Source organism: Anomaloglossus baeobatrachus, chromosome 1 (genome assembly GCF_048569485.1).
Source record: "Anomaloglossus baeobatrachus isolate aAnoBae1 chromosome 1, aAnoBae1.hap1, whole genome shotgun sequence".
NCBI classification, from domain to species: Eukaryota; Metazoa; Chordata; class Amphibia; order Anura; family Aromobatidae; genus Anomaloglossus; species Anomaloglossus baeobatrachus.
This window is the reverse complement of record NC_134353.1, coordinates 634,470,983-634,759,340: the sequence shown is the minus strand read 5'-3', so window position 1 is coordinate 634,759,340 and position 288,358 is coordinate 634,470,983. Positions and strand designations below refer to the sequence as shown.

General features: G+C 45.5%; 3 protein-coding genes across 5 annotated transcripts; 2 read left to right on the top strand and 1 right to left on the bottom strand.

The window, feature by feature from the left end:
* The first annotated feature begins 56,882 nt into the window (after positions 1-56,882).
* Positions 56,883-214,930, top strand: CDH24 (cadherin 24). 3 transcript variants are annotated; one of them, XM_075319346.1, is made up of 12 exons: positions 57,065-57,153; positions 64,819-65,174; positions 168,768-169,062; positions 172,619-172,738; positions 174,931-175,098; positions 177,794-177,981; positions 179,314-179,567; positions 184,022-184,158; positions 193,593-193,714; positions 209,976-210,084; positions 210,196-210,444; positions 213,611-214,930. In XM_075319346.1, exons 2-12 carry the CDS (start codon positions 64,947-64,949, stop codon positions 214,126-214,128), a joined length of 2,388 nt encoding a protein of 795 aa, XP_075175461.1. In that variant the 5' UTR covers positions 57,065-57,153; positions 64,819-64,946; the 3' UTR covers positions 214,129-214,930. The 3 variants fall into 3 exon arrangements, with proteins under 3 accessions (XP_075175476.1, XP_075175461.1, XP_075175468.1); XM_075319353.1 differs by having other exon boundaries at positions 213,637-213,773; XM_075319361.1 differs by lacking the exon at positions 64,819-65,174 and having other exon boundaries at positions 56,883-57,153.
* Positions 214,931-229,311: 14,381 nt separating this feature from the next.
* On the bottom strand, positions 229,312-230,157 carry LOC142316813 (proteasome subunit beta type-11-like). The gene has a single exon (XM_075352652.1). It carries the CDS (start codon positions 230,155-230,157, stop codon positions 229,312-229,314), a length of 846 nt encoding a protein of 281 aa, XP_075208767.1.
* Positions 230,158-252,552: 22,395 nt separating this feature from the next.
* PSMB5 (proteasome 20S subunit beta 5) lies at positions 252,553-267,791 on the top strand. Its single transcript, XM_075341005.1, has 3 exons — positions 252,553-252,770; positions 261,871-262,177; positions 267,275-267,791. The coding sequence occupies exons 1-3, from the start codon at positions 252,591-252,593 to the stop codon at positions 267,559-267,561; spliced, it is 774 nt and encodes a 257-aa protein (XP_075197120.1). The 5' UTR covers positions 252,553-252,590; the 3' UTR covers positions 267,562-267,791.
* The last annotated feature ends 20,567 nt before the right edge of the window (positions 267,792-288,358 follow it).

Sequence of the window (288,358 nt, the reverse complement as noted above, 5' to 3'; positions counted from 1 at the left end):
TCCTTGTGATGTATTATTGCAGTGGTGAGAGAAGTGTTCTTGCCAACCTTCTCACTAGCAAGGGTGAGTTCAGGGCAAGCAATGGCCTAGACACGTGATTGGCTATGGGAGGAGAAAGGACCCTTAGAGGGATGTTAGGGAGTGCAGGAATCAGCCTCAGGTAAGTGGCAGGAGGTGACTCTTCTCCCCTCTCCCTAACTCCAGGGCCCATCATTGTATTGTGTTCCATATATACCTCGTGTTTTGCGGTGATCACTGGGAGTTCCCTTATACCTGGTGGAACCCCATGACAATCAGGCCCATAGTGTGTTGTCAGCAATCAATTATATTGCCCAAAGTGGCCAGTACATGTAATGTAGGTGTGACATAGGATATACAGCCACCGCCACAGGCTAGAGATCCAAGGGCCAGCGCCTGCGGGCAAAACGGACTCCTACGGCACCTATACACCGGGCAACCACAGGAGTCAAGAACATCTTCACAGGTGCAGGGAAAGACAGCCACCATCAGCCGTCCGGGGAGAGCACAACAACAACACTGCAGCCGGCTGCGGGACCCGTCCATCCGGCCGTTTTGGTTTACCAGAGACTTTGTCAGTGATTGTCTGAGTGAGTACACCAGTGCTTTACGGCACCGCGCTGCGCTGTCCCTGCAACCCTGCACCTCACCAACCCTGCCTCCCTGTCACACCACCGGGCCCCGGGACCACCAACCCCTACCCACGGAGGGGGAAAACAACATCCCAGCTGCTCCTTACCATCGCTCCCGGGATCCCCGTCACCAGCAGCGGTGGTGCCCATCTTCACCACAACCCGTGGGTGGCGTCACGGACTAAATCCCTAAACAATAAACAAACCACCCCCTTTTCACTCACGGGCGAGGAGCGCCGCTCGAGTCCCCGGATCCGGTCCACCACCGAGCCACCGAGCAGCAGCAGCAGCGCTGAACCCGAGCGTTAGCGAGCGCAGCGACATAGGCATTTTAGTTCCTAAGCTATATATTGGAATAGGTCAGGATTGCCTCCGATGTTCTCTACTTTCATCATCATATTGCACAGCTCGTACTTAGCTAGAAGATTTGATTCCTGATTTTTTTTTGCTCTCAGAATGATTTCATCAAACAATATACTAGAGAGTGTAAAATCAATCCAGAAGCAAAGGTCATGTAACTCAAAAGACATAAGAGGATGAAAATATTAGTTAAATATTATTTTAACAGTGAGGTGCATACAAATTCAGGCATTTGAAAAGAAGATTTATAGCTTTTCGTAAAAAAAAAAAGAAAAGCATACGAGTAAAGAAAAACCTAATCATTGAGGTAAGAAATTATAAAAGGCGTACTAATACAAGCCTAAATCATGAAAGCCGTAACGATGTTGATTGTTCATATATTTAGCATTGCAATTTATTCCAGAATAGGTGATACTACACAATCTGTAAGACAGAGATAACAATGTTTCAGTTTTAACAGTAAAATATTCTATTAGTTGCTCATGTTTTTTTAGTAATACCTATTTAAAAAAACTAAGTAATTCTAATGAGATGTAAGGCATTAGCGTAATCCACTATCGTTCAATGGCCTTTGTGGTATACGCCAGGCTATTAAATGAACTATATAGAAAAATCTATGAGAATTCAATACAGGGCATGTTATATCACATATCTAGGTCATAAACCATGCTTCTCAGATTAATTTTACAAATGCAGTTATTATAGGAATATCAAACAGCAGGAGCTTCATCTGAAACCATGCTGAATGTGCTGATAATTTAAAGACTTCATGTCATAGTGGAAAAAAATAAAGATAATTATTCTTCAGGAACTTTAGATATATAACAGAGCCAGCTGCAGAAGAATTTACATATAGTGGAACTAAAAATGTTTTGTGTAACTAGTATTTGTTGATCCTATTCCTCTTAGGATGTTTAATTGAGATTTAGAAGTTAAGAGGCTTTATTATTGTTTTGCTAATATTTTTAACACTAAGGTTCAGATACGGCTTTAAAGAAGGCAAATAAGTAATTTTATTATAAAGGTTAATATGAAATACAAACTTAAAGGAAAAGTATGATATTGCGTACACTTTTGTATATTGAACATACAAAGGTTAAGTACAGTTAAATATACTTACATCACCAAGGAGCTTTGGACATCATCTGTCTGGAAGTCAGAGAAGCAGGACATAGACAGAGACTCCTGGACATCACTGACCGGACGTCTCACGGTGCAGGAAACACGAGCTTCTGTCTGTGCTATACTTCAGCTGATCTTAAAAAGGCTTGAACAATATTACAAGCCTTAAAGTTAATGTGTTGTAGTCTTATTGATCCATGCCCTTTGATGGCCAGTCACTGGGCATAGATGAACCAGAGATACACCACACATCAGACAATGGGGTAATAAACCCACAGCATTCAAGTCTCCCAAGAATACACATCAGGTATTTGAGCTAGGTAAATGGATATATTGTTTGTCTGTATATTCAAGACAAACACACAGAAATCCTTAAGTATATACAAGATTTTGTAACCATGTACACTTTGTCTGTTTGATTAATCAATGTTATAGTATAACATAATTTATAAACTCAAAAATAGCCATTTTTATATTTGCAATACATTCCACCCTTGGCTATTTTGAGCCATACATTATTTATACAATGTCCCATACCCTAACGGCATAGTTTTAGCGGATGATACAACAACACAAAGCAATGCATGCACAATAGCAAAAATTACTCCTAATATATATAATGCATATATCCAAAAATCAGGTAACTAAGAAAATACACATTCCCACCATCTACCATTATCTTGTGTAATGTAATTAATCTAGTATAAATCCATCTCTACTTGTGATAAATATAGCCACCAAACAAGAGAATTGTCCTATTGCTTTAGCTGCATGTGCTGCTACAGTGAGTGTTCCTACAATTATTATAGATAATCCTTGTATCTATGATTTCGTTAACAATTTTACATTTTTTGTATATAATGAAACAGTCATTATATTGTTAATCTCATATTATTTCCTGCCCTCATACGTTTGCATTTTTTTATTTGTATGAGAGACACAAATAATAGCAATCTGTTTATGCCCTGTCTTATTCTGTATTTTTAATTGTTGACATCTGCCTATTTTGCTTTAACAAGTCCTCTGATAGATCAGCTCATGTAACCCTTTGAGTCCTTAGGGCAATCATCTCTTCTGTTAGAGAATGTTCCCCAGTGCAGTTCATATAGGCACAATACAGATTGGAGATGAGGTTTTGGGTCACATCTTCTTCTTCTAGGTCTTCATTTATGTAAAGGGGTCAGTAGCGCCTCGATACAAGTTTCTCATATATTGTCATCACTGGTAGTCTTTGTTATACAAAAATGGCTCGTATTCATCAGCTGAGCCAGGTAAACCCATAGATTCTGTTTGGTTTTCAATAAGGCCACATTTTCCATGGTTGGTCTCTCTGTTTTCGGTCTGAAGGTTGCTTGGCTTCTGACGGAAGTAGATCCATACCCATGGTGGCGCCAATGATACAACATTTCCAGAGTTTGATCTAAAGGGACAAAAATACACATATTACTCATCTGTCAGTTGGGATGAATTCCCACTTTTCTTGTTTCATAACTGTCAGCACATTGTCTGCTCCTCGAGCAATGACTTCAGCAGGTTCTGGAATACCTTTGTCACTAAATTGTTTCACCCAAATTTTTGCACAATCATTGATAGGATGTGAAGATCCAAATCATTTATCTTCTCTGCAGAACTGAAGGAGCCCTCCCTCTGACTATCTACATTTTAGAAATAGACAGTACCATCAACTGATTAACATGTCACTGTCTCCACTATTCATTAGAATTACCTTAATTAATAATCCTGATCTATCCCTTCTCTTATTACCTGAGTTCAGTTGAAGGCCAAATCTGACCTTTGGACCATGAGACCATCATACTGAGAGGGCATTTACAAGCCTACTGTGGTCCTGATTGAACATACACATAAAACAAACAACAACCATTAGGTAAATACAATACCCATTCATCACAATGGGATGATTACTTGTTTCATTGTTTTAGCCTGATTGCTCTAATAACATGTAAAACTCTGGTCTCCAGTCTAAAAAGAAAGCACAAACATGATTAGCATATAAGCTCAAATAATGCACAAAACACAATTTTATCCAGTCCATTATCCATATGCTAAAAGATTCACATCTAACTTGACAGCCTAAAAAGTTCACTATTTACCCAACCATATTGGTATATTGTGCTGTATTAATTATCAGCATGGGTATGTAAATATGAGACCAACCAAACAATAGCAAAAATAATTGCCCTTCCAATAGACTGAACACAGGGATCCTCCTGGTTTCCAGTCTCTCCTTTGTGAACATTTGGACGGCTCTGTATTGTTTATGAGCAGGAATGGCTTTTATATTACTTTTCTCTTTACATATCTCTGTACATTCTGTATTGGTGGCAATCTCCTCTGTGGTCTCAATATTACCCTTATCTTTTTCAATCTCCTCTGTGGTCTCAATATTACCCTTATAAATTTCAATCTCCTCTGTGGTCTCAATATTACCCTTATTTTTTTCAATCTCCTCTGTGGTCTCAATATTACCCTTATCTTTTTCCCCCCATCTATCTTCCATTTCAGATGGAGACATCTTGATGGAAGATGATGACAACCTCTTCTGTTGGGCTTTGATTTCCTGCACCAAACATTTGATTTCAGCATAAAGATCCAACACCCCTGGTGGTATAGGCTTTGCTGGTGACGATGAGAAAGTGGGCCCTCTTTCTCCCCGTGTCCCGCTTCGCCTCCGCTGTGGAGATTCAGAATCTTTTGCTGCAACCTTTTTATTATGTGAAACCCCTGACTTTTTATAGAGTCTTCTCCTTTGATACAATTTTCTCTTTTGATACAATTTCCACATTTCGTCAGTACTAATCCCGTCTATTTTATCCCAGGGAACACCATCCTTTATCAGGGCCATAAACATATCTCTCCTGGTAACACGGGATCTACGATTTGTACTACTTTTGACGTTGTTACACTGTTCTTCAAAATTAAGCTGATCTCTCTGTTTGGGACCCCATTCTCCCAGACCCCCTAACTGTCGGATCGCCTCCAATGTATTGGAGATGGGTTTCCCAGTCTGATTTACCATTAATGCCATCATGACATGTTTATAAGCTGCAGGGGCATTTCTAATGATACAATTTCTAATAGAAACACTTACAACAACTTGCATGTAATTGTCATATGCACTTGCTGAAATAGCATTTTTCATAGCCTCCTCCTTCAATCTCCGAGCACAATCTTTCAATGTAAACCATGGTTTTTCATTAGGCGGCCAGTCCGCCTCGGATGGGTATTTATGCTGCAATGCCATAGCCACAACATCCATCATACTACACACCACATGTGGTCGCTGAACTATCAAGGAACAAAATGCTTCCTTCACTACAGGCTCATGGCTGAGTTGAACAAACTTTGGGCCATCCACAGCATCCAGCTGTACTCCATGAGCCCCTGTCTCCCATAATCTGACTATCCAAGCTATCAAAGGTTCATTTGACCTTTGTGAAAAACGATCAAGAAGCTGACTGCAATCCTCTACCATATTCCTGTTCTGTTTACCTCTAGCTGTTTCTACAACTTGTCTATGGTATATTGGATGAACTCTTATTGGGTTAAGATGAGGATCAATTTCCTTCTCCCCACTGACATGTTCATCCTCTTGTTCTGGGTCGGTGACATTTTCAGAATCAGATGAGTTCTGTACGTCACCACTCCACTCATCTGAGTTCCCCTCTGACCCCGCTTTGGCTATGGTCAAAGCTACTTCCTTTCTATTCTCCTTCCCTCTCTTCTTTCTGTATTTATACTGCTCTATACATACAGCAGACTTGTCTGCATCATGCTGATAGCCATCACATTTGTCCACTGACAACTTATTCTGACACTGTGCTGTAACCAATGCAGTCTGGACCTCACACAACTGTCTCTCTAATTCCTGAACTTTTGTTACCATACGTATCTTTTCCTCATGCTGTTTTCTATATGCAGACAACAGGATCCATCCACGCCTACCAACAGCACCCAATTCTTTACCTTTCTCCACTTTCACTTTCTGCAAGCATTCAACCACATCTACAGGTTCAGCATTTTTCAAACATTTGTCCCATGGTTCACTCAAACCAACACTATGCGACCACTTGGTTGCCAAAATATCATAGGGAGTCTGTTCCCAACCTGGAATCTCAATGCATTCACTCACAACCACTTTCTTAAAAAGAGGCATATTTTACGCAATATCACACTAACAAAAATACTCAAAGCCTTCTGCGTATCCTGCCGACTACGCCAAATGTTTTGCTAATATTTTTAACACTAAGGTTCAGATACGGCTTTAAAGAAGGCAAATAAGTAATTTTATTATAAAGGTTAATATGAAATACAAACTTAAAGGAAAAGTATGATATTGCGTACACTTTTGTATATTGAACATACAAAGGTTAAGTACAGTTAAATATACTTACATCACCAAGGAGCTTTGGACATCATCTGTCTGGAAGTCAGAGAAGCAGGACATAGACAGAGACTCCTGGACATCACTGACCGGACGTCTCACGGTGCAGGAAACACGAGCTTCTGTCTGTGCTATACTTCAGCTGATCTTAAAAAGGCTTGAACAATATTACAAGCCTTAAAGTTAATGTGTTGTAGTCTTATTGATCCATGCCCTTTGATGGCCAGTCACTGGGCATAGATGAACCAGAGATACACCACACATCAGACAATGGGGTAATAAACCCACAGCATTCAAGTCTCCCAAGAATACACATCAGGTATTTGAGCTAGGTAAATGGATATATTGTTTGTCTGTATATTCAAGACAAACACACAGAAATCCTTAAGTATATACAAGATTTTGTAACCATGTACACTTTGTCTGTTTGATTAATCAATGTTATAGTATAACATAATTTATAAACTCAAAAATAGCCATTTTTATATTTGCAATACATTAGAAGGGATAGATCAGGATTATTAATTAAGGTAATTCTAATGAATAGTGGAGACAGTGACATGTTAATCAGTTGATGGTACTGTCTATTTCTAAAATGTAGATAGTCAGAGGGAGGGCTCCTTCAGTTCTGCAGAGAAGATAAATGATTTGGATCTTCACATCCTATCAATGATTGTGCAAAAATTTGGGTGAAACAATTTAGTGACAAAGGTATTCCAGAACCTGCTGAAGTCATTGCTCGAGGAGCAGACAATGTGCTGACAGTTATGAAACAAGAAAAGTGGGAATTCATCCCAACTGACAGATGAGTAATATGTGTATTTTTGTCCCTTTAGATCAAACTCTGGAAATGTTGTATCATTGGCGCCACCATGGGTATGGATCTACTTCCGTCAGAAGCCAAGCAACCTTCAGACCGAAAACAGAGAGACCAACCATGGAAAATGTGGCCTTATTGAAAACCAAACAGAATCTATGGGTTTACCTGGCTCAGCTGATGAATACGAGCCATTTTTGTATAACAAAGACTACCAGTGATGACAATATATGAGAAACTTGTATCGAGGCGCTACTGACCCCTTTACATAAATGAAGACCTAGAAGAAGAAGATGTGACCCAAAACCTCATCTCCAATCTGTATTGTGCCTATATGAACTGCACTGGGGAACATTCTCTAACAGAAGAGATGATTGCCCTAAGGACTCAAAGGGTTACATGAGCTGATCTATCAGAGGACTTGTTAAAGCAAAATAGGCAGATGTCAACAATTAAAAATACAGAATAAGACAGGGCATAAACAGATTGCTATTATTTGTGTCTCTCATACAAATAAAAAAATGCAAACGTATGAGGGCAGGAAATAATATGAGATTAACAATATAATGACTGTTTCATTATATACAAAAAATGTAAAATTGTTAACGAAATCATAGATACAAGGATTATCTATAATAATTGTAGGAACACTCACTGTAGCAGCACATGCAGCTAAAGCAATAGGACAATTCTCTTGTTTGGTGGCTATATTTATCACAAGTAGAGATGGATTTATACTAGATTAATTACATTACACAAGATAATGGTAGATGGTGGGAATGTGTATTTTCTTAGTTACCTGATTTTTGGATATATGCATTATATATATTAGGAGTAATTTTTGCTATTGTGCATGCATTGCTTTGTGTTGTTGTATCATCCGCTAAAACTATGCCGTTAGGGTATGGGACATTGTATAAATAATGTATGGCTCAAAATAGCCAAGGGTGGAATGTATTGCAAATATAAAAATGGCTATTTTTGAGTTTATAAATTATGTTATACTATAACATTGATTAATCAAACAGACAAAGTGTACATGGTTACAAAATCTTGTATATACTTAAGGATTTCTGTGTGTTTGTCTTGAATATACAGACAAACAATATATCCATTTACCTAGCTCAAATACCTGATGTGTATTCTTGGGAGACTTGAATGCTGTGGGTTTATTACCCCATTGTCTGATGTGTGGTGTATCTCTGGTTCATCTATGCCCAGTGACTGGCCATCAAAGGGCATGGATCAATAAGACTACAACACATTAACTTTAAGGCTTGTAATATTGTTCAAGCCTTTTTAAGATCAGCTGAAGTATAGCACAGACAGAAGCTCGTGTTTCCTGCACCGTGAGACGTCCGGTCAGTGATGTCCAGGAGTCTCTGTCTATGTCCTGCTTCTCTGACTTCCAGACAGATGATGTCCAAAGCTCCTTGGTGATGTAAGTATATTTAACTGTACTTAACCTTTGTATGTTCAATATACAAAAGTGTACGCAATATCATACTTTTCCTTTAAGTTTGTATTTCATATTAACCTTTATAATAAAATTACTTATTTGCCTTCTTTAAAGCCGTATCTGAACCTTAGTGTTAAAAATATTAGCAAAACAATTATGGGCTGTGCATAGGTTGTCATTATTGATGAGTGAGTATGCTGAGCACTACTCAATACTCGATTGAGTATCATGGGTGCTCGAGCACCATGCTTGAGTCCCCGCCCCGCATGTTTCACATTTGTTTTTTTAGCCACTAAACATGCGGGGATTGCCTGCCAATCATGGTAATGGCGTAGCCATATTGGCTACTGGCATTACAGTAATTGGCCAACCAAAAGGCATCATTGTGTCTTATATGAGACTTGTGAGTGCAATGCTCGGCACACTGCAGTTCAGGGAGAGTTGTTGAAGGGAGAGCGTAAATTAGAGCAGGCATGTAGGGAGGGTTTTACACTTGCACGTTTTAATACCTTTTATGTGGCCTTTTGAGGGTGGTTTTAGGCTAGTTTGACTTAATAAATGATCACCAGCGAAGGTAAAACAGACAGCTACGGGCTCGTATTGTCAGGCTGGGAAGGCACGTGATTATTTGGCCCTTCCCAGCCAAAAAATATCAGCCCCCAGTTGCCCCAGAATTGGCACATCACATTAGATGCGCCAATTCTGGTGCTTCTCCCCAGTGTGATGCAAACCACTACTTACGGGAAGTGTGGCCAGGAGCGTTGTCAGGAAAGCCAGGGTCTGTTAACAGGAGGCCACGTGTAAGCAGCACAGGGAGAAAACAGAGGAGTAGTCAGGGCAATATCTGAGGGTCAGAAGTCCAGGAGAGCACGTAATAAGTTTAGGGGGAAAGCAGAGACATAGTCAGGTAACGGTCCTAGGTCAAACAGGCAGGAGGTCACGACAGGAACAGGGAGTGGGCAGAGAGGAGTCAAATAACAGTCCAAGGTCAGAGAACAAAGAACAGAGACACACACTAACAGCACAACTGCAGAACCAGAAAATACAACTGGTGATGTCCTGGCCGAGCATGCTCAGTAAAGAAGCTTGAACAATTACCAGAAAGGTGGGACACCTGAGTAATCAGCACCAGCATGGAATCCTGTGCTATCAAACACACTGCTAGCTTAGTAACACAGGAAAGTGCAGCAGAGCAGTTCTAAAGGTAAGATGATCTGCACAGAGGAATCGTGACACCCAGCTCTGCCCTGGTATGGTGGCAATCTGAGTAATATTTTTTGGTGTTGATGTCAACTGTGAATTGTCAGCTGGCATTAAGCCAAGGGGTTAGTAATGGATTGATGTCTATCAGACACCCCCATTACTAAATCCTTAAGTGTAAATTGAAAAATACACAGAGGAAAAAAAATAGTTTATTTGAATAAAGTCTCCCCCACATTTTCCCTCATTCACCAATTTATTAAAAAAAAGTTCCCATGAAGCTCCAATATAATTCACGATCCAGTGCTGCAACTCCAGCGAGTATGAATAGCAGTAAAGTACAGTTATTCACACAACAACACTCATCAGAGCCGCCTGCTCCATGCTGCGCTCAGCTAGACCCGGCATCTCTGATGTGCATTGTCATCTGGGAAGGGCCAAATAAGCATGGGCCTTCCCAGCCTAATAACACCAGCCTGCAGCTGTTTGCTTCACCTTGGCTGGGTATCAAAAATGGAGGGGACCTCATGCTTTTTTTTTAAATTATTTAATTTTTTTTACTACTCAGCAGCGACTTTGGTGTAAGTGATGTGTCCAGACGTCTTCACATGCATTATTCAAGCCCTCTACCGGGGTCTGCCGAAAAAATGCTTGACTACCCCATAAACTTCCATTATACTCGTTACTTGAAGCGAGTGGTTCCGAGCTTCAAGACTCGTGCGAGTCACTCGCAAGTGTGACTCAGGCCTTATACAAATTAACCATTTAGCATCCAATTTTTATGTGTTCGTTGCCATTATTAACATAGGAAACTGTATTTGGTCTTGTAAATATTATTCACTGCTGATGTATAAAAATGAATGCAATACAGATTGCACACGGATGACAATACAGATGGAGAATCCTTTATTTTTTCTTTATGAAAATTGACTGATTTTTTTTTTTTTTATATATATATGCATATGTGAACTTAACCAGAGAAGTCAAACAAACTTTTAAAAATAATTACTAGCACTTATAGAAAATCGAAGCAATGGACAGTTGGAATGATTTATTTATAGTATAAGCAAGAAAAAAACACATAGAACTGTATAAAAAAAAACTCACCGAAGGCGCCAGATCAAATGATGCATGTGTGTCGCCCTGGGCAAGCCAGGGGACACAGGTTACACACCACCACACCCCACATCCCAGGTAGGAACAACAAAGCTAACCACAAATCCTTGTTGCCTTCCTCCAGAGGCTGATGATTCACACCAGGGGGTGGGCCAGGCGGTTGGCTCCGCCCACCAAGGAGTTCACAGCTCTGGAGGCGGGAAACCCAGGCAGATAGAGTTTGGAGGAGGAAGTGGAAGGAGTGAAAGTTGAAGTCTAGCTGAGGGCTAGCGAGGAGCAGGAGTGAGGAGCTAAGTGAAAGTAGAAAAGTAGTAAAGGAGGAAAGCAAGTGAGGTGACAGGAAAGAAGGAAAGCCTGAAGGGTCCAGCTTTGTGTAGGGCCAGGTCAGCAAGGTCAGCAACGGCGGTGACTGTCTGGAGGGGGACCGTTTGGAAGTTCCTGGAAGGACCCCGTTGGCTGTGTGCCCGGCGGTCTGGAGCAGTGTTCCGAAGGACAGTCAGCACCAGGGCAGAGGCCTCTCGGACCCCGGCAAGGCTAGGAGTCGCCAAATTTGCCGAATCCATCAGTGAAGGGGACGTAGATCCCCCAACAACAAAGTCCCGATTGAAGGCAACAGCCCAGCCAGTATAGAAGAGACACCGCCACCGCCAAGGCACCCGTTTCTTAGGGCCAGTGCCTGCGGGCAAAGTGTAGAGCTCCCCCGGTCCAGGTTGAAGCCGGGGAGCGGGTTACCGGTGGGGACCCATCGCAACCAACTAGTACATCAAGGTGCAAGGAAAAGGGACATCACCGTCAACTACCGGGAGAGCAAGTGCAGCCGTCCGTGGGACCGTCTATCCAGCCGTTTGGTTTACCGCAAAAACTGTGTCACGTCTCAGGCTGAGTGAGTACCACAGTGCCGCAAGGCACAGCGCTGCCCCCGCGTCCCTGCGCCCACCAGGCCCTGCACCTCCATCTCCATCACCGGGCCCCGGGATCACCAACCCCTACCCACGGAGGGGCAACACAACACCTGGCTGCTCCGCATCACCATCCCCGGGAGCCCCGTATAGAGCAGCGGTGGTGAAATCACCACAACCGTGGGTGGCGTCACGGACAATAATCATCCCCACACCCAACAAACCCCCCTTTCACTCACGGGCGAGGAGTGTCGCTCGAGAAACCCCGGGATCCGGCCCACAGCTCGAGCCACCACTGAGCAGCTGCCGGACCCGAGCAGAAGGGGTGAGCGTAGTGTGCCGACACCCTCCTCCCCGCCCGTGACACATGCACACACAGAATGTGGTAAACCCTCCTCAAAAAGATGGCCACAGCCCAGGTACAAGATGCTGATGTCACAGCCACTCAACCCTCCAAGCTAGAGGTGAGGGGCAGCGGCTTAGCATAAGACATGCACACTAATAAGGCTTGTACTAGAAGCCCATCATATAGATAGGTGGGATGTACAGTGTCTCAACTGTGACCTATAGATGATGCCAAAAATCCTAGGTCAGGCGGGTTAATCAGCACTATATATAAGTGTATCTCACACGGATACGCGAGATGCACAGTGTTTGAATTGTGGCCTATAAATGCCGCACAACACTAGGTCAGGCGCGTTTGTTAACACTATATGAGTGCATAACACATGACAACCACCAATTTACCAACTGAATTCAGAAGGTCCACACACATCCTGCAAAAATGGATAAAATGTGCCATACCACAAATAGTGAGATATTGATTGATATTTTGGCCCAAAATATGGAAGCTCGCAATCCATTGTCAAGGATTCTCACACTTGCGAGTCCCTACACTAAATTATTTAGAAAAAACCCACGTAGAACTGTATATATATATATATATATATATATATTGTGAGACTCATGTGGGATTAGTGGATGAGGGCAGGTATATCTCACCCCGGTATCGGTCCTATGTGACTTAGCCTGGCCAGGATCACCTGGCTACTAATGGATTAATGGGAGGTGAAGGACGGAGGTAAAAGGAATCTGGGAAGTTGGGGGAGGGGCTCCATCTGGGAACACAGTAAGCCTGTCTGTGTAGGAGACACTTGTGAGGAGCAGTGCCTGATGTTTGTATGGTTTAGCTGGAAGGGAGAAGCCCTCCAGTTGGTAGTTAGGATAACACCGTGTATAGTTAGTGCCGGACAGGCAAGGATTTATTTTGTTGGTGTTTTTTTTTTCTTTTTGTTTATGCTTCACTGCAATAAACCTGACCAAGCGTCAGTTACACCTTGAATTCGGCTGTCTGCCTGAGGTGAATACGTGCCCTTTGAACCCAGCAAAGGCGATCCCGGAGCGTGTTATCACATTGTGGTGGAGAACGCGGGCAGCACGTTACAGCGCATCATAATGGATGACGTGGTGAAAGCGCTGGTACAATCCGCAGCTGTGCAGCAGGAGGCTAATCGCTTGATGTCGGCACAGTTGAAGGAACTGGTGGAATCAACGGTTAAAGACCGCCAACTTTTGCAGCAGGTGGCGCAGCGTCTGGCGACCGTACCGGAGAGTAATGCGGAGGCTGACCAGAGGGTGATTCATGTGAGTCGGTGCTGGCAGAAATTAACCACAGAGGACGATGTGGAAGCTTACCTGACCACGTTTGAACGGACGGCGGAGGGGGAAAAGTGGCCAAAGGAGCGATGGGCCGACTTGCTTGCACCGTTTCTGGCAGGTGAGGCCCAAAAAGCCTACTTTGATCTTGAGCCTGAAGCAGCGCATGACTTTGATAAACTAAAAGCCGAGATCCTTGCCCGGCTGGGAGTGACGACGGCCGTGCGAGCACAGAGAGTTCATCAATGGACTTATCAGCCCGATAAACCACCGCGGTCACAGATGTTTGACCTCATTCACTTGACCAAGAAATGGCTACAGCCCAAGGTTTTGACGGCGCCAGAGATGGTACAAAGAATCGTTCTTGATAAATACCTAAGAGCTCTACCGCCATCTCTGAAGAGGTGGGTAAGCCATGGAAACCCCACGACAGCGGATCAGCTAGTGGATCTAGTGGAGCGTTATTCCTTGGCAGAATGGACGATGCTACACATCCTCGCTCTTCCCCTTCTCGACGAGGATCTGGTAAGACTGTTCCAGGGTCATGGGGAGGAGGAAAATATCCTAAGGCAGTGGAGGAGGAAAACAGGACTGCTGGCCCTGTGAGGGCTAAGGTGCCAAACTATGGTCTTAGCAAGGGGCCCGTGAGGTGTTTCCGCTGCCAGGAGGTGGGCCACATTGCTGCAAACTGTCCAGTAACTGCAGAACCGATGCAGTGTGTTGTCACGGACTTTGAAAAACGCAGGGCTATGGTTGCACGGGTAGTGTGTGTTGCTGCATGTCAAGGCGATATGAAAAAACACCTGTGTGAAGTGTCCATTGATGGCAATACTGTTGTTGCACTATTAGACTCGGGAAGTGTGGTGACTCTGGTAAAGGCCAGTCTGGTAGCAGTCCCGATGGGACCGTCAGATAAATTTTCTGTGACATGTGTGCATGGAGACACCTGCTCGTACCTCACAACGGTCTCCTGCATTACTACGCCCTATGGGTCTGTGCATCATAAGGTGGGACTAGTACCAGCACTATTGCATGATATCATTTTGGGCAGGGATTTTCCCCACTTCTGGCAGTTGTGGGAGAACCAATTAGTACCCCAGGGTAGCCGCACGGATGATCCTTCTCCCACACCTTGTGTGGGCCCGGAGCCACTAGAGGAGGCCCCACAAGAGGGTTCAGAGGAGGAATCCGCTGAAAACAACCCCCAGTTCCCCTTTTCAGTTCTGGCGGGTGATTCCGATGAACCCGGGGCAGAGGCGGACACGGGTGGCTGTCCCCCTTCCTCTTGGCTGAATTTGGAAGTCCAGAAAGATGACTTCCAAAGTGAGCAAATGAGAGATCCTACCCTTTCTCAGGCTATAAAAAATGTTAAAATGATAAACGGGGTGCAGGTGGATGCAGGTACTAGGCTGTCTTACCCCTACATGGCACTGGAGAATGACTTTCTCTATCAGATAGAGAAGAAGGGGGATGACACAGTACAACGATTGGTTGTGCCGAGATCCTACAGGCGGAGAGTGCTGGACCTGGCACACGGACACATGATGGGGGGACACCTGGGGGTCCAGAAAACTACCGAAAGGATATTACACTGTTTTGTTTGGCCCGGCATGCATCACGATATTCGCACCTATTGCGAGTCTTGTCCCGACTGCCAAATCTCTGCGCCTAGGCCCCGTTTCTGTAGCCCCTTAGTACCTCTGCCTATCATCGAGATCCCATTTGAGAGAATTGGGATGGATTTAGTTGGACCCCTCCCCAAGTCTGCACGAGGACACCAGCACATCCTTGTCATCTTGGATTATGCCACTCGTTACCCCGAGGCCATCCCTTTGCGTAACACGGCCACCAAGACCATTGCCAAGGAGCTGGTCCATGTGTTTAGTCGGGTTGGTGTCCCAAAACAAATACTCACAGACCAAGGAACCCCCTTTATGTCTAAAGTAATGAAAGAACTCTGCAGGCTGTTACAAATAGCACAGTTACGCACCTCCGTGTATCACCCTCAAACGGACGGACTGGTCGAACGGTTTAACAAAACTTTGAAACAGATGCTCCGTAAGGCGATAGACAAGGACGGGAAGAACTGGGACTACTTACTCCCGTATTTGCTTTTTGCCATCCGGGAGGTGCCCCAGTCTTCCACCGGGTTCTCTCCTTTCGAGCTTCTGTACGCCCGACGTCCCCGTGGACTGTTAGATGTCGCTAAAGAAACCTGGGAGGGACAGGTCACCCCGTTCAAAAGCGTAATAGACCATGTAACCCAAATGCAGGACCGTATTGCGGCGGTGATGCCCATCGTTAAAGAGCATATGATACAGGCTCAAGGAGCACAGAAAAGGATTTATGATAGGGGGGCCAAGATCCGTACTTTTGCACCCGGAGATAGGGTGTTGATCTTGGTCCCCACGGCAGAAAGCAAATTTCTGGCAAAGTGGCAAGGCCCCTTTGAAATTAAGGAACGGGTGGGTGAGGTAAACTACAAAGTGTACCAGGCTGGTAAAAGGAAGCCTGAACAGATTTATCATGTGAATCTGATAAAACCCTGGAAGGACCGTCCAGCTCTGTCAGCAGGTCTGGCCCTTCCGGTCTGCAAGCAGACCATACCGGATGTCGGGACGGCGGAGACTCTGTCGGAGCGGCAAAAGACCGACGTCAAGCAGTTTGTAATCAACAATCACGAGTTTTTCTCGGAAAAGCCCGGGCAGACCACTCTCATTAAACATGACATCATAACAGAGCCTGGGGTAACAGTTCAGGTAAAGCCCTACCGAATACCGGAGGCTCGGCGGGAAGCTGTCTCCCGAGAAGTGAAGACCATGTTAGAGTTAGGTGTAATCGAGGAATCGCATAGCGCCTGGTCGAGTCCGATTGTGTTAATACCGAAACCAGACGGCTCCATTAGATTCTGCAATGACTTCAGGAGATTAAATGCGGTCTCCAAATTTGATGCATACCCTATGCCACGGGTCGATGAATTAATAGATCGGCTTAGAAAAGCCCGGTATATCACGACCCTAGACTTAACGAAGGGCTATTGGCAGATCCCGCTAACAGAGGCCGCTAAAGAGAAAACCGCGTTTTCTACACCGGAAGGTTTATACCAGTATGTGTATATGCCGTTTGGACTACACGGGGCACCGGCAACCTTTCAAAGGTTGATGGACCGAGTCCTGAGGCCCCATAGGCAGTATGCTTCTGCGTATTTGGATGACATAGTCATTTACAGCCTGGACTGGGAGACGCACCTCCAGAAACTAGAGGCTGTGATTGAGGACCTGCGGGAGGCGGGTCTAACAGCAAACCCCAAGAAATGTCATATCGGGCTGGAAGAAGCCCGGTATTTGGGATACGTAATTGGGAGGGGAATTGTTAAACCCCAGATTGACAAGATACAAGCCATTCAGAAATGGCCGCAACCAGTCAACAAGAAGCAGGTGAGAGCGTTTTTGGGAATAGCCGGCTACTACCGACGGTTCATTCCCAATTTTGCGGCTACCGCTGTTCCCCTGACGGACCTTACCAAAGGGAAAGACTCTGTCATGATCAAATGGACCACGGCAGCCGAAGAAGCCTTCCATAACTTAAAACTAGCTCTTTGCTCTCAACCTGTGCTAATGACTCCTGACTTCCGCAGCGAGTTCGTGGTCCAAACGGACGCTTCTGATGCCGGTATAGGGGCTGTATTGTCACAACTGAAGGACGGAGAGGAACATCCGGTCCTTTATCTTAGTCGGAAACTTAATAAGCATGAACGCAACTATGCCATAGTGGAAAAAGAATGCTTAGCCATTAAGTGGGCTCTAGAGTCCCTTTAATATTACTTGATTGGAAGGAAGTTCCGGCTGATCACTGACCATGCCCCTCTCAAGTGGATGCACTTGAATAGGGAACGGAATGGCCGAGTGACCCGGTGGTTCCTTGCACTTCAGGCCTACCGTTTTACAGTGGAGCACCGCCCGGGGGTGCGGATGGGGAATGCTGATGCCCTGTCTCGTGTGCACTGTTTTGTGGGTGCTGTTGCTCAGCTGCAGTGGTCTGAGCAGAGGGGGGGGATATGTGAGACTCATGTGGGATTAGTGGATGACGGCAGGTATATCTCACCCCGGTATCGGTCCTATGTGACTTAGCCTGGCCAGGATCACCTGGCTACTAATGGATTAATGGGAGGTGAAGGACGGAGGTAAAAGGAATCTGGGAAGTTGGGGGAGGGGCTCCATCTGGGAACACAGTAAGCCTGTCTGTGTAGGAGACACTTGTGAGGAGCAGTGCCTGATGTTTGTATGGTTTAGCTGGAATGGAGAAGCCCTCCAGTTGGTAGTTAGGATAACACCGTGTATAGTTAGTGCCGGACAGGCAAGGATTTATTTTGTTGGTGTTTTTTTTTTCTTTTTGTTTATGCTTCACTGCAATAAACCTGACCAAGCGTCAGTTACACCTTGAATTCGGCTGTCTGCCTGAGGTGAATACGTGCCCTTTGAACCCAGCAAAGGCGATCCCGGAGCGTGTTATCACTATATATATATATATATATATATATATATATATATATATATATATATATATATATATATAAAAAAAAAAACATTTGATACAGTTCTATGTGTTTTTTCTAAATAATTCCAGCAGGAACGTGGGAGGAAAACTGGTATAACTGAAAGAAACCACACAAGCAAAGGGAGAACATACAAACATCTTGTGGTTGTCGTCTTTGGTGTGGATTAGAACCTAGGACCCCAGCACATCAAGCCCACAATATTGTAGTAGGACACAGAATTTATCAGTTTTGCCAGGAAGTTAAAAAATGTTAAAAAATCCAAAACAATTGTCAAAATGAATGACACTTAGGGGAACTTTGCACACTACGACATCGCAGGTGCGATGTCGGTGGGGTCAAATCGAAAGTGACGCACATCCGGCCTCGCTGTCGATATCGTAGTGTGTAAAGCCTTTTTGATACGATTAATGAGCGCAAAAGCGTCGTAATCGTATCATCGGTGTAGCGTCGGTCATTTCCATGATTTGGAAATGACCGATGTTACGATGTTGTTCCTTGTTCCAGCGGCAACACACATCACTGTGTGTGAAGCCGCAGGAGCGAGGAACATCTCCTACCTGCGTCATGGCCGCCAATGCGGAAGGAAGGAGGTGGGCGGGATGTTTACGTCCCGCTCATCTCCGCCCCTCCGCTTCTATTGGCTGCCTGCCGTGTGAGGTCGCCATGACGCCGCACGACCCGCCCCCTTAATAAGGAGGCGGGTTGCCGGCCAGAGCGACGTTGCAGGGCAGGTTAGTGCATGTGAAGCTGGCGTAGCGATAACGTTCGCTACGCCAGCTATCACCATGATATCGCAGCTGCGACGGGGGCGGGGACTATCACGCTCGGCATCACAGCATCGGCTTGCGATGTCGTAGTGTGCAAAGGGCCCCTTACTCTAAAATATGAAAATCCTCATTTTGGCACAAATTTAATAAGACTTGATTGTACAGCTTTTTACCTACTTTTTTATTCACAGCTTAATAGACGACTGCAACAAAATCAATAAAAATGAATGCTTGTATTATTAATGGGAAATTAAAAGAAAATCCGAGGTTTATCGCCAGCTTTAGATACCTGATGGAGGGAAAGCCATTGTAATAAGGATGGGGCGAGAGGAAATTGTGGGTCGTGATGCCGCGATATAGTCACTGTTGGGAGTAAGAGCTTTTACACTTTGTTCTCTTTCATGCGCATGGAACTATTGGAAGTAGTCTGTTCATGCATGAAACCTTTAACTGATGAAGCATATTGTAAAGGATGACATTACTCAAGTCACTGTGTCTAGCTTAACAGCTTTAGGGGATCTCCAGTCAGGATCCATTATTTATCCCTCTCCTGTTGGAGCAGAACGGTGGACTTACTTTTTGTGCCTGCAGAATCATTACCTGTGTATGATGGCACATGGAGACAGAATGAGGAGATTCTAGAAGCCATAAATCTTTATTTTTATATAGCGCTAACATATTCTGCAGCGCTGTATGTGTACCTATTGTATCTGCATTCTGCATACCTATTATTCAGTAAGCAGAGCATCATCCTCTGGTATTGTGGCCCATCTGTCCTCCAGGGAGCCAATTTGTATGTTTCCTCTCACACCTGTCGTGACATTTATAAGCGTTCTATTTTGTCACTGTCTTTTTAATTTTGTGTTCGCCTTAGGGCTGAATGCAGTTTACTTAAATCTTGCACATTATCAGATGCATTCATTAACCTTAACGGCTCGTGCTGCTTATGAATTCCTAAACATGAAAATTGAGCTTTTAGATTGAATTCCGCACCTAGATTTACCAAATTGTCTTCTGCTCTTTGGGAATTTGTACCAAATCCAATCTTATTAGTTGGTAATCCAATGTTATCTGTTTGTAGCTAACAGTTTCTGGTCTGTTACAAAATGTTCTGTCAGCTCATTTACCACTGCATATTCCCCAAGAATACTAAGCTTTCCTGAAACTCGAATTGACGTTATTTTCATATTGAGACAGGGAATATAAAAGTTTAGGAGCTGCACAAATTATTTGCATTAGGCTTTGTTCTAACTAGGGATGAGGATTTTCTAGAATAAAACTCATATCCTTTATGATAAATCATGACAGGAGAATATTAGCTGTGCTCACATTGGTGTTAAGGGCCTTTAGAGATAATCTATCAGCAGGTTTTTACTACCCCTTTATTCCAGTGATGTATCACTTAGGCTAAGGACACACATCCGGCTTTTCTCCCGTTTGTCGGATCCGGCGCGCTCCCGTACAGTGTATACAGTACAGTGGCTGCGATGCAACTTCCTGGTCACATGCTCCGGTCACATGACAGCACGTGACCGGAGCTTGTCGCACAGCCACTGTACTGTACACAATGTACGGGAGCGCGCCGGATCCGACAAACTGGAGAAAAGCCGGATGTGTGTCCTTAGCCTTACTGGACTGCTTGTTTGAGTTTTGAAAAAAAAAAATGTGCTACAGATCCACCAGTTTTCTGTATAACCACGCCACTGATTGGAAGCCTTCTGTGTTCACTGTGCATAGGCAGAAAGCTGCCAATCAGTGGAGGGGGTGGGATTATACAGAGCTCATGAATATGGATGACTACATGGCAGTAGGTATAAAAATATAATAATATTTATTAATTTATATAGCGCTATTAATTCCATAGTGCTTTACATACATTGGCAACACTGTCCCCATTGGGGCTCACAATCTAAATTCCCTATCAGTATGTTTTTGGAGTGTGGGAGGAAACTAGAGATCCCGGAGGAAACCCACGCAAACACGGGGAGAACATACAAACTCCTTGCAGATGTTGTCCTTAGTGGGTCTAGAACCCTGGACCCCAGCGCTGCAAGGCTGCAGTGCTAACCACTGAGCCACTGTGCCGCCTTTAGGTATATTAATCATCTAGTGATGATATCCTGTTGCTAAAACAGTGATTTTTTTAAAAAAAAACTATAGCAAGCAGCCCAGCAACTGACACAACTGTTATGCTTACCAATGGTGATAAGGCATCAAGCAGCGGGAGTGGACCCACTGGACCACAGGAGGTACCCGGGCTTCCCTGTTGTGGGAGGGTCTTGACTACGCACCTACTGGGTAGATGCCAGGTGACACTCCCAGGGCAGTGTCCGGGGCTATGGCAGATGATCCCCAGGACAGGGAGGAGCTCCAGTACGGACAGGCAGAATTTCAGGTGCTGACAGGTGTCACGGGCGGGGAGGACGCTGCCGCTGCTGGTCGCTCGCTAACGCTCGGGTCCGGCTCTGCTGCGGCTGCTGCTGCTCGGTGGCTTGAGCGGAGGGCCGGATCCGGGGGCTCGAGCGGCGCCCCTCGCCCGTGAGTGAAAAGGGTGGTTGGTTTGGGGGATTTAGTCCGTGACGCCACCCACGGGTCGTGGTGAAGATGGGCACCACCGCAGCTGGTGACGGGGATCCCGGGAGCGATGGTAGGGAGCAGCTGGGATGTTGTTTTCCCCCTCCGTGGGTAGGGGTCGGTGGTCCCGAGGCCCGGTGATGTGACGGGGAGGCAGGGTTGGTGAGGTGCAGGGTTGCAGGGACAGCGCGGTGCCGGATGGCACGGGTGTACTCACTCAGTGAGAGATGCACAAAGTCCTCGGTAAACTAAACGGCTGGATGGACGGGTCCCGCAGCCGGCTGCAGTGTCTCTCCCCGGACAGGTGATGGCGGCTGTCTTTCCCTGCACCTTGATGTACTTGTTTGACTACTATGGATCCCCAACGGTAGTCCGCTCCCCGGTGTATGGATGCCAGAGGAGCCCGTTTGCCCGCAGGCGCTGGCCCTTGGGTCTCTAGCCTTAGGCAGTAGCTGTATACCCTCACGGTGTGGGCGGTTGTCTTCTATCGGGTCTTTGGCTGTTAGGAAACCCCTGGGGTTCCGGTCACACTCGGATTTGACTATTGTCGGCGGTTGGGGTCCGATGGCCCTGCCTGTGTGTTCTGGCTTCACTTCGCTCCCCGGTCGGTACCGGCGGGCCAACGCCCGACCCCGGTCCTACGGTTCCGCGTTGCTTCACCACTCCTGCAGACGGCCACCACCGTCAACCTTGCTGTCAGTGCCTGGGCCACAAACCCAGACACCCAAGTGTTTACTCCTCACTCTTCAAACTCCAACTTCTAACTCACATTTTTCCCGCCTCCAGGCCTGTGAACTCCTCAGTGGGTTGTGCCAACCGTTTGGCTCCGCCCCACCTGGTGTGGACATCAGACCCTGGAGGGAGGCAACAAGGGTTTTGTTTGGCTAATGTTACTGTCTAGTGGGGGTGGGGGTGTTTGTGTGTTACCTGTGACGACCTGGCTAGTCCAGGGCGCCACACAGGTGCAGTCGGGACGGCTGATCAGACAGGTACGGAGGGTATGGCCAGGAGCGGCAGAGTTTCTAGTACTGACAGGTGCAGCCAAGATGGCGGCGGCAGACAGGACAGCACGAACAGGAGGGCACAAGGCATGGCCATGTGAGGGTGGCAGGGGGGCATAGTTGTGGGCAAGGGCGAGCCCCTGCTTCTAGGCAGTGCTTCTTCTGGGCTGAACCCTGGCCACTTTCACAGTGCAACAAGAAACACATAAACACCATTTTTCCGGGGTTAATTCAGACACAAAATCCAGTATAACATTCAACACTTTTTTACTAGAGAACTCAGTGTGCATGCATCACATTCACTGCAGGCACAAAGCTTCAGTGTGACAGGCTGGTTACAGTTTAGTTTCTTTTCACATTTTGCTGCAGACTGCTCCTCAATGTAAATTACTGCTCTTACTCTAGGACTGTCTTTCTCTCCCTGTAACATCACGATGGCAGATGATGAATTCATAGAGTCCCACATGGCTCTAAACGCTTACCCTCCCCCAGGGATTCGTTTTACCACCGGACGGAGTTCCTTTACCACTGTCTACATGATGATCCGTTCACCCAGTTCTATGTTACCTCATGCCAAGACCGTTCCTATTGGAGTTAGTCGCTTCCCAGAAGTCCCATTAGTGCCACTACTGGAGACTGGCAGTGCTCTACTCTGACCCAGTTACTGAAGAGTTTCTTTGCCCCTTGGTCCCAAATTCCTGGGGTGACCCTGAGGGTCTGGTGAAATTAACACTGGACTTCCCCTCGCTATACCTCTCACAGGTGCCTTAAGTACCTAGTGACTGTCAGCCATAGCCTGAGAGGCACTTCCAGGAATAGGTGCGCTGGTACTTTAAGAGAGCGAGTGTTTGCACACCCTAAGCGCACTAACAGGGGACCTGTGCAGCATGCACAGGCCCTGGGAGCAGAAGGAAGTAGACTCACACCTGGGGGACCGCGGAGAAGGAAGGGTGGTGTAGTCCGTCCGTGGTGGTGAGGGAGTTAGTGTCCATGCTGGAGAGAAGCAGAGCAGTACAGGGATGCTGGCACTACAATACACCTCACCTTATGCCCCCTCTTCACCAGGCCAGAAAGAAATTTCTTCTCCAGAATGACGTCCTTGAAGTTGATGGGTGGAAAACGGCCGGTGGAAGGGATAGGTCAGATGGCTGTTGCTTGGAAGTCCTTTTTCCAGACCTTGAATGGCGGACGGAACCGGTTAACAGGGTAGACATGTCAGAGGATTCAGGGACACATTGGGATTTCTCTCTTTTCTTGTCAAAGTCAATGGTAGAAGGCTGACAGGTAATACTGTAAATGGGACCAGTTGGCAAGATGGTACCTCAGAAGACCTGTGCGGATGAGCACCAATAAGACATTTCTTGTGGCATTTTTGCCACCAACTAAGCACCTTACCAGATTTCCAGTCCAGAACAGGCTCATGAGTACTGAGCCAAGGCAGACCCACAAGAACACAAAATTGGAATCACCATGCAGCAGATCGTCTCCAAATGCATATTTCCCACACGCAATTCCACGGGCACAAAAACAAAGCACTCCATCTATAAACAACACCACTAAGGGATTCTGAAGATGACAGATGGGAATCTGGAAGTGATCCACTACAGCCTGTTGTGTGAAGTGTACTGCAGATCTGGAATCTAGATGAGCCATCTCAGAGCACAGAATTCCTCCAAACGATATGGACACGGAACAGTTAAACAAAGAAGAGGGACTGTTTTTGGCGAGGGTGACACCTTCTACTGGCCCAAGGCAAGAGGGACCCAGCTTCATAGGATAGGTATGGATGAAGTGTTCCGTTTCTGCACAATAGAAACACAGACCCATGGCTCGGCGATGCTCTCGTTGTTGCTTGTACATTTTGATACTATCCACCTGCATAGATTCAGGTGTCAGAGCGGAAACAGGGAAGGCAACGGCCTCAGGAAGGATAGAGCCAGGTGCCTAGTTTTCTTTTTACGGGATATTTCCATGGATCATTCCTGGACCTGGAAATCAACCCAGGTGGCCAAGGAAATCAGAACATCCAGGGTAGCAGGAATATCACATCCAGCCAGTTCATCCTTGATCCTCCTGGATAGACCTTCCCAAAAGGCGGCCACCAGCGCCTGATTATTCCATCCTAGTTCTGGGGTGAAGGTGCATACTGACCCACAGTCGGAATTCCTTGAAATAACTGCAGAAGAGTGACATGGCCAAGCTCATCAAAAACTTTCCAGGAGGCCCCCAGGAATTACAGAATGTCAGCGATAACGGGGTAATTTCTCTCCCACAGGTGATTGACCCAAGCGAGTGCCTCTCTAGTGAGGTGTGACATCAGGAATGCCCCTTTTGGATAAGTCAGAAGAAAACAGAAGAAAACAGGCCAAAAGTTCAAAATGCAGAGTGCACAAGTTGATGAACACTCGGCATTGCTTGGGGTCGCTGTTGAAACTTTTCTCAGATTTGGTGGCAAAAACCTAGTGAAGATTCCCTTGGGTTTGAGTTACAGAATGCAATGCAATATTTGTCCTCAAGACAATGGAAGCAAACACAGAACTCTAAGGTCCTGTGCGCACTGGAAAACAGAATTTTCTTAAGAAAATTCCGCAGGGTCTGAAAGATTACCGCACCCGTGGTAAAAAAATGCGGCAAACCGCACCCGAAAACCGCATGCAGTTTGCCGCGGTTTGCTGCGGTTTTACCGCAGTATTGTTCGCGGTTTTTCCGCATGCGGGTTGGTACATGTGCTTTAATGCATTCAATGCAATAAAGCACATTGAAAAAAAAAAAAAGTAATTTCCTTCTGAGATAGCAGACAGATAAATAGATAAATAGACAGAAGAATAAAAGACAGATAGAAGAATAGATAGAGGGATAGATAGAGTCCCTGTGAGCACACGCTGCATTTCTCCCAAGCGGTAGTGTGTGTTCACATTACTGGCCGTGGGGAATGCCCTGTGGTTACCTCTCTGCAGTCTTGTTGCGAGGCTGCATTCAGCGCTGTGTGTCAGTCGCGGCTGGATGCAAGCATTGCAGGACGTGGATTACGCCGGAGCTGTGTTTTTTGAGGGGGTTAATAAAATGGTGAGCCAGGGGCTTTTTTGTGTTTTATTTAAAATAAAGGATTTTTCGGTGTGTGTTTTTGTCACTTTACTTACGGGTTGTTCATGTAAGCTGTCTCATAGACGCTGCCATGATCAAGCCTGGACTTAGTGGCGGCGATTTGCCGCCATTAACTCCTTATATTACCCTGATTTGCCACCGCATCACGGCAACAGGAAGAGCCGGGGACACTCCGGTAGTGCCGCATAATGGATGCGACAGTCCCGGGGCAGCTGCGGGCTGATATTCTCAGCTGCGGGAGGGGGGGGCCTTAACCCTGGCCCTCGCCCTCCCCAGCCTGAGAATAGCGGGCCGCCGCTGTGTGCTTACCTTGGCTGGACGGTAAAAATACGGCGGAGCCCACGTGTTTTTTTTTCTATATGTCCGTTTGCTTTCTATGTGTATTCTATATGTCTGTGTGTAAGTGTGATCTGTGTGTATTCTAAGGGGCACTTTGCACGCTGCGACATCGCAGGCCGATGCTGCGATGCCGAGCGCGATAGTCCCCGCCCCCGTCGCAGCAGCGATATCCTTGTGATAGCTGCCGTAGCGAACATTATCACTACAGCAGCTTCACATGGACTCACCTGTCATGCGACCGTCGCTCTGGCCGGCGACCTGCCTCCTTGTTAAGGGGGCGGGTCGTGCGGCGTCACTGCGACGTCACACGGCAGGCGGCCAATAGGAGCGGAGGGACGGAGATGAGCAGGAGGTAAACATCCCACCCACCTCCTTCCTTCCGCATATCCTACGGAAGCCGCAGTGACGCCGGTAGATGTTCCTCGCTCCTGCGGCTTCACACACAGCGATGTGTGCTGCCACAGGAGCGAGGAACAAAATCGGACTGTCGCGTCAGCGTAATTATGGATTACGCCGACGCTGCACCGATGATACGATTACGACGCTTTTGCGCTCATTAATCGTATCATCGAGCCTTTACACACTACGATGTCGCATGCGATGCCGGAAGTACGTCATTTTCAATTTGACCCCACCGACATCGCACCTGCGATGTCGTAGTGTGCAAAGCCCGCCTAAATGTCTGTGTCTGTGATGTGTGTGATTACTCTCTGCTCCGCTTCCTCTTCCTGTCATAATGACATCATTTCCCTGCAAACCACAGGGCAGCGCTGAACATTACCGCAGGTAAACCGCGAAATACCGGAGGGAATAACGCAAGAAAACGCAATGAACCGCACAGAATTTGCTGCCTGCGTTATTCCCTGCGGGATTTCCCGATTACATTGCAGTCAATGAAGTGAAATCCCGCAGGGGCCTGCGGAAAAGAAGTGACATGCAATTGTTTTTGCTGCGGGAATCCCACAGCAAAACATGCAGCTGTCAAAATCCGCCTAGTGCGCACAGGATTTTTTTTTCCCATAGGTTTTGCTGGTGAATCACTGCAGAGATGTTATGAACATAACATGCAGCGAAACTGCAGGAAATCCGCGTCAAAAACCGGCAAGTGCGCACAGGGCCTAAATGACCCCATAACAAGGCAATAAATTCCATTGGTCATCTCTTTTAGATCCACTATAAACAGAGCCTTACACACTTACCTGCCATAACTATTGCACTACATACACTGTATATAATCCTGCTTTAAAATGCCTTATAATAAATTATTCTTGATTTCGGTGTTATAGATGTAAATCTGCACCTGAAGTGAACAGATGAATACAAAACCTAGCATATCAAGATGAAATGTACAAAACATGTTAATGGTGGAGATTGCAGTGCTTGATATAATTGTGCAGGATTTGCATTTAGATGCAAATAATCTCTGGTAACAGTATCTAATGTATCTAGATGTTGTAACAATTACACCTTGCTTCTTAAAGTGTGAACATGCCCTGTGGTTATGGTCAATCCTATGGTCGATAACTGTGTAATGGATATTGATTATTAGGTAAACACTGAAACATCCATTATTTGAATTTTGTCTTTTTATCAGATTGAATTATTAATTAAATGTATATTTTATGAATGGAAAAAGGGGACATATAAAAACAATTTGGGTACCGGACTTTATTAAGTACAGTGCAGCATTGTGATTTGTAGAAACGAGGGTCAAATTGGGCAACACTGTGGTTCTTCTGTTTCTGGGGTTACAATGCTTTTGTCTTACATTGTATCTCAGTCAGGAAATATGCAATTATATTCTATGGAAGTGAGGCATTGGAGGGATCCGTACACAGCCTTTATGTCTCATTACATGAGGGACAATGAGGTACTCTTCCTATGGTGACCTCCTGTCTCAATATAATATGGCTTTTATTGCACATTTCTCACAAGAGTTACAATCTATTAATAATTTAGAGTAAGCAGTATTGGCTAGCAAGGGCTATGCTCAGGCTGTAAAGGGGTGGTCTAGTACATAAAATGTCCTTTTTAACCCTTGTCTGGTACCATGGGGTCAATGTGACCCAATGCAGATTTGTACAACTAGTGATTTTTTTTTTCATGGTACCAGACAAGGGTTAAATATCTATCCTTACACCCTAATTACCTTTGTGATTAGCTTAATTGTAAAATTCCCTATACTTCTCCTTATCCTGCCAATCCCTAAATGTGATTTTTCTCTTCACTTCCTGTGACCTTTCGTCACAGGAGGCTAGGGCTGCACTCACCTCTCCGCATCTTCTATCAGACGTCCTGGAACAGGAAGCCACCAGGGAACTGTGCTGCTGACACTAAAGTTCTTTCATCACCTTCCTCCGAAGGTATCCTGGACCCATGGCGCAAATAGAACCAGTGATGCAATATATATCCACTATATACTATTTGTCATAAAAATACTAGTCGGACCAAAATTATCCGTGCATCCGTAGATGAATTTGCTGAGGTCTGTATTTTGCCAAATTGTTAAAAGAAAACAGTGCTCTTTCCTTCTGTGCCCTGCTGTGTGCCTAAACAGTAGTTTCCAATGACATATGGGGTATTACTGCACTTGGAGGAAATTACTTAACAAGTTGTAAAGCCCAGTTTTACCCATTCCACCTTATGACAATGAAAGATTTGCAGCTAATATAACAATGTAGTTGTAAAACTGAAACTTTTATTTCCACAGCCAAATGTTATAAAAATCTGTGAGGCATCCATGGGTTCAAGATGCTCACTACACCCTTAGATCAATTCCTTGAACGGTGAAGTTTCCAAAATAGGGGGAAATTCTGCTATTCTGATATCTCAATGGCTCAGATACTGGTGCCAACTATCTATTCAAACAAAATTTTTCCTACAAAAGCCAAATGGTGCTCTTTCCCTTCCGATCTCCTCTTTATGCTCAAATACGAGCATAAAGAGGTTGTACACTCGTAGTTGTGTACAACCTCATATGGGGCGCCCCTGAGGTTTCTGTTGCCACAGGGTACTGCACCTGACTTAAGGTGCAGTGCTCAACCCGGGTCCAGAGAAGGTCGGTGCCGATCTCACTTACACAACTCATACACACACAAACAGGTTGCTCTTCCTTTACCGTGGACTGGGCTAGGTTTCGGTCTAAAGGGGTCGCCAGCGTGGTTGGGTCTTTAGAACACCACCACACCTGGGATCCTCAGATCCTCAATCCACTAGTGGCAGAAACCTGGGATGGGAGGAGCAACCACCTGAGGAAGTCAGGAGCCAACACAACAGTTAGGGAGTTCTTCAACAGGAGAGGAGGAAAGCAGTCGTGCTTCACCGGTGGCTCTGGTGGGACACAAGAGTGAAGATGGTCGTCAAGGGGAGAGCTTTATTGCTCCCTCGGGACCGGCGTTGTCAGGGTGCAGAACCCTAGGGTGGATTATACTCCAGGTTGTCCACCAAAATCTGCAGGCTTGGGGGATTGCATGTCCCTCCGGCCCCCACAGTTCCCGGAGCACAGTGCCATATAGGATCCAGGGTCATGTTTCAAGGCAGGCCCCACATCGGACCCGCGGCACCTGCATACGGGCAGGGAGTAGACACACTTTTAAAGAATCATGGGTCCCCAAGAGCTTCAAGCATAGGGATCCATACCAAGTATATGGTAGATGGAAGGTCTCACCATCCAATTCACCAGCTCTGACCTCTAAAGTATCCGGGTTCGACGGGGCCCATAACAGCTGGTGACCGGTGCTTCCCAGGCGAGCGGCATAAACTGTGAGTACAACACCTGGAACCCGCAGAGATTGTGTCCGTCTGTCATTCCCGATGCCGCCGCACTGTGCCTCGGCACCCTCAATTACTACTCTCCTCATCATCCTCCCCGGGGCCCACTCCACCTGTGGGGAGCAGAAACACTGCCCCGGAGGACAGTGACAGCAGCGGTGGCTAATTCTCTGGCCGCATACCACAGGTGGCATCATGAAATCAACCTCCACCATCATCCATCACCACCCCTCTAACTCCGTGTACATCTCGGGGTCACGAAACCGGGCAGGGCCACCCGTGACATCCCCTGATCCTCACCGACCCAGTGAGTATTTTGTCCCCGACTCCCTGGGGTGCTACACATATGTATTGCTTCATTCAGTAGAAATTGCATTACAAATTGTGGGGAAAATTTTCTCCTATTACTACCCCATGTGAGAATAAAAAATGTGAAGCTCAACAAAGCATTTTAGGGGGAAAAAATATATATATTTTTGTTTTCATGGCTCAATGTTCTAAAATTCTGTGAAGATCCTGTGGGTTAAAATGCTCATTACACTCCTAAAGGAAAATCATTCAGTGATTTACCGTAATTTCTAAAATGAGGTTACCTATGGGGGATTTCTGTTGTTTGGACACTTTCGGTGCTCTGGTGTCCACAATCTATTTCAGCCAAAATTGTGTTCCAAAAGTCAAATTTAACTTCTTCAACGCCGAGTCTTGCAGTTGCTCAGTTGTATAAAACCACTCTAAAGTTGCAGCCAGACAGGTCATGGACTAGAGGTATGTATTACCGATGCGGTAAGCCTCGGTAGTGTAGGACCCAGACAAGCAGGCTTTAACATATATAGTACTGAGAAGTGTTTTTAATGGAAGAGGATTTTGGATCTGGGATTTAGGAATGACCACATGATCAGAATGTGACTGGTCAATCTGTACCTCCTATCTAGGCTTTGCAGCTCATTTAAAAGACAGCTGAGCTGCCTCAGAAGGTGTCTGTGTGGACAGATGGAAAGACCTTTTGTGCTGGTGTACCACCCAGGGCTATGAGGTACTCGGTCCCAGGCCGTATATATACGGGGATGCTGTGTCACGGGTGTGCTGTGGCCGTTGCCCAGTTCGGTGACCCTCGGGGTGCTTTTGAATAGGGAGATATTTACAGGGGATTTGAAAGAGTTTGTATATCATGATGCCACTTGCGGGTTGCTGCTAAGTAGAGGGAGCCGCCGCTGCCCAGTTTATGGCCGCTGGGGCTGGTGGTGATGGCAGCTGGGATGTTGGGCCTTACGCAAGTAGGGCTGAGCCCCAGGGTGTAGATGTTGGGGTGCGGCGTGGAAAGAACAGAGACCACACGATAGGAATGCAGTGCAACTTTGGTTTTTACTCACTGAGGTAGGCAATGCTGGATGGCTGGTTCAGACCCCTGGTCCCTGTAGTCCCAATGCCGGTGTGGTACCCTGATGGCTTCTTTCCCCGCACCTCTCTGTTACTTGTGTGGAACCCCGTAGCTTAGAGCGTCTGGGGTCCCCTCCTGTTTGTTATCAGGCTCTTGTCAGGTCGGTGGGCAGTGTGAACACTGTCAGGTCGGTGTTCTGCTCCAGTCCCTGGCTCAATCGTTACTGCTGGTGCCCTCGGATTCTTGGGTCAGTCAGGTCCATGAAGGTTCCCTTTCTGTGCAGGTATTTATTAAGCTGCTTAGAGCATCCACCTAACCTAGGGCCCTGTGCCTTGTCGGTGCTTTGGTTCCAGGGGTACCTCTTTGTACCCTCCCTGGCAACCACTCTCCTGTGCCCGTCAGGTCACCCTTACAAGACCCCGTTTTTAGACACATCCGTCTCCTTCACTGGTCTCCACCAACTGACTACTGTCTGTCTCCTCCACCTGGGGTGTTGGCTAGTGAATTCTATCGGCTCCACTCCTTGGTGGCCATCCATTGGGTCCCCATCTAGTCAGTCATCCCTATCTGGGTGAGGGAACTGGGGATGTTATGTGTGTACAATGGTACCGACATTGAGTTTTCAGGTACCTAGGGGTAGGCCCTGCATCGGTGACAGGATGCAGTACCTAGTAGTGCCCTGAAGGATTCAGGGGCGCTACACTGGTCAGACCTGAGAGGGCTAAACCCTGTGTTAGGCCGGAGTAACACTTGCGAGTGACTCACGCGAGTCTTGTCATCACCTGGCACGGCCGCACACTGTCCTGATAGGAGCCGGTCGGCTGCATGTGTTTCTATGCAGCTGAGACGCTCTTGTCCGGAGAGCGTCAGGCCATGTCGGGTGATGTGATGCAAGACTCGTTGAGTCACTGGCAAGTCTGACTCTGGCCTTATCTGAATGGCTGAGCCAAACTCCTGTATGGACTATTTTATCTTGTTACTGCTGTATGCCGGAAGGCAGTACATTTATTTATGGTGAACGTTTATGACCTTTCATAAATCTGCTGGTTTGGACAAAGATACCTCGAGCCTGTGTGAACAGTACCGTATGCCAAAGGGTGCGAATCCCTGCACCACTTAATGGATATTGTTGCATTCAGGGGAAATTGCAAGAATGAAAAATTGAGGCTTAAACATCATTTTAGTGGAAAATGTAAATTTCCATGGCCCAATCCCGTAGGTTCAAATTGCTCACTACAGCTGTAGGAGAACTCTTTTTTAGAGGTTTAATTTACCAAATGTGTTAACTTGTGATGTATTTCTGCTTTTTGGACAACTGAGAGGCACTGTAAATGCAACATGGAGTCCTAATTTGTGCAGCAAAAATCAAATAGCGCTCTTTGCTTTTCGAGCCCGGCCATGTGCCAAAACATTTTTGACCACATATGGGGTATCACTGCATTTGGGATAACTTGCATAACAAAGAAGAGGTTCAATGTCTCCTATTACACATTGTGAACATTACAAACTTTGGGCTAAAACAACATTTCACTGAAAAAAATATATTTTTTTCCATTTTGATATCCAATCCTATGCATTAAAAATGATCAAGACACAACTAGATTAATTCCTTGAAGCGTTTAGTTTCCAAAATGATGTCAGTTGTGGTGATTTTTCCTAGTTTGGTAGCACAGTGGCTCTGCAAATACAAAATGGGCCCAAACAGCAGTTTTTAACCACATTTTGGATATTCCCAAATTTGGGATAAATTGGGCAATTCATTTTGGTTATTTTTGTTTCCTATTACCTCTTGGAAAAATGAAAAATATGCTTTCAAAAGCCATGTTTTTTCCTTTCCACTTTGTTAATTCTTCTACTGCACTTGATAGCAGTTTAGAATAACTTGAGGAGTGTATTTTTTTTTTTTTTTAAATGGTATCACTTCTCAGGGTTTTTTAATATATAAACCCCGCAAAGTCCCTTTAAAGCTGAATAGCTCTGCGAAAATAGTATTTGTATATTTCCTTGAAAAAATGAAAAATTGCTGCTAAATTTGAATCCTTCCAACATCCTAACTAAATAAAAGGATGATTCATCACACCAGTCGTGTTGAAATAAAAGGCGCCAAACTCATTAAGAGGCACACAGCACTTAATTAATTTGGTGCCTCCGTGCAGTGCGCCAGTAATGCTAATCTAGTCCTTTTTGATTAATTTAACAGCGGGCTTTGCCACGTTACTGCCCCAACTTTGCCCAATTTGGTGAAGCTGAGTCAAACAAAAACTGTCTCAAAACCACTGGGATATGTTGAAGCATGACAGAATTATTGGCACATAAGGTAATATGTCAGATTTGAAAAATGGGGCTTGGTCATTAAGGGAAAAAGTGTCTCGGTCCTTAAAGGAGTTCTCCATTTTGGACAACCCACTTGTTGATTGCTATAAAATAACAACCTTTACCCTCCCTGTTGCTGGCGCCGTTCCAGTGATGTAGGTGTCTGGTCTCTTGGGGCTGCCATGACGCTGTTGTGCCACGTGAACCCTGCAGCAAATTAGTGACCATTCTCACTTACCTAAGATGAAACTTACACCCAAAAAAAGTGAGGGCTGTTGCTCTCTGGCTACTTTCTACTGACAGTGGAGGTCAGCATAGGCTGTTGTTAATTTACACCAGGTATTATAGTAATTGAGAAGAGATCACCAAGTAGTGGACAACCTCTTTAAGGGTTTAACGAAGGAAGTATTAAGCTTACAATGAGGATTCAAACAGATATTGCATATTTTCTATTACTGGTTTCCCTTGCTGTATTGTTTTTGATATTTACTTGCATGCTTTTGGACCTTATTCTATATTTCATAGAAAAATAAATAAAAAATAAAAAAAAAACAATTAAAAGAGACCGAAAATAATGACATTTTTATTGGTTCTGGGGGATTATCAAGTTTGTTTTTTTTTTAAGAGGTTTGTCAGCTCATTAACTTGATCCCATGTTCCAGTATGCACAGAACCATGTCCTGATCAACCAAGAAGAAATTCAAAAGAAAAGAGGCTCCAGTTCCAGAATGATAGAGATGAAAATTGTCTTTATTTCATTGCAGATATAAAACTTGTATACAAACGTGGGGGATAGCGGAAACCGGCAACACGGTTCGAAAGCAGCTACGTTGTTTTTCAATGCCTTCCTGGGTCAGAAATTTTCCAGAATGCTTAAATGCAAATATCATCCAATAATTCACAGTTTTTGGGAAAGCACACATGCGTAATTAAAAAAAAATTAAAGAAAGTCTTTTTGTAAGAAGAACCCAAAAACATACAGTATATACACAATACAAAAAAGGAAATTAATTGTGGAGCATGGTTTCCCTACGTAAGATTATTCCATTTGGAATCTGGAATCCAGGTTAAAAATCCAAAACGCTTTTCCTGTTAGTTGTAGTCTTTTAATATCATCACCTCTCGGAGAATTGTTCATTCCTTCTATACCAATCACCTGAAGATGCGTAGTCTGGCGATTGTGTTGTACAATAAAATGTTTCGCTGCAGCAGAGATATTGCGTCCACAATTCTTAAAATTTGATATATCATTCAAATGTTCATTTATCCTGACTTTCAGTTTTCTTGTAGTGCAACCTACATAGATCTTGGTACAAAAAGAGCATCTGATTATATTTACCACGTTTTGTGAATTACAATTTATATATTGTTGAATCACATATGTATTAGACTTTACACCATCAGAAAATTCATGGCTAGTTTGAACATAGCCACAGGTTTTACATCGTGAAGCTCCACATCGGAAAACAACTTTGTGATTTAACCAAGCTTTTTTCTAGTTGCCCATGCTGTTGACAAACTTGCAGATATATATACTCTTTGCAAAAATACTGCATCTGTATCTCAGTAATTGCTTTAATACATCATCTTCGTACTAAAGAGGCAACTAGCTATTGATAATGTTCTTAAAGCGCACCAATCACCAATAACTATAAATACCCACCCCAGCTATCAGCTGATCGGCAGCTGCTGTCATTCAAAAAGCTGCTCATTTTACAAACTTTACTTGCTTGTGCTTCAAAACCTATACATCCGTGCTGACAACTAAAGGTATGTATAGAATCAACATGATAGTGCCAGTAAAGCTCTGGCTTTAGGTTATATACGAAAATGCTGGTGATTGGTGCGCTTTAATGGACATATATTGTGCACTGTATTGCAACAAGAGCACTGATTTGTTAAATATGGTGAACTTATTTTACATTTCTTTGTCTATATTATAATCTATCAAATCAGATCTAGTTTTTTTTTTCGACACAATTTTCTTACCCTGGTTCAAGCACCAGTTAGAGTAACATTGGTCCCTCATTCTTTGGCAAAAAAACATCAACCTTGGTAACGGTACCACAGGATTGTTACAATTGCGAACAAACCTGGTAAGTTCACCAACAGGGATCGATTCGATTACATGCTTGGGGTGAAAACTATTTCAACGCAACAACGTGTTCCCAGACAGTTATTTGCGATATAATATGGTTTGGATCAACTTTTTGGAAATGTCAGTCATTATCAAATCCAAAAAATTAATTTCAGATGCATGACTTACATATGTAAATTTTAAATTGTATGAATTTGAATTAATAAAATCAATGAGTGTATCGTCGATGTATCTGCCGTACCAAAAATAGATGAAAAAATGGATTTGTTTAGAATGTATAAAATTACTCTGAAAGAAAGCCATTATAAGAATTGCTAAAGCTGGAGAACATGTTGGCCCCATGGAAACTCCTTTATGCTGCAAATAATATTTTCCATCAAAGAAAAAATAATTGTGGGTAATCAAAAATTCAATAGATTGTATAATAAATTTGTTTCAATTCACAGAAAAATCTGATTTATTAAAATAAAAAGTCAAAGTATCAATTGCAACAGATAAAGGTATAGAAGTATATAGAGATGTTACATTCGCACTTACCCATACAACTCGATCCAGACAGATTTTTTTTTCGAAAATTGATCACATAAATCTTCAGAATCTCTGATATCCTGGAACACTTTAAGCCATAGGTTGCAAAACTGAATCGACCATTCCCCAAGGGGTTCAGAAAGAGACACAGTACCTTGGGGAGAGCGTGTAGTACAGGAATAATTGTATTAGTTACATTAAGATATTCTACCTGTTTTTTGGAAAAATTACCAATCAATCAGTTTTCCCCTGAGACCCCAGTAGAGCTTCTCATTCAGCCAGATTAGTCTCATACTTTGCACTGACGAGGGACAATCATCCCGAAACACCGTGTCTACAAATTGATATTCTGATCTGGCATAAATCCTAAATCACATGAAAGGCTTGTTGGAGAGTCACTTAAGACTTTTAGGATTGCTACTTCCAATAGGTGGCGCTAGAGTTTGTCTCCTTCCCCCTGAAGAGACAATTTGAACAATCAAAAAACCATCATTTATCAATTCCTTAATTAATTTGGAAAAATACATGGTAGGGTTAGAAGACCATCTATATCTATATATATAATTGCCTTATTCTGTCTGTCTGTCTGTCTGTCTGTCTGTCATGCTCCAAAATTGTGTCCTTACGGTGACACAAAGCTGATTGGCCGATGGGCTCGCCATGGCCCCGCCCCCCCACACGAATTGGCCGCTCGCCCAGGCTGCGCCCCCACACGGATTGGCCAGCCGCTCACCCAGGCTCCGCCCCCCCCACAGATTGGCCTCTCGCCCCGGCACCCTGCAGGCATTGGCAATTCGGCCACGCCACGCCCCGCCCCCCTCACGCAACGCACGCTAGCTCTGGCCCCGCCCACCTCCCCCCGCGCATTCCCCGAACTGACACGGCTGTCACGGAGGTGAGTACTGTACTCCCCCCCCCCTCTCCCCCCCCCCGCGCATTCCCCGAACTGACACGGCTGTCACGGAGGTGAGTACTGTACTCCCCCCCCCCCGTCCCCCGTCCCCCGCTCGCACGGGAGTGGTGTGGGCTCCCGTGCGAGCGGGGGACGGGATGCGTTGGCATGGTTACAAGCGCATCAAGGTCCTGCAGCGGCGGAAGATCCACACGCACACACATACACACACATCAGATCACACTCACTCTCACACACACACCTCACACACACACCTCACACACACATCACACACACATCACATCGCATCCACACACTCACAGCATCCGGCGATATCGCTTGCTTCTCGGCCTCGATACTGTGCTGTTGTGACCTTCCAGGACCTGACGGAGGATCACATGGCCAGAAGCATGTGGTATCTCCGGATGTTGTGACTGTGAGCGCGTATGTGCGATATCGTCAGTGTCTGTGTGTGTGAGTGTATGCGATCGGGTGTGTGTGAGTGTCGGGATCGGGTGTGTGTGAGTGTATGCGATCGTGTGTGTGAGTGTCGGCAGAGGAGCACGGCGTGCTGGAGGAGGCTGGGAGCAGAGAGGCTGATCTTGGGGAAGGCTGGGAGGGGGAGGCTGATGCTGGGGGAGACTGGGAGGGGAAGGCTGATGCTGAAGGAGGCTGGGAGGAGGAGGCTGGGAGGAAGGAGGCTGGGAGGAGAGAGGCTGATCCTGGGGAAGGCTGGGAAGGGGAGGCTGATGCTGAGGGAGGCTGGAAGGAGAGAGGCTGATGCTGGGGGAGGCTGGAAGGAGAGAGGCTGAGGCTGGGAGGAGAGAGGCTGATGCTGAGGGAGGCTGGGAGGGGAAAGCTGATGCTGGGGAAGGCTGGGAGGACGGAGGCTGGGAGGAGAGAGGCTGATCCTGGGGAAGGCTGGGAGAGAGAGGCTGATGCTGGGGGAGGCTGGAAGGAGAGAGGCTGATGCTGGGGGAGGCTGGAAGAAGAGAGGCTGATGCTGGGGGAGGCTGATGCTGGGGGAGGCTGGGAGGAGAGAGGCTGATGCTGGGGAAGGCTGGGAGGAGAGAGGCTGATGCTGGGGACAGAGAGGAGAGGCTGATGCTGGGGACAGAGAGGCTGATGCTGGGGACAGAGAGGCTGATGCTGGGATGAGAGAGGCTGATGCTGGGAGAAGAGAGGCTGATGCTGGGGACAGAGAGGCTGATGCTGGGGACAGAGAGGCTGATGCTGGGGACAGAGAGGCTGATGCTGGGAACAGAGAGGCTGATGCTGGGGACAGAGAGGCTGATGCTGGGGACAGAGAGGCTGATGCTGGGGACAGAGAGGCTGATGCTGGAGACAGAGAGGCTGATGCTGTGGGCAGAGAGGCTGATGCTGCGGGTAGAGAGGCTGATGCTGGCGCAGCATGGCGGATGGAGCACGTTTGGGAGTGCGCAGCATGGCGGATGGAGCACGTTTGGAAGTGCGCAGCATGGCGGATGGAGCACGTTTGGGAGTGCGCAGCATGGCGGATGGAGCACGTTTGGGAGTGCGCAGCATGGCGGATGTAGCACGTTTGGGAGTGCGCAGCATGGCGGATGGAGCACGTTTGGGAGTGCGCAGCATGGCGGATGGAGCACGTTTGGGAGTGCGCAGCATGGCGGATGGAGCACGTTTGGCAGTGCGCAGCATGGCGGATGGAGCACGTTTGGGAGTACGCAGCATGGGGGATTCAGCACGATGGGGAGTGCGGAGTATGGCGGATGGAGCACGTTTGGGAGTGCGCAGCATGGCGGATGGACCACGTTTGGGAGTGCGCAGCATGGCGGATGGAGCACGTTTGGGAGTGCGCAGCATGGGAGATGGAGCACGATGGGGGGTGCGCAGCATAGGGGATGGAGCACGATGGGGAGTGCGCTGCATGGGGGATGAAGCACGATGGGGAGTGCGGAGTATGGCGGATGAAGCACGTTTGGGAGTGCGCAGCATGGCGGATGGAGCACGTTTGGGAGTGCGCAGGATGGGAGATGGAGCACGATGTGGGGTGCGCAGCATAGGGGATGGAGCACGTTTGGGAGTGCGCAGCATGGCGGATGGAGCACGTTTGGGAGTGCGCAGCATGGGAGATGGAGCACGATGGGTTAGTGCGCAGCATGGCAGATGGAGCACGTTTCGGAGTGCGCAGCATGGGGGATGGAGCACGATGGGGAGTGCGCAGCATGGCGGATGGAGCACGTTTCGGAGTGCGCAGCATGGCGGATGGAGCACGTTTGGGAGTGCGCAGCATGGCGGATGGAGCACGTTTGGGAGTGCGCAGCATGGCGGATGGAGCACGTTTGGGAGTGCGCAGCATGGCGGATGGAGCACGTTTGGGAGTGCGCAGCATGGCGGATGGAGCACGTTTGGGAGTGCGCAGCATGGCGGATGGAGCACGTTTGGGAGTGCGCAGCATGGCGGATGGAGCACGTTTGGGAGTGCGCAGCATGGCGGATGGAGCACGTTTGGGAGTGCGCAGCATGGGGGATTCAGCACGTTTGGGAGTGCGGAGTATGGCGGATGGAGCACGTTTGGGAGTGCGCAGCATGGCGGATGGACCACGTTTGGGAGTGCGCAGCATGGCGGATGGAGCACGTTTGGGAGTGCGCAGCATGGGAGATGGAGCACGATGGGGGGTGCGCAGCATAGTGGATGGAGCACGATGGGGAGTGCGCTGCATGGGGGATGGAGCACGATGGGGAGTGCGGAGTATGGCGAATGGAGCACGTTTGGGAGTGCGCAGCATGGCGGATGGAGCACGTTTGGGAGTGCGCAGCATGGGAGATGGAGCACGATGGAGGGTGCGCAGCATAGGGGATGCAGCACGTTTGGGAGTGCGCAGCATGGCGGATGGAGCACGTTTGGGAGTGCGCAGCATGGGAGATGGAGCACGATGGGGAGTGCGCAGCATGGCGGATGGAGCACGTTTGGGAGTGCGCAGCATGGGGGATGGAGCACGTTTGGGAGTGCGCAGCATGGCGGATGGAGCACGTTTGGGAGTGCGCAGCATGGCGGATGGAGCACGTTTCGGAGTGCGCAGGATGGCGGATGGAGCACGTTTGGGAGTGCGCAGGATGGGAGATGGAGCACGAAGGGGGGGGGGCGCAGCATAAGGGATGGAGCACGATAGGGAGTGCGCTGCATGGGGGATGGAGCACGATGGGGAGTGCGCTGCATGGGGGATGGAGCACGATGGGAAGTGCACACCTCCCCCCAACACACACACACACGCGCGCGCGCACTGCACAACACACCACACACACACACTGGGAACCACAAACAACTGCCCTACACACACACCCACACACAGACAACGCTGCACACACAAATATACGCACATACCGCACAACACACACATTGCACAAAACATACCTCCCCCCAAAACACACCACACACACACAAACCGCGCAACACACACACACACAACGCTACACACACAGCGCTCCACAAACAACGCAACACACAAACAACACTGCTCTCACCCCCCATCACACCCAGACAACACCCAGAACATGTACAGCGCCCTACACAAACACTTGGTAACTACACACAACAACATCTATATATATATATAACAAAAATCATACATGAACTACACAATACGTAAATTCTAGAATACCCAATGCGTAGAATCGGGCCACCTTCTAGTATATATATAATTGCCTTATTCTGTCTGTCTGTCTTGCTCCAAAATTGTGTCACTTGACAGTGTCACCGTAAGTATCATAAAAGTGACAACTGTCGGATTGGCCGCTGGGCTCGGCCTGGCCCCCCCCCTCCACGGATTGGCCGCTGGGCTCGGCCTGGCCCCGCCCCCCCGCATGGATTGGCCGCTCGCCCCGAACCTCCGCACGCATCGCCCACTCCAGCGTACACCGGCTCCCGGTACACATGTGCAGGGAGCCGGTATACGCTGAGGTCAATAATGAAGTGTCATGCAGCCGTGAAAGAGTTAAAGACACTGCAAGACACTTCATTATAGGCAGCGGGCACCCCCAGAAGAGAGAAGACAGAAGAAAGAAGACCCCGAAGTCATACTCACCAGACGCCACCGGGAGCAGGTGAGCGCATCAAGGTCCTGCAGTGGCGGAACACACACACACACACATAAGAACAGACACACACACATCAGATCCCACTCACTCACTCTCACACACCTCACACACACATCAGATCACACTCACTCACACCTCACACACACATCAGATCGCATCCACACACTCACAACATCCAGTGATATTGCTTACTTCTCGGCGGCGATACTGTGCGTGCAGTGACCTTCCAGGACCTGCCGGAGGATCACATGGCCGGAAGCATGTGGTATCTCCGGATGTTGTCAGTGTGTGAGCGCGTATGTGCAATATCGTTAGTGTGTGTGTGCGTGTATGCGATCGGGTGTGTGCGTGTATACGATCGGGTGTGTGCGTGTGTTCTGATGTGTGAGTGTACGCAATCAGATCTGTGAGTGTTGGCAGAGGAGCACGGCGTGTGCTGGGACCGCCCACCGGAGGGCACAGGGAGAAGTGGGGTGTGAGTGTATGCGATCAGATGTGTGCGTGTATACTGTCTGATGTGTGACTGTGGAGCACGATGGGGAGTGCGCAGCATGGGGGATGGAGTACGATGGGGGGTGCGCAGCATGGGGGATGGAGCACGATGGGGGGTGCGCAGCATGGGGGATGGAGCACGATGGGGGTGCACACCTCCCCCCAAAACACACACACAGCGCCACACGCGCACCGCACAACACACCACACACACACTGGGAACCACAAACACCGCCCTACACAGACAACGCCGCACACACACAACACCCAACACACCAACACCGCGGCATACACAAATATACGCACATACCGCGCAACACACACACTGCACAAAACATACCTCCCCCAAAACACACACACGCACTCCACACCCACACAAACCGCGCAACACACACAGCACCACACACACAGAACGCTGTAGACACACAGCGCTCCACAAACAACGCAACACACACAACGCAACACACATACAACACCACTCTCACACACCCCCCCACCCAGACAACACCCAGAACATTTACAGTGCACTACACAAACACTGGCAACTACACACAACAACATCGATATATATAACAAAAAACATACATTAACTACACAATAAATTCTAGAGTACCCGATGCGTTAGAATCGGGCCACCTTCTAGTTTAATATAAGTAGTTGAATCTTCAAGCATCTAACGTATTTGTCCGGCATATGTGCAGGTATCCATGGCCACCACTGAAACTCCTTTATCTGCCATTTTAAATGTTATTTCAGAAATATTCGATAATTCATGGAGGGCAACTTTCTGTTTTGCCGGTTTCCCCCATCCCCCCAAGTTTGTATACAAGTTTTAAATCTGCAATGGAATAAAGACAATTTTCTCTCTATCATACTAGAGTTGGTCCCTCTTTTCTTTTGGATTATCAAGTTAACAGAAAAAAAAAGTCATGATTTAGAAAGATGACACGCCATACTTTCTGCAGAAATATGACACTTTAGATGCTATTTCCATAACTCCAAGCATTCCTTATCATGCTGGTTTTAACTTACCCTTTAAAAAAAGCCACTAGAACAAAAGTTGTACTATATAAAAGATATATAAGCTAGTACAATGTATTAACCGTGAAGCCGAGTGGAAGCTTTAGGCCATGTGCCCACGGGACGCTCGTACCTGCGGATGTATCCGCAGGTACGGCCGTATGTTTCCCGCAGCTGCCCGCCGGCATCCGCAGCTATTTTTAGCTGCGAGTTTCCAGCGGAATAGCTGCGGGAAACATGCGGAGTTTCACGCGATTTACCTGCGGACGTCCCGGCCTCTATCTCCATAGCGGAGGGCCGGGATCTCCGCAAGTAAATCCGCATGAATAATTGACATGCAGTTAGGTGCGGCTGAGGGATCTCCGCAGCCGCACTTTCCGCAGCGTGGACACAGACACTCCCCATGTCCCATAGGGTAACATGGGGAGTGCCTGTACATGCTAGAACCTGCGGATTTATCTGGAAAATCCAGAAAAATCCGCAGGTTTTCAGCGGCAAACTCCGCAGCAAAAAGCTCCCGTGGGCACATGGCCTTAGGCTATGTGCCCAAGCTGCGGAAAATGCGCGGATTTTGCCGCGGATTTCTCGCGGATTTTCCAGAAATCTGCAGCACAGCTACTCACCAGCCATTTCTATGGCATTTGGGAAATGCTGTGCCCACGCTGCGGATTTCTCCGCAGCGGAAATCGTGCGTATTTTCGTGCGGAAAAATCTGCAGCATGTCAATTATTGTTGCGGATTTTCGTGCGGATTTTGCCTATTCAATTGAATTAAAAAAAATCGCAAAATCCGCGTCAAATCCGCGTCAAATCCGCACAAAATCCGCACCTATGAAAAGGTGCGGATTCCGGGGGAAAGCTGCGGATTTTGATGCAGAAAAATCCGCAGATACAGAGTCCCGTGGGCACATAGCCTTATACTATAGGTGCAGATATGTTAGCTGGAGGTGACTGCCGAGTCCTTCAATAGACCAAGTAGAAGATGGAAGGTTCGGTGTTTAGGAAAATGTTTTATATACAATCACTTCATCTGCAATATTGTCAGTTACTCCTGACATGGCTTGCAGCATTTCGCCCTAGAGACAAGCCCCAGGCTGATGGCACAGCATTATCGCATATGGGAATTTTCTTACATCTTTCTATGATGCTTACCTTACATTTTTCTAAAGATTTAGTAAAGCACTTTCTATTGTTTCTGAAGTCTCTACTAAGATCTCCACCACACAACTGTATATTGCGTCTATCCTCGAAACTTATGGCAACACGCCATCACTGTTACCTACACCAGGGATGTACAACCAGTGTCCAGAGGAAAACATGCGGCTCACAATGACATTCTGTGGTGCCGCAATCATCTGGTCATAGACATCCTGCTCAGTGTCTATTGGCTTCTGACATGTATATTCGTTGTCAGAGAGAACAGGTATGGTGTACTACAGAGCAAGGTTAGATAAGGATCATGAGGAGGAGCAGATTTGTACGAGTAGAATTAAGTTCTCCCCGAAATTTACAAAACTGAGTATTCACCAGAATGGCGATTCTTTTATAAATTGCAATCCATGAATTCAGCAAAACGGCTGCCAGTTGTGACCTCCATTTTACTGAGCCATAGAGGGCAAAGCAAACAGTTAAAAAATAATAATACTGCTATTGTGGCGCCCCTGAGGCTTCAGTCGGTGTGGTATCCCATCCTGGGTATGGAAGAGGTCATCCACCGGTGTGCACACAAAACACACAACACTCTAAATTAGCAGCTCCCCACCGGGTCAGAGTTAGGGCTTGGTTCCATTAATGCTATGTATAGCCACCATTGGTGATGGTACCTTCCTCCCCCTAATCCGACAGAGCCTGGGGGTGGAGTCTAATTAGTAAGGGGACACTGTAGTGACAGAGAAGGGAGTCAAGAAGGAGTAGTGGAGGAGTGAAGACCTGTGGTCTGGCGCTGGTGCAGCTCGACCCAGGCGCAATACAGAAAGAGTCCTAGAGACCACGGGAAGTGCGCCATACTCCCGTGGCCTCGTTCCACATACAACATATTGGAGTGGAGGGACTTGGCCGCAGAACGGGAACTAGTCCCTAGACTAGAGGAGAAGAACAAACGTGTTCCGCTAGTAAAACCAGAGGCTAAGGACACATCTAGTAGTAAAGCCAACTCCGCACACGAATCCGCTGGAATGTGACCATAAAGGGCCAAGGGATAGAGCTTCAAGCCGCCCGACAGGGTCCACAGACATCGGCTCAGGGCACTGTGTGCGTAAGCGCGGGAGAGAAGTCAGCGCAGGAAGATGACCAGGGAATGAACATAAGAAAGGTGCACCGGCTTTGACCTCCGAACTACCCGGGATCGACTGGAGCCCATCACTGTGAAACCCAGCACTCTAAAGGTGGTCACTGACTTGTCGTGTTACCTTGGAACCTGCTACAGTGAGTAAAAACCTTGAGACTGCATCCCTTTGTTGCTCCGTTATTCGCCTGCGCCTCCGGCCCTGTACCCCCCGCCATTACCCACTACTACCCCCATCCGCCCTGGGGCCCAGCTCTACCTGTGGAGAGCTGCACCAACCAAGCTACGTCACCATCTGCCCCAGAGGCCCCATCCCGCAGGGGCGGCACCTACCTTGCCGCATATCACAGGTGGCGTTACAAATAACTATTATTAAAACTCTCTCTTTATACCACCGGGGTCACGGAACCGAGCCTAACTGCCTAACCGCGGACTGGTAACGAGTAACCCCCACAGCGGGCGTGTCACTATCCCCCCTGCTCACGTCTCCCTATGCAGCTCGCCGTTCAGTCATCTGTGCCTATTCTTTTTGCCTTCCCTTGTCGTATGAATTCTCTTTGAGCCTCTTTACTCCAGGCCAGGACTTCGGGCATGACTAGGCCTCTGATCTTCCTGTAGGACATTATGTCCAATTTGCCTTTTTTTTCTCTCTTTTTTTCCAGTACACAAAAAGGAAATAAAGTGTGTATAACAAAATGTTTAATTGCAATAATTTTCTGGGATAAATATTTAATTTTCTGGAACAATTTCATGCATGACTGTATATATTTGATGCCCACATTAGGCTATTAAATATAGGCACTTTAGATTCATAAGCCATGCAGACAGCACTCTCAGGTTTGAACATGGCTCAGGATACAGTAACAATGAGAAAACGTTCTGTACATCACTCCACTTTAGGCCACTTTAACATGTCCTTGTCTCCGGCTCGTGTTTGGTCCTTTTCCTCATGTACCGGAGACACGGGCACGCGTAGACCCATTAAAATCAATGGGTCTGCGCTCACGTGTGTGTTCTGCCATGGACCGTGTGTACGTGTGGAGCATACATGTGTCCGTGTGCTCCACACGTCAACATGTCCATTTTTCTCCGGCATCACGGGTGTCACACGGAACGCAAACGGACCACACGGAGGTGTTCCATGTGACACGTGCCAGAGAAAACATACATGTTTGAGAAAATAAAAAAAACTTTACTCACCTTCTCCTGCTGTCTCTGCCGCTGCTGTCACTTGCTTCCGACCGCCGCTCATTATGCTCATTGAATATTCACTTCACTGCAGCTGGAAGAAGCAGCAGTGGGAGTCAGCAGGACCGGAGACCAAAGATCAGCACCACGGACAGCGACACCAGGGACAGGTGAGTATATAGTTCCCGTTCTCCGTGTGTTTTCACGGATAACACACGGAGAACACACGTTGGCCATAAACACGGCTCACGGAGGGCAAAACGCACCTCTGACACGTCCGTGAAAAATGTGCGTGGTTTTACACGAACGTGAGAAAGAGGCCTTAAACACAGCCCACACACATGAAGGATCTTGTAGCCCTCATTCCACCACAAGTTAAAATTATATTTGGAGCACATTCTAACCTATAATGTCTTGGAACAGTTCTGATTCTCATTCTCCCCAAGTTAGTATCCATTCCTTTTGAGTGGACCGTTCTTTTGATTGACATTTTGTCAGCACTATAGGTGCTGGAATATTCTTCTCCTTTCATACCAGCATCATGCATGTGTTGCTCCTACAACTGATCAACTGACAAGTGAGCAGAAAAATAAATGAAGGGCTGTCCATGTTTCCTATCACCTGTAATGCTATAGATTAAATAGACTTTGACAACAAACAATGCATCTAGTAACTGGAGCTTTAGAGTGTTTTGTTTTTCAGCTAAAAAAAAAATTTGCGTGGGTTTAGGCACTGCTCTGTGTTTGGAGAGCTGTAACCATGGCCCCCGCACTGACTGACAGCTGGGTCTAAAGGGAGCTTTACACGCTACGACATCGCTAATGCGAACTCGTTGGGGTCACGGAATTGGTGACGCACATCCGGCCGCATTAGCGATGCCGTTGCGTGTGACAACTATGAGCGATTTTGCATCGTCGCAAAAACGTGCAAAATCACTCATCAGTGACATGGGGGTCCATTCTCAAAAATCGTTACTGCAGCAGTAACGAGGTTGTTCCTCGTTCCTGCGACAGCACACATCGCTCCGTGTGACACCGCAGGAACGAGGAACCTCACCTTACCTGCCTCCCGGCCACAATGCGGAATGAAGGAGGTGGGCGGGATGTTACGTCCCGCTCATCTCCGCCCCTCCGCTTCTATTGGGCGGCGGTTCAGTGACGCAGCTGTGATGTCACTGTAATGCTGAACGAACCGCCCCCTTAGAAAGGAGTCAGTTCGCCGGTCACAGCGACGTCGCCAGACAGGTAAGTAGTGTGATGGGTCTGGGCGATGTTGTGCGGCACGGGCAGCGATTTGCCCGTGTCGCACAACAGATGGGGGCGGGTACCCACGCTAGCGATATCGGTACCGATATCGCAGCGTTTAAAGCGGCCTTAAGGCCCCTATCAGACGTCCGTATTTAAACACGGGTGACATCCATGTGTCATACGTGTAAGTCTGTTTGACGTTCATGTTATGTCCATGTTTGCATACGTGTGACATCCGTGTGACTGGTACTGGTAAAAAATGCATGATACTGAAGTGAATGTTTTTTTAATGTGTAAAAGATGGGCAAAGCCTGAAAAATTATAGATAGATCTGATAAAATAGATAGATAGATAGATAGATAGATAGAACAGGTAAGATAGATAAATAGATAGATGGATAGATAGAACAGATAAAATAGAGAGATATAAAGAAAGAAAATAAGAAAGAACATATGAAATAGACAGAAAGAAACAACATATAGAATAGCTCTATAGATATAGAGATAGCTAGCTTGAGCAATTTTATATTTTAATTTTGAAAAAAAAAAAAAATGACGTTGGGTTCACCCCAATTTTCATATTTTCAAGCACAGGAACAGTCAGGAAAGATGATGTGGATTATGGACTGCTTGTATAATTACACTGAATAATGTGCGTTATGACTCCAATAGCAAAAAAATACAAACACGTATGAAGTCAAACAGAGAATGTATTTTATTGTTAGTGTCTGTGTATGTGATGGTTTGTGGCTCGTGGACAAAATCCAGACAAGACAATCATTGGGACAAGCGTTTGACTAATTTATGCTATTACAAAACTCTCATTTGTTGGGTGATTGGTTTGTTCATATTAGCATTAAAGTAATAGTTCTAAGCAGCACGTTGTCTTGTATACACACGGGATGTGCTGCTGAAAACGACGATATCCTATCTGTATTGGATGACTGCATTGTCATTCTGTGGACATAGAATTGTAATCGATCTGTCTAAATAGGATATAAAACAACTGCCGATTGACTTTGTATATAGCCAAATGGCGGCTATTTAACAACCATGGTCGGCTCAGCTAAATTGACTCTTACTGGCTCTTATTATTGCAGCCTTCAACCTACAAACAGTGTACACTGGAAGCTTCCAATCAGCAGTATGGACGAGGCTATATACAGCTCAGCTTTCAGAGAACTGCTAGACCTACAGCAGACAAAACAATGATTGTATCAAAACTGCAGCAACCAGTAAAGTAAGTGACACATCGCTGCAATCAGGGTCTCATCGTGCTGCTCTCAGATTACATAACAAATACCTGGTGATAGATACCCTTTAAAAAGACAAATTACCGCTATAATGATAACGAAATGCCTATAACCTTCAATGACCTCACTGCTGCACCACCGTGCGGAGCTGCCGCCCCACCACCGTGCGGAGCTGCCGCCCCACCACCGTGCGGAGCTGCCGCCCGACCACCGTGCGGACCTGCCGCCCGACCACCGTGCGGAGCTGCCGCCCGACCACCGTGTGGAGCTGCCGCCCGACCACAGTGCGGAGCTTCCGCCCGACCCCCCCACCCCACCTACTGTCTCCTCCCCAAAATCCTTTAGAATGTAAGCCCGCAAGGGCAGGGCCCTCTTCTCTCTGTACTAGTCTGTCTATTGTAACTTGTATATGTATTCTGTATGTAACCCCTTCTCATGTACAGCACCATGGAATCAATGGTGCTCTATAAATAAATAATAATAATAATGATTAGGGCTGAGGAAGAACTCGCAAATGTGAGCAGCAGCATAGTCTTACATGGGGCCGAGTACAATGCGAGATTTTCTTGCAGCACTCGTGCGAGTCATACGTCAGTGTGACTCTACCCGTACAGTAAAAATAAATAAATAAATAAATTTTGGCATAGGGTCCCCCCCAGCACAGATAAAGCTCATGGCTACCGGGTGCAGCACCAGCCCTGCACTTATTTTGGCTGTGCATCAAAATAAGAGGGACTGCAAGCAGTTTTTTTTTTATTTAAATAAATAATTTTAAAAACCAGCGTGTGGTCCTCCCCAATTTTGATACCCAGCCAAGATAAAACCAGACAGCTGGGGGCTGGTATTCTCAGACTGAGGAGGTCCATGGTTATTGGCCACCCCCAGCCTAAAAATAGCAACCTACAGCTGCCCAGGATTGTCACATCCATTAGATGTAACAAGCCTGGCGTTTTACCCAGCTCCTCCTGTTGCCCTGGTGCAGTGGCGATCGGGGTAATAATAACAGCCCACAGCTGCTACTAAGCCCTAGATTAGTAATGTCAGATTGTTACAGTCACTGAGGGGTGACGACCATCCAGGGGTGGACCCACTGGACCGTGCACCAGACTCCCCCTAAGGAGCAACCAGCACAAACTCCTATACAGGAATTGCGTGGTGCTCCAAACAGAAGGCCTAAATGCACGGCAGCCAGGGACCAGAGGTGATAGTCTCTTACGGACAGTTAAAGTCTCAATGTCCAGTGTAGGAGTGCACAGATGTGGCGGCACAGATGTGGAGGCTGAAAAGAGATGGCAATGTGGTGATGGCTCAGGCGTGGTGGTACTCTGGTGATGGCTCAGACGTGACGGCACTGCAGTACTGGCTCAGACATGGCAGCGCTCTGGTGATGGCTCAGACATGATGGCACTGCGGTTCTGGGTCAGACATGGCGATACTCTGGTGATGGTTTAGATGTGACGGAATACTGGCAATGGTGGAGGCTCTAGGAAGAGACAGAGGTTAGCAGAGAAGATTGGTACTAGGACTCAATAGCAAGACTGGACACAGTATCTAAAATGACCTGGGATAGCTAAGCACAGACAAACAGAATACATTACTCAGGTGCCTCCTGTAGGGGGAGGCGGTCTTAAATACCTATTAGCAATAGGTGACCTCTGGGGTTCACTTTCAGGTAATGGGACACTGGCCCTTTAAGAAAGGTGGCGTGGACGCATGCGCACCCTAGGGTCATTCACAGAAGCATTATGCGCGGCCCGAGAGCATGAAAAGCGCAAAGCAGACCCTAGGGCAGGAGATGAGGCCGTGGAGCTGCTGGGCAAGAGAGGGAGAGGACGTACCCGCCGGAGCCTGGGAACAGGGGTGCACGTGGATGCCACGCTGGAACTGGGAGCTACAGAACTGCTGGGCAGGTGTGAGAGAGGACGCTCCTGCTGGAGTCTGGGAGCAGAGATGTGCATGGGCGCCACACTGGGACAGGGGTCGGGTGCTACACAGGTGTCTATGAGACCCCCTCATCACTAATCTGTAGTAAACACAGACACTGAAAAATCCTTTATTTGGAAAAAAATACAAAAAACGCCCTCTTTCACCACTTTATTAACCTCCTAAACACCCCTGCAGGTCTGACGTAATCCACACAAGGTCACACAGCGATTCTAGCTCTGCTACATCTCAGTCACAGTGAGCGGCCATACAGCATAACTGCCCGCTGTGAGCTCCAGGGAGAGAATGAATGAGCCGCGATGAGCGATGACTGGTTGCAGGCAGACGCTGTTGCACAGGCCGGGGGCGTGTCAAACTGCAACCACTCACAGAGGCTAGGCTGTCCATTGGGCGGGGAAAGCAGTGCATATGGATAAGCAATGATGAGTGGCCCAGGGAGTCCGCAGAAGCAACGTACAGCTGAGCGGCAGCAGTTTACAGCTGTGACAGAGCCTTGGTACGTATGAAGCACTTGCTTCATTCTTATTTTCTTTATTTTTCCTTTATTGTATTTTTTTAATTTCTTGAGTGCCATATCCAGATCAAACACCCTGAATCCCGGGCCTGGCACCCGGCTAACTTTGAAACCGCACAGATCCAGACTTTTACAGTCCGAGTACGACCATCACTATACGACAGGACACAAAAAATGCAACAAAAAATGAAATAAAATTGGCAGCCAAATTTACTAATACAGGTCACAATACTAATGCACAATAGAATGCAATAGCTCCTTTTGATAAGTAAAACAAGGAATAACACTTCTGGCATAATGTACGCCGCAATTTTTAATTGATTTGTAAGACAGGAGTTGTCGTCCCTCATCCCACCCGATAACTTGGCCAGCTCTGTTCATTTTTGTGCAGCTGGCTGGAACTGGTGTCAAATCTTGTGAAATCGCAAAAGTTTTGTGCAAGTTTGTACATTTTTTGCAACATGTGAAGGTGTTTCACGCACAATTGTGGTGTAAACACCTTAATGAATTGGGTTTTAGTTTGTTACAAATTTACCTATATTGTCTTCATTCTTGCTTTTAACTTTCTGTCTTAACTGGGAAGCAACAGTTAGACATTACCTCAGCTACTGTTCGCTCATATGGTGGGCTCCATATTTCTTATATCCCACCTGAGAACCGACAACATGGAGGTATTGGCCAGTTTCTCTCTTCTCAATGCACTTAATCTTCTCAATACCATTATCCACATTCCCTTCTCTTGAAGTCTACACCATCAGACTCTTCCACTCGTTCTCTCTGCGAGTGACCTTCCAGGCCTACTCCTTCTGTTGTGATTTAGCTGCAAAACATTATCTTAAGACACTCAGAATGAAGCAGTGCTCCTACACAAGGAACTTACTGACACCGATGAGGTCAACCAGGGCACATGGCATATTCTTCACCACTACGCAAGGTGTACTGAATGTCGGTGGAGAAAATTACATTTGGCAGAAGACATCATCCACCACAATTTTATGATTAAAACTTATTACTTTGTTCCTCACTTTACCAAATAAGAATGTAGCGCCCCTGACTATATAAGGGTGCTACAGGGAACTGCATTCTGTCCCCTAGGGTGCAGGACCCAACCTCCATGGTTCCAAGTTCCCAATAACTGGTGTCACACCATCAACACTACAAATCCCAACCACACCTCACATCAAACCTGTCTGACACAGCAGTGGGATGGTCAAGCTGGAGCAGGGCCACCCACTTAGGGGTCAGGCAGACTGATGGGAGGGAGGAAGGGGGAGAACAGTGGGGAGTAGTAGTAGTAGCTCCCAGGGAGCGAGACCAAGGTTGGGTCGCAGACGGTGGTCCGGGACCACAGGAGTCGGGGACCGGTGGCAGTGACATTCGAAAGGATACGACGTACATAGTCTAGGAAGACTGTCGGCATCAGAACACCAAAAGAACTGACCGGTACCGAGCACGAGGGGGTACAGGACCCTAGGTCAAGAGCAGATTTATCCGTCCTGATACTTAACCTGGCAGGGAGAGTATCTTCACGAACTTCCCCAAGAGTTCAGAGATTGAAGGCATCAGCACAACGCGGGGGGATAGGGTTCTCCATAAAAAGCAGCCTAACTGAAATCCCAAGTGCCAGCCATCAAGAGCACAGCTGCTATACACACAGGTAGCGGGTCCCCAACAGCTTCATGCCAAGAGGCCACAATAGACACTAAAATTGTGCACGGAGGCAGGGTCCGGACAATCAAGTGAAACCGGTGGGAGCGGACACATGGACAGGCTCCAACGTAGAGACTGTGATGCACAGAGACTTTGGTTTATCTTCAGTGTGAGTGTCTGCTTTATAATCATCCTCCTGCACCACTACTACCCACAGTGAGTACCCTGTTCCCCTGCACCCTGCGCTCCCAAATATCCCACACCAATACCTCAGAGTCCGGGGCCTTCCCTACCTGCGGAGGGATCGACACATTGCTGCCCCACACCATCGGCCCCAATACTCCTTCCAGCAGCGGCGGTACTCCCATTACCGCAACCCATAGGTAGCGTCACGAACTTCTCCCCTGTAAATATCCCCTTCCAAGGATCGAAGCGAGTGCCGAGTACGGGTCCGGACCCCTCGAGCCACGACCATCCCGGATATCAACACCCCGGTCTGCGCGGGGGCGGCACAAGAATACTTTACCACCCTCATCTCCTCACTATCCAGTAATACAAAATTACTTTTTGACATTTTTCACACCCTTTTCAGACCTCACATGCAGATCCCTATCTCAGCTCTAAAAATCTGGCCACTTATTTCAAAGAAAAAATTAATCATATCAGACAGAAAATTATCTCCCAAACACTTAATATCATGGATTGTCTTACTTCACGAATTTTATGAAGTTCCCTTACTGTCCTTGAACCAGTCGGAGAAGAAGTTTCCAGACTCCTCTCTCATTTTCGCCCTACTACTTGCTCTACCACTAGTCGACGCTCCAGATTTCACTACCCATCTAAAATATTTCTTCTCTCTTTTTCTTTTGGAATCTTTTCCTCCTCTTTCAAACATGTTGTCATATCTCCATTACTAAAAGCAATCTTCAATTACTGACTAAAACAGCACTGCTAATTAAATAGTCTCTAACCTACAATTCATCTCTAAACTTCTGGAATGCTTGGTCCACTCCCATCTCATCCGCTATCTCTCAGACAACTCTATTCTTGACTCTTTATAATCCAGATTCCGCTACCTAACCTAAAGAAACTGTACGTACTTAAGTCTATAATCAACTAACAGCTAAATCGAATAGTCACTACACCCTTCTGATTCTTCTGGACCTCGCTGCTGCATTTGATATTCTGGATCACCAGCTCCTTCTCACTATGCTCCACTCCTTTTACCTTACGGACAACGTTCTCTCTTGGATCTCCTAACTCTCTGACCACTTTTTTAGTATTTCTACTGGCTCTCCCTCTTTTCTTTCCTTTATTGGCAGGGGTTCCTCAGGGTTCAGTCCTAGGCCCACTACTTTTCTCTCTATGCACCTCCCATATTCACCAAATAACAGATTTGGTTTCCAGTACCATCTCATTGCCCCCTGGGAAGTATGCAAATCAAAAAAGGTCCAACTCTTTGACCAGTTTAAAGATATGACAAGGGAAATACCAAGGCCAGGTATCCATCTCCATTTTCTGTGTCGAGACTCCTAACAGAGGCTCCACGGACCTTTTTTGATTTGCATACTTCCCAGGGGGCAATGCACCTAGGAATTCAGTGTGTTGAGCGCCTTTGCTGGCTGCCAGCAGTGCTTTCTCTGGCTGGTCTCCCCGAGATCAGTGATTTTTTCGTCTTGCTGGTCTACTACGGTAGATATTGCTCCCACCTAGCCAGAATCCTACTAAACACTGATGAGGGGCAATACCCTGAAACAGCTGTATGTGGATAGATACCTGGCCTTGATATTTCCCTTGTCATATCTTTAAACTCATCAAAGAGTCGGATATTGACTAAAAGGGCCACTTAATATGGTGGTTATGGTGGTCTCCTTAAAAAGAGCCACTCCTTAGCTAGGTCCTTCCTGGAGGGATATCTGGCTATTTTCTGTGTTGAGACTCCTAACAGAGGCTCCACGGACCTTTTTTGATTAGTATTGCTACTCTGGTATAGTACTGTACCCCTGGGAGATATTATTGCCCCTCTCGCCGACACTACTGTGCCCCTGGCAGATAGTATTATACCACTGACAGGTAGTATTGTTCCCCTGGCAGGTAGTATTGTTCTCCTGGCAGACGGTACTTGTCACGCTCTCCGGGTCCCCTGCTCTGCTCCCCGGCTCACCTGCCACGCTCCCCGGCTTCCCTGCTTCTCTCCCCGGTCTCCAGCCTCCATTGCCTGCGGTCTCCAGGCGGCCCGGTCCCCGCTCCCGGCGCCCGTCGGCTACTCAGCCCCAGCCCGGCTCTCCTGCTTCCTGCTCACCGCTCCCTGCCCTGGCTTCTGGCACCCGGGCCTCGCGCATGTGCATTAGGGCGTGCGCGCGGTCATTGACCCTTTCTTAAAGGGCCAGCGTCCACTGACAGGAAATTGGACACACAGGTACAGGGTATAAAGGGGTTTAGTGTCCAAGTGGGCTGGGCCTGTTCTTCGTGTTTCCTAAGCTAGGAGTCAGGTCTCCTTGTGTCTCTGTGCCATACTTACCTATCTCTCTTCTAGAGCCGCTCCTGCCTCGCCATCCGGTCCTGCCGATTCCCGAACGCTGACTATCTGCCATCCCGTCAGTCCGTTCCATCTCTGATCCCTGTGGTGACCCGTCCTCTCGCTCCATCGGTTCCGGACTCTGCCTGACAACATCTCGGCCTCCGAACCTGAGCTCCGTCACCCGGACTACCATCAGTGACTCCGTGGTCCCAGGGACTTCTCCATTCCACTCTTGTGCACGGACTGTCCTGCTACCCGTAGTGCTCCGGCTACCGGACCCCTTGCCTTCATCAAGGAGTTCGGCCCAGTGGATCCACCTCCTGGGTCTGCCCGTCCACCTGGCCCTAACAGTACTGTACCCCTGGCAGATAGTATTGTTCCCCCGGCAGATAGTACAGTACCCCTGGAATTTAGTATTGCTCCCCTGGCAGACAGTACTGTACCCCTGGCATTTGGTATTGCTCCCCTCGCAGACAGTACTGTACCCCTGGCAGATAGTATTGCCCCCATGGCAGACAGTACTGTACCCCTGGCATTTAGTATTGCCCCCCTGGCAGACAGTACTGTACCCCTGGCAGATAGTATTGCCCCCCTCGCAGACAGTACTGTACCCCTGGCAGATAGTATTGCCCCCCTGGCAGACAGTACTGTACCCCTGGCATTTAGTATTGCCCCCCTCAAAGACAGTACTGTACCCCTGGCAGACAGTACTGTACCCCTGGCAGACAGTACTGTACCCCTGGCATTTAGTATTGCTCCCCTGGCAGACAGTACCCCTGGCAGATAGTATTGCCCCCCTGGCAGACAGTGCTGTACCCCTGGCAGATAGTATTGCCCCCCTAGCAGACAGTACTGTACCCCTGACAGATAGTATTGCCCCCCTGGCAGACAGTACTGTACCCCTGGCAGATAGTATTGCCCCCCTGGCAGACAGTACTTTACCCCCGGCAGATAGTATTGCCCCCCCCCGGTAGACAGTACTGTACCCCTGGCATTTAGTATTGCCCCCCTGGCAGACAGTACTGTACCCCTGGTAGATAGTATTGCTCCCCTCGCAGTCACTTCTCCTCCTTTGCCCTCTACCTTCTCTCCTCTCTGCTCTGTACACTATGTGCTGACATACAATGCTACCCTGTTCTATGTAGTGTACTCTGTATTCCCCTCGCATGCCCATGTATACTGCACTCTGGACATATATCTTCAGTGTGGCTCTAGCTGCTTTCCTTGTATATTGGAAAATTGTGTATGTACCCTGGGGGCACAGTCACATTGCATCCAAAACCAGTCATGTCACATGGCCATTTACTACCCTTGTCCATCCCTCTATCTATCTATCTATCTATCTATCTATCTATCTATCTATCTATCTATCTATCCCTCTATCTATCTATCTATCCCTCTATCTATCTATCTATCTATCCATTATCTTTCTATCATCCGTCTCTCTCATCCCTCCATCCTTCAGTCTGTCCTCCCCATGTACACGTCCTGCTGCTGCTGCTGTCTGCTCTTCTCACTCCTTGTCCCTCTGCTTTGTGGCTGTCACTTTGTCTGTGTCTCTCTGTTCTTTGTGTCCTCTTGTATTAGAGGAAAGGAGAAAGAGGAAGAAAGAGGAGGAGAGATAGAAAGAGAGAGACTTAGAAGGAGGGGGAGTGCAGGGGATTTTATTTGGGGAGGGGGGTATGTCAACTCGTATTCTCAGCATCACTCGCTCTAAAACCAGGGCAGCATCTGCAGGAACCTGTGCCTGTCTCTATCGCTGCCTCCTTATCACATGGTCTCTGCAGCAGCGGCGGCAGGCTCTCGTAGATGTGGAGCTGTCTCTGCAGCAGTCTTGCCGGACTCTCTCACATCTGGAGCGGTCTCTGGAGCGGCTCCGGGCTGAGCGCTGTCTCTGCGGAGGTCTCTGCCATCCTGAGGTGTCTGCGGCGCGGTCTGCCTCTCACGTCTGGAGTTACACGGTGCGTTCAAACTTCTGCCTGAGTGTGCGGGGGTCATGTGTGTGCGTGTGACCGTGTGCATGACCGGCGAGGGGACGGCGCACCGCTCAGGGGGTGCTGTGTGGTCTGTGCACTGTGTGTTGTGTCGGGGTCGTGCATGGTGTTTGCTGAGGTTCTGTCTGCTGCTGCAGCGCAGGTTGTGTGCTTTGTATATGCTGTGTGTAAGTTAATGTTCTGTGTTGATGTTGTGGATGTTGTATATCTTGTGTGTTGGGGTTGAGTATGTTGGTTTTGTGTGTATTGCTGTATATATTGTGAATGTTGTGTATGTTGGTGTTTTGTGTTGTATAGGTTATATGTTGATGTTCTGTATGTTGGTGTTATGTATGTTGATATGTGTGTTGATGTTGTGCATGTTGCGTATTTTATTTAATGGTGTTGCTTATGTTGATGTTGTATATGTTGTGTGTTGATGTTCTGTGTGTTTGTGTTGATGTTGCGCATGTTGTGTATGTCGGTGTTGATGTGCTTGTTGCGCATGTTGTGTATGTTATGTGTTGATATTCTGTGTGTTGTTCTGTGTGTGGTGTATTGTGTATGTTGATCATGTGTGTTGGTGTTGTGTATGTTGTACCTGTTGTATGTTTTGTGTGTTGTGCATGTTGTGTATGCTGTGTGTTGTGTATGTGGCATGTTGTGCATGTTGTGTGTTGTGTTTGCAGTATATGTTGTGTATGCGGTATATGTTATGTTTTGTGCATGTTGTGTGTTGTGTATGCGGTATATGTTATGTGTTGTGCATGTTGTGTGTTGTGTATGCGGTATATGTTGTGTGTTGTGTATGCAGTATAAGTTGTGTGTTGTGCGTTGTGTATGTTGTGTGTTGTGTATGTGGTATATGTTGTGTGTTGTGTATGCAGTATATGTTGTGTGTTGTGTATGCGGTATAAGTTGTGTATGCAGTGTGTGTTGTGTATGTGGTATTTGTTGTGTATGTGGTATATGTTGTGTGTTGTGCATGTTGTGTATGTTGTGTGTTGTGTATGTGGTATATGCTGTGTATGCAGTATATGTTGTGTGTTGTGTGTGCAGTATATGTTGTGTATTGTGTATGCAGTATATGTTGTGTGTTGTGTATGTGGTATTTGTTGTGTGTTGTGTATGCGGTATATGTTGTGTATGCGGTATATGTTGTGTATGCAGTATATGTTGTGTATGTGGTATATGTTGTGTGTGTTGATGTTGTGTGTTGTGTATGCGGTATATGTTGTGTATGCGGTATATGTTGTGTATGCGGTATATGTTGTGTATGCGGTATATGTTGCTTGTTGTGTATGCGGTATATGTTGTGTGTGTTGATGTTGTGTGTTGATGCTGTGTGTTGTGTATGCGGTATAAGTTGTGTGTGTGTGTGTTGTGTATGCGGTATATGTTGTGTGTGTTGATGCTGTGTGTTGTGTATGCGGTATATGTTGTGTGTGTGTGTTGATGCTGTGTGTTGTGTATGCGGTATATGTTGTGTGTGTGTGTTGATGCTGTGTGTTGTGTACGCGGTATATGTTGTGTATGCGGTATATGTTGTGTGTTGTGTATGCGGTATATGTTGTGTGTCTGTGTGTTGATGCTGTGTGTTGTGTATGCGGTATATGTTGTGTATGCGGTATATGTTGTGTGTTGTGTATGCGGTATATGTTGTGTATGCGGTATATGTTGTGTGTTGTGTATGCGGTATATGTTGTGTATGCGGTATATGTTGTGTGTGTTGTGTATGCGGTATATGTTTGTGTGTTGTGTATGCGGTATATGCTGTGTGTGTTGTGTATGCGGTATATGTTGTGTATGCGGTATATGCTGTGTGTGTTGTGTATGCGGTATATGTTGTGTATGCGGTATATGTTGTGTGTGTTGTGTATGCGGTATATGTTGTGTGTGTTGTGTATGCGGTATATGCTGTGTGTGTTGTGTATGCGGTATATGTTGTGTGTGTTGTGTATGCGGTATATGTTGTGTATGCGGTATATGCTGTGTGTTGTGTATGCGGTATATGTTGTGTATGCGGTATATGTTGTGTGTGTTGTGTATGCGGTATATGTTGTGTGTGTTGTGTATGCGGTATATGCTGTGTGTTGTGTATGCGGTATATGTTGTGTATGCGGTATAAGTTGTGTGTGTTGTGTATGCGGTATATGTTGCATGTTGTGTATGCGGTATATGCTGTGTGTGTTGTGTATGCGGTATATGTTGTGTATGCGGTATATGTTGTGTGTGTTGTGTATGCTGTATATGCTGTATGTGTTGTGTATGCGGTATATGTTGTGTATGCGGTATATGTTGTGTGTGTTGTGTATGCGCTATATGTTGCATGTTGTGTATGCGGTATATGCTGTGTGTGTTGTGTATGCGGTATATGCTGTGTGTGTTGTGTATGCGGTATATGCTGTGTGTGTTGTGAGGGGGCATCTATACGGCATTACAGACTGCACAGTTCCCAGCTGTCTGCCCTCAGTCATTGGCAGCAGGGGATAGCACTGACTTGACGCCACAGGAGGCGATATAGAAACTTCAATTTACTCGCAGTTAGACGTGCATGGGTATATTGGTAAACACTGGCACAGACATGATGAGAGTTATTCCTGGGAATTGTTACATCTTTGGCGTCTGTTAGATGAGATTAAGAAAAGAAAAATCATTTTAAGATCATTGGTCACCACAATTGCCCCCTTACTGCAGGAATGAAATGTGCCCAGAAAGTGCCCGTATGACCCAAGGGCTCTGCTCTAAAAGTGCTAAGAGGGTTGAATACATTCCCTGAAGGATTTACTAACAGCAAAAAGTCAAAGCAGGATGGCAATTTTTTGTGAGCACTTCTGATTGGTTAAGACAACATGCATGTCCCCCGCTGGTCACCAAGGGCCAGTTATATGCGGAGTTTGTGGTAGAACCCACCTCCATGAGAACATATCATAGATAATGGACGTTAGGCTAGGACTACCCCACGACTGCGACTGCATGACATCAAACCTAAGACCAGAGAACACTGAATCACAGATGAGACGCAGGCGAGTCACATACTCGCAAAATCGGGTGTAACCTGTGGCCAGGTGTGGATGTTTGGTGCCAGTTGTGTCGTGGTAGGGTATGTCATGTGCCACAACATGATGTCACAACATGACATTGCCATCTCCATGATGTGCGTCCAAACTCACCATATATCCCTAGCCTAAGGCGACAGATGCCCAATTAGGAACATTATTTAGATTGTTTTTTACATTCTGATGGCTCATTAATCAGAATCATGTAATTATGTCATATAACTGGCAGCCTGACAAGTCATGAGAAGCCGCGGGGAACATACAGGACATTGGAAATATGATTACTTCCTGTAGTGTAAGTGTTAGTGTGCAATACTGCTATATAAATAAAAAAAAATAATAAAAAAAAAAATAATATATATATATTGTATGAATGAGTATCAATATATAATACTAATATTATATAAACATATGAATGTGTCAATATATAATACTAATGTTATATAAATATAGAATGAATGAGTATCAATATATAATACTAATGTTATATAAACATTATATGAATGTGTCAATATATAACACTTCTGTTATATAAATATAGAATGAATGAGTATCAATATGTAATACTATTTTACGAATGTGTGTCAATATATGATACTAGTATATAAATATAGAATGAATGAGTATCAATATATAACACTACTGTTATATAAATATAGAATGAATGAGTATCAATATATAATACTAATGTTATATAAATATTGTATGAATGAGTATGAATATATAACACTTCTGTTATATAAATATAGAATGAATGAGTATCAATATATAATACTATTTTATGAATGTGTGTCAATATATGATACTAGTATATAAATATAGAATGAATGAGTATCAATATATAACACTACTGTTATATAAATATAGAATGAATGAGTATCAATATATAATACTAATGTTATATAAATATTGTATGAATGAGTATGAATATATAACACTTCTGTTATATAAATATAGAATGAATGAGTATCAATATATAATACTATTTTATGAATGTGTGTCAATATATGATACTAGTATATAAATATAGTGCGATTGCGTGTCAGTATAGACAGGAGACTAAAGAGCGGAAATACTGGGAAAGAGGAGGAGCTGGAAGTGTCGGGTGTTGGTGACAACATATTGCGTGACGCATTTATCGTGAGAGGTTCAGCTGGCAATGAGCGCAGACGATGTGTAATTATGGAGCAATTACAGAATTTATGTGAAGCAATAGGAGAGTTAAAGGGTGGATTGCGGAGCAGTATAATAAGTAATGGAAGAATCGCAGCAAAACGGTTTGGACCCATATAACGCATTGTAAAAAGAGAGATAAAAGGAGGTGCTGAGAGGAGAGATGTAATTGAACAATGGGATCATATGCAGCAAATGGTTTAATGGCTCATTAAGGGGAGCACTTAGAGGAGTTATAGGGACCATAAATGGGGTTCGGGAAGGAGTTTCTGGGAGCAGTAAGACAGGTGAAGGGATTGGCTGCGGGATGATCAATGCCTCAATTAGACAATCACATAGCACATTCTGTACACACTTCTTGGCAGACGATCCACCTGACATGTATATTTAAGAGTTTAATTCGTCTGATGCACAGATGCAGAGGAAGGAAAAATCGTATTTTATATGTGGAAGTTAATACCCAGCATACACCATCCTAGAATAATCCACTAAACCCTACAGGGAAAAGAGACATGAATTTTACAAGCAGTTGGAATAGAGATAGCGGGAGGGTGGCATTAAAAAAACAGTGGCGGGGGAAGAGAGACTCAGACAGAAGGACAATGAGATATCTGAGAGTGGAGGAGAAGGATGACTGGATAATTCTGAAGTGATAGCCACAGTCTCGGATGTGACTACATAAAACTCCATATGATGCTCGCACTGATGGCTACGGTGACTTGTTTAAATTCTGGTCACCTGCTCGAGTCCCTATGAGGGACGGCAAGAGATGTGTTGCCATCACTGAGACGTGTCACCAGATGGTCATGTGTCCCTCAGTGCCACCGAACTTCTGCAGTGGCACAAATTGTGTCCAGCCAAGCTGCCGTCCTCCTGTCCCCCTGCCCTAGTGTCCCCCTCTATCATGATCCTCCACAATTAAGGCTTTGTTTTTCTCGCCCTCTCGCCATTTGTTTTGTGTTTTGTTCTTTACTGGTGTCTTTATCTATCCCTTTTTTCTCCCCCTCCTTTTCCTCTCTCAGTCTCTCCCTATGATTTCTTATCCTCTTCTTATTGCAGTAAAGCGTAAAGTGTTGAACATGACGGGCATACAAAGAGACAGAGGAAGAGAGGAGAAGCAAGGGGAGAAGGGGAAGGAGAAGTGGAGAGGAGAGACAGATGGTACAATTTGTACGCAGCTAAATCCGAACAGGGGAAATAAGTTCTACATAAGGGGGGAGCGCAATGGGGAGAAGATACAGAGGAACAGTGGGAATCATAGGAGACAGAGACATAGTCAAGAATAAAACCAATACAAAGCCTCCTATGGTCTGTGGGAAAAGCGGAGCTAGAAAAGAACAGTCAGAACCTTCTCACTTGAAATATCAGGCCTGCAGGGAGACAGGAGGTGGATGAGGAAAAAGCGAGAGATGAGCGCAGAAACAATAGTGCCAGTGCAGCACTCAATGAATGGAGTCACATCAATGCTTTGTATGTTTAGATTGGCACGAGTTTTATGTATTCAAATGTTTCATCTATAAAATAACATTACTAGTAAATATGCGTTCTTGAGTTGACCTTCTCCGTCAATTAAAGGGTTTGTTGTTATTTTGCTTTTATGATCTGTCATAAAAAGGTCATAAAATTGTGAAATGTGTTGGTACATTTCCCTCATTATCAAGAACAAGTAGACTCAGGCTTGGCGTTCCTAACTACAGTGAATGGGAACATCAAAAGCACTGGCTGTTTCCAATTCAGTTTTATGAAGAGTAGCACTTTTCTGCCTGCAGAGAATTAAAGAGGTGGTTCACTACTCTGCAATAGTGGTCTCAACCCTGTAAAACTGATAGGGAAGGCTTTTTCTAAATACCTTGATCAGCCAATTCTGCCTGTGAGCGGCGCTATTGCGGTCCACTCATCCCCATGAAGTGACCCCCTCCCCCGGGCTCCGTGACCTCTGGGATCCGGTGATGTTAGGTCAACTTTTAGTTGACCTGACATCACTGAGGCCGGCTCCAGTGTTCCTGAGTGACTAGGCTGTGGGCGGTGTTTTGCAGCTCGTCACAGCCCAGCATCTCGCATGCTCTCACAAGCAGAAGCAATGCTGGGCTGTGATGAGCGGTGAAACTCTGCCCACAGCCCAGCCACACTCAGGAAGAATGGGTCAGGCTGCGTTGATATCACTTCAACTGGAAGTTGATGTAACATCACCGGATCCCAGAAGTCACAGATCCCGGGGGGGGGCACTTCATTGGGAAGAGCAGACCGTGATAGCGCCACTCTGAGGCAGAATTGCAGAGTGGTGAACCACCCCTTTAAGATACGGTGTCTGGGGTGTAACTATAACAGGTGTAGTTGTTGCAGTTTCACCCTGGAGTCTAAAGAGGCCCAAACAGTCCCTTTAACCCATCTTAGCAGACCAATACTATTAAAGAACCTTGGTAATTGGGGGCCTTGTTGGAGTTTTTGCTTTAGGGCCCATTAGGTTCAAGTTACACCACTGCCTGGTGCTTCATTCTTGGTCATGAAGGATCCTAGAAGTGGAACCATCACTTGTCTCACACTTCTGACCTGTCTGATTGATGGATCATAAAAGGATTACCATCATCCAATCTCTTCTACAATAAACATTAACCAGTAAGTTTATATGTACATGGATTTGGAGCAGATTTTTAAGTTTATTCTTCTTCTTCAAAATCCACATCAAAAGCACTTCAAGTTTCTTGTTGATTTCAACGAGAAAGGATAAAATGTGCATGTTGCTGTATTTTATTGTATTTTCAGCATGGAAAAAGAAGCAACATGTGAATTGTTGAGCTGTTTCAGCTTAAAAAATACACCAAATTTGACTACTGAATCGATAAAAGCAGAAGAATATATAAAAAAGGGTTAAAAAGACAACAAAAGCTTGTTTTTGGCAGGATTTTTTATGTACTGTAAATAGGGTGATTGCATTGCAAAAAAACACCTTATATCGAGCTGTGTACTTTACCATTGCATGGCCATACAGTAGCATACGTCAGGCCTATATGTCAGGGAATACTTCCAACGTGTACCTTTGAGGTATGGACTCAAATGCAATGTGAGGTGAAATTCACTCTTTAAATAGGCAAGTACAATGTGAATAAGGACATCTTCCACATAGCAGCACAACAGATCCCGAATTGTAGTGGACAATATGGTTGTACCATAAAGAAGTGTGGAAATGAATGTATTTATTCTGTATGGTCAGTAATCCAGAAGAACCCACAGCCGTATGTGTTACATGTCATTGATTGTCAGAGTTCAAGGGTTGAATAAAGCATTGAAGTGACATTTTAGGTTATTATTCTGTATAAGATAAAGAAATGTGTAAACCTGATGTATTCTTTATGTAGTATTTAAAGATCAGCTTTGCATTGTAATCCATTATATTTTTCTTTCCCTCATTTATTTTTGCCAGTTTCAAGCTACACGGTTACAACCCAAACTAAAGAGACTTTACTACATGGAAGACTTTGACTTACAGCATACAAGTCGCAGTCTGTTGTGACCTTTGCCCTTTGGCCTCACTGGGCCTCAATCCTCCCAATGCCTGCCCTCCAATTTTGCCCTCTGCTTTCCCTACTGCTTTTGGGCTGTTCCTCCTCCTCTCTTCCTGTTATGGAGGAATCTTCTCCAGGGCTAAGTGGAGATAGTGGATCCTCATCTTCTCCTCCTCAGGGCCCTGGTCCTCCTCGTTCCAAGCGTAGCTGGGTCTGGAACCAGTTCTTTGTGATTGAAGAATATGCCGGACCGGAGCCTGTCCTGATCGGGAGGGTAAGTAGGTGTATTTCCTAGGACAATGCTGTACAAATTGATAATCAACTAAAAATACATTTGCGTTGGGGTAAAAGCTGATGCTGAAAACTTTCAGGCTGATAAGTGAGAAGAAATGCTTTGCTTGTCATAGTAGTCACAGCACAGACCAGAGTTTTCGGAACGTAGCTCATCAATTATGGTTTGCTTTCCTCTGGATCAAATAGTTAAGCCGTAGGATGGCTTTCCACAGTGCAGACGGGGATTAAACCTGGAAAACATTTCTGATCAGAAAGTCCTATGTTCACATCACATCCACAGGACAAGCTGTTCAGCCACATATGTCATAGATAAAATGCTCATTACCATGTTAATGGGGTGCTCTGGGCTGTTTGTGTTATTCAGCCCTGTTACTGACTAAGAATAAAAAACTGCCTCCTTACAGAGATTGCAGGGGCGCTCTGAATATGGCCTTGACCCTTTCACGCGCTATGAACGGGAAGCACGTGAGGGTGTATCCGCAGTGTGAGTTTCACAGTCTCTTAGCATGGTTGACCATACCTGTGGAGTCGTACGGGGGTCAATTATATTACACCGTAGGTCGTGGTGGGATGCATGGACCTTGTACTGATTACTTTTGCCATTGAATAGATTACCATACTTTGGAGAGAGATTTCTTTTTAACACAAGCAATTGGAAAGCTCATATATCTAATATATAAAGCTGAGTATATGTATGTACAGTGCCTACAAGTAGTATTCAACCCCCCTGCAGATTTAGCAGGTTTACACATTCGGAATTAACTTGGCATTGTGACATTTGGACTGTAGATCAGCCTGGAAGTGTGAAATGCACTGCAGCAAAAAAGAATGTTGTTACTTTTTTTATTTTTTTTTTAAATTGTGAAAAGTTTATTCAGAGGGTCATTTATTATTCAACCCCTCAAACCACAAGAATTCTGTTTGGTTCCCCTAAAGTATTAAGAAGTATTTCAGGCACAAAGAACAATGAGCTTCACATGTTTGGATTAATTATCTCTTTTTCCAGCCTTTTCTGACTAATTAAGACCCTCCTCAAACTTGTGAACAGCATTCATACTTGGTCAACATGGGAAAGACAAAGGAGCATTCCAAGGCCATCAGAGACAAGATCGTGGAGGGTCACAAGGCTGGCAAGGGGTACAAAACCCTTTCCAAGGAGTTGGGCCTACCTGTCTCCGCTGTTGGGAGCATCATCCGGAAGTGGAAGGCTTATGGAACTACTGTTAGCCTTCCACGGCCTGGACAGCCTTTGAAAGTTTCCACCCGTGCCGAGGCCAGGCTTGTCCGAAGAGTCAAGGCTAACCCAAGTACAACAAGGAAGGAGCTCCGGGAAGATCTCATGGCAGTGGGGACATTGGTTTCAGTCAATACCATAAGTAACGTACTCCACCGCAATGGTCTCTGTTCCAGACGAGCCCGTAAGGTACCTTTACTTTCAAAGCGTCATGTCAAGGCTCGTCTACAGTTTGCTCATGATCACTTGGAGGACTCTGAGACAGACTGGTTCAAGGTTCTCTGGTCTGATGAGACCAAGATCGAGATCTTTGGTGCCAACCACACACGTGACGTTTGGAGACTGGATGGCACTGCATACGACCCCAAGAATACCATCCCTACAGTCAAGCATGGTGGTGGCAGCATCATGCTGTGGGGCTGTTTCTCAGCCAAGGGGCCTGGCCATCTGGTCCGCATCCATGGGAAGATGGATAGCACGGCCTACCTGGAGATTTTGGCCAAGAACCTCCGCTCCTCCATCAAGGATCTTAAGATGGGTCGTCATTTCATCTTCCAACAAGACAATGACCCAAAGCACACAGCCAAGAAAACCAAGGCCTGGTTCAAGAGGGAAAAAATCAAGGTATTGCAGTGGCCTAGTCAGTCTCCTGACCTTAACCCAATTGAAAACTTGTGAAAGGAGCTCAAGATTAAAGTCCACATGAGACACCCAAAGAACCTAGATAACTTGGAGAAGATCTGCATGGAGGAGTGGGCCAAGATAACTCCAGAGACCTGTGCCGGCCTGATCAGGTCTTATAAAAGACGATTATTAGCTGTAATTGCAAACAAGGGTTATTCCACAAAATATTAAACCTAGGGGTTGAATAATAATTGACCCACACTTTTATGTTGAAAATTTATTAAAATTTAACTGAGCAACATAACTTGTTGGTTTGTAAGATTTATGCATCTGTTAATAAATCCTGCTCTTGTTTGAAGTTTGCCTGCTCTAACTTATTTGCATCTTATCAAACCTGCTAAATCTGCAGGGGGTTGAATACTACTTGTAGGCACTGTATGTGTGTGTATGTGTGTATGTCCGTTATAGGAATCCGCACCGTCACATTTACAATCACAAAATTTCGCACAGCCAACTCATTTGACTCAGGGAACATCATAGACTATGTTTTGAGGGGAAACTTTAACCCCGCGCTTTACAGTTGTTTGCCAAAAAACCTGCTTACATTAAAGTCAATGGAACTGGGAGCTACAGGTCATTAATAGGAGCTAAGATTGGTTGCTATAGGAACAAAGGACATTCTTAGTATAAGAAGCTTATGTATGAGGTATTATGATTTCAGTGGAGAGGCAGATAAACAGAGGGACAGACAGAGAGAGAAACAGAGAGAGACAGAGAGAGAGGCAGACAGAGAGATGGATAGAGAGGGACAGAGAGAGAGACAAAGAGAGATAGACAAAAACAGAGAAACAGGGAGGAAGAGAGATACAGACAGAGAGACAGAAACAAAGAGAAAGATAGAGACAGGGTGAGAGACAGAGAGAAACAGAGAGATAGGGAGAGAGACAGAGAGGGAGACAGAGAGAGAGACAGACAGAGGGAGAGAGACTGGGAGGGACAGACACTTAGTTACTATCTCGGTCAATGCCAGGTACTACAGTTACTTCTTTATAAAAAATGAGGGACAAATAAAAATAAAATAACCCCATAGAACACCTTTATACAATTAAAAGGATTTTACCATCAGATAAAATGATGATATATCACTAGGATATGCCACCAACTAATGATCAGGGAGGTTCAACCACTGATAGCCACTCCGCTCCTAAAGGCACCTATACACATTAGGCTACTGTTGGCCAAAGCTGCAGCTATCAATGGGTTCGGCCGACAGGTGTGTATGTGCTCTCGACAGAAGATGTCGGGAGATAACAATTCAGCATGTCAGATTTTGGACAGCTGATCGTTTTGTTGTCTGATATCAGACATGTCTGGCAGTGACTTTCTCATATAGAATACAGGAGCGCTTGGTTGAGTGAGTGCTCCTGTGTATGGGACAGTCGGGTGAGATAGCTGCTGGCTGAATGATTTGGCAGACCATTGGCCGGCAGCTGGTGTGCCTGACTCTCACAGGCACTTGCTTGGTCAAGCACTATAAATAATGTGTATGATGGAGTTAGAATGAAGGGAAAACAGCACTGGCTTCTCGAAAGCAAGTCTCAGATAAGTTGTACAACCAAAAATACTTGGGCAACAATTAAGAAAAAATAACAAGTTTGTGCTTGTGTCACAAGTCACACAAAAAATTGCTATGAAGGCCCTGGGATCAAAGTCGTGTGTGACCAATGACCAAGAATCCCACAATGTTGGCTCATTGTAGGTTATGAGTCACGATACAACAAATATGGAATGTCATAGTGTAACGCCCCAATCTTTATTTTGTGCAGTGTCGCCAGGTTAGCCCTTGTCAAAGTTGATCACTTGGGTCCTGAACCTTGGGAATAAGGAGGACATTGTGGCACTGTATTCCCTTAACTGTTTTTCCTGCACATCAGCTCTGATTTGGCACCATATACAATACCATATACTGTACTGTATCTGTTAAAAGTCCATGGCATGTACTTCATGGGGTACACATACCTGAAGAAGATGGAAGCTGTCAGATACACTTTCTAATGGATCGTTTGCATGAACCCATCACAATTATAGATGCATTATGAAACATCTTAATGACTATACAGCTAAATTTAGATAGAAAGCCTAGGAATTAAGGTGGTTTCTTCCATAGCTATTTGCTTTTTCTAATGTCCACTGAGAGCATAAGAACAGAAATGTGAGAAACAATACTGCTGTATTTCTGCTAGGTTATATATATGATCACATCTCCCCCTCAACTTCTATTATACTGGGTACAGAAGAAAGTGTCTGTAGAGAGCAATAATTTAGAAAATGACTGGAGGCATCTCCGCATGACAACCAGCTGAGGTGCATGACGGACAACTATCTGTCACCACCAATGAGAAGTACTAATATCAAAATTCGGCAAAACAGGTAACAGCGATGGCTCTATAGGCATTAAGGGAAGTAGATGTGTCACAATGTACCGGAGCATCCATAACTATTATGGCTTCATGCAAGCAATTCATTAGAAAGTCTATCTTTAACAATTTCAGTCTTCTTCAGAAAGATTAAGATGCCTAAAAGCATATGATAAGTGGTGGTCCGAAGTTGTTCAGCTGGCAATTATCATCATTGACAAACCCCCAATTAATATGCATATTCAGCTAGGCAGAAAGTGCATATTAATTTGTATTGAGGTGGGAGGGGGACCGGCTGCCAGGCACTGCTCCGGAGCCACTTAAAACACAAGATCAGCTGAAAAAAATCAAACATGACTGATTCATTTTACTCTTTCTTCCTCTCACAACAGCCTCCATGCATGAAGATCACTGACAGATCCAGCTAAGACACGTTCCACCTATTTCAGGCTAATTGACATAGCTGGCATTAAGCTGGCCATATAAATCTGATGGCTGTCAGTAGATTCATCTACAGTCTAATATGTGTGGGGGTGTCCTACAATGCCTGCATTAAAGGGAATCTGTAAGCAAGATTACAGAACCCTAAACTATTTATATGTGCATGTAGCCCTTTCAAAGACAAGTCCAGCAATACCTTTACATAACCGGTCCGTTCCTTCATTAATGAGAAATCAGTGTTTGAATTGATATACAATTGAGGCTGAAGGACTATGGTAGATCTGAAGCTTCTGTCACTCCAGCTCTATTTCCACAAGATCACAAAACCCCAAACTATTTATATGTGTAGGTAGCTTCTTCATACACAACTCCAGCAATATCTTTACATGGCCAGTCCGTCCTCCACTCTTGAGAAATCAGCATTTGAATTGATACACAAATGTCACGCTAGGTATGGGGAAGTACCTCGCATATAGTGACAGAGAAGGAAAGGGGAGATGGTGACTCCTGACCAAACCTTCCACTGGCCCCTGTCTGCCATAACCATCCTAGATAGGTTCCACACCTATGTGCCGAGCAGGATACCTGGCCCTGACTGAACCTGTTCTGGGCCCTAAGTAGGGAATGGATGGGATGAGCGCTTTGTCAACCCCACTAAGGAGTAAAGAACAAACAGGGAGCACACACAGGCAAAGTCTAAGAACAACTGATCTCCAGGATAACTCTGGAAGAGCAATAGTAACGAACAACCGTGTTACTTCAGAGGGATAGAAGCCGACTGTTTGCAGCCAAGGCTTGTGTAGGAAAATAATGCTATAACCAGAAAACACCAGGAGGAACTGTGAGTATTTTAGGATACCAGGGGAATTGATGATGATTAACAGCTGAAATTTGCGGATATCCGCAGGGTCCTAAAAGGCTGCGATCTTCTACACCTGGACACTACAGGACGGTCTGTCAACCTAGGCATAACCGTGACAACAAATGAGGTTGAAGAACTATTGTAGAGCCAAAGGTTCTGTCACTCCAGCTCTATTCCCTACCCAGGGCTACTTCCAACTGCCTGACTGCTACCCTGTATCCTGTGCGACATCAGGCAGGAGGAGGCGGTGGTGCTGTGTGAGGAATAGAGATGGAGTGACAGGATTCAGATCTTCAGCCTCCTTTGCAGATCAATTCAAACGATGATTTCTCAGCAACAGAGAAAAAATACGGACATGAAAAGGTATTGCTGGACTTATCTTTGAAAAAGATACATGCACAAATAGTTTGATTGGTGGAATCCTGCTGACAGATTCCCTTTAAGGAAAATAAATGATCATGTTTCAATTTTTCCAGCATGAATATTGGTTCTTCCTGGAAATTAACAGCTTCACAATCGTTACTCAGCTGCATAGTGTTCTCTGTGGTCCATCCAAATATGCATGTTTATGGCAGAATCCGGAGAGATAGCTGAATGATCAGCTACATAGTGTAAGGTTATTATTAGATTTTATATATTACTGCAAGACCTTGAGGATTTCCACTTTCATTTATTATTTATTTGTTACGTTTGCTCTGCTAAAAAATAACAAAATGATCTTTACTTACCCCCTATTTCTCCAGCGCTGCCTTTCTGCTGCTGCCCCCAGTATTGATGTACATACCTGAATCTATTAAAGGGGTATTCCCATCTCCAAGATCATATCCCAATATGTAATAGGTGTAATAATAATATTAGCAAAGAAATGTAGTAGATTACTCCTGTTATAGCCGTGTCTCTTACCTCATGGGCAGGGCATTGCAGGTTAGGTATCCATGGTTACAACCACACACAACTAACTGTCACTATATGAGTGGCCGTAACTATGGATAAATAAGCTACAATGCCCTGAATATGAGGTAAGTAATATGGCTATATCAGGAGAACTATACTACATTTTTAAGTTGAGGCACACCTAATACATATTGGGATAGGATCTTGGAGATGGGAAGAAACCTTTAAGGCTAGGTTCACATTTCCGTTGTTTTGTATCAGTCACATGCGTCGCTTGACGCATGTGACTCATGCGTTGTACAACGGATGACAAAGAACAGAATTCTTTGTTGGACTCCGTTGTGTGCGGGGGGCAGAGCGTGAGTGGGCGGAGTTCGGGGTGGGCGGAGCCGAGCGGGGCCGTGGCACTGAGGACGTCAGTGCCGCGGGGACTGCAGGACAGGTGAGTGTCTGTGTGAGTGTGTGTGTGAGTGAGTGTGTGTGTGAGTGTGTGTGTGTACATGCGGAGTGCGGGAGGGGGCGGAGCCGAGCAGTGAAGTGTCGGGCTCCGTGCACAGCCAAGGTAAATATCGGGTAAAAGCAAAGCACTTTTTGCTTGGTTACCCGATATTTATCTTGGTTACCAGCATACACCGCTTAGCGCTGGCTCCCTGCACACGTAACCAGTGTAAATATCGGGTAACTAACCAAAGCGCATTGCTTAGTAACCCGATGTGTATCCTGGTTACGTGTGCAGGGAGCCAGAGAGTGCATGTGCAGCGAAATCCTACGGATCGCGCTGCAAAAAAAAACGTTACATTCTGCGTTGCTCCCGCCCGGCGGTCAGTCAAAAAAAGACTGACCGCGACGCAGCGGATGCAACGCAGGGTCATCAGTCGCAATCCGTCGCTAATAGAAGTCTATGGGGAAAAACTGGATTCCTGCAAAATATTTTGCAGGATACCATAATTCCTCAAGGCGACGGATTGTGACTAAAGCAAAACAACGGAAGTGTGAACCTAGCCTAAGTCACAACTACAGCACCTGAACTTGTCAACAACCAATCACTGGACTCAGTACTGTTTTAGACGGTAGAAGACCGCGTAGGCCGGAGTTCCATTTGAGTATGACTCGTGCGAGTCTCACATCGGTATCACCCGACACGGCCTGTTACTGTCTAGACACGAGCATGCAGCTGCATAGAAATACATGCAGCCGACCCGCTCCTGTCAGGAGAGTGTGTGACTGCGCTGGGTGATACCGATGCGAGACTCACATGAGTCATACGGAAGTGGAACTCCAGCCTTAGACCTGTTATTAGCCGCAGACGTCATGTGATGTAGTCGTGATGTCACAGCGGCAGCCATGTAAACAAACACTGAGAACTGTTGCTGAGAGGAAGTGCTAGAACAACATGGAATAAATAATACTCATTTTGTCATATTTTTTTTTAGTAAGGAAAGTCTATAGGAAAAAAAATTATGTGAAAATCATGTTTTAGAGTGAAAAAGACACAAAAATGTTAGGTCCATGTTTATGGGGAGTTTTGATGCAGAGGGAAACAAATAAACCATGGAAATGTATGGCAGCTGATATGCCATGGTTACCTGATTACGGTAATTTCCTGGTCTGTCTACCCACACAGTGTTCAAACAAGTGACACGACAGTCTTCTGTGTGTTCACCACTCAGATTGATTTATAAAATCATAACATGATGTTTCTGTGACAAGTACAACGCATGCCATTAGACCCACAATACTCAGCCATGGGTAAAGCTTCATGTGCACACAGCAGTACGCCACAGCTGGATCTGGGCTCTCTGAACTAATGTTACATTATGTATATTTTCTGCATTTCTAATAAATGTACCATTGTGCTGTCATGGGGGCGTAGAGGTGACCGCGGCTATGACATGAAAGTAACTGCGGCTTTGAAATGGGTTATTAGAAATTGAGTGTGAATTGATTGCTTATTAATAATGGGGTATTTGCACAAGAATGCGTGTATTAATATTAACAAATGAATTCATATTCAATTTATAACAATCCATTCCAAAGCCGCTTTGACATCCATGACATGTCCACCTCTGGGCTGTACACTGGGCATGTGATGACCATGGCTGAGGCCACACGGGGATTAGCGCGAGTCCTCGCATTACACTCGGCTCACGCTCGCAGCAAAGCGGTAGCCGAGTGTCATACAAGTGTCATGCGGCTGTGGTCCGATCGTGCAATCAGACCACAGCTGCGGAGGGGAGGGCCAGCGCTGTGGAGGGAAGGCCAGCGCTGCGGAGAGGAGGGAGGGATTTATCTCCTCCATTGCTGGCTGATGCGAGAATTGCACTGCACTCATATTACACCGGTGTAATGCGAGTGCAATGCGATGTTTCTCTCGCCCCCATAGACTTGAATGAATGCGAGTGAAACAAGATCGCATTCCACCCGCAGCATGCTGTGATTGTTTTCTCGATTCGATTAGGGCTGAGAAAAAAATCGCTCATGGGAGCAGGCCTATGGAGTAATACTGGTCCGAGTGGAATGCAATTTTTTTTTATCGCATTGCACTCGCTTTACCCACCACGTGTGCTGACCCTTAGTGGGTGCCTAGCCAGACACAAATCACCTAATGTTAAAGAGGACCAACCATCAGGATTTTCATATATAAACTAAAGCCAGTGCTATTGTGGCGCTATCATGCTGATTCCAAACATACTTTGGTTGTGAGATCGGATGTATAGGTTCTGAAATATCGGCAAGCAAACTTTATGTCTACCTCACTGTCCTTCCTCTCTCTCTCTGTTATTACAGGGGGAGGAAGGACAGGGGCGGGAATAACTAGCAAAACCCGACCCACCTATTAGAAATTCTGCAGCACCTATCAATCAAGTAACAGTGTATTTCACAAAATTTACTTACCCGTATTTCAGAAACTATACATCCACTCTCACAACTAAAGGTATGTATAGAATCAGCATGATAGTGGCAGTATAGCACTGGCTTTAGTTTATAAAGGAAAATCCTGTTGGTGGTTCTCGTTAAGCTCTATTTGTGTCATGATCAAATGGTGCCTTGTTTTGATTTACCAAAAATTTTCATTAACTTTTGACAAAAAAACTCAATATGATTAGGACATGTGAATAGATCTTTATGAAACTTGGAAGCTTTTCCACCCTATTGGATAGTAGCAGAGCACGGCCAGGTTATGAGATTTTGACCATTTGTATATTTAGATGACACATTTTTGCTGTAGACTTTTCACCGAATTTTGGTGTGGAATTGTAACTATGTCGCAGTGTCCTTGCTGATTTCAGCCTTTGCAATGCTTTGAAATGGGGCAAAGGAAAAAAACATCGCATCATTGAAGCTTTTTTTTTTGTTCATTATTAGGGATTATCCTTCGATTATTCGGCTTTGCGAATATTTTCCGAATACCTCGCCGCTATTCGACTATTCGATGCACAATGTAAGCCTATGGGAAACCCGAATAACAACTATTCGTTACTATTCGGCCTTCCCATAGACTTACATTGCGCATCGAATAGATGAATAGTGGCGATGTATTCGGAAATTATTCGCGAAGCCGAATATATGAGGTATTCGATCATCCCTATTCATTATGTGTTTTGTTCACTGCTTTCATTAGAGTAAAATATTGAGTGTAAAACTAAAATTACGTTTTCACCAATAGCATAAGGGTATATGCACACAATGTCTTATAAACTCAGGTGAACCTCCCAGATTTTCAAAGAGGCAAGGCGCTTATGGAAAACGCTGATGGTATTTTCCCTGAAGCGTCTTCTTAGGCATCTGAACGATTCTACAGCGCCTTTGCCGGCAGTGATTTTTTAAACTGTACTGTATATATAACCTAGTGAGCGACTTCCCAATGGAAGCAGCCTGAAGTCTGGTCAGGTCACTTCTTTTAGCTGCTTCATGGCTTTGAAAGCCCGAAGCGGTTAAAAGAAGCTTCAATAGACTGAACATATTAACAACAAGACGTTGTGACATTGCAGTGTAGATGTTTATTCTTTTTAGCAATTTTTAAGCTTTTTTTGTTCAGGCGGCATCCACCTTAGGCTGCTTTGACACTGTGTTTTTTTAACATGCGTCATGAACGTTTTTTTAACGCAAAAACGGATCCAGTGCAAATGCGTTTTCATTTCAATACATTTGCAATGGATTCGCGTCAACATGCGTTCACCTGCGTTTGCGTGCGTTATAGTGAGAATCCAGCGACTTGCAGTTTTTTAACTTTTTTTAAAAACGCTACTTGTAGCGTTTTTGAGCTGCGTCCAAATACTGTTTTTCACTGGATCCTGACTATACTGCACGCAAACGCATGTGAATGCTGGCATGCTGATAGGCAGGATCCTGCTTGCTCTACTAAGCATGCCCAGAAACCAGCCTGGCGTGATCAGTCTCTCTCTCCCCCTCCCCTCTCTCCCCCTCCCTCTCTCCCCCTGCCTCTCTCCCCTCCCTCTCTCTCTCTCTCTCCCTCCCCCCTCTCTCTCCCCCTCCCTCCCTCTCTCCCCCTCCCTCTCTCTCTCCCCCCTCTCTCTCTCCCCCGCCTGAGAGCGGCGGATGCTCGTAACCAAGGTAAATATCGGGTAACCAAGCAAAGCGCTTCGCTTAGTTACCCGATGTTTACCTTGGTTACGTGTGCAGGGAGCAGGCAGCCTGGCTCCTAGCAGCTACGGACGCTCGTAACCAAGGTAAATATCGGGTATCCAAGCAAAGCACTTCGCTTAGTTACCCGATGTTTACCTTGGTTACCAGCGTCTGCAGCTGTCAGATGCCGGCTCCCAGTCTATCACGTTCAGTTCCCCTCACTCCCGATCACATGACTTCAATGGCCGCCCATAAACTTCAAGTGACAGGATCCTGCAAAATAACACATGCGTTTGCATGCGTTTTTCTTTGTAAAAACAGGATCCACTTTTACAGCAAAAAAACGTTCATGCATGTAAAAAAAAACGTAGTGTGAAAGCAGCCTTAAAAAGACATTGTCCCAGATTATCTTTTACATTTATTTAAGTCCCTTCTGACCAAACTCATCAATATGGTGCACATAATTTATGAATTTTGTGCAAAGCCCCAAATTGTGTTTTTTTTCCTGCCTTCAACTGTTTTTGCGCCCATTCAGTGTAAAAGTCATATATTTTGGAAAATGTCTAAAAAAGATGTGGCTTTTTAACTTGTGTACAAAAAAGCACTCAAGGGAGGAACTAGTATAGAGTTGCAACAAATTTTGCGACTTTTTAAAAGTCTTTTTTTTCATGCGTCTGTCTAAAACATCTGCAAAAACGTAACAAACAACAGAAAACTAAACAAAAGCCCATTAAAAAAGGCACAAATTGTTTAGTGATACTAATTCATGACAAATACTGTGGGAAATGAAATGATGAATCAGGCCCATTGTGTGCACATTTCCTGTCACTGTTTTTTTTTCTTTCGAAACAACTCTAACAGTATTCTATAGATTTGCATATTGATTGCCTGAAAACTTTAAACTTTGGGCTGGTCCACGCTTAAAGTGAATGAATCACCAGGATTGTCGTATATAACCTAAAGCCAGTGCCAGCTTCTTGAGTGACAGCAGCTGAGGATCAGATAATATCTGAGGGGTATTCATAATTATTCCCTCCCCCTGTTAGAATTAGCATAAGTATTATGCAATCGATTTAACTTTTGCCTAGCAGGACCTGTGCTGAGGTCATACCCATGTGACCAGAAGGGGCCGGGCCTCAGCCAAGAAAGCTGATACCAGGAAACAACATTTTTCTTCTGGCTGAGGCCCCACCCCTTCTGGTCACATGGGTATGACCTCAGCACAGGTCCTGCTTGGCAAAAGTTAAACCGATTGTATAATACTTATGCTAATTCTAACAGAGGGAGGGAATAACTATGAATACCCTTCAGATATTATCTGATCCTCAGCTGCTGTCACTCAAGAAAAAGCTGATTTTATAAGTTTTACTTTCTTGGATTTCAAAACCTGTACAACCTAGGTGACCACTAAAGGTATGTATAGAATCAGCCTGATAGTGCCAGTACAGCACTGGCTTTAGGTTATATATGAAAATCCTGGTGATTGGTTCCCTTTAACTTTGCAGGGCTATTTTTAAATGTAGCTGCAGGGGATGACTGCTGCCATTTGCATAGAGAAGACAGAGACAGTATTTAACGGTCTCTGCCTTCCTGATTATTGGCTGCATGGTGTTCGATGACTGCTACTGCTGTATATCCAAAGATCTGGAAATAGCAATGCTACCTACTGGTCCAGTCTTGGCGGTGCTGTGATTGTCAGGTACTTGGAAGATATAAGAGCTGCTGGATCTTAGCAAAGCCTCATCAGCACTACAGTCCACCAAAGTAAGATGTATTTCCTCTATAACTGGGGAATATGTAATAGATTGTAAATAAATAAATAAAAAAATAAATAAATGTACTCTATAAAAGTGCCCTAGTAAGCATCAAGTGTTATAAAAATAAATCCAAAAAAACTTGTCTCTTGTCTAAACCCGTGATTGATGAACTAAATTATATATTATCTCTTGTTTAAGCAATAAACGTAATGGAAAAGAGGATGAATTAAAATATTGTTATACAGTAGCAATTTGCATAATCAAAAGGAAAAAAAAGAAAAGTTAAAGATAACAAAATGACACTTACTTGCTTTAAATTCACAAAATAAAAAATGCATATTAAGAAAGATCCATGTCTCACTGAAAGAAGGTACTGATACTACCCTGTTTCCCTGAAAATAAAACTTACCCCGAAAATAAACCGTAGCATGATTTTACAGGATTTTTGGAGAATGCTTGAAATATAAGCCCTACACAAAAAAATTATCCCTAGTTACAGTCAGGGCTGGCGATAGGGGGAGTCATACTGCACAATTTCTCAAGGCCCCCATTCTCCCAGGGGCCCTAGCGTTTCAATCCTGATGATAAGACTTTTTGCCCCTGAAAAATGCGCTAGGGCTTATTTTCGGGGTAGGGCTTATTCTCAGGGAAACACAGCTGGGGGTAAGTTTCCCCAAAAAGCAGACCCCCTTTCCCAGGAGAATCATACTTACCAGACCCCGGATGTCTGCGTGGCTCCTAGGTCCTCCTGCGATCTTTGGTGCGCACTCCCAGCAGGTATGCTCCACGCAGTCGTACCCTGCTTCTTCTGACCAATACACTCACATACATTAAATCACACACACACTCATACTCATACACACACATCAGATCACACACACATCAGATCACACACACATCAGATCACACACACAATCTCACATCAGATTGCACACACACACACTCAACACATCTGGCGATTCCGATTGCTCCCTTCCGGCAGGCAGGTGAAGATGGAATGCAGTGCAGTGGAGCGTGAGGACCTGTGGTGGTATGTTCCACCGCAGGCCCAGAAGCAATCGGCATCACCGGATGTGGTGAATGTGTGGTTGTGTGATCTAATGTGTACACAATCTGGTGTGTGTGTTGGTGTGCGATTTGATATGTGCACAATCTGATGTGTGTTGGTGTGCGATTTGATATGTGCACAATCTGATGTGTGTGGGTGTGCGATCTGATGTGTGCACAATCTGATGTGTGTGGGTGTGCGATCTGATGTGTGCACGATCTGATGTGTGTGGGTGTGCGATCTGATGTGTGCACAATCTGATGTGTGTGGGTGTGCGATCTGATGTGTGCACAATCTGATGTGTGTGGGTGTGCAATCTGATGTGTGCACGATCTGATGTGTGTGGGTGTGCGATCTGATGTGTGCACGATCTGATGTGTGTGGGTGTGCGATCTGATGTGTGCACGATCTGATGTGTTTGGGTGTGCGATCACTGCAGGTCCTCCCGTTCAGCGTCTGCTAAGTATGATTGCGGGGTCTTCTCTCTTCTTTCGTCTCTCTTTCGGGTATGTCTGCTTTCTATAATGAAGTATCCTGCTGTATTCTTTAACTTTTTTAGCTGTATGGAGACTTCATTATTGAACCGTGACTAGGGCTTTTTTTCAGGTAAGGCTTATATTTAAGCCTTACTCCGAAATTGCTGAAAATTCCTGCTAGGGCTTATTTTTTTTGAAAAACACGGTACACACACACACACACACGTGTTGCACACAAGGTTTGGAGTGTTATGTTGATGTTCCAGAATGCAACATGACTGTACTTATATAAATGTTGATTTATTTTTGTTCAAGAATAAATATGGATTGCTGTTCATGGAAAAAAAAAAGACATGCCCTGAAAATAAGCCCTAGCCCATCTTTCAGAGCAAAAAATAATATAAGACACTGTCTTATTTTTGCGGAAACATGGTATTTTAGTAATAGTATAGTATTTTATACCCGCATGTAGTACATAGGAAAATCTTGCCTGGTCAGTGACGGGAAAATGGCCTAGACTCAACCTGGCTAAAATTGCAGTTGTGTATTGCAGTAAGACTGCGTGCCCTCAGATGTGGCTTTGCCATCATTTCTTTCTCTGCAGTGATATGTGATCACAGCCTTAATCCCTGTAGCAGTATTGATAACCTTGCCTTACCGACTACGTACTGTTAAAACGTTTTGTGCTGAAAACGGAAAAATGGTGTTTAAAAAAAAATATACAGCGTGATTGCTTTGGTCGTGTTACATACTCAATTGCAATGTCAAGAAATCCACTAGTACATGTTCTCTATGATTCTGTGTGGTGCTTTGATCCTGACCATCTATATTTATGGTCCACCTGTCTACAGCACACTGACCGTGATATCGCTGACTAAAGTGCTGGTTTTCTTCTTACACGACTACTTTATAAATCATGAAACTGCTTTCCCTTATAGGGATATTGTACTTCCTGAGGTGTTTACTGAGGCAAGAGTACTGGTTAGGGTACTTTCACACTTGTGTTAATTTCCTTCAGTTACAATCCGCTTTTTTGGAAAACAGCGGAATCCGTTAACGGATTCCGCTGTTTCCCATAGACTTGTATGGATGACGGATTGTGCCAAAAGTACCTGCGTTGCTTCCGCTGGCTGACGCTGCGTTGCTTCCGCCGGGCGGAAACAACGCAGCATGTAACGTTTTTTGGGCGGTGGAATCCTTTATTTTTCACTGCGCATGCTCATCTTTTTTTTTTTTTTTTATCACAGAAACTTTATTTTGTCTCTCGGTGGCTGAACGTTCAGCTGAGCGCCCGGCAGCCGGCTTTTGAGAGCGATCAGCTGAGCACCCGGCACCCGGCTTTTGAGAGCGATCAGCTCAGCGCCCGGCAGCCGGTTTTTGAGAGCGCTCAGCTGATCGCCCGGCCACCGGCATGTGAGAGCGATCAGCTGAGCACCCGGCAGCCGGCTTTTGAGAGCGATGAGCTGAGCGCCCGGCAGCCGGCATGTGAGAGCGATCAGCTGAGCGCCTGGCAGCCGGCTTTTGAGAGCAATCAGCTAAGCGCCCGGCCGCCGGCATGTGAGAGCGATCAGTTGAGCACCCGTCAGCCAGCTTTTGAGAGTGATCAGCTGAGCGCCCGGCAGCCGGCTATTGAGAGCGATCAGCTGAGCGCCCGGCCGCCCGCATGTGAGGGCAATCAGCTGAGCACCCAGCAGCCGGCTTTTGAGAGCGATCAGCTGAGCACCCGGCAGCTGGCTTCTGTGAGCGCTCAGCTGAGCGGCCGGCAGCCGGGTGATCAGCTAATCGTTCACAATAGTCTGCTGCCCGTAAAACTGTAAAGAAGAAAAAAAAAAGAAAAAAGCTTTCCGTTGTTTTGTACGATCCGTTGAATTCGTTGTGCCATTATATGCAACGCATCCGTTGCATCCGTCACACAACGCAATGCAACGGATGCCGTTCAACGCAAGTGTGAAACTAGCCTTACTGCTTTCTGTATGGTTCATAGGGTAGCATCAGATGGCTTGTTTTCATGGACTTCCTGTCATGTGATCTGCACTGTTATGAATGGAAATTATTATTGATTCCATGGCAACCCCAGAGCAAGCAGTAATGTGAACAAAATGAACAATTCTGTGGCAGCAAGGAGGACAAAAGGAGAGGTGGAAATATATTACACTACCTTTTATTACATACAAAGCTTCTTTAACATATTGTACTGTCTCTAGTTGTGGCTCCCCCTTTTAGTCCACTCTAAATCCCAATAAGTAACAAAACATATAATCTATTGAGAGATGTGGCAAGGGCCTGATTGTAATCCCAGTACATCTTTTTGTGATAACTGGGGGAGCTTGTTCAATAGTGGTTTTTCCTCCAGGTACTCTAGGTATGAGGAAGTACCAAGCAAGTGGTGAAAGGTAAGGGAAGGGGACCCCTGCGTTTAGGGAAGGGGGAGATAGTGACCCCTAACCAAACCTACTGCTGGTCCCTGAGATCTCTCACCATCCTAGATAGGTTCCGCACCCATGTGCCAAGCTGGATACTTGACCCTAGGTATCCCTAGTGCTGAACCCTAAATAAGGAACCGGTGGGATGAGCTCTTCGTCAACCGCACTAAATGCTAAAGGAAGACACAAGGAGGACACACGGGAAAAAGCATGAACTACTTATCTACAGATGACTCAGGCAGGAGTTCAGCAAAGATTCAGCAACGATACTACAGATGAGAGCAAGCCACCTGCTTACAACTAGAGCTAGAATGAACTGAATAATAACACCAGCAACAGTCCAGGGAAGAAGGGAAGGCAAGCTCCTGCTGGGTCCGAAAGGGGGAGAGAGAAAAATTCAGTGGAAAGCTACCTATTACAATGAATACTAACAGCAGGAACAATAGACAGGGAGCATTTTGCGCAGCTAAACGGTGTGACCTTCTATTGCCAGAAACAACATGACTGTCCGTCACCTTGGACACCTACATAGGAAAGTAGATTCTCTTTTAATTTTGCTTCTTACACAAGGTCATGAATGGTGTCCTTAGCACCCCAAAGTGCTTCAGTGTTTACGCACATTGGGCATTGAGCAGTCCAGAGCACAATGGTGTGCCTAGTCTATGTCTCACGCAAGATGAAATCCCAACTCTATTAGTCATGCATTCGTTTTTAGGCACAGGATTAGGAGAGGAAGGACGCTTGCATGGCCAATGTGCATAGAAGGTGACAGTGATTGTAGACACCAGTCGCTCTTAATAATAACTTGTAAGAGATAAGGAAGTAACTAGTGAAATTCTAAAGAGCCAACGTCCTTTATGGTAATTTCATAGAGGAGGAAGATGTGAATGATGATGAGAGTCCCCTATCAGGTCATTTTCAGTATTATTCCTTCTGAATATTGATGGTTTCCTAGCAGTGATGTTTTTTCTAAACCGGGTACTGAACATTGTAATGAGTATCAGTTGGCGGCCATGCTTGATATACAGCTCATGTGTTTTTCAAGTCATCTTAATGGGATGCATGGAAGATGCTACAGATATTGCACATCATCAGCATTTTTATGAGGCCCCCAGGTGCAAAGAACAGCTAAACTGAATCGCTAAAGTCTAATCAGCCCATAGAGATTTGTCCTTTACCATGAGACTACCTCGCAGTACAATGTACTAACTCATCTCTGAGTATAGATTCCCTTCTGACAAACTTCTCTGACCTATATATGCATGACTTTTCTTTTCTCTCAGTAGCTGTCAGCTGTGATTGCTACTTGCAAAAAATCAATATGCCGTCTGACTGAGGTAAATAAAGATGTTTTCTTCTTAGTCCTGTACCTCAGGGGGTGCTAAGCCCCAAAGGCATCTCTTACTATGGCTATGGCTGTATCCTGAGGAACCATCATAGCGTATATTCAATATAAATATGGGCAATCGATAAACCTCTACCCTATACAGCTGAATAAGCACATTTACATATAACAGATGGTGTTGAGCCACAAGGCTTTTTCTTTTCATAGTTGACTATTAAAAAGAGTCAGTCAAAGCTCTGAGGCCTGCACTGATCGTGTAGAAAAATGACATCCTGAGTCACAATTCAGTGAAGAGTTAGTAATATATCGTATCAAGGCAGGAATGTGTATATATGATATACTGGTAGTATATGTAGTAGTAGGGATGGCCACCTAAATAGTGCTAAGCTGCATGCCTTCAAAGGAATCTTTCAGCAGGAGAGGAGCATGATGAAGGGGCACAGACCCTTATTCCAGTGATGTGTCAATTACAGGACTGTGTGTTGTTTCCATAAAAATCACTGTTTTATCAGCAGGAGATTATCACCAGAGGACTAGTTGTCTCCAGCCATATAGTCCCCCCACATTCATGTATACTGTATAACCACACCCCCACCACTGATTAGCAACTTTCTGCAAATTTAAAGTGTAGACAAAAAGCTGCCAATCAGTGTTGTGGGCAGAGTTATTAAGAGGTCAGCATTCAGAGAACTGCTAGATGTACAGCAGAGAAGACAGCTATTATATCAAAAAGATAGCCTGCAGACCAGTAAGTAGTACATTGGTAGAATTAGGGTCTTTGCCTCTACATCAGGCTCCTCCCAGATTACATAGTAAAACCTTGTGGTAGATTCCCTTTAGAGGAGTTATTCAAGAAATATACTAAAATAAATAATGCACATTCAAATATTAAACATTTTTCAAAATAATTTTAAATAACAAAAATGTATGCTTTACCTACTGCACTCTGTTAGGATTTCAAGATGGCAGTTGCCATAATAAACTATAGAGTAAACCCCAGCACTCAAATGATGGACAATTGAAATAAATTTAGCAATTTTTAAAAAAATATTTCAAGGTTTTCAGTGGAAAATGAATGGGACCACGCAAAACCTTGAGAAAAGCTCAAGTAGCCGAAACGTCGGGTGTTTTGCTTTTCACTTCGGTGCACTTTTTGCAGAATATCAAAACAAATAGAAAACATTTTCAAAATTGCAAAATTTATTTCAATTGTCCATCATTTGAGTGCTGGGGTTTACTCTATAGTTTCTTATTATTATTATTTTTTTCCCAATAGCACATACCTAGTGGTCGAGCCAGGCTTATCCTTTCTGTATGGCAGTTGCCATAAATCACAACCCGTCCTAGAGTTCAGAGGGCACATAGTAGGACGGGCAGTCTGAAGCTGGAGGCAGAGGTCATATCGGAGGAGCATCCTGTCAAGCATCGTGAACGCACGTTCCTCTGTTCAGTCAACCTGACAGGACACTGAGAGGAGCCAAACTAAAGGAGGAGAAGATAAATACCTTTCATTAGCTGACTGAGAATGAATATTCATCTTGGTTAGCCTCACCATTTTAGTGTGTCTGTCTCGTGCTTCACGTAGTCCGTCGTACTGCATGCCCTGGCAGTTGCCATATTTAAAATCCTGACAGACGGCAGTACATAAAGCAGACCTTTTTCCTAAACAAAAGTATTTTGAAAAATGTTTAATATTTAAATGGTACTATTTATTCATCTCTGTGTGACTGCAGACTTGTGAATCAACACAACAACGCACATTGTGAAGATTCTCCAGTGCCAAGACTGAGCGGTCAGGTGACCACAAGTATGCGTTTTGAGTGAGTAGTGAATTAAGCAAGGCTGCGCATGTCTAGCCGGATGAGGCCGGAAATATTAATGTAGCATACTTACGGTCACATTACCGCTCAGTCTTGCCACCTCCACTAGAGAATCCTCGCGGCGTACGCTGTGCGCAATTTGGCTGCAGACCTCAGCAACCCCTTTAAGTATGGAAGTACAGCATACTTCACACAGCAATGATCTTCCATTATTATATAATGCAAGCACAGCCCATATGGATACCACAGAATCATTTATTAAATTGTGTCAGCCAATAGCACTAGTGAAAATACTATTAAAATAATACATGAAAAATCACACAGCAGCCCCCAGATAGGGTGAAGCGTCTCTTCATGTACCAATATCTAAGGAATTGAGCATGTGAAAGTCTTAAGGCCGCTTTACACGCTACGATTTATCTGACGATATGTCGTCGGGGTCACGGTTTTCACAACACACTTCCGTCATCGTTAGCGACATCGTTGCATTTTGATACCTACGTGCGACTCCGAACGATCGCAAATAGGGTGAAAATCGTTGATCGTTGACACGTCGTTCAGTTTCAAAATATTGTTCGTCGTTTGGAACACAGCAGACATATTGCTACGTTTGACACCCTGCCAACGACGAACAACATCCACACGACCGCCTTGGTCAAACAATATATCACTGAACGATGTAGCGTAATTTGTGAGATGTGTACGTGTGACCGCTACAAAATGACTTATGAGCGATCTCAACAAATCGTAACTGGGCGTGTCACATCGCTAACGAGATCGCTAGCAATATCGTTTTGTGTAAAGCCCCCTTTAGACCTATATAACTATCTGTCAAGGTCTTGAAAAGTCATGAGCCACACAAAACATTTCCTTTTGCCACATGTGACTGCCAACCAACACTGAGGCAACATGTGCTATTTAGTAACTTTGCAGCAGTATTGTCACGCCAACTGTGAGAGGACACTCAGCGAGCTGCGCAACACAAGGGGAAAACCAGGGAAGAAGTACACTAGAAGGCCCTGGCAATAGGAAGAGAAAAAGTGAGGTGTAACCACGTAACACTCACCTGAGTCTGATCCCTGCACTACCTAACATCCCTAGATGGGTCCTTTTACCCATGGGCCATCATGTGCCTAGGGCCTCACTGACTTTGAACTCACCCAGACTAGTGTGAATGCCAGCAAGACACTAGTCTCACTACTGCAATACAATAACATGAAGAACATAAGACAAATAGGTGGGGAAAGACACAACAAATCGCACTCCTTGTCCCCTCAAACAAGAAACTTCTCAGCTGTGACAGAAATGAACACCTTAGCTTTTCCAGAGACAGGCTCTTATAAAGTGCTCAGTATAGAAGAACTATAACCGGCATGGAGTGAAGCCAGGAATGGGTAAATATAGTAGAAGAGAGTGATGATAAGATGCTGCAGCTGTTATTAAGGCTATGAATAATTTCAGTCAGAAGGGAATGGTTCCTTAACCCCTTCAGCATTAAATGAAAGTGAAACCACTACAATACAAGATAACCTTCAATTGGGCTCCACAGAGGCCCTGCGATCAGTTAGGCGTTGAGACCCCCTGATCCCAGATCTCCTAGAGGTAACATGCTGATACGACACACTCTTGTGACAAGTATGAATGTTCTGATTATATTCTGCTACCCTAATAATGTATACCATCTAGGTAGTTGTGTGTATATATTATTTATAAAGTGCTGCTCTGCAACTATGCAGCAATGTAGCAGTAGTGTTCAAATTCTATATACACATAGCTGCATCAATAATTTGTAGTTTCAAGGGTTACAACGTCTCTAATTGGGGAATATTATTTTGGGCAGCATTGTGTCAGATGTATTAGTCTGTCTGTAAAACCTCACTATCAGCTGGCTACATAAAGAGGAATTAGGACTTTTTAAAAAATGTGTTGCCGGCGCTCCATTCTGATTCACAGGGTAATCTCATTGCAGTGTAATGCACCATGGAGCATAGCGTAGCCTGGCAATGTCACTTATACTTTTATTCTGCTCACACCAATAACATTAGGCTGCTGTTCCATGTATTATTATTGTTATTATTATTATTATTGTCACATATGCTGAAGTCTACAGGCAGCGGATGTATTCATTTATTCCGAATTTAGCTATTTGCAGGTTTAAACTAATAGATTTAACCCATGAAATATGTCAAGGTTAACCTAAAGGTGAAGGGATCAGGCAAAACATAATAATTAGATTTATTTAAAAAAAATGCTGCTGTATCTACATTTTACTATGACATACATGCTATGGCACCCCCTAGTGTTCATTATTATTGTTTCTCAGAACGTCCACCTGATGTGCCTGGTGCCAGCTGTCACGTGTACCCAGTAGCTCTTTGCTGTATTCCGTTATACATGAGCTAAAGGTGGATGTTCTGAGAGGGCATAAAAAATACACCAGGGGACATTATAATAAATATGTGACAGCAATATCGAACATATTTATAAAAATGATTTCAATGAGAATATTATGCTTTACGCAATTCAACATGTAAATGCATCTGATGTCAACGAAGGAGCCAAAGACAAGCTTCTTCTCTGCTTTCGGACATCCCCTGGGAAGTGTACACCCAGCTTCAAAGGTGCAATGAGCTGTGAGAAAGAAAGTCCTGCGCATGCGTGAGATTTACAGGGAGCTGGCGATGGCACTGTCACGCAACGCGCGTGGCGAGCACGTTCAGACCAACTGAGGTTTGATGCAAAACGAAAAACACCTCAACAACACCACAGACAAGGGGACACTGGGGAAACAATAATAACGGTTGGCTTTGGGACTAGTGAGTAGGTAGATAGACACCTCCTTTCGTCACCTGTAGCTGTCCCTACTCTCCTATCTAGTCCCTATACAGTCTCCGCAACTGTTGTCGAGCAGCACCCTGAGATTCTGCAAAACCTTATTGATGCCCTGACTAGTGAGAGGCAGGTGAAGTTCAGTAAACCCACCACTACATTAATAAGACAAGAGGGCAGAGGAGACAAACAGGGGATAAACAAATGGAGAAAATACAACTTCAGGAGAATCCACAGCAGCTCCTTCCACCAAGGCGGCTTTCATACAAATGGCTTTGTATAGTCAGCAAAGCTTGCTGGGAGACCTTGTTACTTAAACACAAGAGGGTGTATCTACATAGCATGTGCAGCTGATCTTAACAGCAGGAAAGCTGCTGGCAGAAAACCTGACATCAACTACTTTAATACCAAAGGAAACAAAACAACATTTAAATGCAGAGTCCCCCAGATAGTGATAAGGGGCTCCAGTCCTCAAGCTGCCACTAGTGTCTAAAAACAGGGCAATGGCAGTGACAGTTGTGACACGCGCAAGCTCTTGTAAATCATGTTATCACGCCCATAGAGGCGTCATAACATGCTGAAAGGAATGACTAGTGTCGAGAAACAAACAGCCCATCAACTAGTAAAAATTTTAATTAGCACATTAATAATAGACTTTAAAAATACTCCTTTTTTTTATAAAGATCTCTCTGTGTCATCTTGTATACAGGGCTTGTTAAGGCAGGGTATTTATTAAAAGGAATCTGTCACCAGGTTTTTGTCCCCTAATCTGAGAGCAGCATAATGTAGAGGCAGAGATCCTGATTCCAGTGATGTGTCACTTACTGAGCTGCTTAGTGTAGTTTTGCTAAAATCACTGTTAATCAGCATTAAATTATCATTACAGGACTACTTGGTCTGCTGCCAGGTAGTCCAGCATATTCATGAGCTCTGTATAATTGCTAGATCTGCAGCAGAGAAAATATTGATTTTATCAAAATGACCGTAAACAGCTCAGTAAGTGACACATCGCTGGAATCAGGGTTTCTGTCTCTACATTATGCTGCTCTCAGATGAGGTAGCAAGAACCTGGTGACAGATTCCCTTTAAAGAATAGATAAATGCTGATGTGTTGTGGGCATATGGGACCTATCAGGTTCCTTTTAATTTATCAGAAGCTCTGGAGTCAGATTCTCAGAGAGGTCAGTGTCCGGCCCACAGATCTTAATAGCTTAACAGCTATTAAGAAAAATGTGGATTTCTCTAGAATAAAACATCAGATCGTAGGTATCAAAGTGTCATTTTATACAACTTCCTATGAGCTGCCTGCCCATATAGGTGACTCTGGAAGGTTAATCCTACTGACAGCGAATCCAGATAAGATGTTATATGTGCCATCTGCTGACAAAACTTGGTCTGTGATTCGTCATCCAACCAGGATTGCCAACTTGACTTTTTATTTTTTTCTGGACAGCTTATCGAAAAATCACGGACAATGTTTTTTATGGACACATTGGAAAACCATAATAAACCATTATAATTAGAAGTCATCCGTGTCTGCACCCCATAATTTTGATATGAAGACATCAGCTGCATTCATTGGAAACTGTAAAATGATGATGACAGTCAAAATAATCTGTATAAGTTTCATCAGCTTGCAAAAAATCACTGATGTTTTAATTTTTTTTTATGGACAGGTTAAAAAATACCCTATTTTTATAGACTGTCCTGAAATTTCTGGACGGTTGGCAACCCAGCACCCAACATGTGCCCATACAGTGTGTCCACCCATATCCGGTCCACCGCCATTAATTTGAGAATGGTGGCAGCTATAGGCATAGAAGTGGTGTCTAGGTATAGTAAAGTAACCATGCGCTGCGCAATGAAACCACCTATTGCTCCACCTGGTGGAAAACACCGGAGTTAGCATTTTGATCTTGAAAACGGAACGAGATATAGAAAAAAAGTGAATTAAAAAATTATAGGGTATCATCAATGCAATACGAATCGACACCTTGCATACAGAAATGCTATAATATGAAACCTTACAAGTAATTGCTCAGGCTTCTTTACTGAACATGCTCCCCCAGAACTCTACAAGTTGTATTGTCTGGCTCTGCTGTATTTCTGTAGCTTGTGTGTCTTCTTGTGGTTTGATCTTGGTATTCTGCCCCCGGACTGTTATTGGACTTTTCTCTGTCCACTCCATATACCTGTCATGTTTTCCTGCCTTTGTCCTGGACCGTTACTTGACCACGTCTCTGCTTGCTCCCTTTATCTACTACGTGCTCTCAAGGTATTTTGACCCTCAGATTGTGACTTGACTATGCCCCTAATTACTCCTTATGATTATACGTGACCTTCTGTTACCTGACCCCGGCTTTCCTGACTACCCTTCCACCCATGCAACCCCGTAAGGTAGTGACTAGAGGTACACCAGATTTGCAGTGTCAGGTCCAGAGATCATCCGGGTATAACATCCAACTTGGCTTTATTCTAGAATTATATCAAAGTTTAGGCACATTTTGGCATTTGTCACATGCAGAGAGACAACAGAAAAATAAAATGGGCTCTAACTAAACATAACCAGGTTTCCTCATCTAAACACAAAATGAACAGTTCAATATTCAGGCTTCCTACAGGAGACAGTGATTTTTTCCAAGACATCCTGACAGATCCTGACACCTCTGCACTCGGTGAAGACTTTTAGGGCGTGGCCAGACAGTGTGGTGACAGCGCACACTGCGCGATAATGAAACAAAGTTGTATGGCAAGTGGCCATCATTATGGGCGGTTTTGGCCAAATACGCCCCTCTTCCTTCTGACCCTATCCTTATAGAGGTCAGTGAGGAGCACAGCAGGTCAACTGGGCTTACACAAAACCATTACTGGAGCGATACAGATCCCACTTCCAACCTATCTTTCACTCCAGAATAATCCTGGCCAAATGTAGATGTAGTATTATATTGGCACTTTCAGGTTTTGAAGGTATCTTTGGGGAGGTTTAGGTTTGGGAAATATTTTTTTGCAGTCAGTCATCTTTCTATACAACATCTTACACTTCATTTACAAAGGTGAAGTGGTTATTATTTTCTCAATGCTCGTTTCTGCAAAATCTCTTTGTGGTTAGAATATTTAGGAAATAATTGATTTTAAAGTTGAAGTACGGCTTATCTATCAGTGCAGACTGGAGAATATTTGAAGAGGGATCATCCAGGTACTTTGCTTTAGGTTATTCTTATATCTGGAGTACAGGTATACAGGGTAAGCTCATATATTGTATTTACAGATTGATAAATTAATTTAAAATGGAATGAAAGTATATAAAATGTCCACTTAGTATATCACTATTGTAATATACTATTGGCTACCATTAGTGCAGAACACTAGCCAAATCTTGACAATTATCTTAGTCACAATTCAGATGGCTATGGGTGGATGGTTCTGTTTTAATATAGGTATTTTTGACAGCAAGAATTAGTCTGCTATTCTTGTTGTAAAAAATACTGCTGCTTTCTGCTAGAATGGGGGTAAGTTAAGTGTGAACTAAGTCTTATTGATTTAAGATACAAACAAAATGATATTCTGTCTTCATTTTGTGAGAAATATCCTAGTCAAAGTGACAACTAATAATCTTTAACATAAAGGCTCCAATAGTAAGACATAGCTTTTTGATTCCCAAGAAGAGACACCAGAATCTGAAGTAGCAGGGGTGGAAAAGGCGGTAAATATATACTGTCATGTTTAATTATATGGTTTTGCCACAATCTTTTTTTTTATTTAAAGAAGTAGCACTAAGACGATTTCTATAATGCCATGCACATTGGCATCGCAATGTTATAAAAACTACTATCTGCTAATTCAGCTTTTGTCCATTCGCATGTCCAGAACAAACCTACACTGGATGCGAAATTCCAAGCCCCTTGTCTTGGCATCTTTACCTTGGTGTCCTGAACTTGACATGCTGATGGATTCTTAAAGTGAACCTGTCACGTGCAATATACACCGAGATCCATGAGCAGTTCTGGGTGCATATTGCTAATCCGTGCATCTAGTTGCATAGATAAAGGGATCTTAGAAAAAAGTATTTCTAAAGATCTTCTGTCATATGCTAATAAGGCCAGCGGCTAGTCGCAAGGACGTCATTTCGCCCTCTTAGCATCGTAGCACGCCCACAGGAGCGTGCTAACATGCAAGTCAATGCCCACTGCCAAGTGTCATCATCGGCAGTGACGTGCGTACCTGTGTTCATTACACTGCCTCATAACGTTGGGCATAGGGTGAGTGCGCATGATCAGAAGTCGGTCATGCGCACTACAGCAGTTTGAAGCCAGGACGTAGTGACCTGAAGTCCAGGGATTATGTGCACTGAGCAGAAATCCAGCGTCTGACATGGTTGCAGTAGAGGTGAGCGCGACCATGCCTTTAATGCTGCGCATTCATTAGCATTTGGGATGATCAAATACCTCAAATATTCGGCTTCGCGAATATTTGCTGAATAGGTCGCCACTATTTGATTATTCGCGAATATTCGATGCGCAATGTAAGTCTATGGGAAACCCAAATAACAACTATTCCAAACTATTCGGGCTTCCCATAGACTTACATTGTGCATCGAATATTCGCATAGCGGCGACCTATTCGTCGGATATTCGCGAAGCCGAATATTTGAGGTACTCGATCATCCCTAATTAGCATGTTACTACACCCACAGGGGTGTTCTTACATGATAGGGGGCCAACTAGCCAACGGCAGTAACGCCCTTGCGACTAGTCCTTGCGCTCGTTAGCATATCATTAAGGATCTTTAGAAATACTTTTTCTAAAGATCTCTTTATGTCTTTATCTATGCTACTACAGTAGCTACAGGGACGGTTAGGCAGGGATTATCAATATGCACCCAGAACTGCTCGTGGTTCTGGGTGCATATTGGACCTGACAGGTTCCGTTTAACACTGGCATCAGTGGCATCTTTGGATCTGCAAAAGAGAATAAATATCTGAACTTGTCACTTACAGAACAATTCCCGTATTATTAAATTCTGATTGTGAACACCAATCCATATCATGGCGTCCTGAACTGGAAGTGTCGTTAGAAACTTACAAGTGCAAGTGACAACTCTGGATCTTGAAGAGATATCCAAGGTTGCCATTGAGAGACCAAATCAAATGGCTCATAAAAAGCCACACTATGAATAATTGCAAATGAAGACTCTTGGCCCATGTAACTTCAGTGCCATGAGTAGGAAAGTACAATAATGGATTTATTTACTTACTGGATCCTAGTATTTATATACAATATCTTCATGTATGCCCGAAGTATGAGGAACCAGGAATCAATCCGCTTGTGAGATACAATTACGTCTCCTTTAAGATTTCTGTACGACTTCATGTAATTAAGACTAACACAGTCAGCTAATGCTCAAACGCTAATAATTGTTCTCCATGGACACTTGGGGAATGTGGCAGAAACAAAATTGTATTTATTATACAATTTTAGGGAAAATGAAGCCATTACTTAGTGCATGACAGGTACCTTTCATTACCTTTTAAATGATGTGCAATCCTTTAAGCCATCACTCTTTTTGTAAAAATTAGCATTTGTAAAAACTCCAAAATAAGGCACAAGGGACATGCATTTATCGTTCCAGCGCCAGTCACCAATTGAAAAACAACTCGCTTAAGCATCTCTTCATCAAAGGTTATTATTCCTTTCACCTGGGACAGATAAAGTGTCTTAAATAGCTCAGTGTTGGATGAATGAGCTGTGCGGAGAAGCATGACTTTGGGAGAAGTGAGACGCGCTGGAGAATAGCCCTTTAATCTCTTCTCCGGTAAATAAATTACATATAATGGGTAAACCATAGATACATATATCTGTATTCATATTAGAAAGGAATTTGCAGGTATTTGTTTTCCTTGTTGAGTATAGCAGTGCAGCGCGTTCACTGAGGAGCTGCGGAGAAAATCCACTTTGTCTAAACATAAAAGGTGTAGCCCATGGCCATCTCTAACTACAAAGACGTGAGAACGTCTGCATGTGTTCTCAGCTTTAATTTGGGGTTAACTTGGCTAATATATTCTACTATGTTATCATAAGCAGTTCTATATTGTAGTGTTATTAGCTGGATATAGCCACAGTGCATAAACCCACAGCGATTTCAGTTCTCTCTCAAGCTGAAATGGATAACTACTTCACTAGTTTAACGTGACCTACATAGATAATTCGTCTGGCTATACATTCGGACAAGTTCTGAAATATGTATAATTGTGAAATAAGTATGCACTTGTTCTGCAGACTTCTCCAGGATATCTCAGTCGTTTGCTGCTCTCCTTAGACATTTCACCTTATCAGGTCTTTCTGGGCATGTCACAGAGAAGCATCCATACGGCAGCCATCACAAACTATGCTAAGATGGTGTTATTGGTGGGTGCAGGAGGCTGCGCAGAGGTGCGTGGAGCCTCTGGGGCTTTTTACTATGGAGCTCCAGGCACTGTGTCTCATACAGTATGCTGTGCCAAAGCTTCTAGGGGCAAATAACCCCATAACATAGTCACCCATGCAATGGTTTATTTTCATAAGCCAGAAATAATTTGTAATCTCATAATATGAAACCAAAGTCGTACGGAGGCAGCCTAATGCAGCATAGAAGTCTGTAGGTGCTTCTTACAGCTCTTTATGACTACAATGCTGTAGAGAGTCTTAACATACTCAGGTAATACTGACAATGTCATCACCAGCGTCATCCAAGTACCCGCCCATAATCTCGCGCCTGCTCAATAAGATCACCGGCACTCGCGATTTGAACAGTGCTCAGTCCCGCGATAGTGCCACTGGGCATGCGCGAGACTTCAGGAGCACTGAGTAACATGAGGGAGGCGACCTCATCTATGTCAATCAACACTGGGGGACGGCGAACAGCGGCAGAAGGGGGAATAACAGACGCAATACAGCCCACCCCCGTGGCCAGCAAAGCTCATTAGCAAACCAAAAGGTAAAATTTTATAAAGTGTTTATTTAGGTCTGAAAGGGGGGCCAGTAGGAAGATGAACCTTTCTACAATGCAGCCCAGGAGCTGCAGAAGGGGATTCTTTTAGTTTCATAGTGAAAATTCTAGTGACAGGTTCCCTCTAATGGGTTGCTTTCTCTGGAAAACCCTGTCCCTGGCGGTGTGCTGATGCCCTCAGTCTCTAAGCTCTCTGGGAAGGTCCCTGATGGTCCCCTTCCTCTGCAGGTTAATTGCCAGGACGTTGAATCGGCTCCTGACCTAGGGTCCTGTACCCCGTTGTGCTCGGTACCGGTCAGTTCTTTTGGGCTTTCTGGTGCCGACAGTCCTCCTAGACTATGTCCGTCGCACCCTTTTCCAATGTCACTGCTACCGGTCCCCGACTCCTCTGGTCCCGTACCACTGTCTGCGACCCAACCTCGGTCCTTATAGCTCCCTGGGAGCTCACACTCCCCAGCTCCTCTCTCTTTGAGGGCTCTCACTAGACTCTTTCACTTCCCTCCCACCAGTCTGCCTGACCCATAGGTGGGTGGCTTTTTTCAGCTAGACCAACCCTCTGGTGTGTCTGACAGGTCATGATGTGAGGTGTTGATTGGGATTTGTGGTGCTGATGGAGGTGACACTGGTTTCTGGGAACTTGGAACCATGGGGGGTAGGTGCTGTATCCTGAGGGAACAGGATGCAGTTCCCTGTAGTACCCTGATGTATTCAGAGGTGCTACATACCCCCAACCCCAGGGGAGGGCTGGGGCAAGAGTGATTAAGCCAACAGTAATAGATACACAGGGAAACCAAAACTCTATCTCTTGGCAGGCACACACAGAAGTATAAGACAATAAGAGCTTAGGAGGAAAATAAGAGAGGGAGGAAACAAGACAACAGGAGAACTTCACAACAACTCCAAGCACAAAGAAATACAATCATCAGCAGGACTGGGACATAACAGCACATATGTAGGAGGTGAGGAAAATAGCGCCCACTCCTAGGTAGAAGTATTTCTTTTAATGTAAATATGATGTATATAAAAATGCATATGTATATATAAATGCAGGATGTAGCAGAGCTGAACAGGCACGTCGTTCGGTTTCACCGAGCGGCCGCAGGTATTACATGTTTTCGGGTAAGAAAGTTATGTGATTGTAATATATGTTGTAGAAAACTGTAAATAATGAATACTGAGTAATGTAGAGTACTGGCCCCTCGTGCTGTGTCAGGTAGGAGATGTAGTGTGAGGTGACAGGGGCACTGTAGGTAAAGGGTTAAGGATATAGTATTAATAATAAGATAGAACAGTTAAGTACTTTATATAGATAGGGAGTTGTAGTGGGAACTAAAGAGACAAGCAGAGCAGGATGTGGATGATAGGAGTAGTTAGCTCATAAGGTTCAGCAGGGACATAGGAAGTGAGCATTGGGGTTTGTTGTCTGGGAAATAGAGACAGGAGGGAGGAGAAAAGCAGAGGGTATAAGGCTATGTGCGCACGTTGCGTATTTGCATGCAGTTACGCTGCGATCTGCACCGCAGCGTAACTGCATGCGTCCTGCGTCCCCAGCATAATCTATGAAGGTTATGCAGGAGACGTTCGCACGTGGCTGCTGCCCGAAGTGCGCGTTCTAAGAAGTGACATGTCACTTATTCCGTGCGCTCTGCATGCAGCTCCCGCTCTGTCTATGGGAGGGGGTGCACTCAGAGTGCATGAAATCGGCTTTTTTTTTATTACGGACTCTTTCTGCAGCGATTTGAAGCGCACGTGTGCTGTTCAAATCGCTGCAGAAATATCTGCAGGGACAGAACGCTACGTGCTCACATAGCCTTAGAATGTGTGTAGGAAATGATTAGACAGTCAAGCGGAAGGAGCTGAAGGAACAGGATGAGGTCCAGAGCTGGGACCTGTCCAGATAGGGAGGAATCCTCCCGTGTACCAAGATCTCTTCCAGCGGACGGGCAGTGGGGCGTCCTAAGACCAGTGGGACGTTGGGGTACAGAGACAGCCGGAATGATCCTGAACTGGTCGGGAGCAGCCACGCGTCCAGAGGCACGAGTGAGGTACGACAGCCGCATGGAAAGGATACCAGGGGAGCAAGGTTATTTAGGCCTCAGCTGCTGGAGGACAGTGCCCAGGGCGAGTACCAGAAACAGAGAAGTTTCCCCCGAGGTATAATGGACACTGCACGAGTGGTCCTAAGTGCCTGAAGCGTGAGAAGAGTAATCTGCAATAAAGAAGTTCCTGTTTTGTTTATCAGAGTCTGCATATGCTTTATGTCGCCATCCCTGTCTATGACAAGGACCCAGCAAGTACAAATGAATGTAATAGTGACTGTGACAACTAATGACTCAGGCCCTAATGGGAGCCCAGCACAGGCATTGACAATATTATCTGAAGCAGGGGAACGAACCGTCGGCCATCGCCTGACTCCCCTCTTCACACAGACCAAAACAGCAATAAACTATAGTTGGCGTGGGAATAGAGATTCAACCATCTTAAATAGGAAGGGAGAAAGGGAGCCAATGTGATAGGCTTCCAACAACATGTGATCCCAGAAGTAAAAAGCAGGCTAGCAGAGGTTACCTGTTACTAACCTGATCATGAATGGGCTCACAGCTGGTCAATGCCTGAACCTGCCTGTGTAGCTCAGAATCACCAGAGAAATGATAGGATGAAGTATCAGAATCTGTAACATCTGATGCCACCTTGACAATCGGTGAGTATTGTGCAAAACTCTAGTGACAAAATGGCAACCACCCGACCCGAATGTCATTGCATCATAGATTTTTTTTATGTGTTCATGGTGCAGTAAAAATGAACATGATTAATCAGATCCGTTCGGTTATGCCGATACCAAACTTGTGTAGTGTTTGTTAAAATTTGGTAGTTAAAAAAATTACGAACTTAGAAAATGGTGACACAAATCAATTTTTTTTACATTTTTTCTGCCAATGTAGCTGTGAAGATTATTTTTTTTGCTCTTGTTTGCACTGTTGTTTTCATTGGTACATTATTTGGGTACGAACAAAATTTTGATCGCTTGTTATTGCATTTTTGGGAGAGGTGTAGTGTCTGAAAAACAGCAATTTTGGAGTTTCAGGTTTTTTTTCTTTACAAATAAAGGGAACCAATCACCAGGATTTTCGTATATAAGCTAAAGCCAATGCAGTACTGGCGCTATCAGGATGATTCTATACATACCTGTAGTGGTCAGGTCGGATGTATAGGTTTTGAAATCCAAGAAAGTAAAGTTTATAAAATCACCAGCTTCTTGAGTGACAGCAGCTGATGATCAGATAATATCTGGGGGGTATGCAGCGTTATCCCCTCCCCGTTAGAATTAGCAGAAGTATTATACAATCGACCTAGCAGGACCTGTGGTGAGATCATACCCATGTGACCAGAAGGGGCGGGGCCTCAGCCAAAAGAAAATGTTGCTTCCTGATATCTGCTTTGTTGGCTGAGGCCCCGCCTCTTCTGGTCACATGGGTATGATCTCACCACAGGTCCTGCTAGGTCAATTGTATAATACTTATGCTAATTCTAACAGAGGGAGGGGATAACTATGCATACCCCACCCAACTATTATCTAATAACTATTATTGATCCTCAGCTGCTGTCACTCAAGAAGCTGATGATTTTATAAACTTTACTTTCTTAGATTTCAAAACCTATACATACGAGCTGACCACTACACGTATGTATAGAATCAGCCTGATAGTGCCAGTATAGCACTGACTTTTGCTTATATACGAAAATCCTGGTGATTGGTTCCCTTTAAGTTTATATTTTCATAGACTAGAGCAATACCTAATATTTGTATTTTTTTTATTTATTATTTCTTTATTTTTATATAAAGAGAATGGGTGGGGAGATTCAAACTGTTACGTGTTGTTGTTTTTTTTAATTTAGTACTTTTTTTTAGTCCCCCTAGTGGTCTTGAACCTATGGCAGTTGTATAACAGCTATTTATGGTGTGGGCTCACATTCTGAGCCTGCTCAATACACTCAAACCCAAAATCTGACATATATGTACAGAGAATTTCCGGAAGTGTTTCAATTATTTGGTGAGACAATCCCTTGAATAGTGAAGCCACTGCAGCACTCAGGTTCATTGGCTTTTGTCCCAAACATCTGCCCCAACAATTACAGAAGAAATTACCTATTACATAGCGGCCATTCTCCAATATACATAAATATGTCCAACGGGACAGTGAAAGTGACTCCCATTTTGGCCCATTCAGCAGGTCCTTAGTTGGCATGTGAACAGGTATTGTCTAAATGGTATGCTTTTGGGAATGGGCTGTTAGTCTGATTGGCTCATGAACCTACCCATTGGCCCCGATCATTATCGCATGAATACCCAATATTATCAGGATGTTGTTACACAGTCACCTAGCCTGCTTGATGATGTTCAAGGTAACAATACATTTTAACCATGTTACATAGAGTATAAGCAAACCAAATACTAAATGACAAATAGGTGTCCCTACTGCAAGTGAATCGAATGTAAAGCTTCATGGCAAAAAGAAACATTGTATTTGTTAAACATGAAATATTGAAAATGTTTATCGAAAAGTGCTAAACGATTGCAAATGGCAAAATGTATTATCATAATTTTTTGGTTAGACTAATGTAGCCTGTCAACAGTAATACTTGAAATGGCCAATACGTTTGTCTTTTCTGTTTCTAGTCATGTTTCTTTCCTTGGAATATACATCACAAGCAGTGTCTCACAGTTTTCAGCCCCGCACAACGAGAAGCGGCAGCAGAATGATTTATTTGCAGCTGTTCTTGACTCCCTGTTTCTTCTCTACACTAAAAAGGTGTAAACCAGAACACTGCAGTAACACACTTGTTGCATTATCTGAGCGCGTGCAGGGGAGATAGAAACTCAGACTGATACGGTTCTTAGTCCTTTCATCTTAAAGGCATGGACCTAATATCTGGGTGATCCAATGGGTGATCCATGCACTCTCTGGCTGTGTGTGGCGTTATGTGAGTGTCACCCCGCTTGTCAGTTTCAAAATGTATGTAAGAAATGAAAGATAAAATCTATTTATTCTTTACATTAGTGTTTTATATTCATTTAATATTCCTTTTATAGTCATTTCTTATTGTTTTTAGTAATAATCACTATCTTTATACCCTATAAAATGTGTTTTTTGTATGTATTTTAGAGTGTCTAAAACAGATTAATTGGATTTACATGTATTCCTATGGAAATAATTGCTTCGGTTTTAGTCGGTTTCGGTTTTCATTGATTGTACTCGTATTCAGACGGATTATCAACGAAAACCAAGGCATCACTGTATTTATATAGACGAAATTTATGGGAACATTCAAGCACAATGGCCTTGCTGACATTTTGAACTCCAGTTTTAATAAAGGCACTCTTAATTCATTAGGTGACAGAGGGAAGTACGGATAGTACAAGGGCTAGTAGGCTGACTCTAAGACTGGGGACCCTGTGCTGTCCCTTATCTCGACGGTAGACTTGAAGGTAGTTAGGGTAACGCCTCCAGCATGGCCCTATCTCCGTCGTGCCCTGACCTAATACCCCCGCACCCTCAATAAAGGGCTGGGCAGGACATGAAGTAATATACCTCTTACAAGACAAAGGGGGTATAACTGAAACTCACACTGCAAATATCCACAGAGGAGAGACAAAAAGACACCGGAGGGAATAAACCAAAAGGGAAGGAGAAAGTCACACCAGGGAGATATCATGCAACACAGACAACAAATCACTGGTCACCAAATGGAGGACCACCACAGACATCAGGATATCGTAACTGCAAGCAGAAACTATCTTTGGCAGTCTCCTACTACAATCCCCAGCCTTAACTAGGAGGAGACCAGCTGTGAAAGGTAATCAGCAACCTGGCTCTCAGAAGAGTAGCACATTGCTCCATAAAGGATTAACTTTTGTACAGCTGGAAGCAGTGAAACAACTCAGCCGACGCCCAGCCGAGCTGAGCACTTAAGAGAGACAAGGTTGTCTGTCGTACTCTGCAATGTGAACAGAGTCCGACGCCGAAGTAGTAATCCACGCATGCGGACCCGGACAGTGCATGACATTAGGTGCATCTTACAACTGCCTATGTAAGAACCATTACTCCAGCCAGGTGCATTCCTCGTGTAATTTATGTTACAGTAGTGGCATAAATTATGATGAATTTTCTAGGCTGGGTTCACCATGACCCGTCCAGCCACAGGTTCTCTCACTTTGCCAGTCTAGTATAAAAACACTAAAAGTAGCACATTTTTTGGAGAACACCAATTTTTTTGGGACATTTCAAAACACTTCTGGCAAAAACACCCTAATGAATCGGGCCCTATATAGGTACTTAATTTCTGTGTCATTTTGGAGTCAGTATTTGCTGACTATTTTTTACCTTATTTTATTTTTTATTAGCAAGTTGCAGCATATCTATATAGAATGTGGGGCTAAGTGAAACTGGGCTTCAGAGCATAGGGGGCTATAAACCATGCCATCAGTACAGGAGCACCATGGGAAACCAAAGCCAAAGAGTTATGACATGCTGATGTAGCAAAAAAACGGCCGGCATTGTTTCTATTTTGTAAGACTTTAGGCTGCAAATTAGAATTATATTGCAAAGGATGAAATTGGTTACATATAGGAAATGTGTAAGTCTGAAACATGCCATTTCTTTCGGTTTTATTTTCATTTCATAAAATTTTGGGAGGGAGAGGGGCACAAATATTGCAAAAATAGCTACCGCAGCCCTATGTGCTGTATATTGTTATCAGGTGCGGACACTGAGCCCCTGTGCTAAAATTGTGTCTGTCTCCCCCTTCCCCTTTCTAAAGTCTTTTTGTGCTCATCATGTTGCTCTATGGAAAAAAAATAATAAAATCACGAGTTACTCATTTTTACCTGGCCTAGTGATGTCTCTCTGCTACTGCTCCGTATGTTTACAGGCTGCAGTGGTAATGTCCCACGTGACCACTTTAGCTAATTACAGGGCTCAATAACTTGTACCATCTACCTTGGCGTGACGGCTGAGCTCAGTGATTGGCTCCAGCAGTCACATGTTTTAGTAATGACATCACAGCGGCAGCCTGAAAACAAAGACCAGAGCAGTAGAAAAGAGGAGTAGCTGGCCACGAGGAGGATAAGTAACCCTGATTTTATGGTTTTTCCATAGCACGTCATGGGGCATTAAAATGAATAAAATATAAAATCTCATTAAGTAACATTATTTAATACAATTTAAACATGTTGGACACACTTCGTAAAATCACAGTACATACAGTATGTCATACAAGTACACAGCACACTGTACAGAAGTCACATTAGTACAACGCACATATTAGACACATCACACAAGCACAGCGCACACTTTCTACACATCACACAAGCACAGCACACACATTCAACACATCACACAAGCACAGCGCACACTTTTTACATGTCACACAAGCACAGCGCACACATTCAACATATCACACAAGCACAGCGCACACTTTCTACATGTCACACAAGCACAGCGCACACATTCAACACATCACACAAGCACAGCGCACACTTTCTACACATCACACAAGCACAGCACACACTTGCTACACTTCACACAAGCACAGCGCACACATTCAACACATCACACAAGCACAGTACACACATTCAACACATCACACAAGCACAGCGCACACATCACACAAGCATAGCGCACGCTTTCCAAATATCACACAAGCATAGCACACTCTATCTACACGACACACAAGCATAGAGCACACTTTCTACACTTCACACAAGCACAGCACACACTTGCTACACTTTACACAAGCACAGCGCACACATTCAACACATCACACAAGCACAGTACACACATTCAACACATCACACAAGCACAGCGCACACATCACACAAGCATAGCGCACGCTTTCCAAATGTCACACAAGCATAGCACACTCTTTCTACACGACACACAAGCATAGAGCACACTTTCTACACTTCACACAAGCACAGCGCACACATTCAACACATCACACAAGCACAGTACACACATTCAACACATCACACAAGCACAGCGCACACATCACACAAGCATAGTGCACGCTTTCCAAATGTCACACAAGCATAGCACACTCTTTCTACACGACACACAAGCATAGAGCACACTTTCTACACTTCACACAAGCACAGCGCACACATTCAACACATCAAACAAGCACAGCGCACACTTTATACATATCACCCAAGCACAGCCCGAACATGAGGGGTGTTACACAAAAACAGTGGACAGCTCACACATGTAAAGTGCACATATTATAAACATCATATGAGTATACCTCACAGAAGTGTAGGACACACCTTGAACACAAGCCCAAACAGACACAGCATGTGCATATTTTTTACTGCACAAATAAAATCACAAACAAGTCAGTCACACAGCTAAGTATACTTATCACAGGCAGATTCACACATATCAAGTATACATGCACATACACACATAACATGTTCACACACATATACGGGCACATACCAGATATACAGGCACGAACATGTCATATATACAGGTACATACAGACATACCAGATATCCAACTGTGGCGCCGACGTACTCAGTTGGTGTCATAAACTCTGTAAAATGCCAGGGTTCAAGACATTTAGCAGACTGATGTTCTCTGCTTATTGATCAGATAAACTGTAGCCAGGAACAATGGTGTTTGCTTTACACATATCCAGCATACGATATAGACTTCTTATCCGATGAGGCACCACAGAGGTGTTTTGTGGAAGTGAACCGAGAAAGAGTTACTGGACTGTTAGGGGTACTTTACACGCTGCGACATCGCTAACGATTTATCGTCGGGGTCGCGGTGTTTGTGACGCACATCCGCCGTCGTTAGCGACATCGCAGCGTGTGACACGTACGAGCGACCTACAACAATCGCAAAAGTGGTAAAAATCGTTGGTGTTGGAGAGGTCATCCAAACACCAAATATCGTTTTCTGGTGAGTAGCGATGTTGTTCCTCGTTCCTGCGGTATCACACATCGCTATGTGTGACACCGCAGGAGCGATGAACATCTCCTTACCTGCTGTCCACCAGCAATGAGGAAGAAAGGAGGTGGGCGGCATTTTCCAGCCGCTCATCTCCGCCCCTCTTCTGCTATTGGACGGCTGCCGTGTGACGTCGCTGTGACACCGCACGAACCGCCCCCTTAGAAAGGAGGCGGTTCGCCGGCAACAGCGACGTCGCTAAGCAGGTAAGTGCGTGTGATGGGTGTAAGCGAGGTTGTGCGACACGGGCAGCGATTTGCCCGTGATGCACAACCGACGGGGGCGGGTACGCTCGCTAGCGATATCGGTAACGATATCACAGCGTGTAAAGTGCCCTTTAGACTCGGAGAGTTTGCTGAACCTAGTGAGAGCCACACTCCCGGTCTACCTCACAAAGTAAACTGTATCCATGTGGACACTAAAGTGTATCCGATGGCTAGAGCGGACACTGAGATGGCCAAGGTTATGGTGTACCATGACATGGATCTAAACACTATTTGCCCAAAGGGCAACAAGAGGTACCCTAACTAAAGACCTAATCAAATAAACTTTATTAAATTATATAAATGGACAAAGATTAAAATTGGCAGGTGGGAGGCCAATTCCGTATTAGATGAGTGCGGCCACGGACCGACACTGCTCTGGATAATTCCTAACCGTCATATGGCTGGCTATCACCTACACTGCCTGTTAAAACTACCTAACAGCTAATAGCCTCGCCGACATGTTTCGCCATGACTGGCTTCATCAGGGTCCTGAAGCTATAGGCTCAGCCCCCTGATGAAGCCAGTCATGGTGAAACATGTCGGGGAGGCTATTAGCTGTTAGGTAGTTTTAACAGGCAGTGTAGGTGATAGCCAGCCATATGACGGTTAGGAATTATCCAGAGCAGTGTTGGTCAGCGGCCGCACTCATCTAATACGGAATTGGCCTCCCACCTGCCAATTTTAATCTTTGTACATTTATATAATTTAATAAAGTTCATTTGATTAAGTCTTTAGTTAGGGTACCTCTTGTTGCCCTTTGGGCAAATAGTGTTTGTATAATTTACCCCTACGCTGACCGGGTGTGACAATCAGAGGTTAGTGTTTATGACATGGATCTAGTCCCGGACTTACTGTATTCTATTATAATTGACCGAGACTTTGAGTTGTTTTGGGACTTGTGGGAGAAGAGGGAAGCATCCAATTGCTTAGATAAGAGCAAGAACGGCCCTAAGGAAACCCCAACACAGTGGAAGATTGAAGGGGTTCTTTCTGGCATGGTGTGTAATGAGGATGAACTTGCGCCTCCTAAAGTTGACAGTTCTGAGGCAGGGGTGACCAAAGAGAATTGTGGGTCTGCTTAACTTAGCAATCAGACTGGTAAAGAGGGATCCAATAGTATGACCATTGGAAATGAAGTAGCTTCAGAAAAACGGACTGACACCCTTTGAATGGGGTCTTATTGGTGCAGCATGCTGGAGGAAGTGACAATGTCTTCCCTTTAGACTGTGACTTTATTGAAGTGGAAAGAAGCTGCAGTAAAGAGGAGCCAAAAAAAACCAAAACAAATCCTCTTCCTGACGCCGGAGATGCAATAAGCACAGAGAGGTAGAATCAGCTGCACCCTCAGAATGTGCAAGGAAGGTCAATTACCTTGCTGATGAAGTCACGTTGCCAGTCATAACCTCTGGTTTCAAGGCAGTACTTTGCTGAGGAAGTCACGTTGCCAGTCATAACCGCTGGTTTGAAGGAAATACCTTGCTGAGGGCTATGACACCTTGGCAGAAAAAGAAGGGAAATCTGAAAAGGAAAAATGATGTATACTCCAAAGAAGCTGAGGAGATGGAGGTGCTGGCATATGGGAAAACCTGTGAAATTCCTAGAGGTCACACTTCAGAGACCAAAGAGGAGGTTTAAGGTAATGCAGTGGAGACCCAAGGGAAAGCTGAAGCTACGAAAGTTGAAAGAAAAAGCACTGAAGAAGGTAAGTCTAAACCAGAGGTCTCATGAGGAGCTGAGACCTCGACTGAATTTGCCGATAAGGACAAGACTGAAAAGGAGAGATTGACTCTACCCAGGAGTCTGAGAAACCAGAAGTCAAGGCTGACAATAAAAACAAAGACTCTGAAGATGAAGCTAAACCTGAAAAAGCTGCAACTGACGAGGTAGAGCCTTTAGAAGCGGTGAAGAAGAAGAGCCAGTCTCTTCAGCAGCAGGCTGACGATGCTGAAGATAGAAAGCAGGGCCGGCAGAGGGAATGGGACACTGAACGGGAAATGCGTGAGAAAGCAGAATCTACTGTCATCTCATTGCTGAAAAGACCAGACAGTAGACCCTATAGCGTACTTCATAATCCACAGTCAGACCAGATAGTATATTCAAGTGTCAGTGAATCTCACTACCGCACTAACCGTAGGAGACAGTCACGGAGAGGAAGGTATGACAAAGGTGCTTACACAGTAGATATGATTGAATCAGCAAGTGCATCGCTTACTAAAAACGATTTAGTGACAGCGACATACTATGTCTCAAGGGCTAAAGCTCAAAGCTGACAGAGAAGACTCTCTGGACTGGTAATGAAAGAAGTCAAGCCCCACGGCTTTAGGCAGAGGGGGAGCTATGAAAGATGGCAGCCGGTTTGTATCAAAGAGGTGGTGTACACTTAGATGTCTGCTCTGGTACCTGTAGTGCCACGAGTCTTATTAGGGCGTAGCAGGGGCAGGTTTTTTGGATAGCCGGAGAGACGGTTGGGTCCGGCTAGCCACATACCTCTGTCCATGATTGTGTCTCATCTCTTAAATTGGTGTCTGTTTGCTTGACACATGGTCAGTGTGTGGAGGTGTTTATATCTGCAGGAAGGAACCTCTGACACAGGCGTTGTGTATTCTAACAGGGCTCAGTGAGTGGAGGCTGAGATACCTCCACTGGAATACTTCTGTGGAGAAGTTGTATCTGAACCTGTGTGGGTGTACCGCGGGTTAAATGGACTATGATGTTGTGTGTTGTATTTCTGTGAAGCCTAAGGAAGGTTTGGGTTATGTGAAGCTGACTAAATAAATCAAGAAGATCCAACAAGTATATTTACCTCTCTGTTTCTTCATAAATTGCTGATGACCCCATGAAGTTTGTGTTCTGCGCTTCTTCCACTGTTGTGGACCTCCATCTTCCTGCTGTCACCTCGGCTCTGCCCTCCTGTCCTGCAAGCCTGCTCTCGAAATTGGCTGCAGACACTGCCGCCTCCATCTCCCCTGAGCAGTGAGTCCCAGCCATCTCCCTCACTCTCACTCAGCCAGCAGAGGATGGAGTGCATTGTAGAACTGCAGGTGAGCTTTTTACAGGCCTCAAACTGTCTATGTGGCCCATCAGGGTTTACAAGCTTCTTAGTGAACCTGTTAGATCCCGGCCATATTCAGTATTTATGACGGTTCATGGCCCTCTTCTAGTTGTGCGGGGCCCTCCTCCCCTCTGGGTCCCAATGCAGCTGCATTGACTATATGTCCGCCCCTGATTGTTATATCGTAAAACTGCATTGAGCCATCTGACAACCGCATAGCATCTATATTATGCCATTAGCACAATATCGTGATAACGCTTAAAGGGAATCTGTCACTTGTACATCTATCACTTTGCTACCTAATATAATGCTACTGTTCTCCTGAAATTGCCACCCATTTATTTTTTTGTACCTGCGCCTCTCCGTTCCTGACGTATAGCCTCTTTTTTCCTGTATGTAAATCTAATCTTTTTAGCCAACTGGATAAGGTTGTCAAAAAGATGCTTACGTTGCAGAGTTGAGTACAACGCCCACTTGGCTAAAAATACTAGATTTACGTACAGGATAAAAGAGGCTATATGTCAGGAAGGGAATAGAGGGCCATAGCTCAGGAACGGAGAGGTTCAGAAGAAATAAAATACAATGTCAGAATCAGGACAACATTGGCATTAATTACAGGTAAAAATTACATATTTATCAGATCCTCTTTAAAAGGAATGTGTCACTGACTCGCCCACCCCAAGGCTATGGGACACCCGGTGCCGGGCCGGACTAGTCCGGGGGTAGTCAGTGGTGGCGGGGCCCGACTCCGTGGCCCTGGTGGGTGTCAGTTAAATATGGCTGGTGACTTGGGGTTTGTGTTCGTGACGCCACCTGTGGTATGCGGCTATTAAGCCGCCGCTGCTGTGTAGGGCCTCCGGGGTGATGATATGGCAGCAATGGTGGTACTGCTCCCCACAGGTGGAGCGGTGCCCCGGGGACACTGTTGGTGCTCGTGAGAGTCTATGGTGTTGTGTGGAAAACACGGTGCAGGGCCGACAGGCATGAAAGAAACAGGCACAAACAACAGTCTCTTTACCTTCTCCTCTTTTACTTCACAAACGGTTAGTCCTGGGAGACCGTTACAGGTGGTAGAGGGCTCCGGTCGGCCTGGAAGTAACTGAGCTGTCGTTTTGGCCAGGTGAGTATGAGGCCTACTCCTGTTCTTTTCCTTACTGTGATAGAACCCTGCTCTCTGGATTTAGCAATGGCCCTCTTGCTGCTGGGACCGGTGGTACGTCCCTTTCCCTCTGTGGTAGGCTGCACAGGCCCTCTCTGGTGCTTCTCTGCTGGAGTCCACACCGGGCCCTGATGATGCAGCTGTACCTTCGGGCTGATTATGGGCCAGGTGCTTTCAGCTCTCCTGCCCTTCGGATTCGGCTACCAGGGAGTATTTTAGGCCCTGGTGTCCACAGACTCCGATGTCCGAGTCTCTTCTGTGCCTCTCTGCTCCTCCTGCCTCACTGGGCCAAGCTGCTCCAGCTCTAGGCCCCAGTTCCACAGGACAGCACTACTCTGCGTCTGCTTGCTAAGACTTCTCTCTACAGACCGAACACTAACTCCTCCCTCAGGCCAGACTTAAGGAATGCTCCCTGGAACTCCAGGTTCAGAGCTCCCCCTGCTGGTCTGAGGGAGAACTGCGTTGGATGTTAAACTTACTGGCCAATAGACCTCCCAATTTCCTCCAGGCTCAGCATCAACCCTTTGGAGGGGCAATGCTGTTGTGGCGACCAGGTCCTGGGGCGCCACATCACCATGTTTTTGCCACCTAATCTGAGACCCACATAATGAAGACACAGAGATCCTGATCCAAGCAGTGTCACTTACCAAGCTGCTTGCTGTAGTTAGGAGAAAATCACTGTGTGATCAGCAGGAGATTATCACTTCAGGACTAGTAAACCTGCATGCCCCTACCACTGATTGGCAGCTTTCTGCTTATGCACAGTGTGCACCCAAAGCTGCCAATCAGTGGTGTGTGCAGGGTTACACAGAGCTCAGAATTCAGAGAACTGATAGACCTGCTACAGATAAAATAGCAAAACTGCAGCAGCTAGTAAAGTAAGTGACACATCTCTGGAATCAGGGTCTCCTCATGCTGCTTTCACCAGGTCTTTCCTTCCTCATCTTAGACAACGTTCCCATAATTAATATTTGACTTTTCTAGTGCTGATTCTATACCTAGTGACAGTGAGTGACATTTCAGTTAGCCACATGGGGAGCCCGGGTATATAGACTGAAAAGCAGGAGAGTATTGTTTTTCTCTGACTGTAGATTGAAGTGAAGTAATTACACTGTGCATATTTGTCTTCTACTTACATTTACATTACTTTGTCTCTATGTCTCTAAACATCATGTTATTAATAGTAAAATAAAGAGGACGGCCGGTTACTTCTGGTCTCTGGCGGCATCTCACCCTGCGTTATGGCAGAAAAGTGTTTAGAATTTATTTACAAGCAGCTTCAATGATAATACTTATGTCAATGTTCATTACTCCTCATAACTATACTAGAGTGATTAAAGTAGAATTGCTTCTAGAACCAATGTGACCTTTATTATGCAATATATAATATATTATCCAATACTGATGTCTATGAATGTCCATAGTATGGGCCTCCAAACTAGAATTCAGTGCTGCTGTTTATTACTCCCGCTATCGCTTCGTAAAGTAGACAGTAGTGAAGAGGATAGCCCAGTCAGCCAGAGGATCGCCTCCGATCAGTACTGTGTTCTTCCTCTGATTGAGGAGAAATAGCTCCCCTCTTTAAAGGGGTATTCCCATCTCCAGGATTCTATCCGAATATGTAGTAGGTGTAGTAATAATAATAATAATATTAGGAAATCCCTCCAATTAGAAATGTAGTATAGTTCTTCCGATGTAGCCATGTCTCTTACCTCATGTGCAGATCATTGCTTAGATATCCATGGCTATGACCACAAGTAACTGTCACTATGAGTGGTCATAACCATGGATACCTAAGCTGCAATGCCCCGCACATGAGGTAAGAAACATGGCTATATCAGGAGAACTATACTACATTTCTAATTGGAGGTACAGTGCAAGCTTGGATTAAGAGTAACTTGGTTTGAGAGCGTTTTGCAAGACAAGCAAAGCTTTATACAAATCTGTAACTTGGTTTAAGAGCAATGCTTTGCAGGAAGAGCAAATCCTCACCGTGCACACGTCTGGTTCTGTCCTTTCACCACGCTCTGACCTGCTCTGGAGGTGACTTTCTGTACATACGTACTGTATACTGAATACAGTATGCCATTGTACAGTACAGTATATGCTATATAGCATGACTATCATTATGCATTTGTGGATACAATATTGTAGTATTGTAGTTTCTCTCTGCTAACCAGTACAGCACATTGCTTGTACTGCAATCTAATTACCTGTGCAGTGTTCCTACCCCACATTTGGCTTAGCTCTGCCCTTATTTTGGGGAGAATAGATTTGAGGGGTGTTTTTTTTGTGCGCTGTACTAGAATAAAGGTTGTCATATTTAGGCTATGTGCGCACGTTGCGTAAATACATACAGTTACGCTGCGCTTTGTAGCGCAGCGTAACTGCATGCGTCCTGCGTCCCCTGCACAGTCTATGGAGATTGTGCAGGGGCCGTGCGCACATGGCGTCTTAGAGCGCAGCGCTTCGGCTGCTGCCCGAAGCGCTGCGTTCAAGAAGTGACATGTCACTTCTTCCGTGCGCTTTGCCGGCAGCTCCTGGTCTGTCTATGGCAGGAGCTGCAGACAGAGCGCATGGAATCGGCTTTTTTTTTTTTTATACGGACATTTTCTGCAGCGATTTGAAGCGCACTTGTGCTCTTCAGATCGCTGCTGAAATTTCTGCAGGGCTAGTAGTACGCAACGTGCGCACATAGTCTAATACATCATTTTTTCTCTCTATACTCTAACCAACAATTCTATTGTAAGCTAACGTACAGTTTAATCTGCTTTATATGTTTTTATTGTACTGCACAGTATGTTGTATTAGTGTACTGTAATTATTTTATATGAATACAGTGCATTATTTTGTATTGCTGTAATGCGTTTGTATAAATGCAGTAAATATTTTTGGGTTGTTGAACGAATTGTCTGCATTTCAATTATTTCCTATGGGAAAATTTGCTTTGATATAAGAGTAACTTGGTTTAAGAGCAACTCCCGGAACCAATTATGCTCGTAATCCAAGGCTCCACTGTATTTGATAATACTATTATTATTACACCTACTACATATTGGGATAGGATCTTGGAGATTGGAATACCCCTTTAAATACGAACACAATGCCCATTGCAGGACAGCTCAGGGCTGAGATTTAGAGTATCTGAACATTGAGCCCCCGTGCCTCTTTTTTCTTTATGTAGATATCAACCCATGAATGGCGTTTTGTCTCATCAGTCCAGAATTCTGTGTCATTAATATGTCTTAGACAATATATCTAAATCTCTTTTCTCAGATAATCAAATTCCGATATAGATGTGGAATAAATATTAGTGATGAGCGAGCACTACCATGCTTGGGTGCTCCGTATTTGTAACGAACAGTTAATGTTCGGATGGGCACAACTCGAGTACCTGAATATAAGGGAAATCAATGGGGAACTCAAGCATTTTTCTGGAAGAGTTCCCGAAAAAGTGCTCAAGTTCCCCATTGACTTCCATTATACTCGGGTGAGTCGTGCCAATCCGAGAATCCAACTGCTTGTTACGAGTACCAAGCACCTGAGCATGGTAGTGCTCGCTCATCACTCGTTACAATGTAACTGTCATTTCAGTAGGTCATGCATCAGAATGTCTGTCTCTGCCTCTAGCTCCTCCCTCTGCCTCTAGCTCCTCCCTCTGCATCCAGCTCTTTCCTCTGCCTCTAGCTCCTTCCTCTAGCTCCTCCCTCTTCCTCAAGCTCCTCCCTCTGCCTCCAGCTCCTCCCTCTGCCTCTAGCGCCTTCCTCCTCCCCTCATCATAGAATCTTATAAGCACCAACTGTCATCTCCTATTTCAGTAATGGGAAAATCTTTCCTCGCCAAATATAGATTTTACTCATGAATTAAGAGTGAAAGAACAGTCCAGAAGGAGAAAGAATCAGATTTCTCAGACATATTATAAAGTTGCTTATTTTTATATTTGCCATTGATTTATGAAATAGAAATTAATATGGTTAGCTCCAATTCATAATTGCTGTTTCTCTACTTTTATGGAGTAATTGTCTTCATTTTAATGGCTTTAGCTTGTGTGTCTTATTTTCTATATGTTTTGTGCCACTTTTTAAGTTGTCTCTTTTTTCTAAGTCCTTTTTTTTCCTTACAACTTGGTTTATCCAGATGTTTAGACAGCTAAATGAAATCCAGATTTAACCAAATGTTGCGTTTATTTGGAACATCTCACTTCAATCCCTGTCTGGAATGAAGTTTTGGGTGAAGATTTCAATTTAGCACATTTTTACAACTTTTTTAAGGATTTGTAAGTTTTGGTGCTTAAAGGGAACCTGTCACCAGATTTGGGGCCTATAAGCTGCGGCCACCACCAGCGGGCTCTTATATACAGCGTGTTAGAATGCTGTATATAAGAGCCCAGGCCGCTGTGTAGAACATAAAAAAACACTTTATAATACTCACCTAGAAGGTCACTCCGATGCAGAGTGGTCGAATGGGCATCTCCGTTCTCTGGAATCAGCGCCTCCTCTTTTGGCCATCTTGGTTCTCCTTCTTCTGAAGCCGGCGTGCATGACGCGTTTTATGTCATGCACACAGGCTGGTATTGAGGTCCTGCGCAGGCGCACTACAATACTTTAATATGCCCTGAGCAGGACAGATCAAAGTGCTCCTGTGCAGGACCTCAATGCCGGCGAGTGTATATGACGTAGGACGCATCATGCACGCCGGCTTCAAAGAAGGAAGACCAAGATGGCCAAAAGATGAGGCGCCGGTCCTAGACTGCACCGGAGCGACCTTCTAGGTGAGTATTGTAAAGTGAGTTTTATGTTTTACACAGAGGCCTGGGCTCTTATATACAGCATGTTAGAATGCTGTATACAAGAGCCCACTGGTGGTGGCTGCAGCTCATAGGTCCCAAATCTGGTGATAGGTTCCATTTAAATGTCACAAAAATTGGTTAAAGGCCGTTGTTTTTTGTTTTGCATCAAATTCAAGAACAAGTTGCGTAATTTTGAAGACTTTGGTACAAAAAAGTCAGCAAATACTACAAGTCAAAAATAGAAAAGTGACTTCAATAAATCACAGATGGGGAATTGGGCCCTTTGTCTCTTGGCAGTAACAGTACTGATGACTTATGAGCATGTAATATACGTTTAATTGAATTGGTTGTATTGTGATAGCTAGAATAGTGTATCACTCTGAAATATTGTTTACAGCGAAAAAAAAATACTACCTAACTGATCTTTATAAGACAATGGAGAAAACAAACTGATGACAGATCGTATCTGAAATTGCTCCTGTATAAACATAAATCATGATACCAGTCTTATACAAAAAGGTCCAGGCTCACTTTATTTTTTAAACTGTTGTCTGTATGAGAAAATTTGCACCTTGACCCCTGTAGATATATGTACAAAAACATTAAATGGCCCCAATGTTTAACCTAACAGTGATATAATGTTAAATGGTGTCATTAACATGCAGGATATCTTAACGATAAGCTCCTGGAATAGGAACAAATAACTTCAGGCTATGTCATTATAAATATATTCCTAAAGACCTTTAATTAGTAAATCACAATTGTTTTGCCTATGAATGTAATCACTGTAGAATTACAATGGCTGCCTTATTTCACAGACAAACACAAAGGAGCTTTCTACTGCATATGTTCATGGACACTAGTCCTGTAAACTAGTTATAACCTATAAGAAAAACATGGTGGACAGCAGTGTGAGCAGCCTCTTCCTACTTCTGTACTACTGGTATCTTCAGTGTTAGATCAGAAATGTAGAGTGGACAGCAGTGTGAGCTGCCTCTTCTTCCCCCGACACACCTGAGATCTCCAGTATTAGACCAGTAGATAGCAGTGTCAGTGGTATCTTCTTACCTCAGCACCCTGATATCTCCTGTATCAGATCAGAAAAACAGGGTAGTCATCAGTGCAAGTACCTTTTCTTACCAGCATCCTTGGTATCTCCAGCATTAGATCAGATAGTCAGGGTAGATAGCAGTGTGAGCTGACTTTTTACCTCAGCAACTCTGCCATCTCCAGTATCAGATCTGAAAGATAGGGTGGGCAGCAGTGTGAACAGCCTCTTCTTACCTCATAGCCCCTGGTATTTCCAGTATTATTCAGAAAAACAGGGTGGACTGCAGTGTGAGCAGCCTCTTCTTACCTCGTAACCCTTGTTACTTCCAGTATTAGATTAGAAGGACATGGCAGTCAGCAGAATGAACAGCTTATTATTACCTCAACACCCCTGCTATAACCAGTATTAGATCAGAAAGACAGGTTGGCTACAGTGTGAGCAGTCTTTTCTTACCTCAGAACTGGGTTCATATTTTCCTACATGATGTAGGGGGTGACAAAGCTTTCTACTGCACATGCTCATATGGACCTGTTTTAACATTCTAGGACAAGTTTCTCTCAGTGTAAGCCAGGCCGTGGCCATTTTGTTTTCTGTAGGGACTACCACCCTAGGTGAGCCTATTGTGATTGGCTAATCTAGAAGTATTTAGGAATTTATTTAGAATGATATTTCTGTGCCGCCCCCACGCCAGCCGTCGGGCTGCTCGGATCCGGATCTGCGGTATGGCTCGAGGGGTTCTTCTGGACCTGGGGGTCGCGCGGACACTTCGAATAAAAAGGGTACGTATTTGTACGGAATTTACTGTAGATATTCTGTGACGCCACCCACGGTGTGTGGTGAAGTGTGGCACCACCGCTGCTGCTGTGGGGCACCCGGGGGCGATGTGATGGCGACTGGATGTTAACCCCTCCGTGGGTAGGGATGGATGCCCCGGGGCCCAGTGTCTCTCTGCTGGGGATGGTGACTGCAGGGGCCGGTGCACCCAGTCAGGCCGGGGATTGTTAGTTTACTCACGATCGGAAGAATCAGACAAGTCCAATGGTAAACCAAGGTGCTGGTGGCCGGCCACCGTGGTCGGGTGTATCTGGTCCCACACCTGAGTTGGTGGTCAGTGTCTCTTTCCTCTGCACTCTGTGTTTGGTGTGTTGGACTTTCCGGTGTGAAACACGGGAGTCCGCTCCTTGTCCTTTTGTTGGGAGCCTTGCTCGCTGACGCTGACCCTTGGGATCTACCGGGCCCTGGCAGATGCCCTATCCATCTCGGTGGGTGGTTGTCTGCTTTTGGGACTTTAGTTGGGACAGGACCTATAATCCTGCGCTCAATTGGTTAATTAGCGAAGTTGGTGGTTCTGGTTCTCTGCTTCAGGGTCCAAGTACCCCCTATGTGCACGGTTTCTGGGTCGGTTCTCCGGTGTCGGTGCCTGCGGGCTCCAACCCTGCCCGGTCCACCTCGGATCTCCGGCAGCCGTCTTCCCGTCTCCTCCTGACACGGACCACCGTCTGCCACCTAGCCAGTACGCCGGGGCTACAACCCCGACGCCTTTCCTTTCTGTCAACCAGCCTTGTCACTGGCTTGAGCTCCAACTTCCCACTCCTTTCAACTTGAACTTCCAAACTTAACTGCCTTTCTTCCCGCCCCGGGTTTTCAAGACCCCTAGGTGGGTGTTCTCCATCCACCTGGTCCCGCCCACTGGTGTGTCTGTCCAACCCTGAGGGGGGTGACTAGGATTTTAGGTTGGTTGATTTAACCCTGTAAGGGAAGGTGTTATGCGGGGGGGGCCTATGTGTGACTACCTGATGTGTCAGGGCGTCACATTTCACTTACTTAATTTTTTGGATTCTTTAAAGATGTCTATAAATACAGTGCTACTAACTTGTGACTGAACAGTAATAGAGGTATGTCATTCAGCCCATGTCATACTCCTCTAATTTGTTGCATATCTCCTTTAGGATGGGGTCACACTGGCGTATAGCATCTCATGCGAGTGGATCGGATTCTATATGCTAGTGATACTCAGCTTAAGCTCTGCTGTGAGTGTGAGCTAAGTATCATTCTACTGTACTCCAATTCTCTCGCTTGCAAGGTGCTGAGAAGGAGAGATGGAGAAATCAATCTTCTCCATTGTTTGTCTCTGCATATATCAGACTGTACTGAGATGTCATCAGTGCAGTCCGAAGTTTCACACTTGTATGTGTTGCGGGCGGGGAGGACGCCGCTGCGCTGCGCTCGCTAACGCTCGGGTCCGGCGCTGCTGCGATGGCTGCTCGGTGGCTCGAGCGTTGGGCCGGATCCGGGGACTCGAGCGGCGCTCCTCGCACGTGAGTGAAAGGGGGTAATTTGGTTTGGGGATTTGGTCCGTGACGCCACCCACGGGTTGTGGTGAGGTTGGACACCACCGCTGCTGGTGACGGGGATCCCGGGAGCGATGGTAGGTAGCAGCTGGGATGTTCTTCCCCCCTCCTTGGGTAGGGGTTGGTGGTCCCGGGGCCCGGTGAGGTGACGGGGAGGCAGGGTTGGCAAGGTGCAGGGTCGCCTGGACTGCGCAGCGCGGTGACGGACGGCACGGTTGTACTCACTCAGCCACAAATGTACGCAAAGTCTCTGGTAAACCAAACGGCTGGATGGATGGGTCCCGCAGCCGGCTGCTGTGACTTCTCCCGGACGGTTGGTGGTGGCTGCCTTTCCCTGCACCTTTGTGTATGTTCGGTCCCGATGGATTCCCACCGGTAACCCGCTACCCAGCGTGTGTAAGTGCCGGAGGAGCCCTTTTGCCCGCAGGCTCTGGCCCTTGTAACTCTAGCTGTGGCGGTAGCTGTATTTCCTTTTGCTGGTCGGACGGTTGCCTTCAATCGGGTCTTGGCTGTTAGGAAACCCCTGGGGTTCCGGTCACTGATGGATTTGACCTCTAATGGCAACTACAAGCCTGGTTGGGGTCCGCAGGCCCTGCCTGTGTGTGCTGGCTTCACTTCGCTCCCCGGTTCGGTACCGGCGGGCCACCGCCCGACCCCAGTCCTACGGTTCCGCGTTGATCTGCCTCTCCTGCAGACGGCCACCACCGTCTGCCAACCTTGCTCTTGGTGCCCGGGCCACAGACCCGGACACGGTCAGTTTACTTCTCACTTCTACTCCACTCCTCACTCCTTCACCTTCCTAACTGATCTCTCTTCCTTTCCCCGCCTCCAGGACTGTGAACTCCTCAGTGGGTGGGGATAACCGCCTAGCTCCACCCCACCTGGTGTGGACATCAGCCCCTGGAGGGAGGCAACAAGGATTTTGTGTCTGGCTGATGTGCCTGCCTCAGGGTGGGGGTGTGTGTTGTAGTACCTGTGACGACCTGGCTAGTCCAGGGCGCCACATATGGGTCAAGGGATCTGATATACGCCGCCAATCACAACATGCTGCGAAACACTCGCAGATCTGAGCTGCATCATTGACCAACATTGGGCCGAGTGCAATGTGAAAGTTTCTTACACTGCACTCATCCGATTTAAGCGCTAATATGAGCGAACCCTTAGAAGAAGATTGTACGGAGATGCTTAGGTGATCCCCACTGACTAAGCAGTATATAGTGTACTTATTTTAGTCCCACATTGGCAGCTTGGATGTCATTGCTTTGAGCAGTAACTACATGCTGACAGCTTTTTGAGTTACGTATTTGATTTGACAGCGGCTAAATATAAAGGTATTGTGCATATTCACAGAACTGTATGTACTGCAGCTGTTAGACAGGTAAATCACTGTTATTTTTAGGTGAACCAAGATTAGACTGTACTGTATGAGCACACAGGTGTGGGTACCACATTATAGCAGCAGCTGATGGCACTGAACTTTAAGCTGGAGTTAGAAGAAAACACAAGTACTGCAAGTAAGGGCTCATTCACGTGTCCGTTCTTAAAGTACCACTCCAGCACGGGTATATACTAGACCTGTTCTTCCAGATGCGCTCCGTTTATGACTTTACTTACTCTCATCTCCAACTCGATGACCATAACCTCCTTTCCTATTCTATTTAAGCACCACTCCAGCGGGGTTTTTTTTAATTACAGCACTGGAGTGGTGCTTTAAATGTAAGGCCCCCGCTCCTAGTATAAGGCTAAGTTCACATGTCCAGTAATCATCTGATAGGCCGGAGTTCACACTTGCGAGTGACTTGCCTCGCATCCGCATCACCCGGCACGGCTGCACACTCTTCTGACAGAAGCAGGTCGGCTGTATGTATTTCCATCCATCTGAGACACTCCTGTCCAGAGAGTGTGCGGCCATGGCAGGTGATGCGGATGCGAGACAAGTCACTCGCAAGTGTGACTCCGGCCTAAAGCGGGCTTTACACGCAATGACATCACTAACGAGATGTCGTTGGGGTCACGGAATTTGTGATGCACATCCGGCCACGTAAGCGACGTTGTTGCGTGTGAAACTCAGGAACGACCATTAACGATCAAAATTACTCACCTAATCGTTGATCATTGACACGTCATTCCTTTCCCGATTATCGTTGCTGTTGCAGGACGCAGGTTGTCCGTCGCTCCTGCGGCAGCACACATCTCTATGTGTGACACCGCAGGAACGAGGAACATCACCATACCTGCGGCCGCCCGCAATGAGGAAGGAAGGAGGTGGGCGGGATGTTCGGCCCACTCATCTCCGCCCCTCCGCTTCTATTGGGCGGCCGGTTAGTGATGCCGCTATGACGCCGAATGAACCGCCCCCTTAGAAACGAGGCGGTTCGCCGGCTACAGCGATGTCGCTAGGCAGGTAAGAAGTGTGACGGGTCCTAGCGATGTTGTGCGCCACGGGCAGCGATTTGCCCTTGGCGCACAACCGACGGGAGCGGGTCCTTTCACCAGCGACATTGCTAGCGATGTCGCTGCATGTAAAGCCCGCTTTAGAATGGATCTAGCTACAATCCATTGTCAAAAAAGTTGTGCAGACAACTTTTTTGTCTGTTTTTGAATAGCTGATTTCAATTGGATCTGTGTTTTTTTAACAATGAAGTCTATGGGATCTGTTATTCATCCATTGTTTATTCTTTCCTTTGTAAATGATCTTTTTTTGCATAATGAATACGTTTTAAATGGAACATAAATAGTAATAAATAGAAAGTCTCTCATTGCACTTGGACCAATGTTAATCAATGATGCAGATGAGATCTGTGAGTTTTTTCTTATACTCACCAGTCGCCACCACGCTGATCAGTCTTCGGCAGTTTCTGACTTTCCGGTAGCTCCAGTGTTTCATGAAGCATGTCGGAGGTCACAAAGTAATGTAAGTCTATAAGAGCCTCGCTCTGTCTCTCATAGATTTGCATTGACCATTCGTGATTATTATTATTATTATTATTTATTTATAGAGCACCATTGATTCCATGGTGCTGTACATGAGAAGGGGGTTACATACAAAATACATGTACAAGTTACAGTAGACAGACTAGTACAGAGGGAAGAGGGCCCTGCCCTTGCGGGCTTACATTCTATAGGATTATGGGGAGGAGACAGTAGGTGGGGTGTAGGTGGGGCGGCAGCTCCGCACGGTGGTGGGGCGGCAGCTCCGCACGGTGGTGGGGCGGCAGCTCCGCACGGTGGTGGGGCGGCAGCTCCGCACGGTGGTGGGGCGGCAGCTCCGCACGGTGGTGGGGCGGCAGCTCCGCACGGTGGTGGGGCAGTGAGGTCATTCAAGGTTATAGGCATTTCTGAACAGATGAGTCTTTAGGTTCCGTTTGAAGTTTGCAAGTGTAGTAGATAATCTGACGTGTTGAGGCAGTGAGTTCCAGAAGACTGGGGATGTTCGGGAGAAGTCTTGGAGACGGTTGCATGAGGAGCGAATGAGAGAGGAGGATAGAAGGAGATCTTGGGAGGACCGGAGATTACGTTTTGGAGTGTAGCGAGAGATTAGTTCAGAGATATATGGAGGAGACAATTTGTGGATGGCTTTGTAAGTCAGTATTAGTAGTTTGAATTGGATACGATGGAAGATTGGGAGCCAGTGAAGGGACATGCAGAGAGGAGAAGCGGGGTGGTAGTGAGGCGAGAGGTGGATCAGTCGGGCAGCAGCATTAAGGATGGACTGGAGAGGGACGAGCGTGTTAGCAGGGAGACCACATAGGAGGATGTTGCAGTAGTCGAGGCGGGAGATTATGAGAGCATGCACTAGCATTTTTGTAGATTGAGAATTGATGAAGGGACGGATTCTGGAAATATTTTTGAGTTGAAGACGACAGGAGGTGGTGAGGGATTGAATGTGTGGTATGAAGGACAAGGCAGAGTCAAAGGTCACTCCGAGGCACCGAACTTTGGGTGCTGGGGAGAGCGTGATGTTATTTATTGTAATAGATAGATCAGGTAGAGAGTGTAGGGGAGATGGAGGAAAGATGATCAGCTCAGTTTTGGCCACATTGAGCTTTAGGAAGCGAGAGGAGAAGAAGGAAGATATAGCAGATAGGCACTCTGGGATTCTGGACAGCAGAGAAGTGACATCTGGACCAGAGAGGTAGATCTGAGTGTCATCGGCATATAGGTGGTACTGGAAGCCATGGGACTTTATGAGTTGTCCCAGGCCAAATGTATAGATAGAAAAAAGTAATGGTCCCAGGACAGAGCCTTGAGGGACACCAACAGAGAGAGGACGGGATGAAGAGGTTGTGTGGGAGTGGGAGACAGTAAAAGTGCGGTTGGAGAGGTATGAAGAGATCCAAGAGAGGGCGAGGTCTCTGACACCAAGGGAAGAGAGGATCTGTAGTAGGAGGGAGTGGTCAACAGTGTCAAAAGCTGAGGATAGGTCTAGAAGTAGGAGTATAGAGAAGTGGTTGTTAGCTTTGGCAGTAAGTAAGTCATTTGTGATTTTTGTCAGGGCAGTTTCAGTGGAATGATGTGGACGGAAGCCGGACTGTAGGTTGTCAAAGTGAGAGTTAGAGGAGAGGTGGGAGGAAAGTTCAGCATGGACGTGCTGTTCCAGGAGTTTTGAGGCGAATGGGAGTAGCGATATGGGGCGATAGCTGGCAGCAGAGGTTGATGTAACTTCTGATTTCTGGCCAGCCATACGGGCACAAAATGGCACCGCGGGACAAGAGCGGTGCTGAAAAAAAATGAAAACACCAGAGGGTAAGTATAGGACGGGGGCAGGGGACTTTTGAAGAACCACTCCAGTGCTGAGAAAAAAAAACAGCTGGAGTGGTGCTTTAAGATATGAGTTCTGTCTATGAATTTCACATGTCCTAGTTCTTTTGCAGACCAAGTGGTTTGCATAAAAAATGGAGAGTTGTTCATTTTTGATACAAGAATCGAATCACACTCTATTATGCATGTTTGTGGGTCCGTGAAAAATTTGGAATGCGCTCGAATGCCGTTCATGTATTGCCTGTATTTGTTTGAAAAGAGGAGCTTAAAAAAACCTTCTCGTACTCGAAAAAGAAGCTTTGATGGTAAAAACTGATGCTGATCAAACCCTGATCCAAAACGCTGATGAAAATCTGTTTCTTGCAAACAAAAAAAATCACTGAAGCCTGAATGAACCTTAGGGGTACTTTGCACGTTGCGACATCGCTGCTGCGATATCGTCGGGGTCAAATCGAAAGTGACGCACATCCGGCGCCAGTAAAGACGTCGCAACATGTAAAGCCTAGATGCACCGATAAACAATCGCAAAAGCGTCGTAAATCGGTGATCTGTGTAGTGTCGGACATTTCCATAATGTCGCACCAATATAAGATACGATGTTGTTACTCGTTCCTGCGGCAGCACACATCGCTGTGTGTGAAGCCGCAGGAGCGAGGAACATCTCCTTACCTGCCTCCACCGGCTATGCGGAAGGAAGGAGATGGGCGGGATGTTTACGTCCCGCTCATCTCCGCCCCTCTGCTTCTATTGGCCGCCTGCCGTGTGACATCGCTGTGATGCCGCACGACCCACTCCCTTAGGAAGGAGGCGGGTCGCCAGCCAGAGCGACGTCGCAGAGCAGGTAAGTGCGTGTGAAGCTGCCGTAGCGATAATGTTCGTTACGGCAACTATCACAAGATATCGCACGTGCGACGAAGGCGGGGACTATCGCGCTCGGCATCGCTATCATCGGCTAGTGATGTCGCAGCGTGCAAAGTACCCCGTAAGACCAGGGTCAGATGTCACCCCTATGTTCTGTATGGCATCCGTTTTATACATCAACCTATTTATAAATGGCTGCCATATGGATGATGTCCATATGGGATTTAGTTTTATTTTGTTAAAGCATTGAGTTTAATGGATGAATCTGATCCAAAAAATGATGAATGATTTTAAAAGCAGATTATGCACTTGTGTGTAAATACTCTCAAGTGAACTAATTTATTGATTTGCATTATTCCATGTGTTGTTCGCATGCTATCTGTTTGTATACGGACACTACATAGGCACAAAATATGCTTGTCTGAACCCTTAAGGAAAAAAATTATCCCAAAAGACAGGCAATTTTCTCAAAACTTATACCATTATAGTAGCCTTACAACACAATTGGTCTCATACATGTCCTATTTTTCCCATAACACTACTCTTATGAAACACTTAATACTTCCATATGGGAGACTGCCTTTTGCGTAAACTGAAATATGTTACTGGAATAAACATAAGGCCTCGCTCGCATGAGCATATAAATTGGACAAGTGTAAAATCGCATTGTACTCGCACCAATGATATTCAATGAGGCAGAGCAGATCTGGGATTTTTTTTGCTCACCTGGATTTAGGTTGGGGAAAAAACTCGCAGCATGCTGCCTATGGTAGCGTGAATTGGATGAGACTCGCCAGTGCAAGTCAATGGGTGCGAGAACAAAAAATGAACGGCACACTGTAAATGATTGTAGAATAATAGTTGCTAAGAAAAATAAACATATGGATGGCATATGAATGCTAGGCGAGAAAAAAAATCGCACACTCGCATAACATTTACATGACATGTGGAATACTTAACGACTTCATTCCTCCTACTCTCCTGGATGAAAATAGGTCAGATTTTTTATATGCTTGTGTGAACCCGACCTAATAGTTATTAACAGACTAAAGGGGTTAGCCAATTATCTGAAAACTAGTGTGCACTGTATATATACTTACAAGTGCATCTCAATAAATTAGAATATCATCAAAAAGATAATTTATTTCAGTAATTCAATACAAAAAGGGAAACGCATATATTATATAGAGTCATTACACACAGAGTGATCTATTTCAAGTGTTTATTTCTGTTAATGTTGATGATTATGGCTTACAGACAATGAAAACTCAAAAGTCATTATCTCAGAAAATTAGAATATTATATGAGACCAACTAAAAAATGATTTTAACCTCAGAAATGTTGGCGCCTACTGAAAAGTCTGTACAGTAAATGCACTCAATACTTGGTCAGGGCTCCTTTTGCATGAATTACTGCATCAATGCAGCGTGGCATGGAGGCGATCAGCCTGTGGCACTGCTGAGGGGTTATGGAAGCCCAGGTTGCTTTGATAGCAGCCTTCAGCTTGTCTGCATTGTTGGGTCTGGTGTCTCTCATCTTCCTCTTGACAATACCTCATAGATTCTCTATGGGATTTAGGTCAGGCGAGTTTTCTGGCCATTCAAGCACAGTGATATTGTGGTTATTAACCAGGTATTGGTACTTTTGGCAGTGTGGACAGGTGCCAAGTCCTGCTCAAAAATGACATTTCCATCTCCAAAAAGCTTGTTAGCAGAGGGAAGCATGAAGTGCTCTAAAATGTCCTGGTAGACGGCTGCGCTGACTTTGGGCTTGATAAAACACAGTGGACCTACACCAGCAGATGACATGGATCCCCAAACCATCACTGATTGTGGAAACTTCACACTAGACCTCAAGCAGCTTGGATTGTGGCCTCTCCACTCTTCCTCCAGACTCTGGGACTTGATTTCCAAATGAAATACGAAATTTACTTTCATCTGAAAACAACACCTTGGACCACAAAGCAACAGTCCAGTTCTTTTTCTCCTTGCCCCAGGTAAGACACTTCTGGTGTTGTCTATTAGTCATGAGTAGCTTGACATAAGGAATGCGACAGACAGTTGTAGGCCATGTCCTGGATACGTCTGTGTGTGATGGCTCTTGAAGCACTGATTCCAGCAGCAGTCCACTTCTTGTGAATGTCCCCCAAATTTTTGAATGGCCTTTTCTTAACAATCCTATCAAGGCTGCGGTTATCCTGGTTGCTTGTGTACCCTTTTTTTACCACACATTTTCCTTCCACTCAACTTTCCATTAATATGCTTGGATGCAGTACTCTGTGAACAGCTTCCTTAGCAATGACATTTTGTAGCTTACCCTCCTTGTGGAGTGTGTCATTGACTGCCTTTTGGACATTTGTCAAGTCAACAGTCTTCCCCATGATTTTGTAACCTACTGAACCAGACTAAGGGACCATTTTAAAAGTTTAAGAAGCTTTTGCAGGTGTTTAGTGGTAATTAGTCTAATTTTCTGAGATAATGACTTTTGGGTTTACATTGGCTGTAAGCCATAATCATCAACATTAACAGAAATTGTCAAGGGAGAAATATTAGGTAAGACTGCTAATGGAGTCTTTGTTCAGGGTACCAGAGGCACGGAGCCAAATTAGGTATCTGCGCAGATATAATAAATGACTCAGAAAACAATGACCACAGAGACTGTGTTCACTCTTTGAGCCAGTATAGGCGACTGACCCGTGTAATGAATAGTTCAGATATCAGTATAACATTTCAACCTTCAAACATGTACAACGTATCAAAATCTATCTTTTCTCGTACATCGAAGCCATATAGGGAGGTGCGTAGGAACATAGGAACACACATTTCATCCCACAGATAACACATTCCTCCTTTGTTTGAAACTACTGATAAGACTTTCACTCAATATTATGAAGGCCTTGCTGTTCATTGTTTGTACACTTATCCATCAGTTTCATTCTCTTTGGTTAACCCTTTCTTGAACATATAATTTGGAACTATAAACTATGTTATAAAGCAAAACTATTGTAATTGTTATATAGGCACAGATATTTATGCAATAACATCTATACATGGATTATTTGCACACACACACACATACACACACACACACACACACACACACACACATACACACACACACACACACAGACAATCTTATTACATCTGAACAAACGACCTATAGCCCAGGCTACCCTCACAAAATAATCACTTGAAATAGATCACTCTGTGTGTAATGAGTCTATATAAAATATGCGTTTCCCTTTTTTTATTGAGTTACTGAAATAAATTAACTTTTTGATGATATTCTAATTTATTGAGATGCACTTGTATCTATAGCTCCTGAGTATTTACTTCTACTTCTTTCTCAGTTTTAAGCATGGTGTGTCTTGGTATTGTGTTGTATATGTGTATTGGTTGGATAACCCTTTTTGAAAGGAGATTTCTTAACTTCTTAACACTAGAACTACTGAGGTAGTCATTTTGACTACTTTGCACTATGTATTTCTATATAGGTGTCACGAGTCCAGTACTTCTAGTGTTAAATAGGTACAGTTGTAAAGTGATTAAAAAAATCAAGTAACTTTGCAATGTTCCTCTTATTAAAAATCTTTTTTGTTCTGAAAAATGTAGGGTCTATTCATTTTATAGTTTACTAAGTGTTGCCTAGGCTACCAACCACTTCTTCAGAGGTGGCCGGTTTCCAAAGCAAGGATTGCACACTTGGAAGCTGCTTCCTATTCTTCTTGCAAGCACAGCTCTGAAGGTGACTAGAACTGACCATCTTTAGTACTCCTGCTTTCCGAAGCTGGCTCTGCTTGCATCATGAGATAGCGAACAATTCAGACTAGTAATATGACCAGCAATGGTCTGAATCATCAATTCTTCAGGATTGCACTACTACCCTCACCGACGATCAGGAAGCTGGGAATCAGAGGAGCATTCCAGAAGATTGAACAAACCCTTTAAGCCAAACTAACACCGAGTAGAAATTTAGTTTACTTCCAGCAATTTATTTCAGATGAAGCTTGAACACAATAAATGAGTAAAAGTATTCATCTTGTCAGTACATTTTGTAGCATTTCCTGGTGCTTATTTTGGTGTTATATTCTGGGCATCAGCCTGTATCAGTATGTAAATACAATAGGCAGCCTATGCGGTGAGAACAATACTGCTGATTACTTAGTACCGAGAAGAATCTTATCATCTCAGTTATATTCAGCCATAAGAGAGCTGAATATTATTCAGATCATAACATCGTGAAGATTGCTCTTCATCTTGACTGGCCAAAAGGCTATGAATGCAATTTGTTTTTAATTCTATTGGCTGTAAATAATTTTCACATTAGGACCATGCACTACGCTAAGCAATCCATGAGGGGATTGCGCCTTTATATTAGAAAATGGTATTCAGACATGCCCTCTGATTAGACATACTGAATCCAGACGATGAAAGTTTGGGCTCTATTTTGTCTCCTAGCAGAGTATTATTTGCAGAACACAGTAGTGTAGCCTATCTTGTTATTTTGTCCCGCAAAAAGGATAAACACTGATGGCTAGGAGACCAAACAGTGAAATCACAAGGAGGTTTTCACACTCTACCTTGTTTGGAACAAATGTATTTTTGCAACATTTCTTCTATCTTCTTGTCTCAAGAAATAAAGCCGAATGTTAGCTATAAGGTAAGAGGGAAAATTAAATCTAATATATAAAGCTCAGTGTATGTGTGTATGTCCGCTAAAGGAATACGCACCGTTGCATTTACAATCACGAAATTTTGCACAGACACTCCATGTGACTCGGGGAACGTCATAGACTATGTTTGGGCCGGAAAATTTAACCCCGTGCTCAGTGGCGTAACTAGAGTTTGATGAGCCCTGGTGCAAAATTTGGACCGGAGCCCACCCTCCACGTACACCGACACTTAGGGAACGGGATAATGACACTGACACTCGGGGTATAGGATAATGATGCTGACACTTGGCTCATACCCTCAGCACCTAGCTTTCCCATGTTCTGATATCCATCTTGTCCTCGGCACCCAGCTTCCCCATGCTCTGCTATACATCATTCCCTCAGCACCCAGATTTCCCATATCAGAGCATGGGAAAGCTGGGTGCTGCGAGATGTACAGCAGAGCATGGGAAAGCTGGGTGCTGAGGGAAAGAGCCTTTTTCCCTCAGCACAAAACATTCCCATACCATGCTTGTATCTTTGTCTCCCCTCGTATATAGTTCTCCAAATCCTATAATGGCCCCCACATAGCTTTCCATATAGTATAAAGGGTCCCACATAACCCTTCATATATTAATATGCAGCTACATAGTCCTCCATGCATTATAAGGCATTTCCCATAGTCCTCCATGTATTTTAATTCACCTCATAGTTCTCCATGTATTATACTGCACCACAGTCCTCCATGTTTTATAACGCACCCCCATAGTCCTCCATATATAAAGTAGCCTCCATAGTCCTCTATATATTATAATGTAGCCCCATAGTCCTATATGTATTACAATGCAGCCCCATAAACCTTCATATTGTATTATGCAGCCCCATACTCCTCCATGTATAATGCACCCCTATAGTCCATGTATAAGGTGTCCTTCATGTTTATTATGCAGCCCCATAGACCTCCATGCATCATGCAGCCAGCCCCCCTAGGGCCTCCATGTGTCATGCAGCAAGCCCCTTCCCAGGCCTCCATGAGTCATGCAGCCAGCCCCCCCCCCGTCCCCCAAGGACTCCATGTCTCATGCAGTCAGCCCCTTCCCCCCAGGGCCTCCATGGGGCCTGGCTGCAGGACACATGGAGTCCTTTGGGGGCCCTGGCTGCAGGACACATGGAGGCCCTGGGGGGGCCCTGGTGGCTGGCTGCAGGACACATGGAGTCCTTGGGCTGCAGCCCCTGTGTCCTGTAGCCAGCCCCCCCCCCCAGGGCCTCCATGTGTCCTGCAGCCAGGGCCCCCCCAAGGACTCCATGTGTCCTGCAGCCAGCCCCCCCCCACAGGGCCTCCATGTCTGATGCAGCCAGCCCCCCCAGGGCCTCCATGGGGCCTGGCTGCAGGACACATGGAGTCCTTGGCAGGGCCCTGGCTGCAGGACACATGGAGGCCCTGGGGGGGCCCTGGCGGCTGGCTGCAGGACAACACATGGAGTCCTTGGGCTGCAGCCCATGTGTCCTGCAGCCAGCCCCCCCCCCCCAGGGGCTCCATGTGTCCTGCAGCCAGGGCCCTCCCAAGGTCTCCATGTGTCCTGCAACCAGCCCCCCCCAGGGCCTCCATGTGTCCTGCAGTCAGGGCCCCCCAGGGCCTCCATGTGTCCTGCAGCCAGAGCCCCCCCCAAGGACTCCATGTGTCCTGCAGCCAGACCCCCCCCCCCCCCCCACAGGGCCTCCATGTCTGATGCAGCCAGCCCCCCCAGGGCCTCCATGGGGCCTGGCTGCAGGACACATGGAGGCCCTGGGGGGGCCCTGGCGGCTGGCTGCAGGACAACACATGGAGTCCTTGGGCTGCAGCCCATGTGTCCTGCAGCCAGCCCCCCCCCCCCCAGGGCCTCCATGTGTCCTGCAGCCAGGGCCCTCCTAAGGACTCCATGTGTCCTGCAACCAGCCCCCCCCAGGGCCTCCATGTGTCCTGCAGTCAGGGCCCCCCAGGGCCTCCATGTGTCCTGCAGGCAGAGCCCCCCCAAGGACTCCATGTGTCCTGCAGCCAGCCCCCCCGGGCCTCCATGTGTCCTGCAGCCAGGGCCCCCCCAAAGACTCCATGTGTCCTGCAGCCAGCCCCCCCCAAGGACTCTATGTGTTCTGCAGCCACCGGCCCCCCAGGGCCTCCATGGGTCCTGCAGCCAGGCCCCCCCAAGGACTCCATGTGTCCTGCAGCCAGCCTCCCCGTGTACTCACTGATTTAAAAAAAAAAAGAAAAAAAAAAAAGCAAGTACTCACCTCTCTTCCACCGCAGCTCTGTCCTCACCTCTACTTGTTTCACCGCTGCCCGTCCTCACTTCTGTCCTCGTTCCCCCGTGGCTCCGGTCGGCGTCCTCCTGCGCTCTGTGCTCTCACCACACACAGCGGTCGCACAGGAGTGACGTCACCGCAGGCACGGGGGAAGTTTGATGATGCAAAGAGTGGCGCCGGCCGCTCCATGCAATATCAAAGCACTGCAGTGTGCGCGGTGATGGAAGTGTGGTGACGGGAGCGCGGTGCGGTGAGTGATAGGAGCGCGGTGACGGGAGCGCAGTGCGGTGAGTGACGGGAGCGCGGTGCGGTGAGTGACGGGAGCGTGGTGCGGTGAGTGACGGGAGAGCGGTGCGGTGAGTGACGGGAGCGCGGTGATGCCACCGCTGACACCAGGCAGGGTGGCCCGGTGTCAGCGGCGGTGACCGGGTCATATAGCAGCCGCCGCGCCGCGTGGTCTGCAGCAGAACAGTGCAGCTCCTCTCACAGAAAGCAGCTGGCTGCTGATCTGCCAGGCGGCCGCGAGCCCCTAACCTCCCGGGCCCGGTCGCAATCGCGACCGCTGCGACCGCGGTAGTTACACCCCTGCCCGTGCTTTCCAGTTACTCTACAAAAATCCTGCAGCCATTAAACTGAATGGAGCTGGGAGCTATAGGCTATAAATTGCAACTGTCAGTGGTTGCTATAGGAAAAAATTAAACTGTTAGTATAAGTTAGGATAGAGAGAAACAGAAAAAGACAGACAGACATAGAGAGACAGACTGGGAGAAAGACAGACGGGCAAAGAGACAGACGGGCAAAGAGACAGATGGGCAAAGAGACAGATGGGCAAAGAGACAGATGGGCAAAGAGACAGAGCGGGAAAGAGACAGAGAGGGAAAGAGACAGAGCGGGAAAGAGACAGAGCGGGAAAGAGACAAAGTGGGAAAGAGACAGAGCGGGAAAGAGACAGACGGGGAAAGAGACAGAGAGGGAAAGAGACAGGGAAAGAAACAGCCCCGGAAAGAGACAGACCTGGAAAGAGAAAGCCCGGCAAAGAGACAGCCCGGTAAAGAGACAGACGGCCAAAAAGACAGACGGGCAAAGAGACAGACGGGAAAAGAGACAGCCCTAGAAAGAGACAGCCCTGGAAAGAGACAGACCGGGAAAGAGACAGCCCTGAAAAGAGGCAGTCAGGCAAAGAGACAGCCGGGCAAAGCGACAGATGCCCAAAGAGACAGATGGGCAAAGAGACAGACCTGGAAAGAGACAGCCGGGCAAAAAGACAGCCGGGCAAAAAGACAGCCGGACAAAGAGACAGCCGGACAAAGACACAGACAGGCAAAGAGACAGAGAGAGAGACAGACAGATACAGAGATTGAGACAGATAGACTGATGCAAATACAGAGAGATAGAAACAGACAGACAAGGAAAGAGACAAACAGCGACACACAGAGACTGGGAGAGAGACAGAGAGACAGTTACTATCCCGGGCAACGCCCGGGTACTACAGCTAGTGGACTATAAATAGGGAATGTTTTGGTGGTTTCGCTCTTATTTATATTTATTATTACAGTCAAATTTATTCCATGGCGCTTTACATGTGAAAAGGGGTATACATAAGAAAAGTAAGTCAATAATCATGAAAAATACAAGACCCAGACTGGTACAGGAGGAAAGAGGACCCTGCCCACTAGGACTCAGTCTACAACTGATGGGTGAGGATCTAGTAGGTGAGGACAGAGCTGATCATGCAGCAATGTAGTGGACTGAGGGTTACTGCAGGCTGTGGGCTTGTCATAAGAGGTAGGTCTTCAGGTTCCTTTTAAAGGTTTCCACTGTAGGTGAGAGTCCAATATATTGTGGTAGAGAGTTCAAAAGTATGAGGGAGGCATGAAAAAATCTTTTATATGATTGTGGAAAGAGGAGATAAGCAGAGAGTAAAGAAGGATATCTTGTGAGAATCGGAGGTTGTGTGAAGGTAGGTACCGGGAGAGTTGGTCACAGATGTATGGAGGAGACAGTTTGTGAATGGCTTTGTATGTCATGTTTAGGGTTTTGAACTGTAGTCTTTGGGCACTGGGAAGCCAGTGAAGGGGTTGGCAGAGTGAGGAGGCCAGGGAAAATCGAGGAGAGAGAGAGATTAATTGGGCATCAGAGTTTGGGATAGATTAGAGGGGTGCAAGAGTGTTAGAAGGTAGGTCACAGAGTAGGAGGTTGCAGTAGTCGAGGCGGGAGATGATGAGGGCATTCACTAGTGTTTTTGCAAACTCTTGGTTATGGAATGTACGGATTGGGGAATTTGTTTTGAGTTGGAGTCGGCAGGAGGTAGAAAGGGCTTGGATTTATAGCTTGAAGGAGAGAGCAGAGTACAGGGTTACCCCGAGTAAGCGAGCTTGCGGGACTGCAGAGAATGTGCAGCCATTGACTGATGGATAGGTCTGTTGGAGGGGTTGAGTGAGGTAAGATGAATTCTGTTTTGTCCATGTGAAGTTTTAGAAATCTAGTGGAGAAGGATAAAATAGCAGACAGACATTGTGGTATTCTGGTTAGTAAGGAGGTGATATCATGTCCAGAGTGGTAGATAAGTGTGTCATCAGCGTAGAGATGATACTGAAAATCGTAGGACTGTATGACCTGTCCCAGGCCAAGGTATAGATGGAGAAAAGGATGGGACCAAGAACTGAACCTTGAGTGACAACGACAGATAGCAAGCGAGATGAGGCGGTAGTGTGAGAGATACTGAATGTCCAGTTGGTTAGGTATGAAGAGATCCAAGATAGGGCCAAGTCTGTGATGCCAAGAGATGAGAGAATCTGTAATAGAAGGGAATGCTCTACTGCAGGGTTGGGGAACCTCTAGCCCACGGGCCGTGTGCAGCCTGCGATGATGTTTTCGGCGGCCCCCGGGGAAGATTCATGGGGCCGCAGTGCGTGGGCCAGCCACACGTCTTGCCGGCCACTGGCGCTTTAAATCCTCATGTGCACTGCGAGGATCCGCATTCCAGAGTCACACTTGTGACTCACGTTAGTCTCACATTACATCACCGGGCACAGCCGCATACTCTCCTGATAGAAGTGAATCGGCTGCATGGATGTGATGCGAGACTAGCGTGAGTCACTCGCAAGTGTGACTCCAGCGCTGAAGCGTTCACTACTGAATGCTGCATAAGCGTACCATTGGGTCCTCACACTGGCCAGTGCCAATGCACTCAGGACTTACTTTGTCGGTTTGGTTAATGCTCTGCGCTCCCGTCCCACAGAAGACAAGCAGCAGCAGCTTCATGGCTTCCAGCTCTGTGTGCCCGGCGCCCGTGCTGAGTGCCGCCCTGTGCTATGTTACACCCCGAGTGCTGTGTGCCCCCTCCCCAAGTGCTGTGTGCCCTCTCCAGAGGTGTGTGCTACTCTCCAGTTCTGTATGCCACCCCCAATGCTGTGCCCCCCAGTGATGTCCATGTTCCCCTGTGCTGTCCATGCCCTCCCTAATGATGTCTATGCTCCGAAAGTGCTGTCTTTGTCCCCATTTTCCCCACTAGTGATGTCTGTGCTCCCATAGTGATGTCTGTGCCCCCCAGTGCTGTCCATGCCCCCCAGTGATGTCCGTAACCCCCAGTGATGTCCATGCCCTCCTAGTGATATCTGTGCTCCAGAAATGCTGTCCGTGCCCACTAGTCATGTCTCTGCTACCCCACTTCTGTTCGTGCCCCCCTGGTGATGCCTGCTCACCAGTGATGTTTGTGACCCAACACAAACATCTTTGCTGTCTGTACCCCCCCAAGGGCTGTCTGTGCCTCTCAGCCATATAGATGCCTCCCAGTGATGTCAGTGCCCCACCGTCTCTTGTGATGTATATGCACCAGCCCCTCCTGTGATGTGTATGCCCTCCGCCCCTCCTGTGATGTATATGCCCTCAGCCCCTCCTGTGATGTGTATGCCCCAGCCCCTCTTTTGTTGTATATGCCCCCAGCTCCTCTTTTGATGTATATGCCTCCAGCCCTTTCTATAATATATATGCCCCCAGTGTCTCCTGTGATGTGTATGCCCCTAGCGTCTCCTGTGATGTGTATGCCCCCAGCGTCTCCTGTGATGTGTATGCCCCCAGCATCTCCTGTAGTGTGTATACACCCAGCGCCTTCTGTGATGTGTATGCTCCAGCGTCTCATGTGATGTGTATGCCTCCAGCAGCTCCTGTGATGTGTATGCCACAGCCCTATATTCATCACAGGAGGGACTGGGGGCATACACATCACTGGAGGGGCTGGGGCATATACATCACAGGAGATGGTGAGGCATATACATCACAGGAGGGACTAGGGGCATATACATCACAGAAGGGACAGGGGGAAATACACTCACTGGAGGGACTAGGGGCATATACATCACAGGAAGGACTGGGGCATACACATCACTGGAGGTGCTGGGGCATATACATCATAGGAGATCCTGGGGCATAGACATCACAGGAGGTTCTGGGGCATATTCATCACGTTGGAGATGCTGGTGGCACATACAACACAGGAGGGGAAGGTGCAAATACATCACATTGGAAACGCTGGGGCATACATATCAAAGGAGAGGTTGGGCTTATACATCACAGGAGGGGCTGGGGGCATATATATAACAAAAGGGGTTGGGGCATATACAGTAGTCCCAATGTCTCATATGTGATATATATAAGGCAGCCCAATGTCTCCTATGTGATGTACATACAGCAGTCCCAGCATCTGTTATGTGATATATATGATTTACCAATCTTATCACAAAGAGTTGACTGCGCTACAGACAGAGACAAACCTGGAAAAGTAGTTGTGAAAAGCAACGTTACGTGATCAATATCATCAAAAATTAATGGCCGCACCAAAGAGAAGCAGCTCCGGCCACCAGAGTAGGGGGAGTTAATTACTTGCTTAATCAAATATAGACAGGTAATTTTTACATTGATAATTTTGTGCGGCACCCAAAAGTTGTTAGAAATTTACAAATGGCTCTCAGCAGTAACAAGGTTTCCCACCCCTGGTCTACTGAGTCAAAGGCAAAAGTCAGGCCCAGGAGGAGGAGGAGGAGGAGGGCAGAGTAGTTTTTCTAGGCTTTGGCGGTTAGTAGGTCATTGGTGACTTTAGTTAGGGCAGTTTCAGTCTAATGATGCTGTCGGAAGCCAGATTGTAATCAGTCAAAGAGGGAGCAGGAAGAGAAGTACAGTCCCTGACAGAATTTCTGTTGCTTATCCATGTTATGTAAATAAAAGCTTATAACCTGACTTTAAATTCATCCATTGGTTTCATAAATTACTCTTTTGAAAGCTGAAACCCTCCCAAATTTGGTTTAGGTTATGAAAATAAAGTTGCTGAACTATTGATCATTTAATGAACACAGAAAGGTCAGATTTTGGCAAGACAAAAGTTTTGTCACCTTGTCATATAATGCACCCAATCCTAGTTTACATCCTCACCTGTGCTCACTAAATGATCGGTTAATTAGTGGGTGTGTATAAAAAGAAACCCAGCACCCCAGACTTTCAGTTGAACTGCAACTTGACCTCTGACAGCATGCCAAAAATCTACCCTGCAACCAAAGCATTGATTATCAAGAGGCTGAAGAACAGAAAAACTGAATAGGTGGCTGGCATCTTTAATGTGTCCCAGAGTCAAGTACAAAGAATTAAAAAAAGGTTTGAAGAGACTGGAGATGTTTTTGACAAGCCCAGGTCCGGCAGACCCCGCAAGACAACTGCTCAGGAGGGACGTTTGTTGGTTAGAAAATCCAAAGACAGCCCCTCTTCCACTGCAGCAGAGCTCCAACAGGCCTGGTCACCTCAAGTCCCTGTGTCCCCTATGTCAACTAAAACAGTTTGTAGGATTCTGTCTCGAAATGGCCTCCATGGTCAAATCAGTGCCCAGAAGCCAGCACTAAACAAAAGGCAATTAAAAAAACGTGTGGCATTTGCCAAGTCCCACAGCCTGCTAAACAGATGGATGCTGGAAAAGAGGCAGAAGGTGGATTTCTCTGATGAATCTCAGTTGAATTACACCACAGCCACCGCAAATACTGCAGGAGACCTACTGGAGCCAGTATGGATCCAGAAAACAGTTAAGTTTGGTGGTGGAAAGATCATGGTCTGGGGTTACATTCAGTATGGTGGTGCGCAAAAAATTTGCAAGGGGGAAATCAATATCAATAGCCTAAAATATCAAGAAGTATTAGCTACCTCTTACATTCCCAATCATAAAAGGGGTCAAATTCTGCAGCAGGATGGTGCTCCATCTCATACATCCATCTTGACAACAAAGTTCCTCCTGGCAAAGAAGATCAAGGTGCTCAAGGACTGACCAGCCCAGTCACCAGACATGAACATTATCGAGCATGTTTGGGGTAGGATGAAAGAGGAAGCTTGGAAGACAAAACCAAAGAATCTAGATGAACTCTGGGAGGCATGTAAGACTGCATTCTTTGCTATTCCTGATGACTTCATCAATAAATTGTATGACTCATTGTTGAACCGCATGGATGCAGTCCTTCAAGCTTATGGAAGTCACACAAAATATTAAACATGGCTCTAATAGCACCACAACTTCATTCACCAATGTTATGCAACATATCTTTGTATTAGAAGTTAATTATTTGTTTGAATTTCACATTACTTTCTGTGGGCGACAAAACTTTTGTCTTGCCAAAATCTGACCTTTCTGAGTTCATTAAATGACCAATATTTCAGCTTTGCAGCAACTTTATTTTCATAATCTAACCCAAATTTGGGAGGGTTTCAGCTTTCAAAAGAGTAATTTATGAAACCAATGGATGAATTTAAAGTCAGGTTATAAGCTTTTATTTACATAACATGAATAAGCGACAAAACGTCTGTCAGGGAGTTTACTACCTTTTTCTTCAAAATGATGAATGCTTCCATAGGTATTTGTGTGGGATAGAAAAAAAAAAGTGTTACAAAAAGCTTAATAAACATTCATGGGTTTTAAAGGCCACGTGCACATGTTCAGTATTTGGTGAGTTTTCCATCTCAGTATTTGTAAGCCAAAACCAAATGTGGATAATAAATGCAGAAATGGTGCCCATGTTTCTATTGTACTTTTTCTCTGATTGTCTCACTCCTGGTTTTGGCTAAAAATACTGAGGTGAAAAACTCTCCAAATACTCAACGTGTGCATGTGTGCCGCCCCTGCAGCGGTTCAAACCGCTTGGATCTGGGGGTGGTGATTACTCATGGCTCGAGGCTCTCCCAGAAGCATGGGGGTTTGAGTCCCGCACGGGAAGGGCAGATTGTGCAGAACCCTGTGATGACCCCAATAGTCCAGGGCGTCACACATGTGACCTAACACAACAAAAATATCTATGAAGAAAGCCTAAGGCAACGTTCACATGTTGAGTATTTGAGTTTTTTACCTTGTATTTGTAGCCAAAACCAGCAGTTGAACAGTCAAAGGAAAAGTTTAATAGAATCATGGGCATCACTTCTGTATTTATTACCCACTCCTGGTTTTGGCTTAGAAATCCTAAGGTAAAAAAACTCACCAAATACTCAGCATCTGCATGTGGTTTTAGGGTATATGCACACGTCCTCTTTTTCAGGCAAATTACACTCAGAATCCGCCTGATAACGTGCCCCATAAAATGAACATAATGCACAGCAATAGCAAAACGATACTGCTGTGTACGTTATGTCTTAGATCACTTTTTGTTTCTGCTTCAGGGTTCGGAAACTGTGAAAAGAAGTTAAATGCTCTTTCTGTGGGCGGGTTCGCTCTCTATATTCGAAAGTATGGGGTAAAAATCTCCACAGCGTCCCTCAACAACGATGGCAAAATTGCTTCAAGAAAACGACTGCCAACATTTTCCTGAAGCAACTTCACCTCGGAAAACACATTGGGTTTGTCAGCTTCTAAAAGATGCCCTGTGCCTATACCTTTATAACAGTATTTTAAATGGGCACAGATATGAAGTGATTGTGGACTGGTCCAAGAAATGAAATGTGTGTGTCCGAATTTGACTTTACATACTTGTAGTAATCTCTGCTGGAAAATATGCAGTTGCAGGAAAAAGTCAAGATAGGAGTCCTGCATTAAGAGTATGTGCACGCGACGTCTTTTACATATCGGCGTACGCATCAAGCTTTTCAAGCAGAAGATGCTTCAGGAAAAAGCTGGCAGTGTTTTTTCTGAAAACCGCTAGCATTTTTTTTACATCTATGTATAGCAAAAGCCACCTGAAAAAAGGTAAAGTCACTTCTTTTAACTGCTTTCGATTTCTGAAGCAGTTAACTGAAGCTCAAAAAGACTGAAGCTTAGCACAGCAAGATGTAATGCATAAACTTATTCTTTTTTGCATTTATTAAACTATTATTCATACAGGCTACGGATCATAACCACCTGAAAAAGACATTGTGGGCGATACATGCCTCTTGAGGCAGATTAACATCACTATTTTTCTAATTGCTGAAAACCACACAACCATTAATAATAAATGTTGAATTATCTATTATAAAACCACGGTGGCTGGTACGACCACTCAGATTTCATCCACATTGTGGCCACTCGTGTGTCTGTACGTTTAAAGCTTTCAATCAACATGTACGGAAAGAGAAGCTGGACTTAGTTTCTTCACAGACTGTGCGGCTCTCCAGTCCATACAATGGCTGCTGGTGGAGGAGCATGTGACCAGACCGCTCCATCAGCCTCCTCCAGTAGAAAAGCAACTTTCCAATGTGAGGCATTTTACTATTGGAGGAGACTGATGGACAAGTCTGGTCACATGGTCCTCCCCAGTCACCTGTCAGCGGAAATATAAGGGGCTTCTATTTTATTGGTAGCACAAAGGCTCTGGAAAAGCACTATGGCTCCCTTCCCCCCGCTAAAAAAAAAAGAAATCATGCAAAATCTGCGCTCCCAAATCTAATTGTCCCGCCCCTTCTGAGCACCACAATGTGCCTAAACCACAGTTAACATCCACATGTTCGTCATTGTTGTAGTGAGGACAGTGTGTGTCCAAAACCACGAGCTGGGCACTACACTGTACTGAACCATACATGGGTTTATTTGCAATTTTTAATTCTGCAACTTCACTCCCTTTAACTCTATCGGTGTTTTCCAGAGTCAAAATCATCAGTACACCTGTAGATAAACTCCAAAAGGGATGTAATTTCCAAAATGTGATCACTTGAGGAGGTTTAAATGCAGTCCGCAAGTTATTGTAGGAAAATCTGTGCTGCAAAAGTCAAGTGGCGCTCCCAAGTCAAGTGAAAGTCATTCCGTGTGGCCAAAAAGTACTGTACAGTCACATGTGGGGTATTGTTATGTTCAGGAGGTATTGTGTAACACATTATGAGGCTTTTTTACCTATTCCCCTTCTGAAAATTAGAAATCTGAGGCTAAAAAAGCATTTTAGAGGTAAAAATGTAATTATTTTTCTTCACCGCCCATTAGTATAACATTTTTTGACATTGTGTGCTGTCAATATGCTCACTGTACCCCTGGATGAATTGATTGAGTTGGGAAGCTTGTAAAATGCGGTCGCTTGTGGGGATTGTTGCTTTTCTGGTACCTCAGGGGCTCTGCAAATGTCTCATGGCACCCGCAAACCATTCCAGCAATGTCTCAAGTTCATTATAGTGCTCCTTCCCTTCTCAGGTTTGCACTGTACCTCAAAAGTAGTTCCCGATTACATGGAAGATATTGGCGCACTTAGGAAAAATTACACAACAAACCGTGAGGTCCAAATTCTTTTATTAGTCCTTATAAAAATGAAAATCTTTGGGGCTAAAACAACTTTTTCTTCGACGCCCAATGGTAGAAAATTTTAAGGCTCACCTGTGTTGTCATTATGCTCACTGCAGCCCTAGATTAATCATTTAGGGGTGCAGTTTGTAAAATGGTGTCACTTATGGGGGTAATCTGCTTTTCTGGAATGCCAGGGACTCTGCCAATGTGATATAGCATCCCCAAATGATAACAACAAAATCTGTGCTATAATATGGCGCTCTTTCCCTTCTGAGCATGCCATTGTGCCTAAAAAGTAGTTACATGCAAATTGCACAACAAACTGTGAGGTTAATTTTTTTCCCTTAGAAAAATTAAAAACTTGGGACTAAAACATCAGTTTAGTGGCATCAATGTAAGGGGATGGATATACTGCCCTGTTCCCCCTTAAAAGGGTTAAAGCAACAATGTTGTGATAAAGATGTTTTGTTTTTTTCATTTTCATGCCTCAACGTTATAAAATTCTGTGAAACACCTGTGGGTTCAAGGTGTTCACCACATATCTACATAAATTTCTTGAGGGGTCTGGTTTCCAAAATGGGGTAACTTGTGGGGGTTTCCACTGTTTAGGCACCTTAGGGACTCTCCAATTGTGAAGTAGCATCCACTATCTATTCCAGCCAATATTGCGTTCGAAAATTCAAATAATGCTCCTTTCTTTTGAGCCCGGCTGTGCGCCCAAACAGCAATATTCCACACAAATAGGGTAGTGGTGTACTTAGAAATTGCACAACAAATTGTATGGTCTATTTTTTCCTGTTACCCTTGTGAAAATTAAAAACATAGGGCTCAACCAATATTGTTGTGGGAAAAAAGTGATTTTTTCATTTTTTATTCCACAATGCTTTCTGTGAAGCATCTAAAGGGTTAATAAACTTCTTGCATGTGGTTTTGAGCACTTTGAGGGGTGCAGTTTTTAGAATAATGTCACTTTTGGGTATTTTCGGTCACCTCAGCTTCTCAAAATCATTTCAAATGTGATGCAGAGCCTAACAAAATTGGTCTTGTAAATTTTGTTGGAAAAATTAAAAATTGCTGATAAACTTTTAACCCTTATAACTTCCTAACATAAAATATTTTTTTTTTCAAAATGGTACTTTTGTAAAGTAACCATGTGTGGGAAATGTTATCCACTAATGATTTTGTGTGACATATGTATATGGTTTAAGGGCATATAAATTCAACGTTCAAAAATTGCAAAATTATCAAATTTTTGATTTTTTCATAAATAAATGCAAATCATATTGACCAAAATGTACTACTCATGAAGTACAATTTGTCATGAAAGAACATTCTCTGAATCACTGTGAAGTATTGAAGTGTATTAGAGTTATTATCGCATAAAGTGACACTGGTCAGAATTGTAAAATTTGGCCTGGTCAGGAAAGTGAAAACAGACTCAAGGGGGTGACGGTGCTAAAGAAATCGCAATTTTTTTTATTTAAATTGCATGCATTTAAGTAAGAATATTTTTTTTTTTCATATAGGCCAACAGCCCCTTAAGACTGAGGTCACATTTGCGTTTGGCTTCTGATGGAGGGGCAACGGATGCAATATGCTAATGACTCCTGGCTCAGTCTCTGTTGCAAGTGTGAGCCAAGTGTCATGCGACTGTGACCCAATCTTGCGATCGGGTCACAGCTGCGGAGGAGAGGGCGGGCGCTGCAGAGGAGGAGGATGGGTTAATCTCTTAATCTCCTCCATTGTCAGCCTTTGCATATATCGCACTGCACTTGAATGACATCCAAGTGCAGTCCGATGTTTCTCTCGCACCCATAGACTTGTGTTGGTGCGAGTGACACAATTCTCGCAGATAATCACAGCTTGCTGCGATTTTTTTCCTCAGTCTGTTTAGTGCTGAGGAAATACTCGCAGATGTGAACTGCTGTATTGTCTTAAATGGGGCCGAGTGCAATGCTACATTTTCTCACATTTTCGTGCGAGTCATACGCAAGTGTGACTCTGGCCTTAGGACTAATCTGCAATACCAGACAATGACTGTGGACTTTACCAGCATTGCTTTATTAATTCTAATCTATAACAATCCCTTAGGTCAGGTTCAGACAAGAATAGGCAAAATTGGGCAAACTGATGATTTTTCACTCATAATCTCCTATAAGTCATTCGCATGGCAATTTTTTTACATCTATATGGCATCTTTTTTGTATATCAATATTTTAAAACATATTAGGCCTACTACAGTTTCTTATTTTGATAAATGCATTGGATCCTTGGAAAAACATGAAACACAGATGATAACCTGTATGTGATCTGTTTTTTGGGGATCCGTTAACTTATCATAGGTAAGGACGTATGCTGCCCAAACCGTGGGCCACTGGCTGTATGATTACAGCCATGTATGTTTAACTCTGAAACGCTGTGCCATTTCTGAGAAAAAACATACTCTTACTAGTTGCCGGAGACCGAGCCGCACTACAGTCCCTGACAGAAGTTCTGTCGCTTATGCATGTTATGTAAATAAAAGCTTATAACCTGACTTTAAATTCATCCATTGGTTTCATAAATTACTCTTTTGAAAGCTGAAACCCTCCCAAATTTGGTTTAGGTTATGAAAATAAAGTTGCTGTAGAGCTGAAATATTGATCATTTAATGAACACAGAAAGGTCAGACTTTGGCAAGACAAAAGTTTTGTCGCCCACAGAAAGTAATGTGAAATTCAAACAAATAATTAACTTCTAATACAAAGATATAATAAACAGGAGAAGAGAGGAATAAATAGTGCAAATATTTTATTGTCAAAAAGGGGAAACAAAAGGGGTTCAAGTGGATATGCATAAAACGTTGAGTGATTAAAAACATACAAACATGGGAGCTGGGTGCAGGCACATGTAATGCATTAATCTGATGGAAAAGGATAGGTACATAAAGAAGATAAATACCAGTGGGGTAAAGAATGTAAAGGCTACAGGCAAAGAATGGTATATTAAAGTGTCAGTGCATATATTTCCATAGCAGGGTGTCTGCATGCCAAATATTCTTAATGTGTCATATGCATAAATAGCCTAACTCACAGGGCATGATAGCCACCATTAGATATAAGTACCCACCAGTAAAGTGCAATCGTGCAGATGTCAGTAGCAGGAACCCAGACAGCCAGATCCCAGGAGGAAGAGTTCCCCCTAACCCAGATGAAGCTAATGGGGTGCACAGGCCCCCTAATTCCTCTCTTCTCCTGTTTATTATATGTTTGTATGGAATTTGTGCTTGCGGCATGTGACCCACGGGTGACACTTTGACCGCAATTATGACTAGTATGGTATCGTGGAGTTTTTCTAATTTAATAATGCAAAGATATGTTGCATAACATTGGTGAATGAAGTTGTTGTGCTATTAGAGCCATATTTAATATTTTGTGTGACTTCCATGAGCTGTAAGGACTGCATCCATGCGGTTCAACAATGATTCATACAATTTATTAATGAAAACATAAGGAATAACAAAGAATGCAGTCTTACATGCCTCCCAGAGTTCATCTTGATTCTTTGGTTTTGTCTTCCAAGCTTCCTCTTTCATCCTACCCCAAACATGCTCAATGATGTTCATGTCTGGTGAATGGGCTCGCCAGTCCTTGAGCACCTTGATCTTCTTTGCCAGGAGGAACTTTGTTGTAGAGATGGATGGATGAGATGGAGCACCATCCTGCTGCAGAATTTGACCCCTTTTATGATTGGGAATGTAAGAGGTAGCTAATACTTCTTGATATTTTAGGCTATTGATATTGCCTTCCATCTTGCAAATGTTTTGCACACCCCCATACTGAATGTAACCCCAGACCATGATCTTTCCACCACCAAACTTAACTGTTTTCTGGATCCTTACGGGCTCCAGTAGCTCTCCTGCAGTATTTGCGGTGGCTGTGGTGTAATTCAACTGAAGATTCATCAGAGAAATCCACCTTCTGCCACTATTCCAGCATCCATCTGTTTAGCAGGCTGTGGGACTTGGCAAATGCCACACAGTTTTTTAATTGCCTTTTGTTTAGTGGTGGCTTCTGGGCACTGATTCGACCATGGAGGCCATTTCGAGACAGAATCCTACAAACTGTTCTAGTTGACACAGGGACTTGAGGTGACCAGGCCTTTTGGAGCTCTGCTGCAGTGGAAGAGGGGATGGCTTTGGATTTTCTAACCAACAAACGTTCCTCCTAAGCAGTTTTCTTGCGGGGTCTGCCGGACCTGGGCTTGTCAAAAACATCTCCAGTCTCTTCAAATCTTTTTTTAATTCTTTGTACTTGACTCTGGGACACATTAAAGATGCCAGCCACCTATTCAGTTTTTCTGTTCTTCAGCCTCTTGATAATCAATGCTTTGGTTGCAGGGTAGATTTTTGGCATGCTGTCAGAGGTCAAGTTGCAGTTCAACTGAAAGTCTGGGGTGCTGGGTTTCTTTTTATACACACCCACTAATTAACCGATCATTTAGTGAGCACAGGTGAGGATGTAAACTAGGATTGGGTGCATTATATGACAAGGTGACAAAACTTTTGTCTTGTCAAAATCTGACCTTTCTGTGTTCATTAAATGATCATTATTTCAGCTTTGCAGCACCTTTATTTTCATAACCTAAACCAAATTTGGGAGGGTTTCAGCTTTCAAAAGAGTAATTTATGAAACCAATGGATGAATTTAAAGTCAGGTTATAAGCTTTTATTTACATAACATGGATAAGCGACAGAACTTCTGTCAGGGACTGTATTGACAAGTTGTACAGGCGGGTCCCCGGCGGCTCCTCCTTGCCCACTGCCTATAGGCGCATGTGGGCAGAGACTTGTCAATCACTGTCAGCAGGCGGGGAGAAGTCATCGGGAACCTGGAACCTTCCTGTATGACAAAAGTTAGCTCCGTAGCAGCTATTAAAGGTATGGTTTTATCTGAAACACCACAGCATTTCAGCGTTAAATATACATGTGATCGTACAGCCAGTGGTTGACTCGTGCTGCCCAACCGTATCAGATGACATATACTCCTGTTGGTTACCTTACTAGAAAGCACTTGTTAGATTTCAGGCAAAATTCTAATAAACACTGCATAGAGTCATAAGAAAGCAGAAGACAAGCTATTACAGTTCTGTACCCTAAACTAAGGCCGATTTCACCTATCTATATTACTGGACCATGATGTACGGACTGGCTGTGGGTTCTGTACAGTTCTGTACCCTAAACTAAGGCCGATTTCACCTATCTATATTACTGGACCATGATGTACGGACTGACTGTGGGTATCCTGACCCTTAAGGGTGGTTTACACGCTGCAACATCGCTAGTCCTTCGTGCGACATTTGGTGATCGCTGTCGTAGCGAACATTATCGCTATGGCAGCGTCACATGCACATACCTTTTCAGCGACGACGCTGTGACCGCCGAACAATCCCTCCTTAAAGGGGGAGGTGCGTTCGGCATCATAGCGACGTCACTGCGTCGTCACTAAGCGGCCGCCCAATAGCAGAGGAGGGGCGGAGATGAGCGGGAGGAACATGCCTCCCACCTCCTTCCTTCCTCATTGCCAGTGGACGCAGGTAAGGAGATGTTCGTCGTTCCTGCGGTGTCACACATAGCGATGTGTGATGCCGCAGGAACGATGAACAACCAGCGGCATGCACCACCAACGACATTATGAAAAGGAGCGACGTGTCAATGATCAACGATTTTTGACGCTTTTGCGATCGTTGATCGTCGCTCCTTGGTGTCACACGCTGCGATGTCGCTAATGGCGCCAATTGTGCGTTACTAACGACGTGACCCCGACGATATAGCGTTAGCGATGTCACAGCGTGTAAAGCACCCTTTACTCAACCGTCATAGGCATAAATGAAGCTGTTGAGTTTGGACAGTCCATACATTGCTGTCTGAATTCGGACCACTAAACACATATGTGAAGAGAACCTAATTCTAATAATAGACAGATGTCAGTGGGGTAAGACGGGTTTAACCAAAAGACTGTCAGTACATCAATTTGGAAAGATACCTATTTCCAACCCTTTGAAAGTAATGGGCTTCTTTTCTTAATTAGTAATTGTTCATATGACCAATAAAAGGCTTAAAGGGAATTTGTCAACAGGTTTTCGCTACCCCATCTAAGAGGAGCATGATGTAGAGACAGAGACCCTGATTCCAGCGATGTGTCACCAATTTTACTGGGTGCGGCCCTATTGATTAAAAATTGTTTTATCTGCTGCAAATCTACTAGTTCTCTGAATAACCAAGAACACACCAATGATGGACAGCTTTCTGTGTACACTGTGCATAAGTAGAAAGTTGTCAATCAGTGATGGAGTTGTGGTTTACTAGTCCTCTATTGATAATCTCCTGTCGATAAAACAGTGATTTTCTTAAAACTATACCAAACAGCCCAGTAATTGACACATCTCTGGAATCAGGGTCTCTTAAATCATGATGCTCTCTTTATTACCCACTCCTGGTTTTGATTTACAGATATTGAGGTAAAAAATTCCCCAAATACTGAACGTGTGAACCTGGCATAAGGCAGACTACGGCTTTCATCGACAGATTTGTTGTCAAATTATTTTGTCCTTTTCCTGTGAAAATATATACCCCACGGCCAGAAATATCTATTCCCAGGTTCTCAAATCGCTTGTATCTAGTAAATTGGATATGGCCCTCCTGGGCGATGGTGCTCAAGTAGTGCCCTACCCCTAGTGTAGTAGAAAAGGAGCTTTGCACTTAAAGGGAACCTGTCACCAGATTTGGTGACTATAAGCTGACGAAGTGAAGAAAAACCGACAGCGTCTTCTGGGTGAAAAACTTTTTGTTGTCTTTATTCCGCCAGTGCATAGAAAAAGAAGCAGGGCAGATCAAAGTATTGTAGTGCGCATTCACAGGACCTCAATGCTGGCGTGTGTGCATGATGTAGGACGCATCATGCACTCCGGCTTCAGAAGAAGGAGATGTAAGATGGCCGAAAGAGGAGGCGCCGGTCCCTGAGAACAGCGCCACCTATCTAACCAGTTTGCACCACACCGACCCCCTAGGTGAGTATTATAAAGTGTTTTTTATGTTCTACACAGCGGCCTGGGCTCTTATATACAGTATGTTAGAACGCTCTATATAAGAGCCCGATGGTGGTGGCCGCAGCTTATAGGGCCCAAATCTGGTGACAAGTTCCCTTTAAATTGCAGTATAGTTATGCTATTTACCGTATTAGTTGTACAATCCAAGACAATGCTATAACAATTTGGCCTGCTCAGACCGTTGTCAGATAAAAGTATCTCAATGGAGCACAAGAGAATGTGAAAAGCTCAAAGAGAAAGGAGCCTGTAAGTGTTGGTGCCATCAGCACAGTTTCTCATCGGGCTTCAGACCTCTTTTTGTCCCTCCCTTACTTCTTTCGCTAACCACTGCTTTTTTCTCATCCGCCAAATGTAGACGATTTGTCTTTCCTTTCCTTTAATCTGCAGTACTTCTGTTATCACAAATCACAACAAAAATATCTTATTTAATCTTCATCTTGAGAGTTAGCTGCAAACTTTATGTCATGGCTCTGGGTGTATTGGAAATGTATAAATCTTTGCTCCAGAACGCTTTCAGCGAAGAAGCAGAATGTGATATTCTACGTTCTTTTTCATAGCACATTATTTCTTTACCACCTTGTGTTTATGAAAGCAATTCTTGTGCAGTCCTTAACGTTCTGATGCGAATATTTTGCATACATTTTAATTGTGCACCATCAATAAAAATAACTGATAATATATTTTTTTTATATATATATATATATATATATATATGTATATATATGCTGTACACACACACACACACATATATATAAATATATATATATATATATATATATATATATATATATATATATATATATATATATGTATATATATATATATATATATAGTTGCGAAGCTACCTTTGTAAAGTCTGATGTTTAGACCAGTTTTTTACTTTTTGGGGGGAATATTATATTGTTTCTCAGGAGCATTGCTTTGTACTTATCTACAGCACCCTCATGAAGATTTTTTTTTCTTTTTAATTAAATGTGTGTATATGTATATGTAATGTAGTGTGTGTATTAACATGAACTCCTCCGACATCTCCCCCTTCCTAAAATAACAGACAAGACACCAGTATAACAATTACTTTAACGAAAAGGAGGATGGTCCTCAAAGCCCCAAAACCTGTTACGGGTGACATATAGGCCTCAATCGAGGATGAATTTAGCCGTTTAAGCACCAGCTCAGAGGCACCGGTTAGCCAACCTGGCTCTGTCACCCTAATCCAATTTCCCATGGGCCCTTTTCTGCCCTTTGCTCTGGCGTTCCCTTAGTTGCCGCCACTTCATTGAATTTAGCTTGCGGGATCCAGAACCTTGTGGGCTCCCCTCTCACCAATCCACGAATAACCACATCCTCACATTTCGAGGACCTTCCCCCCTTACGCAACAAACATAACTGTTTTCCACCCATCAAACATATATAGATCTCTCCATTCCAACTCCAAAACTTGCCATCGCCAGACTCCAAATCACTGTGACGCACTGACACCGCACTGTTTGGAGCCATAAAATTACCTACGGCTCTGTTAACCTTTATCCTGGCCTTACCCACAGACATCCCTTCCCTACAAATGTTAGGAATAATGTCCAACAAAACCACAATAACTCTAGGAAACATGGTCCTCAATCTCAGGAGGTTGAAATTTAATGTCTCATACTAATTCCCTAAACGGCCTCCTCCCCAAATCATTACCCCCAATACAGTACCAAGATATCAGGAGCTATATTCCACCTCGCAAACCATCATACCATACTCTTATTACCAATCCATCGGTGCATAGCCTCTTCCTTTGAAATTCCTAACTGTCATCCCATGGGCCGCACTTCCACTCGTAACGTCACCCAAAAAACAAACAAGTGGCCCATGATCCACACTAGCAGGGATATACAAGTATAGCAACTTTTTTCAGCTGAAAGGATTCATGTGCTGCAGATGAAAATAAAACAATCTTCTGCAGATAGCTTTTGCTGGTATTGTAAAAAGCAGCTTAGGATAAAAACGCAAAAAAAAAAAGAAAAAAAAATGCTGCAAAAACTCTGATGTGAACATAGCCTAAGAGGCAAAACTGTCTAAAACATGCAACAAATCTGACTCATGTCAAGTACCATATTTTTTGGTGCAGTTTGGCAAATTTGTCCCATACTGTTTTGGGCATCTTTGTAGAATTTTTTGGCTTTCAGGACATAAAACTTCAGTTATGTGTTCTGAATTCCATTACTTTGTTCTGCTGTAGCAGCAGAAAAACAGACCTCACACTGTAATAGATATAACATAACGGACACCATCAGCGCCTGACGAGCCCCACGGAATTATAATAGGCATAGTGTTCATCAATTTACTGGGGAAAAAAATGTTTTGTACTTTTGGGGTTTTTTTCCCAGCTCAAGGTACAGCGCCCCACGGGGCAGGTGGTTAACCTACTTGTTGCTGGGCCGCTGAGAGTTGGGTCAGGCGATGTCACGGGTGGCCTTGACAAGTTCCGTTGCCCCGAGGCGTGCAGTAAATGAAGGGAAAGCGGGGTGGTTGGGAAAGTTTGTCGGGATGCCACCTGTGGTATTCGGCCAAGGAGTAGCCGCTGCTGCAGAATTCCTTGCCGGGGCAGGTGTTGTGGCAGCTGGGATGGTGTTGCTCCCCACAGGCGAAGCGGGCCCCGGGTGGGATGACGGGGGTTGATAGTCCCTTGGAAGCGCGAGGCGACAGCGTCGCTAATCAGAGTCTGAGTCAGCAACTGCGGTTCCAGGTTCTTTTACTCACTGGTTAAACGCTGCACCCAGGTGCTGGGCTCTGCCGTCGTGGGCTCCGGTCAATCCCAAGCAAGTAAGGGGCCACCACCAGTGTTTGAAGAGAAAGAGAGAGAGAGTGTCCTTTGTCTAGGATGTCCCCCTCAGCAGTAATATATATTATAAATCACCACGCTCTCAGGGATAATTTTGCAAAAGTGTTCACAGTTTATTTATAAATATGTTAAACAAGCCGTAGGTACCAGCAATACCTGAAAAAGATTTTTGCTACTAATATACACTGTTTCGACCCTTTTTCATGGGGTCGTGCTCACGCTGTCGCTCAGGTATCAAGTATATGTGGTACTCTTATGCCTAAATTCATGTATGGCAGTCAGGCTGGGCACCCTTGTATGAATGGGTAACTTGGTGTTGCAGCACCTGTTTGCAAAGCCGTATAGTTAATGCTGTGTCCTTATTTTTTGATTACTGCACTCCTGCGACTGTATAGTGCTGTTCCATGAGAATGTCTAGGATGTCCCCCTCAGCAGTTAGGAACCCTGGCTGAGCTCCCGCTCCAAGCCCCGGGCCTAGTGAAGTCCAAGAGTTTCAGAAGTGTCTTGTCAGAACTATGGTCCCGACTGATCTGAGTGTATGAGTGTGTTGCGCCTACTTCTACCCCCAAGTGGACCCCGCCCCCAGGTGGCTAGCTTCAGTGACCAGAGAAGTCCCATGATCGTGATGGCCACCCCACTGCCTACCCTGAGCCATTCCACCCTTTGAGAAGGCTCTTAAGCTGTATGTAGAGTGTGAATGTGGAACTCCGGTGATTAACCCCCACCCCCTTACCTGAGATGGATAACACACCTTAAATGAGGTGCAGTACCCTGTGGCGACCAGAGCCTCAGGGGCACCACAATGGCTCATACCTCAAACTACCCCAATCTAACAATATTTTATTAAAAATGTTAAAATTAAATATAGATTCCATACAATGAAATTTATATTTGTGTTAATGTATTTGACATTTATGTTGCATTTGTCATAGTCAGGTTGCAGGTGTCATAATCAGCACTGTTAACGTACATGTGCCAAGTAATCGCTGGGCGCTATAAGGTGATATAAAACTGTTCTTTCCAATATTGGGTACGGCTGCCATTTTACATGCTTTTACAGTGCAGCAGGACACAGCACCTTAATGCCTACTGTAAAATATGTCATCCTGTCGTTAAAGGGTCAAATGACACATTTTGTACAAGCAGTTTTCAAGACGTTCATAAAGTTAAATTTAAAACTCTATAAAGAGAAAGGGCCAGAAAAAAAGGACTGCAAAAACCACTGCTTAACTCTTTGTGTAAGACGAGCCTTACTAATACTAATTCTTATGCCAAAGCCAAGTTCTGAAGTTTGCTGGCTGTAAATCTGTATTAGGACAAACAATGAAGTTGAAATTCGTTTTTTTATCTTCAGACATCTGTACTGTACTTGGTGCAGAGACTACATCTACCATAATGCAAATCAGCACGAGTACTCCATGTACAGACAGACGCTAGGATAAATGGGAGATGTCAGAAGCCGATGTGTAGGTCTGAATGTAGCTATGGATCAGAAAGAACTGCAAGGCATGGTCTAAAGCGGGCTTTACACGCTACGAGATTCCTACAGCGATCTCGTTGGGGTCACAGATTTTGTGACGCACATCTGGCCGCTGTAGCGATCTCGTTGTGTGTGACTCCTAGGAGCGATTTTGGATCGTTGCAAAAACGTCCAAAATCGCTCCTCGTTGACATGGGGGTCCTCTCCCAATTATCGCTGCTGTCACTTGGGCGAAGTTGATCCTCGTCCCTGCGGCAGCACACATCACTACGTGTGACGCCGCAGGAACGAGGAACATCTCCTTACCTGCCACACGCCAGCAATGAGGAAGGAAGGAGGTGGGCGGGATGTTCGTCCCGCTCATCTCCGCCCCTCCGCTTTGATTGGGCGGTCGCTTAGTGACGTCGCTGTGACGCCGAGCGAACCGCCCCCTTAGAAAGGAAGCGGTTCGCCGATCACAGTGACGTCGCCGAGCAGGTAAGTACGTGTGACGCTGCCGTAGCGATAATGTTCGCTACGGCAGCGATCTTCACATATCGGCATAACGATAGGGGCGGGTGCTATCACGCTCGACATCGCTAGCATCGGCTAGCGATCTCGTAGCGTGTAAAGCCACCCTAAGTCAAGGGCAGTGCAGATAAGGAAATTAATGCAAAGTTATTCAAAGAGGTCTACAGTTAAAATGGGTCCCCTGTTCTGCTTTTTTAACTAATTCCTCATTGCAGTGTAAGGCTACGTTCCCACGATGAGCATTTGGTTAGTTAGAATTTCTGCACCATTTCTGCACCTATTATGTAAATTAGCTTACTTGCATTTTTTCATTGCGTTTTTCTGTGCTTTTTTTTATCACGCTTTTTTATTGCATTTTTGATGCTGTGTTTTTTTTGTGTGTCATGCTTTAAATAAAACTGTTTTGTGTTTGCAATTTCCAGGTATTTGAAAGTTTTTGACCTTTAACTTCATTCACATTCTTAGGCTTAAATGCGTTTTTGAGATGTGTACGGTTTTTTTACCTGTGGATTTTCCGCATCTAATGCAACTCTAGGATGAAAATCTGCACATTTAACTCACTGTACCCGCAAGAGAAACTGACATGCTGCAGATCTGAAAACGCAGTACAGTGAGCTAGAGATTTCTATAAGGCTCCTTTCACATTGCGTTTCAGTGGCTCCGCCGGGGCATACGTCTGAAATCCCGTCCCTCTCCCCACAAAACATGTTTCGGACGTATGCGCCGGCAGGGCCATTGAGTATAATGGAGCAGACAGAGCAAGCGTATGCTCTGTTTTGCATCATTTTCGGGTGTATACGCTTTCTGCAGGCGAATGCCCAGACATAGCAGACTACGTTCAGGTGTCTGCCTGCAGAAAACGTATACACCCAAAAATGGTGCAAAACATAGCATACGCTTGCTCTGTTTGCTCCATTATACTCAATGGCCCTGTCGGCGCATACGTCCAAAATACGTTTTGTGGGGGGAGGGGAGGGATTTCGGACGTATGCGCCGACGGAGCCACTGAAATGCAATGTGAAAGGAGCCTTAATCCTATCCACTTTACAGGGACTGTAAGATGCTGCATTTTTGACGCAGCAAAAACATGAAGCTTCAAAAACTCACCAAAATTTCATCATGGGAACGTAGGTGTAAAATTAGTTAGAAATTGTGATGCACCAATTTTCTGGAATGCGCTACCCCAGACAAAAAAACGATTAATTCCCAGTATCTATGGTTTCAAGCATGTCCTAAAAAACACATTTCTTTAGACAGTGCTATCAGCTCACCTCACTAATCTAACTATCGCCATGTTCTCTCTTCTATGCGCTCGGTAGCAATTTGTTCCTGTACGTGTACAGATACTAGTTGGGGACTGGTTCATGCAAGGTTATTGAATGCCCCTATTTATTATATTGATGCCTGAACCGTACACGACAAGCACTTTATTTTTACCTTTTGTATTACCTCTATTTACATATAGACTCTAAGCTTGCAGGCAGGGCCTTCACTCCTGTTGGCATGCGTTGAAGTACAGCGGGAGACATACGTATTGGACATAGCACCATTTTTTAAGTAAATATATTTTAAAAGGTGTACACACATAGCCATGATAACCTATGGGGAGCTTCACATGTCCATAGTTTCACCTGGACCGTGTGTCCGTGTGAACCATACGAGTGTCTGTGTGAACCACACAGAGACATGTTCGTGTTTTCCGGTAGCAAGGACACAAAGGGCCAATATGTATGGCATCAGTGTGCCATCCGTGTGCCATTCATATGCTATATGTGTTTAACATTGAGAAGAATTCTAATTCAATTTTCTATATCCATACTAGAAAAACACTTATGAAACACATTTTTTAAAAACATATAAACGAATGGCGAGAACGGACCATGCCACACATTCATGTTTTTATACGGACATGTGAAGTGGGCCTTACATATATAGTACAGTGAGTGAAATAAGTATTGAACACATCCCCAATTTTCTAAGTAAATATATTTCTAAAGATGAAGATTTGAATTTCTCACCAGATGTCAATAACAATCCATTCAATCCACACAGGCAAATAAATCAAACCATAGATGTCCATACATTAAGTTATGTATAATAATGAGAAATGACACAGGAAAAAAAGTATTGAATGCATGAAGAAAAAAAAAGTGCAAGAAGCCATAGGAAGTCATAACAACAGCTGAAACTATCAATAATTAGAAAGCAAACCTGCCACTTGGTGAAAAATAATATCAGCTTGTTCAACTGGCTGTCTATAAAAAGGCATCTCATTACCAAGGTGTCACACAAGAAACATTTTGTCATATGGGATTTGGCTCATAACTCGCAGGGTGACATGGCGGGATCAGACACTGTTCACACAACAGACTTTAACACTCCACACTATGGTTTCTGTGGTGCTTCTGAGTTATGCAATAAGGCTCGGGCATTGACCAGCTGTGTGTTCATTTGTGATCATCTGGCAGGACTTAATTTCTACTTGCCTGATGTTTTAAGAATCTGTCTTCCCATGCCGACGATAGCTTTTGCTACAACGGTCCATCGCAGTAGTATCCCAGACCTGCTGGTGATTGTGTTGCTTTGTGCGAGGAGTTGTTGTGGAGTTCTCTCATCGTCTTGTTGTTTCAACCCTCTTCTTATTTTCCAACTTACCACTTGCTGTCTAATACCTCTATGTGAGCGTGCTGAGTGAAAGAGTTTTGGTTTCCCCTGTTTGTGCAAATCTGTGGGTTTTGCCACTACTGTCCCAGCCCTCCCATGGGTGAGGGAGAGGGGATATTAGATAGGGGTTGTACTGGAGCAGGGCAAAGAAAGCAGCCCAGAAATTGTCATCATCAGACATATCTCTGGGATTAGGGAGAGCTAGAGCCCCCCCTAGCCTGAGATGCAGTTATCCCACCAAACCCAGTGACACATCTCATTATGGGTAAAACCAGTGAGCTGTCTCAAGTCCTTTGCTACCTTAGTGAGCTGTCTCAAGTCCTTTGCTACCTTGTTGTTGCAAAGCATATTGATGGCTTTGGTTACAAAATAATTTGTAAACTACTGAAGGTATGTCGGGGTCATAAGTCAGAAGTGGAAAAAACAAAATTTCACGATAAACTAGCCACAACAAAACAGAAGAATGAAAAGAATCATCAGAAGAGTTGTCCAGAGCCAGAAACCACCTGTTGAGAGCTACAGAAAGATCTGGAATCAACAGGTACAATTGTTTCAAAGAAAACAATGAGTAATGCACTCATCTCCATGGCCTGTATGCACGTTCACTATGCAAGACTCCATTGCTGAACAAAAATCATGTTCAGGCGGGTTTAAATTTGCTCAACAACATTTAGACAAACCTTTGAAATACTGGGAGAATCTAACCTGGTCAAATAAGACCAAAATGTAAATCTTAGTGCTCATGCGCACGTACCTGCTGAAATTTCTGCAGTGATTTGACAGCACATGTGCGCTTCATATCGCTGCAGAAACAATGCGTAATGAATGCAGTATTTTTTGTTAAAAAAAAGCCGATTTCATGCGCTCTGGCTGCTGCCCCCACCATAGACAGAGTGGGAGCTGCATCCAGAACGCACAAATAATTGACATGCTGCTTTTATGAACGCACGGATTTGGGTCAAACTTTTAGCACCCAAATCGCGTTCAAAAAAGCATCGTGTGCACGTATCATGCACAATCTACATAGATCGTGCAGGGGACTCAGGACGCGTGCATTTACACTGCAGTGCAATAAGCAGCGTAAATGCATGCTGTCACAAACCACCGGGGGGGTCACTCAGAAATCCCCCGCGCTGGCTACCAGTACGTCACAATCGGGGGGTAACAAGTGGGGGTCACCCCTCCTTTATACCTCCCGACCGACAGACCGAGCACGTGACGCGCTCTCTAGCGCCCCTCTTATAGTCAGGCCAATTATGGAATTGCCCGACCATAAGCAAGGAGGCCGCTATACTACTTATGCCGATTATTGAAGGGTCCCCGGTGAGAGTAGGGTATATATTCCCCCGACCTCCGCGGGCGGAATATATAAAATCTCCCCGAATCTCACTGGCCTCCCCACAATAATCCTTGGCACAATTCGCTGCCACCAACCGATTTACGGTAACTATTAGCCGAACACACAGACGTGGGATTCAAGATCGAGATAACAGAACAGCCCAAGATTAATTATATAATTTAATCAGCCTAAAGCACACTAGAAACTACAATATATACAATAGGGAATCTACAGAATATACATATGTCAGAGTACAGTTACAGATAAAGCATGGTTTACAACAGGTATGCAATTCAATCAGTTACCTTGTGCGTCTGGCCACAGGGGGGCGCTGTAGACCAGGTTTCTAGGAACTCCCGCAGATGTTTCCTGCACGTGACCCCCAGCGAAAGAACACTGGAAAATGGCCGAAGTAGGGTTATCAACCTGGGCAGATCCAGGTCCCCTCCTACCTTCGTGACCTCAGAGGGAGCACTGCTCCACCCCTGGCTGGAGTTATGGACAAAATCCACAACATGGAATATGGGCCATAACTTTGCCTGGGAGCGTCGTAGGCGGACGCCAATGCTCTCATTGTGACAGTTATGAATTTAGCTACAGAACGAGGGGACTCATGACCTGTCTGCCAGTTCCCCATTGGCTGATATCACGCCTGGGGCATTTCCCAATGTCCTGCTCCCATAAAAAGGGTGTGCCGGCATCGTCCGCATGCGGAGACACCATTTTTATGGTTGCCATATTTATCGGAAATATGGCTTGCGAGATATGAACCATTTTTTACTGGAGTCGTTCTGTCTGGCTATTTCCATAGCCTTGCTAATTAGATAGCAGCTCCTACTACAGGGTGACGGCAGGGAGTCATCCTGTGTCCATTGTTCCCACACCACCTCATCTCCATATCACAGGACATGGCCATGGAGGTGTAAGTGGAACACTGAGAACAAGAAGGGAGGGGGCACTGCCAGGGAGTGATGAGGGATTATGACTGGAGTCATAATTCATCTTCATATCCCGGGATTTGCCTCACACCTCCCCCCTTTTGAGGGCGCTAGGGGGCAGCACACTCCGGTGTTCCCCCGTGCGCCCGTCCGCGACCTCTCCTTGTCGGGACAGCCCGTCTGCGTTACCGTGGTCACGGCCCCTTTTGTGGCGAATGGTGAAGTTGTATTGCTGGAGCGCAAGGCTCCATCGCAACAATCGCCCATTCGTCCCAGAGACGGTGTGCAACCAGCTGAGGGGATTGTGGTCCGTCTCCACGATGAAGTGGCGCCCGTATAGATAGGGTTGCAGACGCTGCAGGGCCCACACTATGGCCAGGCACTCCTTCTCCATCGTGGAATAGGCAACTTCCCTTGGTAACAGCTTCCTGCTCAGGTACAAGACTGGGTGCTCTTGGCTCGCAGAGTCCACCTGGCTGAGCACCGCACCGAGGCCGAAGTCACTGGCGTCGGTCTGTACTACAAACGGCCGCGTGAAGTCGGCTGCCTGTAGCACGGGCGGGCTGGACAGGGCGTCCTTTAGGGCCCGGAAGGCTGTCTCGCAGTCCATTGTCCAATCGACTGCAGAGGGCAGCTTCTTCTTGGTGAGGTCCGTCAAGGGCTTTGCCAGGCTACTATAGCATGGAACAAACCTCCTATAGTACCCAGCGGTCCCCAAGAAGGACATCACCTGCTTCTTGGTCCTGGGGGTGGGCCAGGATGCGATGGCCTCCACTTTCTCAGGCTCGGGCTTCAGTGTTCTCCCACCTACCCGGTGACCGAGGTACTGGACCTCGCTCATGGCCAGCTGACACTTTCCCGGCTTGATGGTCAAACCTGCCCGGTGGATCCGCCTGAGCACCTGTGCTAGATGCTCTAGGTGGTCCTCCCAGGTGGGACTGAAGACGGCAATGTCATCCAGGTACGCGGCCGCGTACCCTTCAAGTCCCTTGAGCAGGGTGTTGACCATCCGCTAGAAAGTGGCAGGGGCATTCCTCATCCCGAATGGCATCACCGTGGACTCGTACAGTCCAAATGGGGTAATAAAGGCAGAGCGTTCCCTGGCCTTGCGAGTCAGGGGGATCTGCCAATATCCCCGGCTCAGATCCATGATGGTCAGGTACTGAGCCCCGGCCAACTGATCGAGCAGGTCATCGATGCGTGGCATTGGGTACGCATCGGCGACCGTGACCGCATTGAGCCCCCTGTAGTCCACGCAGAACCGAGTGGTTCGGTCCTTCTTAGGGACGAGGACTACAGGCGAGGCCCAAGCGCTGTTGGATGCCTGGATCACCCCCAGCTTCAGCATCTCGTCAATCTCCTGGCGCATGTGTTGCTGCACCTCCAGGGAGACCCGATATGCTGAACGCCGGATCGGGGGATGATCCCCAGTGTCCACGTGATGGACAGCCAAGTCAGTCCTTCCGGGCTGGTTGGTAAACAACCCCCGGAAGGGGTGTAGGGTGGCCCACAGCTGGGACCGTTGGTCCTCCAAGAGCTGGTGGCCAACCTCCACATCCTCAATGGATCCGCCTGCCCTAACCTGGGCTAGCATATCCAAGAGGGTTTCCGCTTCTCCCTCCTCGGGCAGGTTGCACACGGGGAGCGCACATGCCTCCCGCTCATGATGTGCCTTCATCATGTTCACATGGAAGGGCTTCCGCCTTCCACGGGCAGGGTCCAGGGTGACCAGGTACGTTACAGGGTTGAGCTGCTGGTACACGAGGTATGGGCCTTCCCAGGCTGCCTGAAGCTTGTCCTGTGGTACGGGGACCAGTACCCACACCTTTTGACCCACTTGGTAGGTCCTCTCACAAGCGTTCTGGTCGTACAAACGCTTCTGATCGGCCTGGGCTTGAGCCATATTGTCGTGTACCAGTTGCGTCAAGGCCTGCATTTTGTCCCGGAAGCGCATGACATACTCGATAACCGACACTCCAGGGGTGGCCAAATCCCCTTCCCAAGCCTCTTTCACCAGAGCCAGGGGGCCCCGCACACGTCGCCCGTACAGGAGCTCAAACGGTGAGAATCCTGTTGAGGCCTGTGGAACCTCCCGGTAAGCAAATAACAGGTGTGGGAGATACCGCTCCCAGTCACGCCCATGGGAGTCGACCAACATCTTAAGCATCTGCTTTAAGGTGCCATTGAACCGCTCGCACAGGCCATTAGTCTGTGGATGGTACGGGCTGGCCACCAGATGTCGCACCTGGACTTGCTTACAGAGGGCCTCCATCAGCTGGGACATGAATTGGGTCCCCCGGTCAGTGAGCATTTCCTGGGGAAAACCCACTCGGGAGAAAATCTCCAGCAATGCGGTGGCCACCTTGTCAGCCCGAATGGACGACAAGGCCACTGCTTCTGGGTACCGGGTGGCATAGTCCACTACCGTCAGTATGAAGCGTTTCCCGGAGCTGCTGGGGATGGCCAGCGGGCCGACCAGGTCCACAGCCACCCTCCTGAAAGGCTCATCGATGATTGGCAGAGATACTAGTGGGGCTTTGGGGCGTGGCCCCGCCTTCCCCACTCTCTGACAGGTTTCACACGAACGGCAGTAGGCAGCCACATCGGCCCCCATTTTTGGCCAGTAGAAATGCTGGTTTAACCTGGCCTTGGTCTTAGCGATCCCTAGGTGTCCGGCCATCGGAATCTCATGTGCGATCCGCAACAACTCCGTCCGGAACGGATAGGGTACCACCAACTGTCGGTCCCTGGGCCACGCCTCCGGTGAACCCTGCTGGACCGTGGCCCGGTACAGCCGTCCTTGGTCCCAGACCACTCGCTCCGGGTCCGAGTCCGAGGGAGGCTGTGCCGCCTGCTCCTTAAGAGCTTTCAGGCTGTCGTCAGCTTCTAACGCTGCCTGAAACCCCTGACTAGATGTGGCCAGAATCGACGAGACTGTCACATCTTCGGTCAGTACCCCGGGACCTGTGTCCTGGCCTCCACCTGACTCGGCTGCCACTTGGTCAGAAGGGGAAGAGCTATCGGACCTCCGGGAGGCCCCTTGGCTTCCAGCACTCCCACTGCGGGTGACAGCGGCCACAGCCGCTGCGACCGTGGGTCGTGCCTGCTCCTCCTCCGTTCCTGACCAAGTCGCCGGTTCAGGCAGACCGACCTGGCTTCCTGACACCCCGGTTGTGGGGGAACCATGCACCGAGATCTTACCTGGGAGCACTTCCGCTCCTGGACCGGCCCCAATCTCACCTGCCTGTTCCCCCCCTGCAGCAACAGAACCCCGCTGTGAAATCTCTGGGGACCCCACATTTGCTGTGGTAGCCCCCACCCCACACACTGGTCCTCCCCCTGCAGCACCCTGCTCTCTGCTTATCCCTGCAGAGGGCAACAGATCCCAGCTCACAGGCTGGTTACTTGTAGAGGCATTGTCACACCTTTCTCTGACCCCCTCCCCTGTCACAGCTGCAGCTGAGTGTGTGTCTATGGTGTCTATGCAAGCAGAAATATCAGAGTTCACTCCCTCCTCCCTTACATCATTCATAGATAACACATTAACATTGTCCGGAGGCATGTCAGTACTGGCTGAAGGTTCAGCCCTTGGTTGGGGCCCAAACTGGGAGGTTATCTGCCCCAAATCTGTCCCAAGTAGCACGTTTGCAGGGATCCGATCAGTTACCCCCACCTCCCTCACCCCTCGCCCTGCGCCCCAGTCCACATAAATGTCAGCAACAGGCAGCGCCGGGTCAGTGCCTCCAATCCCGGAGACAGCGAGGGTTTTTCCAGGGATCAAGTCCTGGGGGGACACCATCTCAGGCCGCACCAGAGTCACCTCCGAGGCGCTGTCTCGCAGTCCTATGATCACAGACCGGCCGACGGTGACAGGTTGGAAGCTGTCCAGGGACCTACCACCACCCCCACCCACACAATACACCTTGGGCGGCCCTTGGGACGGGGACGGAGCCGGGGCCTTGGGACGCTGAGGGCACATGGCCTTGAAGTGTCCAGGTAGGTTGCACTGGTGGCACCGTCTTGGTTCCGCCACGGGCCTGGAGAGGGGAGTTGAGGGGGACACCCCCTGCAGTCTAGGGGCAGGTGGGGCAGTCGCAGAATTCATCTTACCCCCTCTCCAGGTGCTGCTGGTGGCCGCTCTCCTGGCCTCAGGGGCCCGGTTGTTGGTGTAGTCATCGGCAAGGGCAGCTGTAGCCGTGGACCCCTTTGGCTTCTGGTCTCGGATGAACTGGCGGAGATCCTCAGGGCAGTTCCACAAGAGTTGCTCCGTGATGAACAAGTCCAGGATCTCCGGTCCGGTGGAAAGCTGCAGGCCTTGGGTCCAGTGGTCGGCAGCTCGGGCAAGTGCCCGCCTGTGGTCAGCCCAGGAGTCCTTTGGTCCCTTCTGTAGGCTCCGGAACTTCTTGCGGTAGGACTCCGGGGTGAGGTTGTACTGTTGGATCAGGGCCCGCTTGATGGTGTCGTAGCCCTGATCTGCCTCAGCAGGCAAGTCCCCAAGGACATCCAGGGCCTTACCCCTTAAACGGGGGGTCAGGTATTTGGCCCACTGGTCCTTGTTCAGATGGTGCTGCAAGCAAGTCCGTTCAAAAGCAGTCAGGAAAGAGTCCAAGTCTCCATCCTTCTCCAGCACTGGGAAGTCCTCAACACGGACCTTTGGAAGTTTGGTGTTTTGAAGGTCACATGTGGCTGATGAGGGCCGGAGCTGAGCTAGCTGCAGCTGGTAGTCACGGTCTGCCTGTCGCTCTCGCTCTCGCTCTTCACGCGCTGCCTGCCGCTCTCGCTCCGCAGCCTCACGCTCTGCGTGCCGCTCCGCAGCCTCAGCGTCACGCGCTGCCTGCCGCTCTGCCCTGCGCTCTGCCAGGAGTTCCTTGTAGCCCTTCTGGTCTCCAGCCTGGAGAAGGGCCATAGCCATTTGAAGAAGGCTATCCGAGCCTCCCAGGCTCGGTGGAATGGCACGTGGTGATCTGCGGCACGCTGCAGAGCTAGGCGATTCACTGTCCCTTTCAGAGCGGAGGGCTGGCATCTGGCTCGTTGAGGAACCTTGGGTGAGCTCCTCCTCATCTTGTCCAGCAGTGCCAGGTTGCGCAATGTCCTCGGCAGAACGGTTTTCTGGCGTCGAGCTCCTGGAGGACTCGTGGGCAACCTCCTCATTGCTGTCCACAGCACCGTCCTCCCTCTCTTCGGCTCCTGCCTTAGCATTGGCCAGTTGCATAGCTCTGCTCCTGGTGCCATCAGCCATTCTTGCAGACTTTTGGTCACTGACACAGAACTGACACCTGATGCCTCCACACACCTTACAGTATCTGCACTCTGACACTCTAGTGTTGAGCTAGTCTGAAGACCCCAGCAGCCACAGCTGCTGCAGGCAGTCTTTAGTGTCTGGGAGTATGGGTCTCACACTCACACACACTATTATCTCGATCCCACCGCTATGCCACCAATATGTCACAAACCACCGGGGGGGTCACTCAGAAATCCCCCGCGCTGGCTACCAGTACGTCACAATCGGGGGGTAACAAGTGGGGGTCACCCCTCCTTTATACCTCCCGACCGACAGACCGAGCACGTGACGCGCTCTCTAGCGCCCCTCTTATAGTCAGGCCAATTATGGAATTGCCCGACCATAAGCAAGGAGGCCGCTATACTACTTATGCCGATTATTGAAGGGTCCCCGGTGAGAGTAGGGTATATATTCCCCCGACCTCCGCGGGCGGAATATATAAAATCTCCCCGAATCTCACTGGCCTCCCCACAATAATCCTTGGCACAATTCGCTGCCACCAACCGATTTACGGTAACTATTAGCCGAACACACAGACGTGGGATTCAAGATCGAGATAACAGAACAGCCCAAGATTAATTATATAATTTAATCAGCCTAAAGCACACTAGAAACTACAATATATACAATAGGGAATCTACAGAATATACATATGTCAGAGTACAGTTACAGATAAAGCATGGTTTACAACAGGTATGCAATTCAATCAGTTACCTTGTGCGTCTGGCCACAGGGGGGCGCTGTAGACCAGGTTTCTAGGAACTCCCGCAGATGTTTCCTGCACGTGACCCCCAGCGAAAGAACACTGGAAAATGGCCGAAGTAGGGTTATCAACCTGGGCAGATCCAGGTCCCCTCCTACCTTCGTGACCTCAGAGGGAGCACTGCTCCACCCCTGGCTGGAGTTATGGACAAAATCCACAACATGGAATATGGGCCATAACTTTGCCTGGGAGCGTCGTAGGCGGACGCCAATGCTCTCATTGTGACAGTTATGAATTTAGCTACAGAACGAGGGGACTCATGACCTGTCTGCCAGTTCCCCATTGGCTGATATCACGCCTGGGGCATTTCCCAATGTCCTGCTCCCATAAAAAGGGTGTGCCGGCATCGTCCGCATGCGGAGACACCATTTTTATGGTTGCCATATTTATCGGAAATATGGCTTGCGAGATATGAACCATTTTTTACTGGAGTCGTTCTGTCTGGCTATTTCCATAGCCTTGCTAATTAGATAGCAGCTCCTACTACAGGGTGACGGCAGGGAGTCATCCTGTGTCCATTGTTCCCACACCACCTCATCTCCATATCACAGGACATGGCCATGGAGGTGTAAGTGGAACACTGAGAACAAGAAGGGAGGGGGCACTGCCAGGGAGTGATGAGGGATTATGACTGGAGTCATAATTCATCTTCATATCCCGGGATTTGCCTCACACATGCGAGTACGCAATATGCGCACAAGGCCTTAGAATGCCATAATACACACCATGTTTGGGGGCCATAAGGCACTGCATAACACATTGAAAACACCATACCAACAGTGACGTTTGAATGTGGAAACATCATGGTATTGGAGCAGTTTTTCTGTATATGGCACTGGCAAACTTCATATAATTGAGGGAAGGATGAATGGACAAATGTACCGAGACATTCTTGCTAAAAATCTGCTGCTATCTACCAGGATGATGAAAATGAAAAGAGGGTGGAAGTTTCAGCACAGCAATGATTCCATGCACATAGACAAGAAACTCTCAATTGGTTTCAAAGAAAAAAAATAATGCTGCTAGAATTGCCCAGCCAATCAACTGACCTAAATTCAATACAAAATTAACTGAAGCTCAGAGTTCATACAAAGAGCCCATGGAACCTTCAGGATGTGAAGATTGTTTGTGTGGAAGAATGGGCCAAAATCCCACCTAAGCAATGCATTTGACTAGTTTCTCCATACAGGAGGTGTCTTGAAGCTGTCATAAGCAACAAATGCTTTTGTATAAAGTATGGAATACATTTCAGTGAGCGTGTTCATTACTTTTTCCCTGTGTCATTTCTTATTATTAAACATAACTAGTGATGAGTGAGCACTGCCATGCTCGGGTGCTTGATACTAATAACGAGCAGTTGGATGCTCGAATGGGCGTGACTTGACTACCCGAGTATAATGGAAGTCAATGGGTAATGCAAGCATTTTTCCAGAAGATTTCACATAAAAATATTCAAGTTCCCTATTGACTTCCCTTATATTCGAGTACTCAGGCCAATCCGAGCATCCAACTGCTCATTACGAGTACCAAGCACCGGAGCATGGTAGTCCTCGCTCATCACTACACAGCACTAAGTTTATGGACAGATTTCTTTTCTTGTGTGCATTGGATGGGTTGTTACTGACGTTTAGTGAGAAATTCATGGCAATAGCACCTTTAGAAATACATTTACTTAGAAAATTGGTGACGTGTACATTACTTTTAATCTACTGTATGTGTTACTCTGTAAAGTCTTAATTTGTTTGTACAAGTCCCCTCTGAATTGTAAGGTGCTGTGGAATATATTGGCGCTATCGAATTAAAAATTATTATTACTTGCCCTCTCTGGGTCCAGTGCTGTTACTCTGCCTCTGCTCTGGTATTTATGTACAGGCTGCAGTGGTCACCCGAGTTTAGACGCTCTAGCTCTGAGCCCAAGATAAACCGCATAAGACACTGAGCCCAGTTATTGGCTGCAGCGCTGTTTACGTGACTTCATCTTTTCAGTCTGTACACATTCACTGGCCCAGCGGCAGAGACAAAATAGACAGGGAAAACAGATACTTTCCATGAAGAATTAGTTAAAGGTGAAAGTAGAAAATCCCTTAGGCCCCTTTCACACGTCAGTGATTCTGGGACGTTTGTGCTTTTTTTAAAACGTACCAGAATCACTGACATACGCAGACCCATTATAATCAATGGGTCTGCTCGCACATCAGTGATTTTTCACTGAACGTGTCTCCGTGCAGCGTGCACCCTTGGCCGTGATTCTTCACGGAGACATGTCAGTTTTTGTCTGGCATCACTGATGACCCACGGACCACACTATGGTGTGATCCGTGTGTGATCAGTGAAACACGTACAAGAAAATCACGGACATATTAAATATTAAAAATTTTCAACTTACCTTGCCTGCAATTCGCTCAGCAGCCTCTGCTTTCGGCAGCTCCTGCCTAGCTCATGAATATTCATGAAAGCAGGAACTGCCGACCAGGAAGTAGCTGCTGAGAGCGGTGGGCGGACGCTGCAGAGCTGGAGACTTCAGCACCATGGAGAGCAGCAGTGAAGGCAGGTGAGTAATGTCCATATGCAATCACGGGATCACGGATTGCACATGGACAACCCACGTGTGCCGTGAATCACGGAACACAGAGGGACATGTGCGTGTTTTACACGTCAGTGAAGAACGTCTGTGTTTTTCACTGACGTGTGAAACGGGCCTTAAAGTGTACTTGTCTGCCACATTTGGTAGATATCTGAAATTCAATAATCACAATCATTTTTTATTCAACTTCTACTCTTGAGGAAGACATTATATACGGTACATAGACATTATATCCTGCAGATCCATAGTTGGCAAAGTTTAGTCTAATGTTTATCGGCACTTTTATGTTACATGTGCATATAGATGGGCAGATAGGTTTACATTCTATCAAATGCTACTGTAGACTGTTTTAAGTATGACATTTAGAAAAATCTGGCAGATTTGTGATATGACCTGTCACTACCTGACTGATGTACTATACTAACAAGAAAATCATACAAATAAATAGACATCATTTATATGCTAATTTCATGGTGAACTAAAAAGTCATTTTGAAAAATGAAGAGCCATCACGAACATAGATTAATGTTTAAGACACATAAATATGAAGTATACGTGACAGTGATAGAAGGGCAATCAATGCAGATATGTCAAAACAATATGTTTCTGGGATTACAATGTTAATGTTAAAAATACAAATTGCTTTATGATTTTAAGGTTCATATCACCTTTGTGGACTATGATCTGCTGGATTGTTGAATATGGCCTAGCAAACATGATCCAAATGTGCCCAACTACCATTTGCTCCAAAAATATTTGGACAATGACCAAATCTTTTTTATTTAGACCATTGCAGAATATAAGGGGTACTTCACACACAGCGAGATCGCTACTGAGATCGCTGCTGAGTCACGTTTTTTGTGACACAGCAGTGACCTCATTAGCGATCTCGCTGTGTGTGACACTAAGCAGCGATCTGGCCCCTGCTGTGAGATCGCTGCTCGTTACACACAGCCCTGGTTCATTTTTTTTATTGTTGCTCCCCGCTGATAAGCACACATCGCTGTGTGTGACAGCGAGAGAGCAACAATCCTGAATGTGCAGGGAGCAGGAGCCGGCGTCTGACAGCCTGCGGTAAGCTGTAACCAAGGTAAACATCGGGTAACCAAGGTGGTTACCCGATATTTACCTTCGTTACCAGTGTCTGCAGCTCTCACGCTGCCAGTGCCGGCTCCCTGCACACGTAGCCGGAGGACACATCGGGTAAATAAGCAAAGGTTTGCTTATTAACCCGATGTGTGCTGTGGCTACGAGTGCAGAGAGCCAGCGCTAAGCGGTTTGCGCTGGTAACTAAGGTAAACATCGGGTAACCATACCCGATGTTTACCTTAGTTACCAGTGTCCGCAGCTTCCAGACGCCGGCTCCCTGCAAGCGCAGCGTCGCTTCCACGTCGCTGCTGGCTGGGGGCTGGTCACTGGTCGCTGGTGAGATCTGCCTGTTTGACAGCTCACCAGCGACCATGTAGTGACGCAGCAGCGATCCTGACCAGGTCAGATCGTTGGTGGGATCGCTGCTGCGTCGCTAAAGTGTGACGGTACCCTAACACTTTGAATTAAAAAACTCCTGTGTTGCTTTTGCAGTATGTTTTGGGTCATCGTTATCTGTTCTTTGAAGCGCCGTACAATCATCCTTGCTGTATTTGGTAGAATCTGAGTAGAGTGTATAGTCCTGTACACTTCAGAATTCATCCGGCTGCTTCTGTTTTCAGTCACATCATCAATAACCACTAGTCATCCAGAGCCATTAGTAGCCATGCATGCCCATGCCATCATACTGCCTCCACCATGTTTTACAGAGGACGTGTTGTCCTTTGGAACATGAGCCGTTCCAAGCCTTCGCCATCCTTTCTTCTTCTTATCATTCTGGTACAGGTTGAGATTATTTTCATCTGTCCAAAGAATGTTTTTACAGAACTGGGCTGGCTTCTTTAGATGTTTTAATCCAGTTTAATCTGGTCTTTTCATTTTTGAGGCTTATTAATGGTTTGCACCTTGTGGTGAACCCTCTGTTTTTGCTCTCATGAAGTCTTCTCTTTTTGGTAGATACTGAAACACCTACTCTCTGGAGAGTGTTCTTCACTCGGGTGGATGTTGTGAAGGGGTTTCTCTTCACTACAAAAAGCATTTTGGAATCATCCACCACTCTTGTCTTCCTTGGATGTCCAGGCCTTTTTGAGTTCCCAAGGTTACCAGTGCACTTTTTTTTAGGAATGTACCAAACTGTTGATTTGACTACTCTTAAAATTACTGCTATCTCTCTGTTAGATTTATTCTTTTTTTTGATGGTCTATTTCTCTTTGAGAGCTCCTTTGAGCGCATGTTTTGGGTTCACAGCAGCAGCTTCCAGATTTAAATTCCACATCTGGAATCAGCTCCAGACACTTTGCCTGTTTAATTCATGATGAATTAATGAGAGAATATCCTATGCAGCTCCTTAAACAGCTTATGACTGTCCAATTACATTTGGTCTCTTGAAAAAGAGGTGGCTAAATATTAAAGTGCTGTAATTCCTAATCCCGTACTCCAAATTAGGATGGGAATACCCTCAAATTAAAGCTGAGAGTCTGCACTTTAAGCCCATGTTGGTTATATGACTGCATCTTGAATATGTTTTGGTAAACAGCGAAAATGCCAAAACTTGTGTCACTGTCCAAATATTTCTGGATCTAACTGTATTTGCCTATAGAGTGGTATCAATATCCCATTGATTAAAGAAAAGGAAAGCCCCAAACAACCTATATTAACCCCTTCACCAGTACGTCATTGGTCATGTAGCGGTAATCACCGCTGGCTGCTGCAGTGAGCCAGCAGTGATCCCTGCACATATCTGCTGATTGAAAAGCAGATGTGGGGCTAACAAGTGCGGATGGATCCGCGATGCACTCACACCTGCTTGCCACTTAGATCACGCTGTTATAATGTGACAGCACAATTTAAATGGGTCGCGGCGGCAATCGTTCCCCTTCGCCATCGGAGGCCCCGTGATGTGATCGCGGGCACCTGATGGTTGCTATGGTAGCCCTGATGCTACCATGATGTACTTCCTATAACAGCCGACAGAGCGCCGACTCTCACAGGAACGCTGCATTTCTGTGCAGCTCTGATCAACAGAAATGAATAAGTGATCAGACTGCTGATCTATAAAGTCCCCTAGGGGAACTGATCAAATAAATAAAAAATGTAAAAAAAAGTTTTAAAAATATGAAAAAATTTAAAAAACCTAACAGTTCAGATCACCCCTCATTCGCTTAATTGAAAATAAAAGTTAAAAAAATAGAAAACATATTTGGTATTGCCGTGTTCAGAAATGCCCGATCTATCAAAATATTAAATCAATTAATCTGATCAGTTTACGTTTTTTGGTTGCCGCAAAACTTTTTTTAAATGCAATAACAGACGATCAAAATGTAGCATCTGCACAAAAATGGTATAATCAAAAACGTCAGCTCAAGGCGCCAAAAATAATCCATCACTGAGCCCAAGATCTCGAAAAATGAGAATGATATGGGTCTCAGAAAATGGCACCAAAAGCACAATTTTTTTTTTTGGATGATTTTTTTTAACCCCTTAGATAAAACTCAAAGTATACATGTTTGGTATCTACAAACTCGTACTGACCTGAGGCATCATACTGACATGTTAGTTTTACCATATAGTAAATACGGTGAATAAAATATCCCAAAAACAATCATGCAATTGCACATTTTTTGCAATTTCACTGCACTTGGAATTTTTTTCACATTTTCCAGTACACTATATGGTAAAACTAATGGTTTCAATCAAAAGTACAGCTCATCCTGCAAAAAATAAGCCCTCATATGGCAATATTGATGAAAAATAAAAAAAATATGGCTCTCGGAAGAAGGGGAGCAAAAAACGGAAAATCGCCCAGGGGTGAAGGGGTTCTAAACCTTGTGTTTGATAGTGACGTTAAAATGTATACCAAAAGAGCATTCTTTTAGCATATGTCTGTTTGTTTATTTAACTCTGTGAGCATGTAGGAGATTTTCCCAGTGAACATGTTGACTACCTGGATGGAGACGTGAAGTAGAATAGTTGTTAGCTGAATATCTTATGTCAATGGCCAACTTAGCTAGTCTGCAAATACTTCTGATGAACAGCATGTAGGGATTTTTATTGCATCACAGTACATGCTTTAATTACCACTATATGTGAATATCGCAATTTAGTTTTTACAACCCCTGTAACTTAATGATTTTTTGCACACAACCAGGTGCACAGATCGTATGGCTTCCATAAGTGATCACAGAGTAGCTTATGGCATTTCACTGCTGTGGGCCCTATGAGGCTTTAGTAAATGACTAATAAAATTTATGAAATGAAGCCTCTATGCCTAGACTAAAACATACTAATGACAATTATGCTCTCTCACTTTATATAATGCATTTTATGGCTTCTTAGCTCCACACAGATGCGGTTCGAGGGGAAGGACAAGCCAAGTACCTGTTGACTGGAGAAGGAGCCGGTTCTGTCTTTGTCCTTGATGATAAAACTGGCAATATCCATGTTACCAAGTCTCTTGATCGTGAAGAAAAGGAGGAGTACGTGCTGTTGGCCCAGGCTGTGGACAAACTTACCCTTCAACCACTTGAACCCCCTTCCCAGTTCATCATCAAGGTGCAGGACATTAATGACAACCCCCCTGTTTTCCTGCACCCTCCCTACAAGGCCTCTGTGCCGGAGATGTCCAACGTAGGTGAGGGGGGAACTGAGGTGTTTGTGTTTAAGCATAAGTTAGCACTTAAATACGCTGAGGTGCAAGGATTCTTCTTAGCTCTAACAGAAGTGACAATGATAAATGCATCATTATCCTATTGTGCTGACAGTTTGCAGAAGATAACTTGGATTTAATGAATGCAGAATTGAGAGCCATTTTGGGAAACAAAAGTTAATGAAAGTAATAAAAACTACTAAGAGGAACAGCAATCCTGTGCATACACTTTTATTCATAACAGATCAATGCCAGAACATTTATTACATTGTTACTCATGTACAATACAGATCATGCATGTTTTATCTACTATTTGAGGTATATAGAACACAACACATATGACATGAAGAAATATACCAGACATTGTATTTGGAAGCCTTTCATACTCCATAATGAATAACCTTCAAATATCCAGACTGTGCCCAAATGTGTTTGGGCTCCTGTATTAGAGGCCAGTGCGGTCCCATCTTATACTGAAGGGTAAATGGCTCTTTAGGTAAAAGGATAAAAGAGAGGCTCCAGCAGAATACAGTGCATCCCAACCCGAGTGACACGTGTATAGGGACAGGCTCGGGGCAGCTCTTACCTTACCATCTGGACCATACACTTTAAACACAGTTTTTCCTTTAGGCACCTTAAGGATTAATTCCTTCTCTGGTGCAGCAGCAGACTTGCTCATCTGGCAACAGTTAATCAACTTCCGGCTGGGATTTAAGCCCTCTGCTTCCTGGACTTGGTGCTGGTGATTTCTATTCAGTTAGGAGCTAGCCTGGGAGCAGAGAGGACGTGGTTGTTGCTGCTCTTGCTGTCTGCTGTGGTTTGTTGCAAATTACTTTGCACTACCTCCTGTCCTGACCCCAACGACAAATCCCCACCACGCCAACCACCCAGGGTACTGACCAGGACAAGAGAGCCCCAAACCCCTACAACAATGAACTACAGACAGCGGTAAAAATAAAAACTAATACACACTTAAAACCTACACTAGGGAATAACCAAGGAAATATGGGAAAGGCATAAACAGGACACAAAATAGTACAAAACAACTTGCAAGAAATCACAGCAGACAGCAACAGCAGCAGCAACAACAACAATAACAACCACCACCATGTCCTCTCTGCTCCCAGGCTAGCTCCTAATTGAATAGAAATAACCAGCACCAAGTCCAGGAAGCAGAGGGCTTAAATCCCGGCTGGAAGTTGATTAACTGCTGCTGCACCAGAGAAGTAATTAACCCTTAACGTGCCTAAGGGAAAAACTATATTTAAAGTGCATGGTCCAGATGGGAAGGTGAGAGCTGCCCTGAGCCTGTCCCTATACACATGACACCAAGGTTTTCTATTAACCCTGCACTTTTCCCCTGTACATCATTTATGATAAAAAGAAGCCCACAGATGTCATAAAGAGTATTTTAAATACACATCTACTACATGTCTAAGCAATGTTACCTGCATAGTATTCACCAATGTAGGTCAAAACTCTTAATGCACTATTTATAACACAAATCTATTTTCATTTCGAAACCCAGCGATTTGCAGGAGAAAAAGATTTACCAGTATTTTCCCAGAAAACCCTGATACCACTTAATAATTGCCATTAAATTTATATATTAAAATGTAAAAAAAGGTGGTAGTAAAGGAACATTTAGGGCAGCGCTGGTCAACTTGATATATTTTGAGAGTTGTAAGTGCGCCAAATCACATTTCAGCCAAGTTAAGAGGTTGTCACAATCACACACATACCTTTTTTTTTTTTATATATAAATCTGCATATGTGATGGAAAATATATTAAGTTAACTAAAAGAGCCTTAAAAGTATTTTAAAAAATGTTTAAGAAAGTCATGGTTGAGCAGAGCACACCACATACAGAGGAGCTCATACAGAGTGGGTCTTCTATTTATGGTTGGGCAGAGGACACTACATACAGAGGAGCTTATACAGAGTGGGTCTTCTATTTATGGTTGAGCAGAGGACACCTCATACAGAGGAGCCCATACAGAGTAGGTCTTCTATTTATGGTTGGGCAGAAGACACCACATACAGAGGAGCTCATGCAAAGTAGGTCTTTTATTTATGGTTGGGCAGAGCACACCACATACAGAGGAGCTCATGCAGAGTAGGTCTTTATTTATGGTTGGGCAGAGGACACCACATACAGAGGAGTTCATACAGAGTAGGTCTTCTATTTATGGTTGGGCAGAGCACACCACATACAGAGGCGCTCGTACAGAGTAGGTCTTCTATTTATGGTTGGGCAGAGCACACCACATTATAGAGGTGCTCATACAGAGTAGGTCTTCTATTTATGGTTGGGCAGAGGACACCACATACAGAGGAGTTCATACAGAGTAGGTCTTCTCTTTATGGTTGGGCAGAGCACACCACATACGGAGGAGCTCGTACAGAGTAGGTCTTCTCTTTATGGTTGGGCAGAGGACACCACATACAGAGGCGCTCGTACAGAGTAGGTCTTCTATTTATGGTTGGGCAGAGGACACCACATACAGAGGAGCTCATACAGAGTAGGTCTTCAATTTATAGTTGGGCAGAACACACCACTTACAGACAAGTTCATAATTCATGCAGAGAAGATCTTCTATTTATGGTTGGGCAGAGGACACCACATACAGAGGAGTTCATACAGAGTAGGTCTTCTCTTTATGGTTGGGCAGAGCACACCACATACGCAGGAGCTCGTACAGAGTAGGTCTTCTCTTTATGGTTGGGCAGAGGACACCACATACAGAGGCGCTCGTACAGAGTAGGTCTTCTATTTATGGTTGGGCAGAGGACACCACATACAGAGGAGCTCATACAGAGTAGGTCTTCAATTTATAGTTGGGCAGAACACACCACTTACAGACAAGTTCATAATTCATGCAGAGAAGATCTTCTATTTATGGTTGGGCAAAGCACACCACATACAAAGGGGCTCATACTTCATACAGTACATTTTCTATTTATTGGGCAGCTCATGCCACATACAGATGGGTATACAGAGTATATCTTTTATTTATGGTTGAGCAGGGGACTCCACTTACAGAAGAGTTCATGGTTGATACAGAGTGGATCTGCTATTTATGGTTGGGAAGAGGACACCACATAGAGAGGAGCTCATACAGAGTAGGTCTGCTATTTATGGTTGGGTAGAGAACACCACATACAGAGGAGCTCATACTTAATAATTATACCGAGGCAGCACCTTATAAAATTGCATTCATCTTATGTCAGGCACATGAAAGTAACCGGTGGGTTAAGACTCATCACTGATATAGTGTATTATAACAATGTACTGTTTTAAATTATCCTGAGTATTTATTAGGGAATTATTGCTCCTTGCGTTTAAGATATAAATTTAGGGTCAGCACAAGGAACATGAAAACTATGAATAGTGGCTAAAATAGTGAAAATAGAAATTGGGGTATATTGTGAATGCTAAATAAAAGCCAAAAGGGGGTTGTGAAGGGCTATTACTGGGGAGAGTCATTAATGCATGTACTATATTTCAAGTTCAAAAAAGTAAACAATTTATCTCCGATAGGAACCTCTGTGATCCAGGTGACCGCGACTGACGCTGACGACCCGACATATGGAAACAATGCCCGACTTGTATATACTGTGTTGGAGGGGCAGCCATACTTTTCTGTGGACCCTCAAACAGGTAACAATGCAGGAGTGACACAATACCAGTTTTAGTTATTATTACATAACCATTATTATTGTTATGTGAATGGTATTATTATTTTGTCTGTGATAATATGAAGAGATGGATTTTTATTATCATATTCTGTTTAATCACAAGCACAGACGTAAGCTCCACTACTATGTTGACTGACAAAAAGTAGTGTATGACTTGTGATCACTAGGATTAAGAGTGATACCTTATTCAAATCTCGTACATAAAGACTTGCAGGCAGAAGACACAGGCTACAAAGGAGGCGACAATCCTGAGGAAAAGTGTAACAACACACAATTGTCATTGGTGAATGTTACACTTCGCTCTTTTGGTTGTGGCACTTTTACATGGACTCAATGATTGCTTTACACCACCAAAATGTTATCCCACTGCATGGCTGTTTGACCACATGTACTTCCAAAACTGTAACATAATAATAATAATATTATAATAATAATGTAATATTTTATATATAATACACTCAGAGAGCCCCCTCTTTGTATTGGTAAGTGATGATGGGGGCTCAGTTATATAGCTAAGTTGGCTCCATTCTCAGCCTCTGCATCAGCCCTGATGGAGAAAGGGTTTGGCTTAGCCATTCAACCGACGCAACCTCCATCATATTGTGCAGATACAATAATTAGGGGAAAGTGGGAGGGAAAGTGGGGCTCTGAGTGTCTCAAATCCAACACAAAACAGTCACTGATCTCGGGGAGACCAGCCAGAGAAAACACTGCCGGCAGCCAGCGAAGGCGCTCAACACAGTGAAATCCTAGGTGCATTGCCCCCTGGGAGGTATGCAAGTATACATTTTTGATTTGCATCAAATCCAACACAGACCTGTAGTTGCCGGGATGGTGGGAGTGGCACTGAGATCAGATCATTGATAGATGACCATTGATAGTGGTTTCATCATTAAAATACATTGGGTTTTAATTATTTCAGTTTTAAAAAGATGAAAACTACTTTTTATTTTGCAGAACAATACCTATAGGAGAGGTAATGTATTTCATATATAGAAATTGATGCCATTTACAGGGTGCTGTTCATCCCCCAAAATGAAGTTGCTTAGTGGCAGGACAAGTTCTGTTACAGTTGAAGATATGGGTTTCAGGATACATGTTATGAACCTTAGACCCTTGTCTTTTTATAATCCAAAAAACGTACCCCACATCTCATCATTGATGTCGTAGGTAGTCGTCTACTGTGCCGCATCCTCGTTACCGCTACTCACTACACACATGGCAAAGTGCTTCTTTCTTAAAAGGTTTACAACTCTCTTTAGCCTTAAGGCCGCTTTAGACACTGCGATATCGGTACCGATATCGCTAGCGTGCTTTCCGCCCCCATCGGTTGTACGACACGGGCAAATCTCTGCCCGTGGCGCACAACATTGTGCGGACCCGTCACACTACTTACCTGCCTACCGACGTCGCTGTGACTGGCGAACTGCCTCCTTTCTAAGGGGGCGGTTCGTTCAGCGTCACAGCGACGTCACAGCAGCGTCACTGAACCCAATAGGAGCAGAGGGTCGGAGATGAGCAGGACGTAACATCCTGCCAACCTCCATTGCCGGCGGCCGCAGGTAAGGTGAGGTTCCTCGGTCCTGCGGGGTCACACATAGCGATGTGTGCTGCCGCAGGAGCGACGAACTACTTCGTACACCGATCAGCTGCGATATTTGAGAATGGACCCCCATGTCACCGATGAGCGATTTTGAACGTTTTTGCGACGATTCAAAATCGGTCATAGGTGTCACACGCAAAGACATCGCTAAAGCGACCGGATGTGCGTCACAAATTCCGTGACCCCAACGAGATCGCTCGGGCGATGTCGCAGCGTGTAAAGCCTACTTAATTGTAAACCATAGATCCAATAAATCAAGTAATGTAATCCTTCATTAAGTTATATATTAATTAGTAATGGTGGGATTAGGACATTTACTTTCTGCATATGTAGAATGGTAAAGCAGGTTATCCTTCGAACTTGAATCCACAAAGAAGTTGGACATGCTCTTGTCACCTTACTAGACTCCTATCAATGCTCTTCGAACCACTTTGTGATCACAGATTTAGTAATATGTGAATTTTTTGGTAATAAAATTTGATTTATAATGAATTACGGTACTCAGAAAGATGCATTCTTTTAGTGTAAATTATTTTTCTTTCTCTCATCAGGGGTGATACGTACTGCAATCCCAAACATGGACCGGGAGACCCAGGATGAGTTTCTGGTGGTCATACAGGCCAAGGACATGGGAGGCCATGTGGGAGGGCTTTCAGGGTCTACAACCGTTACCGTTACATTGACAGATGTCAATGACAACCCACCCAAATTCCCTCAAAGTAAGAGCAATATTATTCTGCCTTTTTACGGCCTTTAACTAATACTTATGAGGGGTTTTTACTATGTTTTTTATCTATTTTTATAATCATTTTCATAGTGTATGCTAAATATTTTGTGTCATTTACTTTGTTAATACAGTTGAATAGATATACAAAACACATTCTTTACAAAAGGTCTTTGGCCCCAGGGCACATTATTAAACAGAATCTGTCAGCAGGTTTTTGCTATGTAATCAGAGAGCAGCATGATGTGTCCCTTACTGGGCTGTGTGTTGCTATTTCAATAAAATCAGTGTTTTATCAGACGGAGATTATCACTGCACAACTTGCTGGCTCCTGCATCCTACTCAATTGCTCTGTGTAACCCCTCACCCACCACTGATTAGCAGCTTTTTGTCAATGTACAGTGTACATGGGAATCTGCCTATGAGTGATATGGATGGGGTTATACAGGGATCAGTATTCCGAGCTCTGCCAGCTCTACAGCAGATTGCATCAAAATGACATTATGCAGATCACTAAGTGACACATTGCTAGAATCAGGGTCTCTACCCCTATATTATGCTGCCCTCAAATTACATAGCTAAAACCTGCTGACAGGTTACCTTTATAGGATGGTCAGCCCCATCTTTTATGATTGGTGGGAGTAGTCTGTTTGGAAGTAAACCATCTTCACAGACTAGTTCCTGAGTTTTTGTTCATATCTCAATATGGATACACAGTCTCATTGTCCATGAATACAGCTTTCTCATGTTCTCCATTGGGCAATACAGGAGTTGGATAGCTGTCTATCAGCAGCAGTATATTATCTGCATCCCACCATAGGAATGGAATTCCATATTGGTATGAATTAGCTGACATTATGGAAGACAGATTACTTAGCTAACAACTATATGACCTGCTTTAGAAAATTAGAAGTTAATGCTAAATAATGCAGGTTATCTTCCTATTCCTATTGGTTAGTGGTTATGTTTTCCTTACGAGACTAGATAGGAAGTAGAAGATGGGACGTTGAAGGATGCATGGTATTCTATGGCCTACCAGATGGTTGGGGTTTCCCAAGGACAGCTTTGTATATTTTGTAGGACTTGTGCCTGATACTGTAGCTTAGTCCCATTTCCTAGGCCCGTGAGCTGGTAATGTGGCGCCCTGGACAAGCCAGGGGCCACAGAGCACAACACCTACACACCCCACACTCCCGGTCAGGCACACCAAAGTCAAACACAAAACCCTTGTTGCCTTCCTCCAGGGGCTGATGTCCACACCAGGGGGGTGGGCCAGGCGGTTGGCCCCGCCCACCGAGGAGTTCACAGTCCTGGAGGCGGGAAAAGTAGAGAGTTCAGTTTTGGAAGTAAAAGTGAGAGGAAGTGAAGTGGCAGTAGAGCAGACTGAAGTTGGTCCGGGTGAGTGGCCCGGACGGATCAGCAAGGTTGGCAGACGGTGGTGACCGTCTGCAGGAGCGACCGATCGGAGTTTGCCGTAAGGACCGTGGACGGGCGGTGGCCCGGCGGTACTGGACCGGTACACAAGGTGAAGTCAGCACCATCTGGCAGGGGTGTACGGACCCTGACAAGGCTAGGAGTCGCCGTAAATTTGTCAAATCCGTTAGCGAAGGGAACCTCCTGGGTTTCCCAGCAGCCAAGTCCCATGAGAAGGCAACCGTCCAACCGTGAGAGGGAAGCACCGCCAAGGCAACCGTTTCCCAGGGCCAGAGCCTGCGGGCAAAAAGGGGCTCCTCCAGCCCATATCCAAGCTGGGGAGCGGGTTACCGGTGGGGACCCATCGGAGCTAAACACTACACGGGTGAAGGGAAAGGCAGTCACCATCAACCTGCCGGGAGCAGAAACCACCGCAGCCGTCAGTGGGACCCGTCCATCCAGCCGTGTGTTTTACCGAGAACTGTGTCTTCGTCATTGGCTGAGTGAGTACCACTGTGCCGTGCGGCACAGCGCTGCCCCTGCGACCCTGCACCACACCAGGCCCCGCAACCCGCCTGTCATCCACCCCTACCCCCATCACCGGGCTCCGGGACAACCAACCCCCTACCCACGGAGGGGAGAACTAACAACAAAGCTGCTCCCTGTCATCGCTCCCGGGATCCTCGTCTAGAGCAGCGGTGGTGTCCCCCAAAATCACCACAACCGTGGGTGGCGTCACGGACAATATCAAACCCCCACCATCCAAGCCCCTACCCCTTTTCACTCACGGGTGAGGAACGCCGCTCGAGTCCCCGGGATCCGGCCCACCGCTCGAGCCACCACAGAGCAGCGGCAGCAGCAGCCGGACCCGAGCAGTGGGAGAGCGCAGCGTCCCCTCCTCCGCCCGCGACAGTAATACTGGGCATAGTTGCTACAATATCTACTAAGATGTGCTTAGTAAGCAGTGAGAGGGACATGGTGCTCGCCAGGACCATAAGAAGAGATGCTGAAGTCATAGCCCCACTGATTTGATATTGATGGCTTATCTCAGGGATAGGGTATCAAAATCCAAGCCTCTGTTTAAGCATTGTTTGGGGGAATTACTGGTCAATGGCATCCTAAATTTTATATTTTGTGATTAATAATATAGTTTTCAATGGACAGGATGAGGAATGGTAAATAATAGCATTTATATCTACTCCCTTGCCATAATGAACTGTGTACCAAATAAATGTCTATGGAAGAGAAACCTGAGTGCTGTACTTATTCCATCACAGATCTGTATCAGTTCACCGTCTTAGAGGACACTGCTCCTGGATCTGTAATTGGCAGACTGCGAGCGCATGACCCAGACATTGGGGAGAATGCAGTGATGTCTTACAGCATTTTGGACGGGGATGCCGGGGACACTTTTAGTGTGATGTCGGACTCTGCAGGACAAGATGGAATTCTCAGACTACAAAAGGTGAAATGAATTGTAAACACATGAAATTAATAAATAAAATAAAATTAAATCAAATTGCTTGTAATTGCAAATTTCATATAATGCAAAAGGGTTGCAACCACAATTCTGGGGGTATTGTTACAGCTTAACTTTGTATGCTTGGCACTGCTAGTTGTATTTCTACATTCTGGGCAAGTACCCTCCATTCTCAGCATCATTTCATGCTCTCTGTTGCTGACAACCCAGCATTGTAGGACCCATTCACAAAAACCTCTAAAACCAATACGTTTTACTACTATTAATTAAAATCCATCAATGCCAAAACCATGCAGACGATATAAAACATGGACACACTAGAATGAACAACAACAGTGTTAGTGCAAGTGAGCACACTGATAACTTAAAGGTGGGGAGCAGGGGTAGATTCGGTACAGTCTGGGTCTAAAAGAACCGAAAGAGACAGAGTCTACATTAATTGCACTGTACAACACCCTACCTAACAGAGGTGAGAACCTTAATTCTTTGGGCACCCCCCACTCAACGTTGGCTGACCCTAAACAGCCCTCCCTTCCACTAGTAGAGGCATATTTTTTTATGTGTAACCACTTTGTTAAGCACATACGGTTTGCAGTTGGTGGTAGAAGCCTCTATTAGCAGAAGGTAGGGCTGTTTAGGATCAGTCAGTGTTGAGCGGGGTGCCCAAAAAATTAAAGTACTCTCCACTGTCAGGTAGGGTGTCGTAGAGTGCATTTAATCTAGACTCGGCACTTTTTGTTTTTTTTTAGACCCAGACTGTACCCAATCTACCCCTGCTCCCCACCTCTAACACTAGAAGTCCCAGAGAGTGGTCATTTAACATTTCTACCTTTGGAACCCAGAGACGGGTCAAATGACCTAAAGGATTTTAGCTAACATCCAATAATCACCGTCTTTTGTTCTGTAATTAAGGCAATTACTGTTGCACCACAGGAGGTTGTTGTTTTCCATTGAGTTTAGCCATTTAGTTTCTAGTTAGTTCTATTCATTTTATTGTATTTGATAATATATTTGGACTACGGGTCATTTGACCCTCTTTCGGGACTTCAGGGGGGGAGCTTGAAATTTCTGGGACTTCTAGTGTTAAGGTATCAGTGTGCTCACTTGCACTAACACTGTTGTTCATTCTACTATGTCCATGTTTTATATGGTCTGCATGGTTTTGACATTCATGGATTTTAATTAATAGTGGTAAAACTTATTGGTTTTAGAAGTTTTTGTGAATAGGTCATTGAGTGATATACCTCGTTATCTTTACCTTGTGTTGGTTCATCCGAGCATTGTGCCATAATAAACAGTGTCTTTTTTTGTTTCCAGCCTCTAGATTTTGAGTCCCGCCGCTCTTTCACGTTTCGTGTTGAAGTGATGAACACTGTGATTGATCCTCAGTATATTCGTCGAGGACCATTTAAGGATATCACAACTGTGAGGGTGATTGTGGGAGACGTAAACGAGACCCCAGTTTTCTCGCAAAACCCTTATATCTTAAGCGTTTTGGAAAACCAGCCTCCAGGGACACTTGTAGGGGTAGTCCAGGCCCGTGACCCTGACTCACAGAATAGCCCCATCAGGTAACAGGCTAAAGAATCACACTGATTAGCGACCTAAACGATAGCAGGATTTATATTCTGAGCATGTAACTAAAGTTAGACATACTGTATAACTTAAAGATAGTGTGCATATACAAAGTGGCTATAAAATGACCTAAGGTGTTTGGAGCCATGTGCAGACTGACCCAGTGGACAGAATTGGCTGAAGATTGGTATGTATGCTACTCTAGGCATGGGGAAATGGAAGGCATCTTAAAAAATTTATTATACGAAAACTCCCCACCAGGTGAAAAAGTGGCGCTGTACAGTGAACGAGTGGTCCAAAAACCATGTGCCGATAATTGGAGGTGTCACAATTGTTCCAAAAACTAGCATAACTGTTCAATATGGCCGCCATCATGCATGGTGATCATTTTCATCCTATGCAAAATATGCTTGACGCTGCGTGTAACATTCAACAACTGTAGAAAAAGACATGAATCGCACATCCCAAAATCACACTTTAATCTAAAACCGCTAAGCAAAAATTATATACCTGGACATCAAGTTCTTGGTTTAACATTCTGATCAGACTATGTGAAGCCCACTGCCACGTCACGGCGAACCTCTGAGTGGGTCCCTAATCTATGCCTTGAAGGTTGTGGTGGTTTTGTGTCAGTGGAGCGGTGGGGACTGAAGCCATGGGGACTCCGCCTTGCAGCATGGTGTTGTGAGGCACCAGGTCACCTGCCCTGCTGGTGCATTGCCACCATGGTGGTGGTTGGCGCACGGTGTCGCACCTTCAAGGCATAGATTGTTGCTTGCGTGTAACATGTCTGGTGGGATGTCGCGCACTTTCAAAATGATGCAGTCTTTGAAGTCAGCCAAGGTTTCGATAATTCCCCAATAAACACGCTCTTTCAAGTGTCCCTACAACCCGAAATCACAAGGATTGACATCGGGCGACTGCGGTGGCCATGCGTTAGAGAAGGAGCAGCTCAAAATCCTGTCATAGGGAAAATGTGCACTCAGAAGGTTGTTCACATGATTTGCGATGTGAGGAGGTGCTCCATCATGCATGAAGATGGTTGTCTGAAGACACTGCCACTGTTAGAGTTGGGGAACGACCACTCTTTCCAGCATTGTCTGATATCTCGTTGCTGTCACGGAACAGGTAGGAACCCCAGTTGGCCTCATTTCTTCGTAAAAGAACGGTCTGAGGATGAATGATGAGGTGAAGCCACACCAAACCTTTGGCGAATGCAGCAGAACCCCCTCGACTGCATGCGGATTTTCGGTAGCCCATATGCGGCAGTTTTGTGTGTTCACCGTTCTATTCAGGTAAAAATGTGCTTTGTCGCACCACAGAACATTCCATGGCCAATTGCCATCCTCTTCCACTCTCGCAAGAAACATGAATGCAAACGTCATGCAGGTATTATTGTCACGAGGAAGAAGTTGTTGATGATGGCTAATTTTATACAGGTATGCCCGTAAGACCTTTTGGAGAACTTTCCACACTGTGCTGTACAGGAGCCCCAATTGCCTGGAAACACTGCATGCACTGCTGCTCCTGGCAGGGTTGGCAGTGTCAATGTCCTCCACAACCTCTCTACTTACTGGTCATCGCCCGCGTCCTGGCTGAACACTCGGTAACCCTGTTGCCTCAAAACGTGTCATTATCTGTCTCAGTGAATTGAACGTGTGTGAAGGTCTTTCAAACGATGAAAGGCTCTCAGTGCACCTGTAGTATCCCTGGCATTCTCATAAAACAACCGCACTAACAGTGCACGATCCAGCAAAGAGACAGGCATCTTGCAGACTGAGTTGCAAGGTGCGCTCACTGTACAGCGCCACTTTTTCACCTGGTGGGCAGTTTTGGTATAACTTTTTTTTAATATGTCTCCGTTTGCCCATGCCTTGAATAGCATACCTACCAATTCTTAGCCAATTCTGTCCACTGGGTCAGTCTGCACACGTCTCCAAACACCTTAGGTTATTTTATGGCTCCCTTGTATTTACTTTTAGTTTCATTCATTTAGTCTTTAGAAGAGAATGAAAGTGTTTTGTGTTTTTTATTTTAAGTGTTGTAGCTTTTTATTTTTAAAAACTTCCCTGGAGCAGCCAAAATTGGCAGTGCACACTTCCATCTTGTATTGTCTGTAGACAATGCAGCACAATGTGTGTGTTTAAAGGGGTTATCCGGCCCTGCAGTCACTCTATGTGTCACTTTATGTGACTGAAGACTTATGAATGCTCACATTACACGCACTGTGAGCTGTGAGGAATTGCCGCTTTCAGAGCCAGAAATGGTGGTCACGTGGCCGTCATTATGCAATATACATACTCTCAGCCACATTCTGATTAGAAAGTGTATTGGGCAAGGCCGCACCCCTCTAGTCGGAATGTGGCTGGTAGTATGTATATCACATCCTCAAGTCCATGTGACCACTCTTCCTGACTCTGAATTCTGGAAAATCCTTACAGCACAGTGTCTGCAATGTGAGCGCTCATAAGTCTGCAGTCACAAAGAGTGACTTCAGACTTAAAGGGAACCTGTCACCAGCTTTTTCCCTATTAAACCAAAAGTATCACCTTCTGCATCTCCTGGGCTCCTGGCCCCCCTTGCAGACCCCTAAAAGAACTTTACAAAATTTTACCATTTCCTATGCAAATGAGTTTGGCTGGCCAGATGGGCGGGCTCTAATTCGGCCCCTGTTCCCCAGGCATGATTTACATGGATGACGCCAATCCCGTCATCATCCACGCTGCTGAAGTCTTGCACAGGTGCATTTCGCTTTGCCCCTATCGCGGGGCTGAGCATCAAGTTTCCCTCTCGCGAGCACCGATGATGTAGTTGCGCAGGCGCAAGATTATGGGTGGCGCTGTGTATGACCTCACCAGCGTCGTCCTCGTACCCGCCCATAATCTAGCGCCGGCGCAACTACTTCACCGGCGCCCGCGCGAGGGAAACTTTATGCTCAGCCCCGCGATAGGGGCACAGCGAAATGCGACTGCGCGAGACTCCAGCAGCATGCATGATGACGGGGGCGGCGTCATCCATGTAAATCATGACTGGAGGATGGCGAACAGCGCAGAAGGGGGGACAGGAGCCGAATTAGAGCCCACCCATCTGGCCAACCAAACTCATTTGCATAGGAAACGGTACAATTTTATAAAGTTCTTTTAGGGGTCTGCAAAGGCGGCCAGCAACAAGGTGCACCTTCATAGAATGCAGCCCAGGAGCTGCAGAAGGTGATATTTTTGGTGTAATAGGGAAAAAACTGGTGACAGGTTCCCTTTAAGAATTTAGACTAGACAACTCCTTTAAAAGTAGCTGTAGTAAATTGGACAGAAAAGTGTCCTGTCCTGATACCTTCTCCAGGACATGATGCAGTACAGATGGAGTACAGATCCTCCACACAGACCTAGAGAGATGTGTACACAGTGTTTTCTTTATGTCTGCTTTGTCTAGGCTTTCAGTAGTGCAATAAAGCTGCATCTGTCATTGAATCCCTTGGCTTCTAATAGGATAAATCAACAAACCTGAAACGTGAGCTGCAGGGTACATGAAAACTTAGGGTTGTTTCCTACTGCCCCATGGAGTTGGAATAGAGAGCGTCTTGACCGTCGATGAATTCAAATATTATTATTATTTACATGCCCCTAGTATTATATTTTATTTTTATATCTAAAATAGGCTAAAACTATTTTTATATCTGCTAGTTAACTATTCACAAGTGAACCCTTAGTTAATGCCTTCAGTTAGTCGTAAATTCTCTTTTTTCATCCGTCTAGATTTAAAGAGAATCTGTCAGCAGGTTTTTGTTATTTAATGAAATTAGCATGATGTTAGGGCGTAGGCCCTCATTTGAGCAATATGTCCCTGAGGCCGGTGTCACACTTGTGAGTGACTCGCGAGAGTCTCACATCGCATCACCCGGCACGACCGCACACTCTCCTGACAGGAGCGGGTCAGCTGCATGTATTTCTATGCAGCTCAGACGCTCCTGTTCGGAGAGCATCAGGCCATGCCGGGTGATGCGATGTGAGACTCGCACGAGTCACTCACAAGTGTGACTCCGGCCTTACTAAGCTGCATGTTGTAATTTCAATAAACTGTACCAAGCAGACCAGTAAGTGACACAACCCTGGAACCTTGGACTCGAACATCATGTTGTTCTCAGATTTCATAGCCAAAACCTGGTGACAGATTAACTTTAAAAAGTGACAATGAATTACTCTTGTCTTTATGTAGAACAAAGCTAATGCAGAGGCATTCACTAGGAAAGGAACATTTACTACAACTCCTGCCTGTTCAAATCAGATGATTAATAGCCAACTTGTTTATGTAGCACTTCAATCATTTAAGGCTGAAACCTAATGCATATAAGATGGATATTGAACACAGAGAAAAATGCTGTAGAATGCTGTCATTATTTATTCTTACTCTGATCTAACAGTTTTGTGCTTTCACCAAATTTTTTTTCAATCAGTTATGCCATTGAGCTACTTTCCAACCCTGAAGAACTGTTCACAATAAATCCAGAGGACGGGACCCTCAGAACAAATGTCTTTTTGGACAGAGAATACAAGAAAGAGCACAGCATCTCTGTAACAGCTAGTGAGACCGGTGAGAGGGATCATCAGTGTGGCATGAAGCAGCTAACCAATTTTTAAGATTATGGGAGGGACATATTACATCTTAGGGATGTATGTTGTATATTAGAAGACCCACATAGCACAGTCTGCAGCCAAAGAATGGTGACGTTGTTATGGATCTAGAAGAGGTCAGTCGGCTACACTGAGTAAGGCAAGGGTCACATAGCCATATGACTCGTCATAGCTGTGTCGTGTCAAGAGAGCCGCCAGCCAGTTCGAGCATTGCGAGTCACACAGCCATGTGACCCCGGCCTTAATCAAGAAACGGTTCAGTAGTAGCACCAAGGCATTGGAACAAAGAGTCATCCAGAAGTCGCTGTGCAGAGCTTGTGGTCACCAACATCTCCAGAATGGAACATTTGGAGTTAATATTGGTCATCGCAGTGGACATACTTTAAAGCAGGGATGCACAGAATGCAACCCAGGTGCCAAATGCCACCATGCCATTTTCTGCAGCCCACAGCCTTCTATATACAGTAGTTTCCATACCTGAGTAAAGAAGAGTAACACGCTGCTGAGGAGCAGAGATGGGAAAAAATGAATAGAGCACTATGTGACCATATCTAGGTCCTGCATGCATCAAGAGATTAGGTTTTCATGACCCCTGTATAGCAGACAAGCACTCTAGACATAGGTGGCTGTCTATGCCTGCAGCCCCAACTATTCTATTTTATGGGAATTGTGAAATGCAGCCAGCTAATAAAGATAGTCTTCAATGGAGAGCACCCCCTTTCTCCAGGTACAAGTGCATCTCAATAAATTAGAATATCATCAAAAAGTTAATTTACTTCAGTAATTCAATACAAAAAGGGAAACACATATGTTATATAGAGTCATTACAAACAGAGTGATCTATTTCAAGTGTTTATTTCTGGTAATGTTGATGATTATGACTTACAGCCAATGAAAACCCAAAAGTCATCTCAGAAAATTAAAATAATTATCACAAAACACCTGCAAAGGCTTCCTAAGCATTTAAAATGGTCCCTTAGTCTGGTTCAGTAGGCTACACAATCATGGGGAAGACTGCTGACTTGACATGTCCAGAAGGCACTAATAGAAACACTCCACAAGGAGGGTAAGCCACAAAAGGTCATTGCTAAAGAAACTGGCTGTTCACAGAGGGCTGTAGGAGTGCTGTAGCCAATATTATAGGGAACCTGTCATCAGAAATTTGGCCTTCAATCTAAATGTTTCCCCTTCTGCAGCTCGTGGGCTGCATTCTAGTAAGGTTTCTATACTTTTTGTGCCCCCTTTTAAACCAAAATAAATACTTTATAAAGTTATACCTTTTGGTATGAAAATCTTGTAAATTCTCCATGGGGGCAAGCTCTCTGGTGTCCGTTGCTGTCCCTTACGCCGTCCCCCCACGCTCCAAATCATACCTCAGGACGCCGCCCACTGCGCTTGAGGTCCCGTGCACGCCAGGACACCTGGTGACGTGGTCGCAGGCACGAGAGTATGGGCGGCGTTGTGATTGCATCGCAAGTGCCCGCCCATAGTCTCGTTGCCGCGCTCTCCCCTCTGTACGTCGTTCAGATCCTCTCCGCTTCTCCTGTGGTGGCCTGCTCTGCTCCTCCCATCTATTTCCTGCTGCAGGGTACGATGGGAAGGAGGTGACGTCTGGTCATTTGGCCGGCACAGAACGCTGGAGGCAGAGGGGAAAGGGCGGGCACGAGAGTATGGGCGGGCACTTGCGATGCAATCACAAGCTGTCACCAGCTGTCCTGGCGTGCACATGACCTCGGGCGCAGTGGGCGGCGTCCTGAGGTATGATTTGGAGCGTGGGGGGACGGCGTAAGGGACAGCAACGGACACCAGACGGCCCACCCCCATGGAGAATTTACAAGATTTTCATACCAAAAGGTATAACTTTATAAAGTATTTATTTTGGTTTAAAAGGGGGCACAAAAAGTATAGAAACCTTACTAGAATGCAGCCCAGGAGCTGCAGAGGGGGAATCATTTAGGATGAAAGCCAAATTTCTGATGACAGGTTCACTTTAATGCAAAATTGAGTGGAAGGAAAAAGTGTGGTAGAAAAGGGTGCACAAGCAACTGGGATAACCGCAGCCTTGATAGGATTTTTAAGAAGAGGCCATTCAAAAATTTGGAGGAGATTCACAAGGAGTGGACTCCTGCTGGAATCAGTGCTTCAAGAGCCACCACACACAGACATATCAAGGACATGGGCTACAACTGTCGCATTCCTTGTGTCAAGCCAGGAATGACCAATAGACTACACCATAAGCGTCTTACCTGGGCCAAGGAGAAAAAGAACTGGACTGTTGCTCAATGGTCCAAGGTGTTGTTTTCAGATGAAAGTAAATTTTACATTTAATTTGGAAATGAAGGTCCCAGAGTCTGGAGAGGCCACAATCCAAGCTGCTTGAGGTCTAGTGTGAAGTTTCCACAATCAGTGTTGGTTTGGTGAGCCATGCCATCTGCTGGTGTAGGTCCACTGTGTTTTATCAAGACCAAAGTCAGCGCAGCCGTCTACCAGGAAATTTTACAGCACTTCATGCTTCCCTCTGCCAACAAGCTTTTTGAGATTTCATTTTCCAGCAGGACTTGGCACCTGTCCACACTGCCAAAAGTACCAATACCTGGTTTAATAACCACAATATCACTGTTCTAGATTGGCCAGCAAACTCGTCTGACCTAAACCCCATAGAGAATCTATGTGGTATTGTCAAGAGGAAGATGAGAGACACCAGACCCAACAATTCAGACGAGCTGAAGGCTACTATCAAAGCTACCTGGGCTTCCATAACACTTCAGCAGTGCCACAGGCTGATCGCCTCCATGCCACGCCGCATTGATACAGTAATTCATGCAAAAGGAGCCCCGACCAAGTACTGAGTGCATTTACTGTCCAGACTTTTCAGTAGGCGCCAACATTTCTGAGTTTAAAATCATTTTTCAGTTGGCCTTATATAATATTCTATTATTCTGAGATAATGATTATTGGATTTTCATTGGCTGTAAGTCATAATCATCAACATTAACAGAAATAAACACTTGAAATAGATCCCTCTGTGTGTAATGACTCAATATAAGATATGTGTTTCCCTTGTTGTATTGAATTACCGAAATAAATTCACTTTTTGATGATATTCTAATTTATTAAGATGCTCTTGGGTGTGGGAGTGCTGGTCATGGAACCTGCATCTATTAGACAGTTATGGCATATACATTTGATCTACCATAAACCTCTCAAAACATAATTCTTATGCACCCCTGCTTTAAAGTAATAGACCATGTAAATAAAACTGGACTTAAAGTGTACCCATTACTTTAATTTTTATTTCAGAATTCAATAGTACACATGAAAATTAGCTACTTTGTAAAATATCTTATTAGACAGATCTGCTTCTTTCTCTGCCAGAATTGATCAGTCATTATCAAAATTCTCAATTCTGAGGTAAAATCTCTATTCACTGAAGACTTTCCCATTAGGCTGCTTTCAAACATCAGGTTTTGCTGTGCGGCACAATCCAGCGATTTGCGAGAAAAATGCATCCGTTTTTTTTTGCCGCCGGGTGCGTTTTTTTCTCATAGACTTTTATTAGCGCCGGATTGTGCCGCATGTACTTGCGTTTGATACGGTTTTTGCCGGTTGCGGTAAAAATCGTCACTCTGGAAGGCCGCACAGGACGCAGAGAGGAACGTTTTTTGCCAGCGGCAAAAAACCGCATAGAGCCGGGTGCGGCACTGTGCGGCATGGTGCATAATGAAAGTCTATACACCCCGGATCCGGTGGCATGCATCAAACGCCGGAAGCATGTACCGGATCCAGTTTTTACTTCTGAGCATGCCCAGAAGTGATATAAATTCATTGCTTGTCAGAAAATCAATCACTCACTCACTCTTTCTCAAACGCTCTCACTCACTGACTCACTCACTCACTGACTCATTCGCTCACTTTCACCCACTCACCAATCACCGACACGGCGCTGCACGGCTGTCACACTCCTCTGGCGGCTTCTCCTGATTTGAAAATGCCAGCCGCCCATTATTCAATCTCGTATTCACTGCTTTCCCCGCCCACTGGCACCTATGATTGGTTGCAGTCAGACACGCCCCCACGCTGAGTGACAGCTGTCTCACTGCAACCAATCATAGCCGCCGGTGGGCGGGTCTATATCTTGCAGTAAAATAAATAAATAATTTTAAAAAAACGGCGTGCGGTCCCCCCCAATTTTGATACCAGCCAAGATAAAGCCACACGGCTAAAGGCTGGTATTCTCAGGATGGGGAGCTCCACATTATGGGGAGCCCCCCAGCCTAACAATATCAGCCAGCAGCTGCCCGGAAAAGCCGCATCCATTAGATTAGGACTCTACCCGGCTCATCCCGAATTGCCCTCGTGCGGTGGCAATCAGGGTAATAAGGGGTTAATCATGGCAGGCGTCTATGAGACACCCCCAATGATTAACCTGTAAGTGAAAGTAAATAAACACACCCGAAAAAATACTTTATTTGGAATAAAAGACAAAAAAAACACCCTCTTTCACCATTTTATTAAAATCCCAAAACACCCCTCCAGGTCCGACGTAATCCACAGAGGTCCCGTGACGATTTCAGCTCTGCTACATGAAGCTGACAGGAGCAGCAGTAGAACACCGCCGCTCCTGGGAGTTCCACGCAGCAACTGAAGGGAGTCGCGCTGTCAGCGGTGTCGTCACTGAGGTAATGCCTGCGTGTGCGGTGATGATGCTTGCGGGAGTGCCTGTGTGTGCGGTGATGATGCGTGTGGGAGTGCCTCTGTGTGCGGTGATGGTGCGTGCGGGAATGCCTGTGTGTACGGTGATGATGCGTGCGGGAGTGCCTGTGTATGTGCGGTGATGATGGGTGCGGGAGTGCCTGTGTATGTGAAGTGATGATGCGTGCGGGAGTGCCTGCATGTGCGGTGATGGTGCGTGCTGGAGTGCCGGTGTTTGTGCGGTGATGATGGGGTCTCTCTATCTCTCTCTCAGCATAAAAAAAAAAAAAACTAATCCGTTTTTTACCGGATCCGTCGCATCAGTTTTTACACAATCTGAGACGGATCCGTTGCATCAGGCACAAACTGGATTGTGCCTGATTGCAAAAAACTGATGTGTGAAAGCAGCCTTACTGAGATAGGAGATGGCAGTTGTTACTGATGAAATTCCATGTAGGTAGGAGGAGGGGGTGGAGCTATGCCTTTAGCTCCTCCCTCTGCCTCTAGCTCCTCCTCTCCTCCTATTGTTATATAATCTCCTCAGTAATAACCGCCATCTCCTATCTCAGTAATGGGAAAATCTTCACTGAATACAGATTTTATATATTACAAAGTTGCTTATTTTCATATGAAATATTCCTTTATGAAATAAAAATTAAAACAACAATTATGCTGTAAGAGTATTTCGTATGATATAGTTGGGAAGTCATACATAAGAAACTTTGTTGCAGTGTATTACAAAACTATAAACTTGATTACTAGACGTTGATGGGGATGTGTTCGTGCTTTTTATAATGCTTTGATGACTTCTACACGGGTCTTTCCTCTGGGCAGTTCACTGTCGTTGGAAGCACTAGTTCCCTATTGAGGCACCATAGGGTATTGAGCCACCGCTGCTGATACATTCTTTAATGTGAAAGGTCTTTGAAAGACCAGAAAATGTTTCTGATAGCAGAAAGATGCAATTTATAAAGACATTAACAAGAAGGCTCGATGTGTCAGAGCTTCAAATAGGCCACATTGACAACCTTTTGCATTTGATTTCAGGTTATCTGAAAATTGAAATGAAATTGTTCTGCTTGGGGATGTATATTTTTTGCATATCCAGTATATAACAAAAGTAAATACACCTCTGAAATTTTTGTAAATATTTTATTATATCTTTTCATAGGATAACACTGAAGATATATGGGCTAACATCTGGAGACATGATTGGCCAGTCCAGCACCTTTACCCTCATTTTCTTTAGCAAGGCAGTGGTCGACTTGGAGTTGTGTTTGGGGTCGTTATCACATTGGAACACTACACTGTGACCCACTTTACGAAGGGAGGGGATCATGCTCTGCTTCAGTATGTCACAGTACATGTTGGCATTCATGGCTCCCTCAATGAGCTGTAGGTCCCCACAGCCGACAGCACTCATGCAGCCCCAAACCATGATACTCCCACCACCATGCTTGACTGTAGGCAAGACACACTTTTCTTTGTTCTCCTCGCTTTGTTGCCGCCACACTTGCTTGACACCATCTGAACTAAATAGGTTTATCTTGGTCTCATTAGAACACAGGACATAGTTCCAGTAATCCATGCCCTTAGTCTGCTTGTTTTCAGCAAATTACAGTTAGGTCCAGAAATATTTGGACAGTGACACAAGTTTTGTTATTTTAGCTGTTTACAAAAACATGTTCAGAAATACAATTATATATATAATATGGGCTGAAAGTGCACACTCCCAGCTGCAATATGAGAGTTTTCACATCCAAATCGGAGAAAGGGTTTAGGAATCATAGCTCTGTAATGCATAGCCTCCTCTTTTTCAAGGGACCAAAAGTAATTAGACAAGGGACTCTAAGGGCTGCAATTAACTCTGAAGGCATCTCCCTCGTTAACCTGTAATCAATGAAGTAGTTAAAAGGTCTGGGGTTGATTACAGGTGTGTGGTTTTGCATTTGGAAGCTGTTGCTGTGACCAGACAACATGCGGTCTAAGGAACTCTCAATTGAGGTGAAGCAGAACATCCTGAGGCTGAAAAAAAAAGAAAAAATCCATCAGAGAGATAGCAGACATTCTTGGAGTAGCAAAATCAAGAGTCGGGTACATTCTGAGAAAAAAGGAATTGACTGGTGAGCTTGGGAACTCAAAAAGGCCTGGGCGTCCACGGATGACAACAGTGGTGGATGATCGCCGCATACTTTCTTTGGTGAAGAAGAACCCGTTCACAACATCAACTGAAGTCCAGAACACTCTCAGTGAAGTAGGTGTATCTGTCTCTAAGTCAACAGTAAAGAGAAGACTCCATGAAAGTAAATACAAAGGGTTCACATCTAGATGCAAACCATTCATCAATTCCAAAAATAGACAGGTCAGAGTTAAATTTGCTGAAAAACACCTCATGAAGCCAGCTCAGTTCTGGAAAAGTATTCTATGGACAGATGAGACCAAGATCAACCTGTACCAGAATGATGGGAAGAAAAAAGTTTGGAGAAGAAAGGGAACGGCACATGATCCAAGGCACACCACATCCTCTGTAAAACATGGTGGAGGCAACGTGATGGCATGGGCATGCATGGCTTTCAATGGCACTGGGTCACTTGTGTTTATTGATGACATAACAGCAGAGAAGAGTAGCCGGATGAATTCTGAAGTGTACCGGGATATACTTTCAGCCTAGATTCAGCCAAATGCCGCAAAGTTGATCGGACGGCGCTTCATAGTACAGATGGACAATGACCCCAAGCATACAGCCAAAGCTACCCAGGAGTTCATGAGTGCAAAAAAGTGGAACATTCTGCAATGGCCAAGTCAATCACCAGATCTTAACCCAATTGAGCATGCATTTCACTTGCTCAAATCCAGACTTAAGACGGAAAGACCCATAAACAAGCAAAACCTGAAGGCTGCGGCTCTAAAGGCCTGGTAAAGCATTAAGAAGGAGGAAACCCAGCGTTTGGTGATGTCCATGGGTTCCAGACTTAAGGCAGTGATTGCCTCCAAAGGATTCGCAACAAAATATTGAAAATAAAAATTTTTTTTTTGGGGTTTGCTTTTTTTGTCCAATTACTTTTGACCTCCTAAAATGTGGAGTGTTTGTAAAGAAATGTGTACAATTCCTACAATTTCTATCAGATATTTTTGTTCAAACCTTCAAATTAAACGTTACAATCTGCACTTGAATTCTGTTGTAGAGGTTTCATTTCAAATCCAATGTGCTGGCATGGAGAGCCCAACTCGCGAAAATTGTGTCACTGTCCAAATATTTCTGGACCTAACTGTATTTGTCGGCTTTCTTGTGCATCTTTATAAAATGCTTTCTCCTGGGACAACAGCCATGCAGACCAATTTAATGCTGTGTGCGACATATGGTTGGAGCACTGACAGGCTGCTCCCCCACCCCTGCAACCTCTGCATAAATGTTGGCAGTACTCCTATGTCTATTTTAAAAAGACAATATGACGCTGAGCACATGCACTTAACGTAATTGGGTGACCATGGCGAGACCTGTTCTGAGCAGAATCTCTCTTGTTAAACCACTTTATTGTCTTGGCCACCATGCTGCAGATCAGTTTCAGGGTGTTGGCAATCTCCTTATAGCCTAGGCCATCTAAAGCGGGCTTTACACGCAACGAGATCGCTACAGCGATCTCGTTGGGGTCACGGATTTTGTGACACACATCTGGCTGCTGTAGCGATGCCGTTGCGTGTGACACCTATGAGCGATTTTGCATCGTTGCAAAAACGTGCAAAATCGCTCATCCGCGACATGGGGGTCCATTCTCAAATATCATTACTGCAGCAGTAAGGAAGTTGTTCCTCGTTCCTGTGGCAGCACACATCGCTTAGTGTGACACCGCAGGAACGAGGAAGCTCTCCTTACCTGCCTCCCGGCCACAATGCGGAAGGAAGGAGGTGGGCGGGATGTTACGTCCCGCTCATCTCCGCCCCTCCGCTTCTATTGGGCGGCGGTTCAGTGACGCTGCTGTGACGTTGCTGTGACGCTGAACAAACCGCCCCCTTAGAAAGAAGGCGGTTCGCCGGTCACAGCGACGTCGCAGGGAAGGTAAGTAGTGTGACGGGTCCGGGTGATGTTGTGCGACACGGGCAGAGATTTGCCCGTGTCGCACAACCGATGGGGGCGGGTACGCACGATGGCGATATCGGTACCGATATCGCAGCGTGTAAAGCGGCCTTAAGTCTTTTTTTTTCCAGATCCTCAGAGAATTCTGCCATGTTGAACTTTCAGTGACCAGTATGTTGAGTTAGAGGGCACACCACATTTCTACTATTATAGAAGCTCTACATTACATTATATCAAAGTGTCATATCTTCAGTGTTGTCCAATAAAAAGATATAATAAAATTTTTACAAAAATGTGAGAGGTGTACTCATTTTTGTGATATGCTATATATATATAGATACATAGATAGATAGATAGATAGATAGATAGATAGACAGTATGTTTGAGGATGAACAGTGAAGAAATATAGCATCTAAGTTGCAGTATCTGTTATAATGGGAACTTAAAGAATTTTCTACTTGAATACATGTTTTTACTAATTCATTTTTTGTGCTCTTTTCATGTACTTCTGTATCATGTTTTTACATATGTTTTATGTATTTGTTTTGTATATTTTCTTTTGTCTGTGTTGTGTTTTTGTTGTTTTTTTTCTTTTGTTGTGTCTCTGTGTTTTGTTTTTGTTTCAGACAGCCCCTCCCAGGTGTCTGAAGTTGGAGTTATAATCCAGGTCTTAGATTTAAATGACAATCCCCCAACCCTGGCCGAGATATATAAGCCACATGTGTGTGACAATGCACAATCTGGACAGGTGAGTTTCTCTTTTATGGAATTGTATTTTATAATTTTTGGAAGCTGTGACAGTGGGTAATACTTTATTGCAGTATTATTTTGCATTTTGAAAATGGCTGTGGAGGTGGCGCATGCGTAGATTGGCCTCCACGGACATTTTCTTGAAGTCCATCATATCAACTGCCAATTCAAAGCAGCCCGCAGATCAATGGCGTCTGCCAATGCGACACCCCATGAGACTGCAGAATCGCCAACCCTTTACTGCCGCACACTGACTCTCCTGAACTGCTCCACAAGCCCTCCGTATCGCTGACCCTACACCACCACTGCTGCCCCGGTAGGCCATATGTAGCTTGTAAGAAGCATCCACATTTTTCCCCAGTTTTTACAAACCAGAAAATACGGTATATATACAGCCAAAATTAAAGTGCGAGGAGCTAAAATCTGCCACTTTCTTCTCTCTATGCTGACACAGCCCCTGCACTGTGTTGCCGCTCATACTTCTTTTTTTAGGCTTAACGGGCACAGCCTTTAATTACTTTGACCTGAAAGCAGGTGCAAGAATAAGGTATTTTACTTCTTGTTTGTTATACAGTAACTTAGTTGTTAGGGATGATCGAATACCTCAAATATTCGGCTGAATATTTGTGATATTCGATCATCCCTATTAGTTGTACATCCTAAATATTAAGATCAGTAACTGGATCCTAAGTCAGTCTTATAACATAGATAAAACTTTATTTTCTGTTCTTGTTACAATCCAACACAATAAAACCATTGCACTTTCTCTAGTATTTGTGCAGTTTTTTATCAGCCTGAGTTTAAAGTATCAATTTATAAAGGAGAACTGATAGTCCATAGGAAAGATGGAAATTAAAGCAATTTCCATCTTGCAAAATGTTGTACACAGCCATGTTACTCATTGGCTCTGTTACGAGGAATAACTCACCTGTTCCCTAGTTATTCCCTTACCTCCTGTTCTGTTTTGCTGTAGCGCGAGGAAAAACAGGTGGGGAACCAGGTTCCTGGAAGAAATTATGTAGAGTTAGAGTTCCCCGATGAACCACAAAGGCTCTGGAAATAAATCTAGTTTTGAAACAAAGCCTGGTTTTTAAGTTTGCAGTGCTCTGCTATATAAATCTTTATGTATTCGTAAAAAGGCTGCTAAAACATAGAGTTGCCCTGCTAAAATGGATTCTGGTAATTTACTAGTGGTGTGTTTTGTTTTAATTACATCTTAACAATTCCAAAATAATTTACTTAATTACAGTGCTTTTTACTGGTAATTTATAGTAATCATGGTAGAAGCAATTTTATGAAGCATAAAATATGGAACAGTCAACAATTTCAAGTTTCATATCTTCAGCTGATACTAGGGACCAATGGCCACATTCATCACTATTTACTTAAAGGGTTTTTCTGAGCCATTGATGTACTTAGGATCGGGTATACATATCAGATCAGTCACCGCTTTTGGCACCTATACAGATCAGCTGATGTAAGTGGCCCAGTGCTCCTCTTATTAGGCACAGCGCTGTACATTTTTTAGTGGCTGTGCGTGGTACTGCACATCTTTACAGCTCAGACCTATTTAAATTAATAGAATTCTGTGCTGCAGAGTGTGCTTTAAATAAAAGTGCTGTTTGTCATGCTGGTTTCGAGAGAACACCCGGGAGGTGGCGCAACACAAAGGGAAAACCAGGGAAGATATATAGGAAGGCCCTGGCAATAGGGAGGGGGAAACAGGGTCAACTCTTAACACACCTGACTCTCATCCCTCCACTCTCTAATGTCCCTAGACAAGTCCTTACTTCCATGCGCCGTCACATGCATAGTCCTTCACTGACCCTGAACTCACCCTGACTAGTGTGTAGGCCAGCGAGACACTAATCTCACTCCTGTAATAAAACAACACTAGGAAGGTAAGACAAACCAGTGGGTAAAGAACCAAGAAGTAGCACTCCTCGTCTTCTTCAGCAGGAAATGTCTCATCTGCAACTTAAACGAACTCCTCAGCTTATGTAGAGAAAGGCTCCTTCTAAGTGGTCAGAATAAAGTATCTCTCACCGACATAGAGTACAGCCAGGAGTGGGCAAATATAGCAGAAAGAAGTGATGAAAAGATGATGTAGCTGTGATTAAGGTTATGAGTAATCTCAGACAGAAAGGAAAAAGTCCTTAACCGCTTCAACATCAAATGAAAGTAAATCCACTCCACTACTCTGTGGACTCCTCAGAGGACCTGCGATCAATTAAGCGTTGACACCTCCTGATGCCAGATTCCCCAGAGCTAACATGCAGATGCCACATACTCATGACACCGGAAAGTGCATACAGCTGCAGCTCACTGTGTGTACTGAGTGGTGTCTGTAGCCATTCTGAGCACACCTCTATTACTGAAATGTGGGAGGTCCTGGATGAATAAAGTTAATTATCTTCCAGTAGCTTGGATTTCTCGGATGGACAGCATTGTAAGGCCACCTGCATATGTTGAGTATTTGGTGAGGTTTTTTACCTCAGTATTTGTAAGGCTAGTTTCACACTTGCGTTGAACGGCATCCATTGCATCGCATTGTGTGACGGATGCAACGGATGCGTTGCATATAATGGCACAACGGATGTAACGCATCGTACAAAACAACGGAAAGTTTTTTTTTATTTATTTATTTTTTCTTCTTCACAGTTTTACCGGCAGCAGACTATTGGGGACGATCAGCTGATCACCCAGCTGCCGGACGCTCAGCTGAGTGCTCTCAAAAGCTGGATGCCGGGCGCTCAGCTGATCGTTCACAGAAGCCGGCAGCCGGGTGGCGGTGTCTTCTGCAGCTCCGGTCACCTTCATGCAGCAGAGCTGGAAGCGACGCTGGACCATCCTGGATTACGCCGGACATGGAGGGCTTTTTGGGGCTTATTAAATTGGTGAACCAGGGTATTTGTTAGTGTTTTTTATTTCTAATAAATGATTTTTTCAGGTGTGTGTGTGTTTATTTACTGTCACTTACAGATTAATCATGGAAGGTATCTCGTGGAGACGCCTGACATGATTAATCTAGGATTTAGTGGCAGCTATGGGCTGCCATTAACTCCTTATTACCCCGATTTGCCAACGCACCAGGGCAAATCGGGAAGAGCCGGGTACAGTCCCAGAACTGTCGCATCTAATGTATGCGGCAATTCTGGGCGGCTGCTGACTGATATTGTTAGGCTGGGGGGCTCCCCATAACGTAGAGCTCCCCATCCTGAGAATACCAGCCTTCAGCCGTATGGCTGTATCTGGCTGGTATTAAAATTGGGGGGACCGCATGCCGTTTTTTTTAATTATTTAATTATTTATTTCACTGCACAGTATAGACATGCCCACCGGCTGCTGTGATTGGGTGCAGTGAGACACCTGTCACTCAGCGTGGGGGCGTGTCTCACTGCAACCAATCATAGGCGCCTGTGGGAGGGGAAAGCAGGGAATACGAGATTGTTTAATGAGCGCCGGCTTTTTCAAAATAGTAAAAGCCGCCGGGGCAGTGTGAATGCCGTGCAGCGCCACGCCGGGGATCGGGGAACGGTGAGTGTGAGAGAGGAGGGGAAAATGACCGACAGACTGTGAGAGAGGGACAGAGATAGTGACCGACCGACAGAGAGACCGAGAGGGAGAGACCGACTGACAGAGAATAGTGATTGACAGACATTGTGAGACATCACTCGTTTCCAGTGTTTTAGGAAACATGCGAGAAATGTATTTAGAAAATCGCATGTCACTAGAATGGTGTGAGTGCCGTCCCGTGACATCCGATTATTTACACGCTCCCATAGACTTGCATTGGAGAGACTCGCAGTAGAAACTCACAAAAAAGCAGCATGCTGCGATTTTTTTCTCAGTCCGATTTGGACTGAGAAAAAAATCGCAAATGCGAGCTGAATCATTCACTAACATGTGTCCGATTCCAATGCGAGTTTTTCTCGCATTGCTCTACTGCGAGAAACTCGCAAGTGAGAAGCAGCCCTTATACTTTTCCTCTGATTGTTCCACTCTTGGTTTTGGCAACAAATACTGAGGTAAAAAAAATGATCAAATGCTCTGCACGTGGCCTTAGGCTATGTGTCCACGGGAGAATGTAGCTGCGGATTTACCGCGGATTTGATGCGGATTTTACGATTTTTTTTTTCAATTTTAAGGGCAAAATCCGGATGAAAATCCGCAACAATAATTGACATGTTGCAGATTTTTCCGGATCAAAATCCGCACGAAATCCGCTGCAGAAAAATCCGCAGCATGGGCACAGCATTTCCAAAATGCCATAGAAATGGCTGGGAAGTACCTGTGCTGCAGATTTTCGGGAAATCCGCGGCTTTTCCGCGAGAAATCCGCGGCAAAATCCGCGCATTTTCCGCAGCGTGGACACATAGCCTTAGGCAATCAACCTGCAGAATAACCCTCTATCTACTATGGGGACATGACAGGTTCCCTTTAAAGATTGTTAGGTGCTCTAAAATATTCATTTACACCGTGTGCACAATCAGACAATTTGTGTTTGCTTTTTATATACATTTTTCTGCTAAACAACTGCAGTCCTGTCAGTCATTAAAATTAAAGAAGCCCTCCCACAAACGTTTTTATTCATTAAATATTTGTACCTGCATGTAATGTAGTGTGAGTGTGTTAATATACTCACATACTGCTCTCTCCAGTCTCCAGAGCTGTGTTTCTCTTCTGAGTGATGTCACCCCTTTCTATAGACTCCACAGGTTCCTCTCCGCTCTGTGTGCCCTGGAAGTTACTTTTACAATGTACAAAGAGGAAAATAAGTATTTGATACACTGATGATTTTGCAAGTTTTTCCACCTACAAAGAATGGAGAGGTCTGTAATTTTTATCACAGATACACTTCAACTGTGCTAGACAGAATCCCTTACAAAAAAATTAAGAAAATCACAAGATTTTTTTCAAGTATTTTATTTGCATTTTATTGCATGAAATAAGTATTTGATCACCTATCAACCAGCAAGAATTCTGGCTCTCAAATATCTGTTTTTTGTTTTTTTTAAGAATCCCTCCTACTCTGCACTCATTACCTGTATCAATTGCACCTGTTTGAACTCATTACCTGTATAAAAAACAGCTGTCCAAAGAGTTGTCTAAAGACATCTCGTATAAAAATGTAGACCTACACAAGGCTGGGATGAGCTACAGGACAATAGGCAAGCAGCCTGGTGAGAAGGCAACAAATATTGGCACAATTATTAGAAAATGGAAGAAACACAAGCTGATTGTCAATCTTACTCAGTCTGTGGCTACATGCAAGATCTCGCCTTGTGGGGTAAGGATGATTCTGAGAAAGGTCAGGAATCAGCACAGAAGTACATTGGAGGACCTGGTCAATGACCTGAAGAGAGCTGGGACCACAGTCTTAAAGATAACATTTAGTAACACACTACACCGTCATGGATTAAAATCCTGCAGGGTACGCAAGGTCCCCTTGCTCATGCTGGCACATACCTAGGCCTGTATGAAGTTCGCCAATGACCATCTGGATGATCTAGAGGAGGCATGGAAGAAGGTATTATGGTCAGATGAGACCGAAATAGAACTTTTTGTTATCAACTCCACTTGCTGTGTTTGGAGGAAGAAGAAGAATGAGTACAACCCCAAGAACACCATCCAAACTTTGAAGCATAAGGGTGGAAAGATCATACTTTAGGGGTGCTTTTCTACAAAGGGAATAGGACAACTGCACCATTTTGAATGGAGGATGAAAGGGATCATTTATCGACTGCACCATTTTGAATCGAGGATGAATGGGATCATCTATCGTGAGATTATATCCAAGAACCTCATTCCCTCAGTAAGAGTATTGAAGATGGGTTGTGGCTGGGTCTTCCAGCGTGACAATGACTTGAAACACATAGCAAGGGCAACTAAGGAGTAGCTTCAAAGTCCTGGAGTGGCCTAGCCAGTCACCAGACCTGAACCCAAAAGAAAATCTTTGGAGGGAGCTGAAACTTAATGTTGCCCAGTGACAGCCCCGAAACCTGATAGATCTGGAGAAGATCTGTATGGAGGAGTGGGCCAAAATCCCTACTGAAGTGTGTGCAAACTTGGTTCAGAACTACAGGAAACGTCCGATGTCTGTGATAGTAAACAAAGGTTTCTGTACCAAATATTAAGTTATATTTTTCTATTGTATCAAATGCTTATTCCATGCAATAAAATGCAAATTATTTAAAAATCATACAATGTGATTTTCTGGATTGTTTTTATTCTGTCTGTCACAGTTGAAGTGTACCTGCGATAAAAATTACAGACCTCTCCATTTTTTATAGGTGGGAAAACTTGCAAAATCAGCAGTGTATTGAATACAAAATTTTCCCCACTGTAAGTCTATGGAGCGTCAGAACGAGGCTTGTGTCATAAGCTTAAATTACAAATTAGACGTCCTGATCACACATAGTATGTAGAACCAGCAGGCAGATCTCACTTAAGGGGATGTTACTTAGAAGCTGACCAGTACAGCTCTGGACACTGAAGAGAGCAGCGGTAGGTGAGTATATTAACACACTCACACTACATTACATGCATATATAACTAATTAATCAATAAAAAAAAAAGTTTGTGAGAGTGCTTCTTTAATAAACCTGCATATTTACGAAAGCAAATGTGAGATTTTGTCTTTCTGAGAAGAATATCTACGAGTGAATAATTATTAGGGACTATTAGTGTAATGAAAAATATACATTTTCCTATTTCAATTTTTTATTTTCGTCTGTTAAAGTGAGAATAATAACAAAACAACTCAAAATATACAAAAATACATTTCTGACATTTAAAAAAATATATATTAGTGACGAATGAGTTGCCCACCACAGCGCTGCAGCGGTCGCCTGCGGGACACTGCAGGGACTTCTCTGTAGGGACCCTTCTGGCAACAGGTATGTCAGGTTCACTTGTATAGGAGTCGTGATGCCACTCTCGGTTTTGCGGTCATGATGAGGGTTGACCGCCACTGCAGTTTAACGAGCATCTGGGGCTGATGGTGTCTGCAGTCTGGTGTTATGGCCTCCCGAGAGTGAGGCTGGCCCCAGGGGCTCGGGTGTATGTGTGTGGAACAACAGGTCGCAGAATAACTCAGTCGCAGTCCAGAAATGTCTTTCAACTTGTTTACTCATGTTCCGCTGGTTTTGTGAGGTAACCAGGGCGATACTGAGATAGACCAGAGGGAATCAGGTATCCGTCAGGCTGGTATAGGGGTGACTGTAAGCTTGCCTTTCTAGCACTTCTTGTTTCGGATAAGCCCCGACTTGAAGTATATGGGATTCATCCAGGGAAGTCGTAACTGCCTTTTCTCCCCTTTCTGGCCCGTTTTCTGGCAGCGTGGACCAAGTAAAGATGGCTTCTCGCCCTATCTCACTTATGGGCCCCCTCGTTGTTGCGGATGCTGCGGACTCTGTGTTGGTTGGTGAGACACTTGGAGTGCCCTCACCGGCAGATTTTAGCAAACCACTAAATGGATGTCTGGCTCTAGGGACCTGTTCCCTGTGCGTGCCTGGTCTTCCAGGAATCCCCATACTCAACCACCTCGCTTCTTCTTGAGGTGTCTTCCAGGCTGACGGTATGGCAGCCGAACTCCCCCGCAAACAGCCACTACACTTGCAGAGTCTGACTAGCGTGTCTGCGTGCCCGCTCTCCACTTCAGACTGACATGTGGCCTCCTCCACCACTTTCCTCTGACTCACTGCCACTGCAGTCCTAGCCTCCAGCCTCTCCACCCACCACTAGCTGAGATGTGGATGCCACACCCCCTCCTGGGTCTGCCCAGGGGTCCCCTCTAAGGTGTGTTTGAGACCTGGTTGCTATGTGTCTGTGCGTACACACCTTATCCAGCTTTTGGGATTACCTGTTTGTACTCACCCAGCATGGGTGCAGTACTCAGTGGTGCCTGACCAGGTCAGGGGCGCCACACCAATATAACCACCCTACTTTTCAATAACAGTCACAATCCTTCCATCCATGGAGTCTGTCAGTTTCTTAACCTCTTCACGACATATGACATATATTTACTGTATTATTATTATTATTATTGTTTATTTATAGAGCACCATTGATTCCATGGTGCTGTACATGAGGGGGTTACATACAGAATACATGTACACGTTACAATAGACAGACTAGCACAGGGGGAAGAGGGCCCTGCCCTTGCGGGCTTACATCCTAAAGGATTTTGGGGAGGAGACAGTAGGTGGGGTGTAGGTTGGGCGGCAGCTCCGCACGGTGGTGGGGCGGCAGCTCCGCACGGTGGTGGGGCGGCAGCTCCGCACGGTGGTGGGGCGGCAGCTCCGCACGGTGGTGGGGCGGCAGCTCCGCACGGTGGTGGGGCGGCAGCTCCGCACGGTGGTGGGGCGGCAGCTCCGCACGGTGGTGGGGCGGTGAGGTCATTGTAGATTATAGGCATTTCTGAACAGATGAGTTTTCAGGGTCCGTTTGAAGTTTGCAAGTGTAGTAGATAGTCTGACGTGTTGAGGCAGTGAGTTCCAGGAGACTGGGGATGCTCGGGAGAAGTCTTGGAGTCGGTTGCATGAGGAGCGAATGAGAGAGGAGGATAGAAGGAGATCTTGGGAGGACCGTAGGTTACGTTTTGGAGTGTAGCGAGAGATTAGTTCAGAGATATATGGAGGAGACAGATTATGGATAGCTTTGTAGGTCAGTGTTAGTAATTTGAATTGGATACGGTGGAAGATTGGGAGCCAGTGGAGGGACTTGCAGAGAGGAGAAGCGGGGTGGTATTGAGGAGAGAGGTGGATCAGTCGGGCAGCAGAGTTAAGGATGGACTGGAGAGGGGCGAGTGTGTTAGCAGGGAGACCACAGAGGAGGATGTTGCAGTAGTCGATGCGGGAGATTATGAGGGCGTGCACTAGAATTTTTGTAGATTGGGGATTGAGGAAAGGGCGGATTCTGGAGATATTTTTGAGTTGAAAACGGCAGGAGGTGGTGAGGGATTGGATGTGCGGTATGAAGGACAGGGCAGAGTCAAAGGTCACTCCGAGGCACCGAACTTTGGGTGCTGGGGAGAGCGTGATGTTATTAATTGTAATGGATAGATCAGGTGGAGAGTGCAGGGGAGATGGAGGAAAGATGATCAGTTCAGTTTTGGCCATATTGAGCTTTAGGAAGCGAGAGGAAAAGAAGGAAGATATAGCAGATAGGCACTCTGGGATTCTGGACAGCAGAGATGTGACATCTGGACCAGAGAGGTAGATCTGAGTGTCATCGGCATATAGGTGGTACTGGAAGCCATGGGACTTTATGAGTTGTCCCAGGCCAAATGTATAGATAGAAAAAAGTAAGGGTCCCAGGACAGAGCCTTGAGGGACACCAACAGAGAGAGAACGGGATGAAGAGGTTGTGTGGGAATGGGAGACACTAAAAGTGCGGTTGGAGAGGTATGAAGAGATCCAAGAGAGAGCGAGGTCTCTGACACCAAGGGAAGAGAGAATCTGTAGTAGCAGGGAGTGGTCAACAGTGTCAAAGGCTGAGGATAGGTCTAGAAGTAGGAGTACAGAGAAGTGGTTGTTAGCTTTGGCGGTAAGTAAGTCATTTGTGATTTTAGTCAGGGCAGTTTCAGTGGAATGATGTGGACGGAAGCCGGACTGTAGGTTGTCAAAGAGAGAGTTAGAGGAGAGGTGGGAGGAAAGTTCAGCATGGACGTGCTGTTCCAGGAGTTTTGAGGCAAGTGGGAGTAGCGATATGGGTCGATAGCTGGTAGTAGAGGTTGGGTCGAGGGAAGGTTTCTTTAGGATAGGTGTGACTGTTGCATGCTTAAAGGCAGAAGGGAAGGTACCAGTTGTTAGAGATAGGTTGAAGAGATGGGATAAGGCGGGAATAAGGATAGTGGTGAGGTTGGGGAGGAGGTGGGATGGGATGGGGTCAAGTGCGCATGTAGTGAGGTGCGCTTTTGAGAGAAGATGTGCAAGCTCTCCTTCGGTGATAGTGGGGAGGAAGTTTATGGGGGAGGGGCAGTGGTCTGTTATATAAAGGGGTTGTGGTGGTTCAGCAGAAAAGACTTGTCTGGTTTGGTCGATCTTTTCTTTGAAATATGTGGCAAATTCTTCTGCGGAGATGAGGGAGGTTGGAGGGGGCAGCGGTGGGCGAAGGAGGGAGGTAAAAGTATTAAATAGCTGTTTGGGGTTGTGTGTTAAAGAGGATATGAGGTTTTTGAAGTAATTCTGTTTAGCCGAGGTAAGGGCCAAGCGAAATGTGTGAATTGCATTTTTGAATGTGGTCATGTTATTTCCCTTCTTTTGATACAGGCTCACATGCTGAGCCCACATCTTTCCCTGCACATGTCAACTGATCTGTTCAGCGATATTTGCCTCTAACAACCGTGGGTGGATTGTAGAAAATCACGACAGGACGATTTGTTTTAAGATATATATATTTCTGAATTTTTTTTCACCAATTTAAAAAAAAAAAAAAAAAAAACTATACAATTGATATATACGAACTCGTACTGACCTGAAGAATCATGCTGCCAGGTCAGTTCTATCATATAGTGATCCTAGTAAATTAAAAGCCATAAAACAATTGTGTTTATTGCACTTTTTTGCAATTTCATGGCACTTGGATTTTTTTTTCCGTTTTCCTGTACACTACATGATAAAATGACTGGTGTCTTTCAAAAGCCATCATACGATTATATTACCAAAAAAATAAAAAAAATTATAGCTCTTGTAAGAAGGGGAGGAAAAACCAAAGCTTAAAAACGTAAAATGGTCGGGGTGAAGGGGTTAATCTGTTGACAATGAACCTTTTGCATAGCACCAACCACAGCCTCTCAGACACTGTTCAGCGAGTTGAGTGTTTTCCTTCACCATAAGGCTATGTGCCCATGTGACGCCCTGGGCAAGCCAGGGGTCACAGGTCACAACACCACCACACCCCACACTCCAGGTAGGCACATCACAGCTAAACTTCAAATCGCTGCGGCTAAGGGACCCGGTCCAAGCCCTCTCCCCCCGTTGCCTCCCTCGCCACCCGTCTCGGGGGCTGTGACCCCGTCACTAGGCCCGCTACCACCGCAACCGGTAGCGATACCCAGCCCGTCCGCCCCAGCGGACCGACCTGTAGCCGGAGCCCGTAGCAAACCGGGGGTGTTGCCATGGAAGGCCCCGAAGATTGTGCCAGAGACAGTCCCCGAGCAGTTTCCCGAGCCGGAGCTGATGGCCCGCTCCGAGCCGAAGGCCCAGCAGCGGAAAGCCCCTATGCCCATCCCCCACACCTCGGCTGAGGTGGCGCCGGGTTGTTGCTGCAAGGCAGCGTCCAAGGCCACGACACCGCGGGATACGCCGCCCACTTTCCTGACAGTGGGTAACGTTCTGGATGTCCCGCGGGGCCCGACCCGTGCGCCGGCACCGGCAGCAGCGCCATATTGGGATAGGGAGCCGACCAAGCTGGGCCTGGAGATCGCGGAGAGGGAGAGAAGGAAAGCCGAGCTGGTGGCCCGAGCCATTCGGGAGAAGGAAAATCTGCGGCAAGCGACCTTCCGTGTCCGGGGCCCGTTGTATGAAGGGCAGGTGAGGCGGTTTGATGTCCGCCGGGGCTATGGGTTTATATATGAACCGGGCCTGGAGGCCGAAGTGTTTGTAGCCCGGCGGGATGTGAATGCCCACCTGCCCGAGGAGCATCCTGGCCGTAACCTCATGCCGGGAGACATGGTGCGGTATACCCAACACTGCGGAGAGAGGGGATGGTTTGCCCTGGATGTGAAGCTCAGGGGCAGCAATGAGAGCAAGGTGAGCTCTGCACCCCCTCCCTCGGATGAAGCAGCAGAAGGATCGGAGTAGGGCAGCGGAGCACCGTTGTCCAGTCCCCGTTGGGACCACCATTTTGTTTGTTTAAAAGTTGAAAATGATAAGAAAAATGATACCGAAGTTTAACCTGATTGTCTATTGTGATTGCAACCGGCTGGAGCCGGCACCGTTGTCCCCGTGGGGACCGTTTAAAGTTTATTTGCATGGGAACTATCCATGGACAAGCCCGTGAACTTGCAGGGCACCACAAACGTTAAGTGGCTTGTAAATATGTTGTTTACCGTTACCGTTTTCCGCAGTGCTGCCTCCGGAGAGGCAGGTTGGAGGGAGGGCCCTCAGCAGAGCAGGCTAGGGCCCAGCCACCAAAGGAACCGGTGGCTACCCTCTGGAGGGAAGGACAGATCCCGCTCGGGTACCGTGTGCTGGACTGTGGGTCAAGGGGTGCTGCCTGGGTTTTAGGGGCAGCATCAGGGCCAGGTTGCTTGGGTGGGAGAGAGCGGAAACCGTAACCGTAAACCGTTTGTAACGTTAAAAGAAATGTGCCTCCCGTCTTGGGAAGAGTTATGATTAAAAATGTATATATGTTGATTTTCCAAATGTTATCTTTTTCAGAAAATAAAACCGGTGTAGGACGGCAGCCCGCGGACGGTCTGCATTTTGCTAAGGGGGAATGTGACGCCCTGGGCATGCCAGGGGTCACAGGTCACAACACAACCACACCCCACACTCCAGGTAGGCACATCACAGCTAAACTTCAAATCCTTGTTGCCTTCCTCCAGAGGCTGATGATTCACACCAGGGGGTGGGCCAGGCGGTTGGCTCCGCCCACCTAGGAGGTCACAGCTCTGGAGGCGGGAGAAACCAGGCAGTCTAGTCAGGGAGGAGGAAGTGGAAGGAGTGAAGGAGTAGTCTAGAAAGGGCTAAAGTAAACAACTAAGTGAAAGTGAAGGAAGGAAAGTGGAGAAAGGAGAAAAGCAAGCGAGGTGACAAGAAAGAAGGAAAGCCTGAAGGGTCCAGCTTTGTGTAGGGCCAGATCAGCAAGGTCAGCGATGGCGGTGACTGTCTGGAGGGGGACCGTTTGGAAGTTCCTGGAAGGACCCCGTTGGCTGTGTGCCCGGTGGTCTGGAGCAGTGTTCCGAAGGACAGTCAGCACCAGGGCAGGGGCCTCTCGGACCCCGGCAAGGCTAGGAGTCGCCAAATTTGCCGAATCCGTCAGTGACGGGGACGCAGATCCCCCAACAACCAAGTCCCGACTGAAGGCAACAGCCCAACCTGAAGCAGAGAGACACCGCCACCGCCACGGCACCAGTTTCTCAGGGCCAGCGCCTGCAGGCAAAGTGTAGAGCTCCTCCGGCCCAGATTGTAGTCGGGGAGCGGGTAACCGGAGGGAATCCACCGCTACCACAAGTCAACCATAGGTGCAAGGAAGAGGGACATCACCGTCACCTACCGGGAGTGCAGGTGCAGCCGTCTGTGGGACCGTCCTACCAGCCGTTTGGTTTACCGTACAAACTGTGTCCACGTCTCAGGCTGAGTGAGTACCACAGTGCCGCAAGGCACAGCGCTGCCCCCGCGTCCCTGCGCCCACCAGGTCCCGCACCTCCCGACCCTCCACCGGGCCCCGGGATCACCAACCCCTACCCACGGAGGGGCAACACAACACCTGGCTGCTCCGCATCACCATCCCCGGGAGCCCCCGTATAGAGCAGCGGTGGTGAAATCACCACAACCGTGGGTGGCGTCACGGACAATAATCATCCCCACACCCAACAAATCCCTTTCACTCACGGGCGAGGAGTGCCGCTCGAGAAACCCCCGGGATCCGGCCTACGGCTCGAGCCACCACTGAGCAGCGGCCGCCGGACCCGAGCAGAAGGGGGTGAGCGCGGTGTGCTGACACCCTCCTCCCCGCCCGCGACAACTACGCTGCGGATTTACCACGGATTTTGCCGCGGATTTGCCGCGGATTTACCGCGGATTTGCCGAAAATCTGCAGCAGCGGCACTTCCAAGCCATTTCAATGGCATTTTGGAAATGCTGTGTCCATGCTGCGGATTTTTCCGCTGCGGATTTGCCGCGGATTTTGATGCGGAAAAATCTGCAGCATGTCAATTGTTTGTTGCGGATTTTGGTGCGGATTTGGGTATAGAATGGGAAAAAAAAAAAAATCCGCATCAAAATCCGCGGCAAATCCGCGGTAAATCCGCGGTAAATCCGCGGGTGCAGATTTGCCGCGAAAGTCGCGGATTTTCATGCAGAAAAATCCGCATGTACATTCTACCGTGGACACATAGCCTAACTCTACCATTTAAAAAGGAGCAACAAGTTCTCAATACGGTTCAGGTCAGGTGAGGAAGGAGCCATGTTATTCTTTCATTTTTAAGGCCTTTACTGGCCAACAGGCAGTGAAGACTTTGATGTATGCGATTAAGCATTGTCCTACATAAAAATTATGTTTGGTTTTTTTTTTGTTTGTTTGTTTTTTAAAGATGCAGATTTTTTCGCAGCAGGTTTCCTATTTGATTTTGAGTCCATCTTCAACCCGAATAGGTCCAACTAGCTCATCTTTAATAATCCCAGCCCATAGAAGTACCGCACCTCCTCCTTGCTGGTGTCTGAGGTCTGTGCTCGTTACTTATCCAGCCTTGGGAGCATCCATCTAGTCCGTCAAGAGTCACTCTCATCTCATCAGTCCATAAAACCTTTTAAAAATTGTCTTCAGACAGTTCTTGGCCCAGTCTTAACATTTCAATTTCTGTGTCCTGTTCAGTGGTGGTCAGGGTTATGCCTTCCTTACCTTGGCCATGTCTCTGAGCACTTAACACCTTCTACTTCTGGGCACTCCATGGAGTTTGCAGTTCTGGAATAAGACAGCGCTGGAGGATAATGGGTTCTTTCCAAATGTTTGGCAATTAATGTGCATCATTTCTTCTCAACGTATGTTGACTACTTGCAACAAAACTTCTGATGATTCTGTGATTACTCCCCAGTTTTTTAGCAGTTTCAATAATCCTGCATCCATCTGTTTAAACTTGTAAATATATTTGACTTTTCAGAGTCCGTTAAATCTATTTTTTGGCCCATTTCGTCTGAGTAAATCAAGCTGCTTAATAATTCTGCACATCTAAAGGCCCTGTCACACACAGAGATAAATCTGCGGCAGATCTGTGGTTGCAGTGAAATTGTGGACAATCAGTGCCAGGTTTGTGGCTGTGTACAAATGGAACAATATGTCCATGATTTCACTGCAACCACAGATCTGCCAAAGATTTATCTCTATGTGTAAAGTGGCTATTAATATCTTTGGGCCACGCCCTCCTTCATTACACAAGTACACATCACCTGATATGCTTCATACAGTTAAAGCGGTTGTCCACTAGTAGGACAACCCCTTCTGATTCCACATGTTTCCCCCAGGTAAAATAAAAAAAGCCTATACTCACCTCCCATACTGACGCCATTCCAGCGGTGCTGCGGGTCACGTTCCCGGGGCTCACGTGATGTTGTGACGCCACTCGAGTCCCATGTCTTATCCAAGATGGCTTCTGTATCACCGCATTTGGAACAAGCAAGTTAAACAACAGGAAGTGAGCGCTGTAGCTGCTTCTCAATTCCTGTTGATTGCTTCATTGTTCCAAAGGCGGGGATACAGAAGCTGGCCCTGATTGGATGCAGGGTTTGCATGATGTCACAACATCACATGAGCCTTGGGAATGTGAACCATGGCACTGCTGGAACGGCACCAGTACGGAAGGTGAGTATAGGCTTTTTTATTTTACCCGGGGAAACATTTGGAATCAGAAGGGGTTATTCTAGTAGTGGACAACTCCTTAAGTATTCATCTTGGAGTTGTATAATATGCACTTGACTAATAATTGTGTACACAATGCATCTCATCTCAGGATTAAGGGTATGATCACCCTTGAACAACATAGAGGTAGAAAAAAGTTCTGTGCAGAATACATACAAGATGCAAAGTATTTATGCTACTCAGCTCATTTTTTATATATAATAATTTAATTGTTTAGATAATTGACAGTATGACTTATTATACTATATTTTATATTTACATATGTGGTTATGTCACAGGTAGTAGAGTCTAAGGTGCATTTACGCTGCACAATTATCATGAACGAGTGTCAGGAATGCTAGAAACATTCATTTCACAATAATTGTGCAGTGTAAACAAGCTGTCTATCACCTCACGAGCGAGCAAACGCTCATTCATCGGGTGAAATGATCTTTTGGTTTACACAAAAAACTATTGTTCTCGCCAGCACCTTGTATTGTGTAAATGGTGGGCTATGTGCACTGAACCATCCATTACTGAGGCTGTGTACTCAGGCTGTTAAGCAGCTGCATGGCATACAAGTTGCCGGTAGTAGTTTTACACTGCCCATTGCAAATGGACCACAACACATTCTGTACTTCTGTGTCTAGTCTTTTATTTTGCGTTTTATGTGGCTATTGCTTTTATTCCTGCAGGTCATCCAGACGGTCAGGGTGAAAGATGCTGACATTGAAAATGGTGTTTTTCATATTCAAAGCCCCAATGCTGCATCTGATGGGAACTTCACTCTTCAAGACAACAAAGGTGTAGTTACTTGTTGCCAGCTCCCCATAAAATCCATATTGACGATGAATGGAAAATAGAAGTGCATCAGTATAATGGATGAACAATTTTCTTTTCATGTCTCATTTCTAGATGGAAGTGCATCACTTCTAGTGAAACATAGTGGATTTTGGAAGTCACAGAGAGATATATTCTTAGTGCCTATAGAGATTACAGACAGTGGGCATCCTCCTCTTAGCAGTACCGACACTCTGACAGTCTCTCTGTGTCACTGTGAGGCAGGTGGGGCTGTCCTGACCTGCCATATGACTACTGGATCAGCTGCTGGACTCAGTACTCCTGCTTTACTGGCTATATTGGCTTGTGCTTTTAGCCTTCTAGGTAAATATACAGTTGTCTTTTCATCTTTTGTTAGCAACGACTCAATGCTTGTAAGCTATTATTCAAAGACATATTCAGCTTATTCTAATGTATGTTTATCAGATGACCCACCCAATAAAGGTACAAAAATACAAAGATTTTTCATAAAAAAAAACCAAAACATCACTACAGAAGTTACAGAAGTTAAAGGGCTTGTCCACTACTTGGAGAACCCCTTCAACCCCTTCTCATTTGCCAAGCTTGGCCCCATTAAAATAAAAAAGCTTATACTTCTTTCCGATGCCCGTGCAATTTCAGTGGTGTCGGCGCTCACCTTCTTAGGTCTTACAAAGAGGTTATGATGTCACACCAGCCATGCGCCCAATCACTCTCTCCCCGGCTGCCTCTCACTTTCTGTTGATTACTTATACGTCTGTAGATGGGGAGAGGGAAGTCGGGGGTGATTGGGCGTGGGGTTCGCGCAACATCACAACTTCACATGAGCCCCATGAGCGTGAGTGCTTGCACCGCTGGAACCGCATCGGCAGCGTAGGCGAGTATAAGCTTTTTTTACTTTAATGGGACAAACATATGGAATTAGAAGGGGTTTGCTAAGTAGTGGACAACCCCTTTGACTTTTCTTATTAACTGTAGTGACGATAGTTATAAAGTATTGTGTGAATATGGAGGCGCACATTATTATATATACATGTTTTCTTTTAAAGTGAACCAATCATCAGGATTTCGGATATAAGGTAAAGCCAGTGCTGTACTGGAACTATCAGGCTGATTCTATACATACCATTAGTGGTCAGCTTGGATGTTTAGCCTTTCAAATCCAAGAAAGTGAAGTTTAAAAATTTGTCAGCTTTTTGATTGTCAACTCACCGGAGTAGATAATAACCGGGCGGGTATTCATCTGGATTCTCGCCCCCCCCCCCTCCCCGCCCCGCAGCCTGTTCCTCCCTCTCTCTGGCTCTATGCTAATTTTACTATTCATTAAGAAGGCGTCGGAGTTGGTGCCTGCTCATAGCGCTCATCTCCGGCGCCATCTTTGTGAATATAGTGTTACGCCCTGCTATTCTATTCTTCCGACTGAGAGGGCGGTGCAAGCACCCTCGCATCTTCTGCTCTCTTGTGACCGCGGGAGCGCGCGCGGTCAAAACAGAAAGGGAGAACAGCTGATCGAAGGACACCGTGCCAGCGCCAGGACACCTGCCAGCGCCAGGTTGAAGAAGACAGAAGACCAGGATCGTGGAGGGATGAGAGGGAGTAATAAAGATGGAGTCCCTAAGTGTGTCTGTGTATTTATTTCTAATAAAGTATTTTTTCTCTGTGTGATGTCTTTTTTTAACCTTTTATTTCAGATTCTTAATGGCCGGATCAAATTTTGCCTGACATTAAGAATCTCTGGCTTAATACCACCTGGTAAAACAAAGCTGGTATTAACCCCTTATTACCCAGCGTGCCATCTGGCACCAGGGCCGCTAGAAGAGTTGGATACAGCGCCAGAAGATAACGCTTCTATGAAAGCGATATTTTCTGGGGCGGCTGCGGAGTGCAATTCGCAAAAAGGGCTTCCCTATATTTTTGGTTCCCAGCCGGGTACAACTAGGCAGCTGGGGTTTGGGGGCAGCCTGTACCTGCCTGCTGTACCTGGCTGGCATACAAAAATATGGCGAAGCCCATGTCAATTTTTTTTTTTTAAATCATTAAAAAATAAAAAAAAAACTCCAAACACATAACCCTAGGGTTAGGAGGTAAAAAAAAATGTGTGCGCTCCCACTGCATTTTCCATTGCTAGCTAAGGGTAATCCAAGCAGCTACTGGCTGTTAACCCCCACTGCTTGCTGTTACCTTCACTGGCAATGGAAAATTCAGGGAAGCCCTTTTTTTTAAAGTTTTTTTTTGCCAAAAAACTAAAAAAAAAAATAGCGTGGTCTTCACCATATTTTTGTATGCTAGCCAGGTACAGCAGGCAGGTATGGGCTGCCCCCAACCCCCAGCTGCCTATTTGTACCTGGCTGGGAATCAAAAATATAGGGAAGCCCTTTTTTTAATTACCGTATTTCATGAAATAATTTTTAAAAAAATTACGTGGGCTCCGCACAATTTTTGTGTCCAGCCAGGTACAACAAAGTAGCTGGGGACTGGAATCCACAGCGCAGGGTGGCCCAAGCTTTCTGGGCCCCCTGCTGCGAATTACACTCTGCTGTCACCCCAGAAAATGGCGCTTCCATAGAAGCGACATCTTCTGACGCTGTATCCAACTCTTTCAGCGACCCTGGTGCTGGGTGGCACGCTGGGTAATAAGGGGTTAATACCAGCTTCGTTTTACCAGGTGGTATTAAGCCAGAGATTCTTTGTTTGACCCGGCCATTAAGAATCTCAAATAAAGGGTTAAAAAAAAGACACCACACAGAGAAAAAATTGTTTATTAGAAATAAATACACAGACACTTTATTAGAAATAAATACACAGACACACTTAGGGAGTCCATCTTTATTACTCCCTCTCACCCCTCCACGATCCTGGTCTTCTGCCTTCTGTCTTCTTCAACCTGGCGCTGGCAGGTGTCCTGGTGGGTGTCCTCCGATCACCTGTTCTCCCCTTCTCTTGTGACCATGCGCGCTCCCGCGCATGGGGTAACATGATATTCACAAAGATGGCGCCGGAGATAAGCGCTAAGCGCAGGTGCCAACTCCGACGCCATCTTAATGAATAGTAAAATTAGCATAGAGCCAGAGAGAGGGAGGAACAGGCTGCGGGGCGGGGAGGGGGGGGGGCGAGAATCCAGATGAATACCCGCCCGGTTATTTTCTGCTTCAGTGCAATTGTCAATCAAGAAGCTGACAAAGTTTTAAACTTCACTTTGTTGGATTTGAAAGGCTAAACATCTGAGTTGACCACTAAAGGTATGTATAGAATCAGCCTGATAGTGCCAGTATAGCACTGGCTTTAGCTTATATACGAAAATCCTGATGATTGGTTCCCTTTAATTCCTTAACCTTGTAAAATTACCAAACCTGTCACTTATAAAGTTTCTGATGTCTCTTTCCTGATAGTAACATAATAATCCTTCTGTTCTCTTTTCACATTTTTTTCGCTTTTTCTACCTTTTACTGAAAACCTAAAAAAAAATTTGATACATCTCTCATCTTTATATCTTCCTCATCTTCCACATCAGCCCTGGTGTCCCTTTTTTACTTGCAGCGAAGACACAAGCCATCACCTCTGTCTCTGTGTGAGGATGAAGATATCAGAGAGAATATCATTACTTATGATGATGAAGGTGGTGGAGAGCAAGACACTCAAGCTTTTGACATGTCAGCATTGCAGCCTGCACAGACTGGTCTCACTGGAGGCTTTTTCCATCCACCTCGAATGGATGTTCTCCCTCGAGTTCCCCACCACCCAGCGCCACGTTCACCTCAAACTGCCCCTGTTGATGTGCAACGATTTTTGGCCCTCCGGTTGAAAGAAGCAGAAAGAGACCCTGTGGCACCACCTTATGATTCCATCCAGGTTTATGGTTTTGAGGGTGGAGGTTCCTCAGCTGGGTCACTCAGCTCTTTGACCAGCAGCTCCGGAGGTGTAGGAGAGGAAGAACTCCTGAGTGAAGATATATGGGAATGGGGTCCCCATTTCAGGACACTAGCAGAAATCTATGGAGCGAAAAGAAGAAACTCTACTACAGAAGAATAAAACTCTTTGCCAAATGATTGTTTACTTTTTTCTTGTGAGTGACCTGCTGAATGATCATTATTTTTCTCCTGTCAGCAAAGAGGCTTAGAAAATCACAAGTGAATTCCTTTCCTCTCCAGAAAGACTCACCGAAAGGGAACCACGGATTAACCGTTTTGTTACCAGAGTCCATCTTGGTTCTGGCATGAAGGTCATGCAGACATTAAAAGTTCCTAGAGGTATTGTGTTTACAGAATTGCATTCAATTCCAGTCTTCCCACCGCTTGCTGCGGGTGTCTCAGACATAGTCAAACGTGCCATTTGTGGAAAGCAGACATTTTATTTTCCAAATAAAAAGCTTCACTGAGCAAAGTGTTATGTCAGGGCGTATAATACTGTATGTGCGAGTGCAAATCCTATGTGTGTCTGTTTTACCAACACTGTGAATATGTTTGTGTTCATAGCTGCAAATACATCTTCGGTTAATTTATTTTGCCTATTAATTCTTTCTTTTTTACAACAGCTGTCATTTGTTCCGTGTCTGGATAGGCTGCATTGTAATAAATATTGGTTCAGCACACAAAGTGGCTGGCCTACCGAGTGAATGTGCACGTAAAGTTTTGTACTCTCCGAGTTTACATTGCCGAATTGCTTATAATATTGAGTTTGAAAAGTCGGCTTTAACCAAGACAATATTCACCGAGGCATAATTGATTTTAGTCCTAAATCATTCCATGTGTGAACCAGTTGTTTGTGCTCCCTCATGCATTGTCACTTTAGTTACAGTGAAAGAAATCAAATAAAAGTGTCTGACATGATCTTCTTCAGTAAATCCAGGCTGTCTTGGATGAATAAGTCATAAGTCTTTAGATGTGTTACGTTCGGAAAGTAAGAGTATGTGCTCTATCTTTGATAGCAAGAACAAAGAATTATTAGAGATTTCTTCAAAAGCATCTGTGGAGAATCGAAGCTAAAGCTTTGTCAAAAACTATTGCATTACTTGTTTTATTCAGCGCTGGAAAATACGGTATATTTTTTGTGTACTACAAGAACTATGAGGATACAGTCCCTGCAATCTGGTGACCACGACAATATGTTCTTACTTTGCAAGATTTTAAGTGACCAGGGAATTTTATAAGGAAACGACTCATTAAAATCAGCAGCTATGCTATGCAAATTAGCCTAAAGAGTAAGAAATGTAAAGACAAGTGTATGCACATTACACATGACTGATATAGAGTTGTAATGACTAACATTCATTTTACTACCAAGCAAACCTTTATTGTAATTATCCATTAGGGAGTCCCGATCTTTTCAGGATCTGTGTAGCAGTGTGGGTACTATGCTGAGGCTTTAACTGAGCCGCATCAGGTAGACCAGTCAGCAAGTGACTATACTGGGATTCCATTCTTCTTTGTAGACCAGGCTAGTTACCCACTGGTCCACACAAGGAGTGATGACATGGTAGACCAGTCAACTATTGACTATATTGGTAATCCGCGCTCCTGTGAAGACCAGGCTAGTAACCCACTGGTCCACAAAAGGAGTGATGACATGGTAGATCAATCAGCAAGTGTCTATACTGGTATTCCTCGCTTCTATAGAGACCAGGCTATTCACCTACTGGTCCACACATAGAGTGATGACATGATAGACCAGTCAGCAAGTAACTATACTGGGAATCCGCACTCGGGTGGACACCAGGCTAGTCACCCACTGGTCCACACAAGGAGTGATGACATGGTAGATTAGTCAGCAAGTGACTATACTGGGAATCCACGCTCCACAAAAGACCAGGCTAGTCACCCACTGGTCCACACGAGGAATGATGACATGGTAGATCAGTCAGCAAGTGACTATACTGGGATTCCTTACTCCTGTGGAGACCAGGCTATTCACCTACTGGTCCACGCAAAGAATGGTGGCATGGTAGACCAGTCAGCAAGTAACTATACTGGAAATCCACGCTCAAGCTAGTCACTCACTGGTCCACACAAGGAGTGATGACATGGTAGATCAGTCAGCAAGTGACTATACTGGGAATCCGCGCTCGGGTAGACACCAGGCTAGTCACCCACTGGTCCACAGAAGGAGTGATGACATGGTAGATTAATCAGCAAGTGACTAAACTGGGATTCCTCGCTCCTATGGAGACCAGGCTATTCACCCACTGGTCCACACAAAGAGTGATGACATGGTAGATTAGTCAGCAAGTGACTATACTGGGAATCTATGCTCCTGTGGAGACCAGGCTATTCTCAACCCACTGGATCAAACAAAGAGTGATGACATTGGAGACCAGTCAGCAAGTAACTATACTGAGAATCCGCGCTTGGGTGGACACCAGGCTATTCACCCACTGGTCCACAGAAGGAGTGATGACATGGTAGATTAATCAGCAAGTGACTAAACTGGGATTCCTCGCTCCTATGGAGACCAGGCTATTCACCCACTGGTCCACACAAAGAGTGATGACATGGTAGATTAGTCAGCAAGTGACTATACTGGGAATCTATGCTCCTGTGGAGACCAGGCTATTCTCAACCCACTGGATCAAACAAAGAGTGATGACATTGGAGACCAGTCAGCAAGTAACTATACTGAGAATCCGCGCTTGGGTGGACACCAGGCTATTCACCCACTGGTCCACACAAAGAGTGATGACATGATAGAGCACTCGGCAAGTAACTATACTGGGATTCCTCAATTGTGTGGAGACCAGGCCAGTCACCCACTGGTCCACACAAGGAGTGATGACATGTTTTGTCAGCACTTATGCATTAAGGAAAATGGTTGAGGTCCTCAGTACTGGATACAGGAATGCTACCTCAACCTATTATTCATTTATATTTTCTTTTCAGATACCAGTATGATTAATCTGCATGTGTAATTAATCTGGAGGTAGAGGAGAAACTGTCAGGAGACATTTTATTTTACTGCTAAAGTTATTCTTTTTACAGTATCTGCAAAGAAAAAAGGGAAAAGAAATATCATAGCAATAATAAACTCCCGGCATAAAATGCAGATTTTATACACTGCTGCAATCACCTCAAAGCACTAAAATATTCAAGATGTTATTAAAAACGTGAAGCCAAAACTACACTTTTAAAGTGTTTCACCTCTTTTGGAGGTGACTACATTATTAAGAAATTTCAATATGTGCAATTCCCAAATATATTGTTAATAGCCTAAAAGAACTATTGGCCATGTCTGTTCTGAATCCTCACTGCTTGTTTCTGCTACCTAGCTTACAACTATAGGTTATAGGTGGCTATACACATTAGAAGAATGTTTGCCTAAATCCGATAATTTCAGTGGGATCAGCCATCCATCTTATGTGTATGAGGATATTCCCTGACTGACAAGGGTCCATCTTATTGGAGCTCAACATGGCCAATCCTTTTCTTTTCACTAAAAACAAGCTGCAGGCAGAGATGTCTTACTACGACACTCTCCATCACTGGAGGACACAGATGAAAGCCCCTGTGCAAGATCAATATTTGGGCCCCTTGAAGCTCAAGAGTTTTTCATAATGCACAATGCCACCTGCTTTGGAGATAGAAATGGGGCACCTTAGCTCTTGAGCCCCTGTGCTGCTCCATTGAGAACACATGTATGCTCGGCAAGATGAATGTGTATGGGACATGAGAGTCTAGAGGAATTGCTGCCATCAAAATGAGTATCTGGCCAACAGCAATTTAAGGTGTATATCACATTAATAAGTAAAAAAAAAGTTTGGTACTGTGCTCGCCAGTTGAGGAAAGCACCAAGTTTAAAGACCATTTAATGCTCTATGGGAAATAATATATCCAAAGAGAATAGGGTCTCTAGTGGCACATGTTGGAGGTAGCAATCCTATGTTAGTATAAACCCTTTTCAATAGCTTACACATTCGGTGGACATTCAATGGTAAGCATCTCAGTGGCAGATTCTTCATACAATAGGGACTGTCAAAGGCGGACAATGTCTGAAATGGGTTGCTCGCTTCATGTAATCCTTTTTGTTCAAAGGTCCAATGAAAATCTACAAATTGCAGGTTACCCTACTTTTGAGACCCCCATGATCAGCTGTGACAAAACATTGGACTCCAGAATCTTGTAATATTTTACTTTCCTAAAATATATAGAATGTAAAGAAACTGTGATTGTGGAGTATAGAGCTGTGTACTTCAGAAACTTCCTCTTTAAAATTAGGTGGTGTAAAATGAGGCATGGACTTCTCCTTCCAGAAGAATTGTATTCTTACCATTATCTTGAAGGGTCATAAAAAAGTCTGGAATAAGAATCAAGTACCAGACTCATCTGTCCTGGGTAGCAGAATGCAGGACCATAATTGAGATCCCATCTGATCTCTACTATGGGTCATTTGTCTACTGAGTGAAGGCCGCTTTACACGCTGCCATATCATTACCGATATCGCTAGCGTGCATACCCACCCCCATCGTTTGTGCGACACAGGCAAATTGTTGCCCGTGGCGCTCAAAATCGCGCGGACCCGTCACACTACTTACCTGCCTAGCGATGTCGCTGTGACCGGCGAACCACCTCCTTTCTAAGGGGGCGGTCCATGCGCCGTCACAGCGACGTCACTAAGCGGCCACCCAATCAAAGCAGAGGGGCGGAGATGAGCGGCCGGAACATCCCACCCACCTCCTTCCTTCCGCATTGGCGGCGGCCGCAGGCAAGGTGAGGTTCCTCGTTCTTGCGGTGTCACACATAGCGATGTATCCTGCCGCGGGAACGACGAACAACATCATCCAAGCAGCAGCAACGATAATCGAGATTAGGGGGGATGTCACCGATGAGCGATTTTTAACATTTTTGCGACGATTCAAAATCACTCATAGGTGTCACACACAACATCGCTAAAGCGGCCGGATGTGCATCACAAATTCCGTGACCCTAACGAGATCGCTTTAGCGATGTCGTACCATGTAAAGCGGCCTTTAGTTACTGATTACAGTTATTGTGCAATGTATTTACCTTTAATGATCAATCGCCAATAGTGAATATAACTGGAATTATAGCTAAATGAAAGATATTTCCTAAATGGCGGCTTTGTATTTCTGCAGGAATAATCTTTTCCATCCCAGTAACTTAACGGGGTGGTTCACTACTCTGCAATAGTGGACACATCCCTGTAAAACTGATAGGGAAGGCTATTTCTAAATACCTTGCTTAGCCAATTCTGCCTCTGAGCGGCGCTACCGCGGTCCACTCATCCCCATGAAGTGACCCCCAGGGCTCTGTGATCTCTGAGATATGGTGATGTCACGTCAACTTCCAACTGACCTGACATCACTGCGGCTGGCCCCAGTCTTCCTGAGTGCAGAGTGCCGCAAGCAGGAGCGATACTGGGCTGTGATGCTGGGCTATGATGAGTGGGGAAACGCCGCCCACAGCCCAGTCACTCAGGAAGACTGCGGCTGGACTCGGTGATGTCGGGCTAACTGGAGGTTGACGTGTCATCACCAGATCTTAAAGGTCACAGAGCACAAGGGTCACATCATGGGGATGAGCGGACCGCAATAGCGCCGCTCACAGGCAAAATTGGCTAAACAAGGTAGTAAGAAAAAAAAACTTCCCTATCAGTTTTACAGAGATGTGGCCACTAAAGGAGAGTAGTGAACCACCTCTTTAACAACACTAGACTTGCCGGGTAATAGTAGAACTAAGTAAGCATATACTTCTCTCTTATGCCATCTCATGGTTTATGTACATGTATTTTGAATGGCGCACACTTTATGACATTAGTTCCATCTTACAATTCTCAGTTTTCTGGAGCTGCATCCCTCCCTGCACTACCGATCTCTCTCCTCCCTCCTTTAGTACTTCTGGACAGGACATATTCTTTTGGGACTGATAAACATATGTGTGGGTGGAATACTGAGTTGAGACTTAAGCTGCTAGTTAGTTCTGTGTGTTTTATATAAGATTGTAGGAAAGTGAAATTATCAGTCTATTGGATTTTCACATAAAAGCTATGCTTTTTTTTCCAACTCATTAATTGGTTTTCCTGTGTCTTCAAAACAGAGGTATGATAAGAAGTACATAATGTAAGGATGTATTGGTATGGTAATATTAGTATACTGTATGAATACTAAATGATCCTTAACTTTACACTATAGACAAAAGTAAATCATTCATTTTAATGGTGGCAAAGCATAATTGGAATACAGTGCCTTGAAAGTATTTGTGAACTTTTACACATTTTTTCACATTACACCAACAAACTTAAATGTGTTTTATTGAGATTTTATGTGATATACCAACCTTAAGTAACAAGTACTTGTGAAGTGTAAAGGAAATGATACATACCGTAGAAAACCGTCTTCCCACAAATTGTCAATGGGATTTAGGTCTTTACTGTGACTGGGCTATCCACACCCATGAATATGCATTGCTCAAAACCATTCCATTGTAGCTCTGGCCGTATGTTTATGGTCATTGTCCTGCTGGAAGGTGAACCTATGCCCTGGTCTCAAGTCTTTTGCAGCCTCTAACAGGCTTTCCTCCAGGATTGTCTTTTATTTAGCTCCATCCGATTTCCCATCAACTCTGACCAGCATCCTTGTTCCTGCTGAAGAAAAGCATCTCCACAGCATGCTGCTACCACCATGTTTTGCGGTGGGGATGGTGTTCTCAGGTAACATAAAGTATTAGTTATTCACAACAAATAATGTTTTTTATTTAGCCCTAAAAATTCTACTTTGGTCTAATATGACTAGAGCACCTTCTTCCACATGCTAGCTGTGTCCCGTACATTATCACTTACCTGCTGTTTGATGGCAGTGATTTGGCATCCACATGTGCAGTCGCAGCACACATAGGCTGGCTCCAGTATGTGGGGTGGAGAGAAGAGCACTTGCCCTGTTCTGCAATACAGATTGAATAGACGATGATCGAAGGCCACAGTTGTGCAGAACAGTGCTGACTGGTAAATGACACATGCTGCTGTTCTTTTGTTTGAATAATTCTAACCATTATTGCTTGTATTTATTTCCTAGCTGTAGTACCCGGGCGTTGCCTGGGATAGTAACTGTCTCTCTCCCAGTCTCTGTCTGTGTGTTGCTGTCTGTCTGTCTCTCTGTCTGTCTCTTTCCTTGTCTGTCTGTGTCTATGTCTCTGTCTGTCTGTTTCTATCTCGCTGTCTGTATTTTTATCAGTCTATCTGTCTCAATCTCTGTATATGTCTGTCTCTCTCTAGCTCTGTGTCTGTCTCTATGTGTGCATCTTTCTGTCTGTCTCTTTCCCCGTCTGTCTCTTTCCCCATCTGTCTCTTTCCCCGTCTGTCTCTTTCCCCGTCTGTCTCTTTCCAGGTCTGTCTCTTTCCAGGTCTGTCTCTTTCCAGGTCTGTCTCTTTGCCCGGCTGTCTCTTTGCCCAGCTGTCTCTTTGCCCAGCTGTCTCTTTCCAGGGATGTCTCTTTCCAGGGATGTCTCTTTCCAGGGATGTCTCTTTCCCCGTCTGTCTCTGTCTGTCTGTCTTTTTCTGTCTATCTGTCTAACCACCGACATCATATTACCTGACACATAAGCTTCTTATACTAACAGTTTATTTTGTTCCTATAGCAACCACTGACCGTTGCTATTAATAGCCTGCAGCTCCCAGCTCCATTCAGTTTAATGGAGGCAGGATTTTTGGAGAGTAACTGTAAAGCGCGGGGTTACATTTTTCCGCCCAAACATAGTCTATGACGTTCCCTGAGTCACATGGAGTGTCTGTGCAAAATTTCGTGATTGTAAATGCGACGGTGCGGATGCCTTTAGCGGACATACACACATACATACACACATACACTCAGCTTTATGTATTAGATTAACAGTATTTTTTACCGAATTGGAAAACCCCTTTAAAATGTTTTTTGGCATTTTATAATCATCTATTCCTGATTGTATCTACAATAAATAAAAAAAAATTATGCAGCTTTTTGATTGCAAAATATCCCACTGTTTGGGGTGTACTGCTCCAATACAGACCTACGTATAGCCATGATCTTAGACTACATGCGACCCTGTATGGAGCCAGAAACTGCAGTCATATTCTTGTACTTTATTCCATTTGTCCTCTCCTCTACTATTTGTATGTTAGCAAGAAGCCAGGTCAGATGGAAAACAATGGATTCATTTTTTTTTTTTTTTTAGATGCTTTGGAGCCATAAAAACATTACATAAGCTGCCTTTACATTTATACTTAAGATGTCATGGTCTGTTCAATGCTGGGTGACAACTTTTATCAGCATGCTGATCACTTCTGGTTATCACTTCTGGAAACATAGTATAGAGCAGAGTAGGATCACTCAGAAACTGCTGAACAGAAAAGCAGTTTTGCAAGACAGCAGTCTTATCTTCAGTTAAATTCTTGATTAAAGGGGTTGTCCGGTCTAAAATTACAAGTCTTTAGTAACTCTATGTGACTGCAGACTTGTAATTCCTCACATTACACGCTGTGAGGATTCTCCTGTGTCAAAGCCGGAAATGGCAGTTACCTAAGAATCCGACTACATGGGAGAAGCTTCACTGAAGGCAAGAGTATTGAGCGCGGCTGCCCCCATCTATTCGGGGTCATGCTGGGAGTCTGCATGTTGCATTCTTGTGGTCAGGTAACCAGGTCAGGAATACTGACCGTGTGCAATGTGAGGATTCACAAGTCTGCAGTCACATAGAGTTAATACAGACTTGTCATTTTAGACTGGACAACCCCTTTAACCCCTTCACGACCGCGGGCAGTAAAATTACGTCCTATTTTAACGTGACTTAACGACCAGGGACGTAATTTTACTGCCTAAAGTTCATTTGATTGACGTGGCCATAGCAACGGCTTTCAAATGATGTTCCCTGCTGTTTCTTACAGCAGGGGACCTTTGCTTCACCCCAGGGGGGGTGGCATCGCCACCCCGCATCGACGATCGATGTGATTGGCTGTTCAAATCTGAACCGCCAACCACATCTTTCGCACTGATTTCGGTAAAAATAATGCCGGAAATAGTGCGATACTGTGAGATCCGGCCATGAGATGCCGTAGCAGGTACAGCAGATCATAGGTGGATCTCAAACATGCCGCCCCCAGCCCCTGCAGCACTGTTTGGAGCGATCGTGCTATGACGTGCAATCGCTCCAATCAGTGTGCAGTGGGGCGGTTTGATTTGCTGGTGGTCGCCCTCCCCAGGCCTGTGCTGGTCTGGGGACCCTCCCCCAACATGTCTGCAGCGTGCAGCACTGGCTGGTACTAGTGGTACCACGCCACCGCTGCTGTCACGGAGCAGGAGCGGTGAGTATTGTGCTCACCTTGCAGCCCCTGCGCGCTCCTTTGATTGCTCCTGCGCGCTCCCGTAATGGCCCCTGCCCGTGCCCCCCTGCGATCTGCCCCCCGACATCCCGATCTGCCCCCCCGACATCCCGATCTGCCCCCCGACATCCCGATCTGTCCTCCGACATCCCGATCTGCCCCCCGACATCCCGATCTGCCCCCCGCCATCCCGATCTGCCCCCCGCCATCCCAATCTGCCGGCCTCCCCCGTGATCTCTATTCTGCAGCTCCTCCGGTATCTCCCTCCTCCTCTGCTCTCCCCCTCTGCTCTCCCCCTCCCCCTCTGCTGTCCACCTCCCCCTCTGCTGTCCCCCCGACGTCCTCTTACCTGTCTTCACCGGCCGATCACATCTGCCTCCATCGCTGGGTCCCTCTTCCTGGGTCTTCTGTTGATCTGTCCAACTTCCTGCCTGCTGCTCCTGTAAAGCTGTTCCTCCTGCTAATCCTCTGGGTACTGTGAGTATAACTTTTTTTTTTTTTTTTTTCTTTTTTTTCCTCTATCCCCTGTCCATTTTTACACCTCATGCGTCCGTTTGTCCCGCCGAGCGCTGATCAGGAATGCAGATAACGTATCTGCATCCGTGGTCAGTTTTCGGCGGGACTTTTTTTCCCGTATCCCCGACGCTTTTTGTATCGCATCAGTCCGTGCGTCCCGCCGAGCGCTAATCAGGGATGCACATAACGGATCGGCATCCCTGCTCAATTTTTGGCGTGACAAAAATCATCGGGGATACGGAAAAAAAAGTCACGCCAAAAATTGAGCAGGGATGCCGATCCGTTATGTGCATCCCTGATCAGCGCTCGGCGGGACGCACGGACTGATGCGATACAAAAAGCGTCAGGGATACGGAAAAAAAAGTATCGCATCTGTCCGTGCGTCCCGCTGAGCGCGGATCAGCATCCCTGCTCAATTTTTGGCGTGACTTTTTTTTTTTTTCTGTATCCCCAGTGCTTTTTGTATCTCATCCGACCGTGCCTCCTGCAGCGGCCGATCAGTGCACTGCGTCTGTGCATTTGAAAAGTCAAATGGCGTTCCTTGTCTTCTGAGCCCCGCCATGCGCCCAAACAATTGATTTCCACCACATATGAGGTATCTGCGTACTCGGGAAAAATTGCACAATACGTTTTATGGTGCATTTTTTCTTGATACCATTGTAAAAAGAAAAAAAAAAGCTACCTTGTTGCTGCAAAAATTTAAAAAAAAATAAAAGAAAAATAAATAATTTTCACGGTTCAACGTTATCAACTTTCAGTGGAGCCCCTGGGGGTACAAGGGGCTCACTAAACATCTAGATAAATTCCTTGAGGGGTCTAGTTCCAAAATGGGGTAATTTGTGGGGGAGCTCCACTGTTTAGGCACCATAGGGGGGGTCTAAAAACGTGACATGGCATCCGCTAATGATTCCAACCAATTTTGCTGTCAAATGGTGCCCTTCTCTTCTGCGCCACGCCATGTGCCCAACAATTACTTTCCACCACATGTGAGGTATCTGCGTACTCAGGAGAAATTGCACAATACGTTTTATGGTGCATTTTTTCCAGATACCCTTGTGAAAAAAAAAGCTATCTGGTTCAAGTAACAGTTCTGTGGTAAAACAAAAGAAAATTGTATTCATGGCTCAACATTATCAACTTCTGTGGAGCCCCTTGGGGCTCACTAAACATCTAGATAAACGCCTTGAGGGGTCTAGTTTCCAAAATGGGGTCACTTGTGGGGGAGCTCCACTGTTTAGGCACCTCAGGGGGTCTCCAAACGTGACATGGTATCCGCTAATGATTCAAACAAATTTTGCTGTCAAATGGTGCTTCTCTTCTGACCCCCGCCATGCGCCCAAACAATTACTTTCCACCACATATGAGATATCGTCGTACTCAGGAAAAAAATGCACTATAAATTTCATGGTGTATTTTTTCCTGATACCCTTGTGGAAAAAAAAGCTACTTAGTTGAAGCAACAGTTTTGTGGTAAAAAAAAAAATATTCTTTTCACAGCTCAACTTTATAAACTTCTGTGAAGCCCCAAGGGGGTTCAAAGTGCTCACCAAACATCTAGAAAAATTATTTGAGGGCTCTAGTTTTCAAAATGGGGTCACTTGTGGGGGAGCTCCATTGTTTAGGCACCTCAGGGGGTCTTCAAACCTGACATGGCGTCCGCTAATGAGTGCAGCTAATTTTGCGTTCAAAAATTCAAATGGCGCTCCTTCCCTTTCGAGCTCTGCCATGTGCCCAAACATTTGATTTCCACCACATATGAGGTATCTGCGTACTCAGGAGAAAATTGACAATACATTTTATGTTGCATTTTTTCCCGATACCCTTGTGAAAAAAAAGCTACCTAGTTGAAGCAACAGTTTTGTGGTAAAAAAAAAAATTTTTCTTTTCACGGCTCAACGTTATAAACTTCTGTGAAGCCCCCAGGTGTTCAAAGCTGACATGATGTCCGCTAATGAGTGCAGCTAATTTTGCGTTCAAAAATTCAAATGGCGCTCCTTCCCTTTCGAGCTCTGCCGTGTGCCCAAACATTTGATTTCCACCACATATGAGGTATCTGCGTACTCAAGAGAAAATGCACAATAACTTGTAGGGTGCACTTTCTCTTTTCTCCCTTGTAAAAATGAAAATTTTATGGCTAAAGTAACATTTTTGTGTTAAAAAGTAAAATTTTCATTTTTTTCTGCCACATTGCTTTGGTTCCTGTGAAGCACCTAAAGGGTTAATAAACTTCTTGGATATGGTTTTGAGCAGTGTGAGGGGTGCAGTTTTTAGAATGGGGTCACTTTTGGGTATTTTCTGTCACCTCGACCTTTCAAAGTCACTTTAAATGTGATGTGGTCCCTAAAAAAAATTATTTTGTAAATTTTGTTGGAAAAATTAGAAATTGCTGATGAACTTTGACCCCTTCTAACTTCCTAACGAAAAAAAATTTCTTTCGAAAATTGCGCTGATGTAAAGTAGACAAGTGGGAAATGTTATTTAGTAACTATTTTGTGTGACATATCTCTCAGATTTATGGGCATAAATTTTCAAAGTTTGAAAATTGCGAAATTTTCAAAATTTTCGCACAATTTCCTAAATTTTCACAAATAAACGCAAAAAGTATTGGCCTAAATTTACAACTGACATGAAGTACAATATGTCACGAAAAAACAATGTCAGAATCGCCAGGATCCGTTGAAGCGTTCCAGAGTTATAACCTGTCAAAGTGACACTGGTCAGAATTGCAAAAAATGGCCCGGTCATTAGGGTGTTTTAGTGGCCGGGGGTGAAGGGGTTAATAGGGAAAAGCTCATTAAATTTTCCCTATCTACCGTAGTAGCAGGTGCATAGCACTACAAAACCAAAAATGTTCACACAATTGAGTAGCTCACATGGTCTTTAAAGGAGTCTGCTGCTTTTAATAAAGGAGCACTTTTCAGGAAAAAAAAGTCATCCATTCTGCTGAGTGAACTGCACATTATGTAAGTATCAGTGGAGTTCTTTACCTATTGTTTTATTAGTGAATTATTTACTTCATTCTGGTCACCTATTGTCTCACAAAACCTCTAGTCACATTCTCAGACTGATGCATCAAACGATGTGCTACTGGAATTCAGTTTCCTTATGTATTTGTATCTAGGCCTCCTTGTGATTTTTTTTTTTACTTTTTTGTTTTTATGTAGTTTTTTTGTATTCAGTACAAACAGGGAGTGGCCCCCTTCTCAGCGAGCTGGACATTTCATTCTGTGAATCCCCCTGACTGTGTGTGTCCTGTTGGGACCCGGTCGCTCTCAGCCCTTAGCCACATTGAGGCCTATTTTAGACCCATGGTAAGGTTTTAATATTAGAGAGTGTAGGTACTATCCCAACTGGGTACACCTTGGCGTTGGTGGGATAGCTTTATGCTTTTTTTGATCAAAAACAGTGTTTACTAAGTACCCTATGTTTATATGCACTATGCTTTTATTTAGTTACAGCGGGGTATTTTTTCACAATTTTTTCCTTGGTTTCTCTTTGTCTCATGGCCAGTGTGAACATGGTCTCACAAGTACCATGTATACCATCTCATACTCCGGCTCACTTTTTTGTTTTTTTGTTTTTAAGGGGACAATATCAGCACATTACCACAGGGGACAATATGGGAACATTAATACAGGATCGGGGCATTACTAAAAGATGAGGACCAGGATGGAAATATGACTACAATATGTTGGCTAAAATTACTATATGGTGGTAATTGTAAAACGATATTGCTTACAAGAAGGGGATAAAATGTAACAAAAAAAATCTAAATAAAGAATGATTTTTTTTTCCCATAAAAATTATTTTTAATATATAAACTGAAATAAAAACGTGCACATTTATTATAATAAACCAGCAAAAAATGTTCAAAAAACGTGATCCAAAAGGTGCATAGAAAAAATACGTGATCACTAAAAATGTCACTGGGTCCAGCAAATAATGCGGCCCCCCAAATAATTTTTTTTCTATGTGTGGCCCTTATACTCAGCCGAGTTTGAGACCCCTGACCTAGAGCAACTGACTTTCAGTCCACAGTGCAAAGGCTGTAGGATTCTGAGATGTAAATTATACATCAGGGGAGAGAAGGGGTTCTCTAGGACCATGAAAAGATAACTAAAGGAAGTTTCACTATAAATAAATTAGCAAATCACAATTGTTTTCCTTAGGGTCTGTGCGCACTGGGAAATTTCTGTTTCTTAAGAAAAATCCGCACCCTCTGGCAGAATTCCGCACCCACAGCAAAAAAACGCATCCAAAATCCGCATGCGGCTTTACCGCAGTTTGTTGCAGTTTTGCTGCGGTTTTTCCGCGGGTTGATCCCTGCGGTTTTTAACCATTATCTATAGCAAAACTGCAGGTACCTGTGGAAAATAAGCGACATGCTACTTCTTTTTGCTGCAGAAATTTTGCAGCAAAACCTGTAGGGAAAAAAAAAACGCCGTGTGCGCACAGCATTTTGGATTTCCCATAGATTTTGCTGGGGAAGGACTGCAGAGAGGTTATGAACAAAAACCGCACCTTTTCTGCAACAAAAACCACAGCAAATCTGCGGCAAAAAGTGCAGTGTGCGCACAGGGCTTTATGGAGGTAATGACTATAGAATTAAAATAACCGCTGCCTTATTACACTGACAGGAGCATGTGCGTAGGACGCTCTTCTGCAGGTCATATCTGTACCATGTATTGCCCATTCAGAAAGTCTATAGCAATGTAGGCACTCTCTATCCTCAGCACCCAGTACCTCCAATACCTCAAGTATAGTTCAGAATATTCATTGGGGGCACAATCTCCTACACATGAAGGGAGGAGGGGTCTTTCTACTGTACATGCTCAGAGGCTCTTGTCCTAACATTGTAGACAGCTCTCTGTCAGTGTAATAAGGCAGTGGCTATAGTCATTACCTCCATAGACAAAATTATTGTGATTTGCTAATTAAACATATTTAAGAATTTATTTATATTGAAACTTCCTTTAGTTCGTTTTTTTCTATTCCTAGAGAAACCCTTTAAAGTAAGAGATTGGTATGGGTTCCACAAGCAGCTTATCTAGTCACCTCAATACCTTTCATGGATCTATACTAGTATATCATCTACAAATCTGCCACTGTTTTCGCATAGTTTTGTGCATTTTTTCTTAGTGGTCTTATATACTAGTCATGTTTTGTACACAGGTTTTAATTTATGATGATTGATAGTACACTATAATGCAAACAACAGTATTCATCGAATAGGTAAAATAATCTAACAGAAGCTTATAAGACAAAAAACACCTGAAAATATGCCATTATAGTGCTAAAAAGCTAGAAATATCTGAAAGGAACCAGCAATAAAGATAAAAGATCACTTTTTATTGACTTAGACATGCTTTTTATTGGCAAGGTGGGCACTCATGGCATTACCAGCTAGACTTTGGCATGGGGCTGCTCTTCCGATTTGATTTTATTCTTATATTCCATCATATCTTTTTCTTCTTGTTCCATTTTTGCATAAAGTTGTACTTGGTCTTCCCGAGGATCCCTTTCACAACCCCCTTCTCTGACCCAGTATATATCCACAAATCCTCCAGAGTAGGCATCTCTTTTCCCTGCGTGGCACACTGCACGCCTGGCAAGTTGACGGGCTTCCTCTTCGTCCATTCCATGCCTATATCCTCCGTCAATGATGCTATATGCATATGGAGAGCCTGATCCCACAGAAATTATATCAGAACAAAGACGGGTTCCATCATTGTATACGTAGCAGATGCACGGTCCATTCCGATCCCAGCCACAAAGGGTGACCGCAGCACAGATATCAGTTCCACGGAATGGCATCATCAAGACGCTTAACATTCGGGCTGCTCCTTGAACACTTGGCATATATCCATTCCTCACTTTATACAGCTTACACTCTCTGGCCAAAGCTCGACCAAAGAACTGGCAATCAGCTGAACTTCCTGAGGTGGTGGCCAGCAGATGACTGTGAATTAAAAAAGCCTTGCGGCTATCAGGGCTGCAGACAAGTTTTCCAGCAGAGGAACGTGAGTCAGTAGCGACACCAACACCCTTTGCATAAAGAAAGGCCAGAGTGGTAGTGCCATGTGCAGGAGGTGGGGGTCCAGAATCACGATGGTGAGAAGAAGACCCCTGGAATGTCTGAAGAAAGTTTGGAGAGTATGCAAAATTGTAGGATGGAGTCAAGTTTAGCCTATGAGATGGATATGGTCTTGAATTACTTGCATCCCATCCACAAACACTCTGCAGTGCCATATCATCTAGTGATAGAAAAGCCTTCGAGGTTCTTCCGAGAGTAAACCACTATGAATGAAAATGCTGATAAATGGTGACACATTTATCATACTTTGAGGAGGGCAATGGTAATTGAAGAAGCATAATACACTGTAAATATGGTTTATAGAGCCAATCCCTGTTCAGCATCCACTGAAATAAGATACTTAGCTTATAATACATGCCAAAGCATGAGGAGGAAGAGAAGATGATAAACGAGGGGAAGCAGCTTCATGATGCTTCATCAATAGCTCACTAAACACAAACTTTTTTTTCCACTGATGCAGAGCAATTATGAAGTACATTATTTACTCCTGTATATACCATAACTTATTTAGTCATGTTATACCATATTTAATCATGTGCTTACCTAAACGTATATAAAGGTTATCAAAACAGTGAGTACATTCCTCACAATTTGGAAATATTATATTATATTTTTTCATGAGACAACACTGGAGAAATTACACTTTGATAAAATGTAAAATCGTGAGTGTACTGTTTGTATAACAGTGTCAATTCGGTGTGCCCTCTAAATAACTAACACACAGCTGTTAATGGCTAAACCGCTGGCAACAAAAATGAGTACGCCCCCTAAGTGAAAATGAACAAATTGTGCCCAATTAGGTAGTTTCCCTCCTTGATGTCATGGGACTCATTAGTGTTAAAGTGTTTCAGGTATGAATGGGAAGTCGGTGTGTTAAATTTTATGTTATGTTAAATATATGTGTATATACCCCAGCCCCTCCTGTGATGTATATATATGTGCCCAGCCCCTCCTGTGATATATATACAGTATGTCCCCAGCCCCTCCTGTGATGTGTATATGCCCCCAGCCCCTCATGTGATGTATATATATGTCCCCAGCCCTTCCTGTGATGTATGAATTTTTTGCAGCCCCTGAAGGTTGGTAGAAATTTCCAAATGGTCCCCGGAAGAAAAAAGTTTCCCCACCCCTGCATTTCTGAGAAGTGGAAGAGGATTCCAATGGCTCCTGTGACGTTCTAGTGAACTCTATCCCCAAGAGACTTAAGGCAGTGCTTGAAAATAATGGTGGTTATACAAAATATTGACACTTTGGGCACAATTTGGCCATCTGAAGGTCTTCTTCACAAAACACAACAGAAATAAGATTTTTCACTTTCACCCTCACGCAATTTGAAAACTCTTCCTCTTGGAAGACCCTCCGTCACATACTCTCTCCCTTGTATACACGGTATTGACGGTATTAGTTTTTATGTGCATAACAAAATAAATGGGGAGAACTTGGTTGATTCCCCAAAGATTGTCCTATTGTCAATTTTACCGGAGTCTATTAAAGCACAGAAGATGAGTTTGTTGAAATTTTTCCTAAAATCTACACGCATTTTGATCAGACACAAAATAGATTGGCCTATTCTTTTCTCATGCCAATATGGCATGAGAAATCATTCACAGATGGACACTGCCCCATAGTTTTACACTGATGCTAGTGCAATCCAATGTTTTATTGGACTGCACTCATCCATGCAAAACGCAAGTGTGCCGCCCCAGCAGCGGATCGAACCGCTCGGGTCCGGGGGTAGTGTCTGTTCGTGGCTCGAGGGTCTCCGGACCCGGTGGCTTGGGGCCACACTCTAAGGGGTACTTTGCACGCTGCGACATCGCTAGCCAATGCTAGTGATGCCGAGCGTGATAGTACCAGCCCCCGTCGCACATGCGATATCTTGTGATAGCTGCCGTAGCGAACATTATCGCTACGGCAGCTTCACACGCACTTACCTTCCCTGCGATGTCGCTCTGGCCGGCAACCCGCCTCCTTCCTAAGGGGGCGGGTAATGCGACGTCACAGCGACGTCACCGACAGGCGGCCAATAGAAGCGGAGGAGCGGAGATGAGCGGGACATAACATCCCGCCCACCTCTTTCCTTCCACATAGCCATTAGAGGCAGGTAAGGAGATGTTCCTCGCTCCTGCGGCTTCACACACAGAGATGTGTGCTGCCGCAGGAACGAGGAGCAACATCGTATCTCCTATTGGTGCGACATTATGAAAATTTCCAATGCTACACAGATCACCGATTTACGACGCTTTTGCGATCGTTAATCGGCGCATCTAGGTTTCACACGTTGCGACGTCGTTACCGGCACCAGATGTGCGTCACTTTCGATTTGACCCAGACGATATCGCAGTAGCGATGTCGCAACGTGCAAAGTACCCCTAAGTGAAAGGGGGGGATATGTACAGGGGATTTGGTAGATAGTTCGTGACGCCACCTGTGGTGTACGGTAATGGGAAGGTACCGCCCCTGCTGTTGGGAGCACCCGGGGTGATGGAGTGGGGCAGCAAGGTGTAATCGCCCGCCACAGGTAGGGGAAGGCCCCAGGGTTCTGGATGATGCCACTGGGTGCCGGAAAGGGGGATCACTCAGGTACTCACTCAGGCAATAAGCTGACGCTGACAACCGGGTAAACCAAGTCTCTGGGTGCCGCTGCCTCTCGAGGGGAGCTCGTCCGGGTCCCGTCCCCCACAGTGCTGTCTGGTGATCCGTGACCTGCCTCCTTGCACAAAGTTTAACTTCAACTTAGTGGTCCGGTAGTATGAAACTTGTCGGGCCCCGCTCCCCACTGTGGCTAAGTGTGGGAGCCTGCTCTCAGGGCTGACGCTTGGGATTTTCTTGGGCTGCTTGTATGGAAAGCCCTATCCCCCTCGTTGCGCTAGTGCTCCGATTCTGTAGCGGGTGGAAACAGATCATAAAGGCTCCGTTCTCCTCAGGTTAAATGCCGGGTTGCCTGAAGCTTCTACCCGACCTAGGGTCCGTGTACCCCGCCATGCCTTCGCTCCCGGACCGGTGATAGGACCAGGCTGCTGACAGTCCTTCTTGACAGGTCCAGGCACCTAGCCTCAATCCCCTGTGACCGGGGGTCCGACTCCTCTAGGCCCAGACCACCATCTGCAACCTAGACAGCTTCTCCTGGGAGCCACTACTCCCAACCTCTCTCCTTCACTTCTCTCTTCACACCCTCTCTCTGACTGACTGATTATGTGTCGCCCAGGGATAGGGGTTACTCAAAACCGGGCCAATGGGGTCGCTTCTAGAGGTATCATGGTGGCATGACCCGGTCTGTGATCCCAGGCTCCACAACAAAAGGGGAATATGTAAAGGGAGATTGTCTGTGACGACACCCATGGGTTGTGGTGATGAGATGGTGGCACCGCCGCTGCCTCTGGGGACCGTGCCCGGGACTGATGATGTGGGGGCACCAATTGGGAGTTGTGGTGGTGGCAGGGCTTGAAGGGATCAGCACACTTACAGTTCGGTTGTCCTGGTGTTGGATGAGGCTGCTTTCATGTGTAGGGTCAGGAAACACAGAGTCTGTTTTGTCAACCAACTTGCCAAATGGCCGGTCACCTTCGGCGGGTGTCTTCAGGTCCCACACCTAGATGTACAGCCAGGGCCCTTCTTTCCACACTCTGTTTGTCTCTTTCTTGTCTGGACTACTCCGTTTGAACGGCCTCCGGATCGGGTCCTTCTCCCAGCACCGGCGGGCTACAACCCTGTCCCGGTCACCTCAGGCTCCCCGCGACCGGATCTCCGTCGCCTGTGGCCCTCACGGCCACCTAGTCCGGTAGTCCAGGGCTCCAACCCCGGCTACCACCTTCTCTCCAGGGAGCTCCAAGCCTCCCCTGTCAGCTCTCCACTACCTTCATTATTGTTGTAGGTGTGCCCCTGTTTTGTATGCGGTATCTTTCCTCTTCTCCTCCTCAGCTCTCCACTGCCTAAACACAAACTGAAACCTGACTCCTCTCTCTCTCCCTTAGCTCCTCTCGCCCCCTCCCTTTTTCCTGGGGAGGGGGTGAGTCGGGCCTGATTGGGTGGTGTACATCTATGTGGGGATTGTGTAGCTGCCAAGGAGAAATAACTCTTTCTGTGACTACCTGGTTTTGCCAGGGTGTCACACTCCCCCTTGGTTGAATACAGCCCGCACACGGGCTGTCCAGCCACTGACGTTTATTTTAACAGGAAAAGAAAAAGTTAACACATTACAACCATACATCTTCCCATATCGGGAGGTACGTTTGCTTAACCTTTAACTATCCTGCCACCCCCCACCTGCTGTGCAGATGGCCTCCTCCGGGAACTTGAGGACTTTCAACAGGGGTGACAGTCCATAAAACAGTCATTCTTTAAACTTGCGGGTAGCCGTCCATGTTCCGCTACCACTGCTGCTGCTGCCGCCACTCCCAGTACAGGGCACGGGTTCTGTGCTCTTCCTCCTCCTCAGGAGCCAGGCCCACTCGGATGCCCTCGGCACCGGCTACATCCGGCCTTGCTAACTGCCGAGGGCCCCATCGCTCAGTGGCTTGCTCCTCCTCTCTGCAGGTGCACTCCGGCTGCTCCACAGCCAGGACGGGGCATTTGGGAGCGGCTGGCACTGCAGCTGGGGGCGATTTCAGTATGGGTGCTGCCGTCGTTGCGACCGGGCGGACTGACGAAGCAGACATCATCACCGTTGCGGCTGGGCGGACTGCCGGAGCCGACGTCATCACCGTTGCGGCCATGCTTGGGGCCGGGTGATATGTCATCGGGGTTGCAGCCTGGCTTGGGGCCGGATGGGATGTCATCGTGGTTGCAGCTTGCTGTGACATCTTGCCGCTCTTGTGTCCAGGAACGGAATTTTGCAGAGTCCTGGCGTCCCTGCATTTTACAGTTCTGGTTACATGTCACCACTTCTCTGCCCGCCCCCCCTTGGTCTTTTGTGAGCACTCCTCCGGCCGTGTTCCCAGGGGGCAGGGCTTCAACTTTGCGCTGTTTTCGGGGAAGAAGAAGATGGTGCCGTTGTTTTGGCGGGCAAGATGGTGGCAGGTCAAAATTTTTCAAACAGTTCACGGATTACAAGGCGCACGTCATCCAGGTCACGGATGGGGTAAGAATCCTGTTTGTGACGCCAAAATGTGTCACCCAGGGATAGGGGGTACTCAGAACCGGGCCAATGCGGTCACTTCTAGAGGTATCACGGTGGCATGACCCGGTCTGTGATCCCAGGCTCAACAACAAAAGGGGAATATGTAAAGGGAGATTGTCTGTGACGCCACCCGTGGGTTGCGGTGATGAGATGGTGGCACCGCCGCTGCCTCTGGGGACCGTGCCCAGGACTGATGATGTGGGGGCAGCAAGATGGGATCCCCTCCATGGGTAGGGGAGTTGTAGTCCCGGGGCCCAATTGGGAGTTGTGGTGGTGGCAGGGCTTGAAGGGATCAGCACACTTACAGTTCGGTTGTCCTGGTGTTGGATGAGGCTGCTTTCATGTGTAGGGTCAGGAAACACAGAGTCTGTTTTGTCAACCAACTTGCCAAATGGCCGGTCACCTTCGGCTGGTGTCTTCAGGTCCCACACCTAGATGTACAGCCAGGGCCCTTCTTTCCACACTCTGTTTGTCTCTTTCTTGTCTGGACTAGTCCGTTTGAACGGCCTCCGGATCGGGTCCTTCTCCCAGCACCGGCGGGCTACAACCCTGTCCCGGTCACCTCAGGTTCCCCGCGACCGGATCTCCGTCGCCTGTGGCCCTCACGGCCACCTAGTCCGGTAGTCCACGGCTCCAACCCCGGCTACCACCTTCTCTCCAGGGAGCTCCAAGCCTCCCCTGTCAGCTCTCCACTGTCTAAACACAAACTGAAACCTGACTCCTCTCTCTCCCTTAGCTCCTCCCGCCCCCCTCCCTTTTTCCTGGGGAGGGGGTGAGTAGACAACAAAACTAGTGTCAATGGTATATAGTCAAGAGGATCCACTATATCTATATTGACCAGAAAAAACCTCTAAAACGTCACGTTTATTATTATCATTAAAAAATTATATCTAAATCTAAAACACTGGACCATATCCAATTGTACAAGTCACTAACAAAGTCGTGATAAGTAATTATTTAGTGAGGTCCTCAAATAGGGCAGTGGGCAAGGGACGTGCACCACCTGCTATCATTGGGTTATTTAGGTATCACAATAATGGGAAAAAGGAACCTAATGTTCCCTGATGTTTATCCCTACCTAGCAATGGAGGTCAAATACACCTTAATTTTTTGGGTGCCCTGTTCCTCAGCGGCTAGCCCTATATATAGAGGCGGTGAGTAGGGCCTGATTGGCTGGTGTACATCTGTGTGGGGATGTGTAGCTGCCAAGGAGAATTAACTCTTTCTGTGACTACCTGGTTTTGCCAGGGCGTCACAACTACACTCCTCACCTCCCCTCCCTGACCCCCAGGTAGGCGGCTCTATTCCGCTCAAGCCGTCCACTGGTGTGCCTGGTGGGTGTGGTGCAGTGTGTAACTAGGATTTGATTTGCTGTTGGAGGCAACACTGTAGGATGGAGAGCCAGAACCATAAGGGACTTGGATACTGCACGGGAGGGCAGCTTGTGCAGTACCCTGTGATGACCTGATAGTCCAGGGGCGTCACACAAGTGAGACTGAGGCCTTATTGCGGTTCCTGTATGGTCCGCAGTCTGATGATGACTGATAACTCCCAAGTATCTGTGGCGCCCCTGAGGCTCTGGTCACCACAGGGAGCCTCCACAGGGTACTGCACCTCAGTTAAGGTGCGGTATCCATCACAGGTAAGAAGGGCTTAATCACCGTTATTCCACATTCACACTTTACATACAGCTTAGGAGCCTTCTCACAGGGTCGGGGTTGGCTCAGGGTAGATTTGGGGGGTTACGAGAAAGGTAATCCAGCTCTTCAAGTTGAGGTAGGTTTTGTCAGTTGCATGCATGCAACTGACAAAGACTGACATGTAGCTTCAGCCAAAACGCATTTTTTTATACTTTTCTATCATGTAAATTGTTATTTTTCTATAAATAAAACTACCTCAACTTGAAGGGCTGGATTACCTTTTTCTTAACTTGCATTTGAACATCTGACCACATGATTTTTTCCGTGCTCTCAGCAATGCTATAAAGCCTCATTGAAGCAACCTCAGGTAGCTGGTAATAATTATATTTTTCTTCTAGATAGGGGGGTGGCCATCACGATGCATGGGACTTCCCCGGTCACTGAAGCCAGCCACCTGGGGGGGGGTTCCACTTGGGGGTAGAAGTAGGCACAACACACTGCCATGACACAGACAAGTCGGGACCATAGTTCTGACAAGACACTTCTGGAACTCTTGGACTTTACTAGGCCCGGGGCTTGGAGCGGGAGCTCAACCAGGGTTCATAACTGCTGAGGGGGACATCCTAGAAAAAGGACACTTGCTCACTTTCTCTCTCTCCAAACACGGGTGGTGGCCCCTCACTTGCTTGGGATTGACCGGAGTCCACGACTGCAGAGACCAGCACCTGGGTGCAGCTTTATATCAGTGAGTAAAAGAACCTGGAATCGCAGTTGCCAACTCAGACTCTGATTAGCGACGCTGTCGCCACGCACTCCGGCGCTCGCAGGGGACTACCAACCCCGTCATCCCACCCGGGGCCCGCTCTACCAGTGGGGAGCAACACCATCCCGGCTGCCATAACACCCGCCCCGGTGAGGAATTCTGCAGCGGCGGCCACTCCCTGGCGGCATACCACAGGTGGTGTCACAACAAACTTTCCCAATAACCCTGCTTTCCCTACATTTACTGCATGCCTCGGGGCAACGGAACCATGCAAGGCCACCCGTGACATCGCCTGACCCGACCCTCAACGGCCTGGCAACTAGTAGGATAACCATCCACCGGTACCGACACCGGAGAAGCGACCCGGAAACCGTGCACAAGGGGGTACTTGGACCCTGAAGCCAGGACTGGCACCAACGGCCTAGCTAATTAACCAATTGAGGGCCGGATTATAGGTTCTGTCCCAACCTAAGTCCTGAAAAGTAGACAACCACCCACAGAGAGGGATAGGGCATCCGCCAGGGCCCGGTAGATCCCACGGGTCAGCGTCAGACGGGCACAGCTCCCAACCAAGGGACCGGGAGCGGACTTCTGTGTTACACACCGGGAAGTCCATCACAGAAAATACAGAGTGCAGAGGAAAGAGTCACTGATCACTAGCCCGGGTGTGGGACCAGATACACCCGTCTGCGGAGGCCGGCCACCATCACCTTGGTTTACCAAAAGAACTGTGTGTTTATTGACTCCACACATCAGTGCAACCTCATCCAGCACCAGGACAACCGAACTGTAAGTGTGCTGATTCCTGCAACCCTGCACAACACTGGACCCCGGGGCATACATCCCTACCCACGGAGGGGTTAACATCCAGCTGCCATCACATCTTCCCCGGGTGTCCCATAACGGCAGCGGTGGTGCTACAACTCACCACACACCGTGGGTGGCGTCACAGACAGTTTTACAGCAAATCCCGTACAATTACGTCCCTTTTTATTCGAAGTGTCTGCGCGACCCCCGGGTCCAGTAGAGTCCCTCGAGCCATACCGCAGATCCGGATCCGAGCAGCACTGGCTGCTGGCTCGGGGGCGGCACAGGTGCACAGTCAGACTACAGCTCAGAAGCTCCTCAGACCTTCTAATGATAAATCTAAAAGGCTTAAACTAACATTGCAGGTAAACAAAAGCAGACTTTGTGATAAGAGAAGGCTGGCTGTAAACTCCATGTTATCTCTTACAGCATGCTCACTTCAGATTACATAGCAAAAACGTCCTGACAGAGTCACTTTAAGGCTATGTGCGCACGTGTGCGTAATTCATGCAGTTACGCTGCGCTTTGTAGCGCAGCGTAACTGCATGCGTCCTGCGTCCCCTGCACAGTCTATGGAGATTGTGCAGGGGCCGTGCGCACGTGGCATATTAGAACGCAGAAATTCGGCTGCTGCCTGAATCGCTGTGTTCTAAGAAGTGACATGTCACTTCTTCCGTGCGCTTTGCCGGCAGCCCCTGCTCTGTCTATGGCAGGAGCTGCAGGCAGAGCGCACGTTCTCACCGGCACCATGCGCTTCAGAACGGAGCTTTTCAGCTGCGCTCTGAAACGCACCTTTTAGGTGCAGTGCAGAGCGCACACGTGCGCACATAGCCTTAGGCTTGTAAGAGAGGTTTAAAGCAATAAAAACAAGATCCCGTTTTCAGCAGTACCATTTTTATTTATATATGACTTTTTATTCTACTTTTCTGTCAGCTGTTGGATAAAAAAACAAGTTTTATTATTTTTTTCATTGCGTTTACTGAAGGGGTTAACTAATGTGACGATTTTATAGATCGGGTTGTTACGGATGCGGTGATACCAAATATACATACTTATTTTATTTTTTTACATAAATATACATGTTTATTGGAATATTTTTTTTTGTATTTGTACAGTTTTTTTTATTTTTTTACTTATTCCCTATATAGAACGACATAACCTTTCATTGCTATGATCACAGCTACACTGTACTGCAATACTCGATCATTGCAATATACTATAGCTATTGGTGCAGTACTGACAGAAGCATTAGGGATCATGTTGCTGACATGATCCCTGAGGCTTCCAGTAGCTGGGTGACCTGGAGGTCGTCATGACAACTTTGAGTCACCATGGCAACGATCAGGTCCTCACAATTATATCGCAGAAGCACTGATAGGAGGTGAGACGGAACGCAATCCCTCTTCCAATTCCCTAGTGCCGTAATTGATATCGATAGTGGCATTCAAGAGGTTAAATAGCCAGTGGTGGCGTAGCGACAGTCTGTGGCTGTGAGAGCCAGGGCTTCGCTTTCAGATAAGCCAAGCTTGCCAGGATGTACAGGGTACATCCAAGGTCAGGAAGGGGTTAAGGTCAAAATTGGCTCTGTCATTAAGGGCTTCAACCTCTTCAGGCCATGGTCATTTTCTCCTTTTTGTTTTTTCCTCCGCTTCTTCCATAGTTCTGGCCTCAACCACCAACCTCAGTACCAATGATCTGGCCAAATATTTAAAAGAAAAAAAAAAAAAAAGTTGACCATATACAGTACAGACCAAAAGTTTGGACACACCTTCTCATTCAAAGAGTTTTCTTTATTTTCATGAAAATTGTAGATTCACATTGACGGCATCAATGAAATACTTAAAAAAAAAAGTGTGAAACAACCGAAACTGAGAATATGTCTTATATTCTAGGTTCTTCAAAGTAGCCACCTTTTTGCTTTGATTACTGCTTTGCACACTCTTGGCATTCTCTTGATGAGCTTCAAGAGGTAGTCACTGGAAATGGTCTTCCAACAGTCTTGAAGGAGTTCCCAGAGATGCTTAGTACTTGTTGGCCCTTTTGCCTTCACTCTGCGGTCCAGCTCACCCCATACCATCTCTATTGGGCCCAGGTCTGGTGACTGTGGAAGCCAGGTCATCTGGCGTAGCACCCCATCACTCTCCTTCTTAGTCAAATAGCCCTTACACAGCCTGGAGGTGTGTTTGGGGTCATTGTCCTGTTGAAAAATAAATTATGTTCCAACTAAACTCAAACCGAATGGAATAGCATGCCGCTGCAAGAGGTTATGGTAGCCATGCTGGTTCAGTATGCCTTCAATTTTGAATAAATCCCCAACAGTGTCACCAGGAAAGCACCCCCACACCATCACACCTCCTCCTCCATGCTTCACGGTGGGAACCAGGCATGTAGAGTCCACTACGTTCGGGTGTCCGTCTGCAGAAAACGTATATGTGCAAAAATGGCAGAAAACAGCACACGCTAACGCAGTGTGCTCCATTACAGTGAAGGGCCCTGCCGGGCGCATGCGTCCGGAACACGCTTTGCAGAGTGGGGGAGGGGCGGTTCGGACGGATGCTCCGACGGGACCTGTGGACGCAGGGAAAAACGCAATGTGAAAGGAGCCTAATATGAGCTGCTGTTAACCTGCGATTTCTGAGGCTGATAGACTTATCCTCCGCAGCAGAGGTGACTCTTGGTCTTCCTTTCCTGGGGCGGTCATCATGTGAGCCAGTTTCTTTGTAGCGTTTGATGGTTTTTGCCACTGCACTTGGGGACACTTTCAAAGTTTCCCAATTTTTCGGACTGACTGACCTTCATTTCTTAAAGTAATGATGGCCACTCGTTTTTCTTTACTTAGCTGCTTTTTTCTTGCCATAATACAAATTCTAACAGTCTATTCAGTAGGACTATCAGCTGTGTATCCACCAGACCAGACCTCTGCACAACACAACACATATTTTCAGTTGTTTCATACTTTTTTGTTAAGTATTTCATTCCACATGTGTTAATTCATAGTTTTGATGCCTTCAATGTGAATCTACAATTTTCAGAGTCCTGAAAATAAAGAAAACTCTTTGAATGAGGTGTGTCCAAACTTTTTGTCTGTACTGTACACCAGAAATAACACCACACATTGTCTGCCCTCCTACACTTCATCTAGCTCACTTTCACAAGGCTCCTCTAATCTTCTCGCCCTACTACCTGCACTAGTGACCCAATTCCCTCATATCTCTTTAAATCTGTCACCCCAGCTGTCAGCACTCACCTAACTAAAATATTCAATCTCTCTCTCCTCTGGTGTTTTTCCCTCTTCCTTCAAACATGCCAGCATACACCCATTACTTAATAAAACATCCCTGGACCAAAACTGCGCTGCTAACTACAGAGCAGTCCCTAATCTCCCCTTTATCTCCAAACTCCTGGAACACTTGGTCCACTCCCGTCTAATCCGCTGTCAGATAACTCTGTCTTCGACCCTCTATAATCCAGTTTCCGCTCCTTAAGGTGTGTCACACACAGCGACGACGACAACGACGTCGCTGCTACGTCACCATTTTCTGTGACGTTGCAGCGACGTCCCGTCGCTGTCGCTGTGTGTGAGATCCAGCAACGAGCTGGCCCCTGCTGTGAGGTCGTTGCTCGTTGCTGAATGTCCTGCTTCATTTTTTCGTCGTCGCTCTCCCGCTGTGAAGCACACATCGCTGTGTGTGACAGCGAGAGAGCGACGAAATGAAGCGAGCAGGGAGCAGGAGCCGGCGTCTGGCAGCTGCAGAAAGCTGTAACCACTGTAAACATTGGGTAACCAAGGGAAGACCTTTCTCTGGTTACCCGATATTTACCTTCGTTACCAGCCTCCGCCGCTCTTGCTGCTAGTGCCGGCTCAAGCTCTGTGCACATGTAGCTGCAGTACACATCGGGTAATTAAACTTATGTGTACTGTAGCTAGGAGAGCAAGGAGCCAGCGCTAAGCAGTGTGCGCGGCTCCCTGCACTGTGACATATAGCTGCAGTACACATCGGGTTAATTAACCCGATGTGTACTGTAGCTAGGAGAGCAAGGAGCCAGCGCTAAGCAGTGTGCGCGGCTCCCTGCTCTCTGCACTGTGACATGTAGCTGCAGTACACATCGGGTTAATTAACCCGATGTGTACTGTAGCTAGGAGAGCAAGGAGCCAGCGCTAAGCAGTGTGCGCGGCTCCCTGCTCTCTGCACATGTAGCGACGTTATGATCGCTGCTGCGTCGCTGTGTTTGACAGCTAAGCAGCGATCATAACAGCGACTTACAAGGTCGCTGTTACGTCACAGAAAATGGTGACGTAACAGCGATGTCGTTGTCGCTATGTGTGAACCCAGCTTTAAACTTACTGAAACTGCTCTTACTAATGTCTCTAATGATCTAACAGCTAAATCTAATGGTCACTACTCCCTGCTGATTCTCCTGGATCTCTCCACTGCATTTGATACTGTGGATCACCAGCTCCTCCTCACAGTTTTCTCTTATTCTCCTCCTATCTCTCTGACCGCTTCTTCACTGTATCTTTTGCCGGCTCTTCTTCCTCTCCTCTTCCCCTTACGGATGGGGTTCCTTAAGGTTCATCCTCGGCCACCTTCCTTTCTCTCTAAACACGGCCCCTATTGGACAAATCATCAGCAGATTTGGCTTCCAGTATCATCTCTATGCTGATGACACCCAACTGTATACATTGTCTCCTGACATCACCTCTGCTATATCACAAAACACTAGCGATTGTCTGTCCGCTGTCTCCAACATCATGTCCTCCCTCTATCTAAAACTGACCCTTTCAAAAACTGAACTTCTTCTGTTTCCTCCCTCTCCTAACCTTCCGAAACCCAATATTACCATTTATGTGTGTGGTTCTATCATTACGCCCCAGCAGCACGCCCGTTGTCTTGGGGTTATATTTGACTCCAATCTCTCCTTCACTCCCCACATTCGTTCACTCGCTCGCTCCTGTTATCTTCACCTCAAAAACATCTCTAGAATTCAACTTTTTCTTACTGTTGACTCTGCAAAAAACTCTTACTGTTGCTCTTATTCATTCTCGCTTGGAATACTGTACTTCTTTACTAATTGGTCTCCCCTAAACTCTCCCCTGTCCAATTCATTCTGAATGCTGCAGCCAGGATCATTTTCCTCTCCAACCACTTCACTGATGCCTCTGCTCTGTGCCAGTCATTGCACTGGTTGCCTATCCGCTACAGAGTCCAATATAAACTTATCACTCTGACCCACAAAGCGCTCCACAGTTCCGCACCGCCCTACTTCACCTCCCTCATCTGTCTATCACCCCACTCGTGCCCACCGTTCTACTAATGACCTAAAGGCCCTGTCACACACAGAGATAAATCTGTGGCAGATCTGTGGTTGCAGTGAAATTGTGGACAATCAGTGCCAGGTTTGTGGCCGTGTACAAATGGAACAATATGTCCATGATTTCACTGCAACCACAGATCTGCCAAAGATTTATCTCTGTGTGTGACGGGGCCTTTAGACTGACATCCTCAATAATTCGAACCTCCCACTCCCATCGTCAAGATTTCTCACGAGCCGCGCCAATGCGCTGGAACACACTTTTAAGACCATTTCGATTAATTCCCACCATCCACACCTTTAAACGTACCCAAAAAACATATTTCTTTAGACTAGCCTATCACCTCATCTCCCTCATCTAATTTAGTCCCATTCTGCCCTTCATAAAATTTACTTCCATTTCTCGTTCCCTTGACCTTCTGGTTCCTTTCTCTTTATGTACTTTTTTTTACACTTTGTATGTATAAATTCTGCTGGCGACCGGTCCACGCAGGTGGTTTTGAATCCCCTATTAAATTGATGGCTGGACCATATATGACAAGCTTCTCTCCCCCCATTCACCTTTTGTGCCTCCCCTATTTGCTCATAGACTGTAAGCTTACGAGCAGGGCCCTCACTCCTCTTGGTATCTGAATTTTGTTATTTTGTATTGTCTCATATAGTCTGTACATGTCCCCTCTGAATTGTAAAGCACTGCAGAATATGTTGGTGCTATATAGATAAAAATTATTATTATTATTATTATTATATTCATTGTACCATATAATGTACTGGAAAATAGGGGAAAAAAATCCAAGTGCGGCGAAATTGCAAACAAAAAGTCCAATTCTTCAACTGATTTTTTTTATTTTTATTTACCATGTTCAATATATGGTAAAACCGATCTGGCAACATCACTCTTTGGTCAGTATGAGTTCATAGATACCAGACATGTATAGTTGTTTTTTTTTTCTTTTTAAGTGGTGAAAAAAAAATCGGAAATTTATAAGAAAAAAATGTTTTCCTTTTCTCGCCATTTTCCGGAGTTCACAGGAAGTGCGTTATGACAGACACAGCAGTCATCAGCTGATCCCTGGCTCTCAGGACGACTCATAGCCGCCTTGCGATCACGTCATGAGTGTGTTGATGGGCGCAGGGAATGATGCGCTCTTGAAAGTGGGATTCATCTAGTTAACAGCTGCAGGTGGATCTCCGATCCACCCGCTACTGTTAGTGGAGGATGACGGCTGATTAAATCAGCCATCGTCTGCATAAAAGTTGCATGCGAGCCCACATCAAAGGCAGGGACACGACATATGATGTATGTTTACTTCATATCTCGTGAAGGGGTTAAGCTCAGGGGTGGACACTGAGAGCAAAGGTCCCCTGTGCAAGAATTGTGTGTGCCCCCCCCCCTCCTCCCCGATGCAAAAAGTCACCTCTGGGACATGCAGAGCAGCGAATCCCGAAGAGTCTGTAGCTCAGCGACATCACTGAGAAGAGGAGGCCGGTGATGGACACCAGAGAGAGCAGCAGTAGGTGAGTATATTATCACAGTACATCACAAGCACAGACATTCAGTGAATACAAAATTTAATGGGAGGCTTCTTTATCAATGGTAAGGTTGTTACCAGAAAACAGATCTACCTCTCCGCACTGTCCACCCACGCTCCCACTTCAACATATAGTTCCCCTAGTTTTCCATACTATCCTTCCTATGCTTCCACTTCTCCATACAATCCCCCCATGCTGCCTCCCACTTATCCATACTGTCCCTCTATACTCCCACTTATCCATACTGTCCCCCCTATGCTCCCACTTCTCCATACTATTCCCCCTATGCTCCTGTGATGCCCTGGACTAGCCAGGTAGTCACAGTTAGCGCCCCGCACAACACCTGTCCCCTAAAAAGGTGTCATCAGCCAACCATTAAAACCTAGTCACCCCTCTGAGCTTGATGGACACACCAGGGGGCGGAGCCAGGCGGTTGGCCACACCCACCGAGGAGTTCAGAGGGCTTGAGGCAGGAAACACAGTAAGTTGAGTTTTAGTGTTGAGGAGTGGAGGAGGTCAGGCCTGTGACAGTCTGACAGGTGCCAGGGTTGGAGCCCGGGCAGCTTTGGCTAGGAGGCAAACGGTGGCCTTAGCCTGCAGGAGCCGGGAAGACGGCTCGGTGGAACCGTGGTGGACTGGGACAGAGTAGTGGCCCGCCGGTACCGACTCGGAAACCAGAGCACACAGAGGGGTACTCAGACCCTGAAACGAGGTCCAGAATACACTGGTCTGAGTTAATTAACGGATTGCGGTCTGGACTATAGGTTCTTTCCCACCCAAGTCCCGACTGAAGACAACAGCCCACCGAGGGGGATAGAAAGCCACCGCACAGGCAGAGAGATCCCACGGGCCAGCGTCTGCGGGCAAAAGGGCTCCCCCGACATTCACAAAGTCGGGGAGCGGACTCCCGTTGCTGAAGTGCAGGCAGCCCAAATACACAACACGGTGCAGGAGAAAGGCCAAGACCACGAACTCAAGCGCGGCTCCGGCCGTGCACCTACCTAACCCCCACCAAAAGCGCCAGCATCCCCTTTCAGAGCGAAGTGACCCCGGGGTGCGGAGGTGCTCAAGCCACCCACCAACGAGCCCGGACCCGAGCGGCTCGGCTGCAGCCGAGCGCAGGGCGGTACACTCCCACTTATCCATGCTGTGCTTATGGTCCTACTTATCCATACTGTGCCCCTAAATTCTTACCTTTCCATACTGTTCCCCCCTTCTTCATACTGTTCCTTCACTTCTTAATACTGTGCCCCCTATTTTTCATGTGGTCCACCCACCCCACTGTCTCACACTGTCCCTCAGTGTGTACTCAGTCTCTGCAGTCTGAAGCCCAGTCATTGCAGCCTCTGCGTACACAGCCATTACACGTCACCGGCACATAGCAGTGACATTTAATGGCCACCAGCCTATCAGAGGCTGCTCCAAAGATGCCCGACCTTTGTTAGGCCGGAGGCCATTAAACATCACTGCTATGCACTACATGCTGACGTCAGCGCTTGGTGCATAGCAGTGACGTTTGATGGCCCATAGGGCATTCAAACAACTGCGGTTACCGGCAGCGGGCCCCCTCTATATCAAATACAGGGGGTCCGCCGAGGACCCGGAATCCACGCTGTCTAGGCAGACCAGGGGCCCCCCCTTCCCTCTGGGCCCCAGTGCAGATGCATCGGTTGCATGTCCGCCGTTTGCTTAGAAATCATTGTTCTCGGCAGCACATTGTCTTGTGAGAACAGGACATATGCTGCTGAGAAGAATAGTATTCTATGTGTACTGAACAATCGTATCAATAGTTTACATATGAATTGTGTGCTATATTATTATAGCTTGTGAAGAGTGGCAGGCTGGTATAAAATGGCGCTGATTGGCTTACATTTAGACAATCGGCAGTCGTTTAAGGCCTCCTTCAGAGGTCAGTGATTTTTCTCATATGCAAAAAACAGTCCGAGTTTCATTAGAGTTTTTTGACCAGTGTCATCAGAGTGTTCAGTGTGTCAGTTGTTACCATTAGGCCATGTGCGCGCACTGAGTATTTGGGGAGTTTTTTACCTCAGTGTTTGTAGCTGAAACCAGGAGTGGAACAATCAGAGGAAAAGTATAATACAAACACGGGCTCCACTTCCGTGTTTATCACCCACTCCTGATTTTGGTTTACAAATACTGAGGTAAAAAGCTCACCAAATACTCGGCTTGTGCAGGTGGCCATAGTTTGGTCAATGCTTCAGGTTCAACAATTTGTTTTCATCAACACAATTTGGTCAGAGTTTCATCAGTTTTTTAGTATGAAAAAAACACTGCTGGAGGTTTCTCAAACTTCTCTTCTCAGACCGTGAAAAAGGTATATTAGAATGGAGAGAAGTGTGCCATAAACAGGCGCCCACACCACACCTTACTTAATACTTATCGCTGTAAAGTCTCATTGGAAAATGAAAGAAATGGTGTGGGAGAACCGTGCAGACATGCCACTGGCACTACACTAACCTCATTTCCGTCAGTTTTAGGCAATGTGCGCACTAGAAAATTGACTTTTCTTAAGAAAAATCCACACCCTCTGGCAGAATACCGCACCCATGGCAAAAACTGAGGTAAAACCACACCCACGTTTTTGCCACGGTTTTTCCACAGGTTGGTCCCTGCGGTTTTTTACCATTGTCTATGGCAAAAAACGCAGGTACCTGCAGAAAAGAAGTGACATACTCATTCTTTTTGCTTCAGAAATTCTGCAGCAAAACTTGTAGGGAAAAAAACAGTGTGCGCACACCATTTTTTTTTTTTTACCATAGGTTTTGCTGGGGAATGACTGCAGAAGGGTTATGAACATTTTCTGCAGCAATTCATACAAAACGCGGCAAAAAAAACACAGCGTGTACATTGGGCCTTATTTGGGTTTTTTTTCCCCGCTAGCACTCGTACCTCTGAAAATCTATGGGGCTGTGGCTGTGCACATATACAATTTTATCCTCAGACCAAATGCCAGTGAAATATCATGGAGACGCGTCTGAGATCAGATCAAACTCAGCAATGCAAGTCTATGTGTGACGCCCCGTCGTCACAGGGTACTGCACAAGCTGCCTTTCCGTGCAGTATTCTAAACTCTCCCCTGTTACTAAACTCTCCCCTCTCCAATCCATCCTGAATGCCGCAGCCAGGATCATTTTCCTCTGCAACCGCTTCACTGATACCTCTGCTCTTTGCCAGTCATTGCACTGGTTGCCTATCCGTTACAGAATCCAATATAAACTTATCACTCACTTACAAAGCTCTCCACGGTTCTGCACCACCCTACATCAACTCCTTCATCTCTGTCCATCACCCCACCCGTGCCCTACGCTCTGCTAATGACTTAAGACTGACATTCTCAACAATTCGAACCTCCCACTCCCGTCTTCAAGATTTCTCACGAGCTGCGCCTATGCTCTGGAACACACTACCAAGAGAAATCCGATTAATTCCCAACATCCACACCTTTAAGTGGGCCCTAAAAATGCATTTCTTTAGACTAGCCTATCACCTCACTGCCCTGATCTAATCTAGTCCCTTTCTGCCCTTCAAAAAACGTACTTCCAGTTCTTGTCCCCTGTACCTGTATAAATTCTCACCGACGGGTTCATACAGCTGCTTTTGAATACCCTATTAAATCGATGGCTGGACCATATATGACAAGCTTTTCTCCCCCCCATTCACCTTTTGTGTCTCCCCTATTTCCTCATAGGCTGTAAGCTTACGAGCAGGGCCCTCACTCCTCCTGGTATCTTAATTTTGTTATTTTGTATTGTCTGTACATGTCCCCTCTTAAAGCGTAAAGCGCTGCAGAATATGTTGGCGCTATAGAAATAAAACTTATTATTATTCCACCTCCCTCTTGGTTCTGGGTCCCTAACTAATAGTGTTGCCTCCAACAGTAAATCAAATCCTAGATACACCCTGCACCACACCCACCAGTGGACGGCTTGAGGGAATAGAGTCACCCACCTGGGGGTCAGGGAGGGAAGGTCAGGAAGTGTAGTCAGTCGAGTAGTGGAGAGTAGTAACCCTCAAGCTGTGAGGAGCTCAGAGGAGGTCGGGAGCGGTGGCTCCTAGAGAAGCTGTCTAGGTTGCAGATGGTGGTCTGGGCCTAGAGGAGTCGGACCCCCGGTCGCAGGGGATTGTGGCAAGGTGCCTGGACCTGTCGAGGACAGCCGGCAGCCTAGCACTGTCAACGGTCCGGGACTGAAGGCACGACGGGGTAGACGGACCCTAGGCCGCAGAGTAGCTTCAGGCAACCCGACAATTCACCTGAGGAGAACAGAGCCTTTATGATCCGTTCCCACCCGCTCCAGAATCGGGGCATTAGCGCAACGAGGGGGATAGGACTTTCCAATCCAAAACGGTCCAGAAAATCCCAAGCGTGAGTCCTGAGAGCAAGATCCCATACTTAGTCACAGTGGGGAGCGGGGCCCGGCAAGTTCCATACTACTGGGACCACCAGAGAAGTAAACTTAGTGCCAGGAGGCAGGTCACGGATCACCAGGTAACACGATAGGGGACGGGACCCGGACGAGCTCCCCTCAGCAGCAGCGGTACCCAGAGAATTGGTTTACCCGGTTGCACCGTCTGCTTATGAACTGAGTGAGTACAAGACTGACCCCTGCACCCCACAGCACCCCTCACCAAGTCCCGGGGCATCCTCCTACCCGTGGAGGGCTACGACACCTTGCTGCCCCACTTCATCACCCCGGGTACTCCCAACGGCAGCGGCGGTACTCCCCAAATTACCGTACACCACGGGTGGCATCACGAACTGTACATCAACTCCCTTGTAAATACTCCCTTTCATTTGAGTGGCTGCACAACCCCCAGGTCCGGAGACTCTGGAGCCACAGCGAACCCAGATCCGAGCAGCTCAGCTTCTTCCACGGGAGCGACACACATAGGGCAGTGAAATACCTGACAGCACTCGGTGCCATGTTATAGCCAGGGAAGGTGGAGACACTAAAACTGAGGGTCACAATGTGAACAGTCTGATCCCACAAATCGGTCTACTTCTCTTGTATGTTGAGAAATGGAACGTCTGAACAAGCCCTTATTCTCATCAGTGAAAAAAATATAAAACTCTGATGAAACTCTGTCCATTTTTCTTGTAAAAAAAAAACAAACCCTCACGTCTGAATGAGGCCTTTAGAGGGTTACGTGAACACATTCAGTGTGTGGTGAGACTCAAACCAGCAGTGGGTAAGGCTGCTTTCACACATCAGTTTTTTGGCATCAGGCACAATCCGGCGAAAAAACTGATGCGACGGATCCGGCGAAAAAAACAGATCAGTTGCATCAGTTTTTTCCATCAGTTCCTTCAGTTTTTTGACAGATCCGGTGTGATACTGAGCATGCTCAGTTAAAAAAAAAAAAACGGATCCGGGGGCCCAATCCGGTTTTTGCCGCATTACGCCGGATCCGGAGTCCAAAGGCTTCCATTATAAAACATGCCATACGGTGCCGGATCCGGCGGGATCCGTTTTTTTTGCCGGACACAAAAATGTTCACTTCAACATTTCATCCGGCTGCCGGGTAAGTAAATTTTGCCGGATTTTTTTTGCCGGCAAAAAACGGATGAAACGCAAGGCCATCCGGCACAATCCGGCGCTAATGAAAGTCTATGGGGGAAAAAATGGATCCGTCGGCAACAGACGCCGGATCCATTTTTTTCATGTTTTTGCCGGATTGTGCCTGATGGCAAAAAACTGATGTGTGAAAGCAGCCTAATAAATGCAGAAGTGGTGCCCGTGTTTCTATTAGGCTACTTTCATACATCCGGCTGTAGCAGTGCGGCACAATCCGGCGCTCTGCTGAAAAAACGAAACCTATTTTTTTGCCACCGGTTTCGTTTTTTCCAGCATTGACTTGCATTGGCGCCGCATTGTGCCGCATGGGCTTGCGTTCCGTCCGGTTTTTGCCGCATGCGGCGGCCGGATGGAACATTCCCTGGCACAATTTTTGCTCCGGCAAAAAAACCCGCATTGCGCCGCATCCGGCCGCTGCGGCGCATTTTTCAATGCATGCCTATGGACGCTGGATGCGGCGCGATGCGGCAAAAACCGCATCCGGACGCCGCATGTGGTTTCTTCCACTGCGCATGCTCAGTAGCGTGCCGCAACCGGAAAAAAAAACGGATGGGCCGCATGTAAAAACTTTTATGCAAAGGATGCGGTGTTTTCGCCACATCCGTTGCATAGGTTTCACAGTCGGATTGAGCCGCAGTGCTCAAACCGGATGTAAGAAAGTAGCCTTATACTTTTCTTCTGATTGTTCCACGTCTGGTTTTGGCTACAAATACTGAGGTAAAATACTCCCAAAATACTAACCAAATACTCAACGTGTGAACATGGCCTAAGGCCGGCGGTACGATCTATTGTGCGATCGCACGAGCGATCGCACCCGCCCCCGTCATTTGTGCGTCACGGGCAATTAGTTGCCCGTGGCGACCAAAGTCGTTATCCCCCTGTCACACGCACTTACCTCCCGGACGATGTCACTGTGGGCGGCGAACATCCACTTCCTGAAGGGGGAGGGACGTTCGGCGTCACCGCGACGTCACACAGCGGCCGCCCAATAGAAGCTGAGGGGCGGAGATGAGCGGGACCTTACATCCCACCCACCTCCTTCCTTCCGCATTGCCGGTGGGATGCAGGTAAGCTGTATTCGTCGTTCCCGGGGTGTCACACGGAGCGATGTGTGCTGCCTCGGGAACGACGAACAACCGGAGCACAGAAGGAGGACCGACATTATGAAAATGAACGACGTGTCAACGAGCAATGATAAGGTGAGTATTTTTGCTCGTTCACAGTCGTTCGGAGGTGTCACATGCTACATCTCTAACGGAATCCGTGACCCCGCCGACATATCGCACAATATATCGTATCGTGTGACGCCGCTGTAACACCTGTAAAGGAGCTTCTGTCACGGACACTTAATTAGGGTGCTGTATCCCTGAATCCTCACATACACCTCTGTTTTACTCTGGGCATTATACAGAGAGAGGATTTGAAGAACGTTGCCTTTTTGACCATTACAACCAATCAGATTACAGCTTTAATGTCTTCATGGACGTTATGTAAATAAAAGACGTTATCTGATTGGTTGCTATGGACTATACTGGCATCTAGCTAGCGCAGCTTCCCAGTTTACACACCGATATCGGATCTTTTCCTCAGATTAGATGGTGAAACACTGAGCCTGCAGTAAATGTAAACTCTATGTGAATCAGCAGCTCTCGCTTACACATCACCCTCATCTAACATGGCGCCAAACAGTTCGTAGTCAACTCAGTCATGCCCTTTTCAAAGATGGCGGCAGATACTGCACTGTCATTGTGACGTCAGACGTTAGGGACGCTCTATCCAATCGGTCACTGCACGCCGGTGTGATTCTTCCACTGGGAACATGGCGCTTGCGAGTGTTGTGAGTTCGGAGGGCTCTTCATGGAACCGGCCCCGGGATGTCCCGGCGAGCTGCGGCCTGGAGACCGGAGGGCTGAGCTTCCAGGTAGTGCCCGGACTCGGACAGGGCACGGCGGAGCCTGGGATTGAATTCCTGCACGGAACAACCACCCTGGCCTTCAAGGTACAGACCTGGGGCTTGTGTGATGGGGCATTCACAGGGCTGGAGCCCGAGCGGCCGTCCTCGGGGCTGGATGGCGGCTGTGGCGGGATTTCCAGGCGATTTGCTGCCTGTTATCCCGTCTATAATAGGCCTGTCCACACATTGCAGATTTTTTGCGGGTTTTTTTTCTACCCAGAATTCTCACAAATTCCTGATGGCACCAAAGTGAATGAGGATCCTGCACATTTTCTTGTTTTCTCCCTGCGGGTTTATATGTGCAGCATGTCAGTTCATTAAAGGGACCACCCAGCAGGATTTCCCCATATAAAGTGCAGGCAGTGCCATACTGGCCCTAGGATGGAGAATGGAATCATACATTCACTTTCCAGATTGGATGTATGATTACAGAAAAAAATGTTCATAAAGATCCAGAAATTGGAGCATTCTTTGACTGATATGTCCAGCGGTACAGGCCTTTGTGGGTCAGGTCTTCGTAAATTCCTTCTGACTTGCCCCTTTTCTTTAGATTTTACGCTGCTAGCGCCATTGTTGGTGGTGCTTGCATTGCTAGAGTAACGCATACTGGGAGAACCAAGGGAAAACGTAGTCATGGTCACAAACCAGACCAATAGGTCAAGAATTGAATCAACACAACACCACGGTCCCTGAAGAAGACAACGAAACGTGCGCGTCGGGGCACGTTTTTCTCGGGCTCCACTGACCATTATGGGTAAGCTCATGACGGGTTGTAAATAATTATGTTTCTTACATTTACCCGTTTGTTCTGAACTACCACTGTAGTCCATGACCTACCCCCAGATATATTATGTCCCATACGTATCTGTGGCTTATATATTTGTTATATAATCTAATGGTGATGTACCATGTGATGCGGTCTCTTGGTGACTACCGACTCTTTCTGGGGTTTTTCTGGGTCATGGCATCAGTTATTTTGATCATATTCCCCATATGGGATGTGGACCCATGTGCTTTTCATCTGTGACACCCTTATGAGCCTGATCTCTGTTCTATGTATTGTTGTTGTTATATAATATGTCACTTTTTTGCTATATGACCTATTTAAATAAACACTTTGTTATATTTTTGCAAAGAAGTTGTGCTGATTCAATTCTTTACCCATTGGTCTGTTTTGTGACCATGACTGCACTTCCCCTTGGTTCTCCCAGTATGCATAAATGTTGTCAGGGTGTAGTCTCTACATAATGTTTGATGATGTCACATCTTGCCCTCACTCTTATAATTTATTATTGCTAGAGTAATGACTTCATTACAATGGTGCCTGTGTGTACCACAATCTCCACCGCCATTTTATTGATGACACTGCGGAGAAGACTGAGCGGCATCGGCACATGAGAAAATGACATCTGCACACGTATTGGTGCCGCTCATAGTCTTCCCAAAGATCCAATCTGGAAAGTGAAGGTATGATTTCATTCACCGTGCTAGAGCCAGTATGGCACTGCCATTACTGTATATGGGAAAAGCCTGCCGGTTGGTTCTCTTTAACCCCTTAACGACCCATGACGTACTAGATACGTCATGGATCGTGTGCTGGTAAGCCCCGCCCCCTGCCGCCGGCAGGCGGCGGCGAAACGCGCACATATCAGCTGTTATCAACAGCTGATATGTGTGCCTGCTAGCCGCGGGTGGAATCGCTTCCACCCGCGGCCATTAACCCCTTACATTTCGCTGCCAAAGTCATGGCAGCGATATGTATATGGGCGCCGCCATGACAGTGACTTACCCCGCCCCCACCGGAAGTCACGTGACATGATCACGTGACTTTCGGCGGTTGCCATGGTAGCACAGGGTCATGTGATGACGCCTGTAGCTAACATGAGTCACTTCCTCTCAATGCCGGAATACAGCCGGCATTGAAAGTGAAGCAGCAAATCTGCAGTTCTCAGCTCTGTAGCTGAGATCTGCAGATAGTGCAAAGCGATCGGATTGCTGATCGCAATAGCCCCCTAGGGGGACTAGTAAAATAAAAAAAAAGTGAAAAAAAAAGTTTTAAAAAAGATAAAAAAAACCTAAAAGTTCAAATCACCCCCCTTTCACCCCATTGAAAATTAAAGGGTTAAAAAAATAAAAAATACACACATATTTGGTATCGCCGCGTTCAGAAATGCCCGATCTATCAAAATATAAAATCAATGAATCTGATCAGTAAACGGCGTAGCGGCAAAAAAATTCCAAACGCCAAAATTACGTTTTTTGGTCGCCGCAAATTTTGCGCAAAATGCAACAACAGGCGATAAAAACGTAGCATCTGCGCAAAAATGGTACCGTTAAGAACGTCAGCTTGAGACGCAAAAAAATAAGCCATCACTGAGCCATAGATCCTGAAAAATGAGAACGCTACGGGTTTTGGAAAATGGCGCAAAACGTGCGCCACGTTTTTTGGACAAGCTTGTGAATTTTTTTTAACCCCTTAGATACAAGTAAACCTATACATGTTTGGTGTCTACAAACTCGCACCGACCTGAGGCATCATACCCACACATCAGTTTTACCATATAGTGAACACGGTGAATAAAATATCCCAAAAACTATTGTACAATCCCACTTTTTTTGGAATTTTTTTGCCGTTTTCCAGTACACTATATGGTAAAACTTATGGTTTAATTTAAAAGTACAACTCGTCCCGCAAAAAAACAAGCCCTCATATGGCAAGATTGATGGAAAAATAAAAAAGTTACGCCTCTCGGAAGAAGGGGAGCAAAAAACAAAAACGCAAAAACGGAAAGTGCCCGGGGGCTAAAGGGGTTAAAGGGAAGCTGTCACCACTTTTTTGGACTGTAAGCTGCGGCCACCACCACCGGGCTCTTATATACAGCATGTTAGAGTGCTGTATATAAGAGCCCAGGCCGCTGTGACAATATACAAAACACTTTATAATACTTACCGAAACGGTCGCTCTGCGGTGGATGAGGGCCTAATGGGAGTCTCCGGTGCCGAAGCCTCCCCTTTCGGCTATCCACTGCTTCTTTCTGAAGCCTGTGTGCATGACGCGTCTACGTTATACACACTCGCCGGTCCTGCGCAGGTGCACTACAATACTTTGTTCTGCTCAGGGTAGATCAGAGCGTGCCCGCTCAGGACCTGAATGTCGGCGAGTGTGTATGACGTCGGACCCGTCATGCACCGCGGCTTCAAAAGATGGAGGACGAAGATGGCCAAAAGAGGCAGCTCCGGCATCGGACAACGGAGACTCCCATTAGGCCCTCATCCACCGCAGTGCGACCGTTAGGTAAGTATTATAAAGTGTTTTTTATGTTGTCACAGCGGCCTGGGCTCTTATATACAGCATTCTAACATGCTGTATATAAGAGCCCGGTGGTGGTGGCTGTAGCTTATAGGGCAAAAAACTGGTGACAGGTTCCCTTTAAGGCTGTGTGCTCACACTGCTTTTTTTTCTTGCATGTTTTAATACTGCATGGAAAAATGCATCCCAGAAAAGTCTGGATCGTGACTTGCTGTGCACATGCTGCAGATTTTTCCTTGCAGATTTTGGTGTAGAAGAAATCTGCAGCATGTCAGTTCTCTCTGCATTTTTTTCAGGGGACAGAATCCACTGCAGTACTCAAGCTGGATGACTGCAATGGATTAGATCTGTCAGCACTGCACTCGCAGCACTGACACTGCCTCACACACCATGTATCCGGCATGGTCTGTGAGGCGAACCATAGCTCAGCAACTCGAGATCATCATAGTGATGACCCAGGGTTGCCATGGCAGCAATTGGGTCCCTGTTATTGCATTACAGGGACCCAATCACCAGGGAGACGTAAGTGATGCTTCTCCCTGTTTCTTGAATGCTGCAATCACCATTGATGACAGCATTTACAGGGTTAAACTGCCAGGAGCGGCGTGGGCACCACTCCAGGTAGTGAGAGACGAGTCTCAGCTGTAACATCAGCCGGAGACCCAGCGGCGAACATGGGGGTACACAGCAGGAATCGCCATGCCATAGAAAACGCATCAAAATCTGCATAAAAAAATGCAATGTGTGAAAATAGCTTAACACCTTTTACCGCTCAGCTATTTGTTTTTTCCTCCCCTTTTCCAAGAGCCTTAACTTTTTTTCTTTATTTTTCCTTCAATATAGCCATGTAAGGGCTTGTTTTTTGCGGGACGAGTTGTACTTTTGAATGACACCATTCATTCTGCCACATATTGTGCTGGAAAACAAGAAAAAAAATTCCAAGTGCAGTGACATTACAAAAAAAGTGAAATTTCACGATTGTTTTGTTTTTTTTATTTTCAGTGTTCACTGTATAGTAAAACTGAGGTGGCATTATGTTTCCCCAGGTCAGTATGGGTTAATAGATACCAAACATGTATAGGTTTACTTACCGGTATATCTAACTGGTGGAAAACAACTCACAAGTGTTAAAAAAAAAAAAAAAATTGCATTTGTGTCGCCATTTTCCTAGACCCATAGTGTTCTCATTTTTTCGGCTCTGGGGCTCGGTGATGGCTTATTTCTTGCATCTTGAGCTGAAATTTTTAATTACACCATTTTTGGGTAGATGGGACGTTTTGATCGCCTGTTATTGCGTTTTAATGCAGTGTTGCAGTGACCCCAAAAAAATGTAATTCTGGCGTTTTTGATTTATTTATTTTTTTTCTCACTAAACCTTTTACCGATCAGATTAATCTTTATATTTTGATAGATCGGGCATTTCTGAACCCAGTGATACCAAATGTGTATTTTTTTTATTGTCTTATTTTCATTTGGGCAAAAGGAGGGTGATTTGAACTTTTTTTTTGGGGGGGGGGGGGGGTTTCATATTGTTAAAACTTTTTTTTTTTTTTTGTTTTTTGTTTTTACTAGTCCCCCCCTAGGTAACTTATGCCTGCACTGTCCTATCTCTTCTGCTGCTTAGAGCAATGCTTTAGCATCATTCTGATCAGCAGGAAAATGCTGCTCTCCTGTGAGTGCCGGCGCTCTGCCAGCATTCACAGGGAGCACATCATGACAGCGCAGTGGTCATCAGCAGATCCTGCACTGTCATAAAAACAGATTGGCCGTCCGTGATCGCGTCACGGGGCCACATATGGCAGCGGGAAATGGCACAATCCCTGCCGTAGTATGTTAGGTTGTGCTGTCCGATCCACACGCGCCTCTTAGCTGCACATGTCAGCTGATCAGATCAGCAGACATGTGCAGGGAATAATGCGAGCGAGCCCACATCAAAGGGACAGATAAGACCTTGGACATATAGGTTCGTCCTAGGTCATAAAGGGGTTAATATTAATGGCCTATCCTGAGGGCACTTGTACATGTTGAGTATTTGGTGAGCTTTTTACCTCAGTATTTGTAGCCAAAACCAAGAGTGGGTGAAAAATACAGAAGTGGTGACGTGTTTCTAATATTCTTTTCCTCTGATTGTCCCACTCCTGGTTTTGGCTACAATTCGAGGAAAAGAATATTAGAAACACGGCAGCACTTCTGTATTTAATACCAACTCCTCGTTTTGGCAACAAATACAGAGGTAAAAAATTGAATGTGTCCTTAAAGGGAACCTGTCACTAGATTTGGCCCCTGTAAACTGTGGCCACCGCCAGTGGACTCTGAGGCTATGTGCGCACGTGTGCGCTCTGCACCGCACCGAAAATGTGCGCTTCAGAGCGAGCTGAAAAGCTCTGTTCTGAAGCGCATTATGCCTGCAGATTCGTGCGCTCTGCATGCTGCCTCTCCCTATAGACAGCATGCAAACCGCACAAAAGAAGTGACATGTCACTTAGAACGCAGCGATTCAGGCAGCAGCCGAATCGCTGCGTTCTAACATGCCACGTGCGCACGGCCCCTGCACAATCTCCATAGACTGTGCAGGGGACGCAGGACGCATGCAGTTACGCTGCGGTGCAGAACGCAGCGTAACTGCATGTAATACGCACACGTGCGCACATACCCTTATATATGGTATTCCAGAATACTGTATATAAGAGCCCAGGCCAATCTGTAGAATGTAAAAAAAGAGCTTTATAATACTCAGGGGGCGGTCCGGTCCAATGGGCATCGCTGCTCTCCGGTCCAGCGCCTCCTCTGTGGTGATCTCCGTTCCACTTCTACCCATCCCAGTGTGTATGACTTGTCCTTTGTCATCCACACAAGCCGACATTGTGGTCCTGTGCAGGCACGCTTATCTGTGCCCTGCTGAGGGCAGATCAAAGTACTAAAATGCGCAGGCTCCAGAAAAGGTCAAAGACCGCATGTGCACTACAATAATATCATCTGCCCTCAGCAGATGATAGAGCTGATGATGATAGAGCTCCTGCAGGACTGCCATCATGGCCTGTGTGGATGACGTAGGACACGTCCCCCCAGGTGACTATTATAAATGTGGTTTTTTACGTTCTACAGAGCGGCCTAGGCTCTTGTATACAGCATGTTAGAATGCTGTATATAAGAGCCCACTGGTGGTGGCCGCAGCTTACGGTGCAAGAAATAAACAATCACACAGCCCAGATCCCGAAAAATGAAAAAGTTACTGAACACGGAAAATGGTGACACATGCAAAAAAAAAAATGTGCAAATTTCGTCAAAATTTTATTTTACACTGATACAACTACATGTTTGGTATCTATGAACTCGTACTGACCTGGAGAATCATACTGCCAGGTCCATTTTACCATATAGTGAACATGGTAAATAAATCGCCCAAAAAATAATACTGGAATTGCATTTTTTTTTTTTTTTTGCAATTTCAACGTACTATATGGTAAAATGAATGGAGTCAATCAAAAATACAACTCGTCCTGCACAAAAATAAGCCCTGATATGCCTACATATTGACGGGAAAATAAAGAAATGGCTCTTGGAAGAAGGGGAGGAAAAAACAAAAATATGGGAAATTGAAGGGGTTAATGTGCAGTCTAATGAAACAATGTGAAGTGGTGTAAGTATGTATGTATTCATATAGATATACAATCTGCAGAGCGCAGACATTGCCATTACAAGAGTTATTGCGATCACTGCGGCCGTACTATGAGCAATTATCTCTCACTGATGCTGCAAAATTGTCTGTGCTCCGGTCTGGACTGTCATGTCAGAGTATTATTGGCTGCTAACATAGAAGTAATGTACATACACATCATTTGTTTTAATCAAACCTGTACTATAATCCAGAGCAGCATTCACTTCTCTGCAGGCTTCAGAGCTGTAATCCTCAGTGATTTCTTTGCCTGCATATCTGTCTGGTGATTGGATTTTTCTTCAGCATTATATAGGAGCTAAGCAAGGCTTAATTCACACGTAACAGACTTTATCAGTATGCATTGCCATTTTATTTCCCCAAGACTCCAGGCCTGGTGTAAGAGCCAACAATAATGATGTGAAATGCTTGCCCATATCTGTAGAGTGGGAATAAGGCCTTAGGGGTACTTCTCACATAGTGAGATCGCTAGCGAGATCGCTGCTGAGTCACGGTTTTTGTGACGCACCAGTGACCTCATGAGTGATCTCGCTGTGTGTGACACTAAGCAGCGACCTGGCCCCTGCTGTGAAATCGCTGATCGTTCCACACAGTGCTGGTTCATTTTCTGCTCGTTTATCTCCCGCTGTGAAGCACACATTGGCGTCTTTGACAGCGACAGAGCAACGATCTGAATGAGCAGGGAGCCAGCGTCTGAAAGCTGCAGACTCTGGTAACTAAGCGAAGAGCTTTGCTTGGTTACCCAATATTTACCTTGGTTACTAGCGTACGCCGCTCTCAGGCTGCCAGTGCTGGCTCCCTGCACACATAGCCAGAGTACACATCGGGTAACTAAGCGAAGTGCTTTGCTTAGTAACCCGATGTGTACCCTGGCTACAAGTGCAGGGAGCCAGCGCTAAGTGGTGTGCGCTGGTAACCAGGGTAAATATCGGGTAACCAAGCAAAGCATTTTGCTTAGTTACCCGATATTTACCTTGGTTACCAAGCGCAGCATCGTTTCCACGAGTGGCTGGTCGCTGGTGAGATCTGATTGAGAGCTCACCAGAGACCATGTAGCGACACACCAGCGATCCTGACCAGGTCATACCGTGGTCGGAATCGCTGGTACGTCGCTTAGTGAGACGGTACCCTTATAGTTGGGCTTGATTATCTATCGTGATAACCAGCAGCATATTTTATATATATATATATTTTTATTTTTTATTTTTTTTTTTCAGCTTTTCATATACTGTACTACTTTTTTTATTAAAGGGATCGTGCCGGCAGAAATGTCTTACTGTGTAAGGGGTTGTCCGTACAATCCTGACATTGCACGCACTGCACACTGTTGGGATTCACCGGTGCCAGAAGAGTGACCAGAAGTATGTGATTTGCATACATGCAGTCACATACCATCTAGATGGGTGCAGCCTCAGTCAATGCGAGTGTATTGTGCAAGGCTGCATGCAGTCTAGTCGGAATGTGGCCAAAAGTGTGTAAGTTGCATACTTGTGGTCACATGACTGCTCGCAACGGAGAATCCTCCATAGCATGTAGTGCACATGATGCAGTCGTATATAGTGACACATAGGGACTGCAGACTTCTAGCCTAAGGCCGGTCAACACCTTTATAGGGAACCTGACAGCTGATGCATAAACCTACCTTCTCCCTATGCAGCGGGTGGGGAGAAGCCACCGAGGATGTGCCAGTCTCCTGTGCAGCTTGGTTCCCGGAGGCTTTTACATTACTTGCAGTGTTTGAGCCAAGCACAGCCATGGTCTGATACATGCTGCTTGTTGTGTTGTAGGAAAGTGCTGCTCTCCAGACACGAGCTTTCTATTCCCTGGGGGAAGGTGCATTGTAAACCGTGTCCCCCAATGCTGCTATATGAAGAAACTTTGCCTCTGCAGCATTAGATTAGCTTTATAGAAAAGAGCTTGTACACTGTGCTCCTTGCCTAGGATACCCGCCACTGCTTGGTAGGCTGCAGAGGTGGCTGGTTACCCTGGCAACAAGCAGTAAACTAACATTATCACTATCTTCCTGACTAATAAAAGATACAATTTGCCCCATAAAAGAACAGATTTGATGTATAAGTATGAAAACCATATTGGATTTACCACTACAGTAATAGAAATGCTCACAATGTATTTACACTGCTGTCCCTTTGTTTTGTCAGTTCCGTCATGGAGTCATTGTGGCTGTTGACTCCAGAGCTACAGCGGGCTCGTATATCGCCTCACAGACCGTGAAGAAAGTTATCGAGATCAACCCATACCTGCTGGGCACAATGGCTGGTGGTGCTGCCGACTGTAGCTTTTGGGAGAGGCTCCTTGCCCGTCAGTGCCGCATCTATGAACTTAGGAATAAGGAACGTATATCTGTGGCTGCCGCTTCCAAACTTCTAGCTAATATGGTGTACCAATACAAGGGCATGGGCCTGTCTATGGGAACCATGATCTGTGGCTGGGACAAAAGAGGACCAGGTAAGCAAAGAACTGTATTACTAGCTGCCCACATATGATCAGTCCAGGGCAGTTGGGAATGCTGCTATATCACAAAGTGTTTATATACCTCCTTGAGTTGTCCCCTCTCACAAATAGCTGGAGATATTTTTTTCACTTAATGGGGCTGAAAATCCTAATCCGGCCTGTATATCCAAGTTCTTGGTGTAGAGAAAACACTTCATCTTCCTGTAGAGAACTTTCCTTGCAATATCGGTCACCTTCAAACTTTCAGGCAACTAAAATCTTGTTTGGAGCTGCTTAACACTAGAACTACTGAGGTAGTCATTTTGACTACTTTGCACCATGTATTTCTATATACCGTATTTTTCGCTTTATAAGACGCACTTTTGTTCCCCCAAATTTTGGGGGAAAGTAGGGGGAGCGTCTTATAATCCGAATATACGGGGGGGTGTATATACATATATATACACACACACACACACACACACACACACACTACAGAGTCCAGGGGAGGTGGTGGCAGCTCTTGAGCGGTGCTGGGGGCAGGTGACAGCTGCGAGCGGCAGCGTTTGATCTCCTGCTCCCGCTCATATAATATGCACAGCCGCTGTCCATCACCATGGTGCTGAAAGCGCACCGCGGCGATGGGCTGGGGCAGCGCGCATATATCTGCCTGCACCCTCCTTTGATGGCACATGGTCCCCCTATGTTAGCTATGACCCTCATCCTGCTGCCCATAGTAAAATAAAACACTTTACTCACCTCCTCCAGCGCTGATCTCCGGTCTCCTGCTGCCGCTGTGATCATGCACGCAGAGATGATATCACTCTGCCGTGCCGATCACGTGACCGGCAGCAAGAACCAGAAAATGCAGGCAGGAGGCCGGAGCTCAACCCCGAGGAGGTAGTCACAAGACAGGACAGTGCTGGAGAAGGTAAGGAGAGAGTTTATTTTACTAAAAGCAGCAGCATGTGTGCAGCCACAGGGGGGAGGGGCCCATGTGTGCAGCCACAGGGGGGGGGTGGGCCCCCATGTGTGCAGCCACAGGGGGGGGTGGGCCCCCATGTGTGCAGCCACAGGGGGGGGTGGGGCCCCCATGTGTGCAGCCACAGGGGGGGGTGGGCCCCCATGTGTGCAGCCACAGGGGGGGGTGGGCCCCCATGTGTGCAGCCACAGGGGGGGGTGGGCCCCCATGTGTGCAGCCACAGGGGGGGGTGGGCCCCCATGTGTGCAGCCACAGGGGGGGGTGGGCCCCCATGTGTGCAGCCACAGGGGGGGGTGGGCCCCCATGTGTGCAGCCACAGGGGGGGGTGGGCCCCCATGTGTGCAGCCACAGGGGGGGGTGGGCCCCCATGTGTGCAGCCACAGGGGGGGGTGGGCCCCCATGTGTGCAGCCACAGGGGGGGGTGGGCCCCCATGTGTGCAGCCACAGGGGGGGTGGGCCCCCATGTGTGCAGCCACAGGGGGGGTGGGCCCCCATGTGTGCAGCCACAGGGGGGGTGGGCCCCCATGTGTGCAGCCACAGGGGGGGGTGGGCCCCCATGTGTGCAGCCACAGGGGGGGTGGGCCCCATGTGTGCAGCCACAGGGGGGGTGGGCCCCCATGTGTGCAGCCACAGGGGGGGTGGGCCCCCATGTGTGCAGCCACAGGGGGGGGTGGGCCCCCATGTGTGCAGCCACAGGGGGGGTGGGCCCCATGTGTGCAGCCACAGGGGGGGTGGGCCCCATGTGTGCAGCCACGGGGGGGGAGGGGGCCCCATGTGTGCCAGCCACAGGGGGGGGGGGGGGCCCCATGTGTGCCAGCCACAGGGGGGGGGGGGGGCCCCATGTGTGCCAGCCACAGGGGGGGGGGGGCCCCATGTGTGCCAGCCACAGGGGGGGGGGGGCCCCATGTGTGCCAGCCACAGGGGGGGGGGGGCCCATGTGTGCCAGCCACAGGGGGGGGGGGCCCATGTGTGCCAGCCACAGGGGGGGGGGGCCCCATGTGTGCCAGCCACAGGGGGGGGGGGCCCCATGTGTGCCAGCCACAGGGGGGGGGGGCCCCATGTGTGCCAGCCACAGGGGGGGGGCCCCATGTGTGCCAGCCACAGGGGGGGGGGGGGGCCCATGTGTGCCAGCCACAGGGGGGGGGGGGGGGGCCCATGTGTGCCAGCCACAGGGGGGGGGGGGGGGCCCATGTGTGCCAGCCACAGGGGGGGGGGGGGGGGCCCATGTGTGCCAGCCACAGGGGGGGGGGGGGGGGGCCCATGTGTGCCAGCCACAGGGGGGGGGGGGGGGGGGGGCCCATGTGTGCCAGCCACAGGGGGGGGGGGGCCCCATGTGTGCCAGCCACAGGGGGGGGCCCATGTGTGCCAGCCACAGGGGGGGGGGCCCCATGTGTGCCAGCCACAGGGGGGGGGGCCCCCATGTGTGCCAGCCACAGGGGGGGGGGCCCCCATGTGTGCCAGCCATAGGGGGGGCCATGTGTGCCAGCCATAGGGGACGTGTTCCAGCACAAGGGGGCTATATTTAATATAAGGTGGCCATATCCAGATTAAGGGGGCTAATTTTAGGATGGGGGGCTATGAGGGACATATACTTTATATGATTTGTTAGACGGACACTGGCATTATAAGACGGACCCAATTTATTAAAAAATTCTCTATTCCTTCACCAAATTTGGGGGTGCGTCTTATAAAGCGAAAAATACGGTAGGTGTCACGAGTCCAGTAGTTCTAGTGTTAACTCTTTAGCTTTCCCATCATCCATGAAAAATCCTCCCGATCATCCCTGATGAGTGGCAAACAACCTGAAACAAGTGTCTGCAAATTGAGCTTCTGGTTTGTCTTTTTATCCTAAGTCATGAAGTAAGGCTCATTAATGGGGACGATACTGATTTTGTTTGCAAAAGTCCAACAGGTGGTGCTGGAGTTCCAGTTCTTTCCCTCTCTGAAGAGGTTAATTTGCATATTTAAGCTCCCAGAGGAGCATTGCATGGCCCATATGTCTCCTTCTGCTTGGCACTATCCATGAGAAGAACAATTCCCCCTTGAACTGAACCAGTGCTTCAGCATCATTTGCTAAGCCGTTACGGATCGCTGACCGCTCTAGTAATGTTACTGATCTAGAACTACACAGTAAAGGAAGTGGTATTGCTGGTTCAGTTGAAAGCATGAGATATTGCCTTCACAATGTGGGGGGGGGGGTCCCACTCTGCATGCCGGGATCCAACAACCTGGAAGTCCAGACCTGACTTTTTCTTAAAATGTACCCTTGTTAAAGACCATAAAAATATTAGCACTAAATAACAGGCCTATATCTCTGGAATCGTGTAGTGGATTTAAAGAGGAAAAAAACCAACATCCTCAGGGAGGCAGCCGGGATAAAATAAGAGCGAAATCTGGCCTCGTTTGACCTGGTCATGGGCCTCTTTAGGCTGTGCGCACACAGCGTTTTTTTGCCGTTGCGTGTTTGGCCACAAAAACGCAACGTTAAAAAACGCATGCGTTTTTTACCGCGTTCCAGTGCGTGTTTTGCTGCATTTTTGATCACTGCGACTTGCTGCGTTTTTCCAATGCATTGCATGGGTGAAAAATGCAGGAAGGAATTGACATGTCCATTTTTATTTTTCTCTCTCAAACGCAGCTAAAACAAAATTGTGTGCGTACAGGAAAAATTTAGTCATAGACTATGCTGGAGAAGCAGTCATACAGTTTTGAGTCCAAAAACGCACCCGAAAAATGCCTAGTGCGCACATAGCCTTAAGGAGAATTACACATTCCTTGTTACCTGCAGTCAGAAACTTCTCGCCTAGTTGTTCCTTAAAGAGACAGGCACATCAATGTTGTAGCCAATATCAAAGGTATAGTAAAAAAGAGAGGACATTAAAGTAAGGAAGGCGTACTGGGTAAACCTTTAAAAAATGTGCCCGAGATGAGGCATAAACAGCCATTATACATGTCTTACTAAAAGGGCAATGTTTCCTTCCTGAGCCCAAGATCACATCAGAAGAACATTTTGGACAATTTACCCGTTTGCATAAGCATTTGTTATTGTCTTCTGAAAAATTCTGTTTTACTTCTATAAACCATTGAATTGACTATTCCTGCTGTTCCATCTTCTGAAGTCGGCTGTTTCACAGATTAATAGTTCTCGGGGTTTAAAAAAATAAAAACCAAAAAAGTCTCCCATGTAGATTGAATTTTTGTTTCTCTTTTCTCCAGAACACTTTTTTTTTTTTTTTTTTTTGCCATTTATGCACAAGTTTGCCCTATCCTGCCTCATTCATCTCTTCTCAAGACTAAAGCCCCCATCACATTTAACGACTTACCAGTGATCCCGAAAACGATGTGACCTGATAAGGATCGCTGGGAGGGCGCTGGTGAGATGTCACACAGTTAGACCTTACCAACGACGCAGTAACGATGAGCAACCTGTATAACGATCTCGGCAGGCATTGGGACTGTGTTAGAAGGTCGTTGGTAGGCGTCAAACACAGCGATGCATCCTGCCCAGCAGGACATCGCCTTTGAAGAAAATGGTTCCAACCATTCAACGACCGGCGACCTCACAGCAGGGGCCTGATCGCTGGTAGGTGTCACACATAACGAGATCGCTGCTGCGTCATGGAAACTGTGACGCAGCAACGATCTCGTTAGCGATCTCGTTGTGTGTGACGGGGCCTTTAGTACATTTTAATTCTTTTAATCTTGACATTCCATGCTGTTATTTTATCTGATTTACCAGTACATTCAGATCCTTCTGTACAAGTGCCCCTCCTAGTTTTACACCTGCTAGAACATATCAGGCCCACATAGTATTAGTGCCCAGATGCATAATGTAACGTTTGTCCACATAGAACCTCATCTGTAAAATACAGTAAGTCTTTCTATGACAAATTCGCAGGAGAGATAGTCATTACATTCCAGTATTGACACTGACCATCAAGTTTTTGTGGAGGATAAACCCAAAATTTAACTCTCTCATACCCCAGGATAGGAAGCACTGCCCTTCATCACTGTTGATGACATTAACCCCTCCACTTCTTTAGACTACTGTGATAGCATTTTGTAGGTGCTTCTTACAGCCCAAATCATTTTAGTTCCTTGTATATAACCCTCCCTTCTGCTTTTCACAGGTCTTTATTATGTGGACAGTGAAGGAAACAGAGTGTCTGGCTCAGTCTTCTCGGTGGGCTCTGGCTCTATGTATGCTTATGGAGTGTTAGATAGAGGATACAACTATGACCTAGAAACCGAGGAAGCCCAAGAGCTGGCACGGCGCGCCATATACCAGGCCACATACCGTGATGCTTACTCGGGCGGAGTGGTGAATCTCTACCATGTGAAAGAAGATGGATGGCTGCGTGTGTCACAAGATGATGTGGCTGACCTACATGAGAAGTACAAGGGGATGACTGACTGATAAAATGATTAGTTTAAAAAATGGAGATACTAATGAGGCTGTACTACCTCCCTATTGGAGGTACAACTACAGGATGACTATCTGATGGGGATGGAGAGGAATTTGTGCTCCATTAAACAAGTTTCTATGCTTTTTTTATGTCAGAAGTACAGGTTTTAGTTTGGATTTGGAGCATCGTTCCTTAAAATATTGTCTGCTGCATCCCATCTTATTAAACGTTTTCTTTACAAGTGGCTGTGACATTTTATTTCCTTACTTATTCTATATCAGCATATTGTAGTGATATACAGGCTGGCCACATAAGACACTACTAATACATTCTTAAAAAGATAGCTATAAAAAAAAAAAACACCAAACAGGTCCATGGAGAGAACCTTCTCAACGTCTTCATTCCTATTCACCAATTGTATTAGCCAGCTGAAGGAATATGTTTGCCACATTGCTTTTCTGCTCTGTGTGGATGTTCATTTCATACATTTTAGCTTTTGTCATGAGCGCCATGTGGACACTAAGGTTTTTTTGTTTCTCTTAAACATCTGCCACAATTGCGCTTTGTATATACTGTATGTGCTAGGAGTGCATATAGCTCATGCCTGTAAGGGTGAATGCACATGTCCTATTACATTCTCTGCATGGGACCTTGTCTCCTGGCCTGAAATTGAAGCCTCGTAGGCTTATATGTCTGGGTGAGAGCTGTGGTTGGGACAGGAACTATGGCTTGAGTATGGACCCGTTTAACATGATCATGTGAACTAGGTGTCGTATGACTTGAAGGAAAAGGAAGAACTCTGTTCCTGACAAGTGGTTGAACACTACTACCTTTGTTAGTAAAAAAAAAAAAAATGCTCTTGGGTTTGGTCAGGTTACAAAACACAATAAGTCATGCCATCTCAGTGTGATCCACTTACTATTGCGGACAATTTTGCATGCTTCAGGGCACAAAAGTCTTACACCAAATGACTCCTGAGTAGTGATGAGCGGACTCACAGATAACCGGGACCGGCGATACAAGTGATCTGGTTTTTAAATCCGGTTCCAAGCCAGATTCCAGTCCCCAAATAAGTCTATGGGGACCAGATTCCAGGAATTAAAAATGCTGGTAGAAGGGATAGGGCGATAGAAGCAAACGCACTGTACTTACCGAGGCACCGTTGGCATTTAAGTCTGCGGTCATAAATTAGCCTTAATTGCATATGCAGTGTTTTCCCCACCCACTGGCACCTGTGATTGGTTGCAGTCAGGTGCGTCCCCACCCTGTGCCAGTTGCTTTCAATCACAGGCGCTGTCTGTGCATCTATCAAACAGTAAAAATAAATAAAACAATTAATGTAGGATCCCCCTACATTATACCAAGCACAGATAAAGCCCATGGCTACAGGTTGAAGCCCCCAGCTGTGCGCTTCTTGGCTGTGTATCAAAATAAGGGGAACCGCATGTGGCTTTTTTTTTAAATTTTATTATTTAAAGAAATAATTTTACCTAGCCAAGATAAAGCCTGACAGCTTGGGGGGCTGGTAGTCTCAGCCTGGAGAGGCCCATGCTTATTGGGCCACCACCCAGCCTAAAAATATCAGCCCACAGCCACCCGGGATTGTTGCATTCATTAGATATGGCAAGCCTGACACTTTACTCGGGTCTTCCCGATTTACCCTGGTGCGGTGGCAATTGGGGTAATATAAGAGGTTAATGGCAGCCTACAGCTGCCACTAAGCCCTAGATTAGTAATGGGGAGGGTGTGAGACACCCCAATCACTAATATGTAAGTGAAAGTAAATATAAACACTGAAAAAATCCTTTATTTGAAATAAAATAAAACACCCTAGTTCACCACTTTATTAACCCCCCCCCCCCCCAAAAAAAAAAACGCCTCTGCAAGTCCGACATAATTCACACGAGGTCCCACGACGAGTCCCTCTCTCCTACATCTCAACTGACAGCGCGTGATCATGGAACATGGCTGCCCGCTGTGAGCTCCAGGCAGAGAATGAATGAGCTGCGTAATCAGCGGTGGACTCACTCGGGATAGTTGTAGTCGCAGCTGGAGTCCTCTACCTGTGACCACAGGTAACCTGACCTCAGGTGACCTCATTAAAGTTAGTGAACTCACCTGCATCTCCTGGCAGAAAAGTGTTTTGGGTTTTTTTGCCAAGAGATGAAGATTTAGCGCTGAAAATTTTTTTTCATATTCCTGCACCCATTCTACACCTCCTGGCAAAATATCGCCTCACTACCGCATCATACTTCTTGCGGTTTTGATGTGTTTTTTTGCAAGGTGGTGTAGATTGAGTGCAAGAATATGGTGTAAAAATGTAATCACCAAGTTGCATCTCTTGGTCTAAAAATGAAAAAAAAAAAACTTTTTCTGCCAGGACGTGCAAATTTGATGCTGAAATCTGGTGCAGACATTTCAGCACCAAATTTGCACCTCTTGGCAGAAAACTGCACCGAAATGGCGTCAAAACCTTTGATCTGTGGAACGAAACACTGAGATATGATTAGCACCATAGATTATACTGTTTGTAGCTGTGAAAAAAAGAATGGATTCAACTTGTACAAGCAGCACAGACATCTGAATGAGGACTAAAAGGAGCAAGTAAGGGGTTGGTGTCAAGATTATTGCTGATACAGAGAATGGCAAGTTTTTCTTTAATTTCACTTGTCTTCTATCCGTGTATGATGTGTGCATTGACTTACAGGGAGACCTGGGAAATATAAGATTAAAGCGGGGACGCACAGTACTAAAACATGCACTTTGCAATATAAATGAATCACATTAAAGGTGCTGTTGCTGAGTTACAGTTAGGTTTTATTCCTTTTCACTCTAATCCATTTTACTGTTCTTGGCTCGCTTCCACCTCACACGGTATGGTTATCAGTATCCGGTGCCACCTTTCATTTTATTACCAGGAAAAGTCGTCTGTGTGATACAGAATTGTAAAACATTTAAGAATATAAAGAGATCTAAAAAGGATTATTTGCTATGGAGACGTTATTAGAAACGATGTAGTGAAGTATTGAAGGTGTAATGATATGTGGGCAGCAGAAACGATACATAATCAAAAGCTTAACCCCAATCAAAACCTGTAAATCCTGGAATCGGTGCTGTAAAGAAAACTCGCCAATAATGATGTGATATCGAAAGCTGAACTATATTGTGCTGTTTGTCAGGTCCTTTACAGAAGCTGTTCATATTCCTGGAAATCTGGTGGGGAATTCACTGTCAAATGTCTTAATTTGCAGAGGCTAGAAATCTATTCTAGAAAATCGACCCTCTCCTTTGTCACTGCTTCAGGCACAAGGATGGAAAAAATCATGGATAGTGCACCCCAGATCTAAATGTCTGGGGGATTTGAGAATATGAAAGAAATTGTTTAACTGCATTTAAACCAGGGGTTTTCAGTGATGGAGTTAGATTTTACTAAACTTTTTTTTTGTTACATATATAATAGTTAAGAAATATTTGGACAGTGGCAGAAGTTTTGGCATTTTAGCGGTTAACCCAAACATATTCAAGATAATTATATAATCAAAATGGGCTTATAGTGCCGACATAGCCTTACTCCAATTTTGATGTGAATACCCTCAAAATTTAAAGCTATGTGCCCATGGGACAGTGTACCCTTGGATTTTGCTGCGGAAAACCTGCGGATTTATCTGGATTTTCCAGATTTGCGCAAGTACAGACACTCCCCATGTTATCCTGTGGGATTTGGGGAGTGCTGTATCAATGCTGCGGTATGTGCGGCTGCGGAAAATGCTGCGGATTTCCCGCAGCTGCACGTAACTGCATGTCAATTATTCAGGCAGAAATACCTGCGGATGTCCCGCATTTCCACTATGGAGATAGAGGGCGGGAATTCCGCAGGTAATTCTGCACTTGTTCCGCGGGTTTACCACAACAAAAATGCTCGAATCCCACAGCAATGGATAGCTGCAGATTCTGGGCAGCAGCTGCGGTAAACCTGCAGCAAAATCCATGGGTACGTTCTCCTGTGGGCACATAGCCTTAGGGTTTAGGAATTACAGCTCTTGAATATGCAGCTGCCTCTTTTTCAAAGGACCAAACGTAATTAAACTATTATCTCAAAAGCTCTTTAATGGGCTATTCCTTCATTAATGCATTATCAATTAAAGCAGAGGTATAAGGTCTGGAGCTGATTCCATGTATGACATTTGCATTTAGGAGCTGTTGCTGTGAACCCACAACATGTGGTCAATGGAGATCTCAATGGAAGAGAAACAGACTACCATTAGGCTGAAAAAAACCCATCAGTGGAATTGTTAGGAGTGACCAAATTAACAGTTTGGTACATTCTGCAAAAAGGGACATGGAGAACTCAAAAAGACCTGGATGTCCACGGAATACAACAGAGGGGGATGATTGCAGAATGCTTTCCATGGTGAAAAGTCTATGTACTTTATGTGTGTTTATCAGCACACAATCTTCAAAGAGTGGCAACAGATAGTGACTTATTGACTTGTCACGGACTAGGAGCTGTAGGACATTATACTGGTAGACGTAATGTTATCACTGCCAGGTGCCAACAGTTATACCTGAGTTATGTGACAACATGTGAGAGCATATACTTGGGTATTGTAATATGAATAAATAACAAAGTGGCTATTTGGCACATACTAGGATCATTCACAAACAAACTTTTGGTCATATAAAATCTCTGGAAGGAAAAAAACCCAGTAAATATTTTATAAAGTTCTTCTTTTCAAAAACAGTACAAGAGCTTCTTTAACTTCCTTGTTACATAAGCTGTATATAAATGGATTGACAAGTGGAGTGAAGACAGCGTAGAACAATGCCATTACTTTGTTTAGAGATCCATGACTAGCAGTAGGCTTAATGTACATAACGAATGTTGTGGAATAGAAAGTTGTAACCACTATGAGGTGTGAGGCGCAGGTAGAAGCCGCTTTATGTTTTCCTGTAGCTGATCGAATTCTAAGAATTGTTCGAAGAATATATCCACATAATATGCACCCAGCATTACTCTTTAAAGGGAAGGTGTCATCCAAAAAAAAATAAATTTCAATAACTGAAAAAAATGTAGAGTATTAATGTTTTGTTTAGATATTATTTATTTTTAATTGAGCAAAACATAAAAAAAATTAATTAAAAAGTTTAATATTTTCCACTGTTAAACACTAGGGGGAGCAGCTGCTGAAATCCTACAGAAATCCCACTGTAGCAATAGCTCAGATTACAGCTGCAGTAAAGTGGGCAGAATCTGCTCTCCTGTGTGTGATGGCACCTCCCCCTCCCAACCTGGGTGTTTCCAAAGGATAACAGAGAATGAAATGTAGGAACACAGTGTAGAGCCATTTTGCTGGTGACCAGAAATGTCTAAAGTGTCACCAAGGACAGCATTAGATACACAGCTCAGCAGAGGATATCACACAGGACAGGATTAGATGCACAGCTCAGCAGACAGTATCACACAGGACAGGAAAACATACACAGCTCAGCAGAGGGTATCACACAGGACAGGATTAGATGCACAGCTCAGCAGAAAGTATCACACAGGACAGGAAAACATACACAGCTCAGCAGAGGGTATCACACAGGAGAGGATTAGATACATGGCTCAGCAGACAGTACCACACAGGATAGGATTAGATACACAGCTCAATAGATGGTACCACACAGGACAGGATTAGATACACAGCTCAGCAGATGGTGCCACACAGGACAGGATTAGATACACAGCTCATCAGAAAGTATCACACAGGATATGATTAGGTACACAGCTCAGCAGACAGTATCACACAGGACAGGATTAGATGCACAGCTCAGAAGACAGTATCCCACAGGATAAAATTAGATACATAGCTCAGCAGACAGTATCACACAGGAGAGGATTAGATACACGGCTCAGCATACAGTATCACATAGAATAGAATTAGATACACAGCTCAGCAGACGGTACCACACAGGACAGGATTAGATACACAGCTCAGCAGATGGTACCACACAGGACAGGATTAGATACACAGCTCAGCAGACGGTACCACACAGGACAGGATTAGATACACAGCTCAGGAGACAGTATCACACAGGATAGGATTAAGTACACAGCTCAGCAGACAGTATCACACAGGACAGGATTAGATACACAGCTCAGCAGACAGTATCACACAGTAGAGGATTAGATACACAGCTCAGCAGACAGTATCACACAGGATAGGATTAGATACACAGCTCAGCAGACGGTACCACACAAGACAGGATTAGATACACAGCTCAGCAGACTGTATCACAGGACAGGATTAGATACACCGCTCAGCAGACAGTATCACAGGAGAGTATCAGATACACAGCTCAGCAGACAGTAGCACACAGGAATGGATTAGATACACGTCGCGGGGGAGTGTCATTGGAGACGATAGCAGCAGGGGAGGGGCGCCGGTACTCACACACTGCTCTTCATGCACGCCCGCAACGGCTGCAGCAACAAGAGTGGAGGGGGGTGTCATTGGAGCATTGGAGACGGTAGCAGAGGCGGTGGTGAGGGGAGGGGCGTCGGTACTCACATGCTCTGCATGCACACAAACACAACACAGCTCTGCTGCATGCATGCCGATGGCGAGTGGGAGAGCATGGCTGGGTAGAGTGGGGGAGGGGGTGTCATTGGAGACGGTAACGGCAGGGGGAGGAGTGGGTAGGCGCCCCGGTGCCCTGTACTCGCACATCCCCGTGGTTGACAAGGGTAAAGTGGAGCAAATAGCATACGCTGTGAGCTCCACAATGATGGCGCTGATCTCCTCCCTCTGCTGTCATCTGGACAGCCCAGGGGGCGCATCCAGGTCACAGCAGACGCCTTCTCTAATGTTACTAAATGGGGTCGGAGCCTGACTATCAGAGTCTATGCCCTGGGGGCTGCCATAAAGGAGGTGAGTAACTGTCGTTACACACACCAAATCCAACATGGCAGCCCCCAGTGCCTTCAGTAAAATTAGAATTAAAAAAAAAACTAAATAAGCAGTGATTTTAATTTTGTATTAAAAATACTTGATTTCATAAAAACTATTAATACAAAAATAAAAAACCGCGACACCCTTCCTTTAATAGGCTTTATGGAATCACAAACATTGCTATATTGATGACCTGTTTCCAACTGTCATCCGTTAAGGAGAAACCTTACCAACATTTATAAAATGACAACATTTTGAGCATTTAAGCTATGCTCCCAGGAATGGCCACCTTGTCATTAAAGGTGAAAGGATGGTTTTGCAAAGCCCTAGTTTTTGTAACTCGATTTGTAGGATTCAACTTGCAAAATCAGTACTGTTGGCAAGTATGGATGACTTTTTTCTTGTCCTTTTCACAAAGTAAAATTCATAAAGAAATGGTTTAACAAATCTGATGTGGAGGAACCTACCGGCACAGATCCCTGACCCTGAAGGCCAATTTAATACTACCATATTTTTGGCCTTTGAAAAAACAGCAATCAGATCAGTGTTATTCAATGGGTCTGTTCAAGTGGGTGATTTATTTTGTCATTGACCTAATCTGAGCATAAGAAAAAAATCACAGCATGCACAGCATCCTTTCATGTGTGGGACGATACTCGGCAATTCAATTCTATGGGTTCAAAAATTAAATTGGATTCCTTATAGAGCCAACATAGGAAACTGTATGTGGTCTTGTAAATTATTAACTGCTGCTGTATAAAAATATTCCATAGAGATGACAAATGATCAAAAAAAAATCATCCGTGTTTTCTGGATGAAACTGATTTTTTCTTATATGCTCTCGTGAACTTAGCTTATTGCAAACTAAACCCATTCAATTCATTCTACATTAGTGACTGACCTCACAAATGTTCTTTTGACAGAATTGGCACATGTTCCCAACATATTGCAAACGAAGGTAGTTGCAGCTGCAAAAGAGAATGAGCTCTTAGTCATATAGGAGTTAGTCAGGTGTCAGCCTTTGACTGTGTGTGTGTGTGTGTGTGTGTGTTTATATATATATATATATATATATATATAATTTGTGACGTTGCATACTGCAACCTGGGGGTTTCCCTCGCTTGCAGTGGTGCTAGGTAGCTTAGGCAACACAGGTATCACAGTCTCTTTATGAATCCAGCAGTTTAATTATGGTAATAGACTCAGCATAAACTGCTAAACAAATATAACAAAGCCTTTCCCGGCTTAGAGGGAAATATAACACATCCACATACCGTGGGCTTCCAGTCCATTTAAATGTCCATAGTGGAGGTATGGCTGTCTCCACACACTGGTTCCTGCCAGCGAACACTACTCACTGTGGTTACTTCCTGCAGCCTCCAGCACTCTCCAGCCAGGCTGCAGTCTTTTCCCAGTCCTCACCTGGACTGATTTCCAGAAGTCTCTCTCCAGTTTTCAGCTGAGAGAATCTTGGATGGGAGGCATGTATCACCAAGGTTCAAACCTCAGGGGTATGACACCTGGTGAGCAGGCTCAAATAGGTATTGGGAGGATTAAAAGGACTTGTATGGGCTCAGGTTTTTGGGAAGGACTAGAAGAGATGGGTGGGACTAGTCGGTCCCACCCTCCAATCCAGCAGGTGCAGGTGATATAAGCAAATAAAAGAATACAGCAGCACACTGTAAGCGCCAAGATGAATCCAAACATTGAACATACAATTAAGGGAAAAGGCGCAAATAGGGTCTTACTGTGACAAGGTGAGACCTCATGATAAAGGTTATGCTCACCTGGAAGGGTTGTGTCAGGCACAACCACCGGTAAAAACTCAGAAACAGCTGTTGCAGCTCCAATACTGACAGTACTTCAATATACAATCTGAAAGGGTTAAAAAGCCGCGCTGCTGTGCAAGGAAGATTAATGCAGGACCTGTGCTGATGTCATTCCCATGTGACCAGAAGGGGTGGGGCCTCAGAAAAATAATGTTGCTTCCTGGTATCAGCTATGTTGGTTAGGGCCCTGCCCCTTCTGGACACATGGATATGACATCAGCACAGGTCCTTCTAGTCAGTTAGTAAAACGATTCTATAATAGAATTAGCATAAATAACAGGGGGAGGATGGATAGGATGGATAGGCAGGGGGGCGGGAATCAGTATGAATACCCAACCCAGCTATCAGCTGATCGGCAGCTGCTGTCATTCAAAAAGCTGCTCATTTTACAAACTTTACTTTCTTGTGTTTCAAAACCTATACATCCGAGCTGGCAACCAAATGTCTCTATAGATTCAGCCTGATAGTGCTAGTACAGCACTGGCTTTAGGTTATATCCTGGTGATTGGTGTGCTTTAACCTAATAATTTGCCTCTCCCAGGCTAAACGCCTATAAATTTAAGGGTAGGTAGGAACTGGCATTAATCAAAAATAGCCTTAAGCTATTTTTGTTGTGGAATTTCTTCTCAGTACACTGATGCCACATATGTGGGGTAAAACTACTGTTTGAGCACACAGAGGAGCTCCAAAAAAAAATGGAGCGCTGTTTTGGAAAGCAGCCTATGCTTGTATGGTTTCTGGACACCTTGGTGCATTTGTAGAGCCTTGCAATGCCAGAAGAGCAGTAGCCCCCTTTCCCCCCACAAATGACTGCATTTTGAAAACTACACCGCTTAAGGAATTCATCTAGGGGTGTGGTGAACATGTTAAACAAACAGCTGCTTCACATAATGTTATAATATTGGGATGTGAAAATGAAAACATGGGGGTTTCTTTCACAAAATTGTTGTTATAGCCCCAAATTTTTAGTTTTTACAAAAAATAATAGAAGGAAATGGACCCAAATATTTATAAATTATTCTTTTCCAAAGGCAGTAATACCCAATATTTGATTGGAAAATACTATTTGTGCACACAGAAGGGCTCCGAAGGGAAAAGTCATTGTTTGGCTTTAAGAGCACAAGTTTGGCAGTAATAGTTCCTATGGGCCACTTGCAGAGCCCCTGAGGTGCCAAAATAGGAGAAACCCCCACAACTGACCACATTTTTAAACTATATCTCTCAAGGAATTCATCTGGGGATGTAATTAATATTTTTATCCCATAAGTGCATTACCAATTTCCTTACCATTGATTCAGAAACATTTTTTTTAATTTGTTACAATAATAAGTAGACTTGAATCAAAATGTTTAATTTTTACCATGTCACGATTTCTTCCTATGACAATATCCGATATGTGGTCATACACTTCTTTTTGGGTAAACAGCAGAGCTTAGAAACAGAGTGCCATTTGGCAGAGCAATGGAAAGAAAGAATACTGGGAGAGAATGGCACCATAGGGTCTCATTTCTGTAAAAAGTAACAAGAGATAAGGAGAGTTTGTCACCTGGACAGAGCTGTGAACACACAACTACTTAATGTAAGTAAAGGGGTGGTCCGAAGGCAAAGTCAGTTTATTCCTAAATCCCTATCTATTTGATGCCATAATCTACACACATTTCTAATATACTTGCTGTAAAAACTCCCTATCCCTCTCTCACTACTCTTACCTGCTTTTCATTTTTTTTTCACTTCCTGTCTGATGATGCTTTGTTTGAAAAATCCCAATTCTTAATTGGGATACTCAAACAAAGCATCATAAGGAGGCAGAGGCTGCGGTCACTGTTGTGTCCTTTGTCCCCTCCCAGAAATCATCATCATCAGTTATGCTCATTTCATCAGTTTGTCCCTGCATGCTGTGAACGGTGTAATGTGCACAGTGCGCGATCTGTTGATAGCTTAGATGAATAGGAAGAAGCCAGCAATAGATCGGGTTTCAGAATACCTGGCATGCATGAGACTAACGCCACATCAGTGTTTTTACTTCCAAAATAATTTTCCTTTTTTTTGTAATTTCCCTTTTATTTTTCACATTTTTACAAACTTTATTTAACTTTTCTTTTTATGTAGACCTAACTTTCCCAGATCTTATTGATGGTCTAATACCCTGCAAACCTTACAGGCTACTGTACCTGGGTGACCCTTCTGCCATTATTTGTCCTAGGGCCACCATGGAGACCATGGACACAACTCGTTTGCGTTGTGCCAATCAGAGGAAAAAGTGAGCTTCCTCCCTCTAGTGAGCAGATTGACTATCATGGCAACTCCAGACTCTATTCACATTTTAGAGTCTTGCAGGCAACCTGATGCATGTTATTTGCTCAACCAGAGTCGGGCATCGACTATTTTGTGCTCTCTGTTCTTGGGTTTAGCAGGAGTTAATTCCTGCTGGCTGGTGAATGGCTGCTGGGGTCACAGGTTCCTGACATCCTATCACAGCTTCCTCTGACATTTAAAAGATGGTGGAATCAAACCTCACATGCTGAAGATAGCTCTACTCCAGCGTTATCGGTCTTTACGCGTGGTAACCCAGTTGTTGGTGAATGGTTGTATGCTATTTGATGTGCTGTGGAAATATCTTTGTTGTTTGTTTATTTCCTCCCTGTACTTTATTTCGCCCTTAGCCTGTATTGTCTCTTCCCTTGTGTGTGTTTGCAGTGAGTTTGATCTTTGGTTTTCCCCTGTCTGTCGGTATTTGTGCGATTCTTTACTCCGGTCCCAGCCCTCCCCGGGAGGTAGGGGAGAGGGGGTGTTAGACCAGGGCTACTCAGGAGTCAGGGTGAATTTGGCGGTCCAGGCTTGGCTACCATTCAGCTTACCCCTGGAATAAGGGACAGTTCAGGGCCCATAATCTGAGGGTCAGTCTAGGTGCCCTTACGCCTGGTTACCGTATCATACCCATGACATTGATACTGCTTTCACTATTGACAGCAGCATCAGAGGGGTTAAACGCTCGTGATCGGTGCCAATACCGATCGTAAGCAGTGCTACAGCTATATATTGTAGATGGCACTCGCTAATGATTTTTCTGGCTCTTCTAGTGACCCAGCGCGATCGTACAGGAACACAATTCCCACAGCGTTGTACATGTATGGTGCATTTTGTGAACGGGTTAAGAAGGTTCCAGAAATTCTCAGTAGGGTTTAGTCCAGGTGAGGTAGAGCCCATATCCATACCTTGAAACTTTTGAAGAACAGAAAGAGGGACAACTTTTGGCCACGCCCTTAGCCACTCTCAAACCACACCCATTTGGCAGTGAGGTATGTTCAGCAGACGCCCCGGACTGTTCTTTCATGCATAGCAGCGAGAATGTTCTCATATTTATATAAGCAGCACTATATGATGTTACTTATTTGTGCCTATAAGGCCGTGTTCACACGTTGCATAAATCCTGTGATATTTTGTTTTCTGCCGCTGTCTGCACGAAATAATTCAATAACAATCTTCTCTGACATCTTTGCTGCATTTTTTATGCCTTTCCCCCATTATTTCTTGTGTTTTTAGTGCAGATGCGAATCTGCGTTTTTAAGTTTTTTGATAATACAGAAAAGCTTGGATTCTGCACTTTTTCCTGCGTTTTTTTAAGCTCCACATAGAAACCTGTAGAGGAAAAAAAAGCACCAAAACCGCAGAGTTCGGCGGCGTCTTTTCATGAAATCACATCCACTTTGCTTGGACAATTAAACACAGCAGAATATATGTGCAAAAAAACAGCAGAAAAACCCGGCATTTATGCTACATGTGAACACAGACTAAATGTCCAAGCAGCGTGGATGTGATGTCATGAAATCTCCACCCGCTGAGCAGCTAAAGACACCGCTGAACTGTGCAGTTTTCGTGTTTTTTTTTTTCTCCATAGTCATCTTTGTGGAGCTTGAAAAGAAAAAATGCAAGAGGAAAAAAAAGTGCCGTCGCATTTTTAAACGCAGAATCAAAGCTTTTCTGTAATATTAAAATGCATTAAAACCCCGGGTTCCCATCTGCATCAAACATGTATCAAATGTTGGGGAAAACACACAAAACAACGTAGCAAACACGCAATAATTAGAGGGGATTGTTATTGCATTTTGTGCTGCGGACACCTTTAGAAAAAACAGCGGTTATGCTACGTGTGAACACTGCCTCAGTGATACATTTTTATTCCATTTTTTTTATGGATTTTAATAGAGAAAAATAATCAATTGCGCCATTTTTTTCACCATTTACCGATCTCCATAAATAATCTGATCACTGTGTTGTTTGGGTCATTACGATTAAAGGGACACCAAATATGTTCATGTTATTTGCGGATTTGTAATGTTTATTATTTTTTAAAAAAACGCGATAAAAATTACATTCTATTTTTTTAAAATTGTTTTTAGTCATTTTATTAGAAGGAACAACATTTTTTTCCTCTCTTTCTAGAATACAGGATAAACTGTAATAATAGAGAGCCCAATAGGGTTTTAACTGGTTAAAAAGTGAGGTAAATGTGAAGAGACAGTCACCTGGAAGGGTTGTGAAAGGCACAACCCCTCTATAAGCCTGAAAGACAATGGAGGCTCTCGCAGTCCCACATGGAGATTCTTAGGTATTGAAAAAAGGAACAGGGTATATTCTGCTGCCACCAATACGAAAATTACGTTGATGATTAATTTTAAGTTTATTTATTTCAGGTCGACACGTTTCTGGGATCAACGGCCCCTTCCTCAGGACCAAAGAAATACAACATATCATATCAACGTAATTTTCGTATTGGTGGCAGCGCAGTATTATACCCTGTTCCTTTTTTCAATACTCTAGAATACTGGACACAGACATGCTGCTTTATACAATGTAACTCTTTGTGCTGTGCAATCAGAGTCTGCATTGCAGGTTCATCTATGTAAAATCCTTCCTTTGACATCATCAAAGCTTATGGCCCAGCAGCTAGCATAGTTATGGCTGCTCTTTTGTGTTTGAAAGTTGCTGGTTTGATTCTAAGGGGGTAGTGAGAATTAAAATTATATATTTGTCATTTTTTTCTCATTTCTTTATAGTAGTTTTATGGACACAAAAGTACCTCACTTCTTCTTTCAGCTACATGGAGATGGAGTATATATCTATCTATATCTCTTTGTAGCTGAATAATTTGCTTCTGGCTTCTCTGCCTGCAATACAGGTCAAAATTACCAAATCCTCCTTCATCTCTCAATACTGTGGCTCAATGGTAGAGCTGCTATCTATGGACAAAGAGCTCACAAGCTGATGAGTTCTAGCACTGTCCCAAAATCAGAGCACATGAGAATTTAATTTATGTGCTGCTTGTTTTGAGTTAATTTATTCACTGCACTGAGGGGAGGAGCCGGCACAAAAGCTGTGAACAGCAGGACTGCGGGAGGGAGCCCTCAAATCAGGACAGTCCCGCTAAATCAGGACAGTCCCGCTGAATCCGGGACAGTTGGGAGGTATGCCCATATCATTATTCTTTCATCTTTAGGGCCTTTACTGCCTGCCAAGCAGTGGAGTTATTTGGAACATGTGATGGAGCATTCTCCTGCATAAAAATCATAGTTTCTTGAAAGATGCAGACTTTTTCCTTTACCGCTGCTTGAAAAAAGTGTCTTTTCAAAACTGGCAGTAGGCATGAAAGTACATTTTCAACCTGAAAAGATCCAACAAGCTCATCTTTAATATTACCTGCACATAGCAGCAGCCTACCGCCACCTTGCCGGCATCTGAGTTGAAGTGTTACTGATCCAGCCTCTGACCCATCCATCTGATCCATCAAGAGTCACTCGCATCTCATCAGTCCTCACCTCAATATTGTAGCAATTTCAACAGTCCTGCATTCCTCTCTAAAACTTGTAACGCTGACTTTTAAGAATTAGTTAAACCTCTTTTTGGCCCAATATTCCTGAGGAAAACAAGCTGCTTAATAATTCCGCACACCCTAATAAACAGTATTGATATCCTTAGGCCACATCATCCCTTGTTATACAAATACACATCACCTGATGTGCTTCATCCAATAAGCATTCAACTTTATACAGCTTGGAAATGGATAAAATGCATAAAAATGAAGATATGGTCAAAATAATCAGTTGCCTAATAATTCTGCACAAATTGTAGGCACTAACTTACTGCCGGCAGGGCTGGATTTACCTATAAGAGCGAACACTTAGGAAAGAATATTAGTTTATATCTGGGATAGCTATCCCATATTCTCAATGCTGTCATGTGTACTGCTCGACACTATACCAGTATTAATGAAAGATGGTTTTAGCCATGTGGATTCTACAGCGTACAGTGAAGAATAGAAGCAACGAGTGACATTTCACACCATCAAGCACTCAATACATTAGCTTTGTAGTTGTATATAGTCTATAGTGATCGTAGCTTGGGTATTTTAGGGCAATGAGCCATATATGATCTAAAGTGTGGTCTTGATTGGTAAAGTCAAACATATTCAGCGCCTACAGGTTCTTTACACGCATACACAGTGCTGTATTCTAGGGTTGAATAGCTTGGCGTGTCGCGTGATGTCTTATTTCAGAGCAAGGAAAATGGGATAATTATCAAATCAGCCATGAAGGATTTGCCTTTCATCTTAAAGCATGGCTCTCACAATTCATTCCTGTCGTGGTAGTAGAGGGAGTAGGAGCTGCTTGCTATGACATCAGTACCTATTTTATCAGGTAGTTGTGGTGTCAAATCCCTCCTTTTGACTGGAGTGTTATTTTGTCCTTATCCTATCCTTCTCATACAATATACAACACTATCACAGAGATGTCAGTATGTCCTTTTTGGATTTATTTTTCTTATGGCCAGATCCTTGCAAAAAAAAAAAGTTTGTTGTCCCCTTAATAATAGTGGAGACATTGTTTTTGAAGATAATTAAATGGTACGTATCATCTAAATCATGCTGCCTGCTCTTCTTGCTGTTCTAAGTGATTGACAGGTATCGCCCTCGTGAACTCCTTTTGCAGCTATAGCACTTTGTATTTGTCTATGAACCTGTCATCTGATTCAGGCTGCCCCTGGCCGGCTCTTCTCAGTGTCGCACTATTTGATTGACAGGTATCTCATGTGTGAACTCCTTTTGCAACTATAAGTCTGTATTCGTTTAAAAATGTGTCATCTGATTCATGCTGCCCCTTATCTTATCTTCCCACTGCCACTCTATTTGATTGACAGGTATCGCCCTCATGAACCCATTTTGCAGCTATACCACTCTGTAATCGTCTAGGATCCTGTGAACTGATTCATGCTGCCTGTGGCCGGCTCTTCCTAGTGCTGCTCTAGGTGATTGATAAGTATCACCCTCGTGAACCCCTTTTGCAGCTATACCAATCTGTATTCGTCTAGGAACCTATCATCTGAGTCATGCTGCCCCTTGCCGGTGCCTCACAGTGCCGATCTAAGTGATTGACAGCCATCTCCCTTGTGGGCCTTTTTGCAGCTATAACAGTCTGTATTCGGCTCCGAACCTGTCATCTGATTCATGCTGCCCCTTGTCGGCTGCCACCAAGGTCGATCTAAGTGATTGACATACTGTATATCTCCTCATTCATCTAGGAACCTGTCTTCTGATTCCTGCTGCCCCTTGTCGGTTCCTCCAAGTGCCGATCTGTGTGATTGACTTGTATCTCCGTCGTGAACTCCTTTTGCAGCTATAACAGTCTGTATTCGTCTAGTAACCTGTCATCTGATTCATGCTCCCCCTTGACACCTCCTCCCAGTGCCAGTCTAAGTGATTGACAGGTATCTCTCTCGTGAACCCCTTTTGTAGCTAGAACAGTCTGCATTTGTTTAGTAACCTGTCATCTGATTTATATCAAACCACTGTCAGCATAAATCAGAGCCTGGATGCACGATTGTAGCTAGGGATACTTTAGGGATACGCCGGAGCGTTTCAGAGAAAATATACTTTGGGGAAATTTCAAGGCTCTCCTTCATATACACATAACGAAAGACATATCAATCACCTGTAGCACCACTGGAAAGAGCTGGCTTGGGGCGTCACTAAACTGGTATCTGTGTATGGTTCCAATCGGGTTTTTAAAGTATATTTTTTCTGTATCTCCAGAACATTTCAGCGGAAATTATTCCCGGCTGCAATCTTGTAGCCAGCCTTTGATTCATGCTGCCTGCAGTTTGGGCAGCATGACTTAGATAACAAGTTCCCTTTAAAGCTTGCTCAGGACCATTATGTTTTAAATGAACCATTCTGAAATGTAATTATTTGTCAGAATTGATATTCATCTGCATTTAAAGTAGAGCTGTTTTATTTCACCCATATCAACGCTAAAAAAAGCTTTTTATGTAAGAAAGTATTTTCTTTATGTAGATGTCTGATTAAACGTCCGTTATTGTAAGAAGTGTATAGACTAAAAAATCTTAATCCAAAGTGTTACACATTCAGAAGTTCATTTTTAAAATAATCACATCTATCACACTCCTTAATAACATAGGAAAGAGAAGCCGTTAGGAAGAATAGCTACTGAGACATGTCGGCTCTAGCGACAGAGGCTTTATATCCATGCCTCCCGCTGTCTCCATTAAACATGCTTCTTTGACTCTAACGGTTACATTACTAGAATACATAGCAAGATTGGAAAAGGAAAGGTCTGGTTCCATTATGTATATGATGTGAAAAGAAAAAATTCAATTAATTTTAATCTTTGCAGTCTAGACCTAATTCTGGGCAACAGAGGTGACAAAACCAATATATTCCTGGCTCAAGAATAGAACATCCCAGTTAATTGGATCCTAAAACCATTTTTGGCTTCAGTAGACATGAAGCAAACTATAGCCCATATGGTGAGAGTGGATGGGAGAAGTAATTTGTGGCTGTCGTAGGAGTCAAATACAGCAGAAACGTAACATTCCTTGCCTGATATTGGAAGGCCCTACTCTATCAACTGCAGGGAAAATGGCACTGCAGTCAAGTATTTCAGAACAGTTGGGGTTATGGGTTCAATTCTGACCAAATTATGTTCTCCTCATGTTCACAATATTCTGCTTTGGACACTCCTAATGGAAAACATATGCTGTATTTTGGAATTATTAGGCACTGTCCCAATATCTCAAAATACTGCAAGACCACACAGGTATTAGTACTAAGTTTAGATGTTGGGAAAAGAAATGTCCACCAACACTAGATGACTGAAAATAACAAGAGATGCAGATGCTGGTGGTTGCAGTTTCGGCGTCAAATATCACATGTCACAGGTCCGCTGATACACACAGGCCACCTCTCAGGCTACTGGTCATCCAACCAGGAGAGATGAGGATCTGGGCTTCTGGAAGTTAGTTTCAGTCTCAGAGTTAAGACCTGCACCTATCAGATTTTAATGGCATATTTTAGGGATATGTTTAAATTAAAATGGTGCAAATCCATTCAGAAGACCTGGTCCAGTAAATTGTGTCGATTGGACGAGACTCCTGTGAACTGCTTTTTCCCTGATGTGATTCCCGACTTCTCTTTCATTTAGCTGGCCTGATGCAAACGTATTCATTGATTAATCAAAAGAAGACCCGCAGACAGGGATAGAAAGATTGTGATTGCGGGGATCGCAATTGCAACCGCAACCGGGCCCGGGGTGCAGTTGGCCTACCGACCCCATCCCCTGCTTCAGCTGGATGTGCATCCGAGGCTGCACATCCAGCTGAAATTCATTGCGGTGCAGGGTCCCAGTAACAGAGGGAGGAGCATGGCAATGACATCTTGCATTGCAATAGCACCATCACTGATGAAAACTGCCGGTCACTGTACACTGGCTACACAGGAGAACACTACGGGACATGGGATCCAGAGACGATACATACAATGGTTTTATTTTTTTGCATTAGACAGAATGGAGACATATTTACCAGGATGGGGACAAATATATCATGAGGGGTACAGTATATACCAGGCGGAGCCCAGCAGGGGGACAGTATACACCAGGAGGGCCCCAAAAGGGGGATATTAAATACCAGGAGAGGCCCAGGATGGTGACATATATACCAGGATGGTGACATTTTTACCAGGATGGGATTATATGTGCACCAGGATGTGGGCTAGAATGGGGAACATATATACTAGGAAAGGGGACATTTATATCAGGAAAGGGGGACATATATGCCAGGATGGGGGACAAAGTTACCAGGAATAGGGGCATATATAGCAGGATGGGGACTTTAACAGGGTGGGGGACATTACTACATAGTGGGGGGGGGGCAACTCATATGTCTTTATAGGATTTAGATTGCTAAATATATACATACATATACATACTCTGACCAAGATAAGGGGGGCTAAGGTCTAAATTTTGCACCAGGGCAGATCAAATTCTAGTTACACCACTGCCCACGGAGGCTGGCAGGTATAAAGCTTGGCTACTGGGACAGATCCTACAAATTATCTGTAGTGAAAAATTCCTCTAATGTGAATAGCCCTTTAAGCACACAAAGAAAATGTAGTACATGTTTTGGGCATTATTTTATGGCACATAGGATTGAGCACAAATACAGAACAGTGGGAAACACTTTCATTACACTCTTTCTCTGTGTATGTTACACTTTTGGTTTTGGCCAAGATCTCAATGATGAGAGTGAGACCAATTTCACTTGACTGTAGTTTTGGTCTTAGTGCTGTCTGCAAAAACTACCAGCACTTGGACCAATGTTATTCAATTGGGAGGTTCGGATGAGCATTTTTTTTTTGACAGATCATCTGTGTGTTAAAATAAATCACAACATGCACTGGTTTGTTCCATATGGTGGATGAGATCGCCCATTCAAGTCGATGGGTACACAAAAAAAAAATTTTATCGTATACAGATAAATTGTATTATATCCGTTATATTCATTTTTACAGACACATTGCAGGTATTTAAAAAAATAAACTGTATTTGGTCTTATATTAATTACTGCCAATGTATATAAACAATTGCCATATGGATCCAATATGGATGACAATTGAGAGGAAAATTGTCTGTTTTTTCTAGATGAAAAATCAGAAGATATTTAGGCTGTGTACACACAATGTGTTTTTGACTCTTTTTTTTTTTTCCAGACGCAGATGTATCACAAAACCTGAATAATCCTGATGCCAGCAAAGTAAATGAGAATCGTGAAGTCTTATGCACACATTCAGTATTTTTTCCTTACAAATTTAAATCTGCATCATGCATTTTTTTCTGCAGATTTCACTCATAATAATCAATGGGAAAAAAAGCTGCAAACATGCATCAAAAACGTGCGGATTTTCCGCTGTGTTTTTCCAGGCAAGAGATGCAGAAATGGTGTAGAAATGTCTGCACCAAATACTTAACATGATGAGAATCCAAAAGGAACTAGAATGGTGATGTGGTTGCCTCTGCGCTGCTGGAAATGATGAAATGTCCAATACGTGGAAACTGTATAAATGTAGTTTATTCAACACGTTTCAAATTGCTCCTCACTTCTTCATCAGGAACTTGGTGGCTTTCCTGATGAAGTGAGGAGCACCTCGAAACGAATTGGAAACAGCACCTTTATGCAGCTTCCACGTATTGGCTATTTCATCACTTCCAGCAGCGCAGAGGCAACCACATCACCTTTGTGGTTCCTTTTGGACTTTTCTCAGCCGTATAGCCCTTGGTAACTGCACTAGGTAGCTCTAGGCTTTATTCATGGTTGTGTGATACACAACCACACAAGGTGAGTGACCATCCCACTAATAAATAAAAACTATTTCTGGGTAAGACCCTCTTTGCCCTCGTTTGTCCACAGTTTTTGCCAAATACTTAACATACCGTTATATAAGTGTGTGACCTTAGCCAGACACTATTATGAGTGGCAATAGTTTGCCAGTCGGAGAAGTTGCAAAAATGTATTCTGTGCTTTTTTTGTCTGTTCAGGTCACAAAATACTGGCAGTATACTGTGGTATGCGGAATAGAGTATATTCTTCAACACACAGAAAGGAGAAAAAATTGATACGCCTCATGACAATCTATATCTCTCGCAAATGTTTTTTTTCCCATTTCTGTTAATAAGTCATTGCAATTAGCGGTTCTG

Bases quoted from the DNA above. Each gene is read 5' to 3' on its own strand.
- CDH24 (XM_075319346.1), top strand. From the start codon at position 64,947: ATGCCTGCCCTCCAATTTTGCCCTCTGCTTTCCCTACTGCTTTTGGGC. The intron at 65,175-168,767 runs GTAAGTAGGTGT...ATGGCTTCTTAG, and splicing joins AGCCTGTCCTGATCGGGAGG to CTCCACACAGATGCGGTTCG. The intron at 193,715-209,975 runs GTGAGTTTCTCT...TTATTCCTGCAG, and splicing joins ACAATGCACAATCTGGACAG to GTCATCCAGACGGTCAGGGT.
- LOC142316813 (XM_075352652.1), bottom strand. From the start codon at position 230,157: ATGGCACTGCAGAGTGTTTGTGGATGGGATGCAAGTAATTCAAGACCA.
- PSMB5 (XM_075341005.1), top strand. From the start codon at position 252,591: ATGGCGCTTGCGAGTGTTGTGAGTTCGGAGGGCTCTTCATGGAACCGG. The intron at 252,771-261,870 runs GTACAGACCTGG...TTGTTTTGTCAG, and splicing joins CAACCACCCTGGCCTTCAAG to TTCCGTCATGGAGTCATTGT. The intron at 262,178-267,274 runs GTAAGCAAAGAA...TGCTTTTCACAG, and splicing joins CTGGGACAAAAGAGGACCAG to GTCTTTATTATGTGGACAGT.